This window comes from Panthera onca, chromosome A1, assembly GCF_046562875.1.
Source record: "Panthera onca isolate mPanOnc1 chromosome A1, mPanOnc1 haplotype 2, whole genome shotgun sequence".
Taxonomy (NCBI): domain Eukaryota; kingdom Metazoa; phylum Chordata; class Mammalia; order Carnivora; family Felidae; genus Panthera; species Panthera onca.
Window position 1 is genome coordinate 230,737,838 of NC_138339.1, and position 288,358 is coordinate 231,026,195.

Consider the following 288,358-nt stretch of genomic DNA (forward strand, 5'->3'; position numbering starts at 1 on the left):
TTTTGTGTAAGGGGCAGATGAGCCTCAAAGGACAATCAAGGATTTGCCTCTTTTAGCCTCATTTCTGGAGTACGGACGGGCTGGGCGGTAAAGCAGTGGATTGCTGGGCACGCGTAAGCAGAATATGCTTCAAGTTACTGTACAAGTTATGTGCTTTTTTCTGTATCAATTCAAACAATTTTTAAGATAACTGTGTATGACCAGAGTAGAGAAGGGATAAGAGAAACCGTATATTCTCTTTTTGTACGAATTCCTGAAATACTATTTCACTACAGCTCAAAATAGCTCAGAAGGAAGATTGAAGGACAAATTGTTTCAAGAAAATATCTACTTCCTCTATCTCCCCCCGCCTCTTCTTCTTCAAGTCAGTTTGCCTTAGCAACAGTAAGATATTTCAATTATCCGTTCTGTCAACACCCCACCAAAACCAAAGGAAACATGATCATTTCGCTTTGGTCCAGATAAATACGGGGAGTAGATTATCTTTTCAAACAGCAAAGGACCATAGAGTTAGAAATTACCTATAAAGTCTGGAAGGCTTGTAAGGCCATTATCAGGAAAATGCCTTAAAGTCTCTTGTCTTTAGCAGAGAAACAATTTTAAACAATTTTAAACATATTTTTATTTTTCACAGTGTGGAGCCATCCTGTTCTCTTTGAGCCCAATCCTAAATTGGAAAATTCAGAAAAGTCAATTATAAATACAAAAGATCAACTGATTTCTTATGAACGTGATTTTTCTTACCTGACATGCTTTCCATAAATTAGGATAATGTGGCTGTGTTTTTAGATTCAAAGACCCGGTTCAGTATGTCTATCCGCGGAAGAGAAAATGAAACATCTACCTCATGCATCCATTAGGAAGATGGACTTATGACAGGCAGTTGTCAGGCAAGGCGTCTGGATTCTGATGGTGCTGGTTTAGATCGTGGGGCTGAAAGTCGTCAAGAATCCATTGAAAGTCATAGAAACTTACCACAGCCCTTCCCTACCCTCCATCCCCAGAAACATCATGCACGATACGGATGCCCACACATCCACAATCCTGACGATAATTTCAGGGTTTTTGAGCTTCCCCACCCCCAAGGTCCAGACCTGGATCCCACGTCCATGAGTTTCAAGCTGTCCGACCTGGGTCAAATGACTTGTTCTCTTTAAGATTCACTTTCGCTTTCCCCCTTTGTAAAATGGAATAATGACACCTGCCTCATCGGTTTGTTCCAAAGGTTAAATGAGTGGATACATCTGAAGCCCTTGGCACAGTCTCTCACCCATCATGACAGCTATCGTTATGTGTTATTTTCATGCCTGGGCCGTGAGGTCAAGATTTCCTGGTCAAAAAGAATAATATAGGTGCTTTACAGTTTATTGCTACCATTTTTTAAAAATCCATATTACAGTTTTATGGAATAACAGTTCAACGTATGGGTTTATTTTACAATGTTCCTAATTTACTTTAAAATAGTTGGACATTGAGCATGAGAACATGAGTTTGTATTACTGGAAGTCTCAACTCTAGGGGCATTTAGTAGCCCTTAGAAATTCAGGGGCGGGTGGCGCGCCTGGGTGGCTCAGTCGATTAAGCGTCCGACTTCAGCTCAGGTCATAATCTCATGGTTCGTGAGTTGGAGCCCCGCAGCCGGCTCTGTGCTGACAGCTCGGAGCCTGGAACCTGCTTCGAGTTCTTTGTCTCCTCCTGTCTGCCCCTCTCCCGCTTGTGCTCTCTCTCTGTCTCTCAAAAATAAATACATGTAAAAAAAAAAAAAAAAAGGAAAAGAAAAGAAAGAAATTCAAGGGCAATAGAGAAATTCAGCCTCGAAGCTGAAAGCAGAAAGCCATCGGCTCTTCTGATCTCAATCACCACTTGAGGCTTTAAAACTCAGGATAGTGAGTATCAGAAGTGAGTTTCTTTAAGTGTTTATTTATTTTTTTATTTTTTTTAAAAATGTTTTTATTTATTTATTTTTGAGACAGAGAGAGACCATGAGCAGGAGAGGGGCAGAGAGGGAGGGAGACACAGAATCTGAAGCTCTGAGCTGTCAGGCTCTGAGCTGTCAGCACAGAGCCCGACGCGGGGCTGGAACCCACGGAGTGTGAGATCATGACCTGAGATGAAGTCGGATGGTCAACCGACTAAGCTCACCCAGGTGCCCCTGTTTGTTTATTTTTGAGACAGTGCAAGAGAGGGAGGAGCAGAGAGAGAGGGGGAAAGAGGATACAAAACGGGCTCTGTGCTGAGAGCAGAGAGCCCGACATGGGGCTCAAACTCACGAACCATGAGATCAGGATCTGAGCCAAAGCTGGAGGCTTAACTGACTGAGCCGCCCAGGCGCCCCCGTGAGAAGTGAGTTTCTGTTGGTGAAAAGAGAGGCTTGCTGGTTTACATGATGAATGTCAAAAATGGGCTCTCAGTGTTCAAATTAAACGTATTCATCTTTTGAGGACTGGGTAAATATGGGGCAGGTGCTCCCCAGCCCGGGTGTGAACGGGCTGTAGGAATCCAGTGAGGCTTGGGACCATGTCCTTAGGGACGGCACTGAATGTTGTTGCATCTGACTCAAAAGAAGCTTTTAGACGAGAGGAATCCCCAAGCTCGCAGTTATATGAACTGTCCCAGGCCTGCTTTCTAAAGGGAGGTTTGTTTAATAAAAGATCTATATTTGTGGCCAAATCTGGCCTGAGAATTGCTTCCTTGATAACAAGATAATGAGGCTGAGGACATAGCTAACTCTCACCCACCTTCAATGCCCCAGTGCCATCATATGCCCCAAATTACCCACGAGTCGTGGTAAGGTCAGTTCACAATGACCTTAAAAAGAGGTAGACTCAGAAGCCTGGGTGGCTCAGTCAGTTTGGACATCGAACTCTTGATTTCAGCTCAGGTCATGATCCCAGGGTCGTGGGATCGAGCCCCACGTTGGGCTCTGTGTTGAGCGTGAAACCTGCTTAAAATTCTCTCTCTCTCTCTCTCTCTCTCTTTCTCTCTCTTTCCCTCTACCCCCTCCCCATGCTCTCTCTCTCTAAAATATAAATAAATAAATAAACAAATAAATAAATAAATAAAAGATAGACTTGAACTTGGATCCGGGCCCCATCTTGCATTTAAACCATTGAAATTTTCACCTACCAATGATCTCCAGCGCGTTCCTCCTCCCCCATCTAGATATTTCCTTTCCTCGGCTATCTTCAGTAAAGCTGCCAGGTTTTTCTATGAAAATCCTGCTTTGCACAAGGCATCATTCTCTTAAAAACAAAAACAAACACTTTCAACAACCCTCAACTGAGAGCATCCAAATCCCACAGGCTGGGCGGCGCTGAAGAGTCCGCGACCTTAACCCGTGGACCTTCCTTTTGGGCGATCTTTCACTCCAGTCAAAATGGTTTACTCATGATCTGCCGTTGATGCCTGTGTTCACAGTCCAGCGTCTCTCAAACCTTCCTACCAGTCTCCCCAAATCACAGAGGAGGTTGACTCAAGTACACAGCGGGAGACGTGACTTTCAAGCCTTGTGTTTTATATGAAAAGCCATATCTATCTTGCATATATATCTGTCGGTGGTAGGAGCTTTTCTGATGCGATGCTTTAAAATGCTTCCAACAGAGGGGCGCCTGGGTGGCTCTGTAGGTTAAGCGTCAGACTCTCGATTTCGGCTCAGGTCACGATCTCACAGCTTGTGAGTGCGAGTTCTGAGTCGGGCTCTGCACTGACAGTGCGGAGCCAGCCTGGGATTCTCTCCCTCTCCTTCTCTCTCTTCCCCTCCCCAGCTTGTGCTTGCTTTCTCTCTTAAAATAAATAAGTAAACTTGAAAAAAAGGAGGAATGTAAGTAACAAGTAATGGCTGCTTGTTAAATTAATTAATTCGTTAGCACTTTATCAAGGTCAGAGATTTATTTGACTTGTTTCATAGTAACACACTAGTTAAGAATCCCTCACTGAAGCAATGCGGAACATTCTAGAAGAGTACCCACGCAACTCTTGACTTTCTGGCGGCCCACTTCCTTTCTCTGCCTGGCCTCCCCCCATTTAATTCCTCAATAACAGCCTCACGACAGGGAAGAGTGAAGGTAAGGATCTCAGGAAAGGAAGGGCTTTGAAACAAAGGATTATGATGAGAGTAGGTTCAGGCATTAACTATGTTTTCTGTTGTCCTCATTAACCTAGGTGATTGAGAGACAGAGAGAAAGGATGTGTCAGCTGAATCACAAAATGTTATTGTGGGTTTTGTCCTCTCTGTAGGCGCGAACGAATCACACACACACACACACACACACACACACACACACTTTCCCCAGCTCCCCAACCCCACCGCCAATAAGGCCTTTTGCTGACGGAAGTTACAAGAATCATCCCACTTCACGGTCAATCGCATCAGCTAGCACTCTTTTCACACCAGCTGAAGCATTGGTAAGCTTGAATATAACTGAGGTGAGGGAGGGAGGCTGTGTGCCCAGTGGGCGTGGCTCTTGGGCTCCGGGTGAGAATAGACGTTTCCAGACAGTTGCTGTGGCCACGTTCTGGTGGCCATCGTGTTGACGTCGAGGAAGCAAACGTACACGTAGGGAAGGAAGTCATCTTGCACCAAAGGTTCAGTCTTCTGCTGCCTTGTTCATTGGCTGAGAAGCCATTTATTAGTCTGAATTCTGCGAAGGCTTATATTTCATTTTGTTTATGCAGTGGCTTCTAGTCTATTAATAGCAAGTCCATTTTTGCAAGTCTTCAACTAGGAAGGCCAATTTCCGTTAAAAATTGTTTCTAAAAATTATCATAAGAGACAGAGTGGTTGCTTTCCTATAGATAGACCTTCTGATATGCTTGAAGCCCGCGCTGACTTCTTTTAGGCAAGTTCGAGCGCACCCATTTGCAGGGCTGCAGGAAATTCAAACGCGTGTGCTCCGTGCAGACCTTCTGCGCGCCCTATCAGCACGGCATCTAAGTGCTTAGGCAAGGATAACGAGAAGCAAAGGAGGATAAACTTCTCCCGGGACTCTGGTCTATTGGTGTGCCAAGCCAAATTTTTAATTTGGAGAGCAATTCTGCAGAAAATGAACAGAAACTGCTATCTAAACATTTTAATAAGAATAAGCCCCCAAGCCAATATGCAATCGAGTGCACTGCTTTCTAGTAATTTCATTTATACAACAGCTCCCACAAGCTGTTTCTCTCTCCATATTCAGATAACCCTCGCCTCTAGGGTGACCGTAAAAATGATATTTTAATAATGTGCCACATCTGTGATCAGAAATACTTAATGAAACACTCTCGTGATCATATGGTAACAAGCTTCAAAGAACTACTTCCAGATTCAGACAGGACCAGTTTGCTTCTTGCGGTAACTTTCATCGGCACATTTTTCAATATTGTCTGCAAGAGATCATCCCTGAAGATAAGTGCGCAGGGTGGGGTCCAGCACTTATTTCAGCTGTGAGGCTTGCTGGCTCCCGTAGAACTTCTAGATCAATAGGAACATAATGTGAGCTGTATATGTAATTTAAAATTTCTAGTAGTCAGATTAAGAAAAGTACAAAGAAACAGGTGAAGTTAATTCTAATAATACATTTTACTTAACACCTACAGCCACGAGAGTATCATTGCAACGTGTGATCCATACATAAACATTATAAATGAGATACTTTACATTTTTGGTATTAAATCTTTGAAATCTGGCGTGCACTCTAGGTTTACAGCACATCTCAGTTTAGAGGAGCCATCTTTCAAGGGCCAGTAGCCGCCATATTGGGTGGTACAGCTGTAGAACGAAAAGCTTCTGGAAGAGTGGTCTTCAACTGTCTGCATCAGGACGATCCAGAGAATCTTAATAAGAATGTGAATTCCTGGGCCCAATCCCTAACCTACCAGATCATATCTCTGGGGGTGGTGCCGAGGGATTTCCATTTTCTAATGGGTCCCCTAGCTGGAGTTTGGCTTACTCAAATTTAAGATCATCTGTAAGGCTCCCTGTCCTGAATTTGCTCACAGCCCTTTAGCCATCACCACTGCAACCTACCTCCCAGTCACTTAAGCCAGTAGACATAATCATCCAACCCAGTCCATTCTTCCATTGACTCATTCAGTATGTCTGGAGCACTGATTATCTGCCTAGCACTGTTCTAGGCCATGGGAATAGAGGGATGAGCAATACAGACAAAATCCCTGCCCTTTGGGAGCTTCTATCCTAGTGCAGGAGACAGACAATGGACAAGTAGAGCACTAAATAGGTGATCTAACTTCAGGCGACAGAGAAGAAAAAGTAAAACAAGGGTAGGAGATGGAGGGCGGGGCAGAGGAGGAATTGCACGTCTATGTAGACTCCGCACTGGTCTTGGAGGGCTCTGTGAGGAGGTGACCACTGGCAGACTCAGCACAAGGAGGGAGGGAGCCACAGAGCACCTGGGGGAGGAGCCCCGCATTACAGCCGGCAGCAGGAGGGCCAGCGGGGCTGACGCCCAGTGAGCCAAGGCGGGCAGCTCGAAGAGGAACACCGCCACCAACCGCACGGGCCCTGGAAGGCCACATCAAGGCACTTGGGGTTTATCCTAAGAGTGATAAAAATGCCCTGGCAGGTTTCAAGCGAGGGCATGTGATGTAACACCCAATGGAGGTGGCTACGGAAATGGTCCAGGAGAGACGTAACGTCGGCTCAGGCAACGGGGACAGCCAGTCAGGGACATTCTTATGAAAATAGCGTATTTTTGTCAAAATGGAAGGGGAGGGTGGGGTTCACTTCTTGTTTGTCTCAGCTTCATCTGTTCTATCACTGCACTGTTTCCCACAGGGGACAGAAAAGGTTATGAATGAAGCTTCCCTGCTCCTAAGGAATTGGGAGAGACCCCAGCCTCCTTCCTAATAGAATTCTCACCCAAATGTTCACACGTGCACGAGCACACACACACACACACACTCCACCCTGCTTCTGCCCAGAAGACCCATAATCTCACCATCCATCCCGCTCCCTTTGGCTCCTCTGAGACTGGAAGGTAAGCTGGGTAGTCAGAATCCTAAAATGACTCACCCTTCTGTATCATCTGCCCCCCGCCTCGAGGGTGAGCAGGGCCCAGATTGTAATCTCACTAAGTTACATTATAAGGTAAAAGTGAAGGGGTTTTGCAAAGTCACTGTGGTGCCAAAGCAGTTGATTTTAAGTTCATCAAAGGTGAGCTTGACCTGGGTGGGCCTGGCCTAATCAGGAGAACCTTATAAAAGTGGGTCTAGAGGTCAGAGATGAAAAAGACACCAATGTTGCTCTCCTGTTGGCCTTAAAGAGGTAAAAATGCCATGTTGTGCAGAAGCCCATGTGTCAGGGAAGGGGCTACCAGGAGCTGAGGGCTTTTCTTCTGGAGTGGCAAAGAACCGAGTTCTGCCTACAACCAGTGAGCCTGAAGAGAATGCCAAGCCTCAGCGGAGATTGCATCCCAGGCCGACATGTTGATTATGGCCTGCTGAGACCCTGAACAGAGGACCCAGCTCAAGCATATGACCTCTGACCCAATGAAACGGTGAGGTGGCAACGTACGGGGTGATAATCAACTAAGGTTGTGGGAGTTTCTTATGCAGCAATAGAAAATGAATCAAACAACGTAACGATAATAAATATAATAAGTATAGCAATACCAGATGATAATATTCAGCACGTATTGTATGCTAAAATTTTTCAATTGCTTTCTCTCTTTATAGCAACCCCATATTTTGACGCTATTATTATCCCAATTTAATAAATGCAAAACTGGAGGCTTGGGGGGAAGTCACAGAATGGAGGGGGTGACAGGGCAAGGGTTGAGCCCAGGCCTGGAACTCTGAAGACAGAGTTTGACCACTAGGCAGGGTCGCCTCCAACCAGACAGCAGGAGTTCTGCCCTGAGACCCTCTTCTTCATAACAGTCAAGTCTCCTCTACCTGCACCTCAACCCCTGAGTGCCCTCAGTCGTGGACTCTCCACCCAAGCCGGAGTCCGCAGAGCCTCTGATGGGCCATTACGTCATTTCCTGTCTTTGCACCCTGGAGGTCCCATGGTCAGCTCGGACGGTGCGGCCTCTGGGAGCTAAGGGGTCCCCAGGCTCCCCCGAGCATATCCTGGCCCAGCTCGCCCTTAGAGCAACCCACTCATCCTGGTTTTCCCAGGACTGTCCCAGTTTTAAAACCGAAAGCGTCTCCTCCTGGGAAATCTCTTAGTCCCAGGCAAACATGGATGCCTGGTCACCTTGTTGCCCTCCACACCAAGCCAGGATGAGGTGGCCCCTGGAGCCCCCTCCACCTTGCGGTCTGCGAAGCCCTTTCCTTCCCACTGCCCACTAGGACATTTGGGTCCTGGTCTCTACAGAGGGCTAAGAGCGGAAGCAACTCTGCTGGAGCCATGGGCATGGAGAAGCTTCTGCTGGTTGGGGTTTGGCCAGAAAAGCCCAAGCGGGGCTTTAGTCTGGACCATCAGATAGGCCTAGGAAACCATGCCCACATGGGGGTTTTCCCATGAACTGAGAAATCTGCTTGCCTTGGGCATCGCACACGAAGCAGACGTCACACGGGCCGGATTCCATGTTTCATTCCCTCCACTCCCCAAGCAGGCAACTCCGAGAAAACTGGGGAGCTGTGGCCCCTGGATTTGTCTCATTCTGCCTAAGACTGTGACCATCATGAGACTCAGCGGGGGTAGCAGGGACTCATCCATCGCTGTTCACCTCAGCCGAGAGCTCAGTCCTCAGGAGTTGCTGGCTTCTCTCTGTCGGGAGTCCTGGACTCTTGACCACACCCAGCTATTATCTAAATTGTGACAAGGGACACCGTGTGTGTGTGTGTGTGTGTGTGTGTGTGTGTATGTGTGTGACAGTTGGTTGCACCACCGTGAATCCATCCTCAATATGGGAAACGGCTCTACAGACATATTTTATTAAATACTGCTAGCCAGTGATTTATAAACTCATTCATTCATTTATTCATTTGTTCAACCAATACCTGGGGGCCCCTCAATGGGCCCGGCATTATCCTAGGCTCTGACACTGAGTTACGGCATGTTCCGTTTTGTCTTGTTTTAAATGTTTATTTCCGAAAGAGAGCACACAAGCAAGGGAGGGGCAGAGAGACAGGGGGACAGAGGATCTGAAGTGGGCTTCCTCGCTGACGGCGGTGAGCCCGATACGGGGCTCGAATTTACGTACCGCAAGATCATGACCCGACGCTCAACCTATTGAGCCACCCAGGCACCCCACAGCACATTTTAAACTGAGATGATACGATGGGTGCTGGGCACGATGCTAGCACATAAAGATACCAACCTAATCCTCATAGGGTGTGTGAAGTCTTCTTAAGGAAGTCAACAAAAGATCCTTCAGGAAGTCTGTCTGTCTAAGGAAGGATAGTGTGGGGGGCGGGGGGTTGGTTTTCGTTTTTGCTTTTGCATTTCTCCACAATTAATCCCATTAAAACATCGAAAGAAAACATCTTAATCTCATAAAACACCCCAACTGTCCCCTACCATATATCACTTTGCAGGACGTCTGTTTGAGTTCCGAACTAGCTTGAGGCAGGATGCCTGCGATGTGACAGTCTCCGAGCTTGGCACAGGAAAAGCAAGATAGATGGGACATCAGGGATATCCAAGAGCTAATGATTTAGTGGGACGGGGCGACACGCGCTAATAGACATCTTTCCATTGTAATATGGATTTGCTGCGGTTGAGATGTTCAGAGGGTGCTGTGGGAGGTCAGAGGGCAACACTAGACCAACCGGGAGATGGGAAAGGCTTCCCAGAGAGGCCACGCTCCGGCTGTTGTCTCTTCTGGTTCTGTGCTGAGTGCCATTTATTTGCTGCAAATAATACATGAAAATATAAACACAGAGTAAAACTCACCCCCAAATCGCTTCAGCCCAAGATAATCCTAATTGACATTTTGGTGAATGCCTTCTAGGCACGCCTGCGTGCAAGGACAGTGTATTTTCTATTATCGTCGTTGAGGCTGAGGAAAACCGACTAGGTGTTCAAATGTAGCAAGAAACCCACAAAAAAAACTCGACCCCCAGCGTGAAACATGTCTCTGCGCTTTATTTGAGGAAAACATAAATGTGGTCACAAAACATCTTCGGGAAGTGGGGTAACTCAGGAAACCTACAGAACTACCGAACGGGTCTGAGTAAGAGATACGGGGCCACTGCCATTCTCAAGGGCGGGGGAGCGGACACTAAGTTATTTTCTTCCGGGGAAAGCAAGGTTAACTCAAGCTGCAGAGCCCGGATGGTCATTCGATTTACAGCTGTCTAAAGAGGAGCTGTATCTTTCCAAGGGCTGAGTTATGATGACTTCAGGTATCGATCAGATAGAAGTGCCGACCCTGTATTCGGCGGAGAGTCAGGGGATGAGGAGTAGAGGGGAGACGGTGGTGGTTACCGTCTTTATGTAGTTTTCGAAGTCACTTCCGAAAAAGAAGATGAGATAATAGTTGAAGATACCGGCAAGGGACATGAGGAACAGGAACAGTATGATTCGCTTCCCAAATATGTAGCCCGGTGTGCTGGAAAAGAGAGAAAACGGTAGAAGCGGCAACTGAGATGGGCTTAACAAAGAACGTCATCAATTTGAGACACAAGGGGTTTCAATTATAGTTCCTTTTACTCAGGAATGCTCCATTGACTTCCTATGAAGAACAGAAGGGTCTCTGCTACTATTAATCACTGAACGTATTTCAGAACCAAGCTACGAGAGCCGAGACCCCAAACCCCATCATCGTTAGGGCTCTGCTCTACAGCTTCTCTGCGTTCCCCCAGTGTCCTTCTGAACCCTGATGGCATGAAGGCAGTGGGTGCTGTCGGTCGGTCGTCAGGCATTCTGACCCGGGATTAGGAACCCCAGTGACTCGTTCCGACCCTTTCTGCAGCCGCTCTGCTCCAGGAGTGCCTGCGAAGCCGTGCTGGCCGCGGTGTCTCACCCAGGACTGAAGTGCCTCTCTGAGACAGGGGCTGGTTTCACGAACCAGTGAGGCTGATGGAATCTAAAAGGTGCTTCAGGATCTGAGGGTTCAATCTATTCTCCTGAGGCTGCTTGGGAATGAGCCATGTTCACACTAATGAAAGCTGGACCCCGAGCAGCGGAAGACAGGCTCTTACATTTTAAGCGAATGGAGGTGGGGCAGAGATGTTTTAGTACATTCATATTCTTCTCTCAAAGGCTCTAAATCCTACGCTGCTTAGGCAAATCGTCAGCTGGGGTCAGGAGGCAGCTCCCCAGTGATAGGTGACCACCTAATTGTGCACAGCGGCTGCCCTGGCTTCCCTCTGAACGATCCTTTTGTGACCGCCGTGGCCGGATCCAACCCGGGTAGCGCTAGCGCGTTTGGAAAGTCCAGCCAAATGGCTCGTTAAGGCTGTTAGTAACGACCCAGTGAGGGGACCCTTTGGCAATCATGGCTGCTCAACGAGAACAGCCAACTCAGCTAAACAGGTGCGTCAGTGCTGCTGAGCATTATGGTTTTTGACATAATCAAGAGAGAGAGCAGAATTTGGCATCCCCAGGCTCGACGGTAGAAATTTTATCTTTTTGAAATGGACCCCAAAGCTTCATCACGGAACTCCTAACTTCCCTATGTCAAGAGTCTGAAAAACGTTCAGCGGTGCGACTATTTCCTTGCTACTCAAAGTGTGGGCCGAGGACCAGCAGCGTTGGCATCCACCGGGGGCTTGTTGAGAAATGCAGAATCGCAGGTCCCTCTCTGGATTCAGCGGATCCAAATCTGCGTTTTGACAAGTCCTTCCGTGACTCACAGGCCATTAAAGTTTGAGAAACATGGCTGGCCGACATTGTCCCTGCTCCTTGGCCCGCTGTGTTCTTCTGCCCCGTTCTGACCTGTTCTTCTGTCCTCGGTTCCCTGTTTACAGTCATGCTCATGAAGTGAGACCTCCTGTTTCTTTATTGGGGAGAAAAATAATATGCTCTCTAAAGAGAGCATGATGGGCTAAATTGTGTCCTCCCCTCCCCCCACCCCATTCATATGTTGAAATCCTAACCCCAATTCCTTAGGACATGACCGTGTTTAGAGACAGAATCTTTAAAGAGGTAATTAAGGTAAAACTGTAATCACCAGGGTGGACCCTGACTCAATATGGCTGATGTCCTTTAAGAAGAGAAGATCTGGACACAGACCCACACAGAAGGAAGACACAAGGGAAAGATGGCCACCCGTGAGCCAAGGAGGGAGGCGTCAGAAGAAACAAGGCAGCCAACACCTTGATCTCAGATTTCTACCCTCCGGAGACAATCAGTCTCTGTTGTCTGAGCCACGCCGTCTACGGTACTTGATTACCGTGGCCCTGGCGGACAAATACAGTCACCTGCTAATGCTGATGAGAAAGTAACAGAGTCTAAGGAAGGGCTATCTTTTAGCCAGAGAATAGAGGGTTCAGAGAAATTAACTTGTGAAAAGTCAAATATTGTGGTGGCTCAGATTTATCACAGGAATGAGGCCACCATATGCTCATTACAGAAACAAGAAAAAGCGATCTGCAAAGCTGTTTCAGAATGTGCTCGAGATAAATCTGCGGTGAAGGATGAAATGGCAGCGCCTGCTGCTGAAATAGTGGTGTTCTTGACTTCGGGGCAGCATTTTTCAAAGGTCTCAAGGCATCCCGCCCCCGAGGAGACGGCTGGGTGGTGCCTTAACTCTTCCCGGACCGTGCGAAGGGCGTGGAAGGCAAGGGTCCAGCACGTGCCCACCACCCGCAGGGCTAAGTGTGAATGGGGGTCCCCACCTCGGGCACTTCGGGAGCCTCAGTTTGAAATCTGTCCAGCCTGGCGGTGGGCGCGGTGGGGGCAGAAGGAAGGGCCGGGGTGGGGGGCCCGTGGGACACGTCCTGCATAATTAGACTGAAACCCAAGGCATCTCTGTGATTGTCTCTGGAAGCTGATACACAGTTCTCTCTAAATGGGGCGGGGAAGGTCGGAATTAAACGAAGCATCTGAGAGACAGGCATTTTATATCTGTGACTTCGTTTGTGGGGTATTGGTAACCTATTATCCAGGTGGGGAAACTGAGAAGAGACAGGTTGAATGATGTGCCTAAGGGCACACAGCCAGGAAGAGGCAAAGTGGGAATTCAAACCTGTCTGGGTGAGGCCAGAGTCCTGCTCTGTCTACCTTCCCGAGGGCTCCTTTGGAGACTAGGATTTTGTTGTTACGTTTTGAAATAAATGTACCCCCCCTCTTTTACACACACACAGCATCAAACCTACGTGAAAACATCAAAAAGGCATTATGACAGGGACACCCGAGTGGCTCAGTCGGTTGAGCACCCAACTTCCGCCCAGGTCACGATCTCTCACAATTTGTGAGTTCGAGCCCCGCGTCGGGCTCTGTGCGGACAGCTCGGAGCCTGGAACCTGTTTCAGATTCTGTCTCCTTCTCTCTCTGCCCCCCCGCCCCCCAACTTGTGCTCTCTCTCTATCAAAAATAAATAAAATAAAATAAAAAATTCAAAAAGGCATTATGACAGACAATTCCCATCTCGAATGTGCCTAAAACTTCGAGGAGGAGGAGGTGTGGTGTGAGGTGTAGCTGGGGCCAGGCACCAGGACCCCTGAGCTCCAGCCCCCGCTCCCTGCTGTGTGGCCTTGGGCAAGTCACTGACCCTCCCCCGCCTCACATAAAAATATATACAAAATGTGGGTGGAAAAAGAAAACTGCATGGTCCCATCTGGCCTTAAAATTCTGTTCTTTTCAGAAAGGAAATACCACTTTAAACCCGGTAACTTCTAAAGGGAATAAAAATTGTAAGGCCCACGAGAACAAGATATTGTTCCTCTGCTCACCCACATATCTCCAATAAATCAGGCCCTCCAGAGATTTTTGTCAAATGAATCATTCTCAGAAAAGAGGCATGAACAGCCTTCAGTGATTCCCACACTGTGTGCAGAAGTTGTTAAAATGCATACTCCCAGGCTCCTACCCTAGAGATTCTGATTCGGTACGTTGAGGGTGAGGCCCAGGAATGTCTATTTTTAACAAGCACCCCCAGGCAATTCTTGGTGCACTTGGTTGTTGGTTGGTGGGTTGGACTTTAGAAACACCAGCCTTGAGGGGCGCCTGGGTGGCTCAGTCGGTTAAGCGTCCGACTCCGGCTCAGGTCATGATCTCACAGTTCGTGAGTTCGAGCCCCGCGTCGGGCTCTGTGCTGACAGTTCAGAGCCTGGAGCCTATGTCTCTTTCTCTCTCTGCCCTTCCCCTGTTCATGCTCTCTCTTTCTCTCTTTCTCTCTCTCTCTCTCTTTCAAAAATAAATAAACATTTTTTTTAAAAAGTCAAGTAAAGGTAGATGATAAAAGGCAAGCAGTCTTGTAATATAATGCCAACTGCCGCTGAGTTTGGGTCCCGATAGTAGCTTAGAATGAAAGGGGAAGAAACTAAAATTCATTTTTTTTTTGAGAGTCAGACAATGAGCGGGGGAGGGGCAGAGAGACAGAGGGAAAGAGAATCTCTGGCAGGCTGCATGCTGTCAGGACAGAACCCAACACAGGGCTCGATCTCACGGCCCTGAGATCTGAGATCTGAGACCTGAGCTGAAATCAAGAGTCGGACGCTTAACCTACTGAGCTATCCAGGCGCCCCTGAAATTCACGTGGTTTGAGATGCTACAAACTACCTAATCAAAACAGGGAGAAAAGTGTCAGGGAGTAGGATGTGGGGCTGAGAATCAGAGCCATAAGCTTCTAGGAGGGACAAAGGTGGGGGCTCCAAAATTCCAGAAGGAAGAAGCTTCGGTGGGGGAGACACATCAAGGAATGTCATGCCCACCCATTGCACCCAAAATGACACTAGAACTTCTGATGTGGATAGGGCCAAAGCAACTTCTGGGGAGGAGCAAAGGTGATTGACAGCCCCCGGGAGAAATTCCTGGAAGGGTCTCCCTGAGCAGTATCTTCCTCTATGGTGAGCCCAAGAACTAAAGCAGATCCCGAAGACATTTGGCCATTAGAGCATCTGCAGAGAACAAGTGCGACACGGCCCAGGGACAGAAGTGGGGATCCGAAAGAGGGGGTCCACGGTGGAAGAGGGTATTAGCACATAGTTTCCAGAAGGCAGAGTTGAAAATCCTCTTGGACCTAGCCATAGAGGCTCTCGGAGTTGCATCTACCTCAAACTATATGTCGGTCTAGATTAGGATTAGACATTTCATCCCATAGATGTCATATCTCCTGATGCCAATAGCTCCGAACTCTGTGTTCAGAAGTATTGTGAGGCCGTGTTTGGTCTCAGCAGGAAGGAGCACCGTGATGGATGAGTAATGAAGGCTGTGGGTGCGGGACAGGTGAGAAGGCTCTGAAGGCACCACAGACAGTGGTAAAGGGGCCGGTGGGATCTCACGGGGGAGACTAGGACAGGATTTAAGACGTTAGGCCAATTACATTTTAATGAGGTCCAGGGAAGTCTAGTATTTTTAAGGTTTTAAGTCTAGATCTTATTATTTTTTGCCACCTCGGTTCATTCCCTAGCAGTGATTACCTTTAAAACGCAGAGAGCCTACGGGCAAATCAACAAATGTTGTCATGCTCCACAGATTGTCTTAGAATTAAAGCGACTTTAAGATCTCAGGCGAGAGGTGACAGGCGAAGAGAACAGTGACTGGGCCAGACCCCGGAGACTCTGCGGAGGAAGACAGGGATGCACGGGGAGGCAGCCCAAGAGAGCAGAACCCCCTTATTTTACTGATAGACACCCCACCACCCCTCGCTTCTTGACAACAGGTGCTCTCCCGGGAAAAGGCGGAATAGAGGCTTTCCAGAGTGGAAGAGAATGAGGAATATCATTTATGAGAGTGTTGATAAGGGTAAGAGAGATAATGGAACTGTGGTTTTCAAGGGTAAATAAGAACCCCACTAGAGAGGAATGAATAGCAGACGAGCCCAGGAAAGAATCTCTGAGAGACGAGTCATTCTTCTCCTGGCTGCAGCTCGCCATCACCCCCCCGGCCCCCAGCCATTTAGTTTCACAGGCTCCCAAGGTCCCCAGATAGAATGCTTTCACCTGCCGACCTCCCGGGATGTCAATGTCTTTGTCACCGCTGCAGATGTTATCTAAACGGAGAGCCCATTAACCGCGAGAGGAGGGTGCTATCATAAGAGACAGGGGGGGACGTGAAACTAGACAAGGGAGAAAAATGGAGGGGAGGGCTGGAGTCCCCACTGGGGCAGGCGGCAGCCTCCCAGAACACACGCCTGGCTCCTAGAGCCCTGCTGGTACGTTAAGAATTCGAAAGAAGTGGGAGCGCCTGGGTGGCTCAGTCAGCTAAGTGTCCGACTCTTGATTTCAGCTCAGGTCACGATCTCACGGTTCACGAGTTCAAGCCCCACATCGGGCTCTGCGCTGGCCACGCGGAGCCTGCTTGGGATTCTCTCTCGCCCTCGCCCTCTCTCTCTGCCCCTCTGCTGCTCACTCTCTCTCTCTCTCTCTTTCTCTCAAAAAATAAATAAATAAAAAACATTCTAACAAGAATCCTGAGGAACTGGTGGCAGACTATAACATGTCTCCTGTAAGTATCCTCATTTATTTTATGGAAATCCGGATTTCCCAAACCGGGTGTAGCCAAAGTTATAGCTGCTGCTCTGGGGCTTTCCGTCTGGCAGCCTCCATCAGCCATGCAACGGGGACTCTATTCACAGGCTCCGTCCTCTGAGTGTTCGTGCGTCCTATTTTTGCAACATTCTTCCTGCTGGTCCCTGGAAAATCTGTTACTCAAGAGAACTGATCACAAGGTGCGCGTTTTAGTTCTCACTTCTTTAGGCAAACAGTGAAACGCTTCACTCACCGGAGGCCTTGGGAAGCCAGACCCAGAAAGTCAGACTCTGAAGGGTGGGAGTAGAGCAGGGGGCAGAGGGGGTGCAAGAATGGGCAGCGGGCGGTGTGAAAGCATCCTTCGTGGGCCCGACGCCACGTGGAGGAATTTGTTACTGGGCGTAGGAATCAAGTCCCCCAGCTGTATTTGCCGAGCCCGCAAAGTTCAGGGGGCAAAGGGGGGAGGGATACTATAGCCTTCACCCTCCAGCCCCGAGTGACCCCCCGCCCAGAGCCTTAAATCTTGGGCAGAATATGGTGGTGAACGATCCCTCTTCTTGCTCAAAAAGCGTGGCTCACACCCTGGTTCTTAAACAGTCCCAGTGGCCTACCTCTGAGTTCTCTCCCCCAGGTAGCCGACGAAGTATTTTTGCCTCACGAACAGGTACATCAGGCCAGCAAAGGCGGCGGGAACTAAGTGGAGAAAAGGAAACACCCGTGTGAGTTTCACAGATGCCAGAACATGCTAAGTTAGCATGGTATTAATCCAGTCATTACACAACGAATGCTGGTCACAAAATCTAGCAGAAGCCTCAAGTGCTGGCAGCTGGGGCTGAACTTCAGCAAAAGCCCAGGGCTGGTAGAAACCTAGGACCTCGATGATAGTAATGTTACTTTCTACGGGCATCGTGGTACAGTTTACAAAGTGTTTTCCTGCCCATCATCTAATCTGAATCCTTCGCACCTGCCCAATATCATCTTTGCTTATTCGAGATGTGAAAACTTGGGCTTCAGGGGTCAAAGGGCTTGTGTAAGACTGCCAGGTGGGATGGGTGGTGTGTGTGTTTGTGTGTATGTGTGTGTGTGTGCGTGTGTGTGTGATGTGGTCCAGGGCAGGGGATGGGGAACCAGACCCGAACCCCAAGCCCAGCTCTAGGCTGGCTCTCTTAAAAGTATACCCTTCCCCTCTGGGCCACCAGGCAGTGCAATGCTCAACCTTTTCTGAAAAATTGCTGCCAATTCAGAAAACATCTGTAGGGAAGGAGATTCCCTTTGCCTTCTAGTCCCCTGAGGAGCACCCGTGAGCATCGGGAGTCCTGAACCTTGGATTTGAGAGTTAGAAAACCCAACCCCACAAGAACCATTTGGATCAGGAGCTAATACTTAACTCATTCTACATCTGGACAAAGGGCTGATTGCAGCTTTCCTACCTCTCAGGAATAATTATGAGGGTGATATAAGTGCATGGGTATAAAAGCACCCTGAAGACCTGCCAGCATTATTCAAATGCCAAATTAATTGTGTCGACAGAGTGCTTTTTATATGTCAGGCACTGCCCCCAGGCACTTTGGGTACTTGGGTCTCCGATCCTCCCAGCCCCCTGGTAAAGAGCGTATCACTGTCGCCATTGGGCAGATGAGGAAATTTAGGCTCAAGGAAGTCAGTTTGCCCAACTGCACTTACCAGACCAAAAGACCCATGAGGACACACATCTTTGGCCAGCCATCATCTCTGTGCTTGGCATAGCGCCTGGCACATAGTGGCTTTCAAAAATTATTTGTTAAGTGAATTAATAAACGTCAAGTAAGCCAAAGAAAAGATTGTTAAAAAGAAAACCACACACCCAAGATGGCATCAGTTAGGCCAAGTCCCCAGACCGGGCTTCCTATCTAACCTGATAGCAATTTCCATCTCCCTCCAAAATGCAGTCTTAATCTGTAGTCAGGAATTTTCTGATCCGAGCCAAGGCAGTCATGGGTCGCATGGGCCCTCTCCCACGTGGGGGATGGAAGGAAGGTGAGGTCTGCAGGATAAGGGCCCCTCCTCTCCTCTCTAAGGGAAAGAAACCTTGCCCGGAAAAAATCCTTTTCTTTTGCTGACAACTTTCTTGCCTCACCCTCCTTCCTATAAAAACCTTCCATTTTGTACAACCCCTCTGCACCCCCCTCTGCTTGCTAGATGGGGTGCTGGAATCGTGAATCCTTTAATGAAGCCGATTAGGTCTTCAAATTTATTCGGTTGAATTTTATTTTTTAACAAGGTGGAATCTGAAACCAAGTTTGTATAATTTTAAAACCGTGTTACCACCACCCGTGCCATCAATAATCACATTTACTGGGCTTCTATTGTTAGGTTGAACTATATGAAACTGCCATTTTTGTGGATCCTAAACTGTCAGGCATCAGCAGTTTTCTATGGTTCAATCTGATATATGCCATGCACTATGTCAGGGACTTTATGCACAGTCTCTCAAGCATCCTGGGAACTCAATTATTCCTGCTTTACAAATGGGGAAACTGAGGCTTAGGAAGGATGAGTGAAGAACAGCCCAGGGTCACAACACCAGCAATGAGTGTCCTCACAATAGTCTCTAGGGATGCCTGAGTGGCTCATTTGATTAAGTATCTGACTCTTGATTTTGGCTCAGGTCATGATCTCACAGTTCGTGTGTTAGAGCCCTCCCATCAGGCTTTGCGCTGACAGCGCGGAGCCTGCTTGGGATTCTCTCTCTCCCTCTGTCTCTGCCCCTCCCCTGCTCATGCATGTGTGCTCTCTCTCTCTCTCTCTCTGTCCCTCTGTCTCTCAAAATAAAGAAAGAAAACACTTAAGAATTAAAACAAAAAAAAAAAAAAAAAAAAAAGAACTGTCTCCAGTCGTCAATCCCCAGACCCTCCCAAAACACTAGTGTTATGTGACAGGTAAGAAAACCAAAACACAAAAGAAACCACTTATGAAGTTCATGCTATTATCTGAAAGTCACGAAACTGTCACAATTCACAATCTGCCCTGAACAAAGTTTTTCCTGGTTTGTCCCATCTGGATGGCTCTGCTCTAACTTACCAGCACATCTCTCTCTCAACGGGAGCTAAACTGAACATGAGCTCACAAGAGTCAGGGGTGGAAAATGGCTGTGCTCATGCCTCGTGGACCCACCAGGCTGCCTGGAACAGTAGGAAAAGCACAGTGGGTTCGAATCTGGACTCGAAAATTCTGAGGTTTGAGCAAACCGCTTGTCCCTCTGGGACTCGGGCTCCTGCTCCTGTAAAGTGAAGAATCTGGGCTAGAATGATCTCTGAGGTTCCTTTTGACTAAACAATCCAGTAATTTACTATAGAGCGTAAGAAGTGACGATTACCGAAGAGGGTTTACTGACACTTTTGACCCCTAGCAATGCCAACAACTGTTTGGCAGAAAATGCATAGTCCCGGGGTTCTGAAACACCTTCACACTCCCTTTGTATTTATCTAGCTAGAACAACTCTAGATCCATCTGTATGGAGTATCATCTAGGACCTAAAAGGAATCGTAACTCCTCGTATAAGCATAGTTTGGCTTGATTTTTCAAGTGACGCCAGACACGTTTCCTGTTTCACTCGGGATAGATAGTGGTAAATAAATAGTGAGTGATGACGGCCTTATGGAGCACGGGAGGAGGCCACATGCTGTCCCTGAAGGAGTTTCTGCTGCCATCCCTCACGTCTGTTCTCTGTCCCTGCGCCTGATTCCTTTCCTTCATGGCTCTTCTCACTCTCGGCAACAATGTATCCATTCGCTTTTTTTCCTGTGGTTCATCTCACCAAGTGCCATGTGCTCGGCCACTACGTCTTGTTATTTATCACCGTGTAGCTAAGCACAGGGCTTGTCACGTAGGAGGTGCTCAAGGTCTATGCATCATATACGTGGATAATGCAGAAAAGCCCTGGTGCAAAATCCAGGACTTAGCGCCAGAGACCTGGGCTCTGTTTCTGACTCTGTTATTCACCAGCTGAGTAACCTTGAGCCCGTCAACTCATCTCCCTGAACCAAAGTGTTCTCCAGGCGAATAGAGGGAAGGGCGCCTGGGTGGCTCCGCGGGGTTAAGCGTCTGGCTCTCGGTTTGGGTTCAGAGCCTGTGTGGGACTCTCCCTCTCCCTCTCTCTCTCCCTGCCCCTCCCCCACTCACTCTCTCCACCACTCTCAAAAAGAAATAAAGAAACTTAACAAAAAGATAACAGAGGGAGATAATACGCCCTCTACCTACTCCCTCAAGTGGGAGAAGAGGTAAGGATTAAAGAGTCCCTCGGGGGACACTTGTGGCCTTTTCTTACACACCCCCGCGGGGGGCCGCATTGTGGAAGCTGGCCAGGTCACGCCAGCCCCCCCTCCCCGCCCCCCGCCAGGCACAGTGCCGATCTCCAAAGGGGACCCGAAAAACACGACTCTGGTTTCCTGGTCCTTTTAAGTCAACTCTGGGAGTCAACCTGCTGAAGTCAAGACCGTGGGCGGCTGCTAACCCCAGAGAAGGCTGGGGACCTGGAATCCGGCCCGTGGCTCTGCAGACCCAGGCCCGACAGAGGACCTGCCACCCTGCCAGCTTATTAGCAGAAGAGCAGAGTGACGTTGGTCCCAGAATAGATCCCTCAGGCGCCCTCATTTATAATGCCCTTGTATCTGCGCTAACACTGCTTAAGGATTCTGAGTCACATTTAGCCTTAAACCACCCTTGTCGGCACAGAAGCTCTCAACCAGCCACCGGGGAGCAAGCATTAGCAATGCATTATCGCACCCGCTCCGCACAGGCGCAGAGCATGCCTGAAACACGACCTCCCGAGGGTTCTCACCTCTCCGAGGGCTTCACGGGGATCGGAGCTGGAGGTCAAGCAAAGTCTTTTCAACAAAAGAGCCCGCGTTTGAACCTCCCCACGGCACACGCTCCAGAAAGAGAACACACAAGGAGAAGCCAGAGTTACCTTGGCTGCAGAGCAGCCCTGCGCTCCAGAGCACGACAAGGAACGTGGGGTACGCGTCCACACAGTTTTGGCTGTAGAATAAAAAAAAATAAATAAATAAGGAGAAGAAGCATTAGGAAACACGCTACCGCGGCACCGTCTGAAAATCACCTGAAACCCCAAGCCGATAATCACCATCACGCATGAAGCACGAACCCCATTCATGACTCCACTTATGAGACATAGGCAGTGGTATAAAGCAAATACATGCTCAGAATCCATTTAGTCCCTTCCTCAGTGAAGCCAGTCGGAGACTCGGTTTCTTGATGGATTCGTTTTGGCAGGGTTCCTGCTCCTGGCTGTGCCAAAGTGCTTCTTGGAATTGAAAAGTGAGCAACACAGACAGCAGGGCTGTGGCAGCTGTCAGGATTGGGGGTGGGGGGTGGGGGGTGCAGGAGAGAGGAGCCCAACTGAGAAACCTTTGTCAGACACACAAGTCAGCTCAGACCCACAGGCGAGGCTGGGGAGGGGGGCGGGGAGATGAGCTTCGAGCGTGAAAGAAACCAGGGTCGATTCAGAAAAGCTGACGCTCAGAAAGGTCTCGTGCTGGTGGTGCGATAGCCGTGTTCAGGGCTCAGTCTTCACTCTCGGGGAGGGGCCCTCCCCTCACACCAGCCACCATGCTGATATTTTACACCCTTTGTCCCCCCCGGACACTCACCGCAGCCGTGTGAGCGCGCAGGGTGACTGCATGCGTTTTCTGCGGCTGCTGGAACAGGTAGCCCCAAACATCGGGGCTTAAAACAAGACAAATCATCTGGAGGTCAGAAGTCCAAATGGGTCTCACTGGGCCACGGTCAAGGTGGGTCAGCATGGCTGCAAGCCTGCTGGAGACCCTAGGGAAGAATCCGTTTTGCCTTGCCTTTCTCAGCTTCTAGAGATCACCTGCATTCCTTGGCTTGTGGCCCCCTTCCAACCTCAAAGGCAGCAGTGGCCGAGAGGGTCTTTCTGACACCCACTTCTCCGCCTCCTTCCTTCACAGTTAAAGAACCCTTGTCAGGGGTGCCTGGGTGGCTCAGTCGGTTAAGCGTCTGACTTCCTCAAGGCATGATCTCGCAGTTCACGGGTTTGAGCCCCGCGTCGGGCTCTGTGCTAACACCTGAGCCTGGAACCTGCTTCAGATTCTGTGTCTCCCTCTCTCTCTGCCCCTCCCCCACTCTCTGTCTCTCTCTCAAAAATAAATAAACATTAAAAAAGAAAAGAATCCTGGTGATCCCATTGGTTCCACCCAAGTAATCCAGAGTAATCTCTTGATTTTAAGGTCAGGTGGTTAACGATCTGAATTCCTTCTTGCCATGTAACAGAACCTACAGGTTCCCAGGGTTGGGATGTAAAGATGTTTGGGGGCTCTTTATTCAGTCTACCACAGTTACCCTCATTTTCACATGAGAAACTGAGGTTGGGAGAAGTTGACTAACTGCTGAGTGTCACTGAGCTACAAGGTGGTGGGACCAGGATGCACGTCCTGGTCAGTCCAACTCTGTAACCATATCTGTTAGCTTTTCGACTACACTAAAAAAATAGCAAATATCCTCTGGAAAAGTTGACAGTCTCGGTCAGGACCATCAATATGCACATCCACATTGGTAAAAACCCTCAACAAAGTAGGGCCAGATGGAACATACTTCAACATCATAAAGGCCACATATGAAAACACCCACAGCTAATATCATACTCAATGGGGAAAAACTGAGAGTGTTCCCTCTGGGGTCGGGAACAAGACAGGGATGTCCACTCTCACCATGCACTATTTAGCATAGTACTGGAAGTCTTAGCCTCAGCAGACAACAAAAGGAAATAAAAGGCATCCAAATTGGCAAGAATGAAATCAAACTTTCATTATTTGCAAACAAGATGATATTCTATGGAGAACACTGGAAAGACTCCACCAAAAAATTGATAGAACTAATACGAATTCAGCAGAGTCGCAGGATATGAAATCAATGTACAGAAATCTGTTGCATTTTTCTACGCCAATCATGAAGCAGCGGAAAAAGAAATCTAGGAATTGATTCCATTTACAATCACACAAAAACAATAAGATACCTCGGAATAAACCTAGCCAGAGAGGTAAAATATCTGTACTCTGAAAACCGTAGAACAGTTATGGAGTATCTTGAAGAGGACACAAAGAACTGGGAAAATATTCCATGCTTATGGACTGGAAGAACAACCATTGTTAAAATGTCTATACTACCCAAAGCAATCCATACATGTAATGCAATCCCTATCAAAATACCACCAGCATTTTTCACAGAGCTAGAACAAACAGTCTTAAAATATGTATGGAACCACAGAACACTCTGAATAGTCAAAGCAATCCTGAAAAAGAAAAACAAAGCTAGAGGCATCACGATTCGGGACCTCTAGCTATATTACAAAGCTGTAGTCATCAAGACAGTATGGTACTGACACAAAAACAGACACATAGATCAGTGGAACAGAATAGAAGATCCAGAAATGGACCTACCACTACATGGTCAACTCACCTTTGACAGAGCAAGAAAGAATACTCAATGGAAAAAAAACAGTCTCCTCAACAAATGGTGTTGGGAAAACTGAAGAACAAGGTGCAGAAGAATGAAACTGGACCACTTTCTTACAGCATACACAAAAATAAATTCAAAATGGATGAAAGACCTAAATGTGAGGCAGGAAACCATCAAAATCCTAGAGGAGAACACGGCAGCAACTTCTCTGACCTCGGCGGTAGCAACGTCTTACTAGACATGTCGCAAGAAGCAAAAATGAACTCCTGGAGCTTCATCAAGATAAAAAGCTTCTGCACCGTGAAGGAAACAAACAACAAAACTAAAAGGCAGCCTACAGAATGGGGGAAGATATTTGATAAAGCACTAGTATCCAAAATCTATAAAGAACTTGTCAAACTCAACACCCCAAAAACAAAAAGACCAGTTAAGAAATGGGCAGAAGGGGTGCCTGAGTGGCTCAGTAGGTTGAGTCAGTTAAGTCAGTCCAACTCTTGATGTTGGCTTAGGTAACAATCTCATGGTCATGAGATCGAGCCCCATGCCGGGCTCCTCATTGGTCATGGAAACTGCTTAAGATTCTCTCTCTTCCTCTGTCCTTCCCCATCCTCAAAAAGAAAGGAAAGAAAGAAAGAAAGAAAGAAAGAAAGAAAGAAAGAAAGAAAGAAAGAAAGAAAAAGAAAGGAAGGAAGGAAGGAAGAGGAAAAAATGAGCAGAAGACATGAATAGATGTTTTTCCAAAGAAGACATCCAGATGGCTAACAGACATATGAAAAGATGTTCAACATCACTCATCATCAGGGAAATACAAACCAAAACCACACTGAGATACCACCTCACACCTGTCAGAATGGCTAAAGTGAACGACTCTGGAAACAACAGATGTTGGCGAGGACGTGGAGAAAGGGGAACCCTTTCGCATTGTTGGTGGGAATGCAAACTGGTGCAGCCACTCTGGAGAACATATGGAGGTTCCTCAAAAAGTTAAAAATAGAACTACCCTATGACCCAGCAATTGCGCTCCTAAGTAGTTACCCAGAGGATACAAAAGTACAGTTTCAAAGGCAGTGCCTGTACCCCAAAGTTCACAGCAGCACTATCAACAATAGCCAAGCTATGAAAAGAGCCCAAATGTCCATCAACTGATGAATGGATAAAGAAGACGTGGTATACATAAATACAATGGAGTATTACTCATGCTGTGTGCAATGACGTGGATGGAGCCAGAGGATATGCTAAGCAAAATAAGTCAGGCAGAGAAAGACAAATACCCTATGCTTTTACTCATATATAGAATTTGAGAAACAAAATAGATGTACATACGGGAAGGGGGAAAAAAGAGAGAGGGAAACAAATCACAAGGCACTCTTTATGATGAGAACAAACTGAGGGTTGAGGGAGGGAGGTGGGTAGGGGATGGGCCAGATGGGTGATGGGCATTCAGGGAGGGCACTTGTCGCGTTGAGCACCGGGTGTTGCATGTAAGTGATGAATCACTCAATTCTACTCCTGAAAACAATATTACACTATATTTGAACTAACTATACCTTGGATAAACACTTGAAAAAAGAAAAAAAATACACGCACATCCGTGGAAAAACCACCTTACGAGACATGGAAGCGTGAATGGGGAAGGGCAGTGCAATGGAGTGGAAAGGGCACGTGACTAAGGTTTCACCTCTGACCTGACATTCACCATCTGTTTGTCAATGGCAAAATAATCACTTTGGATGTAGTTTTCTCACCTGAAACACTAAGAGACTGATAGTAACTCTAAGATCCACGGAAGCTTTAAGAGTTGATGCTCTAGTGAGGTGGTCCTCAAAGTGTTGTCCCTGGATCAGCAGGCATCAGAAATACCTGGGAACTGCAAGTGTTAATGCCCATCTGAGACCTACAGAATTAAACACTCCAGGGGTGGGGCCCCGCAATCTGTGTTTTAACAGGCTGTTTTAACAGGCCCTCTAGGTGACTCTGAAGCACACTCAAGTTTGAAAAACACTGGTCTAATGTCACTCAAACTAACAGGCAAAGCAAAGATGCACTCTTCAAAGCGTATTTGGCCTTTCATCCGAATTCCTCCCTTGGATTCCTTCATCTGGACCCTCCCCGATCTGGTTCTCATGACTTTCCTCCTAAATCGGCGACGGACCCTTATTCAGACTGATAGCATCTCATGCCTCAGTGGTACCATTGAGAACTCTGGAATGACCGAGCCCTGGTCCATCCCCCGCAGAGAACCCAGAGAGGATGTGCCGTGTCCCTGACCACAGGAAGTTTCGTGTCCCTCTGACGATCAAAAGATCCGCCACCGGAGAGGTCAATGAAATTAAAGGTAAGAAAGCAGCGTATCCTACCCTGGGATACAGGCACAGGGGAGAGAGCACAGCCCCGCTGAGCTTGCTGGGTACCCAGGGGTTTCACTGATCTAGCGGACACAGTAGTACTTACGTAAGTACTTCTGTGTCTCATTCCCAAAGGTGGAGAAAAACAAAAGGGAAAATACGAGTCCTTTTTTCCACGAACACATTGATGGTGTGGTGCATCATGTTGAACACAGCACAGTGACCTGTCCACAAACCCGGCAAGCGCCTCAGAATCAGACCCGGAGGAAGGGCAGGAGCCTTGAACCGACTTATCATTTGGGGTGAAGTACTCAGCAAACAAACAGGTCCCGTACGCAGCTATGGAGCGCCCCAACGTCACAGCTATTACGTATTAGAGGAACAAACCCACAGCCTTGGGACTGAGAATGTGACCCTGGAAAACTAGGTCACGTTATTATTTATTTAACTGAATAATGTTCTATGTCTGATGGGATCTAATACCTGAGGCTCCAACAGTTTGACGATCTATTAATGCCAAAGATCGCCCCTACGTCCTCCTCATTCACGTGCTTCTGGTTTTGTTTGTATTTGAGTACTGGTTTGGGCTGGGTGATGCAGTTTTTCAAAATGCTTAATTATCTAAGGAATTTGCTCATTAGAGAGAACGGTATAGTAATGTGACATTGGATCAGTCTTTCAATCATTCCTGCCTGTTGTCTCAAGTCACCCGGGTCCCTCATAAAACACAGTCTGTCTGGATTGGAATGAAACTCCCAACTCCTGTCCCTCGATCTAGCTCAAGCCAGTCTTTTCCCGATCCAGAGTCTCTGACCCGTCTTCGATCCACAGCTCCCCACGCATATGTCCCTCCTTGACAGAGAGCCACCGCCGGGCTGAATTCAAGTGGCATTGGTCAGTGACAGGGCCGTCCCTTGAGGTGGAGCCGGATGGATGTTCACACGCTCTTTAAAGGCACAAAGCCTGGGTCCGATGCCTAGTCTGCCGCTGCGTGAGTGCACTGAGCCTCAGTTTTCTTCATCTATAAGAGGTGAGTGGAGACGTAAGTAATTACCGCCCTGGCTTATAAAAATAAAATGAGATAGAGCGGTGCCCAGCCCAGAACAAGCATTCAATAAACGGTGACTGTTACCTCTCCAATGTCTTCCTTCTTACAGTCCCCAGTGGAAATGCCTTTCCTGCGGACAAATTATTATTACTCCAAATTTTCTTTTGTGGAGGGTTTTGTGCCGTTCTTTCTACGAGACAAAATTGACAGGCCCATCTCGGCTCTCTTCATTTCCCCAGGTCTGATTCTGAGGCACTTGCCCGATTTGTCGACAAGTCACTCTGCTGTGTTCATGGAGAAAAGGACTCATATTTTCCCTTTTGTTTTTCTCCACCTTCGGGAAGAAGTGCAGGAGAACTTACTAAGGGTTTTGTTTAGGTTGACTGCAAGCAAGTAAATGATCACTAATAATAGTAATAGTAGCTATACTAATGGATGGAATCAATGCAGAACTATTCGCTTCAAGTTATTTACAAGTCCACCCTACTTAGAAGTGAGCCTAAAGCGGAATCTGAAGGGTGCCTGGGTGGCTCAGTCGGTGAAGCGTCCGACTTCAGCTCAGGCCGTGATCTTGCGGTTCGTGGGTTCAAGCCCGGCGTTGGGTTCTGTGTTGACAACTCAGAGCCTGGAGCCCGCTTCGGATTCTGTGTCTCCCTCTCTCTCTGCCCCTCCCCCCCCCTCTCAAAAATAGATAAATGTTAAAAAAAAAATAAAAATAAACAAAGTGGATTTTGAGAGGTGCAGGGGAGAAGGGACATTAGGGTGGCATTTTCCAAAAAATGCATTTTGTGAGGCACTAAACCCTGGATATGATCTGCCCAAAAAAAGGGATTGGGGGTGTATCTGTAGTTAAAAAAGACTTCCCCTTCTTGGAGAACCAAGAATCACAGTGTTCCTCAGTACCTTAGAAGTTCTCAAAAGTCCTGTTTTACAGAACTTGCTCTCCTCTGTAATACCTGTTAGCAGCCCAGGAACGTGTAATCTATGGGACGTGTGTAGAAAATTACATTTCTCCGGAGACCCGTCACCTCTCTGCAGCCCATGTTTACCAGCATCATGGGGAAGAATCTTGGGTCAGTTTAACTGAGATTTTTCTCCAGAAATCAAGCTCTGTTCCAGCTGTGCTCATCATCTGGGAACAGGGCTTTGGACTACACCTTGCACACGTGAACAGAGTCAAGGTCAAGATTCTTTTTATCTCTCAAACCCTGACTCGGCTCTACCCTCGTGGACCGTTAACCGGGACCCCGTTGGAGCCGATGGGCCACACCCAGCCGCGATACCCGTTTATCAACTGCCCCCCCCCACCCCCTGATCTCGAACCGTCTGCATCACTCAGCAGTTATATTTGGTGCTGAAAAATCTGCATCAGGCGTTTCAATCCGCCAGCATCATTTATCCTTTATGCTAGTTTTTCTTTACAGCCATGGTCTGGAAACATTTATGATCTCACACCCCATCAACCAGAAGATCTGATCGTGCAACCCTGTGACGGGTATGATACACACAGCACTCTCAACCTGTGTATTAAAACCGAGCAAAGCTTAATTTCTTTCTTTTTTTTTTTTTTTTTTGATAGCAAGATTAAATCCCTGTTCTTTTCTTGCTGCTTGTCCACGGCTCAGCTCGCACCCTCTTTGGTGCTTTGGGGGCCAGAATAGCTACGGCCGGAGAAGAGTCCCTATGACACAGGACCCCTTGGCAGGAACTTCCTGGCAGACGCAGGCACACTGGCGCCTCTGGGTTCCGCCAGCACGTGGTGGCCCGTGGCCCTGATCTTTCAGCCCTTGGACAAACCACCACAGGCACACAGAGTGCCGTCAGCTGGGTCAGGGAGGAAGTGGTCTTTGTAACAGAACCACAGCAGCGTCTGGGCCGCCTCCCTCTTCCAGAGAATTCTCCGTTTCTCCCCCTTAGCTGCTCCCGCTCTGCAGCTCCCTCTCCTCCTAACTCTTGTGGCTCTCCTCCCACGGAGGTGAAGCACAGACGCGTGGCTTGGGGGAGCTGGGCCACGCGCCCACACCGTGGGGACCCCCGGCGCAGCCGGGATGGGCCACCACGGTCCTCCAGCGCCTTCTTCCCTCCGGAACCCCGCAGCCTTGCGGAACTTCCAAACCGCCCTCCCAAATGACGCAGTGCAGCGGCCACCAAAGGGCGACTTCTGCAATTTGGGGGCTGGCGCCCCGGGCCAGGTATGGGCGGGGCCACTCCTTAGGCGCAGAGCCAGCGCCCCCCTGGGGGACGCGGCAGAACCCGGACGGCCTGGCCTCCTCCACGTCGTCTTCGTTGCTGCCAAAACGGAAACTGAACTTCCGCACGAGGTGCGGGGAAACCACCGCAGGTCACCTGCGCCGCCCGGCTTCTCCGGAACGGAGCCACCCGGTGCAACTGCTAATAACGCGGAGATCTGGGCAGAAAGAAGCTTCTCTTTCCCAAGTAGTCAAATAGCGTCAATGTGCCCTTCGGGGTTGTTTGCAGAGAGCGATTCGGGTCGTCCCTGATCAAAGACACCTTCTTCGCACCTCTCGCACGCAGAGTGTCCGAGAGGCGCTCTCACGGCTCGCCCTGCAAATGGCACAAAGACAGATGCGCCCTACGTACGTTCCCTACGCTCCTTTAAGCGTCGGTGTCTAAAATGGCTTCAGACACATCTTTAAACTTTTCCGACTGATTCTGAGAATTAATACCCCGAAGGTCCACATGTTAAAAGAGAAATATCCCCGTAGGTAGTTTAGCAAAGGATTTCCCTGAGACCAGACTGCTGGAATGACCCTACTCGGGACAGCAGAGTGTGAGCGAGGGGGGCCCCACGGCAGGTGGCGAGGGCCCGAGTAAAGAGGAGGTCTTGGAGGGGCTTCGAGCACTCGGGAGTGGCCTCAAGTCCCGAGCTCAAAAGGCAAAGGGCTCGGAAAGGGTGAGGGGACCTGGATATCAGCCTGTGACAATTTCCTTGGGTATCCACGACTGCCCCTGTGGAAAGATCTCTGCGGCCATCAGAGCCACCTCCGAGTTGAGACTGAAGGCCAGCTCCTTGGCCAGCTCCTCTCCGAAGCCTTTCCCCGTGACAGGCCCCTGGTCACAGGCACAGAGAAGCAGACAGGCCACTGCCTGAAACTGCTGTTCAAATACATTCTGCATAAAGGAAAAACGCGTGTGTGAATAACGTCCATTCAGATTTGCATCCCGAGTAGCTCCCATCTCCTTCTCTGAGCTGCTCAGGTATTTTCAAACAGCTTTTTTATTCAAAAGTAAAGAATGGCAGGGGGTGGGGAGGTGGGGGGGGGGTGGGGGGGATGGGGAGGAATTGCACAGCTCCCCCATTCTTTCTGTTCTTGTTCTGGTTGCTCAAGGAGAGTGGGCGTTACCAAAGGTCCTGGCACACCTCCAGATGTCCCCCCAAGGGGGACGCAAGGGACAGTGAGCTGAAGGCTGTCACCATCGCATCCCACCTGTTGCCTCCAAAGCCAGCCGATGAGTTTGCATGGCTGGTTTGCATGGTAGTCCCTTCGGACGAATTCCCCAGGAAATCGGTAACGCTGTGGCTACGTGACTGGCTCAGAGGTTTCTGGAGCACGGGGGAGCTGTGGCGATCGCACCTCTCCCCACTCCCGCCCCCACTATCCCTGATTCCTTTCTTTAAACACTAGCCCTTATTAAGATGACCAAGGGTGCCCCCAACACCCCCCACCCAGGTGAGGTTCAATCGTCCCTGGGAGCTCTGCCTTCCTGGCACTCTGAAGGTCGACCCAGACAGACATGTAGCCTTGACGGTGGCCTTCACTCCAGTAGGAAGGCCCCCTTTCCCCAGGGCCCCATTCTGTTAGTTTGCAGTATCAGGGTTTGAACTCACTTGGCAGTGTAGACGCGTTCAAAGGCAAGTGTTCCCGTCCTCTGGAAGCTCCGCCCATTCTGTGTCTTGCTTTCATGCTCCACCTTGTGGGCAAAGAACCCTGACAGAGGGAAAGGTTTGGATCTGGTTTACCATGGGCACGTTCATGAACCTGTTGTCCCCTTATTTTACTAGAACGTTAAATGTTTCCTCGGTGTGCCCTCCAAACAGCCTGAATGTCTTCTGTCAAACGTCATTTGCCAGAAATTCACTCAGCAGCTGTCTCTACTAACCTCTGACTTGCCACGAGCCAGACACTTAGCTTGCATCCGAGAACAAAACACACAAAGGACGTTGGCCTGAGAAGCTCATGCTCTGGCGGGGGTGGAAGAGGAGGAGGCAGACGGTAAACCGCGAACAAAACACTTAGATGAAATTTATCCAGTGCGCCCGGCCGCAGATGGAGGGGAACGCAGAGCCTGGTGGGGGGCCACGTGCGGTGCCCACAGGGTGGACAGAGCGAGAAAGCACTAAGCGAGCCCAGGCCTGGAGAAGAGGATAGTTGAGAAGCGCCTGCCGGATTTGGTGGCGTGACTGTGACCTTGATGTGAGCCGCGGTAAGAAAATCAGAATTCATGCCCATCTCATGAGCCACAAGGAGTCACTGGCAGGGATAAGCTGAGCAAGTGGTGGAAGCAGGAAGCCACTCGGTCTTCTGCATGGGGAGCGTCCAGAGGGGTCAGGACCGGGACAACGGAAGATAGGGAGCCCGCTAAGGTGGGGCGGTGGGCTGGGGGCGGGGGGGTTGCCGAGAAGCCAGAATCCCAAGGGTCTGTCTATAGATTGGATGGAGCGGGGAGGGATGAAGGTCTCTCTCCCTTCCCCTCCTCTTTTACTCCTCTGCTCCTATTTCCAGAATATCAGGGGTCCCTGTGGGATGCCTTTTCATCAGCTTGATATTAGCCTCCTCAAAAAGCTGTGAAATGGAAGCCTTATCAACCGTGTATAGGAATAAAAGCCTTCTCTGGTTTCCTTTTGGGCAAAAGCACAGCCGTACCCTAGCAACGTGCCCGTCTGGGGGCATAGCAGCTACGGGCCCGCTGGTAAGCAGGGGGCGTCACCCTCCAGCAGACCCCTGACGTCTATTCCTTCGATGGGCCTTGTGCCCACTCCTCGGAGTGAGCCATGCTGTCTCCCCTTTGTAGACAAGGCCCCAGTGACTCAGGGGGGTTGGGTGGCATTCCCAGAGCCACCCCACTGGGGAACAGTGAAGCTGGGGACTCAGATCCAAGGGGGCAGATGAGAATATTTTCTTCCTGTTGCTGTCACATTGCAGCTCACCGCAGGGGACCACCAGCCACACGGGGTTTAAGTACACATCTGTCTGTTCTGAATGTCTCTTCTTAGCACAAAGGACAGCAGGAAGTCCTGCTCACTGACTTTCCAGAACCTAAGGGTTCTGAACCTAAGGGCCCAGAACCTAAGAGGCCCTCGCCTCTGAACAGGTGGCAGAGATAACATTAAGAAAGTCAGAGGTGATTTCTGCAACCAGCAGCACGACGTGGCTATAGTTCTCCGTGCCTGCCTGCCTTCTCTCTCTCTTTGCTCAGACAGACGCCTTCCTCGTTTGCAGGGCTTGCCCTCGACCTGTGACTTCCAGCCCGTTCCTGCCGCCTCTCCAGGCCTTTGTCTCATCAGTGTTCTCCCCAATTCCTGAACCTTCCCTCTCTTTTTTCCTCCTTCTCTTGACCCTAGAAACATACTCGGATCTTTCCTACCCATTAAACAAAAAAGCAAGCCTGCCCCAGCCTACGAGGCTTTCCCTCTCCCTCCTTCTTAGCTACACTTGAACGAATTTGCCTTCCTTTGCCCACGCCTCACCACCCATTCACACCCCACCCCCCATTCACACCCCACCCCCGTGTTATCTTCCACCATGTTACAGAAACCTCGAGCACAGAGACCATTGATACGCTTATCTTGGCCAGCTGCTGATGGTAAGCCAAACCAGAGAGATAGCACCAGAGTCAGAGACACAGAGAGAAAAGGCTGCCGACCACTAAAGAGCACACACACCGCATGCCGGGCACCGCAGGCTACTTTCCCTAGGTTGTTCCATTGCAGGGTGGTTTTGTTTGTTTGTTTGTTTGTTTGTTTGTTTGTTTTTTGGGTAGGCTTCATGCCCAGTGCGGGGCTTGAACTCACAGCCCTGAGATCAAGACCTGAGCTGAGATCAAAGGTTGGACGCTTGACCGACTGGGTCACCCGGGCGCCTCTCCGTGCGATATATTCAACAGACACGTACGGAAGTTATCGTAGCCCCACTTGTCAGTTGAGGAAGCTGGGAGCCAGAGAAGGCAAACAGCTTTCTCAGGATCACATAAAAAAGATCTTGAGGACTTAGTTAGGCACAAAGTTAATACGAGCCAGCAGTGCGATAACAAGTGTTCAAAAGAATAATGCACCTGTGATTATCTTAATAGGATTGATGTCTGGATCTCAGGAAGAGTGAGTTTCCCTGTACAGGAAGCGTCTGTCTGCATCTTAGAAAGCTCAGGGCAAGATGGGTGGGAGGGTGTAACCCAATGACAAGGGACTCTGGAAACCAAGTCACAAAGGAAATGATACATTGATGACAGGATAGCTGACTCTGTAAACCTAGAAGCAGCAAGCATAGCCCAAGCTTTTCCAGACAATAGAAACAGGACCAGTGGATAGAAGTTACAGGGCAGTAGATTTCAGCACGTGTAAGAAAGAAGTTCTTGAGTAGGGAGCGTTTGAATAAATGAATTTGAGGCAATAAATATAGCATAAGCGTCTACTTTTTGGAATTGGATTGAATCTCAGTCCAACCATTGTTCTAACCTCTCCAAGCCCCACTTTGCTTATCTGTAAAATAGGATCGATCGATCGATAGATAGATATAGATATAATTCACAGGCTGCAAGGATTCAGTGAAATAGTATTATGCCCAGCACAAAGCACCATGCTCGACACAAAGCAAACTCCCAATACACCTAACAAGGGAAAGGGGGAGTTCAGTAGCTGTGAGCTCTCTATCACGGGAGGGTCCAGGCCAGAGCTGTTGAGAATGCTGCAAATAAGATTTCTGCCTTGGGGGCGCCTCCTGAGTCCTGTTTCCACGGCCCATTTAACCCTACGTTGGGCCGTTAGGTCTTCCAATATGGTGCCCGTGAGATTCACTTCAAGTGTGTGTGGTGGGGGTGGGAGTACCAGGGATGTCACGGAAATGGAGGTGTTCCCTGCCAGCTCTCTAGCCCTCCTTGTCCTATGCTCACAAACCCCTGTGAGAGCAGGGCCACGATGTCTCCCTTCCCGGCTTCACGGTAAGAAGAGAGTTGAGGCGAGAGGATGATGCCAGTTCCCACCGCCTTTCCCCACAACCAGAAGGGCGGCAGGAACGGCTCTTCTGCTGGAGGACATCTCTTCTCTGCTGCCACTCAGGCTTCCATGCATGGGCTCAGTGGCCCTTCCCCTCGGCTCACCTTCTCCTCTCAATCTAACTAGTTGGGCTGCTTATGGCAATCACTTTCTCCAAATCCATGCTTATTGCCTGCGTGTTTCTGCATGTCAACACTGCTGGCACCTCGGCAGGAGGGGTCGGAGGCCCCCTGGATGCTATTTATAGGAAATGCCTCTATCTGCATTCCCTGGGAAACCAGCCTTTGGTGGTTCTGGCCCAGCTTTCTTGGAACGACGTATTTGAAACTTGCTCTGTGCTTCCAGATCTGTGTTTTGCTGGATCGAGCTGGAAGAGGGCCACAGGTTCAAAGATCTTGATGACTCAACAACGTTTCAGAGTCGGAGGGGGAAGTTCCAGCGGGCGGGCCGGGCTCTGGCCTCTTTCTGGGAAATGAGGTTCTCACACAGTGAACAGAGAGCACAGACCCTGGACACCATCATGGACACATGCGGACCAGACCTCTCTGTCGTGGGGCAAAGACAACGTCTATGGTGCCGGGCGGCAACACGGAAATATTTTTTAAAACTAAGAGGAAGGGTTTGAAGTGGCATTTGGCGGGGCAGGGAGAGAAAGGCACCGTTTTTGCATATTTTCTGAACTCTCTGAGGAGGACCCATGGTTGCAACCTTGAGGTTAATTAGCATTGCAAAGAGAGGTTCTGGACAGGCACTTGAAGCTTTGCAGTTCGCCTGAAAGCCCAGGTGTAAGCGAGCACAGATATTCTCTTCCGGGTCGTTTGGATTTGTCTTGTTCCCCGACATGGGCACATTTGACGGTCACAAGTAAAAGGCCTCACCCAGCGGTCTCCACATCACACGGCAGTCCGGGTCTTGGCCTCAGAGGGAAAGCATGGCTTTCATGTGGCTTCAAAAAGAGCCTGAAAAAGTCTCCGGGCCCCAAACGGTGGCTCCACCCTGGTCCAGGTTTGCAGCTCCCCACCGGGCAGCCTTCATCCCACATCAGCGGCTGGAGCTCTAGCAGCGAGGCCACTGTGTTGTGTCGCCATCTATCTGAAATGGCCTGCCAAAAGTCAAGGCCCCCACGCCGCGGCTGTTAAGGCTCAGACATTTGGCCGCCTATCATCTCCCCTTCCACACCGTACCAAGGAAGAAGACTTAATCTCATCTGCCAAAAATAATTAGGAACTTCGCCGTCCCCCTCAAGTCGGATCAGGGCTTGCTTTGCACTCGGGGAAAAGCCCGAGACCCACTCGACAGGCCCGGACCGAGTTCTGCATCTCGGGAGCAATGAAGAGACTCTATTCTCACAACAGGAGACCCTGCGGCCTCCCCCAGCTCAGCTCTGAACCGAGAGGCAGCAGTTTGGGGTGACCTACAGCCTTCCAGCTAGCTTAGCCCCATCCACACTGGCCAGTGACAAGGCACTGGCTCCCGGGTCCACCGGTGTTTGTCAGTTACGTTGCCATTTACAAGGGGGAGGGTGGGAGGGGAGACCCTACACAGAGCTGGAAAAGCACCGCCCACTCACCCAACCAGAACCGTCTTTGAAGGCTTCCTACTGACCTTGCCTGGTCATCTCTTTTCCCTATCCTTTCTTTCCTGGGACACCCACCCCACAGCTATGTCCCCATAAAGCCAGGACTCTGACCATCACAAGGGCAGTGGGGCGGGGGGTGGAGCCTGGAGGTGTCTGCACGTTGAATTAATGAATCCCTTGCTGATTCGCAAGGCCAAGGGAGCTCCTGACGCCTGCAGGAAATAGCAATGGCTCAAGGAATGGCAGACTAAACAACCCACCTGTTCCCTCTCGGAGCTGCAACTTTATTGTGTGGATTTAACATGAAAATAGTTGGGTCAAAAAGCAGCCAACTGTTGTTCCACAGAGGAAACATACAGGGGAAAGCGGGTCTCTCTGGTGTGGGGAGGTCTCAGGGAGGCCTTAGGGCTCAGAAGGCTAATTCTCAGCCTCTGTCCAGATTCAAGTTGGGGGGAAATAACAGAGGATCCCAAATTGGTGAAACATTCAAATTTCCAAAGTGTGACAACAGTGTGTGAACACTCAGTAATTACCATTAAGTGGTAACAGCCGCCCTTGGTAGTTACTTTCCTTTTTCCTCTATCTTAATAAACTGCAAAACACAAAGCCACTGGAAATACTTAGAAAAAGAATCTGTGGCAGTCCTAACTCGGAACTTGAAAGAGAAAATGTTACACGGTCTTGTCTTTTTCAGGTCCCGGTACCTTGCGTATTTCTTTCTTCCTTGCTCGGTTTTCTTAAGTGATAGCGAGGTGGATGGAAATGCAAACCCCGCGCAAGAAAAAATGTTTCCTCTCTCTCTTTACATTAATAGTTAATATATAATGCGTATGAAAAATGCTTCAAAACTATACATCGCTAGGAAAAAAAAAAATATTACAAAGAATCTCTTTCTTCCAAAGAAAAAAGAAGCAATACAGAGATAAATGATAATAAGGTGATTTCTTCCTCCCACCATCCAAATTCAATTTTTTTTTTTTTTTTAGCCTACAGGTGACAGGTAACGTCAGTTTCACTGAAGTCAGCCCAGCTGCGCTTAACAAAAGCTCGGTGTCTTGAGACAATATGTATTTCACTTTCCCTTTCTAGGCTTCTTGCCTCCCACCCGGTCTCTGGCCACAGTAATTAATAGTTAAAATGCTGACTGCAGACACTTTAGTAAGGGTTTTTATAAAGCTTCTAGATCGCAGCCCCGGCTTTACAAACATGGTTAGTCACCAACATTGAAGTGCCAAGAAATACCAGAAGGAAACCCCCAAAGTCATGCATAAATGCATATATCCTATACATTCAAAGCAAAAAGAAAACAAATACAAATAAGGGGAAAGTGGGCAAAAGTGTGCACAGACACAGAGAACGGTGTGAGCCTCTGACTTTCAAGCGATTGACAAACAAAATCTGTTTTGTCTCCCCCTCTGAGTGAGGGCGTTCCCTTACCGTTCTGGACCACGCTGATGAGGGTGACAATGGCCAACAGGACAATATTGCCCACGGTTTCCTGATCCATGTTTGCTTCAGGCTCCCCGGCAAGGACTGCTCCTGTCTGGTGACACCCTGTGCTGCTCAGAAAGAGGAAGTGAGGGCCCTGCCTTTCATCACTAGAATTTCCAAAGGTCCCAGCACAGTTACACGGTGACTTCTTCTTTTTCTTCTTCTTCTTTTTTTTTTTTAACTAGCCACCAAAGTGTCCTGGCTCAGTGTGACCTGCCAGGAGAAGCAGGGCTTGGAAGACGAGCAGGAAGGGAAGATAAAATAAAACTTATGTTTTAGGGGCTCCTGGGTGGCTCAGCTGGTTAAGCGTCTGACCCCTGATTCCAGCTCAGGTCATGATCTCTCGGTTCATGAGATGGGGCCCCACGTCGGGCTCTGTGCTGACAACATGGAACTTGCTTGGGTTCTCTCTCTCTCTCTCGCTCTCTAAAAATAAATAAACTAAAAACAAAACTTGTGTTTTATTTAGAGAGCACCAAAAAGATCTGTGTTTTGAATGCTGTGACTGCTTTCTTGAATTCCCAGGAAAAAACCCAGAATACATAACACATGGCAGGGTCCAGAGTAGCAGCCACAGAATAAGGCCTGGATGGGTGAATAAATGGATGAATGAGTAAGAGGGGGACAGCTGACATCTCTATTTCCACAAGGGGAAAAAAAAAAAGGCAACAAGAGAATTAAAACTAAACCAAAGAATTTAGATAAGGAACAGAAATGAGGTTACAGATGACCCTTAAGGAAAACTTTGAACAGAAGTATTATTAAACACCGTGGCTTGACCCCTCAGAGCTCATTGTTGAAACACCTTCCTGCAGTGGCCTCAGTGTAATTAATGATAAGAGAGGAGAGAAGGTGTAAGAGTGAGCCCGCTGGGGAAGGTAGGTGGTGACCTGGCATTTTACGGGACAGCTTTCTCCGTGTAAATGGCAATCCCTCGGAAGCCACACAGAAAATGCGAGATTCCTGCGATCTTCGGCCCAGACCCGACACTCTTTAGCAGCGATGGAGTGGAGCCTTTATCAAAACCTCACTTTGAAAGAGAACGTTAGCCACTATACTTGGTGGCCGCAGGGAGCTGCACCGTAGTGTGGGAGAGGCCGGCTTGGGTGTCCTCCGTTCTACTGAGAAGAGACAGACGTCCGTGGAGGCAGTGTCCAGAGCTTGGACGCGTGGAGGCCAGTAGCTAGGGCGATCCAGATATGGTCTTGACACTCTTGAGTACTCTCTGAGTGCCTGGGGCACTCTGCCAGGTGTGACGTCACAAGACCGCTTAGGGGGCTCAGCACCAGCGAGATTTGTATATTCACCTTAATGAGATCTGATTCGTATGGGAAGTTTGGTTAAGTTTCAGGAGCTGCTTAGGGCCGTGTAGATAAGGAGCCTGACCCTCATAAAGAGGTTGCCTTTCTAATGCTCATCATAACTTAGAGATAATGCATCAGAGGCGAAGGCCAGTCCCTTTTTAAAGTACTCCCGTTGCAAACAGTGGCAACTTAGCTCAAACTAGCGTGGGCAAAAAGAAAAGGGGGGAAATGATTGGCTCAAAAAATCCAAGGAACCAAGCAACCAAAAGTTGGAAAGAACAGAGATGTGGTTGGGCCTTGGAGGTCAGGCATTCTCTCTCTCTCTCTCTCTCTCAAATAGAGTTCTCTCTCTCTTTCAGTCTCTCTCTTCCTCTCTCAACTTTCTCTTGGTTTGTCAGCTTTATTCTCTCTGCAGATCACTTTTCCCCACACTCTAAAGGACTGACTTCTCTCATCTGAATTCTTAGAACGATCTCACGGGCTCTGGGTAGTCACATATCATTCCTTGGACAACCAGATGGCAGGAGAACGAACGAACTGGTGGTTTCCATATCGTTCCCTAAAGAAAGATTGGGAGGGGTGGAGGCATGCCAGGTGTACGTAAACACTATCACACTGTGACTGTCGACTCCTTGTAATTCCAGATTGAAACACCCAGTTATCAAAGAAGTGTCTCTCTCATACAGCCTGGTGTCTTGAAGCCTCAGCCTAATCTCCTTCCTGCTCGGGCGTTTGTGTTTCTGGCGTGTGAGTGTGTGTCCGCAGGCACACAACAAACAGCATCAACAGAGTCCAACGATGTCTTTGAAAATCATCCCAGCCTGGGCTCCTGCCTTCCAAGAAGGGCAACCTCTCCTCTCGCTTCCCAAGCCTCCAGGGGCCCCGCAACGTGGGAGTGGGGTGGGGTGGGGGCGGTGGGGATTGGGGGGAGGGGGTTGGCGGTGGGGGTGGGTGATGCCCAGCCATCTCCCCTTTAGAAGAGAAGGCCCTGGTAGGAGTTCAGAAGCTGCACCCCCCTCCCTCCCACGGGGGGCCAGCCACATCCGAGCTCCCCGGAGTCACCCTGGCAGCGTGAGCACGTGCCGATGGAGCGAGTTCACTTCACCCGGGAAGAGCGTTTTAATAGTCAGCCGAGATGGCCGTTAAATTACAGGGCACGCATTAAGATTCCGGCTGCCGCCGCAGAGGAACACTTATCAGAGGTGAAGCCTCTGGAAATGCCATTCATCTCAATAGAGAGCTGCTGAGACAGAACAAAAAGACGAGGGGCGCCCGGGGAGCGGGGGAGGGGAGCGCACGGCCGGCTCTCCTTTCCCACTGTTAACGAGATGGTCCCCGGGTGGGCAGCCGGGCCTGGCGGGGCCCAGACCAGACCGGGCACAGGCCCCGAGGCCCTGATCGGCCTGTGCTTTTGCTTCTCAACACAGCCCTCTGTGCACAGGTTACTCCTCCCATTGCCCAAAGGGCTAGAACAGAGGTTCAGAGAGGTTAAACTCCATGCCTAAGGACCCCCATGTAGTAAAGGAGCAGGACCAGGATTCAAATCCGGGCTCCTCTAGCTTCAAAGGCTAGGTCCTCAACCGCTCTGAATGCTGCTTCTGGAACAGTTTTCAGAGTTTGGGACTCGCTGGTGCTTCTGCATCGGTGCTGGGCGGGCCCCTCAGAGGCTAGGGCATCCATCAATGGCCCAAGGCCCCTAAAGAGAGATTTATTTTTTATTTTTTTAATGCTCAGTTTATTTTATTTTAGAGACACAGAGTGTGTGAGCACAGAAGGGGAGGGACAGAGACAGAGGGACACAGAATCCGAAGCAGGCTCCAGGCTCTGAGCTGTCAGCACAGAGCCCGACGCGGGGCTCGAACTCACGGACTGCAGGATCATGGCCTGAGCCGAAGTCAGAGGCTTCGCCAGTGGAGCCACCCAGGCGCCCCAAGAAAGATTTTTTTAAAAGGAAGGAAAGGAAAACAAATACACGTCACAGGAAATAACATATTCCCCAGACACCCCACTGTTGTAAGGGTAGTTTAACTAGAACTATCCCACGGCTCTGAGCTATGAGCCCAGCCCTCTGCTCCCAGATCCCTGCTCCCAGCACCCCCGTGATCATGCCTGTGCTGCACTTACAGCGTGTGACAGGTTAGGTAGACAAATGTGCTGGGAGAAGGGAAGGATAATTAGCACATTCATTAATTAGAGTACTGCTGGTAGTTTGACTGTGAAGGACAACCATTTGTCAACAGAGATCAGGACAGCTGGGGCCACGCAGCCACTCAGGGGGGCAGCAATTCAGAGAAGGCAGTGGCACTGACCAGCTGCTATAAAAAACATGGGAGCTGCTCAGACACTTAGCGTCAACAGGCTTCCATCACCATGGCAACATGGGGCCACTTCCTAGGCTGTCAAGCAACAACATTCACATATCCTTCATCTCACCTCCAGTACATGTTGCCGTTCCATGATATCTCTTCCCTTCACTTTCCAGACAGGGTGGCCCTCCGTGTTCACCAGGACGAAGACTTCCCTGTACATACGTGCTGGGAGCGAGGCAGCGGGCACAGAATTCTCCCGGGCTGGGGCCATCAACTCTAGCTGGACGTAGAGATATAGCCCAGGCCCACGGGCGCACACTGTAGAGGGGTACAAAGCAGTTCCTTTAATTTCAGCTATTCTAAAAACTATTCAGACCACATTGATCTGAAAGATAGGTGATATCAACAAAGACCAGGCCATGGTGCGTTCTAGATAACACACATCAATAGTCTCCAGGAGAACAAAATCAGCCTGGTTAAAGTTGTCAAGTCTCCTTCCCCAGCTACTATCAGATGGTCTTTCTTTACATGAACAAACAGCCCATGGTCCTGACTTGAATTGAATTAAACAGAGATGAGCCTTCATGCCAATAAATAGATGAGGAAACTGAGGGATAGTGAATTGGCCATAACCTCAGTCCTACTGACTAAATCGCACACACGCCCAGGGCATTGAGCTAGGTGCTTTACAAATGAAAATGACATTCACAGATACGATCTCCATGTCCTAGAGTCTCAAGCTATAAGCTGATAATACCAGTGCAAAGAAATGAATAGAAGCTGAAGTCCGCAGACACTCAATGCAGACTGTAAGAAACCGAGGTGGCATCCAGGAAATGTCTTCCCTCCCGTATCACAAACACACAAAACTCAGTGTGTGGCTATGAGCTTGTGGCAAGATTAAATAAGTCACCCATAAGAGCAGAAAACATCATACGTGTGTCGTACAAAAGCAGTATCTTGTGTGGGTTCCTTTCCCCAGCTATCAGCTTGTCTTACAGGCTCTCTATGGAAAGGAGGTCAGTAGTGGGCATGACCAGATGTGGACGCATTCAGTTCTAATAGAAATAAAAAATTGTGAGGCTCATATACGCCCAGTTAATTTTTGACAGAGTAATTCAATGAGGAAAGGAATGTCTTTCAAACAAAGGGTGCTAGAACAATTGGCCATTCATGGGGGGGAAAAAATGAACCTTGACCCTTACACCCAAATCGCACATGTATAACTAGAAATGGGTCTTCAACCCAAACCTAAAAACGAAAACTGCAAAGCTTCTGGAAGAAAAACATAAAAGGAAGTCTTTGTGACAGTAGGGAGGGCAAAGTGGTTTGTCTTTCATTTTTTTAAATTTTTCTTTCATTTATTTTTCATTTTATTTCTTTCATTTATTTTTCATTTTTTCATTTTTTTATTTTTTCTTTCATTTTTTCATTCTGTGTACAGTTGACATACAACATTACATGAGTTTCAGGTATACAACATGGTGATTCAACTTGTCTGTATGTTATCCTGTGTTCACCACAAGTGAAGCTGCCATCTGTCACCAGACAATGCTATTACAATGCCATGGACTAGATTCCCTAGGCTGTAAAAAGTTGTCGTTGTTTTTTAAAGACACAAAAAAGTCTGAGCTGGGTAAAGAAAAACATCAAAATTTAAAACATTTGTGCTTCAAAAGACACCATTCAGAGAATAAGAGGGCAAGCCACAGACAGGGAGAACATATTTGTAATACATAAACTTGATGAAGGATGTAGTCTCTCCAGAATATATAAAGAACTTATTCCCAGCCAGTGATAAGAAGATGAACAATCCCCGTTTTTAAAAAAAAAAAAAAAAAAAAATGGGTAAATGACTTGAACAGACATGTCACAAAAGAAGATCTACAAATGGCCGATAAGCGCGTGAAAAGATGCTCGGTGTCATTAGTCATCGGGAAACGCAAAGTAAAAGATCCCACCATAAACCTTCTGGAATGGTTACCAAGGACGTGGGGCAAATGGGACTTTAACCCATTTCTGGTCAGAGCGTAAAGTGGTAAATGTAAAAAAAAGGGCTAAATACAAATAAAAACGCTTCGGAAAAAGTTTGGTAGTTTCTTAAAAAGCTAAATCCACATTTACTCTATGACCTGGCAGTCCCTTGTCAGATATTTGTCCAAAAGGGATGAAAACACGTGTCTTGTCGCAGTCAGGGTTTCACCAGAGAAGCAGAGCTGCTGGAAGATTATGTACGTGTTTATATATTTATATTTATACATATAATCCATACACGTATATGCATGTGTCATAGGGATCCAAGCTTACACAACTGTCTATGTGAATGTATTTGTTTTCTAGGGTCGCTGTAAAGAAATGTAAGACAATAGAAACCTATCGGGACACAGTTCTGGAGAGTAGAAGAAATCCAAAATCAAGGTGCTGGCGGGGCCATCGGCTTCTGAAACCTATAAGGGGAAGGCCCCTCTCTGCTCCCCCCAGCTTCTGGTGGTGGCCAAGAGTCCTTGGTGTCCATTAGCTTGCAGCTGCAGCCCTTCAGTCTCTGTACCTGTCACTACCTAGTGCTCACCCCTTAGGTCTCTGTCTTCACATGGCCATCTTCTCATGAGGACAACAGTATGTTGGATCAAAAGTCCACCCTACCCCAGTGTGACCTTTCTTAATTCATTATATTTGCAACGACCCCATTGCCAAGCAGGGTCACATTCTGAGGTACGGGAGGCTAGGACTTCAACAGGTCTTTTGGGGGACACAGTTCAACCCTTAACTGTGCAGCTTCTGTTCTCCACTTGGTGGGGAACAAGTGGTTCTCCATTTGGTGCTGAAGCCTCAAATCCAAAAGGGCAAGCCGACAGGCAAACAGGGGCAGGTAGGGAGGTACATGAAGCGGGGGAAGCAAGAACTGGACAGACGCTAAAATCTGTGAGGAAACCACGAGGACAGGCTGGAACCCATATCTTTCACACACCGACTTTAAGCCCAAACCTCAATGACTGCGGCTTTCTGCCGGATAATCTGGTAGCCTCGTCACAGTCCAGTCAGAGAAGCTGAAGGAGTTCCTAGAACAAGCTGGAAGAACTGAGGGCCCAGCCAACTGCCCTAAGTCAACTGGTTGAGCCAGTAGATAGGCAAGAATGTGTGTGCCAGAGAGCCATGTGCCCTGCCTAACTGCTAAGCATAAAAAGATGGCTGCTGGTTCGCGTCTACCTTCCAGGCTCATGTCAAATGCCTCCTGTAGTCCACACTAACCCAGAACTATGCAGGGAGATGAGAGGAGGGTGGGAGTCAACTTCTGCCAACCGCCTGTGCGTGTTGATATTTTGACCTCCTCCCACGAATCATGAATGTTCTTAATGGCATCTAGAACAGTGAATCCTTTCCAGAAGATTTTCAATGGACTTTGCCCGGATCCATCAGAGAAATCACTATTTATGGCAGCTCTAGCCTTACAAGATGTATTTCTTAAGACTCCTAAGTCAAAATTACTTCTCGATCCATGAGCTACAGAATGGATGTTGCATTAGCATGCCTGAAAACAGCATTAATCCAAAAAAAATATATTAATCTCCTTGTACAACTCCTTCAGAGCTCTTGAGTGACAGGTGAATTGTCAATGAGCAGAATTGTTGGAAAGTATCTCTTTTTCTGACCAGAAGATCTCAACAGTAGCTTCAAATATTCAGTAAGCCATGTTGTAAACAGATGTGCTGTCTTCCAGGCTTCGCTGATCCACTGATAGAGCACAGACAGAGCAGATTTAGCATAGTTCTTAAGGGCCCCAGGATTTTTGGAATGGACAATGTGCGTTGACTTCAGCTTCAAGTGATCAGCTGCACTGGCCCCTAACGAGAGAGTCAGCCTGTCCTTTGAAGCTTTGAAGCCAGGCATTGGCTTCTCCTCTCCAGCTCTGAAAGTCCTCGGTGGCATCTTCTTCCAACAGAAGGCACTTTGGCCTACACTGAAAGTCTGTTCTGGAGTGTAGCCACCTTCATGAGTTATCTTCAGCAGATCTTATGGAGAACTTGCTGTAGCTTCTACACGAGTGCTTACACATTCACCTTGTACTTTCATGTTACGGAGACGGCCTCTTTCCTTAAACCTCACGAACCCACCTCCGCTGGTTTTAAACTCGAGTGGCTTCCTTACCTCTCTCTGTTTTCATAGCGTTACAGAGAGCTAAGCCTTGCTCTGGATCGGGCTTTGGCTTCAGGGAATGCTGTGGCTGGTTTGGCCTTCTATCCAGACCACTCAGACTTCCTCCACATCAGCAATAGGGCTGCTTCACTTTCTTATCTGTGTGGTCACTAGAGCCGCACTTTTAAGGGCCTACAATAACTTTCTTTTTTCATTCGCAACTCGGCTGCCGGTTGGGCCCAAGAGACCTCGCTTTCAGCCTGTCTCGGCTTTCAACACACGTTTCTCACGAAGCTTCATCATTTCTAGCTTTTCATTTAAGGTGAGAGACATACGACTCTTCCTTCCATTTGAGCACTTAAAGGCCGCTGTCGGGTGACTCATTGGCCTTATTTCAATATCGTTGCGTCTCAGGGCACAGGGAGGCCTGAGGAGAGGGAGAGAGACAGGGACGGTTGGTTAGGGGAGCAGTCAGAACACACACATCTATCCATTCGTTTCACCTTCTTATATCAGCGTGGTTCCCGGCACCCCCCAAAAAAATGACCATAATAACATCAAAGAACCCTAATCGCAGATCACTGTAAAAAATGGGATAATAATGAAGAAGTTTAAAATATCATGAGAGGAGCTCCTGGGCGGCTCAGTCAGTTGAACACCTGACTTCGGTTCAGGTCATGATCTCGCAGCTCTTGAGTTCGAGCCCCGTGTCGGGCTCTGTGCTGCCAGCTCAGAGCCTGGAGCCTGCTTTGGATTCTGTGTGTGTGCGTGTGTGTGTGTGTGTGTGTGTGTGTCTGCCCCTCCCCTGCTCACACTCTGTCTCTCTCTCTCAAAATAAACATTAAAATAATTTTTTCATCAAAATAAAATAATAAAATACGATGAGAACTACCAGAATGTGACACAGAGACACTAAGTGAGCAAAAATGGCCCCCATAGCCTTGCTCTATGCAGGGTTGACAAATCTTCAACCTGTACATCTACGTTAAAACCTGAAGGATGAGTAGGAATCAGCTTAGCAGAGACAGGAGGAAAGAGGAAATGATGTGTTCAAAGATCCCGAGCAGGAGAAAGGTCACAAGGCAGCTGAGGAACTGAAACGCTCGGCATTTAGCTGGAAACTAGATTGAGGAGATGGGAGGGGACGGGCCTGGGGAACCACTTCACTGAGGGCCTCGCCAGTGCGGCCAGGAGTTTCAAAATGATCTTGGGAACAGAGAGAAGCCACTCCAGGACTTTAAGGGGAGTTGTCTCGAAACAGGATGGGCATTTGCCATCAGCTGAGCAGGGTGGAGACGGGGAGAGCAGCTGGGAGGCCGCGCCAGAGGTCTATGGAGAAAAGGGGATGAGTTAGACTTGGCGTGGTGGCAGTGACCTTGGGCAGAAGTTGGTGGGTTGGAGGACTGTTTCTTGAGGAGTAACTGCAAGGGTTAGCGAGGGATGAGGGATAAAAGGAAGAGGAGTCAAGGGTGATTCTCAGAGGTCTGACAACCTTCCAGATGAGTGTTGGTGTAATTCCCTCGAGACTCTTCATTATCATTGCCCTTGCAGCCCTTTGCTGGGGGGGGGGGGGGGGAACGTGTGGGCACACAGCCTAAGTTCCCGGTGCCACGTTGACTCGGGCTACCGTCGAGTGAATGCTTGATAAGCACCCTAGCTCGCACACAGTCGCGTGGCAACACGACAGTGAGGTGGCAATATTAGACCTGCTGCGGACGTGTGTGTATTAAAAATGAACGCCCGTCTTCCGTGGTCTCGGATAGCAAAGGACCAGAGGGAGGCGTGTGCGGCCGGCAGAAGGGGGGGGGGGGCATGTAGAGTAGACTCAGTGAAGGGTCCACGAACCCTGTGCCGTGACCGAGAATGGAATTACAAGCTTCATTTCCCCCCAAGTACATGGCCACAGGGGGTTCCCAGCTCGAGATGAGGGGTGGAGCATCCGCACAGAATTCCGATCCCTGCGACCACAGCGCCCGCAGAGAAGTGGAGGGACAAATTAGAAAAGCGGCTCTAATCCCAGGAGGGTGCCCTCGGGCGGCAGACGGGTCCTCGTCCTCCGCAGAGAGCAGGGAGAGGCGAGGAGAAGTCCTGTGGGGGTTGCTCGGCCTTATTTTATTGACAGAAATGATGCAACAGGCAAGGAAAGAGAATGCTCAGATCAAATGACGGGGCATTTAAAGATTCAGAAGTTAAACTTCTTCCCCCAGCAAAATTAGCCTGACCACAGTACCAGAATATATATAGCATTAGAGTGTTTTTGTTCCTGTTTTCCTTTTGAATAAGCCAGCCGAAAACATTATTGTTTGCGGTGCTAAATGGATTTCATAACCAATACAGGATGTGGCTAAATTCATATTACTGTGATAATTTTAATTGAATTTCCTGACTCTTACATGCTTAATTGTCAACTTTTAGCACTGCATTAAACATAAGTTTCCAACGTTATTAATATGAAATGCTCACATTCCCTTAAGACCGTGATTATATTTTGCTTATCATTCCTGCATGTTGTATTAAGTCTATTTAAAATATGTCCCCAGAGACCCTTATATGTTTACTGCATTAGAAGAAAAACAGATGTTCTCACATATCCTGATAGATATTGCAATTTACATTGTATATGAAGGTTGCTGAGAACCACTTAGAGTCTTTTTTTTTTAGTCAGCCGGAGGGCTTAAGGTTTAAGTAATCCACAGTATCCGATAGTGTGTGACACTATAAAATGTAAAACAAATGCCAGTCACACTTTCCAAACGCAAACACACGTTTTAAAAGTATCCTTGGAAAGAGGGTAAAAGGAGCATTTGAACCACAGCCTCGTTGTCCTCAGGCTGTGTTTGAATTACATGCACAAGTGAGCACTTGCCTCAAGTTTACCTGCAGAACTGCCCCAACTGTCCCTCCTCACTCACGTGGAACTTGTCCATGAACCCCACTTGTCCAGCACACGCCGCGAAGCCCGACATAGCAAAGACAACCCTGAGCGGCTCAAACAGATTTAACGGAGACTATTCACTAAACAAAACAGCATTTGATTCTCTGAACTGCCCTAAGAAGCCTGGTCATTTTATATAGGATCGTAACAAGCTTAGTCGTCTAAAGTCCATACTTCCAGCAAGAGAATCAAAAGCTAGAATAAGGAGACAGGTGAGTGACAATGTGGGAATATTTATCGAATGCAGCTAAATGCAAGCACTCGTACACACGTTACTTTATTTAGACTTTAAAACAACCCTATGCAGAGGTATTGTTGTCCCCTTATCCAGAGAAGAACACTGAGACTGAGGGGTCACCCGGTAAACAGGAGGTGAAACTGAAGTCCCAGTCAAGATTGCTTTGGTTTCGGAGAATCATAACAACGTAATTGCTAACAGGTTGCGGCTGCCTTTTCCCCTGCACGGCGCCGCCGACAGAGAAGCATCCAGGTTCCCGAGCGAGCCCGGATGCACGTGGAGATGTTCTGCACGCCCACTGCCTGAGAAGGCAGCACCACCTTCACCTTGGCCAGGGCACTGTGGCACAGCCGTATTCCTCACAGCAGAGAATCTTCCCAATAGCAAAAGGTAACAGAGATCAGGTGCGGTAAATACACCAGGCACGGTAGCAGGTGGCTCATACTCAACGTCTCCAAAGTCCCTATGATGACTGCCCTCATTTGCAGATGAGGAGAGTGAAGCTCAGAGAACCCCAGCAACTTGTCCGTGGTCACACAGCAAGTTCGAGCGCGGTACTTAAGGCCATACTTGTCAGTCTCCAAAGCCAGTGAGACCTAGGTGTTTCATGGAGGCCCCGGGGGGCTTAGGCAACCGGTCATGGGCGCACGTCGACCTGGAGAAGGAGCAAGGTGGCGAGCCCAAGGACCAGGACAGCCCTCCTATACCTTGCGACATGCCATAGCCAGTTGAGAAACGATCTGACCTCAGAAGGGCCCCCGCCCCCGCCAAGGGCTAATCTCTTACGACCTTGACAGACGCTCAAAAGGGGGAGCACGGCACAAGACTGCAGTGAGTAGCAAGACAGAAGCCAAGAACGGCGTTGCTCACTTAGTAAAATGAACACTTTGGCAAGCCCTGAGTTTCCCAACAGGAACCAGAGACCGTAAGCTAAGTGGAGACGTTCTGCCAAATGCCCAGGGCCCGTTGGCAGGCGGTCGTCTAAGAGGCCACAAGAAGTCCCCCAACGGAACCACCTGCCAATGTTTCCCACGTCTAGGGTCCTCCCCTCTGGCGCGGCCACGAGAGCCCGACAGCGGACTGCACACCACGTGCTGGTCCCCGGAGCACCCCTTGGGCTCCCGGGCAGCTGGCAGCCTGGCAGGGGTCCCCCCCCCCCGACAAGCCCCCTGCCAGCCGCTGCCTCTCGGGCAGGAGCCAGGGGAGGAGGGAGAGCGGGGCAGAACGAGTGCAGCCTGCGGAAAGGGATCACTCACACACGACCATGACGAAGCGCTCACCCCCCTGGTTTCCGCACCTGTGGATGTCTCCCTCTCCTTGCCCTCCCCCTCCCCCTGCACAGCAAAGGCCTTTCTGTGAGGAGGGAAGGAGCCCTTCTCTGCCCAGGTGTCTTTCTCAGGAGAGAGGAAAAGGGGTCCTCTGGCCTCTCCCTCCAGAGGAACGGAGACATATTCTAAGCCCTTCATGAATCTCGGAACACGCGGCTCAGGTTTTTTCTGTTAAGGTTAGTACATCCATCACTTATCCTAATGCTTATTCAGCATCCCTTTAGAAAGAGCCAGGGCTGGGAGTTCCCTCGACAAAGTAGCTTTCAGGGACTCGCCATTATTTAGTGCAAGGCAAGTAAGAATCCCTTAGCTGTTGATTAGGAGTGCGACCCCAGGATGCAGATTTATGGAACAAGACTGGAGAAGAAATTTGGTTCAGAAAGTAGGTGGAGTTGGACGCACATCCCAGGACCTTCGCGCTTCTGGGAGCCGTCGGCTCTTAAAACCACTGCCTGTGCCCGAGGACTCAGGTGGGTTTGTAGGGGGGCGCGTAGAAGATGCCTCCAACACACACACACACACACACGCACGCACACATGCACAACGAGCACCTCAGAGACAGCCAACATCTTCTATGTTCCCAAGGCTCCCCAGGGGGCCTAAAGATTTCCCAAATTCAGAGGTTTTCAGATTTTTCCCGTGCATTCCATGAGAGCTGCGGTTAAATGCCAGCATTTTTTGCTTCTGTTGACTTCCCAGAGTTGTGCGAGGTCCTGTTTGCAGTGACAACTCTACAGAGCTCTAGCAAGATCATCCAGCTGTGTCGGAACGCCCCCTTGGCACGGGGCTCGGGGGTGGGAGGGGAGAGAGGGGCAGAGGTGGGGGTGGGGAAATCAGGGCCTGCAGAGCCCCCACAGCGGGAGCGGGTGCCCCTTCAGCCTCACCTCTGCCAGAGCTGTGGCACCTCCACTTCCCTAGTCCCATGTGCCGGGAAGCGATTTCTGTTCCTTTCCTGGGTGCCTCATGCCTCATCAGCCTCACCAGACAAAACACACTTCAGATGAGGATGGGGGTTGGTACAGTCTTCTGACTGTGGGGTCAGAGGCAGTGCAAGGAGAGGACCCGAAGTTGCAATGTTATCTCACTTACTCATTTCCTTGTACCCTGCAGAGAGGAAGGCTCATAGGTTCAGGTCCACAGAAGGACAAGTGTCCCACGTGGACACTTCCTCTTTTCAAACGTCTGTGCCACCCCCACTTAATCTGTCTCCTACTCTACCCTCGCAGCCCGGTGTCCTCGCCCCTTCCCCTCTTTAGAAAGCTAATCCTCCCCATCCACCATTTCCAGCCCTTCAACCCCCGCCCCTTCCACCATCCCGCATCCCCAGAAAGTGCTCCTTCTTATGTCTTGGGAAGTCCAGCTTCTCAGGCTTTGCTCAGATGCACAACCTCTCTTCTGCTCAGCTTTTGCCAATTTAGGAGTGGAGAAAATGAAATGCAGCAAAGAAGACGTGTGGGCTCTTATGCCCAGGCATGGCTGGAGGCGAGTTGGCTTAGGCACATCCAGGACCGGGACCCAAAAATCCTGACAATGCTCCCTGCCTACAGTTCTGTGTCTTTGCGAGCCGGCTTCTTCCCCTCCGGCTGGAGTTGGGCTCTAATTCAAGGGCAATGGTGGTGGTGGGTGTTTCACTCCACTTCAGAGTCCCCAACAATGAGAGCTACGACAGACAGTATCCGTTGTAATCTGGAGTAGCAACCCAGTCTGGCTTGACTTGAGGCAAATGTGTTCTTCCTGTTAGCATGGCTTTGTTCCTGGACCTTGCAGAATAAAAAATCCTGGCACCTCGGTCCCGGCCCACCTTACAAACTCCATGACATGTCTTAGCAGCTGTTACTGGTTGAGTTGCATCCTCCGAAAGATACGCTCAAGTCCTAATGCCTGCAGCCTCAGAATGTGATCTTATTTGCAAAAAGGGTCACTGCAGATGTAGTTATTTAAGTTAGGATGAGATCATCCTGGGGTCAGGGGGACCGTTTTCCAACATGACTGGTGTCTTATAAGAAGACAGACACTCGGGGCGGGGGACGGGGGGGTGGTGGTGACAACAGAGGCACATGTGACAATGGAGGCACAGATTGGAGTGATGGATCTACAAGCCAAGGTTTGCAGGCAATGCCAGGAGTTGAGAGAAAATCATGGAAAAGATTCTCTCCTGGAGCCTTCAGAGAGAGCATGGCCTGCCAACATGTCCATTTGGGACTTCTAGCCTCCAGAATGAATTCCTGTTGTGTGAGGCCTCCCAGTTTATTGTACGTTGTTATGACAGCTCTAGGAAATGAATACAGCAGTAAATACGGGTTGTTCCAACTCGAGTCGACTCTTAACGGTCACTAGCTATCACTGCGACAGGAGATACTTGTGCCTCAGTTCACCCCACCAAATGGAAAACTGTTTGAGTCGAGGCCTGCTAGGCACTTGCCTATCCCTCAAATCAATTTCTTCATAGAACAAGGATAGGTTAATATTAAAGGCTAAACGAATTACTCAATAGCAGGCAGTATAGACGGACTTACGGGATCTCAAGGCAAGAAATTGTGCAATATCCATGCCGGGAACTTGAGCAGTGCCTGCTGTGGGACAAGGTAATACAGTCTGTCACTAAGTGCACGAAGAGTAGGTTCTGAACAGAAGTGGCTGTTGTTCTCCCCGACATCTCTAGGATCCAAACATTTGCCATCATGCTTTCTCTGTCTTTGAGTTTTTAAGACATAGATTCGGTTAAGATATTAATGAGGCGGTTACCTTTCAAAGAGTCAAAACTTGCAAATGTAATTGGTGCAGCCACTCTGGCAAACAGTGTGGAGGTTCCTCAAAAAATTAAAAATAGACCTACCCTATGACCCAGCAATAGCACTTCTAGAAATTTACCCAAAGGATACAGGAGTGCTGATGCATAGGGGCACTTGTACCCCAATGTTTATAGCAGCACTCTCAACAATAGCCAAATTATGGAAAGAGCCTAAATGTCCATCAACTGATGAATGGATAAAGAAATTGTGGTTTCTATACACAACGGAGTACTATGTGGCAATGAGAAAGAACGAAATATGGCCCTTTGTAGCAATGTGGATGGAACAGGAGAGGGTTATGCTAAGTGAAATAAGCCATACAGAGAAAGACAGACACCATATGTTTTCACTCTTATGTGGATCCTGAGAAACTTAACAGAAACCCATGGGGGAGGGGAAGGAAAAGAAAAAAAGAGGTTAGAGTGGGAGAGAGCCAAAGCATAAGAGACTCTTAAAAACTGAGAACAAACTGAGGGTGGATGGGGGGTGGGAGGGAGGGGAGGCTGGGTGATGGGTATCGAGGAGGGCACCTTTGGGGATGAGCACTGGGTGTTGTATGGAAACCAGTTTGACGATAAATTTCATATATTGAAAAAAAAAAACTTGCAAATGTAATTAATGACCTGAATAAGACAGTGCTGCTTCTATTGCAAATAGGGGCAGCCTTGTGGAAGGAAGGTTGAAAAACTCCGTTCATGAATCTTATGCCCTCCTGTGTACCCCTTACCAGGTTGAGAAGCCATGAAATAAACATATATATAATAACTTATATATGTATAATATTATATATATATATAAGTAAACATATATATAATAACTTATATATATTATATATATATACACACACACACACATATATATACACATATACATATATACATATGTATATATATATTCTGGATGTTTCTTTGTCCTCACTCTCTTTTTAAAAGTTTTCCATGTTTACTTATTTTTGAGAAAAAGAGAGAGACAGAGCGCAAGCAGGGGAGGGGCAGAGAGAGAGGGAGACATGGAATCCTAAGCAGGCTCCAGGTTCTGAGCTGTCAGCACAGAACTCGATGCGGGGCTCAAACAGGCCATGAGATCATGACCTGAGCTGAAGTCAGGCGCTTAACTGACTTAGCCACCCAGGCACCCCTGTCCTCACTCTTTATTTTTCCCCCAAGACGTTTTGTAGCACTCTCCTGGTTTGTGAGATTGACCTACATCCAGCTGCAAGGGTGGGTTCTGATTTGTCCAAAGTGATAGGTGCGATCACTCCCCTTCTGCCGCAGTGGTGGGTACACTAATGTAGTCGTCGCACAGCGTGAAAATATTCCTCTCCCTGGTCTCCATTGCCACTAGGGCGTGGCCATGTGATCGGTTCTGAGATGTGAACAGAGTCCTGATTGGGGCCTCCGGAAGGTTTTTATGATGGTTTGGTTATTTGGGTTTGGGATTTTTTTTTCTTCGATTATAAAGGGGCAGACTCAGCAGCGTGCTGAGTCTTAACGTGTCTGTCCTCTTCTTCCTGCCAGAGGCCAGAATGGGACACCATTGACGAAGCAGCCATCTTGCTTCCAGGAAAACAAAATCCGCTCACTGAAGACGGTGGCTCTGCGAAGACAACTCCCTTGAGCAGCTTGACCAGCCCGGGTCCACCTACCTCTGGAAACAAACTGAAAACCCTATCTGAATCAAGAAGGTGGAAACTGGCATAAGTGAGAGTAGAGAAGTAGATCAATAGAACAAAACAGAGAGCCCAGAAATAGATCCATGCTGGCCATACAATTAAAACCTGATCTACTGAAGTTCATCAAAATTTAAAGTTTCCACTCATCAAAGACATTAAGAATATGAGAAGGCAAACCACAAACTGAGAGGAAATATTCACAGCACATTTATCTGGCAAAGAGCTTGTATCCACAATATACACACTGCTGTAAATTAAAAAGAAAAGAAAACAAAGGGAAATGCAACCCAGGGTTTTTAAAGAATGAGCTAAAGACTTCAAAGGGCACGTCACAGTGAAAGCTGCAGAAATGACCAAAGAGCGCATGGAAAGGCATGTAGTCACAACCACGTGATATTTCACGTCCGCCAGGATGGCCAAAACGTTTAAAACTGGCAACACTTCTGTCCGCGAGCATGCGGGGCAACGGAACGCTCACACGTTGCCGTTCAAATTATCGTGGGCATTTGGAAAAACCGATGGGCAGTTTCCCGAAATATTAAATATGCACCTAGTTATTACCCAACCATTTTCCTTCTGGCTATTTGCCCCAGAAAAGTGAAAACTTAAAAGACGTATACAAGAATGTTTTTAAATGCTTTATTCACAACAGGGAAAAACTGAAAACGGCCCGAATGTGTACCAACCAAAGAATGGGTACAAAAAGTGTGGCATGTTTATTCACTAGAATACTACTTAGCAATGAAAAGGAAAGAACTACTAGAACTTTCAACCACGTGGATGAATACTATGAATATTACGTTGAATCAAAGGAGTCAGACACAAAGGGATACATTCGGTATTGTTCTATTTATATGAAGTTCTAGAAGCAGGCACAACTAAGCCATGGTAAGAGAAATCACAACAGTGGCTGCCTAGGGGAAGGGGTCAGGATTCACAAGAAAGGGACATAGGATCGTTTCCTAGGGTGATAAACATGCTTTATATATCAATGGGGTGGTTTCATAAACTATATAGTACCTTTGCCAAAACTCACTGAACAGTACACTGAAAATATGTGGATTTACATCATGTAAGTATCTCAAAAACAAAACTAACCTAAACTAAGCAAAAAAACCTTATTTGGTTAAGTCCCCGCAGTCGTGTTTCTTTTAATGTGGCTAATGCCATCCATCCTGATTCAGGAAGGAAAACCTGGAGCAAAAAATATAAAGATAATAACAGGAAAATGAAGAATCGACAGCAGGCGGTGTGGTACGCAGCACACCTCCGTCCACAAGTCCTTAAATCATGTCAAAGTGTGTAAAATTAATTGCGTTCCTCATATAGTTTAATGGAGTTTCTCGTGTAGGTGGGTCAGCTTTGTGTACCAGTCATGTTGCATGGAAATAGGACACATATGGTTATTCCTGAGGGGAAGCTCAGGCCCAGGGGAAGGTGGGCTACCAGATGTTCCTGACATCCTGGGACCAGCTTTAAAAACACAGCTGCAGGGGCGCCCGGGGCTCAGTTGGCTAAGCCTCCGACTTTGGCTCAGGTCACGATCTCACGGCTCTCGAGTTCAAGTCCTGCATCGACTCTGTGCTGACAGCTCAGAGGCTGGAGTCTGCTTCGGATTCTCTGTCTCCCTCTCTCTCTGTCCCTCCCCTGCTTGCTCGCTCTCTCTCTTTCTCTCTCAAAAGTAACCATTAAAAAAAATAATAACTCACTGCTGGAAAACTGGGTGTGTGAACCAAACGTACCCAAATCTTTGAAGTTCCAAGAGACCCAAACTAAAATAGGAGTCAGGTTTGCCAAGGGAGGAGAGGGGGCGTATCCTTGGTGCTTGGACTCCTTCTGAGGTCCCGCTGGTGGTTCTGTCCCCATCCTGCACCCTGGTATCCAACCCAGCCACATATGTGGTGAGTTGGTATTAGCTCGAAGCAGTTTTCAAGGCAGTAGAGGCCCTTCCGTGGAAGATCTCCTCCCTTGCCCATTTATCACTACCCAACAGACATAGTCTTGTCCTCCGGCTCCAGGGCAAGCGTTCTCCCCAAATCCTCCCCTATCCCCCCGCTGAGGCCCCAGAAAGAAAATCCTGCAGTTGTCCATCTGCAGCACATCCCTCAAACCAAGAAAGTGGCCCTGCCTGTCCCCCGCAGCTTTGCTGGCAGTCCTGCTTTGAGCTGCCGCTACACCTTTGTTGACACACGGCACGGAGATGTCACCCGGTCTCCACGGGACACCAGCGCTTCGTTCCGTACTAAAACCACCCTTTCGTCTTTTCCATCGGTCTGCAACCACTTTTAAAACACCACTGGAGGGGGCATCCGGGTGGCTCGGTCGGTGAAGCGTCTGACCCTTGACTTCAGCTCAGGTCAGGAGCTCATGGGTTTTGAGCTCTGGCCCCGCACTGGGTTCCAGGCACTGACCGTGTGGAGCCTGCTTGGGATTTTCTCTCTCTCTCTCTCTCTCTCTCTCTCTGCCCCTCCCCTGCTTGTGCTCTCTCTCTCTGTCTCAAAATAAATAAATAAACTTTAAAAAAAATGATAAAATAAAATAAAATGCCACTTAGCATCAAAACACATTTGTGGATATGGGTCCTGAGGGGCAAGGTAGTACTCCTACATAAGGGGTCAATCAGCACCGAATATGCTTATTCCAACCCGTTTAGACGATCATAAACTCTAAAAAGCACAATTTCTAAAATCCTGGCAGAGAACTCTTACAACTCTGGGGAACAGTCCGGTGTGTTCTTGCCCGCCCCCAGCCTTGGCCTGGGGCTGCAGACCCCATCGGAGAAACCCCTCACCCTCTCTCACGTTTCCCTCGATGCTTTTCTGGCTCTGCCTCAGATCTGACTCCATGGGATGCAACAGCACGTGTGACGAGTCCCAGGGGGTTTTCACGCAGGCCTGTCCTAGGATTACTATAAAAGCGATATTTATGTCCTGGTGGTTTTCTAAGGTCACCTGGCCAGGTATTACCTTCAGACTTGATGTAGCTGTCATAGAAGGAAATTGCAGGAGAAGCTTCCTGCCTCTTGGGCTTTATTCCCAGGCTTCCTTACTTTTCAGCTTCTGACGTGCACTGACGTCGTTAGGCCTCAAGAGCAGGACAGAAGGGAGCGGGGTGGAGGCCTTTGTGCCCAACTCGCGGCCTGCCTTCCTCTCCCCTAGCAGATTGGCAGACTGTCGCCTGTCAGGCCCCGCTGAAGCTCCCGCCTGCGTGGGTCCCTGGCTGTCAGCTGGAGGAGAAGTTCCAGGAAGTGGATGTTGTTTTTCAGGCTCAGAAAGGCCACATGCTAAAAATATCGATGGCAGAGGCTGTCACCAGGGAACACTTGGCAGTGAGGAAGATGTGCTGTGAAATGCAACAGCCTCGTCCTTCGGGGAGAGGTTTCTCGACCGGCCCGATCTGTGAAGGAGCCTTGGTGGCCAGCCCTCCGCGGAGCTCTGAACACAGGGAGCTCTCCTCGCCAGGAGATAGACACCCCCACTTCTTGACTCCTACCCACGCGGGCTCCCTTCTGTGTTTCCTCTTCGGGTAAATGAGATCACGGCTCCCCCGTGTTCCTGAGCTCAAAACCCAGGAGTCACCTTCGTGACTTCTCCGCCTTCACCCCCCTGCGTTGACGTGCCGTTCTCCGGTCCCCCGGCGGTGCCTCCGCTTCCGCTCTCTCATTACCTCTCGTCTGGACGACTGCGGTGGCCTCTTACATTTTCTTCTTGCTCCGGCACTCCTTTTGCCAACTTAGGTCACACACATCCTCACAATCATCATCATCATCTTTTACGCCTTTAAGAAAACATCGCCCCCATTGCATACCAGTATGGCGCCTTGAAAAGGAAGGCTCTTCCCAAACTCTTCTCCAAGCCTTCGTTTCTGTACGTGTGTCTATTGCTGTCTATGAAACGACTCCCAAAACCAAAGCCTTAAAGCATCAAGAGAACACCTACTGTCTCTCAGTCACCGTGGGTCAGAAAATCAGGAGCGTCTTAGCTGAGCGGTTCTGGCTCAAGGTCTCGCCTAAGTTCCAGCCAGGATATCAGCTGGGACTGCGGTCACCTGGAGCTCTGACCCAGTTCTAGCGGATCAGCTTCCAAGAAGGCTGGTTCACACAGACAGCAGGAGCAGGTTGGCGCTGGCTCATGGCGGGAGGCTTCCGTTCCTTCCCCACGCGGGTCTATCCCTAGGCTGCTGGGTGTCGTCACCACAAGGCAGCTAGCTTCCCCCACAGCAGGCAGTCCACAGAACAGCAAGGGAAGTGGCGACATCTTCTGTGGCACAGTCTTAGAAGTCACACACCATCACTTCCACCACGTTCCGTTGGTCACACAGACCACCCCTGAGACAATGCCGGGAGGACTACAAAAGAACATGAATAGCAGGCGTTGAGGATCATTGGGCGCCATCTTGGAGACAGTTTTCCACCTTAACCCTCACCGTCTCTTCCTACGCACCCTGAACTGCAGTCGAACAAATGGTCCTCCTCCCGTTTCTACCTGACAAAATCCTACCTGTCCAACCAGGACTCACACGGCCATGAAGTTCTCCCAGATCCCACAGGCTTTAATAAATTCCTCCCCTCCTGGTCCACTTAGCATTTCTTTTCTTTTCTCTTCGCTTTTCTTCTCTTCTCTTTTCTTTTCTTTCCTCTTCTTTTTTTTTTTTTTTTTTTTTTTTTTTTTTTGAGAGAGAGGGAGAAAATGAGAGGGGAGAGGCAGAGGGAGAGAGAGAGGGAGAAAATCTCAAGCAGAAAATCTTAAGGTGTGACTTCCACACCTAGCACGGAGCCCAATCCCACGACCCTGGGATCATGACCTGAGCCAAAATCAAGAGTCAGACGCGTAACTGACTGAGCCACTCAGGCACCCCCCACTTTTCTTTTTTTTTTTTTAGCACTTAGCATTTCGACCTCTATGGTAGTGCTTATCACATTCTGCCTTGTGTTACAGTTGGGTACAAATGTAACTAACTACCTCCGAAAACCCCTGAAAGAAAGGACCCATGATCTATTCTCTTGTTCACCCAGTCCTTGGGAAAGTACTTACAGAAGTCGATGCTGTATATGGGTTTATTGAATTGAATGTGTCCTCCTTCCTGTCAGGGTTACTGGTTGGGTTAAATCCTACAAGAGAAGAGAATATTTCACTTAGCATCATACTATGTGCCTACTATGTGCTAGCTTTTGGGGATAAACATGGTCCTTGCTGCCACAGTGTCTCAGCCTAGTGAAACATTTGTAAATTCTCATGAATGACCAGACAAATGGAGCCACATTCAAAATTCTCTACTCCGTCAACTCAGCACATTGGAATATTCGAGAATATTCCTGATTTTTGAAAAATATTTTACCTGGAAGATTTTGTGGCCCAATCTTTCCGCTTTATCCTCAGCTTTTTAATGATGGTTCCTACTCATTCATTCATTCATTCACCTACCTAATCAGCCATTCATACATTCAACAAACACTCGCTGAGCAAGCCACTGTGGGTATTTAAAGATAAACGAGATGAAGTGTCTCCTTTTAAGATTTTTGAAATCCAGCAGAGGAGACAAACAGGTACACAAAGCACTATAACACAACCAACCGTTAGCACAGGAAAGGGAGGAGCATGACAGCAACAGATTTCAAGGGCAATTCAGAAGATGTTCTCCAGCCTGCACGGTGAGGGGGCGGAACCCCCGCGTCTGCTGTAGAAGCTGCTGAGGGCAACATTAACCTCCTCAAGCTACATCAGAGACGAACAGCTGTGTCTTTTTTGTCCAGAAAGATCTGGACCCCCTCCCCTGGTCCCCAGAACGAAACCTCACCGCCAACCTCTCCCTCTTTCTACTCAAGGCGTTGAGAGCCAACAAGGGAAACAGGAACAGGACTGTCAATTAAGATCAAGTTCAAGTTCGCCAGGTGAGCCTTCTCAGCAGCATCCCTCCCTGGGTAAATGGATCAGTCCTCACCTGAGTATTGTCCTTCCCCGCTCTGAAGCGGCCTGGAGAGGACAGGCATACCAATGATTCAATACTAGTGACTCTATGAATCGAGAACCTGCCGACGGTCCAAGAAGGGAAAAAATAAATACATGCTCATATATTAATTCCTAGAAAATCGGTACTATTTCTATAGTTACCGTATTTTTTTTTTTTAATCATGAATAAGAATACCTGGGCAGTCCCATTGTTTGCTACATGAATCCAATAATGGGATGGAATATTTTATTTCATTGTTTTCCTGGAACCCTGGGACATATGATTGCTAAAACAAACCTCATAAATGCTCATTTATTTTTAATGCATTTATTTTAATGCATGCAAGACATATCATACACATAAAAAGGATTTATAAGACATATGCACATTTTAAAGCTTAATAAAATGAACACCGGGTACCCACCACCCCACTCAAGAAATATATGTCAGTTGATTATTAATAATAAGAGCTAATATTTTCTAAGCACTTATTATGTGCCAGACACTGTTCTAAGCACTTTACATATATTATCTGATGGATTTTCACAACAACCTTATATGTTAAGCATCACTATTATCATTTCATAAATGGAATAACAAGCCTCCGTGTGGGAGCTTGCCCGAGGACACACAGATAATAAGTGGTCGAGCTGGGGTAGAAACCTAGACAGTCTGCCTCTAGAGCCCATACTTTATTTTTTTTTTTTAATATTTATTTATTTTGGGGAGAGCACAAGCCGGGGAGGGGAACAGAGAGGAGGACAGAGTATCCAAAGAGGGCTCTGGGCTGCAGGCTGATAGCAATGAGCCCAATGCAGGGCTCGAACTCATGAACCTCGAGATCATGACCTGAGCCAAAGTCAGACGCTCAACCGACGGAGCCACCCGGGTACCCCCAGAGCCCACACTTTAAATCACTACACTATACAGAGGCCCTTGGCTGTACAGGATATTGGGACAAATTGACCATAAGATGAAACGTGTATGCAAACCAAATGTCTCTACTGACTCCTACTCTTACATGGAGGGTGAATTGGGGGGCAGAAGCCTTCCTAACCACAACAAACAAAAAAGTCCTGAGACCCAGGCTATCGTTGCCAAACAGCAGCAGATTTAAAAGATGTAAAGGCAGAAACAACAGGGCAAAAGGTATAATGATTTTAAAAAAATCCTATTACCCGCACCTACAGACACATATACCTCATGGTTATTTTGCATCAAATGCAAACTTTATCCTGAAACAGCCAAACATGATGTTAGAGCTTCAATGATCACGGGAATTTTTGATTCCACAAATAACAATTAAGGGGAAGATGGTTTCAATTGATATATTCATCTTAATCTCAATAGGGCAGCATGCAAGGGCCATGACTTTTTTTTTTTTTTTTTTTTTCCAAATGTCCGAAATCAGAGTATTGGTGGGAATCAAAGATCTTTGTAAATGACCGAGCTTTAGGGGCGCCTGGGTGGCTCAGTCGGTTGAGCATCCGACTTCGGCTCAGGTCACGAACTCGCGGTTTGTGTGTTCAAGCCCCACGTCAGGCTCTGTGCTGACAGCTCAGAGCCTGGAGTCTATTTCAGATTCTATGTCTCCCTCCCTCTCTTCCCCTCCCCCGCTCATGCTCTATCTCTCTCTCTCTCTCTCTGCCAAAAATAAACATTTAAAAAAAATAATTAATTAAAAAAAAAAAAAAAAGACCGAGCTTTAGAATGCCAGACAAAACGCCAGGAAGGTCTGGCTGAGGTTGTGCGTCTGTGCAAGGCGTCCGGGGCAGAGAGAGAGCCTGCTGCAGAGCCCGGTGGGCGAGGTCCGTCCGCCTCTTCCTTCCCCTCCCCTTCTCCTTTCCTGGTGCTTGGGCTCTTCCTCTCCGCCCTTCCCTTCTGACTTCACTTCTTTCCTCCCACTCACCCTCCACTCCACTCACTGCATTTGTCTTTCCTTCCACACCCATTCTTACAATCACCTCCTATTTCTGCACCCAAATGCCTCTTCTTTGCACCCTTCAGACCCTTCGGGGAGCTCACCGAAGATGTGTAATGTGCCTCCATTAACAGCTGGTTCCGGGCTCCAAAGCATGGAGCACATTTGTGCAGGGACATAGGCAGGCAGGGTACAGATGTGAACGAGATTGGGTCCTCCTGGCCCCAGACAACTTCCCGTCTAGAGAAGGAAGCAGACAGAAGCCCATATAACAAACCCAGGCTGAGTGGGCTAAGGCAGAAAAGTAGGGCTAATACTATGGGTGAGCAGACCCCTGGGGGGAGGCCAGATTCGTGCTGCAACAAGGAGGGCTTCCCGGAGGAGGCAGCAACTGAGCAGAAGTGCAGGGTCCTGCCTTTCTTATCTCCGAAGCTTCACGTGAAATGCTCAGGACAGATGTCTTCACAGGGGTTAGGAGAAAGGGTTGCCGGAGAGTTTCAGCACCCGCTTGCATAACCGCGGGAGCCCGAGCTCTGCACACAACCACGCCTGTGGCTCCCCGCCCCAGCTCACACAGCTACGATTCCCCCGGGGATTCTGTCTCGAGGTGCAGAGCTCCGAGGGAGATCAGCAGAAGGGAGCAGAGACAGTCTTAAAGATCTTGCCTTCCCGGCCCGGAATGAGACTCAAACGCAGGCCCGGACACTCAGCTTCTCTCACGTTCCCTCACCCCCGGCCCCTCTGTACGGGGTTTCCAGCCTGCCTGCCCTTCGGTTCAGACTCAGGACAGCAGGGAAGGTGAGGAAGTGGAGAGGGAGGGCGAAAGCAGATGATTCTTTCAAGAATCTGCTCTTGAGCAAACCACTTCCCCTCCCTGGGCCTCAGTTTCCTCATCCGCAAAATGAGAAAGCCCGTCCCTGCCAGCCCAGCCGGGCCAGCTGTTTTCTGTTTCCGTCCTGCCCTCCCTCGGTATGTCTTTCTCTTGCAGTCAGATGGGGCTGTTTCCCAGTTTCTGGAAACCGCTTCTCACCATCTGCCTATCATCGTCCTCTTCCCCCCTGTGGCTTTTCTCTCCCCTGCCTGGGCTCCACGGTGGGGGGACACAGGCCATGCTGCTGTTACTTTGGGGCCGGCCTTTCGGAGCCTCCCTCCCCTCCGCCTCACAGCTTTCAGTGGGCACACACGGACAGGAAGCCGGGCTCTCGAACTGTGTGCTCAGCACTTGGGGCAAGAGCCATTACCCCCAGCCTGACTCACAGAAGGGAATTCAGAATCTCTGCAAGGCCAGCCGAGCCAGGTTGGGGAAACGGCCTCCTTTTTTTTTTCCCCCCTTCGAACCCTGGTTAAGACTTCAAGGAAGAGTTAGGTGAGCGTGGTTGTTGCAAGACGGAAGCGAGGGGCCCTCCAGGCAACGGCGAGGACACGGTCTGAGGCGGGTACGGCGTCCGCGGTTGATAAATGGGAGAATGAGCGCTGCTGTGGATTCTGTCGCAGAGGACGTTCCCTCCCTTTAGCACCGCTGCCAGAGAAAGGGACTTTTCTAGGATGCACTCCATATGGAAAGATAGGACAACAGTCCCGTGCGCGTAAAAGCCATTTCCCTTTGGGTCGTTGTGCTGGAAGCTTCCTCCCGGCTTCCTTCTCCCGAAGCAGCTCCTGACACATCGGTCGGAAGGGCTGGCAAAGCAGGGCAGGCTGCTCAGGCGACCCAGGCGTGCGGGTGGGGCGACCCTCCTCCACTTGGCCGCTGGTCCATCTGTCCCTTCACTCCCGCGGCCCTTCCTTTGTGCGCCCACCTCCTCCTGCCTCCCCGAGAACAGACCTGCGACGCTATGCCAGCCTGAACTCCCGTCCCCACCCCGACAGGCACAGCCCACGGTGCCAGGGGTGAGCTCATGAAGGTCACAAATGTATCTGTTCTCATCCCTCACGACAGTCTTGCTCTCTCCCTACACGAAACGCCTCCAGCATTTGTGTTCTGGAATGCTCAGCCAGCGTCCAATAAACTCTGCCTTTTTTGATTGTAATCCCTTTGCTGCACAGGCCCAGGGTCCCCAACAAACTGTGAGTCGCTCTCGAACCTCTCTAACCCCGGTACCTGTCGACGTGTCTCATTCATAGTCAGCGGATTCCTTTTTATTTTTTATTATGGTTTATTACACAGATAAAACATGCTCACGGTAGGATTACATGTTTATTGGCAGAGTAAATCACCACAGAATCAAGTGCACAGCCTCCAAAGCTATTAAAGAAATGCAAATTTTTTTTAAATGGAAGATATTCTTATACATGTATTAAATTAAGGCAAATCAATAAAAATGAAAAAATGCTATGCAAGAGTGATTATGGAAAAGAGTGTGCTTACACAGCATTGGTGGTGGGGGGGCCACCTATCGTTCGGTTCAAGACTCTGGAACACTACCTGGAGGTATCTCACAGGACGCATAAAGATCCCCATGCCCTGGGGCGCCTGGGTGGCTCAGTGGGTTGGGCGTCAGACTTCCGCTCAGGTCACGATCTCGCGGTCCGTGAGTTCGAGCCCCGTGTCGGGCTCTGTGCTGGCAGCTTGGAGCCTGGAGCCTGCTTCAGATTCTGTGTCTCCCTCCTCTCTGCCCTTCCCCCGCTCGCACTCTGTCTCCGTATCAAAAATAAAAATAAACGTTAAAAAAAATTTAAAAACAAAAGATCCCCACGCCCTTTAATTTGGGATACGAGTGTTAGATCTGGCATCAGGGTATCCTGAACCTTCTCCATTCTATATTCTCCTCTCCTTGTTGCCTTCCCTCTCTCTCTGTCTCTGTCTCTGTCCTCTCTGTGTCATCTCCTCTCTGTCCACCTCCCCTCACCGGGGATTTCCTTCTGCCACTGTGTCTGTCCTCAACCACATTGCCAAGAGCCCGTCCTCATTCTGCTCCAGAGTAGAAGGAAATGTCTCCCTGGGCTAGACTTTAAGCCTCTGTCTTCCAAGTGTCTTCTCCAGTGTGGATAAGTCCCGCTTTGCTTGTGCTCCTCCCATCAGAGACTTCACCAAGCCCTCCGGGTGAAATCAGGGTGTTCCCTGTGAGACATCACCAAACACCAGCACTCCGTGTGCAAGGCCAGGGAGCTATCCTTTCCTCCCTGGAGTGGGCGTGCGGAGCAAAAGCCAAGAGCAGAGACTCAGAGCTTGCTCATGGAGAACATGCACAGGCCAAGGCCAGCAGCGAGACCCCCCCCCCCGCCCACCGCACTGCTTCCTCCCCAGCTCCCTCCCAGGACCAGAGGAAAGAAGAGATGGGGGGGTGGCGGGGAGTGGGGGTGGGAAGGGAGTGCCTGTGCTGTTTCCTTACTTAGCTGGTCCTGTTTGCTCTTCTCTCTGCCGTCTAGCGGCCACTGTCATGGTAGCCCGTGCCTACTTCTCTTCCGAGCCAGTTTGGAGGTTCCGCTGGGATTGTCCCGTGGACAAGCTCTCCGTTGGGAACTTCACAGAAGCACAAGGTCTTGGCTCAAATACTGTAGCGGACGCTGAGGGTGCCACGGCTGGAGGCCAGAGGTCCACACTCTTCACGGCACCCGGCAGATTCTTTCTTTCCTTTTTTCTTTTTATTGGAGCTTCGTCGACGTACGATGTCATGTTAGTTTCAGGTGTTCAGGGTAGTGCCTCAACAGTTCTATACATTATACAATGCGCACCACCTCCAGTGTGATTGCCATCTGTCACCATCCAACGTTTTTACAATATTATTGACGATTTCTTCTCATCCCTGTGCCTTATTGATTTCATAACTGGAAGTTTGTACCTCTTAATCCCCCTCATCTATATCGCTCATCTCCCCCACCCCTCCCCTCTGGCAGCAAGTTCTTTCTTTATTTTTGAGAGAGAGAGAGAGAGAGCACAAGTGGGGGAGGTGCAGAGAGAGGGGGAACAGAGGATCCCAAGTGGGCTCCGTGTTGACAGCAGCGAGCCTGATGGGGGCTCAAACTCACAAACCGTGAGATCACGACCTGGGCCAAAGGCTGCCGTTCAACTGACTGAGCCACCCAGGTGCCCCTGCGAGTTCTTTCCTGTAGAGAGAATCCAGAGCACCTGCATGGCTTCCACAATCCCCTAAAAATCACCTACTTCTAGGGATCCAGGAACGGAGTTTTAAGAAACGTTAGCCTTAAAGTTCTAAAGTTGCCCCCTTCCCCCTCCCTGAGACAGGAGCTGGATGCTTTTCCCCCCAGATCAAGCAACAAGTGAAAGGAGATATAAGGGAACCGCTGGAAGAAAGCGGGAGCCCCTCTCGCACGCGGAAGGACATGTGCCTGGTGCTGCTGTAGGATGGGCAGAGGGCAGCGGGATGGATCTTGCTAGAGCTCCATTTGTGTCTCTTCAGTTTGGGAAGCATGGACCCTGGTGCCAGGGGCATGGGATGAGGGTAACAGCAGGAGCTCCTGGAATTCGTCGGCTAAAAAACGCACACGGTTCCTGTTGCACAGCAGTGTGAATACAGTTAACCCTACTGACGGGTACATTTTAAAGGATCAAGATGGTGAAGTTTGCAATATGGTTTTTACCACAGCTTAACAAAAAGGGGAGAGATGCACAGGGTTTTCCACGGCCCAGATGGGCACTGCGGAAGGTAGCTGTCGGGAGCCCCGGAGGATCCCTGCCCAGAGAACTGCCTGCCGTGGGGACACGCAAGCAGGAAGAGGCCAGCGCTTACTGCTTCTGAGGACGGGGACTGAGCCGAGTGGTGGCAGATCACCCGGAAAAGGATCACCCACTTGAAGGGATAGACACGTACAGACTCCCCAGCAGAGGGGTCACTGTGGAACCTCAGACAGGAACCCTAGGGCCTCGCTATGCCTGCCCCACGTGGTACCCACTGGTGGACAACTGCTGGCCCAGAGCTCCCCACTGGGTTGGCTAATACTTCCTCAGATTGCCACCATAGTCTGGGGCGTCCCCGTCCAATCCTGTTTCCTCCATCAGCTTTTACAGCCATTGCTCTGCCATAAACCTCTTGCACTGGTAACCAGTTCAGTATCTGCTCCCAAGGGGATCCAAACAGTCACAACTGCAGAATTTCAGAACTGGTCGCCCCAAATCAGGCCAAATGCCGCGGGTTGAGCGAGTGTCTCTCTCTGGGATGTGTGAGCGCTTTTCACTCTTTTCCTTCAGCTCTGAAACACCAACACCTAATATGCTGTTTGTTACACACGATTTCTGTATCCTATTACGTATCGCACAAGCCAACTTTCACTACGTAACACTGTGGTGACAAAACCTAAAAATCTCCGTGGCTTACCACGACAAAGGTTTACTTATTTACCTGTTTATTTATTTATTTTAAAGTTTATTGACTTATTTTGAGAGAGACAGAGACAGCACAAGTGAGGGAGGGGCAGAGAGAGAGGGAGAGGGAGAATCCCAAGTGGGCTCCATGCTGCCAGCGTAGAGCTCTACATGGGGCCCAAACTCACAACCCCAAGATCAAGAGTCACACACACTACCAGCCGAGCCAGCCAGGTGCCCCAACAAAGGTTTATTTCTAACTGATTTTATAGGTTACCCGTCACTTCTAGATGTCTTCCCATAACGGAATCTGGGCTAAAGGAACAGCTTCTCTCCTTGATGTGCCTTTTTAACGGCAAAGGGAAGAGAGCAAAAATGCGAGTGGACATGTGCAATGCTCTGCAAGTTTCTGACACTCATATTTTATTAGCCAAAGCAAATCACACGGCCAAACCTGACAATGAAGCATGGAAGTATATTCTTCCCACAGTCCGAAGGCAGCAGGCAGGGATATCTAATCCTCCTCTGAAGGGGCAAATATTTGAAAATACAGAAAGATGCCAGGGCTGAGGTCTCCAAGAGTTCTTGACCTTTCCTAGTTGTGCCAAAGTGGCTGCCACGGCTACAAGAAACAGAGCTATTCCACACAGGAAGGAAAAGAAAGGGGGAAGGATAAGCAGGAAGAAATGCTGGCTGAGTCTGTCAATCTCTTTCTCTCTCTCTCTTTTTTAAGATTTTTATTTTTATTTAAAAAAAATTTTTTTAAGTTTATTTATTTTGAGAGAGACAGAGACAGTACGAGTGGGGCAGGGGCAGAGAGAGGGAGAGAGAGAATCCCAAGCAGGCTCCGTGCTGCCAGCACAGAGCCCAAAGCAGGGCTCAAGCCCACGAAACCATGAGATCATGACCTGGGCCAAAATCAAGAGTCAGACACTTAACCGGCTGAGCCACCCAGGTGTCCTTAAAGGTTTTTAAGTAATCTCTGCACCCAGTGTGGGTCTCACACTCACAACCCCAAGATCAGGAGTCACACGCTCTACTGTCTGAGCCAGCCAGGAGCCCAATGTCTCTTTGAAGAGTTGTTGTTATTGGGGGGTTTTTTTGCTTTTTTTTTTTTTTTCTTTTCTGGCAGGCTGCCTTAAAGACTTCCACTTACTTACATTTCATTGGCCATTTCTCTGTGCAAGGAAAGCGAGGCTATGTTATTCATCTACCACTCCCAATAGAGGGGTTTTCTGAGTAAGGAAGATAGTATGAATATTGGGTGCTCAGCTGGTGGTTTCTGCCATTCCAACAAGAGAGGTATCGAAAACCCTTTGAAAGCTACAAGACAGAATGAAACAAATTAACTAATGAAACTGAAAAAGAAGCCACAGTCTCCAATTTTCTATGGTTGTTGCAGAGATGCTGGAAGGTGATGTACCTACTAGAACCCTGACATGTTTCTGGGCTCCGAGTCAGCAGCTGGGCTAGAAGACAGAAGCAAGAAGTGGGCTGAAAAGAGAGAGAACTCGTGAATGTCTTACATGGACAACTACCCTTCACACCATTTTTCCCATCATGACCCAGAAAGCCAGCACTCAGCATTTACTCCCATGCAAAACGAAACAAAACCCAAAGATACTAAACAAAATATTTCAGCCTTCTTTCTTTAAGCCTCTATTTGGAGGCCCCTGCAGCCTGACAGCCCCCTTCTCGCCCACTTTACCCAGAGCTCTGAATCCAAATCCTAGTTGGTAAAGTAACTGGCTTGAGAACAGACCACTGTGGAAGTCCACATCAGCTAGGCAGTCTTTCTGCCTTATATATGAGCAAACCGTTGGGGCTTACCAGGCAAATGAGGGGCTCTACTGCAGGGTCAGATGCAATCTCAGCTGATGCCACACCCACAACCAAATGTTAAGTGAAAGTCTGTAGGCTGAACCATAGGCCCACCCCCAGCCCTGTTGTATCCATGCAACAAGAACAGGTTGCTATGAAAATGGAACATTCAGAGAACCACAGAGGAGTACTTATAAACTTAAAAACTCTGCCTATCACAAATATAAATATTAATACTGGGAAGAGGGTGGTAGATTGGGCAGTGCAAAGTAAAATCTTCATATTGAAGAGTTAAAAGATAATGTCAAAAGTCTTCCAAATAAGTAAATAGAGGTAACAACATATAATCTAGAGTTCTGAAGGTAGCCACAAGAAGAACTAAATAAAGAACCTGTTTTGAAGGAAAGGAAGGTAGGTAGGAAAGGAAGGAGGGAAGAAAGAAAAGAAAAAGAGGGAGGGAGGGAGGGAGGAAGGGAGGAAGGAAGGAAAGAAGGAAGGAAGGAAAGAAGGAAGGAAGGAAGGAAGGAAGGAAGGAAGGAAGGAAGGAAAAGAAAAGAAAACATTTTCTCTGAGTTTGGGATTCAAAGAGGGGAGGAAATGTGGAAGTCCACGACTTTCCCCTATAACCTGCTCTGTATTATTTGATCTGTTGCCAGTCACATGGACTTCTGTACCTATGCTTTCGGCAACACTACATTTTTAGATATATACACATTGAAACTGCTATATAGCATTGCAGTGTCTAAATATAGCATGTTTATTTATATAGATCCTTTAGATGACTATTTGAGTCATTTAAAACGTTTCGATGTTAAGAACAATATTGGATCAAACAGTCTTGTATACATCCTTCTGTACAAGTCTGGAGGAGGGATACTCTGCACCGGAGGGAAGGAGTCTAACTTCACCAGGAAACTGACAAATTGCTCTCCAGGGCATGTGGCCAGCTCTCATCCATAAGAGATAAAAGCGCCAGTGTTCCACACCCTCACCAATTGTTTTTCAAGTCTCTTACATTCTGCCAGTCTGGTGGGTGTGAAATGACGTCTCACTGTGACGCTGCTTCCCAGATTATTAGAAGAGTTGAAGGTCTTCTCATGAGTTTACTGGCAATACGGATTTCCTCTTCATTGATGCTTTGCCTGCGTTTCTGTTTTGTTGTTTATCTTCTGCTAAATGGTAGGCATTCTTTACGAATTCTGGATACTAAGGCTTTGTGGGGCACACGTGTTGCAAGGTCTTCTCTCAGTCTATTTGTTTTTTAAATCTGTTTACTTTCTGCTCATTCATTTAACATACATTTTAAATGTAATCAAATACATCAACCTTTTATGTTCATACTTACGTTGTGTTTATGAAATCCCCTCTTACCCTGAGGTCATCATGCTGTCTTCCTTAGGGCACAAAGTAACACTTCAGTTAATATATGAATAAATATACGAATAAATAAAGTCTTTCCCGGTTGTTGGTCTCCGGGACATTACACAAATCCAATTTTTATTTTGTACAAGCACCTTGCTCACACAAGCAAATTTGTATTGCAAGATCAGACTTAAAGACAAATGTTAAAGGGGTTGTTACCATTTATCATAATGAAACCAAGCTGAAGCATGCCTTACTTTACACACACGGAGGTGTACAACCAGCGAGACTAACTAATTCCTCTTCACAAAAGATGCACTTGAGAAATGGGGTTTTAATATACAGCAATGTTTAGATTAGAAATCAGAAAAACAATCTTGCTAGTAAGGGCTACAGCAATACAACAGGGCACCTGGAGCAGCCCATGTATTGAAAAAATTGTACTGAGCCTCTATTGTACGGCAGACCTGTAAGAAAAATTGTGGAACTTCTTTTTTAAAAAGGGGGGGGGGGGGAGGGGGTGGCGCCTGGGTGGCTCAGTCGGTTAAGTGTCTGACCTTGACTCAGGTCATGATCTCAGGTCATGAGTGTGAGCCCCTCATCGGGCTCTGTGCTGACAGCTCAGAGCCTGGCACCTGCTTCGGATTCTGTGTCTCCTCCTCCCTCTGCCCCTCCCATGCTCATGTCTCTGTCTCTCAATAATAAATAAGCGTTAAAAAAAATTTAATAAATAAACATTAAAAAAACCCCTATGCAATCATTAGATCTGAAAGCCAGAGTCATTGCCATCAGTAGCACCAAGTTAACGGCTCTAACGTGCATGTTTATCAACCGCATCCCACTGCTTTTCTCCTTAAGCCTTTGTCTTTCGTGTCCTTTCCATTCTCCGTGGCCCCATCAAGGCCTCCTCTCTCCACATCGAGTTTATAGAAACCAGTCACCCAACTGGTCATCCTCCTTCCAGCTCGCTCTCCCATCCTCCCGTGCTGGACGAAACGTCCCCCGAACCTGGCTGTGATCAAGCCTCCTGCTCAAAATTTTCACCGCATCCTTGCCGCACTTCGGATAAATATGCCATAGAAATGTGTACGTTGTCCCTTTGATGAGTATTTAAGTCATTAAAAATTTTCCACTCTTATGAACAATACCATTCGTAACGCAAATTTTCTCGCTGGGTATTCAGGGCCCTCCATGCTCTGTCACCAATTAGCTTTCTTTATGTCCCATCGCAGCCTATGTAAGTCCTGTGCTTCCTCTGGGCTGATCTTCTGTTCTCCGCCTTTGTTGCTTCTCCTCCCCAGCTAAAGGATCCTGCCAAGGACAAGCCCAAGACCCACTTCTTCCACTGACTCTTTACTGACTGTTCAGTGATTATTCCCACCTAACATTCCTAAAACACTTAGCATCTGTGCCATGCAGTTGGCACATGCTGTCTTGAAACGTTTTTATATATCTCCTGGTTCCCAAAGTAGATTAAAGCGATCTGTGGGCAGGAATGATGTGTCAGAGAGTCTTGGGCAGAAGGGAGGTCCCCGAAGCATCCAGCCCAGTTCCTTACAAGATTCAAGAAGTATCTGCTGACTGTCATTTAGCCCCAAATGTATTAAATTTTTCATAGTATATTCACCAACGTTAAAGAGAAAAGTCTTAATATTCTCCAGTAGGTTGGGTTATGCTTCCCAGATGAAAACGACTCATGGTAGAAAAAGACAATTAATGCAAAGAAGTGTTTTTGAACATTAAGAAGAAATATAAGAGTGACCTAAAATCTCAGGCACTCCACATCTCTTTTTAAATGAAAGCATATTTGGGGTGCCCGGGTGGCTCAGGCGGTTGAGCGGCCGACCTTGGCTCAAGTCATGATGTCGCGGCTTGTGGGTTCGAGCCCCGCATTGGGCTCTGTACCGAAACTCGGAGCCTGAAGCCTGCTTCGGATTCTGTGTCTCCCCCTCTCTGCCCCTCCCTGGCTTGTTCTCTTTCTCTCTCTCTCTCAAAAATAAATAAACATTTAAAACAAATTTTTTTAATAAATAAATGAAAGCATATTCATTACTGAAGAGTCACACGTTGTAAAACTCCCCGCAGAAGTTTACACGTTCCCCAGACACCCTTCTCTCAGGGGGTTGAAGACTTGGAGAAGAGAGGCCAGCATTGACGGTTACGCTGTGCTCGGCCAAGACCCACAACTCCGCACACTGGGCTGTCCAAGTCGCCACCTCACGCGGGCACTCTTCTGGCCCCAGACAGACCAAGTGGAGAATAACCACCTACCACCCTCTACCTGTAATTTCGGGAAACTGCTGCCGTCGCCTTTCATCACTGGCTCCTTAAAAGTACTGCTTGCTGCAAATGCTTGAGGAAATAGCGAAAAGAGGTAAAGAAAAAAATACAAACCACCACCCAGGCATAACCACTAACACTCTTTTGGAGGTTTCACCAAAACTACACACACACACACACACACACACGCACCGCCCTGTGGGCTCCTGCCCCACAGGCAGTGAGAGGCTGTGTGGGTCAAGGTTACAAGCGTGGCCGCCAGAGCCTGACTCCAGGTCTGAAACCTGGTCCCACCGCTCACTGGCTCTGCAACCTGAACAAATTGCTTCCTGTGCACATTCTTTCACCTGCAAAATTAGAATCATAGCCTCATAGGGTTGCCAGGGGTTTAAGTGAGGTGATATATATGTCACGTCCGTACCAGCGAGATGCGTAGAAAACACCGGGCAGTTCTGAGTTATCATGATTAGACAAGTCCCCATCTTACCTTTGAACTTGACATTTTATCAGGGCTCTGTTGCCAAATCTTCTTGGAAAATATTGTCTTTATGGGGGCGTCTGGGTGTCTTAGTCGGTTAAGCGTCTGACTTCAGTTCAGGTCATGATCTCGCGGTTCGTGAGTTTGAGCCCCATATCAGGTTCTCTGCTGTCAGCGTGGAGCCCGCTTCGGATCCTCTGTCCCCTTCTCTCTGCACCTTCCGCTTGCTTGGTCCCTCTCTCTCTCTCTCTCAAAAATAAATAAATAAATAAATAAATAAATAAATAGGTTTTTTTAAAAAAAGAAAACATTGTTTTTATATGTTTCTCTATCCTACTTTTAACTTACCACTTTATCACGCCTATATGTTTTTAATATTCTTTTAAAAAATTATTTCTGATGTCTGTATAACTAATACTCTATCTTCTAAATATGCCACATTTATCATTTCCTTCTATTGTGGGATGTTCGGGTTGTTTCCTATTTATCACTATGATATATAATACTGTGATAATAAAAACTTTAGTCACATCCCTGTTTGCTTTCTTGTGACTTCTAACATAGAATTTCTAGAAGGATAGGGGATAAGCATTGTTTAATGTTTACGTTACCAAACCGCCATCCAGAAAAAATACTCCAAGTTCACACCCATCGGTCCTGTGTGAGAACAGCCTCTATATCCATGACGGTGTTTTGGTGTTATCTCTTTTCTCTTTTTTTGCTACTTGGGAAAAAGAAAATTTTTATGCCATTTAATTTTGATTTTGACAGCCACACTTTTATGATTATGTTGGCCAAGTGTGTTTCCTCTTTCGGGAATATTCTATTCGTGTCCCCACTCTTTGGCATTTGTTTGATTTCTTTTGGTTGAGCTGCAAAGAGGTTTTTCATATTAATTGGTAAGTGCTCCTTATACTAGCAATTTAATTTTTCTGTTACATCTTATTTTTTTCCAGTTTACTTTAGAGCTTACGGCTTTTATTTCCTCATTGACTCAGCACATAGTTATTGAGTGCCTGCGGTGCCAGACAATGTTGTAGGTGCTGGGGATTCAGCAGGGAGCACGGCCGGCTAAGATCTCTGTCCCTGGAGAGCTTACATGTTAGTGGGACAGTGGAATTGCAATGCACAGAACCATCTAGTTCCTGGAATGCCTGTTCTAGAGTTTTATAAGCACCTGTAACTTCTTAGACACAACGGGCCTGTTAAGTCATCTTCCTTTCAGAAAACCATCGTACCCACGCGAATACAGAGGAAGAGAGACCCCAGGGTCTCTTGATAGAGAAAATTAGATAATAGTTTCAAACGAGTCTGACTGGAAGGGCACCCATAGACTTTCAGACGGGACTTGGGATATCAAGAGCACATCTAGAGTTGTTTCTTTTTCCTTTCACACGCACACCTCGCTTACACATCCCACACTAGGGGGCAGGAGAAACAGAGGGGTGCGGGCACGGATGACGAGAACAGAAAAGTTTGGGGTCCTACCTGAGTTGGCTCAGGCTGTCACCACAAAGTGCCACAGAGTGGGTAGCTTATAAACAGCAGCACCCTCTTTCTCCCAGTTCTGAAGGCTGGAGGTCTCAGATCGGGGTGCTAGCCTGGTCAGGTTCTGGGGAGAGCCTTCTTCCGGGTTGCAGACTGCTGACCGCTTGCCGCGGCCTCACACGGTGGGAAAAGGTTGAGCTGGCTCCCTGGCCTCTTCTTAAAAGGGCACTAATCCTATTCATGAGGGCTCACCCAAGTACCTCCCGGAGGCCTCACCTCCAAAACCCAGCACACTGGAGATTAGACTTTAACATGCGAATTTGGGGAGGCCATGACGAGGCTCCATAAGCACAGGAGATTGTGCCAGGAAGGACTTTATGGAATGGTTGATGCACCAGCACCAATCTTGCAAGAGATTCCCATCCCTCGATGGATGCACAGGAGTTAGGGGACCCACAACAGGAGCAAAATGGCCTTCTCAGCAATCTGTGTGCACGTGTGACTCAAGCACCAGATGAACGACCACCCCTCCAAAGTGTCAACTCTTGGAGGGGTGCCCGGGTGGTGCAGTCAGTTGAGCGTCCAACTCTAGATTTGGGCTCAGGTCATGATCTCACGGTTCATGAGTTCGAGCCCCGCATCAGGCTCGTGCTCACAATGAGGAGCCTGCGTGGTATTCTCTCTCTCTTCTCTCTCTACCCCTCCCCTGCTCTCTCTTTCTCTCTGTCTCTCCAAATGAATAAATAAACATTTTTTAAAAAGTTTTTAAAAACCAAGTGTCAGCCCTTGGAAACAACTCCAGAGAAGCAGACAGAGAGAATCCTGAGTTAACTGAGATTGTGCTTTGGGCAGCAGCAGAACAAGGATCAAAATAAAAGTTGAATGGAGTTATAGAAAGTTCTATTTCTCATACCTCTGAAAGATCTCCCTGTGCTTTTAAGAGGGATCATGCAGCCCATTATTTCAACACTTGTGGGAATTCGACAAGAATTCCCACAGTTCTTAAGAAACCGAAAATGCAGATAGAAGGTTCTGTTACATTTGCATAATCTTAAATTCACTTTTGCAAAGGCAGTTCCAAAACCAGCTGTTCCAATACGTACAAGGTGGAGGTCACCAATCCCTCCTTCACCCTTGGCCCCTCGCAAGCAACACATACATAAACATCCCTACAGAGCCAGGACAAACACAACGGACCCCCAAAGTCGCCCAACGCAGATGAACAAGAACCTCGTGACGACAAAATCTCTAGATGGCCCTCCTCAGAAGACTCCTCCCTCACCCCCTCTCCTTGCACGGCTCAGGCTTCCCTGCCGCCTCCACTTTGCCCGCTGTCTCCACTCTTTGTCAAAAGCTGCCCTCTTATCAGACGCTGCCCTCTGTCACTCTCAGCTTACTCCTCAATAAAGCAGAGCTGGCTTGCTAGGAGGAAACAAGCAGAGAAAGATCGGTTCAGAAAAGATGTTCCGCATCACTAATCGTTAGGGAAATGCACGCCAATACCACAATGAGATAACACTTCGCACCCATTGGGATGACTACTTAAAAAAAGGGGGGGGCGGGGATTGGTGGGCAGGGAGGTTGGTGAGGATAGGGAGAAAGAGAAACCCGGGGTGGCGGGAACGTAAAATGGCACACAGCAGGTGTGGAAAATGGTGTGATGGAGCCTCAAAAATTTTTAAAAGGGGATTACCATACAATTCACCAATTATACAGCTGGGGATACCCCCAAAAGAACTGAGGGCAAGGCCTCAAAGAGATGCTCGCACACCCATGATCACTATCACTGCAGCATCAGTCACAAAAACCGAAAGACGGAAGCCACCCAAGTGTCCCCAGACGGATGAATGGGTAAAGATGTGGCCTATTCATACAACGGAACATGATTCAGCGTGAGAAAGGAAGGAAATGCTGCCCCAGGCAACGATATGGCTGAATTCTGAAGCCACTGCGCTAAGTGAAATAAGCCGTCGTCGCAAAAGGGCAAATGCCGTCCGATTCCACTCCCATGAGCTGCCTATAGTCAAAGTCATAGGGACAGAAAGGACAAGGGTGATTGGCAGGGTCAGGGGGGAAGAGGGGAATGAGGCGCTCGCGCTTGAGGGGTCGAGAGCCTCAGTTGAGGCCAGGACAAAGCTCTGGAAGCGGATAGTGGTGGCCGTTGCACAGCGATACAAATGTACTTAATGGCACAGAACCGTGCGCTTCTAAACGGGGGAGGGGGGGGGGTGAATGCTGAGAAAAAGAACTTGGGGGAGGAGTGGGTGTCGGGTCAAATCGGACGGAAACAGGAACACTCAAGGACCGGCTTTACGCCCTGGAGAGCTGGAGGGAACTCCCCAGGCTGTAGGGCCAGGAGCGGGGAGGCGGCCCCACCGAGCTCTAGGGACTGGCCACCCAGAAGGATGTCTGCAGCTTATCTTAATCGCCACACCCTCCACGAAGCCCCCTTCTGATGTCCCCTAAACTCTGCCCGATCAACGGAGGCCACATGCCCTCCAAGCGGGCACCGGCTGGGGCTCAGTAAGGGAAACACATTTAGCCCAAGCACAGATCGACGTTCGGCCCGGGCGCACACGCACGGTGTCTGCGGAATTAAAAGGTAACGGTGACGGGTGGTGCCGAAGGGGGGGGTGGGAAGCCTCGGGGCGAGGGGACACACGCGACGCTTGGGAAAGCCAGCCCTAAAGTTTGGGGCCTGACACACGCGGCCCCCGTGCTCCGAGCCCACACCGCACTTGCTTCTTCTCTCACAGGCTCTACCGGGACCCCTTTGCCCAGTTCTCCCCGCGGGACCCAGGGCGGCGTCTGCTGGGGGCCGCGGGCACCCGGCGGCGCCCCGCACGCGGCGCGCGCAGACACGCAGGGCGCGCCCCTCCGCGTCCCCCGGGCTCGCGCCCCAGGGCGGGCGCGCTCACGAGCTCGGGCCGGGGCCGGCGCCGCCCGCGGGGGCGCGCCTCGTCCCCACAGGAGACCCACGGGACCCCCCCTTCCCTTCCCCGCGCGGCCGCGGGCTCGGCCTCTTCGCGCCCGCGCCCGCGCCCGCGCCCGCGCCCCCGCGCCCGCGCCCGCGCCCGCGCCAGGCCGCCTGCAGCCGCGGCCCCTCCCGCCGCCTCCTCCGCGCGCTCCTCCGCGCGCTCCTCCGTCCGGCTCGCGCCGCGACGCCCTGGGCGGCGAGAGCCTCCGCGGCCGCGGAAATCTGTACACACCGCGCGGCGAGCCTGGTAGCTGGGTCTCTGTGGCGCAATCGGTTAGCGCGTTCGGCTGTTAACCGAAAGGTTGGTGGTTCGAGCCCACCCAGGGACGGGCAGCGCTCATTTTCCTGAGATGACCTCGATACGGATCCATTTTAAAATGGCAAGCCTGAGATTTTTAGTCGAACGGGAGTACGACGCCACCACGCTTCCAGGATAGAGGAAGACCTTGTCCTCTCAGTGTTTGTTGCACGGCGGGGGCGATCGATCTAAGAGGGACTCTGCGTCTGGACTGGCAGCTTGTGCCTTGGTCATTCAGGTCCCGTGGTCATTTATCCACGGGAAACCTACACACATTCTTCGGGAGACCGGCCCAAGATTGTGCTTCAACAGCAGTAACTGTAACGGGGGGGAAGTAATTGCCCCTTGACAAGTGAGTTTCTCCCAGAAAATCGGATACCACCAAAAAGTAAATGTACTTACTCAGTACTGCCTTATCTACTGCCAGAAGAATCCGAGGAGCTGTTCGATGAACATATGCAAGGGGAGTCACCTACAAGTATGTGGGGGCATAATCACCCCACGTAACTGTGCTAAACGGAGCTCTGTTTTGGACAATGGACTTGAACCTAGGCAAAGGTGTTAATGTTGGCGTTAGGTCGCTGACACAATTTTCCCTGAAATTAAACTCAGGCAGAAATTGTTTGTATGAGTTCTTGCTAAAAGGTTTCCAATGACGTGTTTTCAACTCCGGTCTCACAGAAGACACAGATCTTTTACAAGCAGATGGTTCACATAAGACTTTCTATAAAGATAGAGAACCACACGATAATATGATAACGTGATGCTATAATTCGTTCCTGCCAAGATTGAGGTCATGTGGTGGGTGCTTTGTCTCCGGGATGTACTTTTCCTGGATAGAACCGAGAGACTCGGAAGAAGGAATAAGTTAGCTGCGTCACTCGGCGGTCTCTTAGGAAATGCCTTGGCAAATGCTGGCTGATAATTATTTATCAAATAATTGTTGATAATAAAATACCCTCTGTTGTCTAGTGAGAAGCCCTAAAAAAGGAGACACAGTGTTGCACTTGAAGGATTTCAGGCAGATTCAGCAGTAGCCGGCCCCCCACCCCCACCCCCCACATTCCAAGCTTTCCACTCATGCTTAGGGATAGATTATAGTAGAAACAAGAAAAGGGAAGGCAGTTAGGTCATAAGATCATTCGTGTACTGTCCAAATCTAGTCTAACACTTCAAGATGGAGGAGGCATAATATTTGCTAATACTTAAGTTATGGGGCCTTAGAAAGCATATCCTTCCGCTTTAAGCTGATTGTATTTATACTAGGTTATAAGCTCCTTGAGGGAAGAGACCAACTTCTGTTCTTAGTGATCATTTTAGATTCCAAACTGCTTCCTTCAAGATGCAGTTCAAATTCTTGAGCTTAACACACAGAGGCTTTCATGATCTGTGGCCTTGTCTCCTACCATGTTCCTGCATGAAAACTTCTAGTGGTTATATGCATTTACCAGGAGTTCCTTCAATGGCGCGTGCTGCTTTGTACCCCCCCACCCCCCAGATGTCTTTCCCGTTACCCTGATGTGCCAGGCCCCGCCCCCTCTGTACACACCTGGGTAACATCCGCAGAGGAGTTACCTTCTCAGGGAGGCCTCCCCTGATGCCCCTCCTCCATTCATTCATCACACTACCCTGAAAACAGGGAGTTACTTGTCACCTACGCTAGAGTACGAACCCCTGGAGTGTAGTGACTACGTCTTTATTCACATTGTTTGCTCACCTAGCACAGGCCTGTCACATGCACATGCTCAGGACAGATGCGTTCCCCGCCTTCTCAGAGTATGTGATTAACAGAGATAGATACTCAGATAAAAATGCATATGATGAAGTGTCAGCGTGAGGGCCACAGAAAAATGTTCCCAGGCAGTAAAGGAGGAAGTCAACATAGATAGGCTGGATTGTGTCTCCGTGGAGGATTTGAAACAACCCTGAAAGATCTGGACAGGCCAGAAGGCAGGGGAGAGCTATTTAAAGCTGGCAAAATTTGGAGACAAGATGGGGGTGGGTAGGAGAGGAGCGTAACCAGAATATGGAACAAATGTACTTAAATAGAGCGCACTGAAAATGTTCTTAGCTTGCGGAAGGGCCCTGAAGACCAAAGGATGAGGCTAGACTTTACCCTATAAAGTAAGGGAGTAACTGTTAAAGGTTTCTGTTTCAGGATATAATGAAATTTAGTCTCGATGGTTGGTCTGGCAACAGAATAGGGAAAATAAGAGATCAGAGAACAGTTAAGAGGCAATTATATTTCAAAGGAGAGGCAATGAGGTGACTTTAGAAACGAAGGATGTAATTCAAGGGAAGACTGGATAAGATTTAGAGACTGAAACAAGAGGGAAATGTGGAGGGTGGTGCCTACATCTACAGCCTGGGTGACCCAGGAAATGGTGATAGTGTTGCTTGATGTTGGAGGGGTCTTAAAGAAATCTTGAAATTAGAGAAATTATACATTGCCCATACTTTCAGTTTACCGTACTTGTGGCTGGTTCTCCACCATGGAGTTCATCTAAAACCTAGCCCCAAAAAGAAAAGAAAAAAAAACCCAGTCCCAGAATCAGTCTTCATTTTTTTAAAAGTTTTTATTTATTTTGAGAGAGAAAGAGAGAGCATGCGCACATGCGTGAGCTGGGGAGGGGCACAGAGAGAGGGCGAGACAGAGAGAGAGAGGGAGCCAGCACGGAGCTTGATTCGGGGCTCGAATCTGTGAACCGTGAGATCATGACCCGAGCCAAAGTCTGACACTTAACTGATTGAGCCACCCAGGCGCCCCTGTATTTATTGTATTTGTATTCTAATTAGTGATAAAGGTTATAAAGTATGTCAAATCCAAAGTGTTTAGGGATGGAAAAATGACTAAACTGAAGCTTTTAAGGTAATACAAAGAACTAGAATAGTCTAATACCATTAACAAGCCACTAAGAAACCAGTTTTTCTTTTTGTTTCTTTTTTTTTTTTTTTGCTGAGCAATTAAGTAGATACGCAAAATTAGTAATAAATGACTTCAGACCCCCAAAAAAGGCTGCTTTGGGGTTTTAACACTTAATACCTTATTTTTATAATCTGCAATGACTTGATGTGAAGGGCTTTACTATATTGATCTTTTAAGGGTTGCTTCTATAGGGATTTACAGCAGCAGCAGATACCAATTTGTATTTCTTTCCTTGCAAGTTACTTTAATGACATCCAGCAAACTGTCATATTTTATTACCCCCTTGGAGGAATTGAGCCATTCTTCATTGCTTTTTTTTTTCTTTTTAGTAAAAACAGAACAGAAATTACCGTCTGCCAAAGAGGACTCAAACTAGTTATTCCCCAAGATAAAGTGACAAAGTAAATCAAATACACACTTTAAGGAGACCCTCGACTATCTTAGTACTAAACTGGGAAGTCGGTTATTATAGATTATCATATGTGTGTGTGAGCACAGTGGTGTTTATTTATACCTAACTGAACAACATATTCACTTTAATACTAGAGTTTAGGCTAGTCTGATAATTGAAATTCACTAGAGTGTAAACTACATAGGCGAAACTCTACATTGGATGTGACTCAACATAGAACTGAAGTTTGAAACACAGAATTTCTCCATTAATCATCAAGCAAGGAGGTTCTTTACTGGGACCACAACTTTCGTGGCCAGTGGGGACATCAGTTTACTGCTGCAAACATTTTGCCATCCTGCTGAATTGGCCTGGTTTACACTGCCTTAGGGCTGGGGGAGCAGTAAATATCTGGTGTTGTAGACACTTGAACCTCAGCATATTCCACGATCTCCGCCTCCAAGCCTGGTGGGAAGGTATACTAACAAGAGAAGGCTGGCAAGAAGGGTGCTTTACCAAGCTATTAAGTACCTGCAATAACCAAACAAAATGAATTTCCATCTTGAGATGTGAAGTCTTTCACAAGTTCCTTTTCTCTCGATGACCTCTTGCTTCTGTGGTTACATTTTAACTCCTGACGACTGTATTTTACACTTCTCCAGTACTAGATTTGTTGTCACTTTAGCCCGTTTGCTATGTTGCAGAAGTTGATAAGCCCCTTTTCATGGATCTGCCCGGATTAGAAACAACCTGGTATGCCGTTCTGCCTCCTTTGCCTCTTCTGTGGCTTCCTGAGGGAACACTGGTTGGGGAGAAGGGGTGTGAAGGTCCTGGTGCTCAAAAGTGAAAGAGAGTCAGAAAGACAGTCACAGATAAGCTCGCTGAGCAGGCCTGTTCAGAGCCAACCAACTATGGGGGACTCTTTACAGGCACCCACAGGAGGGGTTGCCTCTGGAAACTGCTCGGAATGAAGTCATTAGTTTAAATGTGACTTCTTTGGGATGCTTTCTCTAACCTCCCAGATGGATCCCACCCTTCCTCGTCATCCTCTGCCATAACACATATTGATCAATGTTTTTTTGCCCCCAGGCTCTGCGTTTGGAGAAGCAGTCCATTTTGTGTTGTTTGTATTTGTGGTACCTAGCAAAACTCTAAAGTTACCTAAATTTGATTGCAGTAATCATTTTTGTGATTATGAGCCAAAGCATTATGCTGTATACCTTAAGCTTATGCAGAGATGTAGGTCAGTTATATCTCAATACAACCAGAAGCGAACAAAAACAGATCAAAACTCTAATAAATCTTCCACTTTTCGTACAGTGTTTCTGACTTGCAGAGTACATTATTATAATAATGTTAACTGGAAGAAAAAACAGTTAAAATTTAATAGACTTTCCTCCCAGCATATTTTCTCCTGGAAAATTGAGATTTACACTGTTTAATTGGCATTCTACCACTGAGCACCAAATTTTCCCCCTCAACTTACTACAGGAATTGAACATTTGTTACATTTAATATGAAAGATAGGTGAATGGTGTATCCTGAATGGTTAAAGAACAGTAAGTTGATTCAGCAAATGGTGTTCAAACAAATTTACTATCAGGGGAGAAAAACCTCAGTGCAGCACATCAAAATACACTCCAAAAGAATTAAAGATTCATGACTGAAAAAAAAAGAAAGAAAAAAGAAAGAAAAGAAACCTAGCTTTACCAGAAGATATATGTAAATATTTGTATATTTGGGGTGTGGAAATGACCTGGCTAAAACATAATACCGAAAGGAAAAGAATATAAAATAATGTAAAATTTCTATCAAATTTCTCCTAGTGGCTTTTTCAACCACTGTTCCCCTCTTCATTATAACCCTCCCGTGCCTTTGAAGCACAGACCATGAGACTGAACCACCCACGCTGTTCCTTTGCGGCCATCAGCCATTTTCGTGGTATTCCGCCTTTCCTTGAGGATTTTAGCTCCTGGCTTACTGTATATTTCTTTCCACCGGGACTCCTGCCGCCATTTAAATGACTCTGCCTTCCACAAAGTCTATCCAAACACCACCCTGGCCTCTTGATTCCTTCATCTCCTCACTTTTCATGGAACCTTGGCCATGCACTTCCCTTGTCACACTTCAGACCTTGTCATCGCCAATAACTGCACTGTTCCCAAAAGCTCAGTTTCAAGCACGCTGCTTTCTTACTCCAACTAGTCCCGCTCTGGCATTCTTCGCACCCACTTCCAATCCACTGAGATCTGCCACCACTTTTTAAATGATCACCACCTGTCCTATGTCCCTCTAGCCCTCCTTATCACATCCTTAAAATCATTTTCCTTGCATAAAGCCTTAATTCCTTTTCTCCTCTGTCCCATTTACCTGGCAATACCTCTAACCTTGGCTGGATCCAACTTCCCATCTACTCTTTCTGTCCTGAGCAGCAAATGTGATTAGAGAAAAACAACCATCTTGGCTCATTTTGGTTAAAACTTACGGCCATAAACGTCTGGTGGGTTCTCTGTACGGCCTAGTGAGCCCATTGCCATGCCCCTGTTCAATTAGCTCTCAGACTAAAAATTCTAACTTCTCTCACTCAATGTTCAACTCCCCCAACACTCATACTCAGCTGGTAATATTACTGTATCCCTGAGAAAATAAAAATGTGACCTTCCTCACTGCCCAATCATCACATCTCCTAATATCTGTACCCATATATTTGTCTTCTCTAGTATTAACGTGGATAAACTCGGGGGCTCTGGGGTGGCTCAGGTAAGCGTTCAACTTGAGTTCAGGTCATGATCTCACAGTTCGCGGGTTCAAGCCCCACATCGGGATCTCTGCTGTCAGTGGGGAGCTCGCTTCAGATCCTCTCTCTCTCAAAAATAAACATTAAAAAAAATAAAATGGATAAACTCCTTCTAGCTCGTAAGGCCACACCTCCTCTTATACACTGGGTCCCCAGCCCTGGAGAAATTTACTGTGGCAGCTATCACTCCTCTCATCTACAACATCCATTCAGGTCCACACACACACACACATCCTATGACATCTCCCGTCTTAAAGACATTAACAAAAATCTTGACCCCTCCCTCCCTCACCGGGCACCAGGTGAATGTTTCAAAAGGGTAGGTCTCTATCTGCACTTTCTCTCAATCCCTTCTCTCGAGCCCACTCACACTTGTCCCAACTCCACTGAACTGTCCTCACCAAGTTACCAAAGACTTTCCAGTTACAAAAGCCAATGGTCATTCTCGGTCCTCACCTTACACTACTTCTCAGCAGCATCTGACACATCAGCATCGCTCCGTCTCAAAAAAAAAAAAAAAAAAGCTTTCTTCCCTTTTCAGGACACCACACTCACGTCCCTTCCGTGGCTCTTCCTGTTCCCCGGAGTTATTTCAACTCCCTAAATGACTCCATCCTTTACTGGACATTAAATACGATCACGTATTCATAATTCCTAAGTAGGAATCTCTACTGTCCGCCTCTTCCTATTAGATTATCTCCACTTGGCAGCCTAATGGGAACCTCACATATATTCAAAATTGAATGAGTGAGTGCTTTGCTTTAAATTCTTTCCTTCCCAAGCCTGTCCCATCTCAGCAAATAGTAGGACCCATCTGCTCAGGCAACAAAACCTGAGACTCCTCTTTGACTCCTCTCTCTGCCCCACATCCAACCCATCAACACATCCCGTTGGCTCTTCTTCTGAAATGCAACAGTAATCCAGCTACTTTTTAACACCTCCGCAGGGATCACCCTAAACTCTGGGGAGGCTGTAACAGACTATGGCTTCTACTCTGACCGGCTATAGTCATTCTCCACGCGTAAGGGATCCTTTTGAATCTAAGACTAGATATCCTGCCCTTGCCTGAAATCTTCTAGTGGCCTCCATTATTCTCAAGTGTTAACAAGGTCTTCGCTATGGCCCACAAAACCATTCAAAAACTGGCTTCTGCCAACCTCCTTCATCTTGTGTTTTAATTCTCTTTCCCTTTGTCTCTGCTCAACCACAATGGACTTTTCCTAGTCCTCAGTCATGCCAAGCACCCTCACTCCTCTGGACTTTTGTTCTTCCTGGAATGCCCTTCCTCTACACAGTCACATGGCCCCACTCCCTACCTTCACTGAAGTCCCTGCCAAATGACACCCATCTCCAAGAAAACGTTCCAAATCCACTCAGTCTGAGTCCTCCCATGCTCTCACCTGCTGTTTTCCTCCACAGCATTCAGTGCTATTTGACTAAATCCTCATCATGCAGATTGTTTGTGATTTTGCCTACATGCTTAGATTTATAACCTTAAAAATCAACACTTACAATGTGGTTATTATGGACACCCACAGAGCCGCCCAACACATATGACCCCAGGTGAGGTCTAACAGGTCAACACTGCCTTGATTCAGCTCTCGTGCTGTAAGTGTCCTTTTTACAATATACCTAGTGCCACATCTTTCGTGTGTTTTTGGTGATTTCACTGTTTAAAATGTACCTCAAGTGTAGTGGGAAACTGCTGTCTGATGTTCCTAAGCACAAGAACGGTGCGATGTGCCTTATGTGTTAGATAAGCTTCCTTCAGGCGTGACTTAAAGTGCTGTTGGCCTCGTACTCAATGGGAATGAACCAACGATATATGTTACCTGAGGTGTTTTTAAACAGAAGCACAGAAAAAACAAGGTTATTTGTTGATCAGTGGACAATAATGCTGCAACCAGAGGCTCACAGGAACCTAACCCTGCAAGTCCCCTAGGAGCAGTGGTTCAGTATTTCATATTCATGGAATGCTTGTGGAAACTTTCTAGAAGAGAACCACAAGTGACCATCAACTGTATCTGTTACCACTTAACAGGATATATTTATTTCCTTGTTTAGAAGGCAAGCTCCTTCTAAAGGGCAAGAATTTCTTTTTTTACTGCTTTATCTCTGAGGTTTACAACACTGTTTGGTACTTACCAGAAATCTAGAAATATTCAAATGATTAAGCAAGTTCTTGGAGAAAGTCAACTGGCCAATCGTTATAGAAGTATATAACATCATATAAAGTTATACTCAACCACACTAGTAATCATGAAAATGTTAAAACAACAACAACAAAAAAACAGCCAAGGTTTTTTTGCTCCCTCAATGCTACTACTTGGTGTTGGTGAGGATTCAGGAAAGCCAATCATGCCATCATTAAAAGACTTTAAAAATGCATATCCTCTGACCCAGCAATTCCACTCCCAGAAAATAAGACAAAAATAAGAAAGAAAAAAATCTGTGCAAAAACTTAACAAGAATTGTTGTGGCACAATGAATAATAACAAAACAGTACAAATCACCTTGAAATCTCAAGATTGGTAAAACAACGATAATCCATACAACCTAATATTATGGAGCTATCCCAAAGCTGCCAAAGCTGTTAAGATGGAGAAAATGCTCATGAAACGTTAAAACAGATTGTACAAACACGTCGAGTAGAATTTCTTTCTTAAAGTCTATTTGTATACAAATATGAAAATGTTCGTAGTAGTTATTACCACTAAGTGTAAAGATCGAAGATTCAAAATCTTCCTATTTTTCTGGATGTTCCAAGCTTCTCCTGACAATAAACACGCGGTACTTTTGTGATAAAAAAAGAAAATGGGGGCGGGGGAGGGGACGGAAAGCAACTTGGACAAATCAATCACGAAGTGCCGAGTCCCTGAGTACTCTATCCCAAGACTGCCACCCTTAAAACCTTAGGAACTACCCCTAGTAACTCAACTCACTATTGCAGTGGTGCTGTTTAAGCAACCAAATTTTAAGTGGCTCCTGAGGGGGAACACATGCTTCTAACAGCTGCAGGAACCACGCTACTCAAACCCGGCTGTACGACTTACTAAGCTCTGTGCTGTTTTTTTAGGTCAGATGTGATAAAAGGAGCCTGCTCACAGAAATGTTGGTTTTTGTTTTGATTTTAAAGTTTATTTATTTTGAGAGACGGTGTGCACAAACGAGGGGAGGGGGCAGAGAGGTGACAGAATCCCAAGCAGGCTCCATGCCACCAGCATAGAGCCCATCGTGGGGCCTGAACTCACAAACTGTGAGATCACATCCTGAGCCAAGATCAAGATCTGACGTTCACCCAACTGAGCCACTCAGGTGCCCCAGAAATGTTGGGATTTCAATGAATTAGTGTTTCATACAAAACAGAACGTAACATACAGCAAGCTTTATAAGCACTTGGTTATTATTTTCTCCCTAAGACAACTGTTGGATGGCGTCCAAATTTGCTTGCGGAAATAAATGTGTTGGGAAAAACAGGAGATTTATGGTCATGTGGACTCTTTGCATATAACACAAAAATAGATTATTTTCCTGTTAGAGATCATTTATTGATCATGTAACGTTACTTCAAGTTCTAGTAACAAGGTTCCTGCCGTCCTTACTAAGGAGAGAAGGAAAAGTGCTTTGGGGAAGGTTTACATTCCGCAGCACTTGCCTGGTGTAAGAAACAGGCATAGGATCTATGATCATAGAACGATTACCAGGCACACATTCTTATCCCATGTACAATGACTTAAGTTTGTACAAACCAGTGTTTCTCCTGAACCACCGTAACAGAAAATTAAAATGTAGAAATTTAATGTACCCGAATGTAAAAACTGCCAGAAACTAGACACTCCTCTGGATCATTTTTAACATTTTGAAAAACTCACTCTCCTACAATACAAAATGAAGCAAACAAGGAAAACCAATTCCTGATCATTTTAATTTGTAAAACAGATTACATGCTTTGTGGGTAGGACCAAAGGTAAAACCTCACGTAGCTTGCATTTTGTTCACGACAAGGCCAGTGTATAAATACTACTTAATAACATATTAAGTTTTCCAAGAGCCATAATAAATATGAAACTAAAAAAAGATAGCATGCAATCAACAACTCTCAAACAGATATTCATCAAAATGAGGTAAGTCTAATGTGTCATTTGCTAAAGAATTTAATGTCGAAGTGGAAAAAAACTCATCAAAAATATCAGTCTTCATGGAACTTTCCAAGTTCAATGTCCTAACGCAGGCATTATTTGTCAGTGAGTCTGGCTGAACTTCACACGGATTCTTCTTGCTGGGGCTACAGTAATTATGGTCCTGTCTCAGGTGTGTATTTTGGGGAATGTCGTCTAACTCAGTAGGCACTGGTGCTGCGACGTGGTCATGTCCCATTTCTAAATACCTGAAATCAGCCTCCCCGTTTGCCGAGTGCTCTGTTGAGACAACAGCTGTAGGAGACAACAGTTCTGCCAAAATTTCTTCATGACTTTGACCACTGTATGGAACCGCGGTGCATCCAGATTTATTCTCAGCGGTATCGATCTGATACTGTAGCTCTTTTAACAAGTCTTCTATCGAGTCACAGTCGTTTGGAGACCCACAATGGGACACATGTTCTAAATTTTCACTTGGAAGCGCTCCGTTTTGGGGGGAAGACATAAGAGCAGCTAATTTCTTCTTCTTTGCCTTAAGTTTTTTAAGAAGTTTGAGACGAAGTTTATGAATCTGACCCTCAACTGAGTCGCCATGGTTTGCAGAAGAAACACCGTGTTCTTTGATACAGGAACTGTGACTGCGGTGAGCTCCGTAGGGGGCGTTTTCACATTTCTTCAGAACATCCGAATCAGCAGTAACATTAGCATGAACATGAGAAGTCGTGCCACCAGGCAGTGGCTGACTTGGCGGCGGGGTGCGAACCGGAGGAGGCTTCCTTGCACACCTATTAGCTTTCCTGGATGCCCGGGTAGCCTTTTGGTTCACACCTTTAGTTTTAAAGCCACCAAAATTACTTGCCCCCTTAACCGAAGGCTGCAAATCAGTTACAGTGTTCCTACTACGAGCCGAAACACAAGGTGGCATAAAAGAAGCACCTTTGCTTAATAAGCCTTTAACCCAACTTCCTACAAATGGTTTCTTCGGAGTGTCTTTCAGAGATGGATTCTGCAGTGGCTTTGCTGTTACAGGTTTAGAAAATGCTGCCGTTTCGTTTTTCTTCGAATTAGATACCTGAGATGTAACCTGTTGTTCGGGTTTTAGTTTCTCAGTCTTTGGTGAAGGAAACCGTGTCAATGGAGTGTCCTTCTCGTGGGCCACTGTGCCCTCAACTTCCGGCTGCCCACCGTGTACAGGATCAGTAGCGGGGATATCATTCACAGGTGCAGCAATCCCCGTGTCTCCGGCATTCGGCGGTGCAAATCGCACGCTTGCATTTACAGTTTGAGACGGAAACTTTAAATCCATGAATTGGTCTTGAGTCAGGTTTCCAACACATGGAGCGGATACTAAAGAAGCCAGTAGTGACTCTCGTGATGGCAAAGCCTTTGTTTTGCCAACTCCTGCATTCTCTGCCACAGGTTTATTTTCAAACGGGACACTTTCAGAGTTAACCTGTATTTCTTCAAGTGTCAAAGATAAAATATTGTCGTCCCCCAAACCTTCTGGACCGGAAAGTAAATGATGTCCGTGAGCTACAGCCTGACCCTGCGAAAGAGTATTAGGAGCAAATGACACACTGGTGGGGAGAGTTCCTGAGGATAGCTCGGCGGAGGCAGCATCACCCACAGAACACCACGCTGGAGAGGCTTGTTCCTCATCACCAAAAGCATGCTCATCACTAGTCTTTTTAAGTGGAAGGCAGGCAGATGTTTTATCTGTCATCTCAGATGTTCTTCTTTCCCAAATAACAATATGGATCTCTGAAGCAAGAACTTCAAATTTCTCACGCCTTTCAGAACATAGGCCTTTTAGGTCATCACATTCCAGCCAAGTTCCTGGGGGATGAGGAAGTTAAATAAATGAGGTTAGACATTCAAAACGCACCAGCTAGGTTAATTTTCTTCTGGCCATTTTAACTGCTGGATCCCTGAATATCCATCAAAGGAGAAGAACACTTGAGAACATGGCCTTATCGTTGTCACCATTTCCTTCTGCCAAAGGTTAAAGTCTTTATTTGGACAATTAAAGTTACGGACTAACATCCAGAAATTTTAAAAACTGAGATAGTGTTTACTCTTCCCTAAATTACCCACAAAAATCAAGACAGAAGTCTAAATATTTAACTTTTGTGACTTGGAATACAGTATATATCGCCCAATTTATCCAACAACATCAGAAAATGGATTTTTTCTGAGGCGCCTGGGTGGCTCAGTCAGTTAAGCTTCTGACTTTGGCTCAGGTCATGATCTCGTGGTGTGTGGGTCTGAGCCCTGCATTGGGCTCTGTGCTGACAGCCCAGAGCCTGGAGCCTGTTTCGGATTCTGTGTCTTCCTCTCTTTCTGCCACTCCCCTGCTCGTGCTCTGTCCCTCTCTCTCTCTCTCTCAAAAATAAATAAACATTAAAAAAAAAAACGGGGGGGGGGGGGAGGGATTTTTTTCCATATCTGTGAATTTTCATGAAGTCTGTTACCTCAAGTACCAACATTTGTTTGAATTCTTATTTTTTTTTTTTTTCTGGTTAAAAAAACGAAAACTTTAGAGCTTTCATGTGTTTAGTTGTTTTATTTCTGAGCTTCTATTCTCTCATTTGTCAAGCAAAAATGAAATCATGTAGGTAGGACAAGGGAAGAGGTTAAGACCCTGTAGACACACACAAAAAAACCCAACAAAACTATTCACTAAGTTTATGTGGATATATCCTTATAAACCACCTGAACCTCTATTTCTATACCCATTAAAACTTCTGAGACTCTGTTGTCTGTTTATGTCAGTGGTTCTCTACCATACATGCACATTAGAATTACTTGGTTAACATTTGGACCTAATCCCCAGGGACTGATTCAATGCTCGAGGGAGGAGCCATGACCTTTTTTATAAGGTAACCATTTGATTTTTATATGTTGGAAACCATATAACCATGTAACCTACTGAAGAGGATTTCAGATTCCCTGGAATGCAGTAAAAAATTAATTTTTTTCCAGTTTGTTTATGTTATTGAGAACCACTTCCCTCCAAATGCTGAAGCAGAGTAAAATTTTAAGGTAATCTTATTTATAATGTGAGTTTTGGCTTGCAAAGTGCTTTTATAACACATTATTGTGCCACCCACCCAAACTACCCAAAGAGGAAAATATCAGCTATGAGGTGTCCAAATAATAGAAAATGGAAACACAGAAAATATCAAAAAGACCCCTTACCAACAGCCTGATACAACACCTTAAGTGGCTGCGTTATCTTGTTTAAGACAAAGTGAACACTGTGAGAGAAACACTCATTATTAAACCATATTAGATAAATGTTAGGAAAAACCTAGCAAAGTTCATGGGCTGTACTATTTAATCTTCTTTTGAAAAGTTTAACTATTTAAATAAAGGCTTTACGGGGCCCCTGGGTGGCTCAGTAGGTTAAGCGTCTGACTTCAGCTCCGGTCATGATCTTGCGGCTCAGCTCATGAGTTCGAGCCCTGCGGAGCCTGGAGCCTGCTTCAGATTCTCGGTCTCCCTCTCTCTCTACCCCTCTCCTGCTCACTCTCTGACTCTCTCTCTCTCTCTCTAAAATAAATAAACGTTAAAATAAATACATACATACATACATAAAGGCTTTACCTTGACCATAGCTATAGCAAATTATAGAGTTCAGATACTCTATTTCATGGGGAGAGAAGGCTCCATGATCTGTAATGTCCAATACTCTTAGAAATAGATGTTTTATTTATGACTAACAATTGTAAACTAAGCAAAATTTTTTTATTCTCAGTTAAAAACCTTTCAGTACGCTGCACTCTCTTTTTAAAAGAAGTACATGTTACATATCTAAGAAATCAGAACTGGCACCATTCACTTATCTGTACTGACCACCTATTACTCATGGAATAAAAGCAAACATAGTGGAAAAAAGCAACTTGTAAACTAACAATAGTATATGATCCCGTTCTTCACCTAGAAAAGAAATACGCATAAGCACATGTACACCCATACAAAAGCAGCAGAAGACAGGAGTGATTCTAAACCAGAGTGACAGAGAGGAGGGGGCAGAAGAATTAAAGGCAAGGGCAAGAAGTGAGAGGGAAAGGAGTCAAGACAAAGTCTGTCTTTTAAAAAAAAAAAAAAAAAAATCTAGAATTTAGCCTCTATGCCTATTATCATAAAAGAAAAAGGTTTAAACACTTACCGTCAGCATCTAAAATCCATGTTATAAAATGATTATTTGCTTGGTACTGAATTACAGAAGTTATCTGATAAAGACAGCCTTCAAAATGGAATGAATAGCGCTGCAAGTCATTTCGTGGCAAGCCTTCCACAAAGTGCAACATGAATATGGGAGATACTCTGTGGGAGAGGAAGGCAAGCAAAGTCAAACAGATTTCATGCCCGTGCCTGGTTATACAAAAGACAGTCTGAAGCAAGGAAGTCATACATAACGCTTTCAAGGCTAACTGCACTAATTTTTCTTGAGAACCTCCAGATGTGTGCCTTAATTAGAAATGGAGAACTCACTCTACGAAGTATGTAACAGTAAACCCTTCTCAGAATGGTATCACCGACAGTTGGAAGCCATCATGCAATAAGGCTCTAACACAGACCATTAAACAAAAATTGCTCTGTAAGCCACACTGCCGCTTTGGCTTAAAGAAGATCTCACAGTAACATAACTATTCTGCAAAATCACAGGGAAAAATCCAGACCTTTTAGAATTTTCTTGGGCATCCAGTGGCCCAAATGAATTACTTTTGTTAGATGGCATAGGTAATATGGGAAAACAAAGTAACAAACCTAAGACACTGAAAGAAACATTTAAAAAATTGCCAATATGCTAATAACTTGTCCTATTTCATTTTTATCTCAAGAAGCAGAGTGGTCCATCAAAGTAAAACTTCTACTTAGGAAGCTTAATTTGTACCTAAGTAGGCAAGAAAATAGAACATACTGGTTGATTTACCATAAACTTCAAGACATCCATAATTCCAAAAATACACTTTATCGTTACAGTCACATGCCAAACCAGAAAACAGAATCCAAAGATGGGCCTCAAATTAACTGAATTTAACAAAGCCCTCATGATTTAAGAAAAATGTCAAATACCCCTTTTCCCAATATTTAAGCAGCTGTCAAACTTACTTATCAAAACTTATTCGGCTGAAATGAACTTGAATCAATGTCCAAAATGCAGATTATTCAGACAAGGAATAATTAGTAAATTATCTCATCGATCATTCTGTTAGAGGAAAGAATCAAGTCTTCAAAATTTAAGTACCTATAAACAACAAGTCCTGCAGAACTGTCTATAATGCTAACCCCCTTTGTTCTTTTATCGTATCTGCAGCATCACTTTAAGATAATACTGATTATAGAGGCGCCTGGGTGGCTCAGTCAGTTGAGCGTCCGACTTCGGCTCGGGTCATGATCTTGCATTTGTGAGTTCGAGCCCCGCGTTGGGCTCTGTGCTGACAGCTCAGAGCCTGGAGCCTGCTTCCGATTCTGTGTGTGTCTCTCTCTCTCTGCCCCTCCCCTGTTCACGCTCTGTCTCTTAATAACAAATAAATAAAATTTATTATAATATATTTATTATTTAAATATACTGTATTTATTATTAATAAAATAAATAAAAAAATTTTTAAAAAGATAATACTGATTATAAAGTATACCAGTAGGAAAGAGAACTGCTAACTAAACTCTACCACACCATCAATTTATAGACATGCTCCCATTTTAAATATGTGAAAATGTGCCTCTGAGTCAGTGATCCACAGTGAAAGTACAGATATGTTCTCACAGCTTGATATGCAGGCTTCAGGCACCTACTTGACTCCTTAAGTACTAATATCTTTTCAAGATATCTTTTTTTTAAATTTTTTTTTTAATGTTTGTTTATTCTTGAGACAGAGACAGAGCGTGAACAGGGGAGGGGCATAGAGAGAAAGAGACACAGAATCTGAAACAGGCTCCAGGCTCTGAGCTGTGTCGGCACAGAGCCCAATGCTGGACTCAAACTCACTGACTGTGAGATCATGACCTGAGCCGAAGTCAGACGGACGCTCAACCAACTGATGAGCCACCCAGGATACCTTCTGTGGCTAGTTACTAAAACATTCTCTCCTGGATCCCTAGATTATGCAAACTTGCCTCCTTAGTAGTGTGAATTACACATGGAAAGTGTTCAATGGTCAGTATTTTTTTCTTAATGGCATATTTAAAAAAACAGTACAATTTATAATGACGGCATCTTGGATTCAATAAAATAAAGCATATGCCCCCTCCTCTTCCAGTTTATTTTCCTCTCTGGGTCCCTAGACTCTAGCGTCCTTTAACAGTCACAGATTTCTCCTACCCGTACTTCCAGCTTGTCTCATTTCCAGCCTCATAGCTGAGGGTACAACTTTACTCTTAAGCTGGCAACAGATTTTGTTCTCAGGCTTCTTGCTACTCGCAATGCCTAGCATGTCGAGGATGATGCTCAGAGCTGGGACTGAGTTAGGTACTCACTTAACCATAAAAAACCTGGATGGGACAGGTTAACAGAATTGGAATGAGAGTCACAAGAGATTTCAAGCTAAGATCTGTTTGCATTCACCTCCTTAACTTGAGGCTGAACTCCTCCTACTAGAAGGATCTACCTTCAGGAAGAGAAACAGAGAAAATAGAAAGAAGCACAAGAGAACTGTGCCAATTGCCCCGCTACTCAGACAGCAGGGCAACACAGAGTCCCTGTCCCACAAAGAGCAGCCAGTTTTATGTAATGGCCTAGATAGAGTACAAGTTTTTTATTTTTATCCCAACTAATGTAATGTAATAATTCATATTTTAGAAAATGCAGATTTAACAATGTGCATATATACTCCTGAACTGTAATAACAGGCTTTAGGCAAAAAAAAATCTGCAAATATAATTTTTAAACCTCATTACATTCTAGATCTAATTACATCACTGAACTAGTTCATATTTCAGATTCTATGACAAAAATTGAGGGGCGCCTGGGTGGCTCAGTTGGTTAAGTGCTGACTTCGGCTCAGGTCATGATCTCACGGTTCGTGGGTTTTAACCTCATGTAGGGCTCTGTGCTGACAGCTCAGAGCCTGGAGCCTGCTTCAGATTCTGTGTCTCCCTCTCTGCCCCTCCCCCATTCATGCTGTCTCTAAAATAAACATTAAAAAAATTAAAAAAAAAAATGTGAGTAAAATCAGGTATAATTAAAGTGAGAGTTGGGGGTGCCTGGGTGGCAGAGTCAGTTAAGAGTCCAACTCTGGATTTTGGCTCAGGTCATGATCTCACAGTTCATGAGTTCGAGCCCCATGTTGAGCTCCATGCTCACCAGCACAGAGCCTGCTTCGGATTCTCTCTCTCCCTCTCTCTCTCTGCACGACCCCCCACTCATGCACACATGCACTCTCCCTCTCTCTCTTAAACTTAAAACAAAAACCCATAATTTTAACTTTTTTAAAATCTTTTTTTAATTTATTTTTGAGATAGAGTGTGAGTGGAGGAGGGGCAGAGAGAGGGAGACACAGAATCCGAAGCAGGCTCCAGGCTCTGAGCTGTCAGCACAGAGCCCGATGCAGGGCTCGAACTCACAAACCGTGAGATCATGACCTGAGCCGAAGTCGGCCGTTTAACCAACTGAGCCACCCAGGCGCCCCTTAACTATTTTATATGTCAGTACTCCAACGAAACTTTTGTAGGGAATGGTTCAATTTATCTGCTTGGAAGAAAGTCTCAAAGTCATTGTATTTTAATGATACTTTAATGACACTTTAATAAGCTCTATAAGCACAGAACAGAAACATCTAATTCTCTTCCTATCACTCCCCTACCCTTTACAAAAAGTTATTAAAAAAAAAAGAAATCATGGCACAAAAACAGACACTCAGATCTAGGGAACAGAATAGAGAACCCAGAAATGGACCCACAAACCTATGGCCAACTAATCTTTGACAAAGCAGGAAAGAATATCCAATGGAATAAAGACAGTCTCTTCAGCAAGTGGTGTTGGGAAAACTGGACAGCGACAAGCAGAAAAATGAACCTGGACCACTTTCTTACACCATACACAAAAATAAACTCAAAATGGATAAAAGACCTAAATGTAAGACAGGAAGCCATCAAAATCCTTGAGGAGAAAGGGGCGCCTGAGTGGCTCAGTCGGTTAAGTGGCCGACTTCAGCTCAGGTCACGATCTTGTGGTCCGTGGGTTCGAGCCCCACGTCAGGCTCTGTGCTGACCGCTCAGAGCCTGGAGCCTGTTTCAGATTCTGTGTCTCCCTCTCTCTCTGCCCCTCCCCCGTTCATGCTCTGTCTCTCTCTGTCTCAAAAATAAATAAACGTTAAAAAAAAAAAAAAAATTTAAAAATCCTTGAGGAGAAAGCAGGCAAAAACCTCTTTGATGCTGGCCGCAGCAACTTTTTACTCAACAAGTCTCCAGAGACAAGGGAAACAAAAGCAAAACTGAAGGATTGGGACCTCATCAAAATAAAAACCTTCTGCGTAACAAAGGAAACAATCGGCAAAACTAAAAGGCAACTGACGGAATGGTCAGGTATTTGCAAACAACATATCAGATAAAGGGTTAGTATCCAAATCTATAAAGAACTTATCAAATTCAACACCCAAGGTACAAATAATCCAGTGAAGAAATGGGCAAAAGACATGAATAGACACTTCTTCAAAGACATCCAGATGGCCAACCGACACATGAAAAAATGTTCATCACTCATCATCAGGGAAATACAAATCAAAACCACAATAAGATACCACCTCACACCTGTAAGTGGGTAACATTAACAACTCAGGTAACAACAGATGTTGGTGAGGATGGGGAGAAAGAGGATCTCTTTTGCACTGCTGGTGGGAATGCAAACTGGTGCAACCACTCTGGAAAACAGTATGGAGGTTCCTCAAAAAATTAAAAATAGAACTACCCTACGACCCAGCAATTGCACTACTAGGTATCTATCCAAGGGATACAGGTGTGCTGTTTCGAAGGGGCACATGCACCCCAGTGTTTATAGCAGCATTATCAACAATGGCCAAAGTATGGAAAGAGCCCAAATGTCCATCGATGGATGAATGGATAAAGAAGATGTGGTGTATATACATATATATATATATATATATACATACACACACACACACACACACACACACACACACACACACACACACTGTGTGTGTGTATATACATATATATACACACACATACACACACACACACACACACACACACACACACACACACACAATGGAGTATTACTCGGCAATCAAAAAGAATGAAACTTGCCACTTGCAACTACGTGGATGGAACTGGAGGGTATTATGCTAAGTGAAATTAGTCAGAGAAAGACAAATATATGACTTCACTCATATGAGGACTTTAAGACACAGAACAGATGAACACAATGGAAGGGAAGCAAAAATAATATAAAAACAGGGAGGGGGACAAAACATACGAGACTCTTAAATATGGCACACAAACAGAGGGTTATGGGAGCGGGTGTGGGAGGGAGGATGAGCTAAATGGGTAAGGGGCATTAAGGAATCTACTCCTGAAATGATTGTTGCACCATATGCTAATTAACTTGGATGCAAATTAAAAAAATAAAAGAAAATAAACTTTAAAAAAATATTGAGTACCCGCTATGTAACAGGGAGAGATGACATAGTACTGTTTACTGATACATGAAGATTCCATAAAATAATAATAAAATTGGATTATAAAACAACAAAAAAAATAACTGTTAAAACTGAAGTTTAAATAAATAAACTTTTCAAATTACAATCCAGGGTACTGTGACTTAGACTCCTAGTAATGAGGTTTTTTTCAAGATCTGTAAAGTAAAATTAAATCAGATTCTAAGTTGGTGCTCCGTATCACCATGCTCTGAATATAATTCCTAAATAATACACTTAAAGTAGCAGATCTGGCCTTGCTAGATTTAATTCATCTGATTTATCAATGGACTCTTTTTCCAATGGGAATATATTAGAGTGTGGATTACCTGAGACAAGGTGTTCAGGGAACTCACAATACTATTAGTTTTTAGAATGCTGACTGTAAGGCTGAATTATACATGATATCATAATGGATCTGATTACTTTTAAGTTATCCTTAAAAACTATTAAATTTGTTTCTAGATTCCATTAGACAACAATAAATCTTGATTTGTTGAATCTTGTTGTTGAATATGAATTTCAGGGGCTCCTGTGTGGCTCAGACAGCTAAGCATCCGACTTCAGCTCAGGCCATGATCTCGCGATCCATGAGTTCAAGCCCCGCATCAGACTCTGTGCTGACAGCTCAGAGCCTGGAGCCTGCTTCAGATTCTGTGTCTCCCTCTCTCTCTGCCCCTGCCCCACTCACGCTCTGTCTCTGTCTCTCTCTCGAAAAATATACGTTAAAAAAATAATAATACAAAAAGAATATAAATTTCAAAGTAAAAAACTCAGAGGACTTCAAAAGACCCTGTCATTTAAAATTTAAGTGAAATTTTACACACTAGTTCAGTTTACTTTTGAATATAGTCAATGTCCAAATTATAAACTCGGCTTATAATTGGCCTGTTAGAACTCTAAACACATTTCACATTGAAACGCTTACATTCAACGGATATGTTTCTGGATCAGAGCCTGAATCTCTAATGTAAGTAATGCATCTTATTTGTATAATTAAAAATTGTATGTTGCAATGCATCCAATTAACAGATCAAACAAAATCGGAGTAAAAGTTCATCTTCAATGCTGGTGTGTGAGAAAAAGCAGGTGTAAGTGGTAGATGAAATCACATACACCGGGTAGCCTCAAGCAACCCACCGGTCCTGTACAGGATGGCACACACCCTGCTGCCCTTCTACCTCCTTCTCAAGACAGGGCTTTAACAAAAAAGACTCCCACAACACTTCAATCTCAAAGTTTGAAACCCCAGACAACCAAGACAGACTGTGGACTTTCCATTAAAGGTAGCTCCTCTTCTTTTCCATTCAAATGCTATCAAATGATAGCGAATGGGGGGAAAGAAAGGTAGGAAACCGAAAGGGCCAAGAAGGGGAAGAAGACATGAGGAAACAAGCAAACAACAAATATTCTGCAGGCAAAAATTAAAGAGCAACAGGGAAGCGGTAACTGAGCAGAATGGATGAAGCGGTGACGGGAGCGCTGTGGGGTGGGCGCACTCAGAAGAGCTTATACATGTCACAGAACCCCTCGAAGACTCAACGCTGATGGGCAACAGATACTGCAGAATGTGGGGTAAGGCCCTGGGGCAAAAACTAGGGTAGTGACAGGAAGAGTGTATCCAGAGCTCCCATGCACCAGGCTCAGAGAGGAACCAGTATAGACCGGAACACTGGAGCAAAAGACGAAAGGTTTCTAGAAAAAAACGTGGGGGAGGATTCCAAAATTGTGAAACATTTAAGTGTTTAGAAAACGTATCAATGAGTGTTTGAAGAATTTGGAAAAATTTCACAATGCATACATAAAGAAAGCAAATGAAAACACAAGGAAATAATTCCAGGAAAACTTACAAGTTGTAAAAGAAATGAAATACAACCACATATACTGCTTGGCTGGAGAGGAAATACACATGTATTCATAATAATAAATAATGAGTACGGATTACAAAAATCAGTACTGATATCAGTATTACTGATAACAAAAAATGTTATGTTGCAAGGACAGGGAGAGGTTAAAAACAGACGGAGCCCAGTGATTGGTGTAAGAACCCTAGTCTTCAACAACTAGAAAAGAAGGAGAATGGGGCGCCTGAGTGGTTCAGTCAGTTGAGCTTGGTCCAACTTCAGCTCGAGTCATGATCTCACGGTTCGTGAGTTCAAGCCCCGCATCGGGCTCTGTACTGACAGCTCGGAGCCTGGAGCTTACTTCGGATTCTGTCTCCTTCTCTCTCTGCCCCTCCCCACTTGTGCTCTGTCTCTCTGTCTCTCAAAAATAAATAAATGTTAAAAAAAAAAAAAAAGAAGACTGCATAAAAGTGGAATAAGCTTTAAAAAGAAAAAAAGAATGAAAACAAAGAGAAACAAAAGGTGGAATAAGTGCACTGTTCTGAAACGTCAAAGTAAATACCGCTTCACGGGTGTAAAGTAGATGCTTATGGGAGAGGAGGTCGGAGGGGCACTGCTCTTTCCTTCTAGGTCTTGGCAGTATTAGATTTACCAAGAATGTATTACTTGCATGAAAACAACTCTTTAGGAAAGATTGGAGGGATTTCCTGGCACATCCAAGGGCATCAGAAAAGGTATGAAAAGGTTAATGCCCCTGCTTCTTTATATCACATTATACCTCTAAACATTTCTTTACTGAGAGTCAGAGGCGAGGATGACTAAACACGTAGGTTACAGGATGCATTCGCACAAAGGATATTAACAAACGAGACAAACTGCCTAGAATGGAACTGACCCATGAGCTTAAAATATGGGCTTCCGGTAGCAATTTTAGAAAAGGTAATTCTGACCAGTGGTCCCACTGCGGACAAATAGAAAAGCTGGCAAAATATACTAAAAACACATCTGCTCAAAGGCAGCAGAAAGCTTCCAAGGGGATGAAGAATTAGCAGGCCGAAGTCTGGGAGAAGATGGGAATTCAGACAGATGAGCCTGTGGTTCACCTTTGAGTCATCTTAGTTCTCGAACTCAGATTAAGGAAATCCCAGAATTCTAGTGACTCCAGGCACTTGGCAGAGGGGAGAAAAACTGATGATTAATATCCTTAAAGGGAGAAAACAAGGTAAAAGAAGGCTAGGCCCCATTAGAGTGGGGTCAGACAGTCACCCTGAGACAGGTGCAGCGGTACTTTGCCTGGGACAGTTTGCCGTCGGCCAGAGTCCACGACGGAGAGGCATTCTGGCAATTCGTAACAACTCAAACTTCTGACAAACAGTTTCAATTCTACAAATTAAATCCACCTTCATTTCGTTCTAAAAATAGTAAGACAATTTTAACTCACTTTTCCAATACCATTTTTCTTATCTGTGACTTATTCCTGCAATTGTTACATGGACCAAAATGGGCAGCATTAAGTGGGTGCCACTCAGGGATGACATTTGTAAAGGTGACCAGATTCTTCATGTATCTGTAAAACAGAAGACATAAATTAACTTAAATCCATTTACATTAATTTCAATCAATGCCTAAACCTTCATTCATTTATTTATACTTCCCTATTCCCCCATATCACATGATAAATCAATATGCTAACGTTCCTCGCACACCCTAGTAAGCTCTCCGTGAAGACTCTCCACAAGGACTCTGTACTTTTTCACCTGTGAGATGAAGACAATATGAAAGGCAGGGTTTCTCAAGAACAATACTGACATTTTGCGCTGGGTATTTCTTTGCTGTGAGGCATCTGTCCCGTGCACTGGGGCTGTTCAGCACCATCTCTGGCCTCTACCCACTAGATGCCAGTAACAGCCTCCGAGTGCAGCGACCGTTAGCTCCAAACACCGCCAAACGTCCCACAAGGTGCAAAACAGCCCCTCGCTGAGAACCACCGCTTCCAAATTTATTACGAGCTCACCCCTTACCTACAAAATTACAATCTGGCTACCCGTATGGACAACCAAAAAGGAAAAAAGACAGTTCCAAATGTATAATCACGAACACATACAACTTAACTTTCTTGATCTTTAAAAAATTAGAATGCCAGTTGTGGCAGAATTTCGTTTTCCCAGATACAGAAGTTCCAAATTTGCACTTTGGTCTAGATACCTGACAGCAAGAGGCACCTAAAATGATCTTTAAAGATGTACACTACATCAATTGGGTCTACTTTAATAAAAAAAACCTTTAAAGGGGCAATTAATTACCTACTAGACATTAGTTTTTTCCTAAACAATAACAACAAATATTGATCAATCGTAAGTGAGATCAGCACAGGCTGTTACAAATACAGCAGTTCTCAGGGAAGCTAACATTTTAAAAGTGAGCAGCATAAAGTTACCAACAAAATGGAATGATTTATTTCTACTAAATTTTTAGTTCTCACAGATGACTGTTAAGGCTCCCATTTTTTAGCCTGTAAGGGGGAGTTTGTCTCTGCAAATAAATGTTCATGCTCCACAGACAGCTAACGTTTTTGAGCACTATGTGCAGGGCAGGGCGTTTACGCTCCTCTCCCAAACAACCCTAAGTGGCAGATACTATTCTTATCCCCATTTTACAGATGAGGAAAGTGAAACAGACTGCATATCAGATGATAAATGACCGACTTGAGATGTTAATCCAGGGAGTCTGACTCCAAAGACCATGTAAATAACTGCCTCCAGAATATACCTTATAAATCAAGTAACAGATCTTAAACTGGCACAAAAAAAAGCAGCACAAAACCCAGTGAGTTTGCTGGATATTCTCACGTTGGATTAAGTGGAAATAGTTTTAAACTATGATATGTTAAGATTTAATGAAATGCCACTTCATGTTAGCTTTTCCTCTAGAACTACTTATTTTTAGAAAAAAGGAGTTAAAAAAAATAAAACCAGAAACCAGCAAACTCAAATAGCCAGTGGCTTCTTTCCCCTGAGCCCTCTGAGATTTTTTAACACACCTCTAAAATGCTCTTGTATTCAAAGTAGTCAAAGTAACTTAATGCAGCCAACAGATCAAAATAATTACTAAGTCACTGGCCCTCAATAATGTGTTTATATGTTATCTCCCTAACTAACCGGTCTGAATTTGGCCAGATAGAGATTATTCCTGTTGAGTTCCTGGCACATAAAACGTACTCAATGAAAAGCTGTCAAACAACTCAGATGTAGATTTTGGAAAAGCTGTAATTAAGCTGATTTTAATCATCAAGCTTGTTTGTATTACTTAAAATCCAGGTGGTGACTAGGGAGTGTGTATACTACAGTGAGCAAGAAATCGAGGCCAGAAAACGTAAGCCTGAGTTTTGCTATCTACTAGTGTGTCACCTTGGGTGTCTATTTACCCCCTTTTCAAGGTTCAGTTTCCCTATCTGTCAAATGAGGAGAAAATTAGATAATTTATATAAACCAGTGACAGAAGACCGAGAAATAGATAACTTGTTCTTATACTCACTTACAGAAAACTATTTTAAGTCCTAGGTGTGAGTGAATGCTCATTCTTACTCTGTTCTACTACTTTTGAGTCAACTGGTAAAAAGCAAATGTCTTCTGGTCTGTTGCTTGCATTCCCCAGAACATCCTCTCAGACTTGACTCTCCTTGAGTGATGCTTAAATACCAAAAATAATCTCAATTTAGATAATGAATATCTAAATGGTTTTCTCTCACATTTTTATTTAATAATTTTAAATAATTTTAACTTTAAATATTTTATTTAATAATTTGACTCCAAATTTTCTAATTTGCTAGTAGGTGGGTGAGTTGAAGGCAAGAGGAAAGTATCGATCTCCATTACAGTAATTTGAATAAATGACCAACAAAACCAGTTTGGTGATTTTAACTGCCAGTCAGCAACTTTCTCACGTATGGACAGAGTGAAGGCACCATGTGTGATGAAAACTTTCTCTGACTCCTCTTTCCAAACCAACTTTCTCTCCTTGTTATGTGGGTCAGTGTATGGAAGCAAAAGAAACCCTCTGCTGCTTTCTTCTCCATGGTTCCTCTCAAGTGCCAGTCTCAGGGCATAAAATGATTGTGCGTCCATCAGGACCCCTCCAAATCCTCACCCAGAGCATCAGGGAAGTAGGAAGCAGGCTGAGACAGCTCACATGCAAGAGGATTTTGGCAGTGGCTGGTCTTTCACGGAGGAGCGGAAGAGCCTAAGTTCTTCTCAGAACTACTGCCAGACTCCCAGAGCCTCAAATCAGTTTCCATGAGGTTAAAAAAGGTAACCAAACAAAAACCCTAGTTGCTAACAGAGGAAACAAAACACATATCATTTCAGGCAATTCTAAGAAGTATTCTTACTCCGCAGGGAATCCAGAATGGGGGTTGTGGGAGAATGCACTGCTCTTCCCATCTGTCCCCACGGAAGAAAACTCCTACTAAGTAACCCCGCAGACCATGGTTTTTTACTCTTCCAGTTGAAAGAAGCAAGCAAATTGCAGTTTCTGGGGCTCAAATTTTTCCACTGATTGACTGATTACTTATTTATTTGAATTTTTAATGTTTATTTTTGGGAGAGAGAGAGACAGAGCACGAGCGGGGGAGGGGCAGAGAGAGACACACACAGAATCCGAAGCAGGCTCCAGGCTCCGAGCTGTCGGCACAGAGCCCGATGCAGGGCTCGAACTCACGGACTGTAAGATCATGACCTGAGCCGAAGTCGGATGCTTACCGACTGAGCCACCCAGGCGCCCCTCAAATTTTTCCTTTTAATCTTACTGGTGGGGAGACTTTAAGATATGGTAGGAAATTTTTTTTCTAAACATTTTTATTTATTTCTGAGAGACAGAGAGTGAGTGGGAGAGGGGCAGAGAGAGAGGGAGACACAGAATCTGAAGCAGGCTCCAAGCTCTAAGCTGTCAGAACAGGGCATGACATGGGGCTTGAACCCATGAATCGTGACATCATGACTTGAGCCGCAGCTGGATGCTTAACCAACTGAGCCACCCAGGTACCCTAGTAGGAAATTTTACTGAGGGCAGAAGGAACCAGGGAGAGCGCAATGCCACAAATCGAAGTGTCATTAAAATTCTATTACTCAGAACTATTTTCAATAGAATGAGTCCATTTTTAAAAAGAGAAAAACGAAAAATATAAAAAATTTAAAATTTAAAAAAATAAAAAGAGAAAAACTAACCTGCTTTGGTACTTGTGCCCACACTGTGAGCATTCAAAATTCCAAGAGAAAGAATACATGAAAAGCTTTTCAATGAGGGGTTCCATTTTTAAGAGCAGGGGAAGTGCAAACACTGGGCTTTCCATATCACCTATAAAAAGAAAAGGGAAAACTATTGTTCATAATTGACTGAGAAAAGTAAACCCAAATCATTAACTGTTATCTTTTCTCACTACATTCACAGTACAGTATATGTGAAAACATGAATATATGACAGAGTAAGTTACTCACAGTGGGGCAAGGGGAAGTTTTTAAAGCATTTCTCTAAAAATGTCTATCATGAAGATTTAATTATCACTTCAGTCCCTGTCTTCCATTTTTCGTGGCAGACACCTACGAAAACTTTTTAAGACAAAAGACACAAAAGACCCATACTATCTCCTCAGAGCTGTTAACAGCTCTAGAGTATTATAAAAATAAAGCAAAAATACATAGTTTGCCACAGATACTAAAAATAGTACACCTGGTGAAACACTGTAGAATAATGGCAAACGTGGACAAAACCATTAAAAAGCCACTTCTATTCCAACCGTCTTGTTCCACGTGTGAAGGACGTGACACACAAGGTTCAAGGGCCGGCCTCGAATCTCCCTGCTTTTCTTCTATCACTCTTCTTAAAATCTTTTAACAGGTAAAATTAAACTTCAATGACTTTAAGACTAGAGAAGATCTGAATTCTGGTGTCCTTGAAACAAAAACCGGACAGTGAATCTGGTCCTCCAGTTTTGAGATCAGCAGGCAACTTAAATAGGAAGATTGACATTCTCCTCTTACACTTGTTCTCCAGTTGGTTTCTTGCCTTTCTGTCCTCAGGGGAGCTTAGATGGTGCCGTACTGATCCAGCCCTAGAAAGAACTGGAGTCCTTCCCTTCCCTACCTGCCCGGGAACAGTCTCGCTCCCATGGTCCAGTTCTCCCCCTGGCCTGCAGCTACCACAGCCTGGAACGTGGCCAGGAGGAGTCACCTTGGCAGGATGCAAATGCAGAGCAGGCGTTACTGCCGGAGCACACTCTGTACCAGTAGTTACAAAGGCTATTTTAACAGTCGCCTTTGTGGTACAGCCCCACAGCTATTTCCATACAAAAATAAAAATCAAAACAAAAGTTCTGTATGTAGAAATAAATGCAAATCAATCTCCTAAACACACGTAAACAGCGTAAACAGGGAACAGTACAGCATGAGTTTGTAACAGTTACTAGAATTTAAATGCTTACTCTACTGTAGCTAAATATTAATTGAGAAGCAACTAATTTATATTTCTTAACGACAACATAGAATCTGCAAGTCTAAAAATACATAAAGTTCTCAGTAAATCAAAATACCAGAAAAGAAAAAAATCATAAAAGAGCTCAAAACACACTGTTAAATAAGTTATATGCATACAGATCATTTTCGGTAATTTATATAGCTCCTAAATTAACCTTAATTATTTTTCCTTTGTTTACAACTCTTATGGGTGTTAAGCATAAAGCATTTGCTAGAGAACACGTAATACCAATTAATTCCAATTTTTATAACTTCCTGCTGAAATCAGTTAAGTGGTTTCTTTGCCTCTAGTATCTTCAGCCCAACTCCTACCCAACTACCTAGTTTTTCATATTTCCCTAAAATACTATCATTTGCCATGATGCAAATCTTTCAGTGGCGTTTTGCTGCCCAGCTAGTCAAGTTTTCTCTTCTGCTCATGGTTTTTTTTTAAACCAACATACAGAGTTCTTTAGAAGATATCCAGGATATTATTTCTTTGTTCTATTTTTGCCCAGAGGTTTTAAACTTCAATGTAAGTGTATCTACCACTATTTTATGTACCTTATTTAGGAAATTCTTCTCCACTGAGTGGAAAAATATTCAGCCATATTCTTTACCAAAGTGTTAGAATTCTGGTTTTTCATGTTTAGGTCTTTTTTCTTTTTAATTCATTTAGAGAGAGCGAGAGAGCGCACACGAGCGCAAGTCAGGGAGGGGCAGAGAGACAGGGAGACAGAATCCCAAGCAGGCTGCCTGCTGTTGGCGCAGAGCCCTATGTGGGCCTCCAACTCGAGAACTGTGAGGTCATGACCTGGGCCGAGCTACCCAGGCACCCCTGAAGTTTAAGTCTTTAAATGGGCTGAAATTTCTTTCTGATTACAGTGTCAAGTAGGGATCCAACTTCCCCCCTGTCTCAGGAACAAACTGTCCCAACACCATTTACTGGAGGCCTTTTTCCTTCCCCTACTTATCTACATCACCACCTCTGTCACAGGAGGTAAGCAAAAAGGGAGGGTTTTCATCTGGACTCTATTCTATTCCACTGTGTATCCTTACACTAGTACACAAATCTCAAAGACTAAATTAATCTTTAAGATTACATAAACAAATCCAAACGAGAACAATAGTAGCTTTATCTTAAAAAAAAAAAATTAGACATTAGAAAGAGAAAACTAAGTTGAAGAGCGCAGTTACCTTTGTGGAGAGGTAAGGAAGAACTGAACAGGAAAGAGTACAAAGGGGGCTTAGCTTGTATTTGTAATGTTTTATATTTCTTAAACTGCAGGGAGGGGAAACAGAGAGGACAGGCTACGATGCATTTTTTAAGAACAATAATCAAAACGATGCTATGGCTGATCTTAAAAATGTAACCAACATTCGGGGTCAGTACAGATTCTATTTCTCTTTCTTTAGTACTTTCAAACATACACTGACACTCAGAATGAGAACACAAACACTGTATGATTTTAAAATGCTCTTTTTAAGTTTATTTGTATTTATTTAGCACAGATTAGATTTCACTGGTAAGATCTTAAGCTCTAACATAGCACCCAGTACTGTGCAATGAGTAATATGGACACAAACAAGAGAGGAATTCTGCTATATTAGAAGAGCTGTACGCATGCCCAACTGCTATGACTGCACAAAATAAGAATTTAAAATTCCCTTCTCTGGGGGGTGCCTGGGTGGCTCAGTGGGTTGAGCATCCGACTTCGGCTCAGGTCATGATCTCACGGTTTGTGAGTTCGAGCCCTGCATCAGGTTCTGTGCTGACAGCTCAGGGTCTGGACCCTGCTTCAGATTCTGTGTGTGTGTGTGTGTGTGTGTCTCTCTCTCCCTCTCTCTCTCTTCCTCTCTCTGCCCCTCCCCCACTCATGTTCTCGCTCTCTCTCTCTCTCTCAAAAATAAATAAACATTAAAAAAAAAAAAACCCACAGGGCGCCTGGGTGGCTCAGTCGGTTAAGCGGCCGACTTCAGCTCAGGTCATGATCTCACAGTCCGTGAGTTCGAGCCCCGCGTCGGGCTCTGTGCTGACAGCTCAGAGCCTGGAGCCTGTTTCTGATTCTGTGTCTCCCTCTCTCTCTGACCCTCCCCCGTTCATGCTCTGTCTCTCTCTTTCTCAAAAATAAATAAACGTTAAAAAAAAAAATTTTTTTTTAAATAAAATAAAAATTAAAAAAAAAACCCACAACATTTAAAAATCCGTTCTCTGTTACATAGAAAACCAGGCCCAAGGCAGCAGTGGAGCAAGACACAACCTTGCTCCAAATATAATGATCAGGACTAAGAAGGGTGGCGATTCAGACTTGGAGAGAAACCACTCTCGAATTCAACTGGGAACTGGAGCAGGAACCCTGAATAAAACATCTCCGGTCACTCCAGGAGGGAGGCGATACCTGCAAAATAAACCACGGGAGCCCCTCAGTCTGCACTCTGGTAATCTTATGGAAAAGGCTCCTCTGCGATGAGTATCCACCCAACAGATCAGGGGTTGGGGGTAAGAACAGGGACTGAAGGAACCTCAAGAAAACTTTTAGGCTGACAGCACTGTTCTCTACCTTGATTGTGGTAATGGTTCCACACACCGTATACGTTTAAAAAGAGTTTTACTACATCTAAATTATACTTTGCTAAAAAGGAAAAAAGAATTTTCATCGCATCTGAGATCCTACCTGATAGTAAATTACAAAAGCCCTTTAGACCTAAAGGAGATAATGCCAAAGATTTGGCAAACTGAATTTCAGTTTATTACTTTAGGGACAGAGGAAACACAAACGTAGGAGCTCACGGAAAACAAAATAATAAAAGTAGGGGACAGAAATGTGAGACCAAAGATACTACCATTTACATGGTTTTTACCATGTGAAAACCAAGGTTTTTTACAAAAAGACCTTGCTTCCAGATGCAGTATCTGAGTCTGATGAAATAGATTTTTCTCACTGAGAAAAAAATTTGAAGGCATTGATATTTTATATAATTTAATATGGCTAATATACTAATAGAGGTATCCTGTATTTTTTACCACAACACAATATTAGCAGAAGAGTCAATACAAGGATAAAGAGAAATAAAACAAAAAGACAGTACCCTTTAAAAAAAAATCACTACCGGCTCTTCTTTGCAATACCCAAAAAATTGAGAAACCCCGGGACTCTAGCACCCCTAACTCCACATTGCTCCAAGGCCAGATCATAGAGAACAAAGCAGGTCTCGTTCCTGTGCCCTTCTTAAAAGAAAGCTTTCCCAAAAGCTCATCAGGATATTTCTCCTCCTATTCTCTTGGTGAAAATTGGGTACGGCAATTCTTAAACCAATCCCCGGCAAGGGAAGTCCAATTACCATGGCTGGGTTTAGATCAGAGATTCTCAACCCTGTCCATCCTTAAGAATCACACGGGGCTTCTAAGCCGCATCCCTGGGATTCTTATTTAATGGACATCAAGTACTTTTCAATGCCCTAGGTACTTTCTAATGCATCGTCAAGGTTGAAGACACTGAATCAGTCTACTGGAGGAAAGTATTAGAAAAGCAACCAATGGTGTCCACCCCCTGAGTATCCACCTGATTCTGAGAACTGCATCCACTCTCAAGGGTAGAACACAAGCCTGCACATTCATACGGGACACCTCTACCCAACAAATGATTTAACCAGCGGGAGGCTCCTAAATGAAACTACACAGATTTTTTCTCCCAAGAATCTAATCACCCAAAGTAATAAAATAGTGTATTTCCTTATGACGTAAGGATTTCTTTATGGTAGATGAGTAATACAGTTAAATTACACAAATTACTTACCTAATGTGCATCTAAGCTGAGGCTGAAGCCTAATGAAAATTTCATCTCTGACTTCATTCAGACAGGTCTCTATCTTTGCAAATACTTCTGAAGGAAGCTTTTTGCAATCTCCATCTAAAAATGAAATACAGATTATCAACTTCTCATCAATCTGTATCTTCCACAGAAAATTAAGACATTACCAAGAACGAAAGTTCATCAGAGTCAATACACTTTGTAGAGACGAAATGGAAAACACAAAATTTCCTTGATTCTTATTCCTCTATGTTGTACCATTTACTGCCTTAATACTTCCTCAGCCCAGCATCATTACTGGCAATTCCATGAGCTAACATCTTTGTGCTTGAGTAAATCTCAGTGAAAAGCTTTCCTCATCCAAATAACCACAGGCCTAGCAAAAGAGCTAAGCTTTCAGATAGTCTGCCTACCTCTGAAACAACTGAAGCTACATCTTGTCTTGTGATTATTACTTATGTTAGAGACATCTAGTCATTTATTTTTTTGTAGAACTTTTATCAAACTTAGCCAGATCACAGGAGCAGATAAAAGTATAATTATTTCCCAAACTAACATTTGGTATATATAGCTCCCTCCTTCTATTGTCTCTGGGGGGTGGCGGACGGTGAAGGAGTCTTCAATGACAGCATAATGTTTACACAGTTCTGCTTACTTAATGTTTACACATCCTGCTTACTTCACACGAATTTGCATCATTAAAAATTTTGTAGGCTAGTTATTACACTCCAACTGAACCACAGTTTTATTAACAATTTCCTTAGTGCCGGACGTTTAAGTTGCTTCTTTTCTCACTATTACAAATACTATCATGATAAACGACTTTGGGGCACATACCTGTCCACGTTTTTATTCATTTCTTTAGGGTTAAAGTCCTCCTAATGGAACTATTATGACAGAAAACTAAGATTAATAAGAAAACTATTTTGAATCAAAGCCACCATATGCACCTGACTAGTTATTCTTAAGCTACAAAAGATTTCACCGAAACCTCTTACAAATAATTCATATAGCCTGATCACACTCTGTTGGTATGTTTTACTACGAAAATACCTGGATTTCCCTATAATATGAAGTAAGCATAAACTGGAACTTTTATTTGACCATTCCAAAAAGAGAAGAGAAAACTTACAATTCAAAGTCAACTTAAACGTAATTACAACCATATTATGCAAGCTACAACTACTCTGTTAAAAAATTAATGATTGAACATATAAAATGGGTGAAGTAAACAGAATTAAGAGTATACTTATTGTGATGAGCACTGAGTAATACACGGAACTGCTGAATCATTATATTGTACACCTGAAACTAACATAACACTGGATGTTAATTACAGCGGAATAAAACAAAACACAAAAAATAAAGTGGCTATGCTTTATAAAAAAAATAAATATAATTAAAATGAATGCAAGTCCATTTTGAACGAGAAATATGCTCTTCTGCAATAATCAACTGAACTGTCAGCTAACTCCGTACTGGGGTTCCTATAATCATAGAAATACAAAGAAAAAACAAAAGCAAAAATGCTCGTGAAAAACTGGATTTTAAAAATTACAAAAAATTCAATCTCAAGGAAACTCAAATTGAAACAAAATATCTGACAAAATGATAACTTTTAAAATGTTTATACCCAAAGGTGATCTGAGTGCTCGGGGATGTTTTCTTCTACATATAATGGAATCATATGTTGATATAACCCTTCTGTAAAGCCTTTCAGAAAGATTCTTTATATTCACATTTTAATATCCCTTCTAGGATAAAATCAGCAGTGGATTCAAAGGATATATGGATATTTGTCATGAAGCTTATTCATAACTGAAAAAATAAGAAGCAGCCTGAATGGTCAACAATATATATGGAAGTACAATATATATATTTTACATATGCAGGACGTATATATAAAAGACTGCAACACCAAAGTCACGCTGAATAAACGTAAGGATTCTTGCCCCGACCAGAGAGAAAGACCTCAAAAAGCCACAATAATTAAAATAGTGTGGCATCGGTGCAGGGACGGAAACATGGTCAACAATGGGGGAACTATGTATATGACTGATGTAACAGATTGCATTAACCAAAAACAAGATGAAAAAGGTGAGGATTCTTGGGAAAACAATGTGTAAGATTTATATAAAAGACTGCATTGCATGATCAAAACCAAGCTGAATAAAGAGGAGGATTCTCATACTTCCAGGCAGCAAGACCTTATAAACCCCAATAATTAAAAGAGTGTGGTGCTGACACAAGGACAAAGTAACCAAGAAAACAAAACTGAAAAATAAATGGATGGCTATATGACAGAGGTGGCCTGGCAGGTAAATTGAAGAAAAAAGCGGAGCTGGACAATGGGGGGAAAAGGGGATCTTTATCACGCACAAAAGGTAACTTTAGCTGAATTAAAAATTCCATGTTGGGGTGCCTGGATGGCTCACTTGGTTGAGCATCCCACTTTTGGTTTCGGCTCAGGTAATGATCCCACAGACTGTGGGTTTGTTTGAGTCCCACGTCGGGCTCTGCGCTGCTGGTGTAGAGCCTTCTTAGGATTCTCCTTCCCTCTCTCTCTGCCCCTCCCCACTTGCACGCACTCTCTCCAAATAAACAAATAAAACTTTAAAATAATTCAATGTCAACCACAAATCTGACTTTTCAGTGAAAATATAGGTGAATAACTTTCTGATCTTGGGAAAAGGAATGACTCCTTTTAAATGTTGTATTACTAGCTACAAAAGGGAAGATTAACAATTTCTGTACAAAAGATATCTTTAGAAAAGTGAAAACACAAGATACAAATTGAGAGATTTAGCAACACATACCTGATACAAAAATAACAACAAAGACCTATAGAAATCAAACAAATAAGAACATGACCACTGAACAAATAGCGGTAAGACACAGGCATTTCACAAGAGGGAACATATGATCAATGCTACATATGAACAGCTGTCCAACCTCTTTAAAATTTGGGAAAGGCAGAGAGGTTGGTGGAGGATGGGCTAAACAGGTGAGGGAACTAAGGAGTGATGCGCACGGGGTGATGAACAGAACTGCTGAATCACTCTACGGTACTTCTGAAACTAACATAACACTGTGTTAACTGGAATGAAAATAAAATTTGGGAAAGGCAAATCAAGACGACAACCCATTTTACATCAAACAGCAAAATTCTCCAAATGTGAAGATAACCAAGGGAGAATATATGGATCGGGAAGACAAGAAGGAAGATCTCTTGCACATTGTTAATGGAAGTGCTGGTACGTGCACTTTGGAAAACAATCTGCCATTGTCTTGTCAATCTGAACTCAGATTTGATTCCATTCCTACGGTATACTCAAGAGAAACTCTCTAGATGAGCCCAGGTATTTACAATGGCAAAAAACAACTCAATGACAGTTGAATGAATAAATATACTGATATATTTACAAAATGTAAATTTATAGCAACAAAAAATAACAAACTACCAATACACGCCAACTTCGTAGATAAATCTTTATAAAAAGAAAAACAAGGCCCCAGAAGACATACCGTACAACATCGTTTGTATAAAGTTCAAAACAAACTAAAGTAGGCAATATACTGTTTAGCAATACATACATAAAAGAAAAAAACGGAATGATAACACATATTTGGGAATAATGATTTCCCCTAGGGGAGATGGAGGGTGGGACGGGGAGGAACACATAGGAGGTTAAATAATCGAGAATATACTAATTCTTCTTGAGTTGGGAGGTGGCTTCACGGGTATCCTATTTTACAAGAAAAAAACTATATATGCCCTTAATTGAGAATAGAGATTTTGGGGGAGTTGTGGGATAATGAGTGATGTGTATCTGTATCTTTTCCACACATATGAGACAAAACTGAAGATCAACCTCTGTGGCTCAGCCGGTTGAGCTTCCAACTTCAGGTCGGGCCACGATCTAGTGATTCGGGAGTTCAAGTCCTGCACCAGGTTCTCTGCCATCAGCGCACAGCCCACTTCCGATTCTCTGTCTCCCTCTCTCTCTGCCCCTCCCCCACTCGCTCTCCCTCTCAAAAAATAAAAACATGTGAAAATAAATAAAGAGAGAAATAAAATATTATTACCAACCTTTAACTCCTTCCAATCGACTGGTGTGCAGAAGCTTGCTTGCTTGATCATACTTCGTAAACAACCGCCAGAACACAGATCCCTCATTAGAACACAGGTCAGTCGCAGCGTTCTTTAACCCCTCCAAGTGCACCAGTGCTGACAGAATACAGTCTAACCAACAGAGAGCATTAGCATTTTTCCATTGGACGTAGGAAGACTGGCAAAGTGACGTACATTTGCTCTCCAACGGCATTTCCAGTTCAGATGTGCATCCTTCATTGCGAGGGGAAATCCCTCCAGTTCCAGAAACATCAACTGTAGTAGGAGCTTCTTCAGCAGCCATGTCAATAACATCAGCCTCCAAACTCTCATTCTGTTCCAAGGAACCAACTGTCCTGTCTGGGTGCTGTGGTCCACTGTGTGGTGAATCAGGTAAGCTTGATGAGGTCTCACCATACGCTTCTCCATCGCGTTTGCTGTTCAAACCTTGCTCACCGTCAGTAACAGTGTGATTTTTAGTCTTTTTGGCATTTGCTAAAAGAGGTGAATCTTTATAGCCGGTTTCCAAGAACTTTCTTTTTTGGGACTTATTTGGAGTGTGATAATCTTCCAAATCGGGGGAAATTAAGTTATTAAGTAATTTAGAGCCCAAAGGGTAGATGCACTAGAAAGAAAAAATAAAATGATAAAAACTACAAAAAAAGTAAAATAAGCTCAAGTTTTATATTACAGTTTCTATGTCATGAAATGTATGTATAAAATTTCAGCATTAATATAATTTTATCAATCTAAATTTAAAGGACCTAGGAATTTAACCAAAATTTTGGCCCCCAAAAGAGTTAATCTTCCCTAGTTAAACTGAACAATCAAGGGTTTAATCTGATCCACACTAGAGTAAGCTAACAAGGAAAACATACATTTTTCTGCTTTAATAAAAAATCTAATGCTGAGTGAATTAACAATTTCAACAATTTAAAGAAACATTCTATGATGAGTGTTACTCCTTTTGGGGCAGGTACACTGCATAACATTACAAACTGGAAAAGTGTTTTCAAATAAAAAAAGCTGCGTGAGTAATTTCTGTGTCTCTTAATTTTAAAAATGAATCTTAGGGGCGCCTGGGTGGCTCAGTCAGTTGAGCGTCTCTAGATTTCGGCTCAGGTCATGATCTTGTGGTTCATGGGATAAAGCCCTGCATGGGGCTCTCTGCTGACAGCACAGAGCCTGCTTGGGATTCTCCCTCTGCCCCTCCTCCACTTGCACTCTCTCAAAATAATAAATAAATGTTAAAAAAAATAAAACAGTATTAATCTGAAAGCACATCAGCATTATCAATTTTACATCCTTACTGGATCTAAGAGTCAATCTGGGTGAATTTTAACAACTTCATCAAATCTCACTACGTATTAACACAATTTCAGCCAAATATCAAAAGTGTAAACAAATCACTTAGTTTGAAAACTAGCAAAATATTTTAAAAAACAAATTCAAGAAATCTACATACTATGTGTCATTTAAAATGCCTTCTTCTACACAAGCATGCTAACTGCTACCCTGGTGGCCTCTAATGAGCTACAGAACTACCCCACCTGGTATTCACGCCCTGATAGGGTCAGTCCCCCCAACATAACGCTCTGGGTTTAGCCATGTGACCAGCTTAGATGGGATGTTACCAAGCATGATGCACGTGGAAGCCTGGTAAGTATAGGCTCATGGGCTAGTCCTTTTGGAACCCTCCTTTTGGAACACTCTCTCTTAAAGAAGTCCCATCCATCATACTGTGAGGAGCCCAAGTAGCCCCATGGAGAAACCCTTATGGAAAAGAACTGAGATTTTGGCTGAATGCCTACGCGGAGTTCCCTGTTGGCAAACAGTACTGACATCAGCCATGTGGACATTTTAGGTGTCCCAGCCAACAGCAGGTAAAGTGTTAAGAACTACCTGGGGAGCCCACAGAATCATGAGGAATAAGTAAAGCCATTAAGTATTTTTAGTCACTAGGTTTTGAGCAACAGACACTGAAATGCATTAAACGCTTTCATTTAAAGTACAGCTGCTTCTATACAAGTGAACGCCATTAACACTGTACTAAAGAAATTCTTTAGTTCAATAGGATAAGTTCTGGATTCTTCTGTTACCAACTAGTAATGCACTCACCATCAGCTAACAACTTGTCTCTCAACTTTATGCCCTGAGATTATTTCCTAAATCCTACCATATGTCAGAAAACAGAGAACACTTTAAAAGCGATAGCAACTATATATTCATAGGTATAGACAGGTATATATATATATATATATATATATATATATATATATACAGAAAAAATGAAAGCAGGACCTCAAAGAGATACTTGCACACCCTTATGCATTGCAGCACTATTCACAATAGCTTAGAGGTGGAATCTACCCAAATTTCCATGAATGAACAAATGGATAAAGAAAATGTGGTATAGTCGGGGGGGGTGCCTGGGTGTCTCAGTTGGCTAAGAAAATGTGGTATATACATACAGTGGAATATTACTCAGCCCTAAAAAAGTAAAGGAATCTGTCACAAGCTACAACATGGATAAACACTGAGGACTAAGAGTCAGTCACAAAGACAAATATAGTATGATTCCACTTACATGAGGTACCTAAAGTAGTCAAATCCATACAGACTAAAAGTAGAATAGTGACTGTCAAGGGGTGGGGGGAGGGAAAGGGCGAACTGTCATTCAGTGGGTACAGAATTTGAGTTTTTCAAGACGATAAAGTTCCAGAGATCTGTCGCACAATAACGGGAATATAAGTAACACTCCCAAACTGTACACTTAAAAATGATTAAGATGGTAAAATTCATAGGTTTTTTTTTTTTTTACATTAAATGAAAAAAAAAATTACAACAAATTTAAAACCAAAAAATCTTAATCGGTCTCAGAGTTAAAATAATGTTGTGCACATCCTACCAGCACCCCTTCTTAATTAAAAGCAATAAACCATAGGGCACCTGGGTGGCTCAGTTAAGCGTCCAACTCTTGATATCAGCTCAGGTCAAGATCTAACCATCGTGAGACTGAGCCCTGCGTCTGGCTCTGCACTGAGCGTGGAGCCTGCTTGGGATTCTCTCTCTCCCTCTCCTTCTGCCCCTTACCTGCTCCTGCTCTCTCTAAAAATAAATAAACTTAAAAAAAAAAAAACAAAAACAAAAAAAACCATTAAGGGCCCTGGGGCTGCAAAATTTAGTGGCCTAGACGGTTTCCCCCCTACATTATTTGAAAATACTTTAACTGACTTTTCAATCTATAATTTGTGGTCCAATCATAGGGCAAATTTAAAACATAATTTGTCCTTGTCCTGATTTTTCCCTCTTATGAATTAATGCTTTTGGATGTTTATCTCTTTTATACGTCAACTTTAGGTCTTAATATGCCACAGAAGTTTTTGGCTTGTCTTCAAAAAAAGGGAAAAGTCATAAAACAATACACAGAGTGCTAGTTTCTCCATGTAGCCCAACCATGTAAAAGCATTCAAAATCTAATGCTGCCTCTTTCACTGATTTTGTTGAGTAGCTTAAACAGATTCCCGTTTTTAATCCTGCAAAACAGAAAAAGGAAAACATTGCACACTGCCTTACATTTGGAAAATTATCTTAAGGTATGGCCAGAAACAAGTTATAAAAATAATTTACAAAAAAAGTAATAATAATTTACATTCATTTTACAAATGAAAAAAAAAAACAGGAAAATGAGTTTTTTGATGGCTTAACACTAAAGACTTAAGAGCCTTATAAAGTTCATGTTTAAAAAAATAAACTAAATAAGTGTTCCAATAAAAGACTAAATAATGGAATACTCAAAAAAAAAAAAAGAGAGAGAGAAAGAGAGAAAAGATAAGTTAAAACTCCCTACAGTTTGAAAAAACTTGAGTTTCAATTTATTAATTTGGAAGAAGAGTTTGAGCATTAGTGCTTTTTTCAAACCAAGAAACTTCTGATCAAAGAGGGGTTTCCCATGTGGTTTACAATTTGGCAACTGAAAGCAGAATGTTCAGTGGACTCCAAATTTTACAATAAAACCCTACAGAAATTAACAAATTGATTCAAAGGTCTTCTAGACCAGGGATCAGCAAACTTTACCTGTCAAAGGCCAGATAAATATGTTAGGCTTTGCAAGCCAGTCAATGTCTGTCATTAACTACTCAAGTCTGCCATTATAATATAAAAGCAGCCACAGACAATACAAAAATGATACGGTATAGCTAAGTTCCAATAAAATTTATTTATGGACACGGAAATCTGAAATTCACAGAATTTTCATGTATTACAAAAGAGTACTCTTTTCATGTTTTCCTAATCCTTTAAAAATCCGTTCTTAGCCTGTGGGTGTCATACAAAGCGTTTGCTGACTCCTGGTGTAAACCAATCTACCTCATAAAACATACCGGGCTCTTACCGATTAGAACATTTTCTAAAATTTAGATAATAATTACTTTAAAGTTCTCTTTTTACATTTGCAGAGTTTATACTTAATATTCTTGGTTATATGTTTTCTTCCTCATCACTCAAAAAGAATGCTTCAAAACTAAAAATGCAAATACCTCTAACTTTACGAGCCAAAACCTAATGTCCTGAGGACACTTCTCCATTATGGTAGTCTGTGGTTAAAGAACTCTACTGAAATATTATACGTTGTTTGGAAGAGCGGGGAAAAGTAGTTTTTTTCTAGGAAGATTTATTTTCTCTCTTCAATATTCACCATTCTACAACTCTGTTCTGAGCCAGCTGATGAGTAAACTCTCTGCATAGTCCGCTGTTAGGATAAGCCGTCCAACCTAAAATCAAGCCCTCTAATGGTGTGACAGAGCCCATGTCTGCTCAAAGGAGAGCAGCTCTCCAGCAATTCCAGGACACTTTCTATTTTCCCCTCACTACTGGATACAGTCAGCATACAAACATGCCGTTGTTTTTCCCAACTTAAAAACTTCCTCTTCCAGGTACCACCTCACATCTATATTTCTCAGTTCTTCCTCTCCCTATTTTCTATCACTCACTGCAATCAAGCTTTTATCATTAATACTTAACCCAAACTATTCTCATTAAGGTCTTCAATGACCTACAACACTAGCCAATGGTGAGTATTTATCCTCATTGAGTTCTTACTGGCATTGAAAGTAAATAATTTCTTCTTAAATATTTTTTCACTTGACTTCCAGGACAAAATTATCTCCTTTCTGGGTTTACTCCTACCTCACTGTCTATTTCTCTCACCCTTTCCCTGGTTCCACTTCATCTCCCCACACTCTTAATGCTGGAGTGTAACAGGGCTCAGTCCTTGAATCTCTACCCATACTTCTAGGTAAACTCATCCACTGTCATGGTTCAATTATATACATGCTGATGACTCCCAAATTTATCGAACTTCACTGTCCACCTAATAGCAGACACACAGATCCAACCATTTATTCCATATACCCTCAATATCAGATATCTGTCTCAAGTTTGACTTGGTGCTGGCCTGATCTTCCCCTAAAATCTTCGTCTTCCCAAAGTCTTTCTCATCTCAGTGACTGGCAACTCCATTCTTCCAATTATTCAAGTCAAAAATCTGGGAATCATCCCTGATTCCTCTCTCTCCTACTATGTATCTATCCCAATCTTTCAGCCAATACTTTTTGGATCTACTTTCAAAATATGTAGATAATCCACTCATGTCTCATCACCTTAGCCACTACTTGCTCCCCACGGAATACTCCAATTGCCTTCCAACTAGTTAGTCTCCCTGCTTCAAGTCTTGGCCATTACAGATACTTTCAACAAAGGAGCCACAATGATCCTTTTAACATGTAAATCAGATTATGTCACTCCCTGCTATGGTTCTTCATTTCAGTCACCGTAAAAGCCTGGTAAGAAAGACCCTGCTGGGTCCAACCTCTTCCCCATTATTTTTCTGACCCATCTTCTAGGACTCTGCCTCACTCCCTCAGATCCAGCTCTGCTAGTTTCCTTGCAGTAGAACACGCGCAGGCACCCCCCATCCACCGCCCCTCACAGGGCCTTCGATCTGCTACTCTCCCTGCCTGGAAAGCTTGTTCATCCCACATCCACATGGCTTGTTTGTCTTCATCTTTCAGGTCTTTGCTCAAATGTCTCTCAATGAAGAGTTCCCTTCGCCACTCTGTTTAAAATTGCAAACTACACATTCCCGAACATTCCATTCCCTGGGCTTTATTTTTCCCCACAGCACTTTTCATCACCTCACACACAAAAAATATAACTTATTTATTGATTTTCTTTCCTACTCTAGAACGGGACCTTCTTGAGGTAAGAAATTTTTGCTTTTTCACTGTATCCCAGCCTTTGGAACAATGCCAATATGGTGACACTCGAAAAAAAATTTACTGAATAAATGCAAAAAGAAATTTATTTCTATTTGTGAGAATGCCTGGGATTTTCTTCAAGTTATACCCAGCAAAAGTATCTATCACCAACAGTGTGATTTAGTTTAGTATTTTGCAAATTTGGCTGATCATCAGCCTCACCCTAAAAATTACAAAACTATAAAATTCTGGGTCAACTCTACCGAATGAGCATCTGGGTGTGAGATCCAGAAATTTTTAAAAAGTACTCCAAGTGACTCTGAAGAACTGTTACTTTACCTGGAATAAAACATACCTGAAATTAAAAGACTATATTCCAATTACAGTTCTGCTACTTTAGGAAGATCTTATGTTCCCAAACCCTCTGTATCTGATTTCTTAATCATAAAATGGAACTATCTACCTTGCAAAACTTTGAGAACTAAATACGTAGAGAACAATTTCATCAACTGTCAAGTACAATAAAATGTGGAGTATTATGGAGTTTAATGAGCTCCTATATAAAAGCTGTACCACTGGAAACGAAGTCTATAATTAATTCTAAAAGATATTTAGATCCTTAAGGACTTTCAATTAATAACTTTTCCAGTAAGTTCCAAAGTTTATAAACCAAGGAGGTGAAAGACTATTATATACCAACAACTAACAAGGACCCCCACAAGGTTAATGGGGAAAAAAAAAAAAAAATCTTGAAATGTAGATTCTCTTCTCATTAAGTCTAATGATAATAAAAACAAATACCTTCATGCAATACCCCAGGGAAATAACTGAAGTGGAAAAATAACACAAAATATTCAAAACTGTACACCAGACAGATCTAGAAACTCTGATTATCTATTAAAAATGTACACTCTGAAAGATACAAAACGAGTACAAATATAAATACGGAAGAAAAAAGCAAAAAGCTAAAACCTTGATACTATCTAAGATTAATACTTTACCTGCAGATCCTCACACAAAAAGACAGATTCTTGAAAACTAATTCGGTAAGTCTTTAAGGCTTTTAACTTTCCCTTCTCTCTACAAGCAGGACAATACCCATCTGACGGGACTTTAGCTGAATCATAATTCTAAAAAAGAAATAAAGTAAATTAAAATATAGACATTCCTAAATTATATCAAATTACAAAAAGTTAAACGAAAAAGGAACCAGAAAAAAATTACAATTTTCACCTGGAAGTGTTCTGGCTAGATATTTTAAACATGGCAAATAAAAGAAAAGCACATAGGCTTAAAATACAGCTACTATTCCAAAAAGAAATGTACTACAGTTTTAAATATTAAATTTTAAGTGCTAAAAATAGCATCAGTTTTATGTGCAAGAAAAAGTAATGTCAACTGCCAGGGAAAATGTATGTTCCATATTTTCAGAGAATAATAAACCACAAGGTCTATGTTCTATTTCTACTTTCACATACCAATAAAACACAGAGAGGTAAACACATTAAAATAATCTTTCGCCATTGCTTAAGATTTCCGTGGAAGATACAATTTTTTAGAAGTTAATTGGAAAATTAAAACCAAATTTAAATCTCTAAAAAAAGGAGGAAAAAACCCAACTTTGCACTGAGGCAAAAAATAAGTTCACTAACTTTTCCCAAATACCCCACCATGTGGAGTGAAGATATCCCTATATCAGCCCCTGGTCCAATCACTGGCAAACCATTTCCAATCTTCGGGGAATCCATCACTCCGAGTCATTGGCTAATTTATGTCACTTGAAACATGTCAATATCACTAAGGATTTTTCAATGAACCCTGGAAAAAAAAAAGTCAATAGACAATTAAATAAAAAATTCTATTTACCTTGAAAAAGAGCTATGCTATAAGATGTATATATATTAAATATACTTTGAAACCATATGTCTTAAGATAAACATATTCTAAAATTGTAATCTTGACGTGAAATCAAATAACCTATACATAGAAACCTGGCAAATTTGTTGGAAGAGGGCAGACTGGAAACAGGACCAAGTTTCAGACTTACTTGTAAGCAAATTTATTAAAACTTACAAAAGAAGGTAACTATTCTTTAAAGCAAATTATACTGACCAGAGTTTGAAAACTCAAGTTCTTAGAGTCTATGCATAATCTGAAACAAGTATGTCAGCGTTATATTAGAAGGTACTTTAAAAACTCAGGATCTTTTGTGCCATTGCTTGACAGACACAAAAGAACCCCATAAATTCCTATTGCTTTCAACCACCAAGAACAGGTCACCAAGAGGATAATGCTATTTTTTTTAAGTTTCCACCAATATACTATTTTATAATAAATGAACTGTACCCGACAAAAATGTAAACACTGTAATAGTACAAATTAGGTATTTAACAAGCTTGGTTTGAGTGTTAATTTCATGGAGTAGAATCACATTCAGTAAAGTTGAAATTATGAGACTGGAGCTCAGTAGAAGGAAAAAATAATTGTTAAGAGTAGTTTAGATATGTGTTTAAAATATAGGGAAACCAGATACAAAAGACCTATAGCAGAGAACAGCAGGGATGTTGTAAAATAATTTCAAGCAAAAGTCTTTCCCAAATCTAAGAATTCATCATTCTATGACAACCATTTCCTGGGAAACTGTGGCTCGCAGATTCACTTTAAAAACCAGTGACACTATTCTGTTCCAGATATATAAACTTTACATGTCTTTCAAGCCGAGGAATAATGTCAAAAATAAAAATGTTTAAGAAGAAAAGTGTAAGTGAATCTCAATTCCCTCTTCCTAAAGAAATATATTGATATGGCAGGACTTCTCAACTACAGCACTATAAACATTTTGGACCAAATAATTCTTCGTTGTGAAGGCTATCCTTTCCCCGTATGATGTTCGGCGGCATCGCTCACTCCTACCTACTAGATGCCACTGTTACTCACTCCTCAGTTGTGACAAAGTCTCCAGACACTGCCAAAAGACCCCTGGGAGGCAAAACTGCCCCACTGAGAACCACTGCCAAAATGATCAAAGTAAGGGGCACATGGGTAGCTCTGCCAGTTAAGCATCCGATTCCTGATTTCGACTCACTGCATGATCTCACGGTTCATGAGTTCGAGCCCCAAGTCTAGCTCTGCGCTTCACAGCGCGGAGCCTGCCTGGGACTCTCTGTCTCTCTGACTCCCTCTCTCTCTCGGCCCCTCCCCTGCTTGCATTCTCTCTCTCTGTGTCAAAGTAAATAAATAAACTTCTAAAAAAAAAAAAAAAGATAAAAGTTTGGTGCTTTTACTTTATAAGCTCCTCACAGAAAACACAAATTTATCATTTTTGCTCTGTTCTATTTATAATGTACTTACAAAAGGCAACAAACTAGACAGAAGAGTCCAACTGCTTATGGTTCCAGAGTGGCCAAAAGCATGGGCTTTACAACAGCAGATCTGGGTTCAGAAATTTGTAACATTGGTTTGTTCTAAGAATTAAATACATATAAAATGCTTAGCACCTGAACACACAATATGTTCTATTTGTTTGGTGCTAATTTTATACTTTACCCAATAGAAACTATGGAGCCCATCTTGTATTATTCTGCACTATTCTCAAAAGAAACTGGTAGAACCTGGTACGCTATAATCCTTGAATAAGATGTTTTTAATGAAAATTTCCATCTGCCTGTGAGATCTAGAAAAACTTTTTTGGCCTGTTTTGTTTTGTTTTTTCTCTCTCTCTCAATTATAAAAGTAAAAATAAGAAGCCTTCAAATCTGCTCTGATCCTGATCTCAGCAGCCAACATTTCAATGGGACAAGCAGAGAGGCTGGTGGTTGAAATTCTGACTATGCAAAACCTGGCAAAAGAAAACTGATTTAAAAAAAAAAAAAAATAGCAGAGGTGAGCTATCCAGGACTTTCAAAAACAATTTACATTGTCTTATACACAAAACCCTGGGGGTGATTCTTGCAAGTTAATTTGCCCTCAATGATGGTCTCCATTGTTCTCGCTACAAACATAACCTGCTCCTCTTTCTTGTATCTCACCTAGATTTTGGCATCTTCATCCTTCCAAATACACACACTAGAAAATTCGAGTGGTTCTCTAAACTTTCACTTCCCACTTCCTCCTGTCCAAATTCTGTGGACAATTCTTGGGAAGCATCTCAAATCCCACCTCTTTCCATCCGATCCCCACTCCGTATTGCAGCCAAAGTAACGCTAGCATAAAGCAAGTCTGAGTCTGTCACGGCTCAACTTAAAATCATTTACCCCAACCTGATTGTAGGAAAGTCCAAACAGCTCAGTATGGACCTAAGGGTAGGACTATGACCTTAAAACTCACTGTACTTGAGACCGACCAACCCGGCTTTCCAGTCTTACCTTCCTCTCCTCCACTTCAACCTCAGCACCTTCCTTCTGACTCCCTCTTTTCATTATTTCGGTGAGCCACTGATACTCCAGGAGCCCCAGTGTGAATGCCTAGCCCAGTATGAACCCAGTTACAGCACAAAGAATACGTAAAGTTGCCCCTGGGTATGACGAAAGATATGCAATTAAGCTTCTTTCACAGCCCCGTGTGCACAGTGGGGAAACCCAGAGAACCAGCGGCTGGCTCCGAGAAGAGCCTCAAACTTTACATCTGAGCTTGCCCTCCAAGACCAAGAGAGCTCAGCACATGAATTATCAAAGGTAAGACCACAGTAAACTTGGAGCCGAGGACTGGGGTCGGCTTTGGGTGCCCGACCCTCCAGAATCAGATGCACAGGACCAAGACCTGTCAGTTTCAAAACCAAACCTTGGAAACCCAAGGTGCAGGGTTCCGTTAACCCTCCCCATCTCCACGCTCTTTGGAAGAACGAAACACAAAACAACTCTGGTTTCTCTTCAGCATTTACCTCTCTGAGCCAAAACGAATCAGTAACTCTCTACCTTAATCGCCAACCCTTCCCCCCCGAGCCCAGTCCCAGCCCCTCCCTTCCCTCTCCCAGCCTAGCCCACCTTTCAGCGCGCGGACCCCCCCCCCGGCGGCAGTCCCTTTTCCCCAGCTCTGTGCCCCCTTCCCTACTTCGGGAGCTGAAGGAAACCACTTCCTCTCCTCCCTTACCTGCCGCGTGCACGCTCCTTCTTCACACCGGGTCGGTCCGAACTCCTGTTCCAGCTTGGGTCCACACCACCCCGTGCAACGTTCAACCCACGTTCCCCCCGGCCCGCTCCTCCCCCACCGGCCTCTGCGCTCGCAAAGCGGCTTCCGGTTTGAGTCCGCGGCTAAAGAATTCCCCTTCCTGCTCGGCGCGGGGCCTGAAAGTTCGTCAGCGTGGCGGGGAAGGTGAGAAGGGGAGCACTTCCGGACGGCCTCTGCAGAGGCGTGGCTGCCCGCCCGGCTGTCGCAGCCGCAGTTTCAGCCGCGGCGACGGCTAGGGGCGGGGCCGGTGGCTGCCGAGCCCGGCATCTGTGAGTGGCTGGGTTTGGGGAGGCGACGTTTCTGGAAGCTGCTGGAAAGCGCTCGAGTGGCGGAGGTGACGCCGGCGACCAGGGGGTGGGGCGTGATTAAAACTAGTGCGCGCTCGGCAGCGGAGGGATTACGCTGAGGAAAGAGAGTGGCGCGCACCTCGTTGCGCCCGGGCCGACGCGAGCCCGGGTCGGAAGTCGACGCGGCGGAGAGTGACCTGGGTGGGTGGGTGGGTGGTGGGGCGAGGGAAGGGCTCCCCAGCCTGCAGAGGCGGAGGGTGCAATGGAGCCTGTCGGCCGGCGCGTCCCTGCAGCGCTGCGGTCTCCACGACGACTGTGGGCCGCGCAAGGCCCCCGTAGTCCGCTCCCCTAAAGCCTCGGTGAGAGCCGAGCAGCCACAGAGTGTGTGTTCACAAAGGGTCACCACACACGGAGCTGCCCCTCCCTGTCTCCCTAAACCCCATCTTCGAGGCCAGGGGCTTTTCTGCCAGGATTCTGGGGTGTTTCTCCTTTCCTCCCTCCCAGATCTTCTAACGGTAAGGGGAGTAGCCAAAGCACAGGGACTTTGCTGTCCACCGCCCGTTTTTGCTAGTCAGCAGCCGATCTGTCCCTGCTGCGTTCATTTTAGCTGCCCTGCCTTGCTTGAACTTAAGAGAAAAGGATAGTTCTCCTGTAGTTGATAAGTTTAAGGCTCTGCTTTCGTAGGAAGGTCATGTGGCTTAAGGGACATCGTGACCGCGTGTGCTATTTCTGAGTTGCATTCTGAATCTTGGGGCAGCATATTCTAGAAGTCCTTTTGGTCGACTGGTTCTATAACCTAGAGTAACAGTTTGGATTTTGTGACCCTGTCGTGACAGAGTAACCACCGTTAGCATTTTGGGCTGGGGGGGGGGGGGATGTTTTTAGTGGTTTCAAACTAAATAACTATATTCTAGAATAATGCTGGTAATTTTGATAGGGCGGTATAGAGGAAACAAGTCCCTTATACCAAGAAATTCTTCAGTAGAAAGGATTTTAGTTGTCCGTACTTATGAATGCATATGGCCAAGAAATCCAGTAGGGAGTTTGTTTTTCCTCCAGACTGAAAACTAGGCTGGTTAATTTTTGCTTACCTTTCTTGTTGTCCTCGATTATTAATATGCTGGTATATTTGTTGTAAGATCTAACTAGTTTTCTCTTTTTTAAATGAATTATGAAAATAGAACATAGCATTTCCTTCTTGAAATAATAGACAAACTCGGAGCGTTTTCCTTGTTCACCATTGCTATTTCCATTTTCAGGATAGAATACAGGATTTGTTTTTTTTTTTGTTTTTTTTTTTTGTAAATAATGCTTGCCGAATTGTTAACTTCGTACGTTGAACAAAATAATTGATTCAGTTAAAATTGTAGCTACAATTTTAAGATGGAAAAATCAACATTGCCAAACTGAATTATATCAATGAAACGTTGTTTGTGAAGTTGATTTATAGTCTTGCAGTGCAAATTTGATTTTTTGCCAGGAAAAAATATGTAATAGTGACAGAAACAAAATGGATGTAGGGCTTGGGTTGTGGAAAGAAAAGAGGATTTTAGATATACAGATTTGACTCCAGAATTTTTCCCCCTTGTAAAAGGTAGAAAAAGTTCGGCAAGACTTTCTAAAAGGAGTGATGCTAATAAGGACAATTAGGAGAGGTTGACTAGAAGAAACTCTCCTTTCAGTTGTATTACAGTAGCAGTCCCAGGTTGAAAAAATTGAATACATTCATGCTTTTTCCTTGCGAATGTGTTTGGAATGCCTCTTTCTATGTACACTGGTCCCAGAAAGAGTACAGTTACCTTTCAGTAGAAAGCAATCTCCTCGTCAGCAATGTGGTACAGAAATTGTATTTAACGTGTTTCCATTTAAAAACTAACACACTGTGATTAAAGGAAGCTTTTATTAGTGAACAGCCCAAATAGGAATATAATGTACAATTAGGATTTTCTTTCTTCTCTTTTAAATGTTTTCTTTTCATAGCATCAGGTTTTGTCCCCTCTGCTGGATTGGATTCCTTAATCAGGAGCCAAGTCTTTAGCCCAAACCTGGGATGTAAAAGCTGCCTGCTGTGATTGGTCGTTCTGATCTCATCAAAAAGATGAGAGTTGAAGGAACTAACCCTATTTTTTAGCAGCACCTTTGTGAGTGCAGTCTATAATCTATTTAATTCCAACATTCAGGAGGCTGCACAAACCAAAAACTTACTAAACTTGGAGAGAAAATTAATTTGGTAACAAAATATCACCCAAGCTAATGAAAAGTGATACATAGTTTTTACCCCATATGTTTTGCTGCGGAAATAGGTTATATGTTTGACTGTGGGGTGCTCCCCTTGACCACTGGTGTGGGAAGTGTTATGTGTATCCTGTAACATTTTTAAATTTCAAGGAGTTGTTATTTCTAAAATATATCCAGACCCTGGGTTTTGGATAGGGAATGTAAACCTATATTACTCTTTTTGGCAGTTATACTTGTGCTATGCGTTTGCAAATTTAGAAAATTAAAAGAAGACACTGTAGTTCTTGCCCTCAGTGGATTCAATTGAGATAGGATAAAGACAGTACATTTATCATACTGTAATATGTGCAGTGATGAGGATATGCACGGCCTATTTGTAAGTGTCGCCACATCAAGGCCACACTAAAAATGAGTAGTCTGAGGAGTTGAAGTTATTTTGTACTTTAGCCTCTGAATTTTAGACAGAACATGGCGACCCTTTATGTAGTCTAGACTTGTTTCCATTTTGCCCACACAAAACGAGAAGACAGTATGATACAGAAGAGTTGTAGAGTAGATCTTGGAACATCTGATTTCTAATCCTCACTCTTTTGTTTTGTGACCTCACATAAGTCGCTTAATTCTCAAGGCCTCAGTTTCCAGATCTATAAAGTGAGTTTAGAATAGATGGTCACTTACAGTTCCAATATTCTACCTACTATGCCTACTTTTTGCAAATGTTTAACATTAAGAGTATGATCCTTTTTCATCTCAAACTACTTTGGTGCTGATCTAAATTTTGTATTTTCTTTTGGATTAGGTAATAGATTCACATGGTTCACATTTAAAAAGGTAAAAAAGAATATGCAATGAAAAGTCTTCCTTATACTCCTGTCCCAGTTTCTTCCCTAGGAAGCAACCAATGCTACCAGTTTCTTATATTTTTTTCTAAAAAACTTTCACATGTATATAAGCAAATAAATACTACATATATTCCCCCCCTTTTGTATGTAAATGGTACTATGCACGGTGTATGTACCCTGTTTTTTTCATTTATCTTAGAAACTGTTCTATGTCATTATCTAAAGTGGTTCCTTATTCATTTTTATGGCAGCATGATATTCCACTGTATGATGTATCACTTAATCGGCCCTTTCCTTTTGGACATTTAGGTTTTTTTCCTGGTCTTTAGTAAAAGCACTGTGCAATGAATAACTTTGTACATTCATCGGTTTCCACAGATGTGAATATATCTTTTCCCTAAACAGTGGCACAGGTCTATTGGGATAGTGACATAGTTGGTAAACTATGTTATTTGGCAACCAGTAACAAAGAAATTGATGGATCAGGGTCTCAACAGTATATTGCCAGGGTTCCATCCACTTTGACTTATGTGCTCTCTATGGCAGTATAGTATAGTCATGTAGTGGAGTCTGTACCCTGTTTGGTTCTAAAGTAAACATATGAACTAAATCACATCACCTGAATGACTGTTCTTTTTTTTTTTGAGCTGTGGATGAAGCAAATGGATATGCAGGGACCTTGTTTTAGGCAAAGAAGTATGTAAGTGTGTGTGTGTGTATACACATATATCTGTATGTGTATGTATGCGTATATAAATAAGTATATAAATCTTTAAACACTAAAATCATACAGCACAGCAAGATTTTCAGTGAAAGGCTCTTAACTGAGACTAATTGATGGAACAACATATTTGGGCTTTCCAGCTCATGCTTACCTCTAGGCATATACTCACTGAGTACTATTTAAATTGATATTTTTCTTTTAAACTTTTTGCCAAGCACATGGAGTTGACTTTGTATAAGTTGCAACTTTTATGTATTCTCACTTTATAATTTTTTTTAATGCTTATCAGAGAGAAGGGGGGGGAGGGGCAGAGAGAGAGGGAGACATAGAATCTGAAGTAGGCTCCAGGCTCTCAGCATAGAGCGTGATGCGGGGCTTGAACTCTGGAACCACAAGAGCACCACCTGAGCCGAAGTCTGACGCTTAACCGACTGAGCCACCAGGTGTCCTATATATTCCCACTTTACCAATGATAAAACTAAACCTAGAAGTGAACAACTGACCCAAATTTGCATAACAAAGTGGCAGACCTGGGACTAGAACCTATGTCCTCTAATTTCTAATGCAGGGCTTTTTCCAGTACATCACATGCTCCCATTTCACAGGTAGCTGTAGCAGTAGATCTGAGAATGCCCCGTGGTTAGGGACCGCTTTAGGTAGGTTTCCTCTACGTAGGTTCTAGAGCAATTTACAGTTCGGAAAGCAGCAGGTCATTTTTCTGAAAACAAAAGAACATTCTATAATTATTGAAGTCATTATACATGTTGATTAGCAATCAGGAGGACTCCCAAATCAAAAAATTAAAGATGATTTAGAGAGACACTCTTTTCCTAATTGGGGCACAGATGTCTCTTGGAGATGAATTTATCAGTCGTAAGATTAGAGGGAAATTAGGATTATTTGGAAACAGCCTTACATCCCCCCGAGTTCATGCCATTTGTAAAATTTTGCCAGGAATATCTGAACCAGCAGAAAAAGAGAAGTGATAGAAACAATTGCAAAAGAACTGATAAATAGAAGGGTAGAGAATATGCTGTGGTAATTGGATTCCCCTGAAGCTGGCATTGTAGCATGTGGCCGCCACCCCTGCTTCAGGGCCTTAATTCTCCTAGCTGTTCCCCTTCTCCTTGCGTATGTGACTCATCCTTCAAGTGTCAGCCTCAGTTTCACTTGTCAAGCTGTCCACCCTATGAGCAGCCCTCTACCTGCCTTCCCTACTCTAATTCCTTATTACCACCTGCTGTTCGTTTTCTTCACAACCTGTGTATATGTTAAGTGTCTACTAACTTGTGAGGGCAAGGACTACGTCTGTCTTATTCGAGGTTATATATACATTGCCTCGTACATAGTACATATTTGCTAATCAATGAATGATCATCATGGTTCCCAGTTCACAGGGCTGACAAAACCTACTCTTAAAATGTAGTGTTTTCCACAGTATATTTCCCCACGTTCTTATCCTTGTTAGTTCAGGGTTTTGGAAGATGTGAGAACAATATTAACGTATTTGTCAACACACTTTTATTGAGTATGCAAAGCACTGTGCTAAATGGTGGATGAATACGAAGGTGCTTAATGCATAATCTTTTTCCCAAAAAAAGTAGAAGCATTTGTAAATGGATAGTTTTCATACAAAGGCAAAATGAAATAAATGCTAAATAGAGATGTGCAAGCAATATTCCGTAGCAACAACGGAAAGAAACTAGTTAATTTTAATTACAGGAAGGGTCTCACAAAGTTGAATTTTGCCTTTGGTCTTGAAGATGGAAAAACAGTTGAGGTGCCTATAACATGGAGAATAGGGATAAGTAAGTGTTTAGCTTCACTCTTTAGAAAGTCCTTAAGGGGTGCTGGGTGGGTCAGTTGGTTGGGCATCCAACTCTTGATTTCAGCTCTGGTCATGATCTCACAGTTCATGGGATAGAGAGCCCCAAGTCAGGCTCTGTGCTGACTGTGTGGAGCCTGTTTGGGATTCTCTCTCTCTCTCTCTCTCTCTCTCTCTACCCCTCCCCGCTCTTGCATATGGCTGCACATTCTCTTTCTCAAGTAACATTTTTTTTAAGTCCTTAAGATAGTAATATTTATCACGAAGTCTTATAAAATATTGTCATAAAGCAGTCTTTAAAAATTTCAGTTATGGGGTGCCTGGGTGGCTCAGTCAGTTAAGCATCCGACTCTGGATTTTGGGTCAAGTCATATCTCACAGTTGTGAGATTGAGCCCCACGTTGGGCTCTGCACTGAGTGTGGAGCCTGCTTAAGACTCTCTCCCTCTCTTTGGGGCACCTGGATGGCTCAGTTGGTTAAGCATCCGACTTCGGCTCAGGTCATAGTCTCGCAGTTCATGAGTTCCAGCCCCGCGTCGGGCTCTGTGCTGACAGCTCAGAGCCTAGAGCCTTCTTCAGATTCTGTATCTTCCTCTCTTTCTGCCCCTCCTCTGCTCGTGTTCTGTCTCTCTCTCTCTCTCCCTCAAAATAAATAAACATTAAAAAAAAAATGTTTTTAGGATTCTCTTCCTCCCTTTCTGCCCCTCCCTTACTCACGCATGTGTGTGCACACTCTCTCCAAAAAATAAACATTAAAAAATTTTTTTCAGTTATAAATGAAATTACTCTGGCCTTAAACATTATGCTTATAAGTTAAGACTAACTGTAAAATTAATTTGACTGTTTTGACTAGGTTGGTGCTTTCCAACTAGTTGCTGAATCATCAGTTCAGTCTAATAATTGGATTCTGATTGCTAATTGCAGTTGGTAATTATTTAGTAAACTAATCAATTAAGACAAAACTGCCTTTGATTTTTTTTCTTTTAATCTTTTTTTTTAAGGGGTGCCTGGATGGCTCAGTCGCTTAAATGTCCAACTCTTGATCTCAGCTCGGGTCATGATCTCATGGTTGCGTGAGTTTGAGCCCCATGTCGGGCTCAGTGCTGGCAGTGTGGACCCTGCCTGGGATTGTCTCTCTCCTCTTTCTCTGTCCCTCCCCCACTTGCACTGTCTGTCTCTCAAAATAAACATTTAAAAAATTAAAAAAAAAAAAACTTCAAGAATGTCTTTTTTTAAAAAAAATCTTTTTAAAACTGATTTTTATATCATTGGTGGTCTTTAATGTGTGGTTGTCTGACCACATCATAAGTTTAAGTGTTGACTATTTTTTTGATGGTCTAATTTGATTTCTAAGTTTACTATTGCTTTTCTGTTCTTGTGTTCTTTTTAAGCAAAGGAGATTCTCTCCTTTCCATCTTACTAAAAAGAAAAAAAGAAACAGGCTTTAGATTCACAGACCTGATTTCACCTTGTCCACTTATTAATCACAGTTCTTCCACTTTCCAATTTTGTTTCTTCCAACAAAATACTTAACCTCCCTGAGGCTCAATTTCATCCATATGATGAAAATGTCTACTAATCCCACTGTGTCGTTTAACTAGTTTTGTGACCTGAGGGAAATGATTTCATCTGTCTGAGCCTCGGTTTTTCCATGTATGCAATGAAATTATCTTAAATGAGGTGATGCGTAGAACAGTGCCTGGCAGTTAATAGGCCCTCAGCACATTCTGGTTTCCCTCCGTTATATACCATCTCATCTAAACCCTGCATGTCATTTACAATTTGCTTAAAGTTCTGTTTGCTATAATCTTTCCTTTGATAGCTCACAGCAGTCTCTTTTTCTCCAGAGTCATTGCACTCCTTGTGTATAGCTCGGGTTCCTAAATTGGTATGAATCAGCATTATATTGGGAACTTACTAAAAACGCAATTGCTTGGGTCCTATTCCCAATTCTGTGGGTTTGGCATGGGGTCTGGGCATCTGTGTTTTTGCCTTTCTTCTTCAGATTTTCTGATGCTTACCAGTGATCATACTTTCTCATTTATTTATTAATAACTATGTGCTTCTTATAGTTTACATTTGACAGGTAATTATTATTTAATCCTTCAGGTTATCTTAGTTTACATCCCAAATATACGATACAGTCCATATGGACACGAAATACCCATTATAGTGCTGTGTATTTAGTTTAGAGATTGATAAGTAAGGACACCCTTTTTTTCCTTGCTGGAGTTTGAATCGCGGTAAGAAGTAAGATGTAGAAATCACACAGATGAAGATTCAAATACAAGTTTACCCAAAAAGTTGTTTTGGAAACGTGGCTGAGGTTTGCAGCAACAAGGAACTTCCTAGTATTGCACTCCAGAATTAGGCTGATTTCAGCCTCACCTTTCTCTGTCTACAAGAATGGAGTTTGTCCCACTACATTTACTGTGTGATAGAGAACAGCCCAGAATAAATGGCTGTCTTCAGTTAGACAAATCCCAAATAGAAAAGAAAAAAGGGAAGTGGCTGAGCCCAGAATTTTTTCTCTCAAATTTATCAGACTGGTTACTCCTTCCTACCCCAGGGAGGAGTTAGTGAGAAAGTGGAGATCAGCCATGAATATTACTTTAAGGAAGTTTCATGTGCAGTGTGACAAAGCTTTCTTGTCGTCAGTGGTACTCGATAGGTATTTGTTAGTGGATTTCTTTTAATACCTTGCATTGCATCAGGACGCTGTGATTTTTAATACTTAAGTGGGATGTTATATAGCTATAACTTCAACCAGTTAAATTAGTATATATCATTGTATAGTTACATTTTGCTGTGCAAGAAAGTACCCCCAAAGGCTTAAACCATAGATATTTATTATTAAACACAGTTTCTGATGGGTAGGAATCTGGAAGTATTTTAGCTGGGTGGTTCCAATTCAGAGTCTCATGTGATTGCAGTCATCTGAAAGCTGCATGCATGTCCCTTGACATGACAGCTGGCTTTCCACCAGAGTAGGTGATCTGAAAGAGAGGCGGAAACCATAGTGTCTTTTATAACCTGGCTTTAGAAGTAATATACCATTTGGGGCACCTGGGTGACTCAGTCATTTAAGTGTTGAACTCTTGATTTTGGCTCAGGTCATGATCTCATGGTTTTAAGATTCAGCCCTGTGTCAGGCTGAGCATGGAACCTGCTTAAGATTCTCTCCCTTCTTCTCCCCCCCCACCCCCACCCCCATCCCATGCATGCTCTCTCTCAAAAAAAAAAAAAAAAAAAAAAAAATGATGCCATCACTCTCCGGCACAGACCCACCCTGATCTACTGTGGGAGGGACCCACACGAGGGTGTGAATACTTAGAGGCAGGGCTCGCTAGAGGCCATCTTGAAGCTGGCTGCCACAGTTATATAACGTGTTAGTTTGATTTTGTTACTTCACTTTGCTTCATTTGAGATCAAATGATTGAGTAACATAGTTTCCTAGCTGGAGAATAGGTTGAGAGGATAATTTTCTGCTGCTGGCCCCTCCTTCTCATCTAGCTCCATCTAAATGAGAAGTTTACATAACGTGATCAGGGACTACCAGTGGTTTTTATGATCTTCCAGACAGTCTGAAAGTTGAGATGACCTACAGGCAGACTTATAATTACAGGTGATAATAGCTACAATTTTTATTTTAACATGAATTAATTTACTTCTGGGAGGTGCTTCATGAAGTCTGGTCCCTAGCTTCTAATTTATTGAAGTAAGGGGTTTTTTGCAGTAGTAATCAGAATGAGGTGGGACTAGGTGGCTAGTGAAGGTCATTTACCTCGCTGAAATAAACCATAGGCCCAAAAGGGTTGAAAAATATCACTTAAAATAAGCATCAGTGGTTTGATTAAAATTCTAATGCAAAGCACTAAAGAAGTCCAAGTAAGTGCAAGGAAATGGTTAAAAATCATTAACCGTTCTGGGGCTCCTGGCTGCCTCTGTCGGTAGAGCTTGTGACTCTTGATCACAGAGTTGTGAGTTCGAGCCCCATGAAATCTTTGGGAAAAAATCATTAACCATTTTATTTTAGTCATTTATTTCACCATGTGCGATGAACTCTTATGAACTCGTAAATGAGATGAATTCATTTATTTTATGATATTTCATATGCCATGCTAAATGCAGGTTTTGTAACATAGCAAAAAATAAATAGCAATGTAAGGGGGAACATGAAACATTTATTGGATCAAACAGTATAAAATCTGTATACTGTTTAATCATTTGTATAAAATCATTCTGTTTCTAATGCTTTCTAACACTGTGGAAAAGACAGTTTTAAGATTGTGGCAGAAAATGTTTTATGACAAATTGATAATGCCTAAATGTTCTTTAGAATTCTAGTCCTAAACATTGTTGGGTCAGTTTGCATTTTAACTTGCTTGAAGAACGTCCATTAAGTTGTGTAAAGCATTTATGCCTGACTGACCAGTTATAGAAGGCCAAATACAAGTTTAATCAAATCTTGCATCTGTATTTAAGTTCTTTACTACATAGAATGGTGTATAGAGCATACCAGCACCAGACTGTGCACTCTTTTGGCTGTTGTAATTTCTGGTCACGTGGGCATATTTCACAGCAGCTTTCACCCTCAATTATTAGGAGGCACTATTTTGCTAATCAGGAAAGAAATTTCAGAGAATTCATTTTACTTTCCAAATGTAGTTTGTTGTGCTTAACCAATAAAATGTTTGGTGTCAGTACTGATTAGCTTTAGGATGAGATCCCCATGATTCTTATAGTGAGAGGCTGTAGTCTATTTTTTCTGACTATGGAATGTATAAACCCTGTAAGTTGCTCAGTTGAGTCTTTAGAGCTTACAGGAGGCAGTTAAATGGAAAAAAAAATCCTGGAATAAATTGAGAATTTTTGTAAAATGAAAGGGCAGAGAGATACAGAAACTTGGGAAGTGTTAATTTTAGGATATTATGCCAAGAATAATGAATATATTTACTACTTTTTACAAACTCTTCCCTTCCAGGACAGAAGAACAAGTTAAGTGGCTTCACCAGGAATCAGTCAGGTCCATTCTGTAAGACAGGTCTTTTCAAAAACTCATTAAGAGACACCAAAGGAACATGATAACCAAATGTAATGCGTAGACTTTGATTAAATCCTGGTTTGAGGGGCGCCTGGGTGGCTCAGTCGGTTAAGCGTCCGACTTCGGCTCAGGTCACGATCTCGCGGTATGTGAGTTCGAGCCCCGCGTCGGGCTCTGTGCTGACTCCTCAGAGCCTGGAGCCTGTCTCAGATTCTGTGTCTCCCTCTCTCTCTGACCCTCCCCCGTTCATGCTCTGTCTCTCTCTGTCTCAAAAATAAATAAACATTAAAAAAATTAAAAAAAATAATCCTGGTTTGAGAAAAACTGCTGCAAAACCTATTTGGGGGGGATTTTAATATGCCTAGCAACAAGCTGTATTTGGGAGTGTACATTTTATTTTCCTAGATGTGTTGTTAATGGTTATTACGTTTGTGTCGGAGAATTGCCTTTCTTTTTTTTTTTTAGGAGATGTATCTGAAGTATATTTAGAGATGAAGTTACCTTCAGTGTTCGGGAGGGTGTGTGTGTGTGTATACATGTGTACAAATAGGAAAACACATGATAGTGTTAAATGTTGAGTCTGTTGTAGATATAAGCAGTTTTGTCATACTGTCAAGTTTTCTGAAGGTTCGAACATGTACCCTAAGTTGGGAGGGAAAAAATCCTCCTCCGGATATTACCTGTTTTTTTACTCAGCTTTACAAAGACCGCAAGAGAGTGTATCACTGCTTACAGCCACTGTCTCTACCTTCCTCTGCTATGAACTCTTTGGCATCCAGGCCAGTCAGGCTTTCATTCCTGCCTCCCACCGGCACTGTTCATTTCCACATCAGCATCGACATCCGTGTTGCCAGATCTTGTGGTCATTTCTCAGCCCTCACTTTCCCTTTCCCTCTCAGCAGCGTTTGACACAGCTCCTCGTTCTCACTGACTCTTGGTTCTCTTACCTCAGTCCTTCTCCTTTGCCTTTTTAGTAGGTGATGCCGATTTCCCTCCCCTTTAAGCATTGAAATGCTTCGGAACCCAGATCTTGTCTCAGTTTTCATTCCCTCCCTAACTAGTCTTCTCCTGTCCTGTAGCTGTTAGTACTGTATAGATGCTGAAACTCCCAAGTGCCTGTCTCCAGCCCCAGCCTCTGCCCAGAGCTTCAGGCTCACGTATCGATCTGCCTACTTGATACGTTCACTTGACGCCAGGTAGATAGACAAAGTTCAACATTTAATATGTCTAAAACTGAATTGCTTGAGTCTCATCAGTCACTTCTCACCTGCAAACAAAACAGAGCACCTCCTCCCTACTCACTGCTTCCACATTCTTCCTCCTCTCAATACTAGGCACTTCATTCTTACAGTTGCTCAAGTGAGAAAGTTTGATATCCTCTCTGCCTCTTTTTCCCTCATACTATACATTTAATCCCACAACACATACAGTCAGCTCTACTTTTTTTTAAAATGTATTTATTCTTTTTTGAGAGAGAGCGCACGCCCACGAGAGTGGGGGAGAGGCAGAGAGAGAGGGAGTACAGAGCCTGATGTGGGGCTTGAACTCATGAACCCTGAGATCATAACCTGAGCTGAAATGAAGAGTCTGTTGCTTAACCAACTGAGCCACTCAGGTATCCCCAGTCAGCTCTACCTTTTTTTTTTTTTTTTAAGTTTATTTATTTATTCTGAGAGAGAGAGAGCAGCATGAGTGGGAGAGGGACAGAGAATCCCAAGCAGGCTCTACGCTGCACAGAACCCAATGCGGGGCTCGATCTCACAAACCATGAGATCATGACCTGAGTCGAAACCAAGAGTCAGACCGTTAACCAGCTGAGCCACCCAGGTGGCCCCTCTCCTTTTAAAATCTATCCAGAACTAAGCACGTCTTGAACTGTCACCACGACCATCTTAATCCATGCCACCATTCTATGACAGATGAGAACAGTTTCTCAAACTCAGCCCTATTGACATTTGCAGCCAGTAGTTCTTTTTGGGGGGATGGGCTGACCCATGCATTGTAGGATACTTCGTGGTATCACTAGCTTTTAGCCACTAGACACAAGTAGCAAGTGCCTCTCACAGTTGTGACCACCAAAAATGTCACCAGACATTGCTAAAATGTCCCCTTGGGAGCAAAATTGCCTCCAGTTGAGGACCATTGGATTATAGCAATAGTCTCCTCTTCTCCCTACTTCCTTCCCTCCCCACGGTTTATTCTCCATCTGCCAACCAGTGTATCACTAAAAACATCAGTAAGGGCATGTCATTTCTTTGCTCAAAACATTCCAGTGGCTTCCCTTCTCACTAGGCTCAAAATCTATACGTGCCTACAGATTCCTTCTCTACACACGTGCACACACACACCCCTGTTGGAGAGCAGTTTATTGCCATTGTTTAAAGCTTTTTCTCTTTATGCAAATGGAAAAGGACACCCCTTTCACTAGGTAGATGCAGCCCTTTATGCTACTTTGTTTTTCTTTACTGCATCATATGCCAGTTTACGTGTTGTATTTATTGAGTGAATAGTAAAATAAGTACAATTGTAATAAGGTATACAAAGTCTACGATTTTAATAATATGTACAGTTGTACATAATGCAAATGTAGCCAAAATAAGTGCTGAAATTTCAAGAAAGGCTTAGCACCTAACCTAGCCCAGAGATTTTTAAAAGATCTCTCAGAAGAAACGATGTCCAAATAAGACTTCATCTGGTAGTGGGGCGCCTGGGTGGCTCGGTTGGTTAAGCGTCCGACTTCGGCCTAGGTCATGATCTCGCGATTCGTGAAGTTTGAGCCCCGCGTCGGGCTTGGTGCTGACAGCTCGGAGCCTGGAGCCCGCTTCCAGATTCTGTGTCTCCCTCTCTCTCTGCCCCTCCCCGATCATGCTCTGTCTCTCTCTGTTTCTCAAAAATAAATAAATGTCAAAAAAAAATTGTAATAAAAAAAAAGACTTTGTCTGGTAGTATAGAAGGAGAGAAAGGTATTCACAATAGAGGGAGAAGAGAAAGAGAGGAGCAAATGATTAGTTCAGTTTCAAACTGACTCTGGGGTCCCTCCGTGAGATTATTCCATCAGGCAGTTAAGAGATGTGAGTCTTGATCTCAAGAGAGACATCTGGGCTGTAGATACAGATTTGGGAATAATCAATAAGTAGGCAGAAATGAGAATGTTTACATGTCATAATTGGAAGGATAACCTTGAAACGTAGTCTGATAAACTGAGGACATTCCTGATCACGTGCCACGGGGGAGAATGTAGATGAGAGACTGACGGTGTGCCTCTCGAAGACAAGGGAAATGAATGAGTTAGGGTCAGTTAGATCACTTGTACTTTAGAACTCCTTACCTCACTTCAGCCTGGTTTAAACTAAATAATCGTTCTTCCTCAGGGCTTATCAAGAGTGTTGATCACATCAGACAAACAGAGCCTGCAGGTTGGGAGATACAAGTTCTAAGACTCTACATTTTCTGCCTTTAGAAAAATCAGTTTTTCTCTTTTTTTTCTTCTAAGATTTTATTAAATTCAAGTTAACCTATAGTGTAGTGTTTCTCAGATGTAGAGCTCAGTGATTCATCACTTACATACAGCACCCAGTGCTCATCACAGGTGCCCTCCTTGATGCCCATCACCAGCCCCCAACAGCTCCCCTCCAGCAACCCTTAGTTTGTTCTCTGTAGTCAAGAGTGTCTTACGGTTTGCCTAGGAAAATCAGTTTTTCAAACTTGGAAATTTGGGGGTGTGAAACCTTTAGGGTGTGGATTATGAAGTTCTTGTCTCATTCTTCTACTTTGAACTTGGAGTAGTAAACTAACATGTTTTAGTCTAATGATCGTTTGTTATACAGCAAACTGCTCCACAATTTTGTGGCTTTAAAAAATGTTTATTTCTCACAATTCTGTATGTAACTGTACAGTTTTTCTGCCGGTCTCACCTGGATCCACTCACACAGCTGCGGTTAGCTGGCAGCTGGCCCGGGGCAGAAGGGTCTAAGACGGCTGCGCTGACATATCTGAGGCCAGGGTGCTTCCTGCCAGCTGGGCATCTCTCTCTGTCTCCGAGCAGGGTCTCTTCATTCGTCATCTCCCTTGGGCTTCCTACCATGGCAGCAGAGTATTCCAAGAGGGCAAAAGCAGAAGGCTACAAGGCTTCTTAAAGCTGGTCTCACAAGTGGTTTGCTATCGGTTCTCTTGCATTCTGCCACACTGTTGTGTGTGCTGATTCTCATGTAAACTTCACAACAGTGCTACAAAAAGTAAATATCATTATTATCTTCATTTTCAAAATGAGAAAACTAAAGCTCAGCACCAGTAGTTTGACCACAGGCACCAGACGAGCAAGCCACAGAGCAAAACATGGGTTTCAGTCTCTCCTTACCAACCAGCAAACTCTGTGATGTTAATTTATCTGAGCCTGACTCCTCATCTGTAAAATGAGGGTACTACTACTCTACAGACTTATTTTCAGGATTGAATGATTCGCTTTCTAAAGTACTGAGCAAAAGCAGTTCAAGATGGCAGCGTAGGAAGGTCCTAAACTCTTGTCCTCCCACAGACACACCAGATTTACAGCTACATGTGGAACAGTTCCAGAGACGGCACCTCTACAGCAAAGGATAAAAGGGCCACATAGAGACCGGTAGGAGAGGCAGAGGTGTAGTCTCGCTGACCACCCCATCTCCAGCACAGCAGCCCACAGCCGGAAGAGAGCCCACAAATACGGCACTTCTCCCTGGGGAGCAAGGGATTCCTGCCTCACGTTAGTCCCCCCAACTCTTGTGATCCGCGTCGAAGAGACACACCTTTAAAACAACTGGCGTTTAAAACCAGCGAGGCTTACGTGTCTAGGAGAACCAAAAGGCTGCTAGGAACTGAGATCCTTTCTTAAGGGTCTTGTATGCAGAGTCACTCACCCCATGGCCCGGCACAAAAGCAGCGGTTTGAAAAGCACCTAGACTTGATATGAAGGAGCTTCGTTTGCTAATCTTGAAGCATCTGCCAGAGGAGTAGGGACTTGTCGCAGCTTCCTCTGGGGACAGAGGCACTGGCAGGTGCCACTTTTGTGCTCTCCTACCTTGGTGGCACCAGCAGGCACGTAACAGTCACGGCACCCTTCTGCCCCACTAAAGCTGGCAAGCATACCCAGTCCACGTGCTCCCCCGCTACATTGCTAAAGCTGGCAGGCGTGCCCTACCCCTGTGCTCTCCGGCTGCCTTTTTAAAGCTGGCAGGTGCATGGTCCACATAGAGGACGCCCCTTGATTGCCTGGCTGTGGAAAAGACACTCAGATCCAGGAAGCCCAGAAAGTTCCAAATAAGATGACCCCAAAGAGTTCTACACCAAGACAAATGATAATTAAAATGTCAAAAGTTAAAGAGAATCTTAAAAGCAGCAAGAGAAAAACAACATGTTACGGACGAGGGAACCTCTATGCAACTATCAGCAGGGTTTTTTTGGCCAAAACTTTGCAGGCCAAGGGAGTGGCATGATATAATCAAAGTACCGAATGAAAAAAAACTTCCAACCAAGAATGCTTTACCCAGCAAGGTTATCATTCAGAATTAAGGAGGGGATAAAGAGTTTTCCAGACAAGGAAATACTGAAGGAATTCATCATTAAACTGGCTTTACAAAAAGTGTTAAAAGAATTTCTTCAAGCTGAAAAGAAAGGGCACTAAGAAAACATATAAAAGTAAAAAATCTCACTGGTAAAGGTAAATATGTAGTAAAGGTAGTGGATTAATTACTTAGAAAGCTAGTATGAAGGCTAAAAGACAAGTAGTAAAAAGTAACAAATTTAATAGTTAAGGAATACACAATTAAAAGATATAAAATGTGACATCAAATAAAACATAGACAGAGGAATAAAAATGTAGTTTTAGGATGTGTTTAAACTTGCTATCAACTTAGACTGTTAGGTATAACATATATAAGTGTAAATCTCATAACCACAGAACAAACTTGTAGAAGTTATATAAAAGATAACAAGAAAGGAATCTAAGCATAACACTACAGAAAGTCATCAAACCACAAGGGAAGAGAGTAAGAGAATAATAAAGGAACAGAGAGGAGCTATGAAACAGAAAACAACAAATGGCAATAAATACACACTTACCAATAATTGTATGTAAATATACTACATTCACCAATCAAAAGACACAGAGTAGCTGAATGGGTAAGAAAAACAAGACCCTCCTATATACTACCTGCAAGAGGCTTCACCTGCAAGAACATACAGACTGAAAGTGAAGGGATGGAAAAACATGTTTCATACAAATAGCAGCCAGAAGAAAGCTGGGGTAGTTATGTTTCTATCAGAAAAAGAAAAGCTATCTTTTGATATCTTTTCAAAACATAAACAATTGACAGACTTTTAGACTAAGAAAATGAGAGAGGGCTAAAATAAAATCAGAAGTGAAAAAGGAGAAGTTACAACTGCTACCAAAGAAATACAAAGGCTCATAAGGGACTACTATGAATGATCGTATGCCAGCAAATTGGACAACCTAGAAGAAATGGATAAATTTCTGGAAGCATACAATCTTCTAAGACTGAATCATGAAGAAATAGAAAATCTGAATAGACCAGTTACTAGCAAGGAAATTAAGTCAGTAATCAAAAAACTCCCAGCAAAAAGTCCAGGACCAAGCAGCTTCACTAGCGAATTCTACCAGACATTGAAAAAAGTGGTTTTTTTTTTTCTTTCTTCTTTTTTTCCTCTGTTTAAGTAGGTTCCACGCTGGGCATGAACTCACAACCCTGAGATCAAGACCCGAGCTGAGATCAAGAGTTGGACGCTTAACTGACTGAGCCACCATGGTGCCCAGGAGATTTTTGTTTTTCAGAGATTTAATACCATTCTCTATCAAAGTCTTCCAAAAAATGGAAGAGGAGGGGACACTTACCAACTCATTTTATAAGGCCAGCATTACCCTGATACCAAAACCAGACAAGATACCATGGAAAAAATACTATAGGCCAATATCCCTGATGAACATAAACGCAACAACCCTAAACACAGTATTGGTAAACTGGATTCAACATACCTTAAAAGGATCAAATATCATAATCAAGTGGGATTTATTCCAATGATGTAAAGATGGTTGAATATCTGATGATTGCAAATCAATCAACATACACCACATTAACAAAATGAAGAGTAAAAATAATCTAACCACCTCAGTAGGTGCAAAAAAAGCATTTGACGAAATTTAACATCACTTTATGATAAAAACTCCCAACAAATTGGGTATAGAGGGGACATATCTCACCACAATAAAGGCCATATGGTCAATTTGTTTACAGCAAAGGAGCCAAGAATAAATAGTGGGGAACGGACAGTCTCTTCAATAAATGATGCTGGGAGAACTGGATATCACATGCAAAAGAATGAAAATAGAGTACTGTCTTATACCATAAACAAAAATTAACTCTTCATGGATGACGTACTTGAATGTAAGACCTGAAACCATAAAACTCCTAGAAGAAACTATAGATGATAAGCTCCCCAACATCAGTTTTAACGATGATTTTTTTTGGAATTGACCCACAAAGGCAAAGGCAACAAAAGCAAAAGTAAACAAGTGGGACTACATCAGACTAAAAAGCTTCTGCATAGCAAAGGAGATCGTCAATGAAATGAAAAGGCAACCTACTGAACGGGAAAAAATATTTGCAAATCATATATTTGATAAGGGGTTAGTATTATAAAGAATTCATACAACTCAATGGCAGAAAAACAAGCAATCCAATTAAAAAGTGAGCAGAGAACCTGAAGAGACAGTTTTCCAAAGAAGACATACAGATGACCAACAGGCACATGAAAAGATGCTCAAAATTACTCATCATCAAATAAACACAAATCAAAACCACAATGAGGTGTCACCTAACACCTGTTAGAATGGCAGTTATCAAAAAGACAAGATACCAAATGTTGTCAAGGTTATAGAGAAAAAGGAACCCATGTGCATTGTTGGTGGGAATGTAAATTGTTGCAGCCACTGTGGAAAACAGTATGGAGGTTCCTCAGAAAGTTAAAAATAGAACTATTATATATCCAGTAATTTCACTTCAGGGTGTTTATATGAAGAATATGAAAACCATAATTTGAAAAGATAGATGCATCCCTATGCTCACTGCAACAGCATTGCAAAGTATTTACAATAGCCAAGATATGGAAACAAGTGTGATACGCACACACACACAATGGAATACTGATTGGTCATCAAAATGAAGGAAATCCTGCCATTTGGGACAACATGGATGGGCCTTGAGGGAATTATGCAAAGTAAAATAAATCAGAGAAAGACAAATATCCTATGATTTCACTTATATTTAGAACCTAAAAAAACCAAAAGAAAACTCATAGGTGGAGACAACAGATTGTGGGTTGCCAGAGAGGATGGGTTTGGGGGGTGGGCAAAATGGGTATGAAAGGGATCAAAAGGTGCAAACTTCTGGGGTGCCTGGGTGGCTCAGTCGGTTAAGCGGCCGACTTCGGCTCAGGTCATGATCTCATAGTCCGTGAGTTCGAGCCCCGCGTCGGGCTCTGTGCTGACAGCTCAGAGCCTGGAGCCTGTTTCAGATTCTGTGTCTCCCTCTCTCTGACCCTCCCCTGTTCATGCTCTGTCTCTCCCTGTCTCAAAAGTAAATAAAACGTTTAAAAAAAAAAAAAAGGTGCAAATTTCCAGTTATAAGTAAGTCATGGGTTGTAACGTACAGTATGGTGACTATAGTCAATAATATCATTTTGCATATTTGAAAGTTGCTAAAGTTTCACAAGAAAAAATTTTCTTTGGTGACAGATGGTAATTAAACTTACTGTGGGTCAACTGATGAACGGATAAAGATGTGTGTGTATATACAATGGAATATGACTCAGCAATCAAAAATAAGATCAAAACAGAAGGGGGCACCTGGGTGGCTCAGTTAAGCACCTCTCTCTCTCTTTTTTTTTTTTTTTAATGTTTATTTACTTAGAGAGCACAAGTGGAGCAGAGAGAGGGAGAGAGAATCCTGACGCAGGGCTTGATGCAGGGCTTGGACTCATGAACCGTGTGATCATGACCTGAGCGGAGATCAGGAGTCAGATGATCAACTGACTGAGCCACCCAGGCGCCCCAAGTGTCTGACTCTTGATTTCTGCTTAGGTCATGATCTCACAGTTTGTGAGATCAAGCCCCACATTAGGCTCTGTGCTGACATTGCAGAGCCTGCTTTGGATTCTCTCTCTCCCTCCCTCTGTGATCCCGCCCTGCTCGCCCACACTCTCACCCTCCCAAAAATAAATAAATAAAACATTAAAAAAGAAAGGCAAACCATAAGAGACTCTTAAATGTAAAGAACAAACCAAAGGTTGCTGGAGGGGAGGTGGGTAGGGGGATGGGCTGAATGGGTGATAGGCATGAAGAAGGGCACTTGTTGGGATGAGCACTGGGTGTTATATGTGATGAATCACTAAATTCTCTGGAAACCAGTACTACACTATACATTAACTTGAATTTAATTTAAAAAATTTTTTTAATGTTTATTTCTGAGACAGAGACAGAGCATGAGTTGGGGAGGGGCAGAGTGAGAGGGAGACACAGAATCCAAAGCAGGCTCCAGGCTCTGAGCGGTCAGCACAGAGCCCGACGCGGGGCTCAAACTCAGAGACCGCGAGGCCATGACCTGAGCCAAAGTCGGTTGCTCAACCGACTGAGCCACCCAGGCACCCCAAGTTGAATTTAATTTTAAAAAATGTTTTTTAAATAAACTTACTGTGGTGATCATTTCCCATTGTATATAAATACTAAATTATTATGTTGTACACCTGAAGCTAGGAAGTGTTATATGCCAGTTATACCTCGATTTAAAAAATAATGAAAATTTGGGATGCCTAGGTGGCTTAGTCAGTTGAGTGTCCGACTTTGGCTCAGGTCATGATCTCACAGATTCTGAGTTCGAGCCCCTCATCAGGCTCACTGCTGTCAGCGCAGAGCCCGCTTTGGATCCTCTGTTACCTCTCTCTCTCTCTCTCTGGCCCTCCCTGACTTAAGCTCTCACAAAAAAAGAAAAATAATAATAAAAATTAAGCACTTAGCAGAGTGCATGATACAGAACAGAGACTCAAAAATGTTAATTTCACCACCTTCCCCTTATTCTTCTCAAGTTTCTTTATTAGGAGATGTTTTTATGCATGTCATTTGTCTTTTTATCTTAAAACTTATTATTAAGGGAGATGGTCATTAACATTCCAATGTTAGAGGAATAATAAAGAACATTCCATCTGATGGAATTAGTTATTTATTATAACACTGTGATCTTAGCTGTTCTACCCTAAGGTGTTAATGTCTGATGATCACTTAATGTATTACTCCTCCAGAAATTACATTTTCAGAGGAAATAAAATGCCAGTGAAGGAATAGAATAAAAGAATTTTAGGTTTTGTGGCAAGCCAGCGAAGAAGCTAAGATTAGGAAAGGGATCTCTCAGAGGTGTTCCTTGTGGTCTGTCTACAGACCTGGGCCAGCCCTGGCAATTTATCAAGTCAATCATGTATACAACTCATAGATTTGGGTTTGTATAGATAAAAGGGAGAGATTCCTTTTAATGAATTCAGATCACCATGTGGTATTCTTTCATTTGCAGATGTGACATTTAGGTAAACACAGATGCAGTCACTACTATTAATGCAAACTACAGTGCTGACAAGTTTTGGGCCTGTTACGGGCTGAATTGTGTCCCCTCCCAAATTCATATATCGAAGCTTTAATTCCCAGTACCTCAGAATGTGACTATATTTGGAGGGCAGGTCTTAAAAGGTCATTAAGTTAAAATGAAATCTTCAGGATGAGCCCTAATCCATTATGACAGGTGTTTTTATAAGGAAAGGAGATTAGAATACAGACCTGCTCATGTGCAGAGGGAAGACCACATGAGGATCCAGTGAGAAAGTGACCATCTACACCCCAAGGAGAAAGGCCTCCGAAGAAACCAAACCTGCTGACACCTTGATCTTGGACTTGTAACCTTCAGAAATAAATTTCTATTGTATTAGCCACTCATGTCTGTAGTCGTATGCTATGGCAGCCCATGCAATCTAATACAGGGGCCATTTCTACCCTTACACCTGATGTTTAATAATTGATATTTTTTCAAAGCCAAAAATTTTTGTTACAGGAACAGAAATCAGGTATGAATCATAGGAAACTTTTCCAAATTAAGTTATGATCTAGTGTTTGAAATAGAATAGATTAGAAGTATCTTCTTATTCTTTATCCTACCACCATGGCTATAATCCTTTTTCCTTTTATTTCTTTACCCTCCTTCACCCTACCCTATCCGACCCTATCCAACACACATCCGCTCCACGTAGCTGGCTCTTTTACCTTCAGTCTTTATATTTTCAGATATGTTCTCTTAACAGGCTTTAGTTATTTTCCCTAAACAGCAGGAAAGTCATCCATGTTGTTTTTAGTCTTCACTTTGTAGAAGAAACACTTGAATAGCCCAGTTGAAGGAGGAGAGAGAGCCTTAACATTTATGGAGTGGCTATTTTATGCTAGGTACTAGGTTATTCACTTGACATAAACCATCTAGTGAGAAAACAGCAGTGGCCCAATTTAGAAAAAGAGGAGGGGTGCATGGGTGGCTCAGTCGGTTGAGGGTCCGACTCTTGATTTCAGTTCAGGTCATGATCTCATGGTTCGTGGTATTGAGCCCTGCATTGGGCTCCATGGTGTCTCTCCCTCTCTCTCTCTGTCTCTCTCTCTCTCTCTGCCCCTCCCCTGCTCATGAGTTCTCTCTCTCTCACTCGCTGTCTCTCAAAAAAATTTTTAAGAAAGAGAAGGAATGGGGTGCCTGGGTGGCTCAGTCAGTTAAGTGTCGTCCTTTGGCTTAGGTCATAATCTCACAGTCCGTGGGTTTGAGCCCTGCATCCGGCTCTGTGCTGACAGCTCAGAACCTGGAGCCTGCTTCAGATTCAGTGACTCCCTCTCTCTCTCTGCCCCTCCCCACTCATGCTCTGTCTCCATGTCTCAAAAATGAATAAACATTAAAAATAATAATAAAGGGAAGGAAAAGCAACAGTAATAGACTCGTGACATCATTTCGGAATGTTAAGTCTCTGGCCATTGCCCTACTTTCTGTATACTTAGCCCTGCCGCTATCAGATCCACAATACCTGATGGCTATGAAAAGCACCTTAACTATTTAAACCCCTAGATGTCAGTCATTTTGTGAGCTATGAAAGCCGCATATCCTTGGGGTATCTTTGGGGAGTGGCCCTGGAAATAGAATGGGGGTACTAATCCTTCTGAGAATCTGTCACTGACAGTCATTAGTAATTTGTGTGTGCATGCCCCTTATTGGGAGTAACCAAAGGAAAAATGGAAAAAGTTGCTATCCTTTGGACTACTCTAATAGTTACAATAGTAACAGTAGTCAAGAAGGGACAGCTAGCCCTAAGGATATTGGAAGCATGCCTGGTCTGGTGTAAAATATCTTTCACCTACTTGTGAAAAAAAGAGTTTGAAATGGTTTCCCTTGGGCTTGGAATTCTGAAGAAAAGGAGCCTAAGGTTGTGTTAGCCCTCTACATCGGGGTTCAGCGAACTGTGGGTCCAGTTTAGCCTGAGCCCTGTTTTTGTACATCCCTTCGCCTAAGAAGGAATTTTACGTTTTTAAAGAGTTGTTAAAAAATAACAATATGACAGAGACCTTACGTGGCCCACAAAGCCTAAAACGTTTACTGTCTGTTCCTGCAGGAAAAGTTTGTCATCCCTTGCATATCATTGTAGAGGATCCGTTTTGCATTTTCCATTGAAAGACTGGTGGTATACTGCAGACTACTGAATACAAGAATTTTTTCCGAACACTTGTCTTTCGTAGAATTCTTCAATTTTAGACCCTATAAAATACTGACAAGTTCTCTCTCACGTCTTAGTTTGTGAGGGCTGCTCGAATACGATACCGCAAATTGGTGGCTTAAGAGAAATGCATCGTTCATATTGTGTCACAGTTCTGGAGGCCGGATGTCTAAAACCAGTGTGTCGGTGTGGATGGTTCATTGTGAGGAAGAATCTGTTCCGTGTCTCTTCCTAGCTCCTGATGGTTTCCTTGCAGACTTCAGTGGTCCTTGGCTTATAGACATAGTGCCCCGATCTCTGTCTCCATGTTCACGTGGCTTTCTCCTGGTATTTCTGTCTCTATGTCCAAACTTCCCCCTTTTTACTTGGACACGGTCATATTGGTGTAGGGCCCACCTTTGTGACCTCATCTTAACTTTATTATCTGCTGAGAGCCTATTTCCATATAAGGTCACATTCACAGGTACTGAGGCTTAGGATCGCAGCATCTTTTTGGAGAACTCCGTTCGACCCAAAACATTTTCTAATCGTTTTACAGATAAGAGCACCGAAGCCAAGAAAGTGTAAAGAAGTCATTCAGGTTCTATAGCCATCTAGGAGCAGGACTAGTATTAAAATGTAGATCCTCTCACTGGTCCACTTCTTGTTCACCTACATGCTTTACACCATCAGACACAATTGTAGAATAATGAGGTTCATATCAAGTCTGTCGTACTTGCTTATACTAGTTGGATTATTCCAGTTGTCTTTTAGGTGTTTTGCAATAAGCACAGATAATAAGTTATAGATGGACCAGAATTAATCCATAATTTCCATTACAGAAACCAGCGCATCTTGTACCAATTTTTGTGGAAAACCATCTTTGTGGGGCGCCTGGGTGGCTTGTCGATTGGGCGTCAGACTTCGGCTCGGGTCATGATCTCACAGTTTGTGGGTTTGAGCCCCGCATCGGGCTCTGTGCTGACAGCTCGGAGCCTGGAGCCTGCTTCGGATTCTGTGTCTCCCTCTCTCTCTCTGCTCCTCCCCCGCTCACACTCTGTCTCTCGCTCTCAAAAATAAATAAAACATTGGAAAAAAATTTTTTAATAAAAAAACCATCTTTGTATAATGCCTAGTGAAATAAGTCTGTCAGAGAAAGATAGATACCATATGATTTTATTCACGTGAAATTTAAGAAAGAAAACAGATGAACAAAGAAAAAGAGACAAACCCCAAAACAGACCCTTAACTATAGAGAACAAACAGATGGTTACCAGAGGGGCGGTGGGTGGGGGGATGGATGAAATAAGTGAAGCGGATTAAGAAATACACTTCCCACGATGAGCAGAGTAATCTATAGAATTGTTAAAACCACATATTGTACACTGGAAACTAATATAACACTGTATGTTAACTAAACTGGAATTAAGATTTTTTTTAATCCTTGTATATTTAGTTCAGAAAGAATTTATGAAGGTCTGTTGTTACTAGAGAGTATCTAAGCATACAGGGAAGGTATAAGCTAGGTAGTAGTCGGTGAAACTTTGTGGAGAGAGTGCACTGGTCTGGACCCGTGTTTTGCCTGTTTCAATAACATTTATGGGCAGGTGGCTCCTCTAGAGGTTCTAGTCCCAACTGTGCTACAGATTCTAGGATTGAAGGCTCATTTTTTGTACCTTTGACAAATCATTTTAAGCCTTAATTCCGGTCTCTTTAAAAGAAAAAAATCAGGTTTTCAAAAGTACCTTATACCTCTAGGATTCTAATTCCGTGAATGTGATGAGACCTTTTTGCATTTGTGAGCTATCTGTTGGTTTGGGACAATACAGTTAATTTCATACTAAAGATTATATGGTAAACCTCTATACAGACTAAGACTTATCCAGCCTACCTGGAGTAGTATGTATGAGTGTTAATTGTGGGGTCCCAGTATTTGATTATAAAAACTTCATAAAGTTCCCTTTGGATGCATTCTAGTGTATGCTGCATTACAAGTGGGAGAAATATTGCTGGACTGTCGTATTTTCTGTGATAATTATTGGCCAGATTTCTGAGTGAAGAGCTAACTTTAAAAGACTATACCCCAGAGATAACCTAATATTTCTTATCATTGGCATCCCAAGGAATGGAGTTTAATTGCCCCTCCTTTGCACTCTTGGTATTTTTTTACCTCTCAGGCAACCTTTCATGGGAGACACTCTCCAAGATGGCCCTGGTTATTTCCTGCCCTTGTGAGGTCCCCTCCCATACTCAATACGATTTGCCTATGTAACCGATAGGATATTGTGGAAATGACAATGTGCGACTCCTGAGGCTAGATCATAAAAGACACTTTAGATTCCAGTTTGCTCTCTTGAATCACTCTAGGGGAAGTCAGCTGCCATGTCATATGGACACAGACAGCCCTGTAGAAAGGTCCAAGTGATAAGGAACTAAGGCCTCCTCTCAACAACCAGCACTGACTTGCCTGGCATGTGAGTGAGCCACCCGGGAAGTGGAGCGTGCAGCCCTCATCGGGTCCACAGAGAACTGCAGCCCCAGCCAACATCTTGTCTGCCACTGAGCCACGTCCAGCTAAGCCCTCCTGGAGTCTTGGCTACAGAAGCATTAATAATAAATGTTTGTTGTTTTAAGCTACTAGGTTTGGGACAAATATGCTGTGCAAAAATAGGTAGCAATACCACGTTTGTTGATTCTGTTCCTGTTTTCAGATCATTGTTTGTGTCTATTATCTCCTAATAGATTTGTCTCTACTGAAGGGCAGAGTTCGTGTTAATTCACTTTGATATGCCTCAACTGAGGTTATTACAGTACTCTGAACATATTTTAAATGCCATGTGATTGACTCGTATAAAGGCTGGAACACCTGGATTGCACCGATTGCTGTTGTTGGAAAGATGTAAATTACCTTTACTATTTCATTTGGAAATAAATGTATTTTTTTAATGTTTATTTATTTTTGAGAGAGAGAGAGACAGACAGAGCACGAGTGGGGTAGGGGTAGAGAGAGAGGGAGACACAGAATCCGAAGCAGGCTCCAGGCTCCCAGCTGTCGGCACAGAGCCCGACGCGGGGCTCGAACTCACGGACTGTGAGATTGTGACCCGAGCCGAAGTCGGACGCTTAACCGACTGAGCCACCCAGGTGCTCCCAGCGTAGTGTTTTAAATAGGTTTCCTTAAAAAGAAATTAGAGTGTTGGGGCACCTGCGTCGCTCAGTCGGTTAAGCATCCAGCTTCGGCTTAGGTCACGATCTCACAGTCCGTGAGTTCAAGCCCCGCGTCGGGCTCTGTGCTGACAGCCCAGAGCCTGGAGCCTGCTTTTGGATTCTGTGTCTCCCTCTCTCTCTGCCCCTCCCCTGTTCATGCTCTGTCTCTCTCTGTCTCAAAAATAAATAAACATTAAAAAAAATTTTTTTTAAGGGAAAAGAAGTTAGAGTGTTTAAGGGGCACAGTCCGTTGAGTGTCTGACTCTTGATTTCAACTCAGGTCATGATTTGGGGATCGTAGGATTAGGCTGCACATCGCGCTCCACACTGGACATGGAATCTGCTTGAGGTTCTTTCTCTCTGCCCCTCTCCCCAACTCGTGTGCGTGCGCTCTCTCTGTCTCTCTCTGTCTAAAATAAGAAAAATGAATAAATAATTTTTAAAAATAAAAAGTAAAATAAAAGAAGTTAGAGTGTTTAAAAACGTAAGTGAAACAAAAATATAGTTATTTATAGGGAACTTAATATTTTAACAAGTAGCTAAACAAATAGAGGGGAAAAGACTCATAGAATCAGGAGGAGCTGTTAGAGTTGGTCATATTTAAAAAAATTACTGAGAAAAAGAACGTCCTTTTTTGCTCGCTTGTTTTTATTCTTTATTTGAAAATAATTTCAAATATGGGTAAGTTGAAAAAAAAAAGAACTCGTGTATACCTTCTATTTAGATCCACCTATTAAGATCTTGTCTCATTTGCTTTATCACTTGTGTCCCTGTATCCTCTTGCCTCAGTGGTGTGTTTATAGGTGTATATGTGTGTGTGTGTGTCCATATACATGTATGTGTATATGTACGTGTGTATGTGTACTTACGTGTATATGTCCACACGTACAATATTTTTTCTAAACCGTTTCAGGGTAGCTTATGTATATCGTAGCCCTATACCCCTAAATTCTTAAGTATATATAGTTCCTAAGAATTGCAGTTAACAAACTTCCATTAAGTTCAACATTGATACTTTACTCTTTGTAATCCGGTTTTGTCCGTCCATCCAGTAATGTCCTTTTTGCCACCCCCCTCCCGCCCCCCCACCCCATCCCAGTACAGGACCAAGTAGAGGGTCATGCATTTGAAGTAGTTTTGCTCTCCTTTAATCTGTAACCTTCCCATAGACCTTCTTGGTCTTTTATGGCATTGGCATTTTGGAAGAATACAGGTTCCCCTCACACACATTTTTTGGTAGAATGTTCTTCGTTTGGGGTTTATCTGGTGTTACCTTGTAATTACATCCAGTATCCGTTTAAATGTTCTAAAGTGAGAAAACAGTATTCCATTCCAAGCATCCGTTTTCAAGGATAATTCAGGTCACACTTAGTTTGAATTATTAGAAATTGAAATGGAAACCCAAAACCTGTTGTAGAATCCACTTCTTAGAAAATGTTTAGAATAAGAACATTTTCTATCTTTTGTGATTCTGTAAGTAGTATTGGTTGGCCCGACAACCGGATTTTCAAAAGTCAAGAAATGCTCGGCTTTGGGATGACCTGAAGTGGTTTTATTTCAGCTTCATGGTGAACTCAGCCCCCGAAAAGCCCGTGGTATCTTTCCGTGGAAACAAAGGATTTTTCTCCCAACTATTGCTACATTTTTGATGGTCGTTGTGAAGTCCTTACCATCTGTCAGACACTGAAGTGGATGGTGGGGATACAGAGAGGAGTATAAGGCACACTTCCTATGCCACACTGTGTATTAGAAGACTGCCAGAGAGGCCAGCACCCCGGAGAGGCCAGAGCCTGTGCATGGGGCCAGTCTGTAGCCATCCTGGAGTCGGGGAGGCCCGATGCGCCTTTCTGCCCGGAAGGAATCCCTGTTGCTCCTAGAAGAGTCACATCCATCTGGACGAAAAACCTAACCTTGCTGCTGCTTGGCATTTTTACCTGTTCTGGCGCATTAAGAATGACTAAATCAAACTGAATAGTTTAGTGCAGGCAATCCCTTAAAAGACTGCAGGATAAGACAGATGATTTCTTTTAATGCTCAAATTCTTGAATCGTCCGTTATTCTATATTACGTGCAGTGTCCAGGAACTCACTGAGAAAATAGCACTAAACTTTTAATTGTAGTTCTGTTTACTTATGCATCATTTCCAACAGTGTCACAGGTGAATGGTTAAACCTTAGTTTAAAGTGAAAAATGTTCTTTTTAAGTCTGAAGATAAAACAGCTTTGTATCTTCTGATGCTGTGCACACAGTTATGACTTTGTTCTTGATTCTTCATCTGGCAGTGTTCTAGGCAATTCCTGGAAAGACTGATATTTTCATGTAATTCTCATTATGAGACTTAAGAAAATGCTATCTATTCAAGGTTCTGGGTTATATTTTGTTAATACAGTAATCAAATACCAAGCTAAAGCAAAGAATCTGTGGTTTTATATTCTCAGAAACATGACTTTAAAAGGCATCTAGGGAACAGAAAGGAATTCAAGAATCCATAAATCTAATATGATATTGGGAAAGATTTTTTTTAAGTAGCTGTGTATAGTCCTTGATTATATGTTGGTAAATACAGACCAAAGAGAAATATTCTGTTGATAAGTGTGTATTTTAGTTAAAATAATTCTCTAATAAATCTCTCAAATAAGCTAACTTCAGCAGTCTTCCTTTTATTAACACTAAAAGGAAAGGAGCACAGATTCTTTTAATTCATGTAGTTTTAAATGCAGTTAACTATAGTATATAAATATAATTGATCTTTCAAACTACCTTGGTTGTTGGGCTTCCCACAGTAGGGACAGTATTGCAAAGCATAAACTAAACTCTGAATCTGATTTTATTTATTTTTTATTTATTTATTTTTTAATGTTTATTTATTTTTGACAGAGACAGAGCATGAGCAGGGGAGGGGCAGAGAGGGAGGGAGACACAGAATCTGAAGCAGGCTCCAGGCTGTGAGCTGTCAGCACAGAGCCCGACACGGGGCTTAAACTCACAGACCGTGAGATCATGACCCGAGCCGAAGTCGGATGCTCAACCGACTGAGCCACCCAGGTGCCCCTGAATCTGATTTTAAATGGAATGTAGATTACATAGAAGTTCTTTCTTATTTATGCTGTTAATATTGATTAAGAATTGACTAGGTTGTCTTTAATTTAAAAATCCTTACTGCTTTGCACAGAGCTTAGAGAGCAGAATGCAAAGCGTTTCCAATTCCTTAGCGCACATAGTGTGCTCTGACATTGCTAGGTGATTCTTGTTAAAATGAAAACTGGTTGAATATGGGAAATTTTATATGAGTCAACCTTAAAATGGATTTCTTTGTAACTTGACTTCTGCCTTCCTCTCTAGCTTCCTGTCCCGCCTCAGCCTGCCTTGAACTTCATTGCTTAGCGACATGAAACAGCTTGCCATTTCCTTGCTCACCTCTAACTTTCACAATTTAGAGTTGCACTCTCCACTCTGATAGCCCCTACCTGCACGTAGCTATTGAAATTTAATTTTAAATTCATTAAAACTAAAGTAAAACCCTCATTCCTGTTGCACTAGCCGCGTATGAAGAACTCAAAAGCCACATGTGATTAGTAGCTGCCTGATCACAGAAAGTTCTACTGCACAGTGTCCTTAGAGTCTTTTGTTCCACTACAGCTTGCTCTTCTTCCTTGTCTATTTAAAGCCTACTTTTTCTTCAAGATTTATATCGTGTGTCATTTAGTGCAAGAAACACTTCCAGCCAGTGCTGTTCATTCCCAATGTCTGTGTTAGATTTTTCCTTTATTTTTAGCACGTTGCCTTCATTATTGGCATTTTACTGTTTGCAAATTTAGGTTTAAGGGCTCCTGGGTGGCTCAGTCAGTAAAGTGTCCAACTCTTGGTTTCAACTCAGGTCACAATCTCATGGTCCTGAGATTGAGCCCCACGTCAGGCTCTGTGCGGAACACAGAGCCCGCTTGAGATTCTCTCTTGCCCTCTCTCTCTGCTCCTCTTCCCTACATGCATGCTCTCTCTCTCAAAATAAATAAATAAACATTTTAAAACAAAAACTCTAGGTTTATATCATGTATGCCTTCCATTTTAGGTGTCGCTTTTCAGATTCTGCCTCCTAAATATTCTTTGAGTCTATCTCTTTTTTCATTATTCTTTGAGTCTATCTCTTTTTTCATTCTAAATATAGTGGAAACAGCATAGTCTTAGATCTCATTTTAAATCAGGCCCCTCCCTTTACTACCTTTGTGATCTTACCTTTAATCTTGTGGACCCTTAGTTTTCTCATGTATAAAATGGAAAACTAGGTATTCAACTTAATGATTGAAGGTTGTTATGAATTGAGTGTTTGTGTCCCTCCAAAATTCCTATGTTGAAATCCTAACATCCAACGTTGTGTTAGGCAGGTGTAGCCCTCAGGAATGGGATTAGTTTTCTAATAAAAGAGACCCTCAGAGAGCTCTCTGGATACAGCAAGGATACATTAATTCAAGGATACACAAGGATATAACAAGAAACAGCAGTCTGCAACTGAGAGAGGGTCTCACCAGAACCCAGCCATGTACCCTGATGCTGTACTTCCGGCCTCCAGAACTCTGAGAAATAAATTTCTGTTGCTTACAAGCTCCCTCACCCCCACCCTCCCCACCCCCGTCTATAGTGTTCTGTTATAGCAGCATGAGCTAAGAGAGAGGTCATAAATATATATAATTAGAAAAGAACAGTAAATGCTATTTTTTTTTAAGATAACAATGCAGCATAGGAGGGGGAATCACATAATTTTAAAGTGGTATGACCTATTTTTTCTCCTTTCAGATTTATTTTTAAATAACTGATTTTTATTAAATTAATTGTTTCTAAACAATTATGTACATATCCAACCTTCTCAGTTCTCCGAGTTTTTGGAGAGACTCTCTAATAAAGAACTTTCAGACCTAGACCGATATATCTATTTGCATTGTGAAGAGTTCAGAATGTATTTTCACCAGGCATGTACTTCATAACTGATATGATCAATCACGTATCCAACTATGCCTTTGACATTTCCTCTTGAATATCTACTGCCACGTTCTTCATCTAAGCCCTCCCAACTACAGAATCTTCTAGCTAACTTCCCAGACTCCAGGCCCTCCCTGTTTTCGCCCATCCTCTGTGCCTCTGTGTCAGTCCTTTGTCTCATTTTTTTAAGCTTCTGTTTCCTGTGTTATCGTTCTACCTTTTTGCCTCAACATTAAGGCCTTTAGTATCTTCGTTATACCTTACCTGTCAAATCTTTTAACCATGTAACTTCCTATTATTCTCATTTTTCTACAGAGGCAGATCTTTTTTACTGTGCCATTGATACACCATGCTCAGTCCTACCTCCTAGTTCTTACTATGTTGTGTGTTGTATGAAACAACATGGTATATATGATAGAAAGGTGGAAATTTGGCATTAACTGTATTCATTTAGTTTTACCGTTATGGTTATTTTGAAATAGGAAGTAACGAGTCGTGTGTGGTGCCTTATGGATAAAGGGCACGGGCTTTGGTCTGGGACGAAATTCTAATAACTCGCCTCCCACGAGAGCTGGGTGACCTTGGGCAAGTTCTTCCATCTGTCTGAGCATTAGTTTCCTTTATTTGTAAAATGGGACAACGTATGACTGCTATAAGGTGGTTGTTAGGCTTACACGATGTACCTAGGGAGAACACTTATCACAGTGGAACACGAATGTCGATGTTATTGTGGTTAATTATTTAGAAATAGATTCGATTCTGGGTGGCGGAAAACTCTAAATGACAGTGGCTTAACAAGTTGGAAGTTTATGTCTTTGACCACATAAGTCTGCATAGGGATCTAAGACTGGTATAAGATCCTGAGATACCAGGGAACTGAATTTCTGGCTTGTTGGCCATGCCATATTTGGCCTCCAACTCCTGCATGAAAATGGTGGCATTTGCGTTCTAGGTATCAGGATAAAGAAAGGTATGACAGTGAAGGAAAAACCATGGTATGTGCTCTGTTTAGGGTAGGCATCTGAAGATATCTCATGACATTTCCATTTACGTGTCATTAGCTAGAACTTGTTCACACAGCTACACTGAGCGGCAAGGGAAGCTGAGAAATGCAGTCTTATTCTCAGCAGCCAATATTTTGATTGCCAATATCCAAGCTAAAAATTTTATTGCAATAAGAGATGGGAAAATCCCTTGCCACATACTATGTTTATTAAAGTTACAAAATTATGAGTTTTTTTGACACCAATATTGGTTTGATTCATTGTTTTTACAAGGAAATATAAATGGAGCATAAGGAGAGAGCCTAATTTTAACAAAGTAGAGAAGTTATATTACTTAATGTTGATCTCAGTTTAAAAAGCTAATTCTACATGTGAAGGTTTTAGAGAAAAGAAATTGAACATTTTAATCACAGTAACCAGTGAGAAAAGAACTTTTAGTAAATTTATAGCAAATTCTATGGAATAAGCATTTATTCAGTATATGAGTACCGAATGGTAATGTTGTTTATTTTTTTTTTCTTTTTTTTTTTTTTTTTTTTTTAATTTTTTTAACGTTTATTTATTTTTGAGACAGAGAGAGACAGAGCATGAACGGGGGAGGGGCAGAGAGAGAGGGAGACACAGAATCGGAAGCAGGCTCCAGGCTCCGAGCCGTCAGCCCAGAGCCCGACGCGGGGCTCGAACTCACGGACCGTGAGATCGTGACCTGAGCTGAAGTCGGACGCTTAACCGACTGAGCCACCCAGGCGCCCCGGTAATGTTGTTTATTGAAGAAGGTAGGGACAGATTTGGGAGAGAGTCCGGTTAGTTTGTTGAACACATTAAGTTCGCGGTGCCTGTTAAAAGTCCAAGTGGATCTGTCAAATAGATCAATTATTTTAAGAGAGCCTAGGGGGAGAAATCGGGATATAACACTGTTTTTTTAGCCTACAGATGGTGTTTAAGGCATGGAACTGAATGAGATCACCCAGGAGAAGTACACGGAGGGAAAAGGGAATAGGTCCAGCCCTTGAGTTGTTCTTACTATTTAGAGGACAGAGAGAAAGAATAGCCAATAGAAGAGTAAGAAGTAGTGGGAAAATAGTAGAGTTGGGTATTTTTAAAACTCAAGGGAGTGTTTTAAGGACGGAATCATCAGCTATGTCAAGTGCTTCTGGGAGATTGGGTGAGATGGAGACAGGAAATGTCCACTGGATCTGGCGACACAGACGCCACTGATGGTGTCTTTCGTAAAAGCAGTTTTAGTGGAAGAGTGCGGAGAACTGCTGCCATATTGGAGTAGGTTAAAGGTAAGCGAGGGGATCAGGGAGAACACAATTGTCTTGAGAAGTTTTGCCGCAAAGAAAAGAGAAGTGAGTAGACAGGTAGAGGTGAGAAGTCACAGGACAGTATTTTGATGGGAATAAGCTAGCAGTCAGTTGCAAACCTTTCTGAGTGGTGTTAAAAGGGGTGTTTACACTTTAAAAGTCCCTGCAGAATCAGCCGTATACTTCTTTTACATACTGGACTTAAAAAGTGTCCACATTGCCTTGCTTTTCACAAGGGAAGAAGTTCAATGTTTTCTGTCTGAATTTCAAAATTCAGTGCATTCTGTCTAGTCACGAGTACATGTTTCTAGAAAAACTTGTGTTAGCGTAAGCGTTTTCAGAAGCTATCCAGTTGCTAAAACATTTTACAATGTAATCCTTCCAGTTGACAAAAATAGTAGATATTTTATTGAAATAATTGGAAAATGCCTGCAAAATACCAGCATTTAAATAATTACATTTCAGTGCATATCTTTTGCTGAGAAAATGAAATTAAGTAGAATGTTTCATAGCTAGTCAATAAAAATTCTTTTATCAAACACTCTATGTTCCAGGCACTATTTGAGCTGCTAATAATACCAACAGTGAGTGGTTCCTGCCTTCAAGAAATGCTTACATTTTAGGAGGTGGGGGTTGGGGGTGGGGAAGACAACAAGCACATACAGAGCACTTGGTACTTAACCTAATACTTCTTGGTACTTAACGTAGTATTAGCAAATACTATGAATAAAATAAAATCGAAAAATGTAGTAGAGAGTGACTGGGATAACTACTTTTGCTAAATGGCCAAGAAAGGCCTCTTTGAGGTGACCTTTAAGACTATTCTGAATAATGGGTGAAAGAGGTTCGAGTGTAAGTGTCTTGAAGCAGGATCGTATTTGGCTGGTAACAGGAAAATGAGAAGGCTAAGGGGCCTGTGATGGAATAATCTAGAAACAGAATGGTAAGAGATATTCAGAGAGTTCCTTTGGGCTTCTAAGGAACTTGGATTTGGGTTTTCTCCTTAATAGGAATCCATTAAAAGGTTTTAATCAGGGAAGGGACAGGGCTAGGTTTGTGCTTGGAAAGGTCAGTCTGAATGCTGTGTGGAATAGACATAGGCATCTACAGTAGTCCAAGTGAGATCATGATCGTGCTGACTGAGACTGTAACAGTGGAGATGGTGGAGAATGGTTACATCCAGGATGCACAGGTGGATTGCGTATGGGCCATAGGGGAAGGAGAATGTCACGTTCAGCAGACACTTAAGTACCTGTCCTAATGCAGTGCTATGTTAGATAACAAGCATACAGATTGACTTAAGCAGCTATGTCCCTTCCTTCTTGGATAGTAAGTCTTCATGCTTCTTCCCATTTTGATGTGTTAGTAAACCACCTAAATGACTGCATAATATTAACTTTCTTGCTACTTAATTATATATTTTTCAAACAATTTGTAGAGGTTTTGATTGCAAAAACAAAGATAAATTGTGCCAGTTCCAGTAGAGGCCATTGTTTTATCAACACTCCTGTGTATGTCGTCTTGGTTAAGTGTCCCAACTCCTAGCACAATGAAACATACCACATATAAAAGTTTCCACAGATAGTTCTGAAGCACCCCACCTCTCTTAACTCCTGTCTTGTTTTCTCTGCCTGCTTGCTGTTGGCTCCAGCTTTGATGCCCATTTGTTCTGGCATGAGATGGTGATTCTGTTGAAAATCATAAAACACTCCCTTCAGTAAGTCCTGAGGCACTTTTTTCCCCATCTTCCCCACTTCTCAGGTCGTCAGGGTTGTTGAAGAAAGCGATCTCTGCTAAGGAGAACCCATCTGTAGAAGCATAGCCTACAGATTAAATACAACTGAACACTTGTTCACATGTTAAAATGGACTTGAAATTTCTTCCCACAGAAAATTCTGACTTTGCCTGCATTTGTCTCCCTTCTCATTAAGATAACCTTCTATCAAAGCAAAAGCCCTGATTAGGAACCTCAGTTTCCATTATAGATTATTATTAGCCTTATCACCTGCTTGTCTGGCCTCTGATGCACGTGGTTCTGCTCTTAATCAGCAGCATAGAATATTTGTACTCTCCCAGGGTCAGCAGACTTTCCATGGAGAGTCTATTATGGACTGAATGTTTGTATCCCCCATAAACTCTGCCCTGCCATGTGATGGTATAAGGAGGCAGAGCCTTTGGGAAATACTTAGAATTAGGTGAGGTTATGAGGGTTGAAACCTCATGAGTGAGATTAGTATCCTTATCACCTCATCTAATCCTAATGACCTGGCCAAAATCTTGCTTCTTTTCTCTCCTTTCCACCATGTGAGGAAGCAGCAAGGAGTTGGCAGTCTACTACCCGGAAGAGGGCTTTCACCAGAACCCTACTGTGCTGGCTGGATCTTAGACTTCCAGCCTCCAGAACTGTGAGAAATAAATTTCTGTTGTTTATAAGCTACCCAGTTTATGGCATTTTGTCACAGGAGCCCGAGCTGTCTAATACAGGGTCAGATGATAGATTTTTTAGTCTTTGTAGGCCGTATGGCCTCTGCCACAACTACCCAGTTCTGCCCCTATAGCTTAGAAGCAGTCATTGACAATACAAAAATGAGTGGGCATGGCTGTGTTCTAATAAAACTTTCTTTACAGAAATCAGCAGCAGGCAGGATTTGGCCCACAAACCATTGTTTGCTGAACCCTACTCTCTAGGCCTTTGTTAGACAAACTGGTACACTGTTCAGCTATCTTCAAAACCTGGACTGTGCTATTCATGGAGTATGATTAGAAGGAGCCATCATATATCCACTCATGTAAGTAATCCAAATTATAAGATTCAGTTCTTGGATTTGATTCCCTCTTTTGTCCATTAAAAATTTTTTTTTTCCCCGCTGTTAGCCAAGTAGACATACAGCTATGTCTTACATCATCTACAATAGAAATGCTGAAGAGAAAGAATGTCCTCATTTAGCCAGTAGTTTCCAGGGAAGGGCTGTCTTAATTATAATGACCAATGGTGATTAGCTGCATGGAAAAATATGGAGAATAGATAAAGGCAACCTATTGTTGTCTTTATGAAGACAACACCAGGATCAACACATGACAGAAATTCTCTAAAAGAGCCACCTTGACTCTTTCTTGACTCTTGGGGGTCATTCTGGTCTCTAATTGTATTCAACTAATTGTTGTTAAATGTCTGTTATGTGCAAAGCACGGTGCTCAGCAGTGTCTCCTGAGAATATTTTTTTTACCGGTAAAAAATGCCTATTGGTATCTGCTTTCCTGCATATAGAGCTCATTCCCTAGTATGTAGGAGATGCTCAATAAATATTTGTGGCTGAATTAATATCTCCTGTTATGAATCAGTAAATTGATATTATTTGTAAATTGCTGTCTAATGGATTCAATTAACATGAATCAGTGGATGAATTGATAAATAAAAGAAGCCAAAGCTAATGTCCAACCATGAGCCCAAGGTGATTCCAAATAGCCTGTGGTGTCTGTTTTAATAAGATTACTGAAATATCTCTTTCTCATACTACCATATACAGCCCTGAGATATGTAGAGGGAAGTGATTGAATTAAATAAACACAATAGACTTCTTTAGGACAAGAAATAAGAGCTAATTTGGGAGTTAGAACCAGGTGGCTGTTTGCAGGCTAATAAAGCAAAGCTAATTTTGAACTTTTCGAACTTTTTGAAGCAGAACTTTTTGAACACCGACAAAGTTCTGGTTTCTGGTGTTGTACATGGACCTTTTTTTTTTTTAATGAAAAACTGTGAAATTGTAGTTATTTGTTTTTACTAATGAAAAACTGAATCCAAAAAAGTACTTTATTTGGGGGCCACTCCCTTTTCTCGCTGTCTCTTTGTGTCAGAGATGAAGGCTTGGACGAAGACAGTCTGATGTCTTATTTCTTTTGTCAGATGTAAGGTTACGTATTCGCCCCCATTATTTTCCTTTTCCTTCCAGTTGAGTCACTCCACTATTGTAGCAGGTGAATCGACTTTGTAATTCACTGCTTTTATACAGTAGTCATTTTTTATTTTAATCTACTTTTCCCAGATGCCAGCAATGACCTCCTGCCTAATTTAGTACCAGTAGTCAATTTAAGTTTATTTGATCAAAGGAAGAAACTAACATTAAAAAAAAATTTTTTTTTTAATTTTAATGTTTATTTATTTTTGAGAGAGACACGGAGTGTGAGCAGGGGAGGGGCAGAGAGACCGAGGGAGACACAGAATGGGAAGCAGGCTCCAGGCTCTGAGCTGTCAGCACAGAGCCCTGTGCGGGGCTTGAACTCACGAGCCGCAAGACCATGACCTGAGCTGAAGTCGGACGCTTAACCAACTGAGCCCCCAATGTGCCCCAACGTTTTTTTAATATCTTATGTCCAGGTACTATGCTTTCATCATCATCATCATCCTTGCTAAGATTTACTGAGTAAATACTAAATACCAAGCACCGTGCTTGGTAGTTGGAGGCCTTACATACATTTACATACAGTATTCCATTATCTCCACTCTGTGAGGATACTTGTGTTGTCCTCTGGGTGATTTCCATGAGAAGACAAACTTGGGGGTAGAACTAAAGAGAGGTTTTGTAAGGTGGCCCAGTGAGCTGTGATATGGACCAAGTCTTTCTTACAAGTTTTCACATCTCACTGAATGTTCCCCAGACTCTACGTGGTGGACATTATATTGGGGTCATTACAAAAACTAATAAACTAAACTAAGAAGTGACCACACACAGTGTTTTCTTAACTTTTTAAAAAGTCACTGCATTGTAGGAAAAGAATTTTACGTTGCAACCCAGTACACGTACACACACACACGTAACTGAAACAAAAGTTGTGCCAACTTAATGGCCACCTTTGCTGTATGTAATGCCCTCTGAGGTCTTCTATTATTCAAATTCTTTTTTATGATGGATTGTGACCTACAGTTTGAAAAACAGTGATCTAATGTGTGTCTACTCAGGATGTATTCTTAGTATGGTAATAAGCCTAAGTTTCTTCTCATTTTTTTTTTTTTTAGTATTCTGTTCATAAATTTACCTAAAAATATGCTTATAACTATTGAGTGTTGCTTACTATATGCCAGATGCAGTTCTAGTCCCCAGGATATACAGACAGTAGAATTCAGTCCTTGCCCTCGAACTCAAATGGATAAAACAGACAAAAATTAAAATAACTTTTAGTAAGTACAGCTGACCCTTGAAAAAGATGGGGGTTAGCGGCACTGACCCCCGGTGCAATTGAAAATCCTGGGGCGCCTGGGTGGCTCAGTCAGTTAAGTGCCTGACTTTGGCTCAGAGTCATGATCTCACAGTTTGTGGGTTCGGGCCCCGTGTAGGACTCTGGGCTGACAGCTCAGAGCCTGGGAGCCTACCTTGGATTCTGTCTCCCTCTCTCTCTGCCCCTCCCCCCTCTCAAAAATAGAATAAACATTAAAAAATTTTAAGAAAAAAAAAGAAAATCTTCATGTAACTTCTGACTCCCCAGAACAACTACTAACAGCCTACTGTTGACTGGAAGCCTTACCAAGAACATAAACAGGTGATTAACACATATTTTGTATGTTAGATGTATTATATACTGTATTCATACAATAAAGTAAGCTAGAGAAAAGAAAATATTAAGGAAATCATAAGGAAAGAAAGCACCTTTATAGTACTGAACAGTATTTACCGAAAAAAATCTGTGTATAAGTGGACCCACACAGTTCAAACCTCTGATGTTCACAAGTCACGTGTATTATAATATCAATATGAACAATGTGCTGTGGGAACAGGGAGCAAGCAGCTAACTCTCCCAGCCAAAATCCAAGAAAGGCTTGATGAGGGAGGTGACTTAGTGCCAATGGATCATATGGAATGAGTGAAGATTTTCCAGGTGTAAGAGAGAAGAACATTCAAGCAAAGGGACCTCCTGTGCATGCACGGGCCAGGAGGTTTGAGAGGCCCGAACTCATTCCAGCAACAGAAGAAGTTCAGTGTAGCATAGAGTTTAGGAGCACGCAGAGAAGTCAGGTAGAGCGGTGGGTTGAAGGACCTGTGTGCCTTGTTAAAGAGGTTAGATGCCATCTCCTGCAGGGAGAAGCCCGGCGAGGTTTTGGATCTAGGCCATGTAAGATGTTTGTGCTTTAGGAAGACAGTTCTGACAGCTGCTTAAAGGATAGTGTGGGGAAGAGAGAGGTCAGAGGCAGGAGATCCTTTGCGTGGCCTCACATGAGAAATAGAGACATGAACTTAGAAAGCAGTGGTGGGTATGGAAAAGATCATCTGGATCCCAGAGCTCAATTCCATTGAGCTTGTCAAACATTTACTGAGTGCTGACCGCAAGTCAGGTTGTTAAATACTATGATACAAAAAAAAAAAGAATAAAAATGGTCTCTGATCTTGAGTTTTCTGTCTAGTGGGAAATGAAGACACACAAATAGATCACTTCAGTTTTATAATGGTTAAGTGCTATGATAAAGGCTTACATGAAAATGAAAAGAGCAGGGGCACCTGGGTGGCTCAGTCGGTTGAGTGTCCGACTTCGGCTCAGGTCGTGATCCGTGGTTCGTGGGTTCAAGCCCTGCGTTGGGCTCTGTGCTGACAGCTCAGAGCCTGGAGCCTGCTTTGGAGTCTGTGTCTCCCTCTCTCTCTGCCCCTCCCCTGCTCATGCTCTGTCTGTCTCTCTCTCATAATTAAACATTAAAAATGTTTAAAAACAGGGGCGCCTGGGTGGCTCAGTCGGTTAAGCGGCCGACTTCGGCCCAGGTCATGATCTCGCGGTCCGTGAGTTCGAGCCCCGCGTCGGGCTCTGTGCTGACAGCTCAGAGCCTGGAGCCCGTTTCAGATTCTGTGTCTCCCTCTCTCTGACCCTCCCCCGTTCATGCTCTGTCTCTCTCTGTCTCAAAAATAAATAAACGTTAAAAAATTTTTTTTTAAATAAAATAAAATAAAATAAAAATAAAAATGTTTAAAAACAAAATGAAAAGAGCCAAGGTGAGAGGTTCATTACTGAGACTGAGAGGTTCACAAAGGCTTCCTCAGAAGGAAACATCCACGTGAAGTCTAGAAGGATGAATAGGAATTGACCAAGTGAAGCAAAGGACAAGGGGCGTTCCAGGCAGAGGGCAGAGGGAAGCCGTCCTGAGTATCCCGGAACAGCAGGAGTTCAGTGTTGCTGGAGCAGAGTGTGGGTGAGGAGTGATACGCTTGAGGCCAGACTAGGAGCAGAGGGTTCACTTGACTTCCTGTTGTGGAACTTGCGGGTTCTTAAGGAGCCCGTAAGTCATGCTAAGGAGCCTGAACTTTATTCTGTCGGTGGCGGGGAGCCCAGTGAAGAGTTGTAAAACATGGGAATGGCGTGGGCAGCTCTGTGGTTCAGGTGGCTTGTTCTGGAAAGGGAGACCAGAATAGCCCACTTTCACCAGATGCTTATAATGCACCAAGCAGTCCTGTGAGCGTTTTACATGTGTCACCTTGCCGAAACAACCCTCCTGTTCACTGCGCAGAGAGATCACTGACACCCAGATTCAGTAGCTGGCCCAAGCGCACGGAGTCGGTGGCGGAGCAGGGACTCAGTCCCCAGCGATCCGACTACCCCACAGTGCCATTCTGTAGTTAGGTAGGTGAGAAGAGAGCGACCAGACTACAGGGGAGAGAGGCTGGTGAGCTGCCCCGGGGGGGCGGAGCAGAAGGAGGGATGTCTGCGGGGGCTGCGGTAACAAACTACCATAAACTGTGTAACCTCACAACAGAGATTGATTTTCTTACAACTCTGGAGGCTAGAAGTCTGAGATGAAGGTACTGTCGGGATTGGCTTCCTCCTTCTGGCGAAGGACGGGCCCTCCTTCTGGCTCGTAGATGGTAGCCTTTCCTCGGCGTGTGCTTGTGGGGAGAGAGAGCAAGCTCTTCGGTGTGTCTTTTAAGGACACTAATCCTGTTGAATCGCGGCCCCACCGTTATGACCCCTTTTGACCTTAATTTCTTCCTCAGAGGCTTTGCCTCTCCAGATACAGTCACGCGGGGGAGTTAGGGCTTCGATATGAATGGGGACCAGGGGAAACAGACATGCAGTCCATAAGAGCCACATTCCAGAAACCATCTAGAAGATAAACTGAGCACAAGTTGATGACTGATTGGATGTGCGAAGGGAAGGAGAAGGAAGAGTCGAGGATGACTCAGGTTTCTCACAGAGGACACGGAATGAGGAGCGACTCTGTTGGGGGGGAGGACAGCTCAGTGGGGATGATTGTAAATCGGGAGCTCCTGGAAGGAGCCAGGAGCCAGCTGGCAGTGGTGATGGGAGGAGAGGCACCAGCACGTGGATGGCAGTGGAAGCCACAGGTCGGGTCACATCAAGTAGAGAAAATACATAGGGTGAAAAGGAGGCAATGCTGCCAAGGATAGAAAAATACATGCCAGGTACACAAAAGAGAGACTTCAGAAATGAGAGACCTTGATGGTTGAATGCAAAGCAAGAGAGAATTTCAGACAATGGAGACTCTAACACTCAAATTCTGCAGCCTCTTGTGTGTCAGCTTTGTATTCTTAGGTGAGAAAAGGAAACAGTCACAGAATCGCAGCATTTCATCGCCTAATGGGACCAGAAGCATGATTTTACAATCTTCTGGCTCTACAAACAAGGAAGCTGAAGCCTCGCAAAGCCTAATGATTTGTCTCTTTTGTGGCGGGTACTGGCAGAACTAGAATTGAGGTCTCCCAGGCCTCTTGACGTCAATCCAGTGCTTCTAACAATATATCAAATGGAATCCATCGCTGTGGGCTTTGAAAATTAGGTCTAAGTTGTAAAAAAAATTCCACTAAATAAGGTGGAGAAAGACACATCACAGTGTTACTACTATATGTATTTTGGGAGAGGAAGAAGTGGTATATAAAATGTATGAAAACGTTATGTAAGAGGAGAGATTAATAGTGTTGGCCTTGGACAGTGATAAGAAAATGGACTCGTGGAAGAGAGCTTGGAGACAGGATGTCCCTACTACGTTTAGAGTGGAAATGCCACATTGACCGGGGGCGCCTGTTACACGCTGGGCACGTGGATTTTTTTTTGTTGTTGTTGCTATGTTTTGTTTGGGGGGAGGGGGGAGGCATGTTTTTAAATGTGACTCCTGTTTATGTTTTTCCTGTTGCTCACCCCGTATTAGATTTATGGTGATACTGTTGTTAGAAGATTGCTTTTAAGTCAGTATCTTCTTACGGTCTTGAAACTGACAGACCTCCTTGCTTATGGAGAAGAGTGACTGACTCTTCTACAGGATTTCAGAGCTGTCTTCAGCCATCTAGACCCGCCATAAGTGAAAATTTTCTGTCAGTAGTAGTTTACCCTGTAACTCAGTTGATGAAGGATTTTTGAGTATCTGCTGTAAATAAAGCACTGTACTCAGCACTTCAGGTTGTATTAGTGAGTTGAACGGCATCCCTCTGTAAGACGAATAGAGCCTGTTGCAGGTAGAAACTGTGTCACATGAACCTTTGGACTCACAAATATCTTAATGATGTCAGTATTGTCAAGAGTGCTAGTGTCTTTTCTTCAGGACTTATGATCGGAAATACCTGAGCTCACTTGGGCGTATATTTATCACTTCCAAGTTTTAAAAAACAAACAAAAACTAAAGCAGGTTTAGCCACCAACTTGGCTTGTTATATCAATTGCTTTCTTGTCTCTTGAATGAATGAAACAAACATGAATTTGACTTAATAATACTATTTTTTCCACTTTATAACTCTGTAAGCAAATATTTAAAATAATAAGTATACTATACTATAAAGATACTCTTGCTTGGGGCGCCTGGGTGGCTCAGTCGGTTAAGCTTCCGACTTTGGCTCAGGTCATATCTCGCAGTTCATGGGTTTGAGCCCCGCGTCGGGCTCTGTGCCGACAGCTCGGAGCCCGGAGCCTGCTTCGGATTCTGTGTCTCCCTCTCTCTCTGCCCCTCCCCTGCTCGTGCTCTGCCTCTTTCTCTCTCAAAAAATAAATAAACATTAAAAAAAATTTTTTTAAAGATACTCTTGCTTTTTACTTCTGTTTTTGGTAGATTTTAATATATTGATTGAGATGGAATTATACAGAGTCCTAACTGATTCACTAACAGATACAACTTTGGTACCATTAACAGAATTTTTATGTGGCGCATGCATACATTATGTGGAAAAGAAACCAAACTCAGTATGTATAAGCATTATATAAAAGGACTAGATAGCATGCAGTTAGCATCATAAAAAGAATTTTCATGTGTAGTATAGTATAAATTTCTGCATCAGGGCGAGCCCTCAACAAAATTGTGAAATAGGTAAAGTGTAGCTTCAGAGGATAGCAGAATCTTGGCATAACTGGTAATATGTGTTATTCCAAACACGAAATCTGAAGGCATTTCATGAAAAGTTTGACCTATAATGCCGCACCAGTTGAGACTTTCAGTAGAATGAGAGGCTTACCATAATTCTCTCAATATTCCCATCGTAGAGTAGTCCAAGGAAATGAGTAGGTTTCCAGTAAATGTTTACTAAATGACTGTGTTCTGTTTATTTTAAAACATTAAGAAATGTTGGCTGTGGATTATATTAACGTAGTGCTATTATCATAAGAGGATTTCTTTAGCAACCATTCATTGGACATCATCTATGTGTGGATGCCGACCGTGTTGGCACTAGGAATACAGAAATGAGTAAGCTTCAAGCAGTGGGATTGGGAAGAGGGAAAGATGGAAGAGGGAAAAAAACACTTGTAAACAGATACAATGAAGATTCCTGGTACGGTAAGAGAACTCCGAAGACAACTATAAAATAACAATGCAATAACGGAAATATCTACAGACAAAATATAGTTACGTCATTCTCAAAATAAATAGTGCTATGTGAGTCCAGAAGAGAAGTTAATTCCAGTTGAAAGTAGTAGTTCACAGGGCAAGTGACTTTTGCTCTTGGGCATCTCAAAACCACTTGCGTCCATTGGTGTATTCATTGCTTTCCCATTCCACCCGTCTGTCCTAGATCTACATGTCTGATAGTCTTGAACATGATCACTGATTCACCCCTGACCTGGAGTCTTCCTTTCTGGAGGTGCTAGAATCATTGGACTCTTGTCTTTTCTCCCTCTAGTATTAATCGCTATGGTTACATGAAGTTTTGAATAATTGACAGTTTTTGATGATAGACCTACTTTGTGCATACTCAAAAGCTTATCAAAAATATTTGAGTATATCACATATAATTGCATATTTTAAATTTTGTTAAATTATATACAAAAAATGTCATCTTCAACAATTCACCCTTTTTTCCACATTGAAAAAAAGTCCAATTTTATCTAAAAACGGTACAGAAAATTGTAGAGCTTACTATTCTAGAAAAGGTATCCTGGTTTGCAGTCACAACAGTGTCTTTATTTGAAATAATATTATTCTTCTAAGAATATATTTCTTTTAATTTGTGCTTATCTCTACAAAACCATAAAATTTTAGCACTACTGTAGAATTTCTAGAGAGTAGTACATTTCTGCTGCCATTTGGAGGAGCCTGCATCACAGAGTAATGAGGAGTTGAGTCTGACTTGCAAAGATGCCTCCATTTGAAATTCAGACACACACCCCCCCCAGAAGAATTATTAGTCCAATTCCCATAATTAATGAATTGTGTCTTCCACATTTCTCTGGAAATTTTTCTCAATCTAATACAAGTTACAATTACAAGTGATTATTTTGTAGAGGCTCTGATGACATTCTTACACCACTGAAACAGTAGATATTCTCAAAGCTGAAAGTGAAACTGTCAGCTCTTGGCATCGAGAGTTAACAAACTACTTAAGAGTTCTGTTGATTGATATCTAGGTAATTGTGAGATTAAACCAACAATGTGGGAGGCCTCCATGCTTTTCTAATGAAAACCACTTAAGTTTCGTTACAATCTGTGAAGCATAACCAGGGTCTCTTTTAATCCAAATTGTTAAATAACACCTAGAAAAACTTATTCTCTAAAGTAGTTTTAGGAGTTAGGAAAAGCAGAAATAATATGAGAATTTCATTCCCTTTTTCCTTGAACCATATACAGAGTTAACAAAGGATTAGCAAAGTTCATCAGTATGAAGTTTTACCCAGCCGATCCCTTGCTTTGGTGAAATACTGGGAAAATATGTTGAGAAGTAGAAGGAAATGGGAGAGTCAAAGGAAGTTTCAGTTAGTGGAGATGCATTTAATCTTGCCATGATTGTAAAGTCGTGAATTCTAATTTTGCTTTTGCTAGTGTAAGGCTAATATATTTTACTTAATTAAAATTGTTATAATAAATACACAGCCTAATTTCTATCCGCAAGATAGAGAATTTGCATTTAGAATGGCCTGCAACATTAAATAATTCTTATGCCTTTATAGAATGTAACTGAACAGTGTCTGAAGGCAAAGATGAATACTTTATCTCTGATGTGTCCTTGCCTGTTGCTGACGTGTTTGAGAAAAGAAAGGGATTTCCTAACTGGAGTATTTATTAACACTACTCACCCCTAATACTCATGAACCATCCTGGCATTGTTCCATGCCTGGTGACATCACATTCATCCTTAAGTTTTAACTCAACGTCCGTTCTTTGAAGTCATACTTACTTTCACATCATAAGCTTGCAGAACTCTGCCTGAAGCTATTTCATTTCCTCCGAAGTGACACCTGCTCTTTGGTTCATATCAATACAGACATAGTTTCAGGTGTGGCCTCATGGTCCCTACAGCCAGATTGATGATACAGTAAATTTACTAAGCAAATACAAGCAGGTTTTCATTAAATTATTTTTTTAATTTTTTTAATGTTTTTATTTATTTTTGAGACAGAGTGAGACAGAGCATGAACAGGGGAGGGGCAGAGAGAGAGGGAGACACAGAATGGGAAGCAGGCTCCAGGCTCCGAGCTGTCAGCACAGAGCCCTATGCGGGGCTCGAACCCACAGACTGTGAGATCATGACCTGAGCTGAAGCTGGACGCCCAACCGACTGAGCCACCCAGGCGCCCCTCATTAAATTATTTTAAAATCTATACATAACTCACAAGAAATTTTTGAATGTAAATAATAGCTACTAGAGTATAATGTTTAGAGCAATATAATGTAATATTTGTGAAATATAATGCTCAAATGTATTAGTTTTTCTTACTCATCTTGACATCTTTTCATTCTGTTTAGACAATCCCTGTCTTCTCTAGACTTGAATAGATTTAAATGCTTTTCATTACCCCGTTTGTGGCTTCAAAACCACAAAATACTATGCCGTCTGTTAAAAGTGGAGTTTTATTCTTCGTGAGCTTAATTGTCCAAAACAGAATGTAGTCATTTTTTTGCTAAGCCTGGAAGAGTGCTTTCCTACACTTCTGTTACTTCTAGAAGTTGTCAGAATTCCTACCTCATTTTTTGCCTGCCAATCAAAAAAAAAAAAAAAATACAGAGGCACCTGGGTGGCTCAGTCGGTTAAGCAGCCAACTCTTGACTTCAGCTCAGGTCATGATCTCGAGGTTCATGAGTTCGAGTCCTGCATCGGGCTCGGCACTGACAGTATGGAGTCTGCTTGGGACTCTGTCTCCCTCTCTCTGCGTCCCTCACTTCCCACTCTCCCTTTCAAAATAAATAAAAACTTAAAACGATATAGAATAAAATGTTAGTGTATGCCAAAATTTTCCATATTTCTAGTCAGAATACGATTTTTCTATCACCTTCCGACTATTCTTACTCTTTTAAGTTTGCATTTATGAGAATATAATCTATAACGAATGCACACATCTATTCATGAGGCTGACTTTTGAACAGAACTATCTGTGAAGGGTCTATGATAGACTAAATTTTGAGAACATATATGTAAATCTTTTGAGGATATGACAAAAGTGCCTTTATTTAAGTAAGAGGGAATTAGGTGAAATCAGAACTCCCTCGGAAAATATGGAATATAGAATCATCTCCACGGAGCATGGGCCTTGTCTATTGGACGCATCTTGGTAGAGTACCCAGGACAGTAGCACAAAAAGACGGACATTTAAGAAAAGCTTTCAATAATATGGAGATGAACTTCTTTTGATATGAAGAAGTAACCAAAACTGCTCATATTCTCGTCGTCCTTATAAGTGTGGGAAGCAGAGCATTTAATACAGTGCTCGAACAAGAAAGCTGCACACAAAATCGGAAGTACACTGTGTGGAAAGATGGAGATTTATGGGGGCCCAATTACGTGTAGGGTATGTAAGTAGGGTGTGCGTGCAGACTGATTAAGTTAAGCAGTTACTGAAATTACTTTCTGAAAGCTAAGTGATCATAAAAATAAAATGCAGAAGTTCGAAGGGAAAAAGTTACCTTAGACTAAGGAAAATGAGAACCCAGTAATGCACTAAAGCAATTTTACAACACGTAGAAGTTTTCACCCACATCTAGAAATTCACAAGTGATTTTTTTTTTTTTTTAAAGAATGAGAACTTGAATCATTTGTTGCTTTCTCTTTCAGTGTACTTGTTTAGGCAGAAGGGTGGCTTCTATGCGGTGCCTCAGACTTCTTTTTCACTCCCACTCTCTCTGCTTGTGAGTCATCAGGACCAGTGTGCTGTTGTCCTTCGCATACAAAGAAAATGCTGTTGACCCATTGTCTTAGTCAGGGTCAACAGGGCCAGGCTGCTGTAACAAATTATCATAGATGGAGTGGCTTCAACAACACACATTTATTTCTCACGGTTCTGGAGGCTGGAAGTCTGAGATGAGTGCCAGTGCGGTCAGGTTCTGGTGAAGGCCCTCTCCTGGTTTACAGACTGTTGTCTTCTTGCTTTCTGTGTCGTCTGTCTCGTGTCTCTTTTTTTTTAATGTTTGTTTTTGAGAGCGAGAGAGCATGAGTGAGGGAGGGGCAGAGAGAGAGGGAAACAGAGGATCCAAAGCAGGCTCCATGCTGGCAGCAGAGGGGCTCAAACTCACAAACCATGAGATCATGACCTGGGCCGAAATCAGACGCTTAACCAACTGAGCCACCCAGGTGCCCTTTGTGTCTTTTCTTGTAAGGGCACTAATCCGGTTCATGAGGGCTATAGCTGTACCCTTAAGACCTAATTCCGTCTCAAAGGCGCCACCTCCAAATATCATCACATTGGAGATGAGGACTTCAGCATGTGAATTGGGTTGGGGTGGGGACACACAAACACCCATCATCAGGATCAAGAAATGCACTGAATCTGTAATCATGTTCTGCTTTGTCCCATCTTCCTTCTAAAGGAAGCCCATGCATATATAAACTTCTTGGCAGGTTAGAGAACTGTGGATGGCTAGACTCTGCCTCTAGACCCATCTTCGTTTTCTCCAGTAAGCAAGGATGAACAAATATACAGAGATGAAATGCATGGCCTTTGACCCCTTTAGCACAAGAATTGATTCAAGTTGCCAGGTGCCTGGGTGGCTCAGTCTGTTAAGCCTCCAACTGTTGATTTCAGCCCAGGTCATGATCTCGGCTGGTGGGTTCGAGCCCCACGTCTGGCTCTGCGTTGACAGCATGGAGCCTGCTTGGGATTTCTCTCTCTCCTTCTCTGCCTCTCCCCCTGCTCTTTCTCTCTCTGTGTCCCTCTCTCTCTCTCAAAATAAATAAACATTAAAAAAAAAAACTGGGGTGCCTGGGTGGCTCAGTCAGTTAGGCATCCCACTTTGGCTCAGGTCATGATATCACTGTTCGTGAGTTCAATCCCCGCATCAGGCTCTCTGCTGTCAGTGCAGAGCCCCCTTTGGATCCTCTGTTCCCCTCGCTCTCTGCCTCTCCCTCGCTCACACACATGCACTCTTTCTCTCGCAAAAATAAATAAACATTAAAAATTTTCTTGAAATTAAAAGAACTGATTCAGGTTGTATACACTTGGTTTTGGTGTCTGAAAGCCTTCCTGTCTTTTTCTCCTCCCCCTTCCACAGCCTGTCTTGTGACCTGTGCTTATTATGTTCTTCATCCATCAGACCACACTCTCTGAAAGCAACGTAGGAAAGGCATTCTCTTAATTAAGAGCAGAGGCTTTGGGACTCCGACTCAGAGTAGCTTATGGCCTGGTGCTGCCACTTAGGAAGTATGTCCTCTCAAATAAGTGAGGCATTTAAATGACATTATTTTCTCATCTGTAAAATGGGTGCAATGCCTTCCTCACAGAATCCTGTAGAGATTAAACAAGGTTAAGCAAGTGGTTAAGTGTCTGGCTTCGGCCCGGGTCATGATCTCACAGTTCTTGGGTTCGAGCCCCGCTCTGACAGCTCAGAGCCTGGAGCCTGCTTCCCATTCTGTGTCTCCCCCTCTCTCTTTCTGCCCCTCCCCCACTTACACTCTCTCTCTTAAAAATAAATGCACATTTAAAAAATTTTAACAAGGTAGTGTATTTAAAGTGCTCAGTGTATTCCGAGAAATGCACGCTAAATAACTAAAAATGAAAAAGGAACTAGGGTTGTTTACAGTAAGATTGATACATGTAGCTTGTAATGCATTGCCTCTCTCCAAAAAATTCACCCTTCTAATAGGGTATAATGACACAGTCTCCAAGTACGACATGAGGAGTACCGCACAGTTGGTAAACAAGGCTTTGTTTTAAAATCGCTTGTCCCACCAGCCCTGTAGACCTAGGCTCATGCCTGTTTTGCTGAATACAAAACTGCAGCCCTTCGTTAACCTCTTTGTGCTACTAAAAACATGGCGAGGTCCTAGGACGAACCATTGTTTTATAACCACTTTTTTATACTGTGAATTAGTCTCCTAATGCTGCCATAACAAATCACCCACCAACTTGGTGGCTTAAGACAACATAAATTTATTCTTAACAGCTCTAGAGGCCAGAAGTTCAAAGTCAAGGTGTCAGCAGGATCGGTTCCTTCTGGAGGCTCTGAGGGAGAAACTGTCCCACGCGTGTCTCCTAGCTTCTGGTTGTTGCCCGCATTTCTTGGCTTGCGGCTGCATCGCTCCAGTCTCTGCCTCTCGTCTCACAAGGCCTTCCCCTCTGTCTTTCCCTTATAAGGACACCTGCCATTGGATTTAGGGCCCACTCTCAGTCCAGGGTGATCTCATTCAAGTTCCTCAATTTGATTATATCTGCAAAGACCATTTTTCCAAATCAAGTCACAAGACCATCATTCAACCACTATGTAAGAGACCTCTATGTAAGAGAAAGAACCAGAATGTGAGGCGAAAGAGAGGATGAAAAGGAAAGGAAAACTATACTTCCTGAAGATTCCACCCAGTGGGAATACTAGAGTAGAGCTTCGTTGCCAGTGTGGTCATGGAACCCTTCAAGATTAATTTTCTAGGCACAGCTAAACCTCTGCCCAGTGGGCAGGTCTTCATCTTCAGGGGTAGGTGAACTGCTGTTGGGATTTGTCCAGTTTTCTTTGTCAAATATGTCAATACTGTTTAGTCTCCAGAGCCTATTAACTATATTTGGGAAAAGAAAAGAACAAGCAGTGGGGCTAGAAGCACGTGACGTGGTTTGGGCTTGAGAGCCATGATGGAACGTTCTAAGAAGCACCCGACTAAACAACATACCAACAGCCATCAGAACACCGTGGTAGCCCCTTTTCAGCAGGAATGTACCTCACCCCAGGCATGCGTGATTGGAAATTTGGCTAACAAGAAGATGGAGATGAGTATTCTTGATGCTTCGGGACTTTGGCTCTGAATGGAGCTTGGGAATTGGCTACCAGTGCTGAATAAGGAAAGATAGGAAATTACTGCATTTTTTTTTTCCCACCACAATAGTGTGACCTGTAACTGGAAAAAGGACAGTGCTAATACCAGGACCCGTTGCCCAAGACTTCAAAGTTTGAATAGTTGGCATCCTGGCACCTCTACCTAAAATGGTCTGGAGTAGTTGTTAGTTCAAGGACACCCAGGCTGTAGAGACTTGTAACTCCGTTTTGAAAAAATTTCCTACCAATATGCATAGCAGGCTGCCCACAAAAATAGCATTACACACATTTTTAAAATCAAAACTCATTTGTTCATCAGATCTCCCGACCAAGATCTCCTCAAAGTTAATTACTACCTTGCTCCTTTTTGTATCTGTGGTTCCTACCGCAGTGCCTATTGAGGAGGTGTTTAATCAGCCGATTATTTAGTATATTCCATCACTGCTCATCTTTTCAGTTGCTATGATTGATTTCCATAAAGATCAAAATATTGAGAAAGTAAATGACACGATCTAAATGCTGGATTCAAGAAGTACAACCACTTCATTTTTCAACATAACGTCCTGTTGACTTGGTAAGAAGAGAGAAATGCATGGTTTCAAGGAGAACATGTGTTGGTATAAATCAGATCAAGGTATCACTGCTTCAGAAGCAGGGGTCAGCAAAGTATAGCCTGTGGGCCAAACCCAGCTCACTGCCTAATTTTGTATGGCCTGCAGGCTAAAAATAAAAATGGCTGTGCCCTTTTTAAACCGTTGGACAAAAATCAAAAAAAGAAAACTATTGCCTGAAAGTATATAAAATGCAGAAATTCCAGGGTCCACAAATAAAATTATATTGGAGCAGAGCTCGTTCCTTTATGCATCATCTATGGGCTACTCTTGCCCTACAGTGGTAAAGTTGAGTTGTTACAATAGAGACCATATGTGGCCCAGAAAGTCTAAAATATTTACTCTCTGACCTTTAACAGAAGTCTGGCATTCTGTCAACACCTGCCATGGTGCAGTGTCCATCAAAATGCTCATTTTGAGCCTCAGAATATTAAGAACTTGAGTTTGTTCCTCTGTCTGTAATTTGACTTCAGGAAATAGGGAGAAATAGGGATGCACCATATCAGATAGCTGCCAAGCTTTCCCCCTGTGGACTGAGGAAGAGTGGACAGACACTGGCAAACTGGGCAGATGCTTCACGGTGTTCAGAAAATGGTCAAGTATTGCTAGACAGGTGGGCCAAGGAGTGGTCCGAACAGGACACTGCCTCTGGCCCCGTTTACATTGAACTCTAAATGCCACTCATGCCGGGAATGACTTCTAAATTGCCCTTGCGTCTTTGCAATGCAGCCCAAGGAGTGTGGCCCTGGAAGGAGCTTTCTGGTTGGCCGGCCCTAGGCCACATGTCCGTACCTGGTTGTCAGGGTATGGGTGAGGGAGGTACTTGTTCTCATTTGCTTGTTTTCAATTCGTCCCTCCCTGTATGATGCACAAAGAGAAGATTTCCCCCAAATAGGAAGCCATGCTAGGCAGCTAGAGAATGTAAATCAAACGTCTTATATATCTTTGATCCCCTCCGTGTGGTCTGAGGACCAGCAGTGTCACCAGGCATCACCTGGGAGTGCAGTAGAAAGGCAGCCTCTCAGACCCATCCCCAGACCTACTGAATCAGATTCAGATTCTAACAAGGTTTCCAGATGATTTGTACGTGCATTAAAAATCGATGGGCAGTTGGGTGGCTCAGTCGGTCAGGTGTCCGACTCTTGATTTCAGCTCAGGTTATGATCTCACGGTTCGCGATATCGAGCCCCACATTGGGCTCTGTGCTGACAGTGCTGAGCCTGCTTGAGATTCTCTCTCTCTCTCTCTCTCTCTGCCCCTCCCGCACTCTCTCTCTCAAAATAAATAAATAAACTTTAAAAAAAGTAATCTTCACAAGTATTTAGAAAAAAAATTGAGACGAGATCCAAATAAAATTCTAATTGGCAGGATTTCGGGCAATATTATGGAGTGAAAGGAAATACTCAGACAGTTTGGGGGCATATATTTTTGGCCTTGAGAGCTTACCCATAAACATGCCAGCTCTATCCGGGAACCTACTCACCTAGGCTAGGCCTGCTTTTTGGTATCTTCCTTTCTTAAACCCTCAGGATTTAAAACCCCCAAAATTATAGCATTTCCCATGGCAGTGCACCAAGAGTCCCGACAGTGAAAGTGGACAATGAGGGAGCAGGGGGCTGTTTGCAAGTGATGGCTTGCCTGTGTGGGTCACAGGGCCAAAAGTGAGTTATTGACCTAATATAAATTCAACACCAGAAGTTTAACATGACCCCAATCATAGTTGAGATTCAAGTCCCCAGCTCTGTCACTTATTTTGTGATTTTGTTAAATTTTTTTTATTTACTTATTATTTATTTATTTTGAGAGAGAGAGAGAATGCACCCACGTGAGCAGGGGAAGGGCGGGGCGGGGGGGGGGGGGGCAAGAGAATCCCAAGCAGGATCGCCACCGTCAGTACTACTTGGGGCTCAATCCCACGAACCATGAGATCATGACCTGAGCCGAAATCAAGAGTGGGGCACTTAACCAACTGAGCCACCCAGGAGCCCCTATTTTGTGATTTTGATATAACTTAACCTTCCTGAGCCAAGATTTTCTTGTCTCTAAAATGGGGATAATAGTATGGCGATAGTCTATGTGAAGGAGATACCGCCATGTGTAGCAAGAACTATGCACTCCATGAATTGTAGTCATTATTTGTTTTAATTTGCAGCATTAGGTGACCATTTGGTTAACCAAAGCCTTAGAGCTTACTAACTCATTTTGCAGTAGAATTGTTACAACTCCTAAAGCTGAGTAATTCCTGCTGAGTTTTAGGATTACAGATATTTAGACATTCAGTTTCTACTTCTGTCTCCAGTTTCTGTCACCATGAGGCATCATAGAATACACTTGTTTGTTATACCATCGGGTCAATTTGATAAATTGCAATCATGAATATTAGAGGGATAAAAGTACATATTTGAAAAACTGCTGAGTGTACTAAGTGTATTCTTTAAATACGACTTCTGGAAGATTGCCACACTGACTACAATAGAAAAATCTCAGCAGAACCTATCTGTAGGACAGAAACGATTACTCTTAATTATCCTAAACCTACTAAAATTTACTTCCAACCATTTTCAGAACTGAAGAAAAACATCTTTGCAAGCACAGGACAGTGGTTGGTATGTTAGGCATGTGCTATCCTAATCATTTGTCTCCATTTCCTTTGAGAATCTATCACCTCGGTAAAATCGATCCTTTAAAAATGTGAATCGGATTTATTCCCACAGCTAAAATGTTTTGGGCACAGTGCCCCTGAAGTTATTAAAATAAACTCTTTATTGAAAAGCAAGATAGGTTTTCCAGTTACTATTTTAATTTTTATTGCCTTGTAAATTAAAGAAGAACGCAGTTATAGAGTAGAAAACCAGCTAATAAAGCTTAAAGAAGTTGTTTATAAATGAACTGGATACATAAAATCCTCCAACCATATCTCGGTTAGCAGTGAGGTGTCTTTATCCTCCATTGATTAATACACTTGCTCTACGCAACACTTGCGTCAAAGACACCCCTAACATGAAGGTCCTACGTTCCTGTTGGCTCAAATCTAAATGTAGATTTGCAAGAAAATTACTAGCCTTTGAAGCACATGGCTATGATGTACCAAATCAAAGAAAATATTTTATTATTAACACCCAGGCAATATTACTACTATTGGCCAGGCAGTATAAGGGGACAGACACCCTGTCAGAAGTTAAATTTGTGGGGATTTTTCCCCTGTTCTTTAACAAGAAAACGTCTAAATGCTTTTATAAATGCAGGGATCTCTTTTGACCTTGAAGCAAATCTTTTCTAGTAAAATATGCTTGAGAATTGCCCTTAGAATGCATGGCTAGTAGACTTCTTGCTATGCTATGGCTGCTAGGGGGGATTTTATGTATGTGCGTGTATATATATATATATATATTTTTTTTTTTTTTTTTAAAGAAAAAAAAAAAAGGAGAGGGACAGAGAGAGAATCCCAGGCAGACTGCATGCTCAGTGAGGAGCCCAACACAAGGCTCAATCCCACCCCCCTAGGATCATGACCTGAACTGAAATCAAGAGTCAGACGCTCAACCCACTGAGCCACCCAGGCATCCCATCATAACTGCACTTCTTAAATGCCTTAGAAGGGCGGTCTGCGCTCCGTTTCCACTCACACACTTCCTCACTCTTACTCCTCAACCCAACGTCCTCTGTCTTCTTTCCTACTACTCCACTTTGTTCTAGCAGGGTCTTGAGAGACTTCCTCCTCACCAGTTGGTTGGTGTTTGACAGCAGGCTCACTGTTACGCATTCGTCCTTCCTTTTCGATACCTTATCTTCCCTTGGCTTCCCTGAGTCCCCTTTCCTACTTCCCTGCTGACAGTTGCTTAGTCTCCTTTGCAAGCGTCTCTTGTGTTCCTCAGGAACCTTCCTGGTCCTTTTCTCATTCATCACACAAAGGCTGGGTAATCCCAGCTACCTCCATTCCTTTGATACCATCAGATAGAGTTTCCTCCTCACTCTGAGTTCCACAGATGGGGAAGTTGTTGACATCCCCACCTTTGTGAAATACTCTCTTCTGTTGGGTTCCCTGATTCCAGAATGCCTTGGTTTTCTTTCTATTTTCTTCAGCAAATATTCCTCAGTCATCTTAAATCTGTCACTTTCCTACTTAAAACACTTCATTTGTTTTTAAATTCCGTGAGTTATAAATTCAGTGGTTATCAGACTCCTCCTCACTTCTCCAGATGCTTCTCCAGATAGCTCTAGCTATCCTCATCTTACTGATTTTTCCTTTCTTCAGACACCCTGCTCCTGGTCTCTTGCTCCTTATATATATAACTATATGACATGAAGCCAGTTCTAATTTATGAACCCTAGCCTCTGCCGGCCTGCGTAGTTATTCCACATTTCCATCACTCTTCAGGCCTTCAGTATCGTTACCACTATCCTATCTCCTCCCACTGTGCCACCTGCTTCATGGGGGTGGGGGTGGGGGGAAGAAAAGAAAAACAGAATGAGGCCTTCATACCAGGATTTCCTCAGCCTCTTCCTTAATACTTAGAAATATACCTCCATGGGAACCTACCCACTCTTCCTTATTTTTTGTCCCAGGGAAAGAAATGTGCTTCCACTTATTGAAGCCCAATCCAGTCCCTTCCTGACTTTTCAGGAATGTGTTCTACTTGTTGACATTGGCTTTTGTCTCCAGTAGTGTTGTCCATTGTTATACTCTTACACTCCTTGGAAAAGAGGAGTCCCTTGATTCCACATTTCCTCCTAGCTACTGACCTAGCCGTGCTTCCTTTCAAAATCAGGTTTCTTGAAAGAGAGGCCTGTAATTGGCTATCCCCACTTCCTTATGCCTGTTTGATTCCCCAACCCACTGCCATTAGCTTCTGTTCCCCAGACGCCAGTGAAATGGTTCCTGCTAACTTGCCAGTAAGTTTCACGGTTTCCAAAACCAGTGGACAGTTTTTGTGTGTGTGTTTTTTTTTTTTTTATCTTTACCTTATGTTGTGCTTTTGTAATATTAGACACCGCTGCCCGCCCCTCCTTGGACCTGTCTTCTCCTTTGATGGACGTGATCCTACTTTTCTCTGGTACTTCTCTGATCTTCTCAGCTTTTTCCTTTGCAGGCTCTTTGGGGCTCGTCTTTATTCACTTGTTCATTTAGCAGATATTTATTGAGCTGGACCCTGGAGCTGCAGTGAGGGGTAGAATATAATCCCTGCCCTCATGGAGTTTGTAGCGTACAGGGAATGAGAGACCATTGAATAATCACGCTAGTAACCATAGACCATTATGAATTCCGGTAAGTGCTGTGAGAGCGCGAATCAGGGGCCTGATCTAGTTTTGGGGTACCTGAGGGTTGACGCATAATAGGTGTCATCCATCATACTGTGCTACTTTTCTTACCTTCTCAAAATATGAAATTTTGGTGAATGAATGCATATTCCTCTTCGTCATACCCTTAATTATTTAATAACTGTCAGTCACGTACGCTTTCACAATCTGCTGTTTCCAAATGGAGATATTTTTAGTCTTTTTATGTACAGTTTCTGCTGCCTGTTAGTAGTTATGTAGAGACTTGGGGCTTAAATACATTTTTGTAAATTTTCTTCAGTTCCCTACTGCCTTCCTTGAGCAGCAGTAGAAGTCCACGGCATTCCAGGTGCCCGTCTCTTTGAAACTGCACTCCATCCCCTGTCTTAAAAATTGGATTTACACATGTAGCTTTCTAAATTTAGATCTTGTGCGTCAAGAGTAGACAGCCTACTACAGGCACATCTATACCACTCCTTTTTAGTATGCCGTATTGTTGAGGAGGTGTGGACGGTCCGGACCTGACCTCCGTCGTTTCATAATTGTGACAAGTGACTTGGATGTGCTGCCCAAGGAAGCGCTGCGAATCGGCATCAAAACCCTGGCAATCTGGCTGAGATTGGGGGTTTAACCTGTAAATCCATTGTTTGGTCGGTGGTCATTGTCATGGCAAGAAGGCAGTTCTCCCCTGGTGCCCTTGACTAGCCGGTCTGAAAGCGAAAGCAACTAGCCTTGGGGAGAGGCAAGTGCCTAATCTATCCTGGGAGGGAATGATCTCAAGCAGTGGTTCTCAGCAGGGAAGGATTTTGCTTCCCACCCCTGAGTACATTTAGCCACATGTGGGAACATGGTTGATTCTCCTGACTGGGTGGGTGCAGCTGGCCTCTAGGTAGAGATAGAGGCCGAGGATGTTGCTAAACATGCAAGGCAGGAGACAGACTCCCACAGCACAGAATCGATCTGGTCCACAATGCCAAGGCTGAGAAAAAATCACAGGGTTGGAAAATCCTAATTTAAGGAGTGATGGAAATATAATAATTTAGTAACTTTGCACCACAGGTGGATGCGGCAAACATCCTCTTATTTCTGGCAAAGCACTCAAAAGCTATTTTTAATTTAAAAAAAAAAAACAAAACAAAAAAACATAGATTCAGAGTTCTGAGGAAATGTGTAGGCTAGTCATTCAACTACGGGCCACGTGCCGGGATTTCCACTCTCCACAAGCCTTGGTGCCTGCCCTCAAGGGCATAATCCAGTCGGCAGGAGTAGTCTTTAAACTTGAAAGTGCATCAGAATCTCCTAGAGGCTTGTCAGAATGCATTGCTGCCCCCCCCCCCACCACCACCAGAGTTTCCGATTCAGTAAGTAGGTAGGACCCAAGAATCTGCATTTCTAACAAGCTCCCAAGCACTGCCAAAGAAGCTGGTCCAGAATAACACTTTGAGAACCATTGCACTAAGTTGTGCAAACACCTGTGGTTTTGTTATGAGCTGCATCCTTGTGTTTCCCCCCACACCCACCCCGCACCCCGCCCTCAGATTCATAGTTTGAAATCTTAACCTCCAGTGTGATCATTTTAGGAGGGAAGGCCTCTGGGAGGTGGTTGGGTCACGAGGGTGGAGAGCGTACCCTTTTAAGAAGAGGCAGAAGAGAGCTGCTATTCCCCTGTCTCTGCTCTTTGCCTGGTGAAGACACAGAACAAGATGGCCACCTGGAAATCAGGATGAGGGCTTTTGCCAGAAATTTATCAGGCTGGCATCCTGATCTGGGACTTCCAGCCTCCGGGATGGTGAGAAATAAATGTTTGTGGTTTAAGCCACACAGTCTATGGCAATTCGTTAGGGCAGCTGAGCTAAAACAGATTTTGAGGATTAACATTTGGAGTAATGGTGGACACTTGAAAGATTGAATTGTATGTGTCAGAATGTCTTGGGTTGTAGGAAGGAGGATTTCGTAGCCCATGGCTGCTGAAGGTGGACTTGGTGTTTCCGTGAGAACTGGTGTTGTTGCTAAAAGCCCAGCTGTTTTCATTTCTAGTTCTCTAAAGCCAGCAAGGTGGTACATTTTTTCATCTTAAAAAAAATGTTTATCTCTTTTCTATGTGAATGATGTGTTCATTTCAATTGTCTTTTTATATATTTCTCCTGAGGTCTTGGTGAGCAAATGATTTTCAACTCCACCGTTTTGGCTAACAGTGAGACGCGAGATGTAGACACTAGTCCTTAAAATTCAGCACGGTTCGGTTTTGCCAGGCAAACATAAACTTGGGTGGCATCAAATTATAGAGAACACAGTATCTAGAATATTTTATTTGATCATTTTTACATCTTCACGGAGGAAGGTAGTGGGGCAATCAAGGTAGCAAATCTCAAGCGAGCGAGGGTTAAGTTTCCAGGTTGCCACAAGTCAGAATTGACAAGAAAAGCTTTCCCTTCCATATTTGCTCCAAGGGAAAGGCAAGAGGCAGCAACTCAAATTCTTGTTCCTACATTATCCTTTTTTTAATAGCTTTTGCATCGGCTTGATTTTTGGAAGTTGTATGATGCTAATTTAGGTATATATGTCATTACAGTTTTAGCCTGGATCCTTCGCAGGCATACACAAGATATGCCAGACATGTGAAAAGGGGAGGGAGCGAGCCAAGCACTGGAACCTCTGGGGCACTGATGTAACAATATTCCAAACTCAAAACCCACTTCAACACCTACCAAACTGACGGACCTGCGTTTCGAATCCATCTCTGAATGTGGAGGAATAACCCTTCTTCCTGCCCCTTGCCCTGAAGTTCCCTGTTCCGCCCAGAACTGTATTCGATATAATTCCCAAGGGGAGACATAGAACCGATGGACAAAAGACTAAAAAAAGAGAGTTTGACTCAGTTTGACTATTATATAACAATTAGGTTTGTTGTGGTTAATAAAATTGACTTGGCACAGAGGCATTCTTTTCTCTGGATGTGTTTTTGCAAAGGCTGGCGGTTCAGGAAGTAGAGCGGTAGTTAGAGCATTGGGTTAGACGACCTCCAACAGCCTCTAACTCCAAGGCGAATCTATAAATCTAGGATTCTTTGGTCAGCGTTAATTGGAGCACAGCCATGGACAGAGCATCGCATTAGGCATTGGGCATATACAAGAGACATAAAGCATGGTCTTTGCCTTCAAGAGGTATATTGGGGCACCTGGGTGGCTCAGTCGGTTAAGCATCGCACTTTGGCTCAGGTCATGATCTCGCGGTTTGTGGGTTTGAGCCCCACGTCACGCTCCGTGCTGACGGCTCAGAGCCTGGAGCCTGTTTCAGATCCTGTGTCTCCCTTTCTCTCTACCCCTACCCCACTCGTTCTCTGTCTCTGTCTCTCAAAAAAAGAATAAACATTAAAAAAATTAAAAAGTACACACACACACACACACACACAAAGCAAATAACAGTGCAAAATAATATAGACCATTATTTTTCAGTCCTGGATCTGGTGCTGAGGATCCTATGATTAAGTTTTGAATTAAATTTTTAGAGATTACATTATTTCGACTGATATACAGCAGCCAATGCATTTTTTTACTAGAGTTGGGCAATTTATTTCCCTTGAACACTGCTTGAGTCAAAAAGTAAAGGTGAAAACATGGAAAAAGGTAACCTTAAAAATATGTGGGCTTCCGTGCAAATTTTATTAGCTTACGAAAACAAATTGTACGATTATTCTTCCCCATTACACACATTTGAAAACTTTACCTAAAATCATGAAAAGCTATGATGTTACAAAACATCAGAATAAGAAATAATTTGTTTTTATTTTGTTATGTAAGTAAGTTGATTTTAGTGTCTTGAGAACTCAATAAATTGTAATGTATACTCTCTAAAGACTCACTTGTGCCTTCTGCTTATTGACAGCTATGGAGGAAGCTTCCAATAGTTGCTTTTTCGGAGGTCTTTGTGACTTTCTGACACTTTTCCTGTTGAGAAAGTAGACTCTCTCTTTTGAATAATTCTCATTTCCCACTAAGTGCATAAACAGCCTTGAGTATTTTGTGAGATCCATACAGATTAACATTTCAGGCACAATAATCCTTATACATTCTAGTTTGGCTATACATTGTATGCATAGTCCTTATACATACTAGATTATGGTAATGACATGAAGGTTTTGAATTAAGAGCACTTTCGAGGTCCCAAAGCTTTGAAAATCTCAGGTAGAAATAAGACGACACATTCCTCTGAGGTATCGAGGTCATACTAGTTTTCTTAAGTATCCATCTACAAGTTGAGAATTTCTTCCTGAAATTTAGATTTAATATATCCCAGTATATTGTGAAATGTGGTTTGTCTTTTCGTAAATTTAGGATGATTATTTTAAAAAATAATCCGGGACATTGTTTATTAGGGTAAGAGTGTGTTCAGTGCATTGGCTAGAATTTTGGTTGCTAATGAAAGTGACTAAAATTAGCCACTGCAAAAGAGGGTTGGAGGTAGAAGAATGCAGCTGGGCCTCAAGAAGGAAATAGACCCTAGAACTAGAAGGCATCAAAACTCTGAAAAGTTCTTGCTCACGTCCTCTCTGTCTCTTGTCTCTGCTTCTTCACCAAGTATCATAATGAAGCACTATGCTTCATATTTGCTCCTTTCTATAAACCAGATTTGCTGTGCTTGTTCCTTGATGTGGCAAAGTGTGGCCGGCCACTCCACAGATCCTGGATTTCATTTTATAGCTAAAGCCATATGTGAGGCGAACCGCCTCTTTCTTGATCTCAAATTCAATTTCCCCAGATAAAGAATCTACTCATAGTTTAATTAGCTATAGCATGAGGGGGAGGATCACAAAGTCTCCTAGTAAAAATGTGGACGCGTAAGCCGACTTCCAAGGAGCTGAGGGGAGGAGTAGTAAGTTTTAAGGGAAATAGGAGTAAACTTTAAGAAGTAGCGAGATAGCTCCTCGCTGGGCAGGCATCCAACGTGCTTTATTATAGTCAAGTACTACTCTAGAAATTTATGTATGTCTTTATACACACATGTACACACACACACACATATCAGGGGAGGGAATTTCTAATTTCTAATGATCAGAGTCCTGCACGGTATTATTATCTTCATTATAAACAGAGGAAAGTAAGGCTGAGAGGTGAAATTAACCAGCTCAAGATCATAGGTAATGAATGACCGAACTTAGGTCCAAATTCAAGTCTGCCTAGTCCTAAGCTTGTGTTCTGTTCACCTTACCACACTCTGTCAGTCTGGGCTCTCCTGCAGGTAGCTTGTTGGAGGATGTGAGCAGGTTATGAGAAACAGAAGGATGACCCCAGGAAGGAGGGAAAGCCAATCCAACGTTCCTGTTTTAAAATTGACAGCCGTTACGAATATCTGCTACTTGGTCCTACAACGGCTTCTGAGGAAACTTGCAAAACGCATCTCAGAATTGGCCACCCTGGAGATCAAAACCGGGGAAGCATTTTTCACGGTCCCTCCGTGGTCAAGGGTGGCCCGACAGACCTTGACGGCCTGGTTTCCAGATCGTGTGTGTCTGAGGGCCGAGCGGTTCCGTGGGAGTCCTTTGCCACCACACCAGTGTAGCCCTGGGGCCAGACAGGAGTTTGCAGCACAGGCTCAGAGTAAGGTGCTGTCGGATTGCATCTGCACAAGGCTGACAGAAGCCTGTACAGGACTGGACACCAGTGACACTTTTGAAATAAGAGGCGAAACTGGGAAGACACCAGTTATAAAGGGAATGTAGAATGAGGATCGTGAATGTCACCATTCACTTATTCATTCATTCATTCATTCATTCATTCATTCATTCATTCGTCCATTCAGCCAACAACTAATGCCAGGCAGTATATGAAGTGCAAGAGAAACTGAAATGAGTCTAGTTGAGTTCCAGATACTAACAAAAAAAAGAAACAGACAAAATGATGGAATGTGGTGAGTGCTTCAATGCTAAAAGGTAATAAAAATACAGAGGTGAGACATCCGACACATTGTGCGTGTGTGCGCGCGTGTGTGTGTATCTGCGTGTGTGTGTTAGGATGTCATGTCCTTTTACTAATCCTTAGTCTTAAAACATAAATAATAATAGCCACTTGGGAAATTGGGGAGAAATTTAACTACTGACTGTATGTTCCAATTAAATTTTAACATTTTCATATTACATTTCGCAAGTGAGAATATAGTGTTTTGGTTGTGTAAGAGAATGTCCCGTTTTTAGGAAATACATACTGAAGAATTTAAGAGTAATGTGTCAGGGCTCCTGGGTGGCTCAGTTGGTTAAGCGTCCAGCTTCAGCTCAGGTCATGATCTCACAGTTCATGGGTTCAAGCCCCACATCGCGCTCTGTGCTGACACCTCAGAGCCTGGAGCCCGCTTCAGATTCTGTGTCTCCCTCTCTCTCTGACCCTCCCCTACTTGTGCTTTGTCTCTCTTTCTCTCTCTCAAAAATAAATATTAAAATTTTTAAGTAAAGTGTCATAATGTCTGCAACTTTTTTTTTTTAATGTTTATTCATTTCTGAGAGAGAGAGAGTACAAGCAGAGAAGGAGCAGAGACAGACAGAGGGAGACACAGAATCCGAAGCAGGCTCCAGGCTCCGAGCTGTCAGCACGGAGCCCGACGCGGGGCTCGAACTCACGAACCATGGGATCATGACCTGAGCCAAAGTCAGAAGCCCAACCAACTGAGCCACCCAGGGTCCCCTGCAACTTACTCATAAAAGATTCAACAAAAGTAAATATGTGTATGGCAGCCAGGGGAGAGCAAATGAACATAAATGTGGCAAAACGTTCACAGCTGATAAATACAGGTGGAGGCTTAATGAGTGTTTATGTACTGATCTTACAACTTTTTGATATTTTCCCCCAAAAAAAAAAAAAGAAAACTGGAGGGAAAAGTTAATTAATTGGGAGCCATGGGCAGGAGTTGGGAGGGGGTGAAGAGGAGGGGTCTAGGATGAGATTGTGACAGACACCGGGGCGTGAGGAAGCTTGGGGCTTTTCAGAAATTTCGAATGGTTAGGTATGACTGGAACAGAGACAGCTGATGGCAGGGACATGGCGAAAGTGAGGTGGGACAAGGCGGTGAGCTGTGCGAGCACGTGGGCGCTGCTTCCTGAAGGCCTCGGGCTGACCTTGAGAGGTTCCACGCATCTTTTGTGTTTTAGGTTGATCACATCAGCGTCAATTTAACAAGACTGGCTTAGAAAGGGGCACCATGATGGCAGAAGGCTTAGTTTGTGTGATATTACGGTAGTTCCGGGAACAAGTTCGGTAGGCCTAGAGGGAAATCGTGCCACAGGTCAAGTGGAGAAGACAATTTTGAAGCTAGATAGAGCGGAAGAATCTGCAGGACTCGGCGGTCAGGCTCACTCAGTGTGGAAGGAGGCTGGCTTGGTCGAGTTTGGTTTGATGACTCTCTTAAACCCAAAGGAAAAGGAAAACTTGCGGAAGGGTAAAATGTCTAACTTCTCTAGCCAAGACCAATAACTTAAGGAGACTGGTTTGTACATCAAGGATTTACTTCTCCTTCGTCTCCATATCTAGTATTGCTTGGCATATAGTAGGTGTTCGATAAATTTTTTTTAACTGTTTTTAGAAGTCATGATAGTCGATAGTAACATGCTTCCTTCGGTTGCTGTTCCTCAGGGGAAATACGCTCTACATTTTGTTAATGTTTTCTCCCTGAGGGTTAAGCATTTGGTGAGCATCTGTCTCCTCACACCTGTTGGACTGGTTTACGTGCAATCTCAAATGAACACATGCCAGGGTAGGGCCGCGCAAGGTACCTGCACTTTTAAAATCTATCAGATGTGTCTAGAATTAGTTTTGTCTTAGTTTATTGACTCGGTTCAGAAAATACAGATATTTCTGTGTCTTAGTAAACGTGATACAGTAAATGTGCATTTGCAGAACTTGCAAAGTAGAAACATTTCTATTTCATATAACATGAATTTTTCAACTGTAAAAATGTCCTCTCGGTAGTGATTCCTATGCTTGAGTAACAGTGACGAACAGATATGGTACTGAAGCCAAGCTTACCTAGACGTTGCATCTCTAACAAAAGAGATGGCCTGGTTGTGTCATCAGAGGATCCCTAGGGATGGGCGCGATTCCTTTGATGGGTGGTGAGCTGAACAAAGCAGGAAAGTAAGGGGCGCCTGGGTGGCTCAGTTGGTTAAGCGTCCAACTCTTGATTTCAACTCAGGTCATGATCTCAGGATTCATCAGTTCAAGCCCCACATGAGGATCTGTGTTGACAGTGCAGAGCTTGCTTGGGATTCTCTCCCTCCCTTCTGTATCCCTCCCCAACTCATGTGCCCTATCTCTCTCTCTCTCTCTCTCTCTCTCAAAATAAAAATAAAAATAAAAAACATTGGGGCGCCTGGCTGGCTCAGTCAGTTAAGTGTCTGACTTCGGCTCAGGTCATCTCGCAGTTTGTGAGTTCGAGCCCCACGTCAGGCTCTCTGCTGACAGCTCAGAGCCTGGAGCTTGCTTGCTTCAGATTCTGTGTCTCCCTCTCTCTCTGCCCCTTCCCTGCTCACATTCTGTCTCTGTCTCTGTCTCTGTCTCTGTCTCTCTTTCTCTCTCAAAAATAAATAAACATTAAAAAAAATAAAAATAAATAAACATCAAAAAAAAGAAGGCAAGTAAATGATAATGTAGTTACAGCAAGAGACTCAACACTAAGATGTCGGGATTCAGTTTAGACTTTCTGTCCTTGACATCCCGCCCTACCACATCAGAGACCATGTGCTCCCATCCCCCTCAGCCAGACGTATCACACTTATAATAGCTTGTAATTGTCTGCTTTCCTCCTTCTACCTTATATAAGCACTATGAAACCCATCCACCTTGTGGCTCCCCCATTTAACATGGTGCCGAGCACAAGGTCAGTGCTCCACAGTTTTTACATATATGAATGAATACATGGACGAATAAACATGCGTGACTTCCTAAAAGGATCACAGTTCCCAACAGTCAAAACCGGATTACAAAACCCTTTCTTTGTAATGAGTTTCAATTTAGTGCTTTAAAGAAGACATGACGTGTTTTAGTAGTACATACGCACACATTTGGAGTCCTTCTAGTAAATATGAATGGTCGCTTGTAAAACAATCTAAGCCCATATGCTTTACAAATTAGGATTTATTACTTAAAGTGTTGTTTTAGAATCTGCCAAATACGGGGCCGCTACCTTAGACCTTTCAGATGCCGGCCGGACCTTTCTCTGATTTTTTTGATTCCAATGAAGCAAAAACTTCAGGACACCGTGAGATAAAGCAGCCAAAAGGAGTTCACACCGTCCCCTTTATTTACTATCAGGGACACTGTTATAGGACTGCTTCTAGCTCTCTGCACGATGGTATCCAAGGCAGGCACTTCTGGTTGATCTTAGGGACAGACCCCGAGGAGTTAGTCTACAATGCACAGCACAGCTTTGTGGCAACTGCTTCTGTGGGAGACATCTTCTGGCTCTTTTGTATGTCCCCTGGGGCAACAACTGCACGTCCTGAGTGACATCTTACCATAACTCAGTGGAAACACCGAGAAGCAAGCAAGCCTAATCCTGGGCAAAGAAGAACTTCTGTCGTAAGATTTTTGCAAGCAATACTTACTCTCTAATTTTGTCACAATGCATGTAATTTGTCTTTTGGGAAAGAAGCACACAGATCTGGAGGTAATTTGTGTACTGGTCACTGCTCATTCATGAAACATCCTTGTTAGTTGAGGAGAAAAAAAGGTTAGTGACGTCAGAGTTTCCCATAACAGGCGCTTATGCCTGTATTTAAAAACCTGAAACATAGTGGTGTTCCTATCACAAGTTCTCGTAGGGAAAACACCATTTGAAAATGCAATAAATGAAAGGGCTTTCCATTATGGAGTGAGAATTTTTATTTTCTCCTAAACATAGGTGACTACCTCAGACCTTTGTTTTCTTTTCTTTTAATGCTAGAGTCTACTGTTTGTAAAGACCCTTATCCCATGTTATTAGACAGCTTTTGCAGCAGTAACACTATCTAACGAATTACCCCAAACACAGAGGCTTATTTATATATGTATATATTTATGGATTTATTCTTACACCCACAGGTTTAAGGTTCATCGAGGGTAGCTTACATAGGATAGGCTCAGCTGGGTTGATCTGCTCCAGACCATGGGTAAAGGACACTGCTATTTAGTCAAATGGAAATAACCTTGCCCTATATTGAGTTCATTAGGTTTTGTCACCATACATAATCGTTAAACTTGCACTAAAAATGTTTAGCACCAGTATTTTTTATGAAAGGAAAGGAAAAGTAATAAAACTTATTACCAGAGCACTACCTTGCCTGCAGTAAGTTCTTAAATAATATTTGGAAAAAGACAAAGCAATGGAATATAAAAAAAAAAAATCAGAGGGGCAACTGGGCGGCTTCGTCGGTTAAACGTCTGACTCTTGATTTTGGCCAGGACGTGATTTTGGCTTGGTTTGTGACCTAGAGCCCCAAGTCGCTCAGCGTGGAGCCTGCTTGAGATTCTCTCTCCCTCTCTCCTTCCCTTCCCCCACTCACGTTCAAAACATTCTCAGGAAGACTTCAGGTTTAATGTGGCAGATTGAACACGTCCCTGCCTAAAACCCATTAAAATGATAGTAAAATAAATGAAATAGGTATAAATACCTTTTGGAAGACGAAGACAGATGGACAAGTGGTAACTAACAGCAGAAGGCTGAAACCTACCTTCAAGAGTGTACGTTCGAATGGAGAGTGGTTAAGTTAAATTTCAAGAAATGGAGTCCTTTGAGGACCTGTGAAGTTGGGTTTGGGGCAAGGTTGAAAACTAAAGAATTAATGAAAAAATTAGATAAAAAGTAAGCAAACTTTCAGATCCTCTTATCCAACAGTACAGTCAAGAAACGACTTCTCCCAAAGCAAAAAATATGAGGTTCAGTCTCCAGCGCTAACAGAACTTTCTGTGATAAAGGAAATGTTTTCTGTCAGCATTGTCCACCGTCACGTGGCTCAGTGGCCAGCGTGGCTGGTGTGACTGCGGAACTACATTTCTAACTTAATTTTAATTAATTAACTTTTTAAAATGTTTATTTATTTTTGAGACAGAGAGACAGAGAGACAGAGAGGTAGAGAGGAGACACAGAATCCCAAGCAGGCTTCCTGCTGTCAGCGCAGAGCCCGACGCGGGGCTCGAACTCACAAACTGTGAGATCATGACCCGAGCCGAAATCAGGAGTCGCGCTTCTAACCAGCTGAGCCAGCCTGGTGCCCCTAACTTTAATTAATTTAAATTCAGATGGCCCCACGTGGCTAGCGGCTACCACACCAGACAGCGCAGCTGTGGACCCAGGGATACCAAGCACTGCTGAGAACAGGGATGGATCATCTTACGGAGAAACGGAAATTCAATAAAGTTCTTCATACTGAATAGCGAGAGCTCTCAGCCCTTCCTACTGCTCCGGGCCTGGATTGGGGGATTCCTTCCTGAGGACATCCACCTGCCGAAGAGGAAACATCTGTAACCCCCACGACATGTCTGGCACTCTCCCTCCCTATCTTGTACACGGCAGGGGCCGCCCCACACCCAGAGCTTTCAGTCAGTTTTTTAAATGCCTCACTCTTAAATATGACAAGGCAGCCAAAGATCACCACACGTTTGAGGACAGCTGGCCAGGCCAAAAGAGAGACAAATAACAAACAAAAAAAAAGGGAGCTGACATTACAGACAGCGGAAGGAAAAAAAATTTTTTTTCTTAAATTTCTTCAAAAGGAGGAGCTATTGCAGCAATGAAATAAGATCAGGGTGCGATTTAAAAGATGAGAAAAAGAATTGTAACTATTTTGGAGATTAAAAATATACCAAGATAAAAACACAGGAGAGATATGGGAAGATAAAGTTGAGATGTCCTCTCAGAAAACAAACCAAAAAGAAAATCCAAGAGAAAAGCTGTGAGTATTAGAGCTCCAGAAAGAAAGAAGAAGTGGAAAAGAAAAAAAGGAAAGGATTTAACAAAGAAGCAATGGCAGAAAATTTCTCTAAAATGAAAAAAGTCAAGATTCAGATTGAAAAGGCTGAGTCCCCAGCCAAAAACTGGGGAAAAGACTCACCCCAGCCAACAGAAATGCATACATCTGTTGTAAAGATACAGCAAAGGCCATGTACACACATGTTTGTGGCACCTCTTTAATAGCCGAAAACTGAAAACAGCCAGAAGTCCATCCACATTAACGCTGGATAAATTAATCGTAGCGTGTTCATAAAAAGGAACAAGCATGAATGAGTTCCCCATTACATGCAGGTGACACACGTGAATCTCCCAAACTTAACCGGTGAGACCAGAAGCAAAAGAATATATTGTAGGGTTTCATTTTTTTAAAAACATTTTTGCATTTTTTTTTTTTTACCTTTATTTATTTTAGGAGAAAGAATGCAAGCAGGGGAGGGGCAGAGTGAAAGAAGGAGACAGAATCCCAGGCAGGCTCCAGGTCCCAGCTGTCAGCGCTGAGCCCGACACGACTCGAACTCACGAAACATGAGATCGTGACCTGAGCCGCAGTCAGATGCTTAACTGACTGAGCCACCCAGGTGCCCTTGTATGATTTCATTTCTATAGAAATTCACAAACAGGCAAACTCTGATCTGTGGTGTTAGAAATTAGGATAGTGATTACCACTAGGAGCAGGTAGTGGCCAGAAGCAGGCTCTTGGTAGTACTTGCTTTCTTAATCTAGGTACCGGTTACACAGTATGTGTGAATTTTGTAAAAAAATCATCCAGTTGATACTTACGATTCATGCCCTCTTCTGTGATTATGTTATTCTTCAGTAAAAAGCTTACGTTTCTGAAAGTTCCTACCCAAACACATCATAATGAAATTTAGAACCAGATAAAAGCCTTCAGTGGGGGTGGGGAGATAAAAGGATCGAGACGGAAAATAACTTAAGACTCCTTGAGAGCACCTAGAAGCATAAGCAAACGGAAGCAAAAAAGGACTATAGGAAAACATGTCCAGGGAAGGAAATGTCATGGAGGTATACTACAGGGAACAGTATTTACATTTAATGATATAAATACCGAGGGGCGCCTGGGTGGCTCAGTCGGTTAGGCTTCCAACTTCAGCTCAGGTCATGATCTCACAGTTCGTGAGTTCAGGCCCCGCGTCGGGCTGTGTGCTGACAGTTCAGAGCCTGGAGCCTGCTTTGGATTCTGTGTCTCCCTCTCTCTCTGTTCCTCCCCTGCTCACACTCTGTCTCTCTCTCAAAAATAAAAATTAAAAAAAAATAATATAAATGCTGAATATTGACTTAATTTTTTTAAACCTTCATATTAGGAAATTAGGAAAAGGAAAGTGCAATGTGTCATGAGAAAGAAGTTAGAGAAAACGTCTCAGCCCTAATAGTCTATGATACGAGATCAATACTACGTATACTATGTGTGTATATTACTTTGACAGTTAATTTTTAAACAGTGGTCATCAGAAGAAAAATAATTGGATAATAATTGCAACACAGTGAGAATTGTTTTTCGCAGTAACTTCTGTTTAACTGGAGAAAATAAAGTTTTCCATTTCTTGATCCTAAAGTGCACTTTAGTGTTTTTGTCCAGCTTTGTAAAGCCCAATGTTAGAAAAATCACATTGAAAACATGCTTCTGTTTTCTGAGTTAATGTTATCTGTAATCATTACAAAAGTGGACTTTTATTATTTGAGCGTGTGTTGCTTAGCTTAGTGTATTCAGGTCGCAACTGTGGGGCGGGGGGGGGGACAGGGAACAGAAGGGGGAAAAAAAGGTGTTCGTCAGTTCCAATAAGTGGAATAAGAAGATGTCATAAGCATAGCACTTAACATCTTTGCAGTTTCCCTGCTGAAGCAGTTAATCCTAGAAGCCTTTTTCCTGAGTCCCAAATGGTTAAAATGGGCCCGGAGGGAAAAGGTGCCCATTTCCCTCTCCTCTTACCGGTAGTATTACTCATCCTTTTGGCTTAGAGAAAGTAGCAACACACACACACACACGCACACACACGCACACACACGCACACACACGCACACACACGCACACACCTTTTAATGAGGTCTTCCATTCCCCCAGAGTGTTGAATTTCAGAAGAAGTTCTCTATCATTTTCATGATAGGCAGCTTATTTTTTCCCAATCGTGACAGTTGTGAAACTTCAGAATGAACTGAGCAAGTATGGAAGTCTCCCCCACCTTATCTTCTCCGAGGGCTGACAAAGCAGGGTTTCAGATGAATCCCCTCAGATGGTGTTGGAGGCTTATCAAGACAGGGGGGGTTGAGGTTTGCGATCACTCTGTGAGAGGGGAGAAAGAGAAAGCCCAAACGGGGGGGAAACTCGAGAGAGGAGCCTTCTCCTTCAAGTTGTCATTATCAGGGTCCCCCCAGAAAAGACTGACGAGTAACCCAACACTGACTTGGAAAATCAGCTCTCAGTCAAATCCCCTCTCTTAACCTGTGTCAGCCATTGACCAGTCCCTCCGCTGTTGTAAACAGGGAACAGTGCAAACCAAATTGAGAGAAGGGTGAAAACGCAAATCTTCCAAAACATGGGAAATTCTATGGAGTCTATGAAAGCGATATTCGAAAACAGCCAGAATCACAGGAAAGAGGGAGATGCACGGGGAAAAAAAGAATCCATATGGATGATACCCTGATGCCTCAAAAAGAGTGAGGTGAATGTTTTTTTTTAATGTGCTGGAAGCCCTTGGAAAATTGATGAGCCCTTCCTTTAATATTTGTGGGGAAAATGACCATTTTAACAGTTAAGCTGTACAACTCAAGCCTGAAGTGAAGGGTGTTACATTGTGCCAACATACATTTTTGTCAGATAAAAGTATACCCCCTGAAGTCAGGAATATACTTACTTTGTTCATTCTGAGAACTAGCATGGTATTGCAACGATGTCTAAATTCTGATCAACCTAAAATGAAGTCAGCGTTTTCATGATACAAAGTTTCATCAAATAAACCTTTTTTTCCCCCGAAAAAAGATTTATTACAAAATTTAGCCCTGAATAAAGTGAATTCGTTTCATGTGGCCTTTTCTGATGTCTGGGGTTTTTTTTTGGATATAAGGATCTCCCAGAGTACTTTTAAAATGCATTATTTGGCGGACGCCTGGGGCTCAGTCAGTTGAGCATCCGGCTTCGGCTCAGGTCATGATCTCGCGGTTCGTGAGTTCAAGCCCCGTGTCGGGCTCTGTGCCGACAGCTCAGATTCAGATTCTGTGTCCCCCTCTCTCTCCGCCCCACCCTGCTTGACATTTGTATATCATCTTTGGAGAACTATCTATTTAAGTTTCTTGCCCATTTTTAAGTCAGGTTATTTGATTTTTGTTGTTCTTGAGTCATAGGAGTTCTCTATATATTTTGGATATTAACTCCTTACCAGATATGATTTGCAAATGTTTTCTCCCTTTTGTGGATTGCTTTTTCACCCTGTTGATTATATCCTTTGATGCACAGAAGTTGATACATTTGGTGTCTCATTTGTCTATTTTGCTTTTTTGCCTGCGCTTTTTTTTTTTTTTTTTTTTTATGGTAGCATATCTAAGAAATAATCGCCAAATTCAGTGTTGCAAAATTTTCTCCCTGTGTTTCTTCTGGGGTTTTTATAGTTTTAGGTCTTCAATTCATTTTGAGTTAATTTTTGTATATGGTGTAAGGCAAACTTCCAATTTCATTCTTTTGCGTGTGGGTATCCAGTTTTCACACCAGCATTTGTTGAAAAGACTGTCCTCTCACCCATTGAATGATCTTGGCTCCCTTGTCGCAAATCATTTGACTGTATATTTGAGGTTTTATATCTGAGCTCTCTATTCTATTCCATTGGTCTATATATCTCCTTTTAATCCCCTTTTACCTTTGATGGTCAGGTAAGTTAATTGATAGCTAAATTCGGAGCTCAACTACAACCATGGATGTGGACCTTCACGATGTGAAAGTTGATGTTCTCTTCTTTTCTTGCCATGGCCTTGAACTTTTTCTCTCCTTTAAGTTTCTCCTGGTCCAGATTCTTGATCCATATTTCTTTTTTATTAGTATGCTGTGGTATATGCTCTTATCTTGAAGTACCCTATATGCTTTATGGATAAACTGAGACAACACATCACTCCCGTAATCCGTCAATCGCACACAGCTGCTAGGATGCTCACGATCTCATTGAAGAGGTTGGCTTCACACGTGGAACAATGCAAGACAGAACGTGTGTCACCACATGCAGGTTCGAGTATTAAGCTCTGGGAGATAGAAAAGGAAGAGAACAACGTGGGACAGAATGTACCACGGACTGGGCTGTACTCGGACTGGGTGTCTAAGGAATGTTAGCGCTTGGATTGATAGCCATAGAGGGTAGACAAAACAGAGCTTTCCCTCAAAAGGAGGAGGCTTGTAAGGCTAAAATGAGAGACAGGACTGAGCCTGGCCTGGGCCAGAGGGTGTGACGAGACTGAGACCGAGAATGAGAAGGTGGAAGGGGACCCGCTCACAAAGGAATCAAATACCGGAATGAGGAATTCGGATGGACCTTAATCTTTTTCAACATGCCCACCTACCTGGGGAGATAAGGACAGTATCTTCCGGGATAGAGTGGAGGGTTTTCAAACTAGGGGTTTTGACCAGCATTGGGTTTTTTGGGGTTTGTTTTTGGTGTTGTGTTGTTGAATGAAAGAGAAAATTTCACAATGCTTTGCAGATAGCAGGTAGAAGTCTGGTTGCAGTTGCACGCGCGCGTGTGCGTGTGTGTGTGTGTGTGTGTGTGCGTGCTGGGTCACGGCGTGAAATGCAATCAAAAAGCGTGAAAGACACTGGTGTAGAAGAAACTGCACGGTTCTGTTACAGATCTAAAGTACTGGGAAGCCCTAACATTGAGCCACATCAGACTGCACCACAGTATTGTGAAGTCCTCAGGCTGTGGTGACACAGATGTCTCCCCATGCTCCAATCCCAGCTCCTCCTTATAGGCTTTTAGAAGCCTATAAATCCGTAATAGGGGATTGATTTTTTTTTTATTATGATATATCAATAGAACAGAATACTATGTAGCTACTAAAAAGAGTGAGGTAGAGGCACCTGGGTGGCTCAGTCGGTTGAGCATCCGACTTCGGCTCAGGTCGTGATCTCGCAGTTCGTGAGTTCAAGCCCCGCGTCGGGCTCTGTGCTGACAGCTCGGAGCCTGGAGCCTGCTTCCGATTCTGTCTCTGTCTCTCTCTCTCTGCCCTTCCCCTGCCCACACACTGTCTCTCTCTCTGCCTCTCTCTCGATTGTAAATAAACATTAAAAAAAAAAAAAAAAAAACTTAAAAAAAAAATAAAAAGAATGAGGTAGGCCTAGATCTGCTGATATAGAAAGATATTTGCAGCACTATTAAGTGGGAAAAAAATAAGTTGTAAAACCATGATCCCGTTTTAAGAATACATAGATTTTTGGATATGTGTCAAGAAACGGCTATAGGAATTTCTTGAAGTCAGAATTACGAAGAACTTTAAATTTCTGTTTTATCGGTTTTTCTGTTTTTACAATGGGCATGTGTGAATTTTATATTTAGAAAAAAATTAGCTTGATATACATATATGCATTCACATGCTTGTATTACCTGGCGTAGTAATTCTGAGCAGATACCTAGACATTCTTTGTAGTTAGTAGTTATTGTAAGTATTTGCTTTCAGCATAGGTGTTCTGAATCTTCAAATCAAATATTTCTGTAGCAGTGGAACCATTGTGCCTGGGGGTTCTCGGTGAAAATATACCCATTTTTCCTTCCTGGTAGACTGATTACTCTAGTTGAGGCCTGTTCTCTTTTCCCCTTTACTCAGTGGGCTCGGGGCACCCCTCACAGGATATGCCGTCATTCATTTTAATTTTTAAAATTATAATAGCAATTTAAGCTCATCTTAAATATTTAAACAATACTGAAGTTTATAAAGTAAAAACTGAAAGTCCTCATTCTTCAGTCCCGCTACTCAAGAATGGAGATAGTTCAGTGTATGGTCTTCAGAACTTCTGTGCATATGCAAACGTCCGTGTGTATTTTTGTTACACAAATGAGATCATATCATGTATACCAATAAGTATCCTCCCATATCCTAGATTAAGTTGCAATTACAGTGCAGCCTTTCGAAGAAGCACGTAATAGTACCCTTCGTAGGTATATCATAATTTATTTCACCATTCCTTCTATTGTTCTATTTCTGGCCATTGCTAGCAGTGCTCCGAAAATATTTTTACATATATCATTGCCCACTTCAGTGAGCAGATCTGTAGGATAAATTCTTACAAGTGGAATTAGTGTTGTTCAAAAGATACCTACATGAATAATAATTGTTGTCACGTTGCCCTAATTTACACTTCTCCCAGCAGTGACTATATGAATTCCTTTTCCCCCCACACACCTCCTCACCAGTATTGTAATTATTGTCATCCTAAAGTCCTCATCAGCCCGATGTATGAAAAATGGATCTGATTGTTTCACTTGAATTTCCTTGGAGTGAAATTGAACATCTCTGTTGCCATACCTGTTGGGAAATGTCACACGTGTCTGCAGGTCCAGTGGGAAGTTGGGTCTGGAGTCTGCATTCTTGGTTAAATGGTGGTACTCTTCTATTAATATGCTTAGAAATGTGGTCCAGGATAGAGCATTAGGAAGAACAGACAGAGCAGATGGTATGATCTAGTATATTCATGGTTTCCTATTTGGATATCCATGGCAGTGGGGGAGGACAGGTTGGATGGTGGCATATTTCTATGCATAGAAATAATAACCGTGCGGCTGCTGATTGAGCAGTCCCCAGTCCCTCACCTGGCTGAGATATTCCAGTTCAAGCTTTTCTGAAACTACGGAAATCTCGTCCATTATTCTCTGTGTACTCTTTCCCACAGAAATCTGGCACGGTATTGATTCAGCCTCTGGAAGAGCCAACACCAGTTTATCAAACCCGCATCCCCTCACCTAGCAGTGCCTCATATGCCTCAGGGATTTCACAAAACTTCCTTTTAGAATCACTGCTTGAACTGGTCATGTTTTAAACCTCTGTAAAGAAACTTGTTAACGCCGCAAAATGTAGGCAGAGCCTTCAATGCAGAGAGTGTTCAGATATCTTTACCATCAGCTTTTTGGTGATCGCTCGGTCCCCTCTTATCCCCTTATTGGTTTCTCCATCTTAGGATCCAGAGGGACCTACTTGTGGAAAGGACATGATTCTTTCTGACTACTCAGGACCTCCCAAAACATTGCAGTCTCACGCAGATCTTAGTTAAGGAATTTTGTGCTTTGTTTTGTTTTGCAGCTTCCTGAGGTAAGCCCAGTGGTTCTCCTCTGTTGTTTGTTTTTTAATTTTGTTTTAATGTTTATTTATTTTTGAGAGAGAGAGAGAGACAGAGACAGAGTACAAGCAGGGGAAGAGCAGAGAAGGAGGGAGACACAGAATCCGAAGCAGGCTCCAGGCTCTGAGCTGGCAGCACAGAGCCCGACGCGGGGCTCGAACTCACGAGCCGCGAGATCATGACCTGAGCCGAAGTCGGATGCTCAACCGACTGAGCCACCCAGGCGCCCCTCTCCTCTGTTTTTATACCTATCAGCTTTTCCCCCACGGACTTCATGTCTTGAGATTTCATGTCTTCCAAACACACTGCGCTCACAACTAATTCATTATTCCTTTTTTTTTTTTTTTTTTTTTTTTTTAAGTCAAGCAGATATATAATGTAACTACAAATAGAGCTTCTGGTCAACCTGCGACAACCAGTGTTAACTCACGCAAGAGTCAACTCAATCAAAAGCAAGGGAAGGTGATAGGTTAGTACTTCTGTGGGTAGACTTGAGCTTACCCTCCCCCACCACACTCGTTATCTTCTTTGTTTTCCTAAAAAGGGAAAGATTCTGGGCTGAGAACGCCCTAAGTTACCCCTTCTAAATGATAACTCACTTCCTTTATCCCACCCCTCTGACTTTCCTAACTAGTATGTGGTTGACCGTGAAAGAGGGTGAGTGGTTCAAGATCACCCACTTCACCCCTGCACCCAAAACAAGACAGCGCACATTTACATCTTGCTGGCAAAGGAAGCCCCGAGTGGAAAGTTTTATGTAGAAAACAGCCTTGGAAGTGAGTGATGTGTCACCGGCCCTGCAGCACACTGAGTTCCCTGTTTGGGATCAGGTTGTTAAGACCACATGCGGATGAGGTGCCGTAAAAGTGTCTGCCTTCTCCAGTTCAGTTTTCCCAGAGTACATAAATCCACTGACAGTTTTCTTTAAACAGTTGTTCTCAGCTTCAAATAAAATTTTAAAATAATTAACACCTGGTTTGCTTTTTAAAAAGTCTGATGTGTAAAGTCGGGCATGGGGAGGGTGTAGGCTGGGGGTTATGGAAGGCATTGTAATATCGGGAGAGAACACAAGTTTCTCGTGATTAGGCATGGTTGACTTTGAACCATGGCTTCGCCAAATATTTGGCTATGTGACCTTGGGAAGGTTACTTTTAAGTCTCGATTTGCGTATCTGTAAGTAGGGATACTATTTCCTTGAAGTCTCGTTTCTTTGAGCATTGAATAACGGAAATGAAGAGGCACAGCATAGTGCCAGAAAAGGCACTGGTCAGAGCTCAGTGAAGGACGGCTCCCCTCTCCATTCCCATCTCTCTGTATGACTCATAGAATCAGAGCCTCCTTCTTTTTTTTCCATTTAACTTGAACTTAGTTAACTGACAGTGTAGTGTTGGCTTCAGGAGTAGAACCCAGTGATTCATCTCTTAAGTATAATACCCAGTGCTCATCCCGAAAGGTGCCCTCCGTAATGCCCATCACCTATTCAGCCCATCCCCTCACCCACCTCCCCTCCAGAAACCCTTAGTTTGTTCTCTGTTTTTTAAGAGTCTCTCATGGTTTGTCTCCCTCTCTGTTTTAATCTTATTTTTCCTTCCCTTCCCCTGTGTTCATCTGTTTTGTTTCTTAAACTCCACATCTGAGTGAAATCATATGATAATCGTCTTTCTCTGACTTATTTCACTTAGCATAATATGCTCTGGTGCCATCCATGTTGCTGCAAATAGCAAAATTTCATTCTTTTTCATCACCAAGTAGTATGCATTATCCATTCATCCGTCGATGGACATTTGGGCTCTTTCCATATTTTGGCTATTGTGGATAGCGTTGCTATAAACATTGGGGTGCACGTGCCCCTTCGAATCAGCATTTTTGTATCCTTTGGATAAGTCCCTGGTAGTGCAATTGCTGGGTCGTAGGGTAGTTCTATTTTTAATTTTTTGAGGAACCGCCATACTGTTTTCCAGAGTGGCCGCACCAGTTTGCATTCCCACCAGCAGCGCAAGAGGGGTGTCCTTTCGGAATCAGAGCCTTCTGTTCCGTGTGTATTTAAGGGAACCCTGGATGCCACGTGCTGATGCCGACTGAGGAAGCCACAGTCCATGAGGGGACAAGGGGGTAGAAGACGGGCCATGCCATTGTACCCCTAGAAGCAAGTCCCCTGAGCCACTGCAGACTAGCAGACCTCTGAGGGGGGTCAGAAGAGGCTCAGTGGTGGGAGCTCTTGCCGTATTCAGGCTCTCCTCACCCCATCACACTGCCACGTCACGTGGCGTCTGGCCGTCCCCTACAGGGAGGGGGAAGCAGTGCCTCCCGGGATTAGTTCAAGGGCCAGGTGAGAGTAGGTTGAAGGCTCTGTCCATCGTCCTGCCTCTGGCCGGCGCCTTTCTCCCCGAAGCCTCTCTCAGAGCCCAGGCTTCAGTTCTGGCAAACAAGAACCAATGGACCTACGTGCTGGGTCCCAGCAGTTACCTCCCCAAGCAGGGTCCTGTCTCCCTTCTGAGAGAAATACTCCTCCCAGCTCTCTCTCCTACCACCCCCCAGAGAGTGAGGAGACTCAGCACCGGACCCACAGCCACTATAGACCCTACTGTGGCGAGGATTCTTGAGCTGCCCAGTACCTCGGCTGCTTGCCAACGTGCAGGCCCTCGGCCGCCCTCTTGACCTACCTGGCCCGGAAGCCTGCACGGCTCTGGGATGCACAGAAAAAGACCCTCAGCAGGATGTACTGGAAACATCGAGATAAGCGATGAGTGACTTCTGGGAGCACAGACCTCAGGCTGACTGTGACCTGAGAAGCTGAGACAAAACAGCACCAAGTATTTCTAAATCGCTAAGACGACGGTGGAACACAGCAAGAGAATGAAGGTGCTCGATCCTTTGACCTGGCCCCGCCACGGGAAGGCAGTGTGGTACAGCCGTGGGTGGGAACGCAGGCCCTTTGGCGTCAGGCAGACCAGGCCCCTTTCTGGTCTCTGTCTTGGGCCAAGTACCTTAGCGGTGACGGTGGAGGCGGGACCACGGCAGTAGTTCTCGCTGATGGCAAGTGCTGAGGTCTTACTCTGTGCCGAGCAGTGTCAGGTACTCTCTTCCCTGCGAATTGGGAATTAAAAAATACTCTCTCGCAGAGTTGGGGAAATAATGGGTGGTTCCCATCAAGTCAGCGGTATACAGCAGGTGTTCGGTAAATGCAAACTTTCTTCTAGGAGGACGGGTCCTAATGAAATAATAAAAAGGAGCAGAAGAGATTCCTTCTGTGCGAGGACGTAACCTGGAAGCCGCCGTCTCTTTTTAGGTCTGTTAATATTTGCTTTACATACTTAGGTGCTCCTGTGTTAGGCGCGTTAATATTTACCGATGGTATGTGCTCTTGTTGGATTGACTCCTTTGTCATTATGTAATGCCCTTCTTTGTCTTTTATCACAGTCTTTGTCTTAGAGTCTGTTGGGTCTGATGTTAAGTATAGCTGCTTCGGCTCTCTTTTTATTTCCTTTTCCATCCCTTCACTTTCCGTCTGCATGTATCCTTACATCCGAAGTCGAGGCTCTTGTAGACAGCATATAGATGGGCCTTCTGGAAGCCACCGTCGTGTCCCACGCCAGGAAAATGTGTAACAGATGATGACAGGGTGTTATGCAGCCACTAAAATATTTATGAAAAAAAAAAAAAAACGTAAAATGGAAAGCATTCATGATTTTATGTCAGGTCAATAAAGCAAAATGCAAAATCGCAGGCGTACGTCAATGACCCCTACATCACTTCAAGTATAGACAGGGGTTTGGAAACAAAATACAATAATTAAAAGTTGTGAGACGTAGGTTCTTTAATGTTGAGAGGTACTGCCTTCCAGTTTAAAACAAAGCAAACAGGGGCGCCTGGGTGGCTCAGTCGGTTAAGCGTCCGACTTCAGCTCAGGTCACGATCTCACAGTCCGTGGGTTCGAGCCCCGCGTCAGGCTCTGGGCTGATGGCCCGGAGCCTGGAGCCTGCTTCCGATTCTGTGTCTCCCTCTCTCTCTGCCCCTCCCCAGTTCGTGCTCTGTCTCTCTCTCTCCCAAAAATAAAAAATAAACATTAAAAAAAAAAAAAAAAGCAAGCAAACAAACAAACCAAAAAACAAACCAAAAAAGCCTGACAAGAACAAAAGCAGTGCCAGGGGCCACAGGTAGCAGCTGCTGTGGGCATGATCAGGATAACCTTAGCAGGTGTCAGATATGAAAAGGATTCCAGTGCTTTGAACCACACCAGCCTCTGCAGAGAGTGAGTGGGCCCTCTCAATAACATCTCTTTGTTGTTCCTATACTAAGAATGGAACGCATCTTTTGGACAAATCCTGAAAAAAAAATTTTTTTTGGTTTCAATAGATACACCACACGCTCATCGACCTGCTGGACTCTGTAAACCCAACACAAGGTCACGGTCCAGTGTTGAGAAGTTGACTTTGCTAGTGAGGTAAGGAAGCTCTCCGTTTAGAGGCCTTTACCCTCGCTCGGCTGGGGTTTAGTAACATGCAGATTTTCTTTGACTAGAAAAGAGTGGTGCTGTAGAGCTTATAACCTCCAAGGAGATCATTTCATAAAATATTGATTTTTTTGCACATAAAGGAGATAGTTCATGAATAGAAAATGTAAGCATCAGCAAAAATTCTTTCGCACTCTCAGTTCATGAACACGGAAAGTAATGAATCCCGCTTACCAACTGAGGCTGACATCTATTCCTTCTGGGGGGGGTGGGGGGGGGTGGGAGGGGCAGAGCTAGAATATTATTCTTCCTCAATGTCATAATTCCAAGAACAGATGTGCCCAAAAGAGACCAACCTGGATTGTACAGCCTTTTACTACAAGCTGTGAACACCGCACCATAGACTTTGCTGCAAGTTGTAGATTTTGTTTTGCCTCTGTACCTCGCAAGCTACAACCGGGCCTTTTCCCAAAATCAGATTCATCTTAGTGAGCTGTTCCTGGCCAATGTGGTTTACTAGCTGTTGCCGTCTTGTGAAAGCCAGCAGCGGTATCACAGCATCTCACGGGGTGGCGCCCTGCTGCGTCCTCCCCACACTCCCCAGCTTACCCCAGATCTGTCATCGCCCTTGTCCCCACTCTGTAGCAGATAGCTCTCCTGAGGTTCCAGTGGCCTGGTGTGGTGAAAGAGCAACGGGCCCAGAATCTAAGAAGCATCTTACTAGTTGACGTGCTGTCTCTAACTGAGCTATCTTGAGCAAGTCAATGAATCAGGCTTCGTGTTTGCTTCCTTGACCGTGGGTAAGGAATGGGGACAGATGTTGTGTGGATCGAATGAGCAAATGCAAGGGAGAAATACTTTAAAAATAAGTGCGTTGGCCACAATGAAGATACTCGTTCACACCCACCAGGACGGCAATAAGCAAGAAGACGAGATAATAACAAATGTTGACAAGGATGTGGGGAAATTGGAACCCTCATATTTTGCCAGCTGGATTGTAAAATGGTACAGCTGCTTTGGAAAACAGTCTGGCAGTTCCTGAAACAGTTAAACATAGAGTCACTGAAAGACCCAGCAATTCCACTCCTGGGGATGTGCCCGGGAGAAATGAAAACATCCATTTACACGAAAATTTGCACATGAATGCTCGCAGCATTATTCACGATAGCCAAAAAGTGGAAACAACCCAAGCGTCCATCGGCTCCAGTAGATAAATCAAATGTGGTATATCCATACAGTTGAATATTATTCAACGGGAAAAGGGTGTGCAGAACTGATACAGGCTACAGCACGGGTGAACCTTGACGACGTTACGCAAAGTGAGAGGAGCCGCATATCGTGATTCCATGTATATAAAATACCCAGAAGAGGCAGATCCGTAGAGATGAAAAGTAGATTAATTACCGGAGCGCTGGGAGTTGGGGGAAGAATGGGGAGAGGTTGCTAATGGGTCCAGGGTTTCTTTCTGGGGTGATGAAATTGTTCTAAAGTTGATTTATTGGTATACATCACAAAGATACTGAAAAGCATAGAATGTTGCACTTTAAATGAGTGAACTGTAGAGCATGTGAATTTTATCTCGACAAAGCTGTTATGGAAAAAAAAAAAAATTGGTGCAAGGCAAAGGCCATTAAATAGTAATCCTGTGTTTTCTGCGCTTACCAGAGCGGAATCTCAGCAGGGTTCCATTCAGAGCCTGATTGACCCCAACGTCTGTAAAATCGCGATGCACCTTATGATCGAAGATGCCTCACAGTCTGTTGGCCAGGCCACAGCCGTCGTTACCTACATGTCCATGAACTTCAAATGCAGCAGTGTCCAAACTTGGGAAATGGGTGTCCGTTGCTTGCAGCCAACTCCCAGAAGGAAGGGTGAAGCCCTCTTTAAACCCCAAGAGCCAAATGCTTATGGGAGAGGGAGTGGGGAAAATGAGAAGTCATCACATGCTTGGCGGTACTCTTGAGGCAGGAATCAAAACTAGGCCAACAGACAGCGCAGCCCCAAGAGCGTTTAGTACTGTAGGATTCTCTTAAGAAATGCTGCCTCTCCCGTACCCCCGACGGTACCAAGGGTGATACGGAGTGAATAGGCAGTGACACACACTCTGGGTCAAAAGAGGGATTCGGAAGATGGGGGCACTGAGCGCGAAGACAACATAGGAATATTTCTTGTAATATTTATTCATTATTTTGAGAGAGAAAGAGCGAGTGAGCATACGCACAAGGGGGTAGAGGCAGAGAGAAAGGGAGAGAGAATCCCAAGCAGGCTCCACGCTCAGGCAGAGCCTACACAGAGTTCCATCCCACAACTGTGAGACCGTGTCCTGAGCCGAAATCCAGAGTCAGATGCTTAACCGACAGAGCCACCCAGGCGCCCCGCGTAGGAACGTTTTAAATGACTTTATTTTGCCTATGTTTTCCTTTTTATGTGGGCAAAAGGATGATAAATGTTTTAAAAATCGAAGTCTGGAAGAGTGACTTCGTAGGGTCTGAAATGAAAATTGCAAGTACAGATAAGAAAGCATCATCTGATAGTTTAATTGGCAACATTTTTTTTAACCGCCGCATAATACAGTGTTGCGTCTTAGGATCAGAGGTCTTATATTTGATGATATTTGGTACTTATTCAAAGTAGCTCATGAGGGTGGTGGGAACCTCTAAGTTGAAGGTAAACCTCTCTTAGCTGCCTCATTGAAAAATAATCGTAGTGAGTCCAGGCCCGGGGGGCCAGGGCCAAATAATAAACATACAAACAAACAAATCAATCAATAAATATTTAGTGTAATTCTAGCTTCTCAAACGTTAAAATTGACACCTGTTCTCAGACTTTCATAGAATTTTTGTTAGTAGTTAAGGATTGTTTGTGGTTTATGACCCCTTACTCTGTGTGCTTTTCGTACATTTTCTCATTCGCCCCTGACAACAATGATATGTAGAAGGTGGAACTATTGCTTATCTTATAGAAAAGGAAACTGAGGTTTAGAAATATTAAATAACTGGGGCGCCTGGGTAGCTGAGTCGGTTAAGCATCCGACTTTGGCTCAGGTCACGATCTCGCGCGGTCCATGACTTCAGACCCCGTGTCGGGCTCTGTGCTAACAGCTCAGGGCTTGGAGCTGCTTCGGATTCTGTGTCTCCCTCCCTCTCTGCCCCTCTCCCACTTGTGCGCGCGCTCTCTCTCTCTCTCTCTCTCTCTCTCTCTCTCTCAGAAAAAACAAAATTAAAGAAAAAGAAATATCAAATAACCCTCTCAGAGTCATCCAGGAACAAATGACAGAGCTAGGACTTGAATCTATCTGACTCCACAAGATCACTCTTGACCACTCTTCCAGAGCACATTTCATGGCTGATTGCAAATTGAATCTTCAAACCACAGACAAGGAAACAAATGGACATAGAAGTCGTATGGTAGTTGCAGACTTCTGGGCATTCTCTGATTACCCCAATGGTCCACGAGGCCAGCGCTGCGTTTCCCATGTTCTAGATGGAGGTGGGAGCAAGAGAAGTGAGAATCTGTAGTTTCAGGCTCCGGCTTTCTCCTTCTGCAAATTCTGCCAACGGCTGTAAAACCAAGTTTTTGTCTCCCACCTTCATTCTCTGAGCATTCTGGCTCTGCTTTCGTGTGCTGAAATACCCAGGGAGGGAACTGCAGAGGATTTGAGATGCAGAGCCAGAACAAGGATCTCCTGTGACAAAAATCCCCAAACACGGAGCTTTAGAGCTAAATGGGATCTCGGAGATCGGCACACATCAAAACCACCTCTGCAGCTTTTCCCAGACCTGTTGAGTGAGAATCTCAAGGGAGTCGGTGTAAGAGTTAGATTCTCTGTGGTGCTCAAAATAGGGTTCCTGGACCAGCAGCTTCAGCGTCACCTGGGAACTTGTTAGAATTGCATTCTTGGCCCCCCACCCCCACCCCCCAGGCCTGTGGACCAGCGACTCCGGGGCTGTGGTCCAGCAATCTGTGCTTTATGAAGCCTTCCAGTAGTTCCTAAAACCTCCTAAAGTTTGAGAACCACTGACTTAGAGCAGAAATTTGGACAGGATCCTAAGGTTACTCCTCCTTTTTGAAGTATATAGCAGCTCTGTTTCAAATTCAGTAAAAAATGTATATATATATTTATTTTCATTTTTTTCTACATGAAATTTCTTTTAGAATTTATAGTACTCAAAAGCACAAGAATCCTAGCCTAAAATTCTGATCTTATTCTCCTCTCTTCCATGGGGCCTTACTCGACTTAATTATCACTGATGAAAAGTATCCTTTCTTAAAAAGCTGTTTAGTCTGACATGTTTTCTTTTTTTTTTAATTTTTTTGAATGTTTGTTTATTTTTAAGAGAGAGAGAGAGTCAGAGCATGAGCGGGGGAGGGGCAGAGAGAGAGGGAGACACAGAATCCGAAGCAGGCTCCAGGCTCTGACCTGTCAGCACGGAGCCTGATGCGGGGCTCGAACTCACGAACCGAAGTCGGACGCTCAACCGACTGAGCCACCCAGGCGCCCCAGTCTGACGTGTTTTCTGCATTCAGTTGTAAAGTATTAGATGACAGAAACCACCTTGCTCCACTTATATTTGAAACATGTCCACTTTAGTGATGCACAAATGGTATGGCATCACTTTTCTAGAAGTCTCCTTGGGAGATTCATTTTGCCATATAGGTATTTTATTAATATAGTTGTTAAAAATCAGTTTTCTAGCTCACTGACACTAGGGAGTATAGTGAAAAGTTGTGACAGCCAATAGGGAAAGAGGGAAGACACTCTCCTGAGTATCTTTTAATCGATTCAGTTTCTGGAACATTTCTTTCCGGACTAATATTTTGATTTGACCTTTGGTCTGGGAAAGCGAGGGACTTGTTTAGGTCAGCATTTCTCAGATGGTGTCCCTAGATGTCAAGCCCTGTCCTGAAGCAAAGAATCTGGGGTAAATACATCTGCGAAATGCTGTGTTACAAAAAAATTAACTCGGTTCACTTCATGGCTTCTTTGAGCTCTTAGTACGGTCACATGCAGCGTGTCTCTCCAAGGGGGTAGTTAACACACAGATTCCTCAAATAAAAACTTTTGGAAACGCACCAACACAAGCATCATTTCTAAGGATCTTCTGCGTTGACATGGAGATAGAATTGTGACACGGAATCCTTCTTTGTAATGCTAATTTATGCAAAGAAATGTTACCTGTAAATCCCTTTGATGATTACCTTAGTTGGTGACATATTTTGCTAGCTGGCTTTTGGTGTCCTGAAACTAAAATATAGCCCCTGGGTGTATGAAATGTGTAGCTGGTGCATCTAGCTATAAGTAATTCCTTTTTATGTTTTATAAAAACATCACTTCTGGAATAATGTATTTTAAGCAATTTAATACATATAAAATGAGCATGCCAGATATTGCCCAAATTAAAATCTTTGTTAAATCTCTCTTTTTTTTTTTTTGATGATAGAGAAGACTAATTGACATTTTGACATTACTGGTGATAAGGTAAAGTTATTTCGATGATTAATGTTTTCTCAGTGGGTATGTATTGACAGTAATGTTAAATAATATATTAATAATTAAGACATTTAAAAAGAGGTATTAGTCTTCTGTTGCCACATAACAAAAATTGTCACAAATAGAAGCACCTGGGTGGCCCCGTCGGTTAAGCGTCTGCTTCTTGTTTTCCGCTCAGATCATGATCTCACAGTTTGTGGGATTGAGCCCCGCGTCAGGCACTACACTGACAGTGCGGAGCCTGCTTGGGACTGTCTCTCCCCCTCTCTCCCTCTGCCCTTCCTGGCTCAGGCATGTGCTCTGTCTCTCAAATAAACATCTGGGAAAAAAAAAAAAAAAAAAAGCTGAAATCAAGACGTTGACCAAACGGAGCTCTCCTCTGGAGGCTTTGGGAAAACTCCACTTCCAAGCTCATTCGGGTTATCGTCGGAATCCGGATCCTTGCCACTGTATAACTGAGGCCTCTGTCTTCTCGCTGACTCTCTTAGGGCATTACTCTCTGGTCCTCAGGCTGCTTTCAGGTCCTTTCTGTGTGACCCCCGCCACCTTCAAACCCGCAAGGGCATGCCCACCTTTTTCCTGGGCTTTGAACCCCTGACTTCCTCTTCTGCCTCTAGCCAGAGAAAACTCTCTGCTTTTCATGATTCAGTAGAATTAGATCTGGCCCACCTGGGCAATCTCCCTTTCGTAAGGTCAGCTGTGTTGTCTACCATAACCTGATCATGGGAATAATACCACATTCACAGATGCCACCACATTCAAAGGGGAGGGGATTCTACAAGGAAGAGGGTTACGTGGTGTCCTCATAGAATTCTGCATACCACAAAACATAAGATACATTCTAGTTCTTCAATATCTAAAAATTAGTATGTGGATCTCCAAATATGAACAGAATATACATTTTTATTTGTTTTTTTTTATTATTATTATTTTTGAATGTGTATTTATTTTTGAGACAGAGACAGACAGAGCATGAGTGGGGGAGGGGCAGAGAGAGAGGGAGACACAGAGCCCGAAACAGGCTCCAGGCTCCGAGCTGTCAGCACAGAACCCGACGCGGGGCTCGAACTCGCGAACCGTGAGATCATGACCTGAGCCGAAGTAGGACGCTCAGCCGACTGAGCCACCCAGGCGCCCCCAGAATATACATTTTTAAATGAACAGTGCAATGAGTGCAGCAGCAGTTTATAGAAGGATAACATCCGCAGAATCAGTTGGTTAGAAAGGTCACATAGAGTTTACAAAGAAATTGCACTTGACCCTAAGGGATAATAGTAGCAATGGCTAACATTCATTGAGTTGTAAGCCCTGGATACTGTGCTGTGTGTGTGTGTTATCTCATTTGATCTTTACCAAGTCCAAGTATAATTATTCCTGTTTTAAAGTCGAAGAAACAGAAGCTTACAGAGGCAAAAGCACTGGCAAGTGACAGAACCAGGAACAGTGCCAAGCCAGTGTGCTCCTTGTCACCATTCAGTGTGACAGACCTTTGTTAGGTCATTACCCTGCTGCAAGGCACTCTGCTAGGTGCCCTTAATACAAAAGTAAACCACAGTTCCCGCCCTCAGGACTTCACAGTAAGGGACAGGGTCAAGGAAACAAATCATCACCCTGGAGTATGTAAAGCACGTATTAAGTACAATGGCTGCACTAAACAAGGAATGATCAACTCCACTTGAGTGGGTCATCAAGAGCTTCTCAGAGGGGTGACACTCGAGATACATCTGAAGAATGAATAGTTCTCCAGGAGAATGTGGAGTGTTGTGATGGACAAGGGAGAATCCCAGATAGGAGCAAAGGCAAGGAAGAATGAAACCGTGCATGAATCCCAGATAGCAAAGGCAAGGAAGAATGAAACCATGAGCATTTAGGGAAATGCTCATGTACCTCCTGGTTCTGTAGGGCTGGATCTCGAGGAACTGGAAAAGATAAGAGATGAGGCTGGAAAGGAGGCCAGGGGTCCATTCATAAAGGGACTTGCATGACATAATGGCCAGTTTGGATTTACCCCCATAGGCAAGGGATCCATTGAGTTGTCTTAAGCGGGAGAATAACACGGACAGAGTTGTATCCAAAGATGGTAACTTTAGCATTCATGTGGAGGATGTATTTGAGAAGAACAGGCGTGGAGCAAGGAGACCAGTTAGAAGATTACCATCACAGTCTAGATGAGCAACATCAAGGACCTGAGGTAAGAGCAAAGTGGACAGACGTGAAGGGACAGTGGGTGAATGAGATTTAGTGACTGATTAGATGTGGGGCGTGAACAAGGAAAGGGATTTAGGATGACCCGTGGGTCTGACTTAGCATGTTCTTTGGGTGATGGTGCCATTAACCGGCATAAGGAGGGAAAAGCAAATTCAGTATTGGCTCAGTGAAGGCTGGGTTATCTGTATCACGTCCAAGTAGAGACGCCCAAACACACGTGCGGATGGTTGCAGCGTCACGATGGGCACACGCACAGCGTACGAGAGCATTCATGGGGAGTGACTTCCTAAAACAGGTGGTTCCAGCGGGATAGGAGTAACAGCAGGAAGGAATAGTGGAATGGATCTTCTCTAGAGCAAGCGAAAAGTGACTAGAGAGCAAAAAAAGGGGGGGGGGAGCTGAAGAGAAAACCGCATCCACGTGAAGATAGTTTGGTGTTTCGTGATGCGGTTTCACAGTGGTGAACTCAACATGCGGTGACTGTGCCCAAATAGTGAGCAGACTCTGAGGCCTTCCCTGAACCTGTTTACCTTGGTTGGTTCACTGTGGTCCTGAAGCTCTTCCTCGGGCTCAGAAATGGGATTTATTGTATTTGTTATCATTATTGTGGGACTGGAAGTGGTTCCATTTCTCAGCAGTGGCCTCACGTTGACCCAGCACAGCAAGACTGAGTACTCACATGTAAGCACACGCCTGAACGCGGTGCATTGACTTGCAGGGGCAACTATCGTCGGCTGTCTGGCCAACCAGGACCCAGTCCATGGGAAGCCAAACGCCAGGAGCTTGCTGTGGGATCATGGGCTAGTGATGGGGATTGTTAGGTGACTCCAGTGTTCTCTAGCGGCAGACCCTGAGTTATCACGTTCTCCCTCAACAGGCACGGATAGACATTCCGGTTGACCTAACACGCAGGCGTTGCCCACTTCTTACTCTTTGGGTTCCCCTTGCTGGCCCTTCTAGTCACACCTTTTCTCTAAACCAGGCTCATTGTTTGCTTCTGCTTGCCAAGTGACAATCACTTTTTAGCCCCGTTTCCCTGGTATGACTCACAGGTTTTGATTGAAGTTTGGCGTTATCCCAAGCTCTTAAGAGTCCCTCATTTACAGAGTAGGCAATCGTTTGATTCCCTCCTGCGGGTTACATCGATTGTGTAGTTTTACCCAGGAAAATCACGATGACAACTTCCCAGGTCTCACGGGGTAGTCCGCAGTCACCCCCCTGTAAAGAAGAGTTGCAGAGAGCTTAGATGAGGAGCATCGGCTTAGATGTAAAAGTCTTTGAAAATCTGGCTAAGGAGTGTGTGCCTTGTCCTGTAAATACTGGGGAGCCCCTGGAGATGTGGGTTGGGGCAGTGCGGATGGCTTGATGAAATCCACGTTCGGGGGATATTGATCTGGGGCTGGGGGTGAAGTGCATTCACGTAAGGAGAAACCAAACACCAAGAGCCCAGCCAGGAAGCTGAGATCATGCAATTGGATGAAATATGCAAGGCTGGAACTAAAATGGTGACAAGATATGGAATGGAAATGCCACGTTGAATGGTCATTGCAAAGACAGAAGCAACAAGACTTGGTGACCCAAGGGCTAGAGAGAATACAAAGGAGGAAAACATTGGTACGCTATTTTTCTTGAGTTGTATGATTGTTCCTGGCAGTGTTTCAGGTACTTAACTAGACTCACTTTAGGTGTATGTTTATAAGCACTACGTACGTAAAACTGTGGTTTCAGTGGGATGAACAGTCTGTCAGAGTCCGGCACTCCCACCCTGATTTACTTAGGACATTTAACAGAATGAGCATTTTATAGAATTATTTTTTTAAAAAAATCCAACCTGTAGGCTAATCTGGGATATTTTCCTTTCTCAGATCTCTTAGGAGGAAATGTTCCTGATAGAAGCAGGAAGTTTGGAAGAATAAGGAATAGAATTCTGAGAGGATGCTGGAAAGGGGAGTGGGGGGGAGAGTCATTCAGTAAGCTTTTAGTAGTCACCTACTAGACGCCTAAGGTGGCGTGAGGTGCCGTGGAGGCTACAAAAGCTACATAACTGTTCCATTTTGCAAGAGCTTAACGCCATCTCTGGAGCCAGATCCTACTCTAAGAAATAACCAGAAGCAAGCAACATAAAAGAGTGTATAACTGAGCCGCTAAGCCGTGTGTACAGATTAGCGGTATTTACGTACAGATGAGTGATGGGCCTCTGGAAGCCATAGCAGAGAAAACAGCAAGGTTAGGAGGACAAAAAAATCATAGCTTGAAAGGAATAGGCAAACTGGGACTGGTAAGTTTAGTTAACAGATTCCAGAAGGATTTATCCTCTCTATGTTGTTCCCCCCGGAGGTTTATTCTTTGCAGAACACTTTTATGTGTATTAATCTCATTTTAGCCTTGACACAATCCAGCAAGGGAGGCAAGGTAGGGATTATAAGGGGAAGGGTGGGAGGGAGGATTTGGGAGAGATTTATGCTGTAGAAACAGCAGGATTTTATGACCAATTAATCTTCTGGTTGAGGGTGAAGGACGAGCTGAGGATGACCCGCCCCCACTCACTCATTCACTCATTAAATCACTTGTTCAAGTACTTCCTGAGGGTCTATGGTGTGTCTGCTCTATGCTCCAGCGCTAGGTTTCCAGATTCCTGCCTGGGACTATCAGGTGGATGAGAGTGCCTTTGGCTGCCGCAGGCAGCAGTGGAGGGAGAATGCCTGATGCTGACTGTCCTTCAAGTTTCCACCCTGTGAATTCGGGCCGCCTGTGGGACACCCAGGTGAAATTGGCAAGTAGGTAATGTGACAGAACAGTTTGGCTTTTTCAGGAAAGAAGTCTGGGACATGAAATAGATTTGGAAATCGTTAGCCTGGAGGTGAGCGTTAAGATTGAGAACGGGTTAGGTGACCTAGGGAGATCTTGGGTAAGACATTTAACAATTCTGAGTTTTCAGTTTCCTTCTGTGGGAGATGGAGAAGATATAGCACAGGATTATCTTTGATCAGATGAATGTGAATGGGCCTGGGAAACAGCAAAGTATTATAGATATTGAAAATGCTATTACTGAGGGGCGCCTGGGTGGCTCAGTCGGTTAAGTGACTGACTTCAGCTTAGGTCATGATGTCACGGTCCGTGAGTTCGAGCCCCACGTCGGGCTCTGTGATGACAGCTCAGAGCCTGGAGCCTGCTTCTGTTTCTGTGTCTCCCTCTCTCTCTGGCCCTCCCCCATTCGCACTCTGTCTCTCTCTGCCTTTCAAAAATGAATAAATGTTAAAAAAATAAAATACTATTACTGATATTTCATTACTATAGTATCTGCACCTTCTCTAACTGAACAGCTTAGCAAATTCCTTAAAGAAGACCAAATTTTGCACTAATACCCCTCTTCTGTCTTATTATCATCACACCTCTAGGCAGAGGTCAAGAGCTAAATATGAATCGGTGTTGATATTTTGGCTTTGAATAGAAAATCAAGAATATCAGACTAATTCATAAATGCGTTTTAGAAATGAGAGATGTATCTGATCAGGAACGAAGGCAGGAAGATAATGCAACGCAGAAGGCTGTACTTTCATTCAGCTTGATTTCTGAAAACACAACTAATGAAGAGTTAATAGAAAAGAAATATGTTCAGAGAGCCTGACCATTGAAGAGTGAGGAAGAGGGGAAATTTATCGAAATGTGAGAGGAACATTCAAGTTATGACCAGGAAACCCCCTGATCGTCAAAATGAAAGCCGGGGGGGAAAGCCAGGATACCTTTAGAAAAATACTCAAAGCAGACTTGGAGGAGACTAAATTTAGGAGTGCTGTTTTGATTGAGTGCAGGGATGAAATAGTGACCAGGAGGGTTTTTCCTTTTCTTAAGATGTGTTTTTTGGGTTTGTTTTTGCCGTTTCCGGCTGCCTAAGACAATGATTTCAAAACAACTGTCTTAGGGTAATCTGTATTTTTCAGATAATGTGACTACAGCTAACTTCATGTGTTAGGAGCTGACTGGGAATGATGAGGAACACATCTACGCTCCGTTTTTAATTTTTTATACAGGGTGATACGAGAGCGATGGTTGGGTGCCGTGGCCAGTCGGCCCGTCGCGCTTTCTGGCTTGTGTTAACGGATAACTGGGAGCATTGGTTCGTCTACTGAGCAAGTAGCCACTCTATCTCAGACGTTCAACACGAGGAGGAAGTCGGGTCGCCACATACTACAAAAGGGCTTACTCTTCTACCGACAGAACACCGTGGGTAGTTTCCTGCAACTTTAATTTTGGAGACCTCACATATTCAAACGGCAATGCTAGTCTTCCTCAGACTAGAGGAAATTCGTGTGAAATGTCTGTGTTATTTGTGCTTCTGCCGTGACAGAAACTGAAAGAACCGAATGCTTTATTTCCTTGTGCAACCTACACTGAGGTGCTCATATGTGCTCATATGTGCAAACTGCTAGAAATACACGGATGAAGAAGAAGGCCTTGCTCTTAGGAACCTTCCCGTCTAGAGGAGAAGACAAAGCCAGGGTTAGGCTCAGGGCACACTTCACACAGGTGTCAACACGAAAACGGGAGTCTTCAGGGATCAGCAGGACGTGGCCAGTGGGTGAAGGGTTGACATCCCAAGCAGGGGAGAGAACCCACGACATGAGAAAACTCAGTAGGGGGCTTGGAAAAGTTCACGTTGCAGTGGAAGGTTGTATGCTTGTGGGCGGAAGGTTGAGCTGAAGAGCTGGTTAGGGCTAGAAGGGCCTCACCCTCTAAAAAAAAATCTGGATTTTTACCGTGAATGTAATAGGAAGCCTCCTAAAGAACAGTTAGCGAGCAGACACTCTGATCTCCTTGCTTTGGGGGAGACGCTTCTCTGTAGGCTGAATTACTTTGAGAGCAGAGTGGTTTTGTTCATCGCCACTGTTTCCCCTCAAATATTCGAGCGCCTTCTGAACGAGCACCTGAAAGCCAGGGATGCAGGAGAAACTCGATTCAGCCCCTGCTGTCAGGGCGCTTGGGAGAGAGATGCTAACGTGCACCTGCTCACAGCGGAGCGGTGAGTCATGGGTTTCCTGAAGAAGGGGAGGCTTTGGAGAATCAGCAGTCCAGGGAGGCAACGGAGGGCTGGGGGACATTCAGAGAGAGGAGAGCGGCAGGTGCAGCCAGAGGAGGAAGGACAGGAGCCGGAGTGCGCGTGCGTGCATACCTGTGTTGTGGAGCGAGTGCGAATGACCGCAGGTGCAGGACCCTGGAGCGGGTGGGAAGGAGGCTGGGGGGGGGGGGGGGGGGGTTGCTGAAAGGAGACGTACTGGCCAGGAACAAAGAGGAACATGTCCTCCTGCAAGATTGGAGGAAAAGGAGGGTGGATGTGACTATGGATTGGTTTAAAGAGGGGGTCAGCGATAGATACAGTTTCAGTAATCATTTGCTTAGTCAATCACGTAATAGTATAATACCCTTAGCACCACAGAAGCCAGATGACCACCAGCAGATCTAAAATGCTTCTACCCAGGGGCGCCTGGGTGGCTCAGTCGGTTGAGCGTCCAACTTTGGCTCAGGTCACAATCTTGCGGTCCGTGAGTTCGAGCCCCGCGTCAGGCTCTGGGCTGATGGCTCAGAGCCTGGAGCCTGCTTCATATTCTGTGTCTCCCTCTCTCTCTGCCCCTCCCCCATTCATGCTCTGTCTCTCTCTGTCTCAAAAATAAATAAATGTTAAAAAAAAATTTTTTTTACAAATAAAATGCTTCTACCCAGAAATCTGCACCTACCTGCTCTGGCCCTCCCCCCTTCAGAGGACCTCTATCAGACATCCCAGGTGCCACCGACCTGGGAAGGGGGTGACGAAGCCTTCACAGCAGCTCTACGTCCCAGCCCAGGGAGAAGCTTTCCTCCGCCGCCTCCTACTCAAGTCCTGATTCAAAGGGCGTTCACTCACTCACTCCCTTCCAGCCAGTTTGGTATTTCTGTGGAGACTGTTTTCCTCTCTCCTCAAATCTGTCTCCTTGTCCTCAGATTACTCGTCAAGAGGATGGGAGTGAGTGAAGGGAAAGGAGGAATCCAAAAGGCACGCTTGCTTTAAGACGATTTTACTCACTGAAGTCATTACAGATGACACGGTGACCTCCGAATAACAGGTAAAAACAGGACTGGCCATGGGCTGACAGCTGCTGAAGCTGGACGATGGGTTCACAGGGTTTCATTACACTCTTCTCTCTATGCCTTTGCCTGTGTGCAACTCGCCGTGATTAAAAAGTTGAAAAATAAATAGTTGGGATTTGAATTGCGAATTTACAATAGTACTTCATTTTTGCCGGTCAAAGTGAAAGAACATACATTATTTAGCAATGTAAAAAAAAAAAAAAAAATGCAGGAAGTGTCTTATGAAAACATTGCTGGGTCGGATCTCTCCTGCCCTCTCACCTCTGGCTCCAGTCTTTGGTGGTGTTATCTGTACTCTTCCTTCTTGGTCTTAATCAGAATCACCAACTTCATTCCTTCTGTCTGTGCATGCTTGTGAAAGGAGCACGCTCCTTTATCTCTGTTAAAAATTTGAAAGGGTAGGGGCGCCTGGGTGGCTCAGTCGGTTAAGCGTCCGACTTCAGCTCAGGTCATGATCTCATAGTCTGTGAGTTCGAGCCTCGTGTCGGGCTCTGTGCTGGCAGCTCAGAGCCTAGAACCTGTTTCAGATTCTATGTCTCCCTCTCTCTGACCCTCCCCTGTTCATGCTCTGTCTCTCTCTGTCTCAAAAATAAACATTAAAAAAATTTTTTTTTTTTTTTAATTTGAAAGGGTAACCCCATTGTAGGGAAGTGGCCATTTAAACCTTAACCTAAGCCTAACCTTTCCCTGGTCTGGACTCTTCTTTCCACCCCAGCTGTGACGTTGAAGTGATGGGGAGTTCCTGGTCATCCTGTTTTTCAATTACCCGCCCCCCACCTTGGGCGTCTCAAAATTAATCCTCCTTTGTCCAGCTTTTTCATGGGTCTCTGATGTTTTAAAAAGAAGTGTCTAGAACTTCTTCTGCACCAAAAAGATGCTTAACCATATTAGCATGCAAAACAAATTTCAGATACAAACGATTATTTTCAGTTGAGATCACATTTTATTGAGAAACTTGAAGACAAGTTATGAGTCAAAAGATAAGGAACCAACTAGCGAGAATAGCAGATGTTTTGGGTGGAGCCTGTGTCAGGGGCTGGGGCGGAGTAATTCACATTCAGCCTTGTGAATGTCTTTTCCTCCGGGCCTACCCTGTTCCATTTCACCTTTTTAATGGCTCTGCATTTCTTCAGGATAAAACGGGAATTTCTTAAAGAGCACGTAAAATTAGTCGAAATTGGACTCCATGTATCTCTCCACTTACATCTCAAGGTTTCCTTCCCAGAACCCTTCCTTGATGCCTCAAAATCATACTGATTTCACCGCTGGGGTTCCAAAGCTTCCATCTACCCCCCCCCCCCATCTTAACTCTTGTTTTCCCTGCTACAAGTTTTTTGGGCTCAGGTTTAGTCTTGGTTGCCTTTGTAGTACTTGTGTTTGGCACCTGCGAAGTTCCCCCTAATAGCCTCAGTTACCCTGCAGAAGGTTAACAGCCCCAAATGAAGACAAGTAATTGAACAAACCCTTAGGGTGGCAACAGAACTATTACTTTTCTAGCAGTGGAAGAACACTCAGCCTAAAATATATGACAGAACATCATTGTTTTATTCATTTTTATGGTGTGCCTGCTAGGATCCAGCCACTGTGCTAAACACTACCTACTTCACCTCAAGTATTTTTATCCTACTCTCTCCCCTCCACCCACCTGCACCGCCACGTTCCATCAGATCAGTTAAGAGTGTAAGCTCTGAAGCCAGCCTGCCTCTTTCTAGCTAGTTTAGCTCACAAATTTCCTGACCTCTTGTGCCTTAGTCTCCACATTTGCAAAATGGGTTTGATAATGGGAAATACTTAATAGAACTGTCGTGAGAACTTTAACAGTTACTGTATGTTAAGGTTTTACAACAGCGGCTTGCCCACAGTCTAGGTTATAGAACTGTTGGCTATTTATTTCAAAATACATACACAAAGTTGCTGTGTTTTGTGTATGCGTTTTAAAATATATTCTATACCCCCCCCCCTCTTTTTCCCCATTTTCCAGTTCGTTTTTGGACTCTTAAGACTTTGTAAATCAACTGACTTCTCTTTGTCTGTTGAAATCACAGGATTACCAAAACAATTCAATCTAATTGCAGTCTTCAGGCATTCTTTTTCTAAGGAAACTGACATGGAAGATGGCCTCTCTTTTTAGAAAGTAATCACAAATCTCTCCATGCTGACATTGAGAGAACATCGTCAAGGTTTAGTGCTAACTGGAAAATGAAAATTATATATACCTATGTATCCACGTATCACCATAACCTGAAGAACAAAATTTTTAAATAAATTATCATCTATACAATATTATATATATTTAAAATTTTTAAATCCACTAACCTAGATTATGACGATGGTTGCACAGACCTGCACATTTACTAAATATCCCTGAATTGTGCACGTGACACAAGTGAACTTTACATCAAGTCGCAATAAAGGTGGTTTTAAAATCCTATATAGGGTATTCTGCGTAAAGAAACGCAACGTCAGAAAAATATTAAGCTGTTAACAGTATTGCATGTATATTATATAATTATTATGATAGCAGTTATTATAAGGAAAGAACTGAGATGAGTTGTCCCGAGGGCAGCTTTGATTCTTTATTCTATACATTTCTGTAGCGAAATGCTTTAGAGCGAACCTGTGTTTATGTATTTTTGTGTATTTTTCATCTGTTTTGTTCACTGCTGTTCTCCAGCACCTAGATCGGTGTCTGCATATAGCAGAGGATCAGTAAATATTTGTCAAAAGAACGAATAAATAAATTACATTGTAAACGTAAAACACAAATAGTGTGCACAATAACTTGATAGGTTTGTGTATGGCTGACTCAAACTTGCTAATTTCTAAGATCCATCTCCAAGATAGATTTATGGCGGTGATGCTTTCCAGCAATTTGAGAACTATTCTTGGAATACTCTGAATGGGCCCCGGCTTTCAAAATTCAGGCTCTGAATTTGATTTTTGGCTGCAAAATTTGGCTCTGAAAGGAGTTTCCACAGTATGTCTTTTAATCAGTCTGTTATAAGGCATGCAGAATAATTTATTCTTCTTGTCTAATACGGGAAGATGAGACTGTAACTGAGGAAAAATTGTGATTTCATTTGTATTCAGTATTACTTTTGAATTACCTGGTTCAAGTTTTTCTTAGACATTAGATAATAGCGGAAATATGGTAGTTTTAGAAATAGTGGAAAATCAGGAGTTTTCAACGTAGTCTAAAATAGGTATTTGAGCTTCTCTTTCCCAGATAAACTTGTTTTATGTATGTTAAGGTAAATACTTGTGGCTAGGTATTAGAAATGCTGGAATGGTATTATCTGTATTAGTATTTAAACATGGCCACTGGTCATGTATGATTAGTTACAGGATCTGACGTGTTTTATCTTGTGGTTTGCTAAAATGGAAGTTTTTTGCTATTTTAATGCATTTGGAAATCTATAAAATAATAATATCTTGATTTTAATCTTGGCTTTCCTCTAAAACCAAAGTTCTTAAATCTTTTATAGGCCATAAACCCCTTAAACTTTTGTACCAGAAAAATGTAGATGTTTGAAGATTTCACACCCATAGTTTCCATATATTAATTCATAAATATTTAACTTAAAAGCATGTAATTTGACCAAGGCTTCTAGCTTATGTATGGATGGCGACTTTCACCTTTAACCTGTGGCTCTTCAAGCTAGCAAATTCCGTGATTAGAATATCGTACTCGCTTCTCCAGATAGAGCTATAGGATGATTGGCAGATGGGCTTCAGACTCACATTAACCAAACTCCAGGGGCTTTGGGCAAATTTTAATTTTGTTTAAGTGAATTCAATAGTTTTCTGAACTCTTCAGAGAAAGTCATTACATAATTATTTAAAGGTAGTATAACTAAAGGATTGGCTTCTCAAGATTCCCTTTTTGGGCTTATGATGCTAAGAAGTTCAAGACTAGCCATTCTGGTTTTGAAAGAAGTGGGAATCTACAATCAGTGAAGGGTTATTTCTCATACTTTGCGCTCTTATGAGAACAAGGGAAGGGTATTGTGGTTTTTAAAAGTGGTTTGGGGAGGGGCGCCTGGAGGGCTCAGTCTGTTAAGCATCTGACTTGGCTCAGGTCATGATCTCACAGCTTGTGAGTTTGAGCCCTGCGTTGGGCTCTGTCCTGACAGCTCAGAGCCTGGAGCCTGCTTCAAATTCTGTGTCTCCCTCTCTCTCTCTCTGCCCCACCCACTCCTGTTTGCACTCTGTCTCTCAAAAATGAATACACGTTTGGGGCGCCTGGGTGGCTCGGTCGGTTGAGCATCCGACTTCGGCTCAGGTCATGATCTCACGGTCCATGAGTTCGAGCCCCGAGTCGGGCTCTGTGCTGACAGCTCAGAGCCTGGAGCCTGTTTCAGGTTCTGTGTCTCCCTCTCTCTGTGACCCTCTCCCATTCATGCTCTGTCTCTCTCTGTCTCAAAAATAAATAAATGTTAAAAAAAAAAATTAAAAAAAAAAATGAATACACGTTAAAAAAAAATTTTTTTTTAATAAATAAAAGTGGTTTTGGGAATGTTTATGATCATGGAAAGAGCGTTGGGACAGGCTACAAGGTTGCCTGAAAGACAATGATACAGGGGCACCTGAGTGGCTCAGTGGGTTAAGCATCCGACTTTGGCTCAGGTCATGATCTTGCAGTTCGTGAGTTCGAGCCCCGCGTCAGGCTCTGTCCTGACAGCTCGGAGCCTGGAGCCTGCTTTGGATTCTCTGTCTCCTTCTCTCTCTGTCCCTCTCCCACCCGTGCTCTGTCTCTCTCTGTCTCTCAAAAATAAATAAACATTAAAAAAAAAAAAGACAACAATACAGAGAGAAACACAGTTCAAAAAAAGCAAACTGGAGAAGTCACTGGATTGAGGATCAAGGATGGGTGAGAGCAGCAATCCTTGAACTGATGATCCAGAGACGTGCTAGTCCAGAGCCATCCAATCTACAGGTGAGAGATTCAGCGGGCCCATCACAGACCTAACCACAGCTGTCACTCAGTTAAGTTAGTGGGGCAGGGAAGGGGTTGGGTGATTACTGACCCCCATCTTCAGAACAAAGAATTTGCTGGTTTCCTGCTCTAAAAAACTTTTCTAGATTCGTGGTATTTGGGGCAAGAAGTATTGGGATGGTGTCCTGCTCTATAACTAGACTTGGACAGTGGGGAGACCCAATGGGGAATAGAGTGAATAATGAAGATTTTCAGAGGAAAACAGACCCAGCAATCTCCCTCGTACCCCCAGCAGCTATTACTCCTCTCAAGGCTCTCCCAATCCTGCTGGATCCTAACAGGAAAAGCAAAAGTATATGAGAAGACAGATTCCAAAACGCCGTTGAATTGGTCCAACCAAAGGTCCTTATTCACCTTAGGAAATATATTTTTGTGGGTTAGTGAAAATGGAGTACGTGCTGAATCCGGGGTGGGAATAAATGTCGGGTAATCATTTGAGGTGTTCCACAAGTGAAAAGAGAGAGAGGGAGAGGGAGAGAGATGGGTTCGTGCAGTGGTTTTGGATTGAGATACGTCTTCCACGTTGGAGAGTCCTGGTTATATGTAAGGGGGGAGAGGAAAGAGCCCATGGAAACTGCTAAGGGATAATTTTGGAAGAAGAAGAGGAGACTGAGGACCTTACGGTCTGTCTCTAGGATTGAAGGGAAGGAAGGCCGAAGAGTGAAGGGGATGGTTTTCCTGTGTGGAGGAATATTAGCACCGAACTTCTAAGAGTAGAAAAGACACGTCATGTGAGACCCTGGGAACGATGAGCATATTGGGGGAGGGTGTGCAAATGACCATCAGCCTGAAGTTGACCGTAAAGAACAAAAGTGCCAAAACACATTCAATTGTCTTTTCCTCTTAAATGACTCAAAGTTTTGAAGAAAATTGCCTGGAAAAGCAGTGCTTCTTTTCGCCCATTGAATATGTTGGTACTTGACTTTTGAAAATCCAAGAAACAACTGCAATGCTCCCAAAGAATCTTCTCCCCACCTCCACCCCCCCACCCCCCCCCACCCCACCCCCCCACCCCCCCCCCTGCCCCATAGCTTAGCTTTTGAGCTACACAGAGAAAGCAAGCTGGGAGACGGGCTTTTTGGTCCATTCCCCTCCACATTTTTTGGTAAGGCTTTTATTTGAGGCTCCGTGTCTGATCTGCCAGGTATTTTGCATAAATGCATTTCCTGGATGTGTGTGTTTTGTGGCCATTGCCAACAATGTCTGCTTCTAATCACTTGCTGCAAGCGCCCAGTAGCTATCAGGGATAGCACTGACGGTGCGTGGAGGAGGCCCATGTGTTCGATTGTGGGTCTTGGCAGATTGTTGAAAAGGCAGTTACTTTCCTAGGGTCTAGAGTTTGGTAAGTAACCGATAGGAGGCCCGAAGGGAGGAGTGGCTGAGGCAGGAGCCTGCATTTGCTAGCAGGAGCCATCGACATTTAATAAAGAGGCAAAACTGTTGAGGACGCAATTTTCCCACTCCATTCTTCAGGTGCCCCCTGGGATCATCAAAATTTATTTTTGGGGAAAAAAACCCCACCCAAATGTTCGAATTCGCTGTAGGTTAATATATTATCAGCTTTGGAGGTAAAAATTGTTAATGGCGTGTTAGGCTGAACTGTTGTAATAGAGCAGCGGAAGAAAGGAGACGGTGGTCCACCTTCCATCGGTAGGATTATATTGTCTTAGGCGGCCCATTTTGAGAGGGACACTGACCAACGTGGGTCACGATCAGCGAGGAATAGCCAGGGCCACCGTGTTATCTGAGGAATGAGCCAAGGCCTGGATAAAGAAGGCCCTCAGGCTATCTTCAGGTATCTCACGGGTTGTCCGCCATGTTGAACAGGGAAGTGTTGTTATTCGGCGTTCCTCTGGAGGCCAGAACTAGGAGCAATGGGCCGAACTGGTGAGGAAATACATATTGGATTAAAATAAGAACACTTCTACTAATCAGAGTTGTTCAAAAGTGGAATGGGGCAAAAAAACAAATTTCAGAACAGCATGAGACATTTGCTTCCGTTTTAGTTTGAAATTGTGCGCAAAGGTCTTTTGGGTGGTGGAGGGACAGGATCGTTGCTATAGCAAAACGATGCTGGCAGCAGGTGAGAAGATGCGTGACAGAAGGTGGCAAGGATGGCCAGTTAACAGACTGCTAAAATAATCCGGGCAAGAGATGGTGAGACCCTCAGCTGGGGTAGTAGCCATGGGCGTTCAGAGTTGTAGATGCCCTGACTTTCCATCAACAGATGGATGGTTCAACAGCCTCTGCTGTGTATACATGCATTGGAATATTACATAGCCTTAAAAAGGAAAGAAATTTTTTAGTTAAAAAAATTGTTTTTAATGTTTATTTTATTTTGAGAGAGAGAGAGAGACATAACGGGAGCAGGAGAGAGGCACAAAGAGAGGGAGACGCAGAATCCGAAGCAGGCTCCAGGCTCTGAGCTGTCAGCCCAGAGCCCGACGCGGGGCCCAGACTCCCGAACCGTGAGATCATCACCTGAGCCGAAGTCAGATGCTTAACCGGCTGAGCCACCCAGGCGCCCCAAGGAAAGAAATTTTTTTTTAATTTTTTTTTTAATGTTTATTTATTTTTGAGACAGGGAGAGACAGAGCATGAACAGGGGAGGGTCAGAGAGAGGGAGACACAGAATATGAAGCAGGCTCCAGGCTCTGAGCTGTCAGCACAGAGCCCGACGCGGGGCTCGAACTCACGGACCGCAAGATCATGACCTGAGCCAAAGTCAGCCGCCCAACCGACTGAGCCACCCAGGCGCCCTGGAAAGAAATTTTGATACATGCTAGGACATAGAGGAATGTTGTAAAATAGGTAAAATAAAGCCAGTGTTACAAAGGACAACTATTGTGTGAGTCCAGTTATAAAAGTACCGTGAGGAGTCAAATTCATAGAGACAGAAAGGAGGGTGGTGGTTGCCAGGGGCTGGGGAGGGACGGGAATGGGGACTTCTTGTTTAATGAGGACAGGGTTTCAGTTTGGGGAGATCCAAAAGCTATGGAGATAGATGGTGATGATGGCTGCATAACACTGTGAGTGTCCTTAGTGTCACCGAACTGTACATTTTTAAATGGCTTAAATGGTCAATTTTATGTTATACGCAATTTTTAAAATACACTGTTCTGAGTTTGTTTTTTAAGAGAAGTAAATTCGAGAAGGACAGTAAAGGTGTGAAGGAGGAGTGAATGTGGTTGCCAGGCTGTCTAGCCTAGCTACTGGGTAGAGGATGCCATTAGTCAAGAGAGTATTAACCAAAACAAAAGAGAGAGAGAGAGAAACAGGCTTGGAAGGAGCTCATGAACTTGGTTTTAGAAATGTGACATTTGAGTGGCCTAAAGAACATTCAGTTGGAGATTTTTAATTTTTTTTTTCTTTTTGAGAGAGAGAGAGAGAGAGCAGGGGAGGGGCAGAGAGAGGGAGACAGAGAATCTGAAGCGGGCTCTGCACTGACAGCAGCAAGCCTGATGTGGGGCTCGAACTCCCAAACCTCGAGATCATGACCTGAGCCGAAGACGGACGCTCAACTGACTGAGCCCCCAGGAGCCCCTCAGTTGGAGATTTGTAAAATAACCTTATGGAGTTGTATACAATGTAAATTGCATCTTAAACGGTGCAATTCAGACTTTAGACAAATGCATGTACCCATGTGTCCATCACAAGCAAGGTACTGAACGTTTCTACCATCCCAAGTCTTCTGGTCCCCCTGACCCTCTTCCATTCCTGCCCCAGGCAATGACTAATCTGCTTTCTGCCACTTATAAATGAGTTGGCATTTTTTGCAATTTTATATAAATAGAATCAGTCATACAACAGCGCATCTGTTTGTGTGTGTGCGTGTGTGTCTGACTTATTTCACTTAGCGTGATGATTTTGACAACCATCGTATTGTTGCCTGTATCTGTAGTTCAGTCCTTTTTATTACCGACTGATAATCTCCCGTACGGGTACACACAACTGATTTATGCATGCACCTGTCTGTCATCGGGCATTTGGTTTGTTTCTAGTCTTTATTAACAAATCAAGCTAAGTGAACATTCCTATAATGTCTTTGAGTGGACATCCCATTTTCCTACCCAGCAGTAGATGTGACTTGGCTGAATGGGAGGCATACCTTTCACTTTTTTTTTTTTTATTTTTTTTTTCAACATTTATTTATTTTTGAGACAGAGAGAGACAGAGCATGAACAGGGGAGGGGCAGAGAGAGAGGGAGACACAGAATCTGAAACAGGCTCCAGGCTCTGAGCGGTCAGCACAGAGCCCGACGCGGGGCTCGAACCCACGGGCAGTGAGATCATGACCTGAGCCGAAGTCAGACACTTAACCGACCGAGCCACCTAGGCGCCCCCATACCTTTCACTTTTTAAGAAACTGTTAGTTTTTCCAAAGTGTTTGTGCTATTTTACATTCTCACCAGCAGCTGTTCCGTATCTTCATCAGCACTTGGTATTGTCAGCTTTTTATTTAAAATTCTGATAAAGGTCAGTTTATCAAGTTTTCTTGTTTACGAAAATTTGTTTTTATGTACCAAGACATTTTCGTCTCCTTCAATATTGAATAGGTTTTCTCCTCTGTTTGGCCCGCCATTTAGTTTGAGGTTTTGCATGGAGGTCTATCATTAGTTTTTAGTTAATTTCTCTGTATAGTGTGAAGTCAGGGTCAGTGTTCATCCTCCCCTCCCCCCCTCAATATGGCCATGTAGTTACCTGGCAGAATTTGTTGAAAAGATTTTCCTCTCCCCCATTGAATTTTCTTACCACCTTTGTTGTAAATCAGTTGACCATTTATGTGTGAGTCTGTTTCTGGAGTCTCTCTTCTGTTCCAGGTGGAGGCATCTAATGAGATGTTTGAAATTGGGAATTAGATATTTTTTGCTGAGTATTAGCCGTGCATCTCTGCCCAGCCCCTGGAGAAAGCATCTTTCTTTACCGCTGTCAAGTTTGCTTGTCGTTTCTTAAATTCTTTTGTTTTTAATTTTTTTTAAATGTTTACTTATTTTTGAGAGAGAGAGAGCATGAGTTGGGGAAGGGCAGAGAGAGGGAGTCACAGAATCCAAAGCGGGCTCCAGGCTCCAAGATGTCAGCACAGAGCCCAACGCGGGGCTCGAACCCACGGACCATGAGATCATGACCTGAGCTGAAGTCAGAGGCTTACCCGACTGAGCCACCCAGGCACCCCAAGACTCTTAAATGCTCGATTGAAATGCATGTTTCTTACGGGCTAGCATTAGAGGCAAGACCCACAACAATAAGGCAAAGGGAAATATGAAAACGTGAATCTAGACTTGGTCAAATACACCATGTCACAAAGTCTTTGGAGACCTAATTGTTTACAGCGCTAAACTTATCCGTGTATTATTTCTGTGGACAGATTTACAGGCTAAAAAGCTGGACATGCCTGAAGACAGCTTAAGGATCTGGGAACTTTCTCTGCAAAGATAATCAGGAATCTGGACGTTGGCAAAGTACCCAGCCTTTTCTTATTCCTCATGTCACAAGAAGTCGTGTGTCAGGGCACCGGATCAATGGCCCTGTTTCCCTGGCGTTGGTGTAGATGGCCTGAGAAAAGAAGGAAACTAGTCCAATTTATTGTAAATAAGAGTTTGAAATAAATATGAGAGCAATATGGAGGATGTAAGAGTAGAAGAAACTAAATATGAAACTCAATTTTAGTGGGTCATTTAAAAGGATAGAGGAAGGGGCGCCTGGGTGGCTCAGTCGGTTAAGCACCCGACTTTAGCTCAAGTCACGATCTCGCGGTCCGTGGGTTCCAGCCCCGCGTCGGGCTCTGGGCTGATGGCTCAGAGCCTGGAGCCTGCTTCCGATTCTGTGTCTCCCTCTCTCTCTGCCCCTCCCCCGTTCATGCTCTGTCTCTCTCTGTCTCAAAAATAAATAAACGTTAAAAAAAATTTTTTTTTTAAATAAATAAAAGGATAGAAGAATATGTTGAAGAATGTGTATTCAGAAGCATGGGGCCCAGGGGTCCAGAATTTGCATTTGATTTGGGCGCACACCTTAGAAATGTTAACCTCTCTCCCCTCTCTTAATGACAGCCACCATGTGGTTAGGAGCGGGACATAATGATTGCTTCACTATGCTTATTTAATGACAAGTGAATTTAGAAATATATTCTAGACAAATCCTTTTCTACTTCCACCAGCAGTGTGGGTTTTTTTTATTTTTTTAATGTTTATTTATTTTTGAGAGAGAGAGAGTCAGAGTGTGAGCGGTAGAGGGGCAGAGAGAGAGGGAGACATAGAATCTGAAGCAACTCCAGGCTCCGAGCCATCAGCACAGATGTGGGGCTCGAACTCATGAACCGTGAGATCATGACCCGAGCTGAAGCCGGACGCTCAACCGACTGAGCGACCCAGGCGGCCCGGCAGTGTGTTTTTTGTTTTGTTTTGTTTTTTCTTTTGTTTTGTTTTGGTTTTGCTCTCACACTTTAAATTCTGACCCTCTTTCCACGAATTCAGTTACATCTTCTTGGTAGGGAAAAAAAAAAATCAGTCAACCCAGGAATTAATCTTATATCCTTCAACAAGAGTTTTTGAAAGAACCTGGAAGGGGCCCCTGGGTGGCTCAGTCAGTTAAGCATCTTGGTTCGGCTCAGGTCATGATTTCCCGGTTCTGTGGGTTCGAGCCCTGCCCCGCATCAGGCATCAGACTCTGTGCTGACCTTGTGGAGCCTGCTTGGGATTCTGTTTCCCTCTCTCTGCCCCAGCCCCACTTGCACTGTCTCTGCCTCTCTCAAAGTAAATAAACAAATAAAATTTTAAAGTGCAAAAAAAAAAAAAAGTGCCGGGAAATTAAAGTTACAGAGTTTTGAACTGTTAATGATCTTCTGAAGAGGGTCAAATCCACCACCTGCTAAGCCTGTTCCTTTAAAGACACTCAAAAATGTAGTAAGACTCCTCTTCTTAAGCCATTATATATGTGTGGTGTATATAAATATATGCTAGGGGTATGGAGGTTGAGTTTCTATAATTGCAAAAGTCATCAGCTACCTTGAATCACGGTGAACCCGTGGATGCATTCTAAGCACCGTCCGTTCACCGCTGGTTCTTGATTTCCTACTCTGGATAGTCTGAGTCTGAAATTTTTTGTAATTTATCTCCATGGCGACTTCGATCCATTTCTTAACGATGTTGTAATAATTATATCTTAGCATCTAAATTAGAAAACAAAACTAATGCTGGTAGTAGTTTGTTTTGTTTTGTTTAGAATGATAGTTTCCAGTTACAGTTTTATTATTTAAAATTTGCCAGGAATAGGATGTAATTACTTCCATTCTAGACACCATTTAATATATAAACATCAAGTTTGTATGACCACCTGGTATATTTCGTGGGGTCCAAAGGTTACACAACAATTCTGTAAGTCTTTAAAGACTTTGGCAACATGGTTTTTTTTTCCCCCTCCGTTTTAAATCATTATTTTGTCAGGAAAATTTAATTAGGTAAAAAATGGGTTTTTTTCTAAATGCAGGCCCCTCCATTGAGCCAATAAAGAATTTGTTTGAAAATAATTCCCAGCGTTTAGAACTACTAAGAGTATAAATTTTTCCCCTTTAATTAGTATCTTGATTTTTTTTTTTTAACCAATGCCAAATGCAATGTGAGCTCAAGTTTTTTAGTTCAGTTCTAAACTTAGAACCCGTGATTTTCAAGTGGGTTCTAAATTTGGCAAAATGTCTTCTCTCTGCCATAGTAGCTGGTGTTTTCCCATTCTCCAGGGTTCATACATCTTATTTTCTAAGCAAGCAGTACTGTTTTTCTTCGCTTTTTAATAATTTTTTTTTCCCTTTCCCCTTTTGTGGAATACCAAATGTGATGCAACCTTTTTTAGACTGTAAACTAGATATGGCAGCTTTCTGAACGGGAAGGAGAGTGGTAAGGAGGGGTGGGGGGAGTCATTTAGCCTCTTCCTTCCAATGAAATGATAAATACTGTATGCCTTCGATGCTGAGTTATGTGAAGTTTAGGTGTAGGTGGGTCAGAATGACCAAGTCAGAATTCGGTTCAAATACTTCTCTTTCCTGCACATTTCTGCGTACGTACAAATGAGCCCCAGCCCCTTCCTGAGGAAAACCTGGGAAACAGCATCCTATTTGGCCACCACTTCCAAGAAGGGTGTCCAACAAAGCCGTCTCCTGTGGTCTGCTCTGTGCTAAATACTCCATCCCCCTCCTGGGAGATGAAGACGCCAGGCAAAGCGCTCAATGCAAAACTCCCCGGGCGCGGAACTCAGACCCTGGCCACCGTGGGTCTAGGCTGTTAGCAGATAGATGTTGTTGGCAGTTGAAAACAGCCACTTCCTCATTCTGCAAGGTGTCGGAGGGAGGGACACCAAGACCTCTCCCCAAACCAGGCTCGTGCGCACACACACTCCGCACTCACCTGCACTGATCTCTGTTCTTCCGACTCCAGGCTCACTTCTCTCCCTACCACGATCCTCCTGGCCCTTCTTCCTGCCACTGCAACCGTCTTTCCCATTAAAAGAAAGGGAGCCGGAGGAAAGGGGACCAGCGTGAAGGAAACTGAGCTCTGTTTCCCTCCGGGGCCAAACTTCTGGAATTTGACCCCTCAGCTGCGCGCCTCTGCAGCCGCGCGTGTCTGTCTGAGCAGCTCCCTTTCCTCCCCGTGATGATGTCCTTGAGGCATTTGTGATGATGTCGTTGAGGCATTTGTGTGCGCCGCCCCAGCCCAGAAGGCGAGGCTCAAGCTGCGTGCGTTCTCAGGGAGCGTTTCCCAGCACCTCTTGGAGATCTTGGCCACTGGCATCCTGTTCACGCAGGTCCCTCCAGCCCAAGCTCACTGCGTCTCTCCAGGCCTCTTCTAGCAGGTGGAGGCCTCCAACGACAAGCCAGCCAGCGGGCGGCCTTGACGGTCCCGTCCGACAGGTTCCTCTGCTTTATACCCTCTTGCCTCTGCAGTGCCAAGAGGGGAGGACTGGAATACTTAAGATATTTCCCAGTCGCCGTCTCCCTGGGTGCTAAGCGTTCTGACTACCAGACTCCCAGCAGAATTTTCTGGGATGGACAGCCCTCCCATCTTCCGTGCCACTGCCACTGGCAGCTGTCTCCCCTCCCCACCCCGCAAGTGTTGGTAGAATTCCATTGACCTCAGCATTCCTAGAATGGCTGCAGTTGGCTTGAACATCCAACCTTGAAGGGAATGTAGCACAGTGAAGCGGCCGACGCTGTGCTCCTGTGGACAGGCCGGATCTCTGGAGCCCAGGGAGTAGGTGCTGGGAGTAAGAAACGCACATCGGTTGGGGGCTGCACATCATCCTGGCCAATCTCCTGCCTCTGAGAGCGGCATAAAGGGCGCCGTGTTGTGAGAAAACAGTGTTGCTCTTTCCCACGTCGGCCTCAGGCTTCCCCGGTTACCAGACAACCTTCTGGCTTTCCTTCACCATGTTATTTATCCGGCCTTATCTCCAGATTTTCTATTTGGGGTCTCAATCGTCTGTCGCAGGGTCTTTATATTAAATAATCTAAAGGAAGGAGCATTAATTAGACTAAGAGTGAGAAGTCCCGCGTTCAGTCTGTAGCCCTGCCATACGGTGATGGGTGACCTCCAGTAAGGCCTCGTTCCGAGTTTCCTGAGCCTGCTTCCTTCATCTGAAACATGGACGGGGGGTTGAGGGGGCAGCTGGAAGTGATAATAACTGGGTTCTAGAATTCCACGAGTCTTGGGGCTCCTGGGTGGCTCAGTCGGTTAAGCGTCTGACACTTGATTTGGGCTCAGGTCATGATATGGTTTGTGAGTTCGAGCCCCCCCCCCCCCCTCCCGCCCCATTCGGTCTCTTCACGACTGCATTCGCTTTTTCATCCTCCTCCTTTTTCTTCAGCGTTTACCGATTGCAGATGTACTGTCTTGTTTTTCTTCTTCGTACGTCTGCTTTTCTTTAGAAAGTCTCAAGGGGCTCCATTGTCTTTGCTACCCACGTCTAGCGGACACCCCGGCTCTGAAGAAAGCAGTACCTACCCCGGGCAGGATGACGGTGTCTCCCCTTTTGTTTCTTCGTGACACTTCCGTCTGGTGGCTTTGTGATGGCAGCAACCCGCCGAGTTGGTGCCTTTTGGGGGCCTGGCCACGATGTCTCCCAGGATGCCTTTCCTGTACTATAAACAGGAGCTCACAGTCCCTCATCTTCTAAGGACATGTGAGCTCTTTTTGCCCAAATGCCTAGTAAAGCAAAGAGTGCTTTGCCACATGAATACCTGTCTCCCGCTCTTTGCACATTCACAGAGCTTTGGGAGATCTTCTGGCCGTTTATCCCCCTGCTTCTTCGTCACCTTGCAGGACGATCATCTACAGAATGGAAGATGGCACTGAGGAGTGCGTGACATTTTTTTTTTTTTAATGCTGAAGGAAAAAAAAAAAAGAAAACAAATCAAAACCATAAACTCTCATACTCCTCCTGATCCCTGGGAGAGAATAGCAGCTGGTGGGGGACGGTGAGTGAGGGACGAGGTGAAGATCCTTCTTGAAGGATGGGAAAACAGCATTTCATTTTAGCATGGGTTTTAGTAGCAGGTTCTACAGTGGTTGGTGGCAAAGTCATGATTAGACTCCCATCTCTTCATGACTTCCTCCACTCTGTCGTATGTGAGCCTTTGGCCGTGAATTGAGTGGCTCCTACAGGCCGGGCTCCAGGCTAAATGCTGGGGGAAAAGGTGAGTACCGCACGCCCTGCCTTAGAAGGACCCACAGACTAGAAGTATGGGCAGTTGCAGGCCTGGGTGAGCGTGCCGTGATAGGAAGGGACACAGAGTGGAGTAGCGGCCTGGCAGGGAGTGCCACGCCCAGGATGGGCTCAGATCGGGGTAGTCAAGGAAGGCTTCTGGGAGCAGTGACCTCTAAGCTGAAAGGCCAGTGGGGGTTGGATGGGTGGAGGATTATTCTAACAAGAGGACTTGTCAGTGGCCGAGGGAGCATGTCCGTGCCAGGATCTCTCAGTGGTTCAAGATGGTGGGAGCTTGGAGCGTGGGGCTGGAGAGAGAGGCAGACGCTGACCAGGAAAGGCCTAGGATGCTCTGCTAAGGAGTTTGAATGTTCTCTTGAAGACCATGGGAAGTCCCAGAGGGATGTTTTAAGGAGAGATCTATCGGGATCGTATTATCGTATTTACTTTAGAAGAAAAGCCACCTGAAGTTTTCTAAGGCCAAGGCCCAGAGACACTAGATAGTTAGAAATTGTTCGAGTAGACCAGGCAAGAGACCGTGGCTTCGGCTAGGAGGGTGGCCTTTGAAATGGAGGGAAGTGGGTAGATCAGAGGCATAAACGAAAGAGGCGGAATCCACAGGACTTGATGGTTTGATGATTATTGGGAGTTAGGGAAAGGGAGGAGTCCGTGATGAAACGATCGGGTTGGGGCACCAAGCTACTGAGCTGGAAAGCACCACGAGAGGGTATTAATGGTAAATGCAGAGACGAGGGAAGTTCCAACTCTCACGGCTCCCCTGAAGCAGTACCAAGTTCTTAAGTCCTGGTGGACCCAGAATGATGAGGAACTATTCTTTTTTTTTTTTAATTTTTTTTAACGTTTATTTTTTATTTTTGAGACAGAGAGAGACAGAGCATGAACAGGGGAGGGGCAGAGAGAGAGGGAGACACAGAATCGGAAGCAGGCTCCAGGCTCTGAGCCATCAGCCCAGAGCCTGACGCGGGGCTCGAACTCACGGACCGTGAGATCGTGACCTGAGCTGAAGTCAGAGGCTTAACCAACTGAGCCACCCAGGCGCCCCTGATGAACTATTCTAAGAATGAAGTGGGTTTTCTGTGCCTACCTGGCCCATTTACCTTTGGGTAAAGCGTGCTGGGGCACTACTCTCTTGGCTAGATTCTCTGATCTGTCCTCTGTGTCATGATTTCTCCTCCATCACCGGCAAAGAACATAGGGTTCCTCACTCCACACAGAGACTCTAGAAGGAGGTGGTACTGCACAACTTCTACTAATAGCTGTCATCGTACTACCTTTGGAACGTATCTCTTTGTGACGGTTGGATTTTAGAGCCAAAGCAGAGAATAGGAGATACCCATGGTGTCGTGGCTTTGGAGTCAGAGAGACCAACTGAGCAAGCCCTAAGCAACCTTAATTCCCTCCTCTGCAAAACAAGGAAAGTAGCACCAACTCCAAGGACTTGCTGTAAGCCTTATAATGCGATAAAACGTGTATGGTGCCCAGCAGATGGTAAATGCCCAATAAATATTAATGTCTGCCCCACAACCCCCATCCACGGGCACTTACATTCCAAACAACGAGGCCTTCTCACCCTGAGAAAGGAAGCTCCATGATGCTCTTACTTTTACCATCTTGCTAATAACTGGTTTGTTGTTGCTGTTACTGTTGCTTTCCATTTCTTAGACGGTGGAGAGAAAGAGAGGGAGGGGAAGGGCTCCAAATTCAATTTAAGAACTTTTCTGAGTGGAAGTTCCGCCTGAAAGAGTTCCATCACGTGTCTGACGTCAGTTCTTTCTCCACTGCGTGTGAACCTGTGGCTTGTGGCAGTCGTGCGTCTTAGTCTCTTGAGACTAAGAATACTTGGGTTGGGCTGGAATATCAGGCTAATGGGATGGCCAATACCCATTTCCTTCAGAGACTGACTTTGACCCCCCACTCTTTGTCCTTGAAACTTAACAGTGTGAAGCTGTAATGTGATTGGCATCTCACTTCAGAAAAATGCAGGTCTTCTGCCTTGAGTCCACTTCAAATCGTTCATCTTTTGGAGACATGCATGTAAATTCTTTCTTATTACCTTTCCTGGAGGTAGATAGCATCTAACCCTTGCATTTAGGGCTCACAGGACTCCCTCCCTCAGGCCACCTTTCTTAGATTTGGATAGATTTAGGGAACATTTTTGAGTGGAACGTTCTTTGGCACTGGCTTCTACTTCTGCAGCCTTCCCCTTGCCCTTCTTGGCATTCTTTGCTTCTGTTGTTCTAGAAGTTCCTCTTCTAATCTCATTTGTATTATTTTGCTCCATTAATAGTAATAATTAAAAAAAAAAAAAAAGAACCTTTTGGGAAAGATACGAAGTTCAGTGTCAGCCATTGAAGAAATTTAATAGCTGCAGAAAATGTTTTTTGAGTCTTCTGTCATTAGTAAATATATAGCCTATGGTGACAGCTTGTTACTATATACCACTTAGGTCAGGATACGGTTTCTACCTGCAGGAAGTTTTCATTTCTTCGGGTAAGGTAAGAAAACACAACAGGAAAAAGATTGAAGAGACTACTATTATACCTCTTTTAAAAGAGACTGTGGCCTCTCAAAAATCTATTCTTCTGCCTAGGATGAGATTATTAATTTCCTTAGTTACTATTTTTCCCTGAAGTGTTGGAATAAGTGCCTTTTGATGCCTAGGCTTGAGAAAAGCTTGTTCCCCAAAGCCACTTGGCAAGTATAAATCCCAGGAACTAGGTGCTTTAAGCACTGTGTTTGTGAAGCAGCAACCATTGTTGGGAGAGAAGCAGGGTGGGGGAGGAGAGAAGGCAGGAAGGGGGGTGGAGGGAGAGGGAGGAGGGAGGGGAAAGTGACGGTACTTAGGAACGCACCAATGGTGGGAGTGACCAAAATATACTGGAGACTGGGTCCTTCCTGGGACCTTGCAAGTGGGACTCGATCAGCTTCCCTCTTTCTCCCACCACCAGCTTCACCCAGGGAAGCCACTGCTGCTGTTAAATCTGGAGTACCTTCATGCAAATATAAATGGTTGGGTTGTTTCCCTCCAAATCTAAGACCTAGAGAGAACCCCTTGAATTCAGCGAACACACGCTTTGGTGTCAAAGTAAATGTTCTACACAAGAACAATGATAACACTTTTGAGGAGTTCATGAACTTTTGTGATATCTGGGAATATGTAGGAAAAAAATGTGTGTTAACCTCAGAAAGCATCTTTGTTGCCACACAAATGCAACCATTTAGAAACCTGGTATTTTGACCTGAAAGATCTTTAATAAGATACATGAATGAAAATATGAATCTATTTTTGACCTTACAAACTAAAGCAACACCTCACACCGTAAAAAGCAGAAAAGAAAATCTGTTAAAACAGCAGTTCATAAAAACACTGCCCCAAATCATCAGGATAGGGGCCACCCTAAATAGAAATTGAACGTGAAGTTGCCAATATCCACTGATTTTGACCAACAAAAATGACAACATGACAATACATTTTGCTCCATGTCCCTAAAGCCAACATGCTAGAATGTAATTTAATCTCTGAAGGGAAGGGAATCCTAGGTGCCGTTTCTTAAAATTCAGCATCAACAGCGCGGTAGGTGTGGGCAGAAAGTCAGGCATCACCTTTACATCAGCTGACATGTATTGGATGCCCATGATGAACAAAGTGCTGGAAAAATAAAAATGAGGAAGAGAGGACGATATATATTTATATAGGTTACAACATTAATAATATATTGTTCTATGCACAGCACTAGAGAACCATTGGAAAGGCAGAGCTCAAAAATGAAAGAAAGCTCACCAAGTTCAGAGTTACAAAAGGTTGGGAAGCTTTTAAAGGACAGGTTGGATTTTACGTAGAGGTGGGGGAAGGACACTACCAGCAGAAGAAACAACGTGACCAGACGCTCGAAGGTAGGACAGTACAAGGTCCAGGTCGATTGGAAAATAGAGCAGTGGAAGGAAAGCAGAGAGCAATGTGCCTTACTAGGAGGGCCCTGAAGGCCAGGGGAAGACTGTATAGTTAATTTGGAAGAAAATGTTGTAATTAAATGGAAATTTTTTCAGCAATGGAGTTTTATGCATTAGGAAAGCATTGATAATTCCAGTTTTTAAAATAATCTAAAATAAACAGCCAACATCTGTTGATCATCCACAGTGTTCTAAGCAATTTACATGCTAGGCTCAGCTCTTATGTATATGAGCTAGTTTAAATTCACAACCCCCCCTTTGAAAAGGTGAGTATGATCCATTTTACAGGAGCAATTGGGGCTCAGAGGGGTTAATTCACTTGGCCCAAGGTGACACAGCTAGTTAGTGCCAGGGCCAGGATTTTAACCTATGGGCGTCTGGTTCCAACGTCTCCGTCGTGACCCACAAAATAATAAGTGCCAGAACCAGAGTTGGGGCCAATAAAAATGAAAAAAGGAAATGATTCAAAGTATTGTGACATAGATATTATAGAATTTAACGTGAGGAAAGAGCTAGAAGGGGGAATCACAGACTCCTAGAATGGGAGCCAGCATGGGAAGTTGGAGTGAATGGAGAAATCAGAAAGAGGCGTCCTCTGGAGAGCAGGCAGGAAGGTGAGCTTGAGAAGTCAGTTTATTTTTTTTTTTTTTTCAACGTTTTTTATTTATTTTTGGGACAGAGAGAGACAGAGCATGAACGGGGGAGGGGCAGAGAGAGAGGGAGACACAGAATCGGAAACAGGCTCCAAGCCATCAGCCCAGAGCCTGATGCGGGGCTCGAACTCACGGACCGCGAGATCGTGACCTGGCTGAAGTCGGACGCTTAACCGACTGCGCCACCCAGGCGCCCCGAGAAGTCAGTTTAAGTGATGGGGTCCAGGAGAGAGACCAGGGCTGAAAGGGAAGTTCAGGGCTATTTACATAGAGATGGAGGTTAAGAGTCAAGGTGGAGTGGGTTGCCTAGGTCTCTAAGAGAGCAAAGAAGCAAAAAGACGACTGGGGACTGAATTATGGAGAAAGAAGGAGTATCCACTACAGAAGACACCTCAGTAGAGATGAGAGGTAAAAGTTGTTTCAAGTCGATGCTAATACTTTTCTTTCCAACAATTACCTAATTCTGATTTGTGTTATCAGGATGGTCACCTTTTGATAACGATGGAGATGCCTTTGCTTCAAGGCTATGACAAATGTGCATGATTTATGTATATATAGTATAGTATAATATATGTATATATATATATATATATATATATATATATAGTATATTTCCTCATAGGGAAGAGTTTCTAGAGTAATGAAGTCTGAATTTTTCTTTTTTTAAATTTTTTTTAATGTTTTTTTTTTTTTAATGTTTATTTATCTTTGAGGGAGACAGAGACAGAATGTGAGTGGGCTAGGGGCAGCGAGAGGGGGACACAGAATCCGAAGCAGGCTCCAGGCTCTGAGCCGTCAGCACAGAGCCCGACGCGGGGCTCGAACTCACGAGCTGTGAAATCATGACCTGAGCTGAAGTCGGACGCTCAACCGACTGAGCCACCCAGGCACCCCTAATGTTTATTTTTGAAAGAGTGAGAGACACGCGTGTGTGCGCGCACACACACACACACACACACACACACACACAGAGTGAGTGGGGGAGGGGCAGAGAGAGAGGAAGACACAGAATCTAAAGAGGCTCCAGGCTCTGAGCTGACAGCACAGAGCCCCACGCGGGGCTCGAACTCACAAACCATGAGATCATGACCTGAGCCGAAGTCGGACGCTCAACCAATTGAGCCACCCAGGCACCCTAATCTGAATTTTTCAAAGTGATCTGAATATTTGCATCATCTTTTATTAGCAAATTTCTTCTCTTAAAAAGTTAGGACTTTTTATTTCTTTTTTGTTTTAATGTTTATTTATTTTTGAGAAAGAGCGTGTGCGAGCAGGGGAGGGACAGATAGAGATGGGGAGAGAGATCTGAGGCAGGCTCTGAGCTGACAACAGAGAGCCCGGATGCAGGGCTCAAACTCAGGAACTGGAGATCATGCCCTGGGCCCACGTCGGACACTCAACAGTCTAAGCCACCCAGGCTCCCCTAGGGGCTTTTATTTCTAACTATAGAAGTAATATAAATTGATTGTAGAAAACTGAGTAAATACTGAAGAGTAAAGGAGAAAACAAAGAAAACCTTTTGCCAGTAATAAACACTACTAACATTTTTTTTTTTAGTATATCCTTCCATTCCGTTTTGGATTTACGTACACGCTTTTTTTCAAACCAGGGATCCTTGATAAGATACTGTGAATATTTTTACGTGTCGTTAAATTCAGTATTCGTAACAGTTTGGTAGCTGCATCGTGGTAATCCGTCATAAGGATGGACCAGAATTTATTTAACCAAGCCCCTGTTATTAGATAATGTAGGTCGTTTCCACCTTGTAGATGATGCTACAGTTAGTATTCTTCATCAAACTTTTTGTGCTTTTTAACTTCTTTCTGATTATTTTCTAAATAGTTCCTAGGAGCAAAACCGCTGGTGAAATGCCATGAATGTTTCCAAATCAGAGTTCTGCTTCCAAATGTGGTACCAATTTGCCGGTAGCACTTATGTTAGGATATAGCAAGTTGTGCTGTCTCCTTCCTACTTCCTTATTCTCATTCTTGGAAGCCAAAGGAAAACCTTAGAACAAGGATCAACGGCAACCTTTCCGAAAAAGTATACACATCGTTTTGTTGCTGGTTTGGTTCTTTTTTTTATTAACCTCCTCCTGAGCAACAGGTATGGGTCCGCAATCAGCTTCTGTTTAATCCCGCAAGGCATTCTGGCTGCTCTGTGTTTGGAAACAGAAAGTCCTGGTACTTTGGGAGATGAGGCCAACTTCCCCGCCAGTCCAGTGCCTGATGGGCAGAGGGACTCCGAGTTCTGGCTTTCGTTAGCGGCAAGTGCAAGGTGGGGAATCCCGCTCCGGTGAGGATATTTACCAGGGCTGCCCGGATGGCCCTCCTAGGCCTTGGGGACTGGCAGTCAACCTCTTTGCATTTCCCAGAGGCCTCTGGCCTGGAGCACTGGTTTTTGTCTTGGGTCTCCCTGGCAGAGCAGAGCACTTCCCTTTCCCGTCTTCAAAGTCTTGGGGCAGTCCCACAGTCTTGGTGCCTAAACTCCCTTGCTGGGCTGCGCGGCACTCTGGCTGCAGGACCTGGGTGCTGGGCATGTCTCCCGGCCTGCCCGTCTCTTCAGTCCTGTCCAGTCAGCCTGCAGCACCCACACTTATTACTAAGGGCTGATGCTACTAACTACCCTTGTTGGGAAACAGGACTTGCTTACTACAGCCCTAATGCAGCATTTTGCAAACCGAGGGGCCTGTTGGTGGGCTGCGAAGTAAATTTAGGATTTTAAGGAGAAAAATCAGACTCTGTCACAGTAATGGTAGGTATTGTTCCGTGGAACTTCTTCTCAAATGTTAATATATACAAACTGTATTGGCCCTATCCAGAAACCTTGAAAGCCAAGGCCGTAAATGCAAGTCAGGCTTGCCATGAGGATATGAGGAGGTAGGCTTAGGTGGGAAAACGTGATGTTTTAAAAATGTTTTTTTAATGTTTATCTTTGAGGGAGACAGAGCACGAGTTATTTTTGAGAGAGACGAGCTCAGAGTCTGGAGCTTGCCTTGGATTCTGTCTCTCTCTCTGCCCTTCCCCCACTCGTGCGCTCTCTCTCTCTCTCTCTCTCTCTCAAAAATAAATAAACATTTAAAAAAGAAAAGAAAAACTTCCCAACGTACCCCTGGACAGTACTCTCTTCACATTATTTTGTAGCACAAATACACTTTAAGCATGTAACGTGTAACTCCAACCATAGATGAAATCTCCACCTAACGGAGAGAACGGTTCTCGTTTTCACGAGGTATTAAACACCAGGGGCAACAGGAAAGTTCTGGACAAAACTAGCAAGTTGGGTAGTGCTCTGTCATCCCCTTCTATGTTTGGGTAATCAAAACCACTCATAAAAACATTTATTCCTTTCTTAAAAAAAAATTGCTTTATGGAGCTCTAACTCCCATACAATTCAACGGTTTTTGGTACATTCCCGGGGTTATGCCACCATTACCATAAGCGGTTTTAGAACATTTTTGTCCTCCTAAAAGCAGCCCCATCACCATTAGCAGTCACTCCCTTCCCCTGCAAGCTCCCAACCCCTGGTTATCACTGATCCAGTGTCCATCTTTATAAATGTTTGTATTCTGGACATTTCATATGAATGGAGTCCTACAATACGTGGCCTTGGGTCACTGGCCTTTTTAACTGAGCCTGATGTTTCCAAGGTTCATCCGTGTTCAGCATGCATCAGTCCTTCATTCCCCTCCATGGCTGATAATACACAGCCATATAGACCTACCACATTTCATTTATCCACTCATACACGCCACAGTTGACGGGCATTAGGATCGTTTCCGCGTGTTGATGATTACAAATGAGGCTGCCGTGAACATTCATGCGCAGGTTTTCGTGTGGACATGTTTTTGTTCCTCTTGGATACACACCTAGGAGTGGGAATTGCTGGGTCATATGGTAATTCTATGTTTAACCTTCGGAGGGACTGTCAGACTGTTTTCCAAAGCAGCTGCACTATTTTACGTGCTCACCAGCCGTGTATGACGGTTCCAATCTCGCCACATCCTCACCCACACTTGCTGTCGTCCGTCTTTTTGCTTACAGCCGTCCTAGGTATGCTAAGACATTGATTCCTAAGGTTTGTGACACTTTCAATACAGCAGTTGAATTTGGGCTGTTGATGTGGTTCTTGAGATCAAGACCTAAAAGAGTGATCTTTGTTGGATTTAGATCATTGTTCTACAGGGAGGGGCGCCTGGGTGGCTCAGTCGGTTGGGCGTCCAACTTCGGCTCAGGTCATGATCTCGCACTCCGTGAGTTTGAGCCCGGTGTCGGGCTCTGTGCTGACAGCTCGGAGCCTGGAGCCTGCTCCAGATCCTGTGTCTCCCTCTCTCTCTGACCCTCCCCCGTTCCTGCTCTGTCTCTGTCTCAAAAAATAAATAAATAAACGTTAAAAAAGAATTTAGATCATTGTTTTACAAAAAGTTTTGCTGATAAGCTTTCCCCTCCTCGTGTGTACCATTCTTTGGCGAGAGAACAGGCATCTTATTAAGAAAAGGTGTGCTATCTCTTCCTTATCACCAGTGAAATATTCCAGTTCTAGAGATATTATTGGTATAAATTAGCTTCAGGACTGTTTTCTCCGCCTCCGCCATCAATGCAGCCCACAGCTGATCTCCTTTCCCTACTTGCAAGCCACATTCAGTCAGAAAACTCTGGCTGGGGCAGAAATACTTAAGCAACTCAGGACCAGCTTGGGCTTCTCCATGCACTGACAAATGTAACACCACCTCTCGGCCCCCTGCCTCTGGTCTTGCTTTGTGCCTATCCCGTAACATCCTTTCGAATTAGAGAAGGTTTCACTAGTCCTAAGTAAGAGTGGGGGCAACGGAGCACAGGCCTTAGGGGCTACCAGAAGTCCATGTGCGTGGGGCTGGGGGGTGGAGGAGGGCACTTGGAACTCAGTGTCCTAGCTCGGAGTCCAAACTTCACAAACCTGTGCTCTTCTTTTCCTGATTTCCTCTCTCCTTTGTTTTAAGCACCCTTGAAGAAAAAAGCTTTTTAAGTATGTATGACCCGTAGTATGGTTGACCTCATCCGACATTTTGGTTTACTGTTTCTACTCCTTTTCAGAACCTGGCCCTTGTCGAGAAGCGAAACAACAGGACAATTCACATAGCTTGACTTTAGGACTCACTGCATTGGGGGAGGAATTAATATCCTTCAGCCAAAGACTTAACAGCCCCGTCTGCATTTTGTATTTTTTTACATTAGAGTTAAGTTTCAAATGTCTGTTGGAAGCAACCTTTGGGCAGACATTCTTGCAGTTTTCTGTGATAAATTCTTATTTGGCTTGCCATAGTCCACCGTATCCAACAAGGAATAACCTTGGCCGAGTTGGAAACTGTTAACTGCTAAAAATGTGTGTGTTTGTCTAAATTTGAGATCCCCTCCAGCCCCCCCAGTCCCATCTTCCCCATGTTAAGTTATAAAAACTGAGATGCGGGGGCACCTGGGTGACTCAGTGAAGCGTCCCACTTCGGCTCAGGTCGTGATCTTGTGGTTCATGAGTTCGAGCTCCGATTCCCCCATCGGGCTAGCTGCTGTCAGCGCAGAGCCCCCTTCGGATCCTCTGCCCCCCTCTCTCTCTCTGCCCCTCCCCTGCTTGCGTGCACTCTCTCTCCCTCTCAAAAACAAATCAACATTTAACAAAAAATGATGATGCAGTTGGCATGTATCCTCACTTTTAGTATCCTAACATTTACTTATTACTTATTACTCTATTTTCCTGCCTTCTGATTTAGAGAGACCCCCAATGCTTATCTCCAAAGATGGAAGAGGAAGATTAAAACAATAATTTGCAGTAAGTACTCTTTCAGCTGTTAATTCGTTTATTCAACAGACTTTATTTGGTGCTTGCCCGATGCCAGGCACCCTGGTAGGTGCTTGGGATACAAAGATAAGCTAGGGTGCCTGCCTTTAAGGGATGCAGTACAGTCGGACAAGCAGACCCATAACTGGATAAGCACACTTGTGAACACGATAAATAATGCACAGAATATTATGGGATCGCAGAAGAGAGGCCCGTCACCTATCCTGTAGAGGAGATTGAGGCAGGCTTCAGGAAGGCTGTAAACTGTATTAGGGAAGGTCTGCAGTTCAGTTAGCTAAATGAGGTGTGGGAGAGAGCATTCAGGCTTTTTGAATTAGGTATCTTTGTAATTTAAGATCAAACACCCAAGAACTCTAACGTACACGATATGCCACTTTCTGGCCAGTGATTCATGTTGAGGAAGGAAGGGGTCTACCTTCATGAATCAGTGAACATCAAGGTTGCAGGATTAGAGCTAGAAGTTGTAGGCTTTCTTGAAAAGCTTCTTTCCTTGTTTGTTATGCCTTTCCCTCCCTATATAATGGAAAAACAAACATGAGAAATGTTGTGCCTGTAAGTGGAGGTTTTTATATTCCTCTGACCTGGCCTCTGTTACACTTGGGAATATATAAAGGCATCTTCACTAGAATGGATGAAGGTTAGTGTTTGAGTCTAGGATTGAAATAAAAAGACTTCATTAGATTTGCAACCACTGCCCTCATAAAATTAAAAATCATAAAGAAAAACTCCAAGTTAACTGTACTTGATGCTTTCTAAATCATGGGTTTGAAGGGATGAGCATGACACAATTTGAAACCTTTGAAAGAAAAGTTTAATCTTTCCAACAACCCTGTGACCACCTCCATTTTATACTGAGAGAATTGAAGAAGCAACAAAGAGGTTAAAAAACTTGCCTAAAACACTCATTATGATGAGCACTGAGTGTTGTATGTATGTGATGAGTCACTCAATTCTACTCCTGAAACCAATGTTGTCCTGTATGTTAGCTAACTAGAATTTAAATAAACACCTGAAGGGAAAAAAAAAAAAAAAAAACTTGCCTAAGATTATAAAGTTGGTAAGTAGCAGAGCTGGGATTTGAACCCAGGTCTCTATTTAAATCTAGTGCCTATCACTCACCGCACCGTCCTGCTGAAATCGAAACCTGTGTGGGCCCGTACTTTCCTGCAGTTCTGTGACCATGAATTTAGCCTGGCAGGAGTTAGCTATTACAGAAAACTGGTAAAAATCGTGTCGTTGGGACAGGGCAAATCCAACATTGCTCCTGAAAAATGCCGATAGTGCTATCTTCAAATAATAGTCAGATTTTGATATCATGGACGCCGTTTAAAATGTAGACAATTTTTATGAATATTTTGTAATATAGGCCTCGAGAAGGTAAAGCAGAATTGAGGTAGATATGTAGATTTGAATGGATCGCAAAATGTGATTCATAGAGAAAGTAGACAAGGGTAAATATGTGTGAAAATAACAAAATAAAAGTTACCTTTAGATGTTTGCTTTTTAAATATTGCATGTACGTTATGCTAGTTTATATATTAATAGTATGCTGATTTTCACGTGCATTTGTATGTATTGTCCATTCCACAGGACTGTAATCCCTGAGACCAGCCTTTTTAAAAAGGTTATCTATAGGTCAGGAAAGGTTATCGAAGCTTATTCTCAAAGAGCCTAACAAATGGGAGCAAACGCATTAGCTTATGGATGCTTAGAGTGGATATAAGAAACGAAATTAACATAAGAAAATGATTTGTTTTAACTTAGATCTATCACATTTGGGAAGAATTGGCTGGTGGATTTAAAAGTGTATAAACATTCCATTAGAGGGTGAAAAAGGGGAAGTCTGTTATAACCGAATAGGGGTGTGGTCTGCATAGGCTAAGGAGGAATAGATAATAGTTTCATAAAAGACTGATAGAAGGATAGCCTTCAGAACTGGCCCGTGATAGCTAGTACATTTTCTTTACAGACGTAATAAGTATGTCTGTTAATACCAGCCAGCTTGGTGAGTTAGAGAAACCACAGCCTGTGGATTTGGGCATACGCACTCTCTGCCTGCATCTAATCCTCGGGTAACAATACACCTACAACTGCTGTAATCCTAGAGCAGTTACATGGATGCACTAAGTGGTGTGATGGGAGGGAAAGATAGCATCACAAGGATTCGTTTGATTATAACAGTAATCCACACCAAGTCAAAGAAAACAGCCAAACAGTTAAAAATGCGGTCTCTAATGAATTTGCTAATTCTAGCAGGCCCTCACGAACGGTTCCTGCTAGAGTACCCCGTATCAGAACGAGGGAGCTGTGCTTTAATTACATGGAATAATTATTTGATTTCCAGGAAGTTAAGACAGTGCTTTGTATTTACATAAAAAGTTCTAGACATGCTGGGAAACTCGATCAAACCAAGAGAAAGAGTGAAACTGAACGCCTGTTCAGGGAGTCAAGATTTCGGCTGCTCAGCAAGCTTGTCGTTCCGGCTTATGAGCCCAGAAAAGGGGTATTTTAAAACCGGCTGACTGGATCGTGTCACTTGGTTAGAGGAAAAGCCCTGCCCTTCCCGAGATCTAGAGGGTAACGCAACCATATGCTGTTGAGGGGCTCGAATCTTGGCTGCCTTCACCCCTCTGCACTAGCAGACACCCCAGTTTTCAGGGGACGTGATCTCGTACCGTCGCCCTCACTTTTGAAGGTCTGTTAAAATTCTGGGGCCTCTTATCTCAGTGGCTTTGGAAGTGAGTTTGGGGTAAGAAGGGGGGGGGAGGCCTGTGAGTGTCTCTTTTGCCTGAGGAGTTGGAGACACTTGTGGAAAAGTCAGGCCCTTTTCGCCCCGGCGGCCGCTCCGGTGTGGGGCTGGCTTGGGTTAGACACATGCACACATACACCATAGAGCTCTGCTTTCCCGTAGCAGCTGCTGCCTCTGCCTCTGCCTCTCCCGCCTCAGCCTCTTTGCCCGGCATACACACACATTCAGATTTGCGCGCTGTTTCAATCCTTGATGACGTGTCCCCGGAGACAGCCAATAGCAAACGGGCTCTGGTCAGGACAATGGGAGGTATCGGGCCAATGAGCGAGCCCCGTGAGTTGGCGGTAGCCAATAGGAGCCGCGCTGGCTGGAGAGTAATGTTACAGAGCGGAGAGAGTGAGGAGGCTGCGTCTGGCTCCCGCTCTCACAGCCATTGCAGTACATTGAGCTCCATAGAGACAGCGCCGGGGCAAGTGAGAGCCAGACGGGCACTGGGCGACTCTGTGCCTCGCGGAGGGTGAGTCTGGGGCAGCGCCGCGGCGGGGAGAGCGCCTCCGGCAGCTCCCCACCCCGCGCGGTGGCCGGATCCCCGCGGCCGGGAGCCGGCGGGTCAGGATCCACACAAAGGCAAATGAGGGGGGACCGTGGGGGGAACTGCGCACGGAGCGAGCCTCTTCTCGGGCGCCGGGAGCCCTGCCCCGCGCCGGAACCCCGGCCCACAGGCTGCCTGAGGCGCTGCGAACCCCGAGCCCCGCGAGTTTCCACCCCCGGCGGCGTCCGCGCTGACTGGCGCAAAAAAAATTTTTTTAATTAAAAAAAATTTTTTTAACGTGTTTTCGGCCCCCGGGCCGAATGTTCGGGCGGCCGGCGTGCGCGGGGGGCGGCGGGCGGCGGGGCCGGCGGCGGGAGGGCAGGCGGGCGGGCGGGCAGGCGGGCAGGCGGCGGCGCTTCCACGGGCTGCATTGGCCGCCGCAGAGAGCCGGGCGCCGGCGGCGAGCGCGGGCGGGCGGGCGGGCGCTGCGGGCGAGGCGGCGCGGTGGGCCGGGGGCGGCGGCGCGGGGCCGGGCCCGCCGGCCTGTGCCCGGGCGGCGGCGGCGGTGGCGGCGGCGGCGGCGGCGGCGGCTCGGCGGCGGGGGGAGCGGCGCCGCTGCGCTCGCTGGAACATGGCTGACTCGGCCCGGCGCTGCTGGCTGGAGAGAAAACAAGGCGGGCGGGAGCGGGCGGGGGAGCTGGGCGCAGCAGTTCCGAGGCAACTTTTTTTTTCCTCTCTTCCCAGCCCCGCGTTCTCCGTGCGGGGGCGGCCGGGGCGCGCGGGCCCGCGCGGAGGGGGACGGGGAGCGGCGGGCCGGTGGGCGCCTCCCGGGGCGGCCCCCCACCCCCGCGGGCCGGGAGGGGGGAGGGTCCGGGCCCGCGCGCCCCCCGCCCCTCCCCCCCCCGGGCTGTAATGGCCGAGTGTGTGCGCCAGAGCGCGGCGCGCACCCCGCCCGCCTGCGCTCACACTCACACACTCACACACTCACACACACACACACACACACACACAAAGGGAAGGAGCCATATTCTCGCTCGCGCTCGCCCTCGCGGCGGCGGCGGCGGCGGCGGCGCAGGCGGGGAAGACGCGCAGCGGCCATTCCGTGCGCGCCGGCCCCGGCGGCCGCGGGCGGAGCCAGCCCCCATTTCGAGCGGGGCTTCTCCCTCCGCCGAGCCTGACAAAATGGGGGAGGCCTGCGGGGCCTGCGCCGGCGGGCGGGCGGGCGCACGTGGCGGCCCCGGCGCGGGCGGGTCGGGCCCGGAGGCCCGGCCGCGGCCCCGCGTCTCCTCGGCCGCCCCGCCGCCACCGAAGTTCTGGGGGTGGGGGCCGAGTGGCGGGAAGGTGTGCGGGGCCCGTCTCGCGAGGCGCCCCGACTTTCGCAGATTGAAAAAAAAAAAAAACAAAACAACACTCCTGGGGGGGGGGGGGCAGGCAGAGCCACGAGCAGGAGTGGCTTTTGTCCCTCATCCTTGTTTACTCGAAGAAACTTCAGACCGGACGTGTTTAGTCAGAACTGAAATACATCTCGGGGCCAAACCGATAGGAAACGAGGCTGCCTCGCGGTGGCAGCCGCACAAATACCACCGCCAACCCCCCCAGCCCGGGTCCCGGCGCTGGAGCTTTCTCCTCCTCCCTCCTCCCGGCAAAGTTTTGTGCAGAGAGTATTTTTAAAGTCCTCGTTGGGAAAACTTGAGATAGACGGTGGTTTAGGCCCGTAATTTGCAGACGCCGACTCGCTCGGGCTCTCACCTATTTTGTTCCCGACGTGGTGCCGACCCACGAACCGGCAGCGCCAGTTTTGTGGTCCCTGGTTCTGTTGATCACAAAATGGTTTTGTGCCTTTAAAAAGTTTTTAAATGTCCGCCTAGGTGTTCATTCGGAGCGGACACCCGCAGATGAGTAAGGATTACTGTATGAGGATGCCATTGTGTCTACGCGTTTTTGAGATCACACTGGAGGACCGTTGTGTGTGTGTGTGTGTGTGTGTGTGTGTGTGTGTGTGTGTGTGTCTTTTTGCTTGGCATAGCCTCTTCTAGGCATTAGCTATCCCTGCCATTTTCTTGTTTGGTATATTATGGGAGGTTCATGCCACTACTGTGTTAACGAACCCAACTTTGGTTTTCATTCACTCCCCACAAAGTTCAAGTGCTCGTAGAATCCCATAATTTCATTGCTAACCTCAACCATTTCTTTTTCTCTCTTTTTAGAAAATAATTAAACATGGGCAAAGGAGATCCTAAGAAGCCGAGAGGCAAAATGTCATCATATGCATTCTTTGTGCAAACTTGCCGAGAGGAGCACAAGAAGAAGCACCCAGATGCTTCAGTCAACTTCTCAGAGTTTTCTAAGAAGTGCTCAGAGAGGTGGAAGGTAAGGGGGCTTAAAACATAATTGAGGGATTTTTAAAAACTTAAATCCAAATCAAGGTCTTTAAAAAGCCTCGGTCCCACTTGCATAACGTGAGTAGGGATGTTAGAACAGGCCGCTGAGTGAGTACATGGCAAAGGATGCCGGTTTTAGTCCTGTTAGTACTTTTGCGACAGTTTAGTAGGATTTGGGTTACCGATTTCAGTTTACAAATGATTCTTTTGTAGACCATGTCTGCTAAAGAGAAAGGAAAGTTTGAAGACATGGCAAAGGCGGACAAGGCCCGTTATGAAAGAGAAATGAAAACTTATATCCCCCCTAAAGGGGAAACAAAAAAGAAGTTCAAGGATCCCAATGCACCCAAGAGGCCTCCGTGAGTATCTTACCTATTTCCAGGAGGGTTTTGCAGTAGAATCAGATAGAAATTTAGCAAGCCACCTTGTGGGTTTGGGGTGTGTAATCAAAAGTTTCTTAGCTGGTAAGTGCCTTACGTTGGTCTATTTGGATATTGTAAGTAGAATTCCTGTTGAATGGGAGGAGCATTTGAATTAGACATTGGCCTTCTTCACTTAATCTGTCTCCTAAATGTACCTTTCTTTTGTTTCTTGAGAAATACCATCTCTCCGAAATACTTAAAATTTCACAGAATTGCTTTTGGAGCGCTTGCATTTATCAATAGTACATGTTCAATTAGTAGCCTCCTAAGTCAAATAGCCGTGAATGGAGGTTTGGTTGTGAAGGGTATTTAGCATATTTTAATATTTGCACCCTGTCCGGTGCCTGATAGAAACCAGCAGCAGCTTTTATATAGCAGGACAACACACATTCCATAGTAAACTGAAAATTAAATTTCTCTTTTTAGTTCGGCCTTTTTCTTGTTTTGTTCTGAGTATCGCCCAAAAATCAAAGGAGAACATCCTGGCCTATCCATTGGTGATGTTGCAAAGAAACTGGGAGAGATGTGGAATAACACCGCTGCAGATGACAAGCAGCCTTATGAGAAGAAGGCTGCGAAGCTGAAGGAAAAATATGAAAAGGTAAGAAGTGTGCATTTGTTCGGTGTAATGAGGAAAGGGTATGCCCGACATTAGATTATACTTGGTACCTCATCTCAATTTCCTACTTTCTTGCGGATTTCTAAGAATTCGGGGTGTAATGCAGTTTTCAGATTCACAGCTCCTTTCCGTGTGCCCCTGGCTGTAGTCTTAAATCTTTTCCATCCTTCAGAGAGTATAGAAGTTCAGATCAGTTGTTAATTTTTTTTTTTTTTTTTTTTTTTTTTTTTTTGACTTGGGTACAGCTTCCATACACTTAAGCTGGCTTTGTTATTCTCTGATTTAAATTTACTGGTAGTCACTTTTAGTCAAGTGATTATTTTAAATGGTCATAAAAATAGTCTGGGCAAGATAATGAAGACCGTGTCCTTCATAAACCTGTCCTGAAGTATTTGTGTTCCCTTCCTTCAATAACAGAAATCCCAACTTTATGAATTTCAAAAAAGTTATGTTGAACTGTGTAGTAAGTTGATAAAGAAAAAGCTTTATCTCCTATACTTTGAATAGGAGTAGCAAGTTAAATTTTAGCTTGTTTAGTCATCTGGAAAAATGTTGATTTCTAGATGTTTCTTAATTGCATGCTTGCTGGCAGATTTACTTTTTTTTTCTTTTAAGACAAAATTTCCTACTCTGGATTAGGGTCTGATAGAAACCTGTAGATTGCTGTTTTGCATTCAGAAGGTGGCAGTGTCTACCCTTTAATCAAAGTCTCTACATTCTAGTTTTAATCAACTAAAGTTAGGACGTGGTACCTAATCGTACTTCATTGAGGCGCACAACATTGCAAATATTGGACCATGTCATTCCATGAGTTACGGGTTATTAATTGCAATTCTCTCGGTGCGTTCAAATGCATTCCTCCGTCCTGGGCGTTTATGGGATCGGGGTGAGTGCAGATACATGGTTATTTTCGCGGAACTGGGATCTTGATTTTTCGTAAGTTACTTTTCCTTCTCCCCTTGCTTAACTGTCCTGTCTTTCCTTCCACTTTTTCTTGACTTTATTTTGGAAGGATATTGCTGCATACCGAGCTAAAGGAAAGCCTGACGCAGCAAAAAAGGGAGTCGTCAAGGCTGAAAAAAGCAAGAAAAAGAAGGAAGAGGAGGAGGACGAGGAAGATGAAGAGGATGAGGAAGAGGAGGAAGATGAAGAAGATGAAGAAGAAGAAGAAGATGATGATGATGAATAAGTTGGTTCTAGCGCAGTTTTTTTTTCTTGTCTATAAAGCATTTAACCCCCCTGTACACAACTCACTCCTTTTAAAGAAAAAAATTGAAATGTAAGGCTGTGTAAGATTTGTTTTTAAACTGTACAGTGTCTTTTTTTGTATAGTTAACACACTACCGAATGTGTCTTTAGATAGCCCTGTCCCGGTGGTATTTCCAATAGCCACTAACCTTGCCTGGTACAGTATGGGGGTTGTAAATTGGCATGGAAATTTAAAGCAGGTTCTTGTTGGTGCACAGCACAAATTAGTTATATATGGGGATGGTAGTTTTTTCATCTTCAGTTGTCTCTGATGCAGCTTATACGAAATAATTGTTGTTCTGTTAACTGAATACCACTCTGTAATTGCAAAAAAAAAAAAAAGTTGCAGCTGTTTTGTTGACATTCTGAATGCTTCTAAGTAAATACAATTTTTTTTATTAGTATTGTTGTCCTTTTCATAGGTCTGAAATTTTTCTTCTTGAGGGGAAGCTAGTCTTTTGCTTTTGCCCATTTTGGATCACATGGATTATTACAGTGTTTATCTTTTCATATAGTTAGCTGATAAAAAGCTCTGTCTACACCCTGCATACTCATGATGAGGGTAATAAAAGTTGAATTGAGACAGTTTTCATCCATAACTGAAACTCCAATCTTGATCAGTTGATGGCAGATTTCACATAGCCCAGTCACATTTACGAAGTGAAGAGTAACCACAGCATGGGATTAGTAGAATCAAACATTTTGAAAGTCTGTCCTTGAAGGACTAAGAGAAAAAGTATGTTCTAATCTTTACATGAGGACTCTACATTCTTTAACTCCCATTACCATGTAATGGCAGTTATATTTGCAGTTCCCACATTAAAGAAGACCGGAGAATGTATCCCCAAAAGCGTGAGCTTAAAATACAAGACTGCCATATTAGATTTTTTGTTGACATTAGTCCCAGCAAAGGCTCTGGGGAAAAAAAAAAAAAAAGTGCTGGCTGTAAATGTCTTCTATTTCTCTAAATACGGATTTCTTAGGAAACTTGACTCTCCATTAAAGGTATTTTTAATTAATTGGGCCAACTTCTAAAATGTATGCCACACTGAAAATCCGGTATATTTTCCTATATTGTAGTTTGCTCCTTTATATAAATCAAACAGGCCTGAGGGAAGAAGACGCTTAAAACTTTGTATTTCAGTAGGAGTTATCGGATTTGAATTTGATTTTTCTTTACAAAACCCAAACTCATTCATTAGAGTCATGTTTATCTACTTAGCAGTTTAGGGAACAATTTGGCAATTTTGTGGTTTTTGAGATTATCGTTCTCTTAAAGTGCCAGTGTTTTAAAATAGCGTTCTTGTAATTTTACACGCTTTTGTGATGGAGTGCTGTTTTGTTATATAATTTTGACTTGGATTCTTTCCATTTGCATTTGTTTATGTAATTTCAGGAGGAATACTGAACATCTGAGTCCTGGATGATACTAATAAACTAATAATTGCAGAGGTTTTAAATATTAGTTAAATGGCTTTCACTTAAGATTTTAAGGTTTCGTTATATATACATATTTTAATCTTTCCAATAGTATCTCTTAGCCGACACCATTTAAACAAGTATAAGGTCTGGCAAAGTTCTTCCCTTTAAAAATACTTGGTTTATAACTACAAACAGCTTAATGATAAAAAGTTTTTGTCAAACAATTGAGCGTGTTCTCCGAGGAGGCTATAGATCTAGGTGCGGAAAAATTAAATTTATTTTCAGTATGTTGGGTTGAACAAGATAGTAGCTTTTCAAAAGCGAGGCACCCGAAGCAGTTAAAACACAATAGTGATCATAAAGCTGAGTTTACCAATTTTGTAAGTCCATGGAGACGCCTCGGTTGTGTAAAACTTCATTGAATTCTTAGTCAAGAGGAACAAGCCCATCTCCTGACTTTCGTGCGCATCCTTGCCGTAGCAGAGGCACTGCCACGGTCGACATCTGTTGCTAGTAAGGGATCCAATTAAAAGTGGATTCTGCCTGAAGGAAACTTGCAACTTGGTGGGTATGTCATCTACCAGTGTTGTCAGATGCTGAGAACGGGAACGAGTGTTTTGGTGTGTTAACTGGCTTCAGATCTTGACAGGAAAAAGTCTTCAACCAGGAAGCTAATAGAGTCCTGTGTAGTGTTTTCAGCAGTATCCCTAGGGCTTGGAATTTTAGGTAATTCAGCATAAAGCCTTTGTGCAATTGGGAGGATTTGTTTTCAAGTTTATGTACGAGAACTATTTTAATGTTTAGAAGTAGTCACAGCACGAGGGGCATTAAAGATTTTCTTTAAAAAATTTTTTTTAATGTTTATTTTTGACAGAGAGACAGCATGAGCAGGGGAGGGGCAGAGAGAGAGGGAGACACAGAATCCGAAGCAGGCTCCAGGCTCCGAGCTGTCGGCACAGAGCCCGACTCGGGGCTCGAACTCACAAACCGTAAGACGTGACCTGAGCCAGAGACGCTCAACTGACTGAGCCACCCTGGCGCCCTGGGCATAAAGATTTTCTGAAGAAAGTCGGTATAAAGTTGAGGATTAAAGTTGGGGCACTTAACATCAGAGTGTGGATTAAAACCCAAGTCCCAGTTCCCTGACTTGCCTGTGTAAGGGTGGCACCGTGGCAGGTTAGTTGCTGTAATTCTGGTAGTCTTCCATCGAGGTGTTGATATTTGCCGGACCTGTTCATTTTCTTGAGTAAAGTATGAGAAAGGAAGTCTTTTTTTTTTGTGTCCTGTGCACCACAGGGATGAAAAATGGTGGTAGAGTTGTATAGCGACTAGCTATATGGAAAACTACACTGGAGAGACAAAATAGTGATGCTTTGAGTGAGAAATGCGGCCAACTCCCTTGCTTGGCATCACGTAATCTATGATGAAAGTTCAGATACAGGTCAGTTTGGTACATCACGCCTTCTGAAAGGCCCTGAAATAGCTCTCTTTCCGGTACCTGGCAGCCGCTTTTTGCATATGACGGTATCACTACGAATGTGAATAAATAGAGTGCTGCCTATGGCTGGGAATCTCCTGTTGCTCGGGTGTGAACCATTGGCTAGTAATTAGGGTCTTCTATTAGTTAAGGGATGGCGGGGAGTTCAAGCTTTTTTTATTTGTGGGGTTTTTTAATTCATTCTTAAATGACTTGAAAGGCCTTTTAAAACTACGGAAAAGCCAGAAGATGGTCTGGATCCCTATGCGGCAAAAGATGCAGGCTGGTTCGTTCTCTTGTCCTCTTCCAATAGCAAAGACACGAACGGTAGCGCTAACACTTGCCATAACTTGGGAAATTCCCTGGGTCGGAGCCAAGTTGCTCCCTGGAGTTAAAAGACAAAGATGTTGCTCTGTTCTAGGAATGCTGCTGTTTAACCACGTGCCGTGGTGTAGAAATCTACACCACACAACACCGGATGACACAAGCACGGCTTAATGGGCCGTGCCAGCATATGCAGTGCCCATATTCCGGTCTAAAATAAAACAGACCATTTCTGCCAGGAGGAAGTGTAATCACTTGGGCCTTTGGGCATGCCCGTTGGTTTGGACCCTCTATATAAATTGAACTTTCCGGTCAGCCACTGAAAAAGAGGGAGGTACTAATAAAGATCTGGGACAACATGAAGGGATTATGATAGATCTGTAAATAACGGCACGAGGAATGGTAGGCAAGGGTCGAGTCTGTGGAGACTGGCAGCCAGTGATGGTCAGAATATCCGCAAAAGGGGGAGCAGTTAACGAGATCCTTGTGAGTTTTTACGATGTACTTTCTTTTCCTCTTTAGTCGTACAATTCAGACATAGAAGTGACGTCACATAGTATGCTATCCCATAATCTGATCAGTACTGATGGTAATTCACGCTCCCTGTTTTTTGCTGTGTCTAACAATACGGTGATGAGTATCGGCGTATATTCCTTTTAGGCATAAGTCTTTACACTTCCTGAAGTAGAATTGCTGACTTGAAGGATATGTGTGTTTTAAAATTTGGGGCAGACCAGAGCCTCTGGGTGGTTCTGTCAGTCGGGCGTCCAACTTTTGGTTTTGGCTCAGGTCACGGTCTCCTGGTTCCTGGGTTTGAGCCCCACGTCCGGCTTGGGGCTGACAGTTTGGGATTCTCTCTCCTCTCCCTTGCTCTGCCCCTCCCCCACTTGGGCTCTCAAATAAACTTTAAAAACAAAATAAAATTTTTGGCAGATATTGACAGATTGCCCCCCAAACGGTTATGCTTCCCGTGAAACATCTTAATTTTTATGAGAAATCGGGATTTTTACTGGTTATTCTTTGGGTCCACGAAATACTATCCATCTTTTAAAGATGAGAAATTCAAATACTGAAATATTGCCATTTGTTTAGAGCCACCCAAACACAAGAAGGCAGAATCAGAACTGAAAGACTGAAAGACTCTTGGGTTGACTATTGATTATTAAACTACCGAACAAAGTATTTCTCTCAAAAGTTACTGCGATAAGGAAATACTTAAGGTTTCCACTGTGTAAAAATGAGAAACACCCTTCATCCTAATCTGATAGTTTTATCTGAGGAGGGTGTTCTTTTTTTTTTTTTTTACTTTCTTTTTCTTTTTTCTTTCTTTTTCTTTTTTTTCTTTTTTTAAGCAAAGAGTGCAAGATTTTGTATCGATCATTACAGGAGCTACAGCTGGCAGTTTTGGGAAGCGAGTCAGGCTACAAATTGTAGTTAGGGATCCTGCAGGCCCGATTCTGGGCTTTAGAAGGATGGCGTGTTATTTGCAAAGTGGGATGGATATTGAGAATCTGCCTGAAATGGAATAAACTTGACCACTGCTTCACCTCCTGGCCAGAGAGGGTACTTTAGAAAAGAAGGTCATACTCTAAGTGCATTTACAAATGCAATTGTGATAAGGAGCTTTATTATTTTTTTTAATTATTTTTTTTAACATTTATTTATTTTTGAGACAGAGAGAGAGAGAGCATGAACAGGGGAGGGTCAGAGGAAGAGGGAGACATAGAATCTGAAACAGGCTCCAGGCTCTGAGCTGTCAGCACAGAGCGTGACGCGGGGCTCGAACCCACAGACCGCGAGATCATGACCTGAGCCGAAGTCGGACGCTTAACCGACTGAGCCACCCAGGCGCCCCTGTTAAGAAGCTTTAAAGTGGAATTAAACTTAGTTCCTTAAGGTTACAGAGAATCTCTCATTCCAGGCTTTACCATATTTTTGTTCATTTGGTTTCAGAGATCATCTTCTAAGGTGTTCTGAACATAACCAGGTGAGAGAATAAAAGTCCTAAAACAAAATATCCATTGGGTGTGAGGGAATACTCCTAAAGGTGGAGAAAAACAGGCAGCTTCATTAAACACCCTCCGGTGCCAGTGCGATGCCCAGGAAGGGGTGAAGAGTTGAGACGAAAGGCTCCTCAGAGCAAGGACATCCAGTCCCAGTCCCCTCCCTACCCCGCAACCCGAGCTTCAGGGGGGCTCGGGCCTTGCCCTGCCGTCTGAAGTCAGCCTTCCTGGGACTCGGGCATAGTGCAGGGCTAGGCACACACCGGAGAGCGGGTGGCTGCAGGAGGAACAACAGTCGTCGTGGCTTTGGTGGCCTTCGTACGGCACCTGCAGGCTCACAGCACGCGAGTGGCAAAGGCTCCGGGGCTCCGGCAGTCCCTGCGTGTCTTTGCAGAATAGTGGTGGAGAGGCCCGCAGAGCTTCCGAGGCCGGGGCAAGGACCCAAAGCAGCATCAAAACAATGGAGCAGGGCCAAGTTCACAGTAGGCGCAAAAAAGAGCGGGAGTTCCTTCCCCTTCCTTGTAAGGACTATAGGAAGGAGCTGGAAGGCATCCTCCCTCCTCCTTCCTTTCCTGCCTGGGTTCTGCTTGGGTTGATACGCAAGCACATTCTGCCATCGCTGTGAGCCCTCTCAGGACTTCCTCCTCCTATTTACTGGGACTCAGAACGCTTCCAGGCAAAACAAAAATACGACCAGTCAGAGGAACTTATAAGCTACCTGATTCTAAAGGGCAGAGAAGCGTCAGAAAAATATGTGCTGCTGCTGCTGTGTCCTTAAGAATTGCAGCGTGAGGGGCGCCTGGGTGGCTCGGTCGGTGGAGTGTCTGACTTGGGCCTAGGTCACGATCTCACGGTTTGTGGGTTCGAGCCCCGCGTGGGGCTCGCTGGCTGTCAGCGAAGAGCCCGCTTCGGATCCTCTGTCCTCCTCTCTCTCTCTGCCCTTCCCCCACTCCATTTGCACGCTCTCAAAAATAAATAAAACAAAAACAAACAAAAAGAATTGCAACATGAGCTTATACAAGAAGGACGGAATGCAACACACTGCACACTGCAAGGACTTCTGAAAAACTGTTTCCCCTTATAATGAATGAAATTTGCATTCACTAAAAGATAACAAGCAAGAAAATCAAAATCTACAATACTACTAGTCAGACTTAATATACGGTGTGCCCTTCTAATTTTTTATATATAACATTGGCGTAGAGTTAATTAATTGAATGTACATAATTATAATTTTAAAAATTGAGGTGAGATTCACATAACATAAAATTAAACATTTTAAGGGGCACCTGGGTGGCTGAGGCAGTTAAGCGTCCAGCTTCAGCTCAGGTCATGATCTCATGGTTTGGGGTTCAAGCCCCACGTCGGGTTCTGTGCTGACAGTTCAGAGCCTGGAGCCTGCTTTGGATTCTGTGTGTGTGTGTCTCTCTGTCTCAAAAACATTAAAAAAAATTTTTTTTAATGAAACATTTTAAAGTGAATAATTCAGTGGCATTTAGCACATTCACAATATTGTACGACCACCGCCTGTCTAGTTCCAGACATTTTCATCACCCCAAAAGGAGATCTCATACCTATTACCCCTCCCCTTTAGCATCTGGCAGAAACCAGCCTGCATCATCTCTATGGATTTACCTCTTCTGGATATTTCCCACAAATTCAGTCACGTGTGGCCTTCCGTGTCTGGCTCCGTTCACTTAGCATAACGTTTTCAAGGTTTGTCCGCATTGTAGTATGAATCTGTGCTTCATTCCTTTTTACAGCTGAATGTTCCCCGGTGTGTATGTTTCACGATTCATTTAGCCACTCGTCCACTGGCGGCCCCTGAGCCTGTTCCCCTTTGGCCCCTGTGACTAGTGCTGCTGTGATGATATGTGGACACATATATGGTGGAATCCCTATTTTCAACTCTTCGGGGTGTATACCTAGGAGTGGAATTGCCGGATCGTATGCTAGTTCTGTGTTTAACTGCTTGAGGGACCACCAAACTCGTCCACAGCAGCTGAACCATTTTACATTCCCTATAGTGATGTAGAAGTGTTCCAATTTCTGCACAACCTCTTCAACATTTCCCATGTTTCTTTCCTCCTTCCTTTCTGCCTTTCCTTCTTTCCTTCCTCTCTCCCTCTCCCGTCCTTCCTTCCTTCCTTTCTTTTCTTTCTCCCTCTCTTTTGTCTTCCTTCCTTCCTTTTTTATCCTTCCTTCCTTTCTCCCTCCCTTCTCTCTCTCTTCTTTCTTTTCTTTCTTCTTTCTTTCTCCCTATCTTCTTCCTTTCTTTCTCCCTCTCCTTTCTTTCTTTTTTCTTCCTTCCTTTCTTTCCCCCTCTCTTCTTTCTTTTTCTTTCTCCGTCTTCTTTCTTTCTTTCTCCCTCTTCTTTCTTTCTCCCTCTTCTTTCTTTCTCCCTCTTCTTTCTTTCTTTCTTTCTTTCTTTCTTTCTTTCTTTCTTTCTTTCTTTAATAGCCATGCTAGTGGGTGTGAAGTAACATCATTGTGGTCTGGGTTCACATTTCCCCAATTATTAATGATGTTGAGCCTCTTCTCATTGCTTGTTGGCCATTGTCTACCTTTGGAAAACTCTCTAATTCAAGGCCATTGCCCATTTTTAAATCGGGTTGTCTTTGGTTGTTGTATAGACACTTTTGTTTTCTAAAAATGGTGACATATTCCTTGTTTGCTTAACAGTCCGTCTTCAACAGAAGTTAATGTCATGAGCTATTGCTGTTCTGCATTCTTTTTAGTGCCTGCGTGGTATCCCACTGAATAAATGTAAAATCCTATAAATCATCCAGTTAATCTCATTAGTTATTAGACATTTGTGTAGTTTCCGATTTTTTACCGTTGTGAATAAGGCTAAGATGACTATCCTCTCCTTATACGCGTACCTCTGTACCCATGATTATTTCGTGGGTTGTGTAAATATATTCCTCAAAGTGAAATTGCTGAAGCAAAGGATGAGCCAAATTTGGGGGGTTTTACCAAGCTGCCTTCAGAAAGTTTTCACCCAAATGTAATAACTTAAAAAAAAAAAAAAGGGCTATTCAGACAATTTTTACATATAAGGGATACAAAGTAGGGCCATGGTCTCTAAGGTTTTATAAAGGTTCAAGCCTATAGAAGTGGGGGAAATTGTGAAAGGGGTAAACCTTCAAAAGCCAGCAGATGAAAAGCCTGAAAAGCCTGGAGAGCCATTGGGTTGAAATGTCCATTCCCCTTTATACTTCTGTTATTTTACTACTTTTCAGGTTGAAGATTAACAGAAAGAGCTTTTATATTCAAGTAATTGCAGGACTACAAAAGGAGAACGTGTAGATCAATTGGAATGCGTGAAAAAACCGACAATTTTGCAAAAGCCCTCGAGCTTTCTTGCTTTTCATTTCACTGTATCACTGTTCTTAACAATAATCTACATAATTTCCAAAACATGCTAATTAATCATTTGTATCAGAGTTCTCTTCTTTAAATAAGGCAAGCCGTATTTTCACCTATGGTTTAAGACCAAGACGTAGATCTCCAATTTTTCTGGGGAGTACATCTTAGCGAATGGTGGCCAACAGATCAACATTAAATTGGATTAATCATAAAAAGCTCATCTCGTAGGGGTGCCTGGGTGGTTCAGTCAGCAAAGCATCCGACTTCGGCTCAGGTCATGGTCTCACGGCTCGTGAGTTCGAGCCCTGCATCGGGCTCTGTGCTGACAGCTAGGAGCCTGGAGCCTGCTTCTGATTCTGTGTCCCTCTCTCACTCTGCCCCTCCCCCGCTCATGTTATGTCTGTCTGTCTGTCTGTCTCTCTCTCTCTCTCAGGGATAAATAAACGTTAAGAAAAAAAAAATCATCCTCTAGTCAGTCCCATAGGAATCCATTTCATACATTGATGAGTATTGGACTTGACACTATATAGATCAAACCTGCAAAGTAGTATAAGTTTCATGTTTCTTTCAAGATCAACATTCCAAAACCTGATGTCATGAATTTTTATGCACTGAGCTTCTATAGATAATTATAATGGACCCTTAGAAATAAAATGGATTCTGTTTTTAAAAATTAGAGATATGTTGTTGCACAATAGCTCTATTGTAAACATATGACGGTTTTTAAAAAATTAAACGTTAAGGTCTTAGGGGTTTTTAAAGAATTGCAGTTAAGAATCAACTAACCTGAAAAAAAAAAAAAGATGCAGTTTGTTTACTATTATTTTTTGCTTTGTCTTCATCGTTAGGCCAAATCTAATTTTTTCTCACATTTAGGGCCAAGCTGTCTTAGTAGGCAATTATTAATAATAATGTTAACGGGGTACCTGGGTGGCTCAGTCGGTTAGGCATCTGACTTCCGCTCAGGTCATGATCTCACAGTTCGTGAGTTTGAGCCCCGCATCGGGCTCTGTGCTGATGGCTCAGAGCCTGGAGTCTGCTTTGGATTCTGTGTCTCCCTCTCTCTGTTCCTCCCCTGCTCACACTTTGTCTCTCTCTCAAAAATAAACATTAAAAAAACTTTTTTTAAATAATGTTAACACCTCACTAAAAACAAATCATAAGAATATTTCCATTTTGTGTTATTATAAATAGCTCTTCTTTCCAATGGGAAAAATTAAGAAACTACCGTTACAAACAGAAATAAATCTCAAAATATATCTTTACCAGCTCTCATGCCCCCGCCATCAAATTAGGATGAAAAGATGAAAAAAAATGAATAAATGCTCATGTCAGAGTTTAACATGTGACTTGACTTCTTTTTATTTAAAACTTGTAGACAAGAAAGAGTAAGGCATGTGGTAACTACACGGACTTGTCGAGGAGCCGGTGATAGTAGATGGGAGTTTGGGGATATTCTAGTCAAGCTTTGGCAGGTTAGGGGACAACATGTGGGCCAGAGATGATGACCAGAGGTACGGCGGGTCACAGCTCCAGCAGGAGCTCCCAGGTAACTGACTATGCAGGACCTGTTCCAGGGAATATACATATTTTAACATCTATTTATCTTGGACAGACAGCGAGACACAGAGCATGAGTGGGGGAGGGGCAGAGAGGGAGGGAGACACAGAATCCGAAGCAGGCTCCAGGCTCCGAGCTGTCAGCACAGAGCCCGACGCGGGGCTCGAACCCAAGGACCGTGAGATCATGACCTGAGCCGAAGTCGGCCGCTTCGCTGACTGAGCCTCCCAGGGGCCCATGTGCCAGGGAATATTTTCTACAGCTGTTAACATTCCCTTGATGGAAGAGACTCACTGAGTAGCCAATCAAAGCACTTCCTTTGAGATGGAACAGCCCTTTGGATCCACATTCCAGGGGGAAAAATCTAGAATCATTTTTTCCAGAGGTAGGCAAGTGGCTGCTAGGTGCAACATGTTGTGATTTCACCGCAATAGACTTTACGGGAGTAACTTCTGCTGGCTTTCAGAAATTCCAAGAAATTCCTAAAACTGTTACTCTTTCTCCTGAGGGCTCAGGCGTGTGGCTCTCCATAAAGTTTCTGGTGTCTTTAATTCCGGGGAGGGAGGCAGGCAGGTAAGTCATAGAAATGGTCAGATGACAGCTTATCATCTACTCTGGATGCTTTCCCAGCACCCAATTTTGGCTCAAAACGTAAAATAGAACCCATCCGGTGTCACTCCAGGGAGTTAAGAGGAGAAAGTCCGAGGAAGATTTTTAAGACATAAACTAGCAAAATATTTTCACGATGAGGCTGGTCAAAATTACCGTTGCAGTCTAAGTTCACACCCAGGATGAAGAAGTCTTTCGATTTTTTTATACAAGGTTTTAAAAAAAATTTTTTTTTTCATTTTACTTGAGAGAGGGCACGCGCGCGCGTTCGTGAGTTGGGGAGGGGCAGAGGGAGAGGGAGAGGGAGAGAGAATCCCAAGCAGGTTCCATGCTCTGTGCCGAGCCCGACGCCCGGCTCCATCATTCCACGACCCTGGGATCACGACCTGAGCTGAAATCCAGAGTCGGACGCTCAACCGACTGGGCCGCCCAGGCGCCTCGTATTTTAAAATACAAGGATTTTGAAAGACATTCCGTCACCAAGATACGGCTGCTTTAAGCACATGAGGTACCGTCAGTGTATGATTTTATTGCGTGGAGGGGTCCTCTCCCTCACTTGAATTGGTCTCCCATGACTTCTAACAAAAAACGATCAAAGCAGGGCAAACACTCAAATGTCTTTTCCTTGAGAGAGAGTCCAAGGTACAAAAGAACGTCCCCTGGTCTGCAAATTCTGCGTTAAGGCTGACCCCGGTCTCTCCTTTCTACTCGGGTAGGTTCTGCTGATCCCACCAGATCCTTCCTCTCCCGACACAAATCTCCAGAGAAACAGGTGCCCGGGCCACTGAGGTAGCTGGTGAGGACCTCGGTACCTCTAGGGCCGGTGCACATGCTACAGATTTCTCCAAAGAGATCAATGGCTGTCATAGCCTCACTCCCCTCACCCTGTCCTGAATTCTGGACTCCAAAAATCTGTAGGCATTGGTGTCGGATCCACAGTTCCCTATCTCTAGGCACGTTACCTTTGTGCCAAAGTCCTTGTGCACAAGATTTCTATTTTCCAGGGGTGCCTGGGTGGCTCCGTCGGTTGGGCGTCCGGCTTCGGCTCAGGTCACGATCTCGCGGCTCGTGAGTTCGAGCCCCGCGTCGGGCTCCGTGCTGACAGCTCGGAGTCTGGAGCCCGCTTCGGGTTCTGTGTCTCCCTCTCTTTCTGCCCCTCCCCACTCACACTGTCTCTCTCTCTCTCTCTCCTTCAAAAATAAACATGAAAAAAATTTTTTTAAAATGACACGAGATGACGTGAAGGAGTGACGATGACACACATCAAATGAAGGACTGTAAAGACCACTAGCATTTAGTCAGGTCCCACCCTATGGGTCGCAAAAGATATAAGCCCACGAAGAATTCATTGTTTTAAGCCCCAAAGAAATCCAGTTTCGTTCCATAGGTTTCTCACAACACCTCCGCCTAACGTGAAGTTGAGGTGGGCCGGTAGGCGGCTTGCTCCTTCGGGACCTTCGTTCATCAAGAGCGACTCCGAGAGAAACCCCGCGAAGCCTCCTTCACCTCTGCGGCCTTCTAGTTTCATGGAGAAGACAGACAACGAACGAGTGAACAAATCCACGGGAAGGAGAACCTCAGATGCCACTAAGGGCCGCGAAGATGAGAAAACAGGGTGAATGAGAGAGCGCGCTAGCTAGAGGGTCTGGAGAGTTCTCTCCGCAGATCCAGGACGGGGATAGTTCCCGTGCAAACTTCGTTAGGAGTTCTCCAGTGGGCGCGGTGAGGAGAGGCTCTGCTCGGTGGTGACCCCCCCGGGGCCGGCCCTGGGGACCCTGCAGGTCACCGTTGCCCAACTTCCCCAGGCCTTCCCCTGGTCCCTCAAGGCCCTGCCCGTCCTCCCAGTTTTCCCAGTGCCCCCGCCCCCGCACCCCCCACTCTCCGCTGTTGTGTCTCACTCACGGCCTCCGAGGAGAGGCCTCTGTCCAGCTCTCAGGATGCAGAGGGCTGCAAATAGCCCGGACGGCTGCCGCTGGGGGTCGGGAGGCCCGCCAGCCGCTGCCACCGCGGGGGCCAGGCCGCCCGGGGCCTCCTCACGCCCCGGCACAACCCTCCTCGATCTAGGCCCGCTCACTAGGGCAGAGCATGGCTTTTATTTTCTTACGTGTGCACGCGTGATGACGGAAGGCAGGCGAAGAAGAGGAGGAACGCGCGCCCAGGAGGGTTTTCTGTTTACCTTGGACACAGACCCAGGGGTCGCTTGCCCCCAGTAGTTACCGCTCTCGTCCGGGGCGAAGGCGGGCATGACCGAGGAGAGGCAATCAACAGGGAACCGGGAATCAAATCCAACCCTCTGTGCTCTCGGTGCGTGGTCGTTTCGCCTCAGGATCGGCTCAGGCTTTTTACATTATCACCTTAAAATTGCGTCCACCTGAGTTTTCCCCGAGCCTCAAGACCCACTTGCTCCTCCCGCCTTTTTCCTAAACTTAAAAATTGAAGCATCATCCATAAGGCCCCATGGGCAAGTTGTCTTTAAAGCAGGAAGCGGTGGGGGTGGCACCTGGGTGGCTCAGTTGGGTGAGCGTCTGGCTCTTGGTTGTGGCTCGGGTCACGATCTCCCGGTGCGTGAGTTTAAGTCCTGCATCGGGCTCTGCACCAACAGGGCAGGACCGGCTTGGAATTCTCTCTCTCTCTCCCGCTCTCTCTGCTCCTCCCCCTTCTCTCTCTCTCTCCCTCTCTCAAAATAAATAAATAAACTTTAAAAACTAAGAAAGAAAGAAAGAAAGAAAGAGAGAAAGAGAAAGAAAGAGAAAGAAAGAGAAAGAAAGAGAGAAAGAGAAAGAAAGAGAGAAAGAAAAAGAGAGAGAAAGAAAGAGAGAGAAAGAAAGAGAGAGAGAAAGAGAGAAAAAGAAAAAGAGAGAAAGAAAGAAAGAAAGAGAGAAAGAAAGAAAGAGAGAAAGAAAGAAAGAGAGAAAGAAAGAGAAAAAGAAAAAGAGAAAGAAAGAAAAAGAGAGAAAGAAAGAAAAAGAGAGAGAAAGAAAGAGAGAGAGAGAGAGAGAAAGAAAGAAAGAAAGAAAAAGAAAGAGTTATGCATAAAAGGAAATGAAAACAGACCCCCTCGGTCTGCCACACACAGTCAGAGCCGAGATGGGCCCAGTCATGCGCAGCCCCAGTCAGATTTCCCCAAAGGAAAGTGGGAGAGGTAAGAGGAAGCAGAACGCGGTTGACACCCAGGGGCTTTACCCTTCTCCAAGGTTCGTGCGCATCTGCACGAGTGTGAGCTCGGCCCCCAAACAGAGGCCCAGCTGAGCTGGGAGGCAGGTGTTTGACCCCCGTGAGACCCACCGTTCCGCGAGGGCACGGACTGTGTCCTCTGAGGCCCTGCCTGGTGCTGGAGGGGAGTCCCAGTCCCTTTTGAGGCCCAGGTGCCTGGGCAAGGTGGCAGGAACCCCGGGTGGGTGCCGGGGGGCCAGCCTCATCTGGGCAGCGGCCCGCTGGGTGCGGGACAGGGCCCTCACTCCCTGCGCCCGGAGGGGGGCCGCGCTGGGTGCGAGTGAGGCCTCGGAAGGAGAAACCCCGCTCTCCCGAGGTCAGTGGACTGAAGGAAAAACACAGCTACTGAGATTGGCCCAGATTCTGCCCTGACCTGGGTCCTGGGGGAGCTGCTCAGGGCAGTGTTTGCTCCTCGCTCAGCTTCTATGTGAAAAGGAGAAAAAAGACATAATTCAGAAATGAGTGTCCCGCCTCGTAATTGTCACAGGAAATTGCTGCAAATGACCGTGACATTATATTGTATTTTCATCTTTCTTTCTTCTTTTTGTTTGGTTTTTCATTATGCAAACAAAACACACTGATGTTTATCATCTACATTAAGCACTCAGCTGGTATTTAATACACGTTATTTAGGGCACCTGCCTCAAAAAAAAAAAAAAAACTTTGAACCAACCCGTACAGGCTGACAGGTCAACACCAATGCTATTATGAAATGACATGATTTGCCATGAATGGGAAGCCCCATTAAATTCTTACTCTTTTTCAATTAAATTTTAAACACACTTTAGCACATATGTCTGTTTCTTCCAGGTGGGTGTTTTGTTTCAGGCTTCCTTCCTGCTGCCCGGGAGTGTTTTTTTTTTTTTTAATTTTTTTTTTTTTTAACGTTTATTTATTTTTGAGACAGAGAGAGACAGAGCATGAGCGGGGGAGGGTCAGAGAGAGAGGGAGACACAGAATCCGAAGCAGGCTCCAGGCTCCGAGCCCGACGCGGGGCTCGAGCTCACGGACCGCGAGATCATGACCTGAGCCGAAGTCGGCCGCTTAACCGACTGAGCCACCTGCCTGGGAGTGTTTTAAGTATGCCCGAAACCCCCCTGAGACAGAAGGCGAGCTTACTGTAGAATATTAACTCCTCTGCCTATTATATCCATAGAGCCAGGCCTATCTCTCTCCCAGGGGCACCAGAAATTGCTTTGGGGCACTGTTTGGAGAGGCCTTGGCATCCAGAAACAAAAGAAAAGTGAAAGAACCCAACGCCCCAAAGAGAGAAGACAGTGAAGTCCCAAGACCTAAAGAAACAGAGTTGTAAGTGACTGGTCTTGAAAAACAATTCAAGCACAGTCACACGGCTTTGTGCTGGCACTCACGGGGCTCCCTGGTACTTGGGTATCCTTGGGCAAATATCTCATCTCCTGTGCCTCGGTTTCCCCATTTGTAAGACGGGCACAAATTAGACGGGTACTGATTTCCTAAGGTTTCACTAGCGTGCGTGAGGATTTAGTAAAAGAATCGGTGTAAAATGCCAGACACGGTGCTTCGACTTGGTGAGAACTTCATAAATCGTTAGCTATCGCTCTTTAAAATAATAATAACATGGGGCGCCTGGGTGGCTCAGTCGGTTGAGCGTCCGACTTCGGCTCAGGTCACGATCTCGCGGTTCATGAGTTCGAGCCCCGCGTGGGGCTCTGGGCTGACGGCTCAGAGCCTGGAGCCTGTTTCAGATTCTGTGTCTCCCTCTCTCTCTCTGCCCCTCCCCCGTTCATGCTCTGTCTCTCTCTGTCCCCAAAATAAATAAACGTTAAAAAAAAAAATTAAAAAAAAAAATAATAACAAATGTTATGATAAATTATTAGCTTATAATAATTCTACCTTTTCCCCTTCCCCAGCTTGGGCTTCACCTTAAGGCAAAACATAGTATAGTGACTTCATTCCTAATTATTTGAACTTGACGTCAGTCCTTCCCAATCACCTGGGTTGCTTACAAAGGTACCGAAGCCTGTGTCCCACCCCCAAGATCCTGATTTAATGGATCTTGGGCGTGGCCTGGGCTTTGGAAGTTTTGGAAACTCCTCAGGTGACTCTAACGTACAGCCAGCGCTGGGAACCAGTGCTTTGTGGTCTTGTCCTGATCAAAAAGGCAAACGGTGGGGTAGAGTTGAAATCCACTTAAAGCAACATGTCTGATGAGCTAATATTGTGACTCATTTTGCTGCATTAGCCATTTAAGTCAGCCACTCAATCGCACTTATTTTTTCACGGAATCCGTAAGTGTTGACTGATTTGACCAATTAATTCAGGAAAAAGTTTGATTCATTATAGTTATATGGCCATAGCCTCAAGTAAATTAAATTGTCTGAAAACCAGCTATGATGGAGTGGGTGTCGGGAAACTTTTAGATAATACGTTACCACAGAGGTTCACATTAATGAATTCCAGTCCATACATTTACTAAGAAGCTGGGTATTATATAAAAATGCTGATGGTTCTGGATTGATTTGGCCAATTCATTTAGTAAAAATTTGATTTTTCAGACTCCTGTAGCCACAGCCTACAGAAGACTGGATTTGTTGGGGGACCAGCTAGGATTACGAGCGTAATTTAGAATATAAATCACTACAGGAGTACACATTATTTAATTCTGTCCTGCACATTTGCTAACCAACTGGAGGTTAAGTCAAAATGCTGATCGTTGGAATGAGATTAATGTTGTCTCATCCTTTTGATCTTGTCCTGGGGGCCTTTGAAGGCACGTGGGTTGCTAGTGGATTTGTCCACCGTTGTCTGTGTATCATTAACCTCTTTAAAAAATTAATGAGTGTGTCGGTCCACTTAGTGCGTTGGCCATCCTGCTCCATCAGATGAATCACGAGTAAGGGAGCACTCACGGCCTCAATCAACATCCTGTCAACACTTTCCATTACGGGCACCAAATGCTCAATTAGAAAGAGTCCCTGAACCTCGTACCCCAGAAGTTTTGTCTGCATCTGGCCATGAACCTGGAGCATCATGATCTCTTGAACCAGCTGGGCAGACCAAACCTTTCTGGGATGCACCCATAGTTGGACAAAACAAAATTCAACAACCACTTGTCTCCAAATGTTTTCTATTGAAAACATAAAACGGGGCACCTGGGTGGTTCAGTCTGCTGGGCGTCTGACTCTTGCTCTCGGCTCATGGGGTCACGATCTCAACGGTTTGTGGGTTTGAGCCCCTTGTGGGGCTCCACGCTGTCAGCACAGAGCCTGCTTGCGATTCTCTCTCTCCTTCTCTCTCTGCCGCTCCACTGCTCGTGCGTGCATTCTCCCTCTCATAAAAATATATAAACTTTAAAACATAAAACAGCTAAAAATCAGGCAATTTTTTGTGTATGGGCTTCTTCCCCCACTGCAGAACAAGTTATTTGATTTTAGAGCATTTCCTTGTAAGGGGCACAGGAATAACATCAGAAAATCGAGGACAGGGCACCTGGGTGGCCCAGTTGGTTAAAGCATCGGACTCTGGTTCAGGTCATGATCTCACAGTTTGTGAGTTCAAGCCCTGCGTTAGGCTCTGTGTTGACAGCTTGGAGCCTGGAGCCTGCTTTGGATTCTGTGTCTCTCTCTCTGCAACTCCCCTGCTCTCACGCTCTCTCTCTCTCAAAAATAAAATAAAACATTTTAAAAAACTAAAAAAAAAAAAAAAAATGGAGGCTATAAGAAAAGTAGTTTAAATTTTTCTTTCTGATAGTTTTGTGAGAAAAGGAATTTTGGTTAAAGACTGAATTAACAAAGTTCATAATGGTCAAAAGTGTAGGAATGGAACGAGTATTCAGTAAGTGCCTATTAGGTGCTACACTCTCTGTACATAATCTCCTTTAATTCTTATGATGGCCCCTCAAAATAGTCCAACCCCAATTCGTAGATAGGGTATTTGGGGTTCAGAGAGACGAATTAACTTGCTCAAGGCTGCACAGAGTAAAGTCACAAAAATGGGATTTGAACCCAAGTCAGTCTGCCCCAGACCCCACCCTACGTCAGGGTGGCCAACCCTACTGGTCTACCCAGGACTGATTTCCCAGAACGTGTGGAACTCAGTTTCAAAGTCACAAAAGTCCCCGAAAAACCAGAATGAGTTGGTAACTATACTTAGTAACCAGAGGTTACCGCTCCCTTAGCCAGTCGGCCAGATTTCAGGCCCTACATCTACAGCTGGTGGGAGGGCCAGAGAGAGGGCCCGGATCCCTCCCTTATTTCAGAAAATAAAATATCTGACCGTATTATATTTCCAAGTCAATAGCACTTCCAGACAAATTACTATATCCTTAGATCACGTAGGTGAAGGATTAGCAAACTTTCTCCGTGAAGGGGGCCATTTTTGATCTTGTGGGTCATGGGGTCTTTGTCACAATGACTCAACTCTGCCATCGTGGCGGGAAGCAGCCGTGGACCACACGGAAACAAACGGGTGAGGTTGCGTTCCAAGAAAATCTTGGTTGCGAAAACCAGAGGTGGGCTGGATTTAGCCCGTGGATAGTTTGTCAAACCCCGATGTAGATTATTAATAAAGAATCCTTTGCCTAGATAATGCACTTTTGAAGACGAACTGTTTCTGGAAGTTGCTTTAATTGGAGTAGGGGGGTGCCTGGGTGGCTCAGTCATGTTAAACATCCGACTTCGGCTCAGGTCGTGAGCTCACGGTTCGTGGGTTCGAGCCCCGCGCCGGGCTCTGTGCCGACAGCTGGGAGCCTGGAGCCCGCTTCGGATTCTGTGTCTCTCTCTCTCTCTGCCCCTCCCCTGCTCACGCCGTCTCTCAAAAATGAATGCCAAAAAAAAATGTTTTAAATAAATAAAAACGAATTCCTACTGCACTCTACGTAAACTTTAGATATGCTCATTGGCTTCAGTATAGCATTTTCTTTAATGTGTGCTGGGGAAAATATTATTAGATCGCCCCAAACTGAGGAGCAAATATGACTTTACCACCAGCGCTGCCTCTACCGTCACGACATTCGTTCGTGTGCGCCTTCCTCCACGCACAGAGTGCTTGCTCGGACTCTGTGCCCTAAACACAGATATGCCCCAAAGTGAAGCATGCAACCAACATACCCTCAAATGCAAAAGGAAGAGAGGCCACAGTGGGAGGACGCAAGCAGGGGGAGATGGAAACTTGGGGGCAACTGGTAAGGCTTGGGCTCTGGATAAGCCGTGCAGAGAGGGGGCTGAAACACAGATTAGCTCAGGACTACAAGAGACGCTTAGCCTTTGGAGAGAGCTAGGGGTCGTAAGGAGGACATAGTTGTTTTTTATTTTTATTTTTTTATGTTTGTTTTTGAGAGAGAGAGAGAGAGAGTAGGAGCAAGGAAGGGGCAGAGAGAGAGGGAGACACAGAATCTGAAGCAGGCTCCAGGCCCCGAGCTGTCAGCACGGAGCCCAACACAGGGCTCGAACTCACGAGCCGTGAGATCACGACCCGACCCGAAGTCGGCGGCTTAACCAACGGAGCCCCCAGGTACCCCTAAGAGGGAATAATTTTAAGAAGGTATTCCAGGGGCAGCTGGGTGGCTCAGTCGGTTAAACGTCTGACTCTTGGTTTCAGCTCAGGTCACGATCTCATAGTTTGTGGGACCAAGCTGTTAGCTCAGAGCCTGCCTGGGATTCTCTCTCTCCCTCCCTCTCTCTCTCTCTGCCCCTCCCCCCGCTTGTACTCTCTCTCTTTCTCAAAATAAATACGTAAACTTAAAAAAAAAAAAAGATAAAAAAGGTATCACAACAATTAAGAGTACATAAACACATATTAGATATTTAGATAATGCACGCACTAAGCGAAGCACTCTTTTCACTTAATGATCAAATAGAATCGGCTAGGCACCTGAGAACATTTCCCAATTGTTTCATTTATCAATCTAACCCACCGACTTCAATTTTCCAACCTTACACTTGTAAGGAAGGCGTTGATATTGAAGATTATAGCGATATCCAGTAGAGGAGAATACAGTCATAAAAAATTTAGCTTCTCTATGCTTCCGTTGCTTTTCCTAAATTACTTATGAAACAGCAACAAACACTATTGGTGCTATTGGGAAAGCTGACATTATCCATTTATTTAACAGTGGAGTCATTAAAAAAAAAGAAAAGAGAGGAGGGAGGCTGGGAGCATGAAATTCACTATTGTAGTAAATACGGATCCTGGTATCTTGAGAAGCTGGAGAGCATCAAAACCCACTAAGCAAGAAAATGACATGTGTTGAAGCCAACGTAAACAGTTTTTATTCACTTTCCATATGCGAGCATATGAGGAGAACCCGGCATATTTTATATTTGTACATTTTGGGGAAACACGAAGAATGCTAATCATCATAAGATGAGCCACGTCCCTTCTGCTACTTAATGTTCCGTAACTGTTCGGGAGTGCCGCACGAGCAAAGCATGTGGGAATTAGCGATCCCGTGACATTTCAGTACTCGTGTGGATTTTGGCAGGGTCCAGACAGGAAGCAGCACACCTGAATTGTCTCAGTTATGTGAAAATGTATTCTACAACTGTTTCCAGGACATGTGATCCAAATATCATAGTAACTTACCAAACACAACGCTCATTGCCAGAAACATTTTCCTTGAGCCTTGTGGACATTCTTTTCTGATCTCACCGGAGAGGGCAAGGTCTCCCACCCTCCAGAACCTCCCGAGAGCTTCCCTCTCTGTCCCAAAGAGGAGAGCGTTTCAGAGGCAAAGTCCGTACCCTTACACATGAACATGGTCAAATGCATGCATTTCTAGAGAGGCCTTGAAGCAAAGATCAGAAAAATGGAGGGCGCTTTTTTTGAAATACTGTTTCCCACACTCTAACGGCTATGCCTGCCAGACAAAACGTTTGCGACAACCTTTATAAATTTCCGTATTTGGGGAAGTCAATTGTGGGCGTTAAGATGGAAATAGAAGAGGGGTGACTGGGGGGCTCAGTCAGTTAGGCATCCGACTGTTGGTTTCCTCTCTGGTCATGATCTCAGGTTCCTGAGATCGAGCCCCACATCGGGCTCTGGTGCTGACAGCCTGGAGCCTGCTTGGGATTCTCTCTTTCTCGCTCTGACCCTACCAAGCTGGCACGTGTGAGCTCTCTCACTTTCTCTCTCTCTCAAATCAATAAACATTAAAAAAAAAAATTTAAATCCTTTAAAAAAAAAAAAAGATGGAAACAGAATAAATTAATTAAAAGACGTTACCAATACAAAAAAAAAAAGTTACCGATAAGGTACACAAAGCCTTTACCGGTGCTTGGCACATAATATGTGCTCAACAAATAGTAGCTATTATAACTTTATGATTTGGGATATTCACGATTAATGACAACTGGTAGCACGTATGGACACATTTACAAACGTATACTCATATTTATGTCTATAATGGGTGTGTGTAAACACAGAAGTGCCTAACTTTTCCAATTGCCAAAAATAATCTTTGCTTGTGAATGAAGGCATTGCTGTTTGCCGTGTTTTCCTGCTGAGAGTTGGAAAGGAGAACACAGAGCAGAGGTGTGAAACAGCTCATTTCTTTCGGTAAATTATTAACCCAGAAGCCGCACCACAATTAATTCTATTCGGAGCACTGACGCCACTCTGGCCCACATGCTACCTAGTGGTGCCTTCATCACAGAATGACACGTTAGAATCAGAAGGGCCTTCAGACATCATCTGGCAAAACGACCTCACGTCTCAAGTGAGGAACCTGGGGCCCAAAGAGGTAAGGTGACTGGCCGGAGCACGTGGTCAGCATCAGAGGGGTCAGGCCAACACTGGACTTTTTTTTTTTTTTTTTTTAATGTTTATTTATTTTTGAGAGAGAGCGCGCAAGCCGGGGAGGGGCAGAGAGAGAGAGAGGGAGACAAAGGATCCAAAGGGGCTCCAAGCTAACAGCAGGGAGCCCCATGCCGGGCTCAAACTCACCAACTGTGAGATCATGACCTGAGCCAAAGTCGGATGCTCAACGGACTGAGCCGCCCAGGCCCACGCTCCACCTCTGCCTACCCCTCCATAGGTAGGGGCTGGTCGATCTCATTATTTGTAAGGCATTTCTCCCCCTCTGAAAAAACACGTCTCTCTGATGGCACTCGGTCCGTGTGAAGCCATTCCTGCTGGACTTGCCTCCTTGGCCTCTTGGGGGTGACGGCCTTGTAAACCTCTCCGATATGGAGAAGAGGGATTAGGATTTAAGATCATTGAGCCAAAGGGGGCCCAACAAGTGTCCCTTTAACCTCACCTTTTCTGATCCGCTGTTGTAGCTATTCAGGCTCTATGGGTGCCCAGTAACGTCACCTCACTTTAGAATCAAAAAGACCACTATTGTACTTGTGTTTTCCAAGTGCGTTTTTAAATGAAGTCTTTGAAATAGGTCACAGGAATGTCTTTCTTTAGACACAGCATTTTTAGTGAAAATTAAGTTATTGGTGAGTGGAAGAAATCACTTGTCTCTGATTCTGATGTTCAGAGTGCATAGTCCAGTTGGGGAAATTAGCTTAAACCACGCATGCAGAACCCACAATGGAGTATGGGCCTGGAGCCTCCCCGAGGCAGTATTCGGGTCTCCTTTACGCTTGTATCTCCAGCGCTAACTGCTTGATACAGTGTAGGTGCTCAATAAAGTTCGTTGGACAAATTAACGAAAAAATAAACAAATTGGGGTGCCCGGGTGGCTCAGTCGGTTGAGCGTCCAACTCTTAATTTCGGCTTGGGTCATGATCCCGGGGTCACGGGATCCAGCCCCGCATCGGGCTCCAAGCTAAGCGTGGAGCCTACTCTGGATTTTCTCTCTCTCTCTCTCCCTCTCCCCCACCCACTCGCTCTCTCTCCCTCTGCCCCTCTCCCCCACCCTCTCTCTCTCTCCCTCTGCCCCCCTCTCCCCCCGCCATCTCTCTAAAATAAAAAAAAAAAAAAATTATAAAAAAAAGAAATGCAAGTGATTAAAAAAAAAAAGAAAGAACAAACAAGCAAATTACATTTTCAGTTCTCCAAACGTTCCATGGGTATGGAAAAGCAGCTTCACGTGGGGACAGGCATTTGTGCTTTCTGAAATTGTGTCTCCCAAACTTGATGGGCTGGTGGCTACTTTTGGTGAGACCAAAAAACCAACCAACCAGCCCAAGAGAAAACCAAACACTCTCAGACTTTTCCATCCATTTCATGGTAACTTATTTCCAGGTTTCTTGCCTTGGTGGGGTTGCACGCAGTATGGTGTTCCCATGAAGAAAAAAACTGAACACTTGTTTCCTGGTTGACATTTTATTTATTTATTTATCTTTGGGACAGTGCAACCGGGGTGGGGGGGGGGGGAGGGCGGGAACAGGCAGAGGGAGGGGGACAGAGGATCCAAAGCAGGCCCTGCGCCTACAGCTGACAGCAGCGAGCCTGACGTGGGGCTTGAACTCACGAACCTCGAGATCATGACCTGGGCAGAGGTCAGATGCTCCACCAACCGAGCCACCCGGGTGCCCGCCCCCCTTGCTGACATTTTAAACAACTCGTCTTTAATGAAACCTTTGCTTCTCTCTCGTTAGACACCCAGCCAGCCTGACTTCTGATTACATTTCCCCATGCAGTGGCGAAGGATGCTTCAGAGCGCGTGCTGCTCGAAAGATGGCCATTCAGACAACCCTGTGTCGTAAAACGACGTGCACGTGGCCCGCTAGTAGGGAAAGGCGTTCCAGCAGAGTATGTGTGTGTCAGCACGGGCTGGACACCACGCTGGGGCACGAATGTGTATGTCTTAAGAAGCAACAGTTGAGAACGGACGAAAGACACAGCCTGGGCACCCTCCCAACGCCCACAATGACACCCCTTTAGGACAGCTCAGTTCTGCTCACTTTCAGAGGTGAAATTGGCATCCGAAGACATGTTTTTTGAGATGTGAGCGCTGAGGCCTCTCTATGTAAGTATCAGCAATGAAACATCTTGATATTGACCACATTTTCTGTCCCGGAGACATGAGAAAGGAACAGGACTCGCCTCGTAGGTCTACAGAACACTCCGCTTCCTTTCTTAAAACCTTCCGTGGTGTTTTTCTACCTTTCATTTGGCGTTAGAGAAGGATGGATGCTTTTGTCCGGGGGCCAAGAAGACTGTATGCCCTGTGTCTTTCACCCAGCAGGCTACATTTCACCAAAAAGAAGTGGTTTGTTTGGTTTGTTTTTTGTTTTGGTTTTTTTTTTTTACCTGATTTTTCCTACGGCATTTAAAAACTCTGCACTGGACTTTGCCACGTTCATTTTTCCCGTCCCCCAAGCACCACTGTGAGCTGGTGAGAGGAAAAACATTAACTTCACTTACGCCTGGAGAGAGGTCAGTGGGCATGTCTGGAATCACACAGTGACTCAGAATACCTGCCTGAGCACTTTCTTAATCAGTCTGAAGGCTGGCCATTCAAACAGCAGGAGATATTTACTCGTTTTTGGAAGTCTCTTAGGCTGTGTTTCCAAATGGTCAACATCTAGCTTAAGGGAGGGAAATCATTTTGTTTTTACTCACTACTCCAAGTCAACAAAGTGAAAATAAAAATATATTCAATAAAGTTGGTAGAATGGTTCTCTCATGACAAATCTACAATTGGCTATTTATTAAATATAAAGTCCATTTGAAAGAGGTCTCGGGGCACCGGGGGGCTCAGTCGGTTAAGTGTCTGACTCTTGATTTCAGCTGAGGTCGTGAGCTCACGGACGTGAGATGGGGCCCCATGTCGGGCTATGAGCTAAGCGTGGGGTCCGCTTGGGATTCTCTCTCTCCTTCGCTCTCTGCCCCTCCCCATTCTCTCTGTGTGTCAAAATAAACAAATAAACATTTTTTTAAAAAGCTGTCTCAAGCTTTTGAAGGTGATTTCACGGAGTGTGCGTGCACCCTCATGACAGACCCCCCAACCCCATTCCAACAGTGACACTGTGAGCAAAACACCCCAAGGGGCAAGACCCACATCTGAGCCCACTTGACATTTTACAGTTTTTCTTACGTGTGGGCGACAGCTGACTTTCCAAGGATCTGGAAATCTACCTTTACCTAGATGCTTGTATTCCAGACAAAGTGTTACAGAGCTAAGAGAACACAAAAGCCACACGCCAGCAGTTTGGGATACCAACTTTAGGCCGGTTCATGTCATTAAACAACTCACGGCGATTATTGGTTCTAAATTTAAAGTCTGCCCTTTTTACGTTCCACTGGGGTCGAAATCCCTGTTTTCTCTGAATTTGCACTTGTGGTAGGACACGACAATTCTCCTGTCCCCGCTTTGCATGCTAAACAATTCCAGTTCCTGGAACTCTCCAATCTTTTTCTAGCTCTCCCCCACCCCCACCCCCCAACGTAGGACTGCTCCCTGAGCCTGCTTTGAGTTTTCCCCCATCAGGTTCTCTGGGGTGGTTTGGAAATCTACCCACACCAGCAGCCCTCACCCTCCAAAACAAAAAGCAAGACAACTCACACACATCTCCCCAGATTAGCAGGAGGAATGGCTCATCTTCCCGGGGCTGGCACGTGTCATTTATTTCATATGTATGAGTACATACAGTCATCGGTGGGTTTCTTCGGCCATTGAATCGAGCAAATTAAATTCTAAAAGTTTAGCAACGTAACCAGAAGGCTCTTAGCCACCGAATATGGCAATGAAATGAAAATGTGTCTTTCAAGAAGACTTTGGCTGTGACCATGACCAGAGAAGAAAATCCCTAGGGTCCTTGGCAACATGGCGACTTCATGTTACCGGGGGAGACGTATGGATTTCTTCTAGCTGATGATAATCACAAGACTTGGTCCTACTGGGTATAAAAAAGGGAGCTTGAAGGAAAAGTTTCATTACAAGTTGGAAGTAAAAGAAGCTAGGCTGATAAGAATTTCCATAGATTTTAGATAAGAAAAATTATAGATACTGGCTTCAGTTATTAAAAAGCATGAGCTTAAGCCTTTTGATCCCTTAATTAAAGTTCTTGTTCCAAAGATGTGTTCAAACACAACCTTTAACGGCAGCTCTGTTTCTAAAATAGTATCATAAAAGCAGGAGAGGGAACAAATCTGTATGTATCTGTACTACAGGAGAAATCTTATCACTAATTACTGAAGGGAAGGGCAGGAGTCCCAGCGTGCCTGGTAAAGATTTTACTGGAGAGGTACTGGGGGTGGGGTGGGGGAGAGCATGAAAATGCCATTAAAGAGAACGAAAGCCGAGGCAGGATTTAAAAAACAAAAAACACAAAACACAAACAGCCTTCAGAGCAGCTGGGCCAAGCCTCGAGTTGGAGACACTGTTTTTTTTTTGCCTGTAAAGTTTGCATCTGTCTGGTTCCCCTTCCCAAGGCCACCTGAGCCCCGATTTTAGCCTAAAATAAGACACCCAAGTTTTGGTGTGCGTTCAGGTATTCCAATCACTAAATGTCAGTTCAGTGAGGGGAAACACCAGGTACAACAAAAGTGGATTTCTCACGGTTGTTACTGTGGCCCGTCCAGATCCAGGTTCAGATTTTTCACCCTTACCCCACACCCCCCTCTTAACCGTCACCCCTGGGCAGCGGTGGGGGGGGGGGGGTTATGAAGAGAAAAGAATGCAGCGCATTATCTCTTTCAGGTTCTCGAAGTAAACCTTGGGTTGTGGTGGGAATGTGTCACTGTGTCAATATCATGATGTCTGTATTCTCATTATATAGAGCAGCCAGATCTTGGGTTTTTTTTCCAACCCCAACTGCTCTGACGGGTGGTTCCATCCAGTGCTGGCCGCTTTCCACGGTGCATGCGCGCAGACTCTCAAATTAAGTTCTAATGTAGCAGTTTGAACTTGTGCTAAGCACAGCAACCTGGCTGCTTTTTAGAGTGACCATGGGGGATTCGTGGCGTTTTAACACTGTGTATTACTAAAGACTAATACTATGTGCACATTAAATTGCTTATCTTGGGGGGGGGGGGGGGGCCTGAGTGGCTCGGTCGGGTTGCATGTCTGACTTCAGCTCAGGTCATGATGTCACAGTTTGCGAGTTCAAGCCCCACGCTGGGCTCACGGCTGTCAGCGCAGAGCCCGTTTTGGATCCCCTCTCTCTGCCTCCGGTTTGCATACTCTCTCTCTCAAAAATAAATAACCATTAAAAAATAAAAGAAAATAGGGGCGCCCGGGTGGCTTGGTCGGTTAAGCGTCCGACTTCGGCTCAGGTCATGATCTCACAGTCCGTGAGTTCGAGCCCCGCGTCGGGCTCTGTGCTGACAGCTCAGAGCCTGGAGCCTGTTTCAGATTCTGTGTCTCCCTCTCTCTCTGCCCCTCCCCTGTTCATGCTCTGTCTCTCTCTGTCTCAAAAATAAATAAACATTAAAAAAAAAAAATTTTTTTTAATAAAATAAAATAAAATAATAAATTGCTTATCTCGTACTTCACAGCAGAAAAGTGAAATCCTTGTGTTTGAATGTGTTTCTCAAAGAATTTCCATTAACCCAGTTCACATATTTCTCAACAGGAAATCATACAGACTTGGAAGATGAAAAAAGACATGCAAAGAGTCAAAGACAAGAACAGACAGAGGTCAAATATACAAATATACCCACGTGAAGAGATAGAAATAAGATATTTGAGGGGCATTTTCACAAAAAGTTGACTCTTTAGAGAAGTAGTTAAAATCACACTTTTGGGGGCGTGGGGTGGCTCAGTCGGTTAAGTGTCCGACTTCAGCTCAGGTCATAACCTCAAGGATTGTGGGTTCGAGCACCGCGGCGGGCTCTGTGCTGACAGCTTGGAACCTGGGACCTGCTTCCAATTCTGTGTCTCCCTCTTTCTCTGCCTCTGCTCTGCTCGTGCTCTGTCTCTCAAAAATGAATGTTAAAATACTTTTTTAATAAAAAAAATTAAAGTTAGACTTCTTTAACCTGAATTTTCAGATGCAACTCACTTTGTAGAGTATTTGGAAAACTGAGATCCCCTCTCATTTTTATGAATAAAACTGGACTTGGATTTAAAAATACAAGGAGCTCAAGAATGCAGCAAAACATAGGCAGGACCCCCAGATCACACATTTAAAGGTAAGATGATCTTGGGGTGCCTGGGTGGCTCGGTTGGTTAAGCGTCTGACTTTGGCTCAGGTCATGATCCCACAGTTGATGAGTTCGAGCCCCACATCCGGCTGTCTGCTATCAACACAGAGCCCACTTTGGATCCTCTGTCCCCCTCTCTCTCTGCCCCTCCCCTGCTCCCTCTCTCTCAAAAATAAACATAAAACAATTTTTTTTAATTAAAAACATAATAAAGGTAAGATTATCTTTTACTGATAAATTCTTAAAAGTTCTGCTCAAAATAAGTTATGGAATATGCATGCAAAGTAGAGTTATTTTTATATTTGGTGTAATAGTGGAGACACTTCAAAAGAAAAGCACTATTGCAAAAGAACAAAACAAATGAGAGACCGCGGAATCACTTGGCTTTATCAAGTCTTCCCTTAATATTCTGTGAGAGAGGATATACAAGCTGCATTTAAAAAAAAAATTAACTGATTGCTCATGATCTCAGTTTTGAATTCGAGCCATGAATCAGGTTCTCTGTGGTCAGCGCAGAGCCCCCTTCGGATCCTCTGTCTTTCTCTCTGGCCCTCCCCACTTGCGCTCGCTCTCTCTCTCTCTCTCTCTCTCAAAAACAAATATTAAAATCAAAATTAACGTAGTGTAGAAACTTCTGGCATTTGGAAATGAATGACTGATCGTGGTTAGAGCCTAGAGGAGCTGCAGACGCTTGGATAACCGAGAGCTCTCCGCCACACAGAGAATTGCCCCAGGACGGGGCTGGTGTAGACCAGGGTTGGGACAGAAGTCCACCTGGCAGGGAACTAAGGTAGGAGCCAGAACAAACAAGCCTGCAGCACATTTCAGGGTACAGACAGCAATCAAATACAGAAGTCCAAACAGGTTGCTCGTATGGCCTCTCTTCCCCACGGAGGCAGGGATTTTTAAATTTTGTGCACTGTCGCCTCCTCAGCTTCTGGGACAGTTCCCGGCTCAACTATGTGATGATTCCACGAACATGGACCAAGTTACAGAAGATAGATTTGCCAAAGGAAATTAAATCCCCCAAATATCTAAAGAGCGCCTATGCAGTGCTAGGTTAAGTACCCACCTATAATGCAGAAGTAACGGATAGGAAGCCCGGCAAGGAGACGTGAAAATGCACAGTGCTGGGCTGGAGGACGGGCTGGTGATGGGCTCAAGGGCATCCCTGGAAAGAATGGCATTGGTAGGAAACACTGAAACTGACACCTGTGTCAGGCCCTGGGCTTGGCGTTCAGTTCCCTGAGATCCCTGCACAGAAACCACTGCAGCTACCTTCATATACCTAATGCCGGCTCAGTGAACTTCTGGTAAGTGCTCATTAAATGGCTGTGAATTGATGAGCAGGCAATCAGGACCCAAGGAGGGCACGCGATCTAGCTGTAGGGTCAGCATGCTGGCCAGGACCAGCCAGGGAATCGGCCCGTTGTTCCCTCCTGTTCTCCTCCTCATTCACTTGAATGACCAGAGTCAGGCTGCATCTCAGACTGTCAGAATGAAGTCTGAGAAGACCTCTAGTCCCAGAATTCAACACCAAAATGTGAAGCCCCGGGGTGCCATTTGAGACTTCCGGAATCAAAATCCTGAGGGGGGGTGGGGAGGGGGACCCAGAAACCAGCAAGATTTTAACCAAGTACCCAGGTAAGTCTCCTGCATGTCAAAGTTTGGATTCTACTAAAGCAGGATTTTGTAGGCAAGTAAAAAGATCTAATTAGAATTTCTCTCAAGGACCCACATTAGTAACTGAAATCCCAAGGGCAAGGAAAACTAATCTGGGTGGTTACCGTGGACCAGGTACTATTCAACATGCTGTCATATACAGGGGTGGCTGGGTGGCTCCGTCAGTTAAGTGTCCAACTCCTGGTTTCGGTTCAGGTCATGATCTCGTGGTTGGTGAATCTGAGCCCTGCACTGGGCTCCATGCTGAGGGCGCAGAGCCTGCTTGGGATTCTCTCTCTTCCTCTCTCTCTCTGCTCCTCCTCTGCCCTCTCTCTCTGTTTCTCTTTCAAAATACAAAACTTAAAAAAAAATTTTTTTAAGATGTTATCACATAGAACAATGTAATATTCAATAATCCAAGGTGGTAGTTTTACTACATCTACTTTTAAAGACACAAGTTCAGGGGCACCTGGGTGGCTCAGTCGGTTGAGCGTCCAACTTCGGCTCAGGGCATGATCGCACAGTCTGTGAGTTCAAGCCCCGCACCCGGCTCTGTGCTGACAGCTTGGAGCCTGCTTCAGATTCTATGTCTCCCTCTCTCTCTGCCCCTCCCCTGCTCTGCTCTGTCTCAAAGGTAAATAAAAACATTAAAAAAAAATTTTTTTTTAATAAAAAAAATAAAGACACAAGTTCAAGGCCAGTAACTAACTTGCCTAACATTGCACAAGTACCTAGCGGGAATCCAAACCACGTTTAATTCCGGAGATCACCTGCTCCCCTACGTCTTGCTGCATCTTTTGGAAAGGCAGAATAGAGAGAACCGGGACATTCTGTAGTGCCTGTCTTCAAGAAATGTGCATAGAGTCAGTTACTGACTGGTTGAATCTGTCAAGATCAGTTTCTGAAAATCAAGATTTGCGGTTTTAATTACACACGCATTAAGTATAGACCTAGCATGCCTAAATCACCTATGACTTGAATCATCCTAATAAAAAGGCAAGCACTGGGTAAAGTGGCCTGTCTGGGGCAGAACTAGAACACTCAAGTGCACAGGGCAGACAAGTACCTGACGAATGAAGGCGGGGTGGGGAGGAGTGGATAACTGTAGACTGTCCCACCTTACAGACGGCTGGGCTCCAGCCCACAAGTCCCTCCCCTGTGGCCGGGTCTCATATCTCCAAGAAAAGCCAAAAGTCCAGCTTTGCAAGTGGAAATATCCTGGTTTTAAACCATAGATAGCTAATTCAAAGGTTTAAAACACACCTGGAAAACCGAACACACAGGTCTGGAAAACATGGTGGCCTATGGAGCTCCAGCCTGCAATCTGAGGTCTGGAGTATACAAATCCCAGGGAGTTAAGCTTCACAGTCACTGGAATATTGTTCCGTGTAAAATGGTTTCGATCAGAGGCACGTGTCTCCGCGTTATGCTTATAAGAAGCTATATCCGATCAGTGCTGCTGGTTTGATTTGATAAAACCCACACCGCATGGGTCTTTAGATTTTATACCGCGTGTCACATGTGGCCTGACGGCCAAATTTTTGTAAACTGAATTGGACCAATTAACTTATCATCTAGGGATGATTAACCTTATCATGCCAGTTTGCCAGTGATCATCAACTGGCGTCAGCCAACTGAAAATTTAGGATTCCCTGGCTTTTCAGCTCATTTTAAAGGAAAATGGAGTAACGCCTCTGGGGGGAAGAACCTTCCCTTTTAGGAAGCACCCCATACCGCATCGCTTTGTAGTAACCGCATTTGGAAATTTCCTAAGTTGAACTTGTCGGTACAGAACCATTGAAGCTGCTGTTTCAGAGCTAATGAGTGATTGTACTACATAGGATTCAGGTTCTAAAACAGCAACTTACAAGAAACGAGCTTTTTTCATCCCTAGTATTATTTAATGATTTTATAATGTTAATTTACAAATGGCTATGAACAAGCCAATGTTTTTGTTGTTTCTAACATTTATTTCCAAGGTCTACCTAATACTCGACTCTTCCCAATATTGGCATCGCCCTAGGGGATATTTTCTTATCTATTTTACAGCAGGGTTAAAAAGAGAACTCTCCCTCGGCGCCTTTATTTTTGCAACGCGTATGCATTTATTTCAGGTTACCATGTGAGGCCACGTTAACCGACCAAGGCAGAAACCGTCATTAAATCACGTTAATACACTGTCAAAACGCCACCAGGCTAACGATGTTAAACGTAGTGTAGACGCCCGAGCATCGGTGTGAACGGATAAAAAAGGCACTTACGAGGATGACCCGCATAGATTCCTAGTTTCAAGCCCCAACAAAAAGCCTCCAGGAAGTGAAGTCGGCAGGTTCTAATTTCACTTATTTTCAGGGCTGTGTGTGCCTTTTTAAACGGTTATCGGAGTTTTTCCACCGTAAAAGCAAAGCGCGTCGGAGGAGTCTGGTGGATTTGGAGCAGAAAAGCCTCCTCTGTCCCGGAAGTCTGACGGAGCCGAGTTCCCGGAGCCGCGCGGCCGCCCGCCCCGATACACCCCTGCCGCCGGGGGCTGCCCCGGCTGGGCGGGGCCGGCGGGCCGCTTTGGGCTGGGGGGGGGGGGGGTTTCGCCGTCGCGGGAGGGCCCCGCGGGGCCAACCCGAGCCGCCGGCCGGCCCCGGGCTTTAGAGAAACTAGAGAACTCGCGCGGCCCGCCCGGACTTGCCCGAGCGTCTCCGCTCCCGCGAGCGGCGCTTCCAGTCCGCGCCCCGTCCTCCCGCCGCCGGGCGGGCTCTGCGCCCTCGCCGGCCGCCCCCTTCCTCCTTCCACCGCCTCCGCCCCGCCCCCTCCTCTTACTTCCTCATCCCTGCTTCCTCCCGCCCTGCCCCCTCTCCCCCCTCCTTCCTCCACTTCTAACCCCCTCGGCGTCTCCCCTGTTCTTTCCCTCGCTTCTCCCTCTCGCACCCGCCTTCTCTCCCTCCCCACCTCTTCCCGAGCCCATTCCTTCCTTCTACCACCCCGCCCCCACTCCGGCCCCTCCCCCGGCCGCCCGCCTCTCACCTCCTTCCCTCGCTCCTTCCTCTCCCACTCCCCCCCACCTCCTTTCCTTCCTCTCATCTCCTCCTACCCCCATGTCTTCCTTTCTCCACCTCTGCCACTCCCCACCTCCTCTTCCCTCCTTCCCTCTCACTTCTCCCTACTTCCTTTACTTCCCCCCACCTTGTCCAAACCCCGCTTCCTCCACCTGTGTCCCTACCTCTCTTCCTACCTCCCTGTCCTCGTCTTCGAACCCCCCCGCCTGCCACCTCCTTCCCTCACTTCCTCTCCCCCCTCCCCCCTTTTCACCCTCTCCCAGCTCCTCTTCCCTGACATCTCCCTTCTCCTCTCCCACATCCTCTCTCCCATCTCCTCCTAGCCCCCACTTGCACCCCCCTCCCCCTCCGCCCATCCCCCACTT

General features: G+C 44.4%; 3 protein-coding genes, 5 long non-coding RNA genes and 1 other non-coding gene across 16 annotated transcripts; 3 read left to right on the forward strand and 6 right to left on the reverse strand.

Annotated features, from left to right (window-relative positions):
- Positions 1–3,126: 3,126 nt before the first annotated feature.
- ALOX5AP (arachidonate 5-lipoxygenase activating protein) lies at positions 3,127–37,804 on the reverse strand. 4 transcript variants are annotated; one of them, XM_060637434.3, is made up of 6 exons: positions 37,638–37,804; positions 31,241–31,340; positions 22,170–22,344; positions 21,470–21,540; positions 17,133–17,214; positions 3,127–9,795 (listed from the first exon to the last, which is right to left on the reverse strand). In XM_060637434.3, the coding sequence occupies exons 1-6, from the start codon at positions 37,705–37,707 to the stop codon at positions 9,592–9,594; spliced, it is 702 nt and encodes a 233-aa protein (XP_060493417.3). In that variant the 5' UTR covers positions 37,708–37,804; the 3' UTR covers positions 3,127–9,591. The 4 variants fall into 4 exon arrangements, with proteins under 4 accessions (XP_060493417.3, XP_081651549.1, XP_060493416.1 ...); XM_060637432.3 differs by lacking the exon at positions 3,127–9,795 and adding an exon at positions 10,503–16,710 and having other exon boundaries at positions 37,638–37,797; XM_060637433.2 differs by lacking the exons at positions 3,127–9,795; positions 22,170–22,344 and adding an exon at positions 10,016–10,496 and having other exon boundaries at positions 37,638–37,782.
- A 5,330-nt stretch (positions 37,805–43,134) lies between these two features.
- On the reverse strand, positions 43,135–51,169 carry LOC145715406 (uncharacterized). Its single transcript, XR_014137526.1, has 2 exons — positions 50,824–51,169; positions 43,135–45,865 (listed from the first exon to the last, which is right to left on the reverse strand). It is a non-coding gene; the product is annotated as an uncharacterized LOC145715406 (long non-coding RNA).
- A 3,790-nt stretch (positions 51,170–54,959) lies between these two features.
- LOC132674682 (uncharacterized) lies at positions 54,960–65,569 on the reverse strand. The gene is made up of 4 exons (XR_009608587.3): positions 65,120–65,569; positions 62,378–64,904; positions 59,437–59,513; positions 54,960–58,750 (listed from the first exon to the last, which is right to left on the reverse strand). It is a non-coding gene; the product is annotated as an uncharacterized LOC132674682 (long non-coding RNA).
- Positions 65,570–78,194: 12,625 nt separating this feature from the next.
- On the forward strand, positions 78,195–78,268 carry TRNAN-GUU (transfer RNA asparagine (anticodon GUU)). The gene has a single exon. It is a non-coding gene; the product is annotated as a tRNA-Asn (tRNA).
- A 326-nt stretch (positions 78,269–78,594) lies between these two features.
- On the reverse strand, positions 78,595–80,015 carry LOC132682219 (uncharacterized). Its single transcript, XR_009611547.3, has 2 exons — positions 79,787–80,015; positions 78,595–79,218 (listed from the first exon to the last, which is right to left on the reverse strand). It is a non-coding gene; the product is annotated as an uncharacterized LOC132682219 (long non-coding RNA).
- Positions 80,016–88,253: 8,238 nt separating this feature from the next.
- On the reverse strand, positions 88,254–125,892 carry USPL1 (ubiquitin specific peptidase like 1). 4 transcript variants are annotated; one of them, XM_060637436.3, is made up of 9 exons: positions 125,768–125,878; positions 122,350–122,497; positions 121,681–121,809; positions 114,402–115,047; positions 110,297–110,410; positions 105,216–105,345; positions 101,435–101,560; positions 92,662–92,819; positions 88,254–90,326 (listed from the first exon to the last, which is right to left on the reverse strand). In XM_060637436.3, the coding sequence occupies exons 2-9, from the start codon at positions 122,425–122,427 to the stop codon at positions 88,441–88,443; spliced, it is 3,267 nt and encodes a 1,088-aa protein (XP_060493419.2). In that variant the 5' UTR covers positions 122,428–122,497; positions 125,768–125,878; the 3' UTR covers positions 88,254–88,440. The 4 variants fall into 4 exon arrangements, with proteins under 4 accessions (XP_060493419.2, XP_060493418.2, XP_060493420.2 ...); XM_060637435.3 differs by having other exon boundaries at positions 122,332–122,497; XM_060637437.3 differs by lacking the exon at positions 122,350–122,497 and having other exon boundaries at positions 125,768–125,892.
- Positions 125,893–126,471: 579 nt separating this feature from the next.
- On the forward strand, positions 126,472–231,814 carry LOC132682216 (uncharacterized). The gene is made up of 3 exons (XR_009611544.2): positions 126,472–126,647; positions 207,280–207,367; positions 231,560–231,814. It is a non-coding gene; the product is annotated as an uncharacterized LOC132682216 (long non-coding RNA).
- On the reverse strand, positions 134,593–150,213 carry LOC132682217 (uncharacterized). The gene is made up of 3 exons (XR_009611545.3): positions 149,481–150,213; positions 140,719–141,030; positions 134,593–134,756 (listed from the first exon to the last, which is right to left on the reverse strand). It is a non-coding gene; the product is annotated as an uncharacterized LOC132682217 (long non-coding RNA).
- Positions 231,815–247,282: 15,468 nt separating the features above from the next.
- Positions 247,283–256,748, forward strand: HMGB1 (high mobility group box 1). 2 transcript variants are annotated; one of them, XM_060637441.3, is made up of 5 exons: positions 247,283–247,307; positions 252,826–252,988; positions 253,213–253,358; positions 253,848–254,022; positions 255,053–256,748. In XM_060637441.3, the coding sequence occupies exons 2-5, from the start codon at positions 252,839–252,841 to the stop codon at positions 255,227–255,229; spliced, it is 648 nt and encodes a 215-aa protein (XP_060493424.1). In that variant the 5' UTR covers positions 247,283–247,307; positions 252,826–252,838; the 3' UTR covers positions 255,230–256,748. The 2 variants fall into 2 exon arrangements, with proteins under 2 accessions (XP_060493424.1, XP_060493422.1); XM_060637439.3 differs by lacking the exon at positions 247,283–247,307 and adding an exon at positions 250,458–250,603.
- Positions 256,749–288,358: the final 31,610 nt, after the last annotated feature.

What these genes read in the sequence shown, in the direction of transcription:
- USPL1 (XM_060637435.3), bottom strand. Translation starts at nt 122,427, where the DNA reads ATGGATTCCCCGAAGATTGGAAATGGTTTGCCAGTGATTGGACCAGGG. An exon ending in TTTTGTGTGAGGATCTGCAG is followed by an intron (nt 115,048 to 121,680) that starts GTAAAGTATTAA and finishes TTTTCTTTCTAG; the next exon opens with TGCATCTACCCTTTGGGCTC. An exon ending in TCAGCTTAGATGCACATTAG is followed by an intron (nt 105,346 to 110,296) that starts GTAAGTAATTTG and finishes TTCTTTTTATAG; the next exon opens with GTGATATGGAAAGCCCAGTG.
- ALOX5AP (XM_060637434.3), bottom strand. Translation starts at nt 37,707, where the DNA reads ATGGATCAGGAAACCGTGGGCAATATTGTCCTGTTGGCCATTGTCACC. An exon ending in CATCAGCGTGGTCCAGAACG is followed by an intron (nt 31,341 to 37,637) that starts GTAAGGGAACGC and finishes TCCCTCTGTCAG; the next exon opens with GGTTCTTTGCCCACAAGGTG. An exon ending in AGGGCTGCTCTGCAGCCAAG is followed by an intron (nt 17,215 to 21,469) that starts GTAACTCTGGCT and finishes TTCTCCACTTAG; the next exon opens with TTCCCGCCGCCTTTGCTGGC.
- HMGB1 (XM_060637441.3), top strand. Translation starts at nt 252,839, where the DNA reads ATGGGCAAAGGAGATCCTAAGAAGCCGAGAGGCAAAATGTCATCATAT. An exon ending in AATGCACCCAAGAGGCCTCC is followed by an intron (nt 253,359 to 253,847) that starts GTGAGTATCTTA and finishes TTCTCTTTTTAG; the next exon opens with TTCGGCCTTTTTCTTGTTTT. An exon ending in TGAAGGAAAAATATGAAAAG is followed by an intron (nt 254,023 to 255,052) that starts GTAAGAAGTGTG and finishes TTATTTTGGAAG; the next exon opens with GATATTGCTGCATACCGAGC.